This window comes from Arvicola amphibius, chromosome 11 (genome assembly GCF_903992535.2).
Source record: "Arvicola amphibius chromosome 11, mArvAmp1.2, whole genome shotgun sequence".
Classification (NCBI taxonomy): Eukaryota; Metazoa; Chordata; class Mammalia; order Rodentia; family Cricetidae; genus Arvicola; species Arvicola amphibius.
Window position 1 is genome coordinate 68,419,632 of NC_052057.2, and position 288,358 is coordinate 68,707,989.

Genomic DNA, 288,358 nt, shown 5'->3' on the forward strand with positions numbered 1-288,358 from the left:
AACAGTCTTTTAAATCAATAACTACAGGAGGCCATCCTATAGGTAACAGAGAAGGCAAAGGAATTCCAGACTGCAGAGTCCATTCACTGAATCACCTTTTTAACAGTTCTTAGATCTGTCACCATTCTGCATTTTCCAGTTTTCATTTTAACAACAAATACAGGAGAATTCCAAGGGCTGGTTGATTCTTCAATATACTGAGCATCTAGTTGCTCCTGCACCAACTGTTGTAAAGCCTGCATTTCCTCTTTTGATAAGGAACAAGTAGGTTTCTTAGTTAACCATTAAAGGTAGGGCAGTTAGTACCTCTGAGAGTTCACCAGTTGTTTTTCTGTGTTTTGTACAGCCTAAATGATCAGTGTCTGTTTTTTTATTGTACCTTATAATATCCTTCCCAGAATCATGAGTTGGTTTATGGTCGTTTCTAAGCCTGAAGGAATGTTTATCTGGGTATTCCATTTTTGTAACAGATCATGACCCATAGATTCCCTGCTATACTAGCCACATAGAGCCTCAGTCTTCCTCTTTGTCCTTCTGTCCCTATGCATTCAACCCATCTCATGCTTTGTTTTACCTGAGATAGGGCTCCAATTCTTAAGAATTGAACACCTGCCTCCTTAAGAGTCCAATTCGGAGCCGGGCGGTGGTGGCGCACGCCTTTAATCCCAGCACTCGGGAGGCAGAGGCAGGCGGATCTCTGTGAGTTCGAGACCAGCCTGGTCTACAAGAGCTAGTTCCAGGATAGGCTTCAAAGCTACAGAGAAACCCTGTCTCGAAAAACCAAAAAAAAAAAAAAAAAAAAAAAGAGTCCAATTCGGATGCCAAGATTCTGGAATAATAATAGTCACATCTGCATCTGTACCTAATAATCCTTCCATTATAATGTTATTTATTCATACTCTCATCTTTTGTCCTTGATCATTTATTGAAGTCTGTCAAAATATGTTTCTTATTTTCTGTTGAAATTTTTTATCCATCTTCATAATTACTCTATCATTCAGAGAAGTATGGTTTTTTTTTAATAACAGGCATTGGATTTTCTAATTTTTTTTTTTGGAGAGGTGTGCCCTCCACAGTGACTGGGAATGACTGGACCACATTTGACCTGGGGACCTGCAAGAGGCCCCCCCAAGGAGTTTCCCAATGATAGCAGGTTGTTTTGTTTGTCTTGTTTTGCTCTACACTCATTGGTCCAGTGTCAGTCTTTGCTGCATCTTCTGCATAACCCAGAAGGTTGTGGCCTTCTATTTGGGTGATTCCCCCCCCCACACAAAAAAAGACATTATTTTTAGGAATGACCTGTCTACAGTCCCTGCTCAGATAGCCTATTCTACCACAATTAAAGGATTTGGTATTTTGATGTCTCTTCATACCTTTGGAAATTGCTTCTTTTACCTAAGCCTCAGTGTTATAGTCAAAGGACTCATCATTGGCTGATCTGGTGCTGATCTGATTTGTAAGGGCCCAAGTACCTTTTTCTATTCTAAATTAGCATTTTCAAAAGCTAGAGATTCAGTGAGTTCCCATCTAGCTTCTGGATCTGCTACCCCTTTTTGTATAGCTTTAGTTAATACTTATAAAAAGTCACTAAATGGGGGCTGGAGAGATGGCTCAGAGATTAAGAGCATTGCCTGCTCTTCCAAAGGTCCTGAGTTCAATTCCCAGCAACCACATGGTGGCTCACAACCATCTGTAATGGGGTCTGGTGCCCTCTTCTGGAGTGTAGGCATACACACAGACAGAATATTGTATACATAATAAATAAATAAATAAATAAATAAATATTTTTTAAAAAGTCACTAAATGGTACTTGGATCTTGTATAACTTTAGTCTAAGATTCAATCTTTTTTTCTTCATTTTTGAATCTTGTCCAAAGCATTCAAGACTGCTGTATGTCATAGGGACAAGATATGTTCATTGTATGTGGCTTGACTATCCTGGACAGCATAAGGGCCCTCAGCAAGAATTTGATTTTTGGAGGCCTCAGACTTCTGACTCTACCTTGATGTTCAAGGGTCTTAACTTCCTCTCTCCAATAACTTTTCCATTGTAGCTGTGGACTGTGGTCCAATAGGCTGAGACTAATTGAAGTCAATCATGCGGAGTAACCTTATATCTTGAAGCCCATGTCTTAACCAACTGCCTCATATATGGTGAATACATGCCATTCTACTACAGATACTACTGACTCCTTCATATCTTTCAGATCTTTCATATAGGATCCCATTTACATTCTGTATATCCTTTTGGGTATGTAATATTGGCTGGCTTTTCAGAAGTGGTAACAGGATAAGTAGCTAAAACTCTTGGTTAAGTCGCTGGGTGGTGCTGGTGCACACCTTTAATCCCAGTACTTAAATAAGCATAGAAACACACACACACACACACACACACACACACACACACACACTATATAAAAAATAACCTTAAATTTATATCAATATAAAATATTTGAGATTAATAGTCATTTTTAATTTAAAGTAGATTCAATAATCTACTCTTTGATCTTATCCTTTTCATAGTCCCTCTTTTCTTTTCAGAAAGAGATCCTTGAATCTAACTTCCCTTGCTTTGATTTTTTTATTGAATTGGGAACACAAAAAGACCATTTGCCTTTTATGTTTTTAGAAAGCAGCAAAAACAAATATTTTGGAAGATACATGAAATTTCATCCAGCTAGAAATGTGCTATAGCATTAGGCCAATTTTACTCTTTTTCTTGGGACATTTTTTCTGGATGATTCATCCTTCTTCAGATATCTCACAGTACAGTGGTTTTCAAATTCCTTAGTGGATGCTTTTATTCTCCTGGAAAGACGAAAACAAAGCCCTTCCCTAATCCTAACTTTGGGGAATTCTCTTTTTGTCAGGGTTTATCTTTGTTAAGACAAAATGTTTTTTTTGTTTTGTTTTGTTTGTTTTTTGGTAACAGAAAAAGTATTATCATTCTTGTAATAATAAAAACTATTATTGTCATTATTATTCCATATCTGATCAAATGAAAGGCATTTACTAGTCACCACGTGTTGCTGGATGGCCTTGAATTTGGTATATGGACCAGGCTAACTTCACACTTGCAGGAGTTCTGCTTCTGTTTCCCATGTACTGGGACTACAGGCATGCGCCTTTACTCTTGGCCTGCCTGGGAGCGCCTTCAGTCTTCCAGCTTACCCCTTTATCCCTGTGGACTGGAACTGTTGGTTGCCTTAGCTTTTTGTGGTGGTTTGAATGAGAATGGCCCCCACTGACTCATATATTTGGATGCTTGGTACCTAGTTGGTGAAACTGTATATTCCATAACAGAGCTCAGCTCATACACGATAAAACACAGATCAAGACAAAAGAGCCATTTGCCAATCTAATTTATTTTGTGTTTTAGTTACATAAGAATAAAACAGAGGCTTAATAAGACTGTTTGAAATTTACAAATAGTCAAAAATATAGAGAGGAATGCTGCTTAGTATGTTCGGGGCTCCAGCCTTGATTTGAACACTGCAAATAAGTAAACAAACAAGTAAATGAACAGAGAGGATATAGCTAAACATCAAATTTTGGGCACAGTATTTCTAAGGAAAACCATAAGTGGCTCAGTGATGGACACAGAAGAAGAAAAGTCAGTATAGGAATCAATGGGTCCTCATTATTTTAGTAAAAATATTTAGGCAGTATAGTTTCATCAGACTTAAAAGAACCTGTGCACACTTCATTAAATACATTTTTCTTTCTTGTGTGGGGCTGCAGGGGGTGGGGGTGGTCAGGTTCTCACTATATAAGCTCCGACTGGCCTGGAACTTACACTGTAGACTAATTGCAGAGATTTGCCTGCTTCTGCCTGCTGAGTGCTGGGCTTAAAGGCAAGTGTCACCACGAACAGATTGTTTCCTTATTCTTTTTTGTTGTTTTTTGAGACAGGTCTTGCTTTGTAGCTTTTGCTGGCTTGGAACTTATTATGTAGACCAGGCTGACCTTGAACTCACAGAGATTCATCTGCTTCGGTCTACAGAGTCCTGGGTTTAAAGGTGTTTGCCACCACACAAAGCTTGTTTACTTATTATTAATGATTACCTTTGTAGCATAATGCACTTCTACTTTTTTTTTTTACACTTTTAGGTGGCTGATACTCTAACTGTTAACTATAGAAACACAAAGAAATCCAAGCAACTGCTTTATCAGTGAGCACACATATAGACTGGGAGTTTCTGGAAAAATTCTCTAACAGAGCTAAAAGTATAGGAAGGGTTAACTTCATTACTTATCTATTCCTTCATTCCTTTGTGGAATACATGAAGACGAAGACTAGGCTCACCTTTCTCATTGCTATCTAACCCATGGCTAGGCATAGCATTAGCCACAGAATAAGCGCTTGGTAAATGTTTGTAAAATTCACTGCTACTCATACAATAAGTATTTGTCGAACCTTGTCCTCGGTCCTGGATAAACAAAGATAAGGTAAAAAAATTTAAAATATAGTGTAGAAAACACACAGTATAGTGAAAAAATTCACATAAGCATATAGAGGAGGGTAACATACAATCCAGTGGTTACAGAAGAAATGTCAAGAAGAGGACAGGCTGACCGTAGTGGTACCGGCTTTAATTCCCAGCACTTGGGAGGCAGAGGCAAGCAGATGTCTGTAACACAAATAATAAAAACCCAGAAACAGATATTTGGGATCAAGCTGAAGATCAGAGAAGCAAAGCAGCCAAGCCAGTAGAGAGATCTTACCTCTCCCAAGGGTCAGACAAACAAAGGGGTGATCCTGCAATGCTCTCCACCAACCCCAGAATCCACACTCCACTGAGTTCCTGTCTCTTCCCCTTTTTATTCTCTCTCTGCCCAGTTATATCACTCCTGTCTCCACTTCCCTAGTGCTGGGATTAAAGACATGGAATGCCAAGTGCTGGGATCACCTTTGTGTGAGCTCTGCTTCTCTCTCTCTTTTTTTTTTTTTTTTGGTTTTTCGAGACAGGGTTTCCCTGTAGTTTCTAGAGCCTGTCCTGGAACTAGCTCTTGTAGACCAGGCTGGCCTCGAACTCAGAGATCCGCCTGCCTCTGCCTCCCGAGTGCTGGGATTAAAGGCATGCGCCACCACCGCCCGGCAAGCTCTGCTTCTCTTTCAGACCGATTCAATCTTGTGTAGTCCAGGGTGGCCTTGAACTCACAGAGATCCATCTGCCTCTGTCTCCTGAGTCCTGGAATTAAAGGTGTGTGACTCCACTCTTTGGCCTGTATGGCTGACTAGTGTGGCTGCTTTGTCCTCTAATCTTCAGGCCAGCTTTATTGAGTAAAACACAAATAATATACCACTATAGATGTCTAGATCTCTGATGTGGAAGTCCTCTCTGTATGCTGTGAATACCATTGTTAATAAAGAAACTGTCTTGGGCCTCTGCAGGGAATAGAGGTAGGTGGGGAAATCTAAACTGAATGCTAGGAGAAAGAAGGAGAAGTTAGGGAGAAGCCATGTAGCCTCCATTGGAGACAGAGCCAGATGGAACTTTACCTGGTAAGCCACAGCCTCATGGTGATATATAGATTAATGGAGATGGTTTAAATTTACATGTAAGAGATAGCCAATAAGAAGCTAGAGCTAATGAACCAAGCAGTGATTTAATTAATATAGTTTCTGTGTGATTATTTTGGGGCTAAGCGGCCAGGAACTAACTAACAGCCTCCTAATAACAGTTCTCTGTGAGTTTGAGGACAGCCTGGTCTATATAGGGAGTTCCAGGACAGCTAGAGCTACATAATGAGATCCTGTCTTGAACTCTACACTCAAAAAGGACAGTGTAAAGATATTGGAGAAACACTGCTTATAATTATGGAATCAGCCCTCCTCCAACTGTTCAAACCCGATTATGGTGAATTTGGAAGCACTGTTCTTTTTATCACAGTTGAATCCATCAGTCCTGCATGTGTGTGTGCACATGTAGACTAGGGAGGAACAGCCGGGATCTTCCTCTATTGCTTTCCCCCTATTCTCTTATTGAACTTGGAGCTCACAGATTTGGGCTAGGCTGTCAGCAAGCAAGACTTAGCCTGTCTGTCTATTCTCTGAGCACTGGAGTTCCAGGGATATGTGGGTATACTTTTTTTAAAATGTATGAGTTGGAGATCTGAATTGAATGCCCCTATTCTTGAGCAGCAAGAGCACCTACAAACAGGGCCATATCCCCAGCTCCGAGCTCTTTTGTGTTAATTAGTTACCAAATAGGCTCATTACGCTTCATCCACTGTTTTCAATTCCCATGAAACAGTCTTAGTTGAAAATAAACACTATAGGACTGGAGAGATGGCTCAGTGGTTAAGAGCACTGCTGTTCTTCCAGAGGACCTGGGTTCAATTCCCAGCACCCATATGGCAGCTCACAACCGTCTGTAACTCCATTTCCAGGGGATCTAGCCCCCTCATACAGACATTCATGCAGACAAAACATGAATGCACATAAAAATCTATTTACTTATTATGTATACAACATTCTGCCTCCATGTATGACTGCAGGCCAGAAGAGGGAGCCAGATCTCATTACAGGTGGTTGCCAGCCACCCTGTGGTTGCTGGGAACTGAACTCAGGTCCTCTGGAAGAACAGTCAATGCTCTTAACCCTGAGCCATCTCTCCAGCCCCACATAAAAATCTTTAAAAAAATAATAAAAAGTAAATATTACAATGACCAGAGATTTATGTGTTTCCCCATGACTTAGGTGTCGTGTCCTTACACAGCTGGCTCGTGGATAGACCTGTCTGGGGTTGCAGGAAATGTCAAAAAAAAAAAAAAAAAACCAAAAAACAAAAAACCACGCACAGAGGTATGGACAACAAGCTGGGCTCTCTGATGGAAGACCTGCAGCTCTCTGGAAGCTAAGCATGTTTATTACAGGTTGGACAGAGAGGTGGGTTGTGATGTACAGATAAGGAAGGAAGCAAGCTGTACAGTATGGACCAGGGAGGGAGATAGGTTTCGCTAATCTTGGTAAAAGCAGTCTCTGTAGGGGGAGTAGGATTCAGGAATATGAAAGCGGGGAGGGGGGCTGGAGGGACTACGGTGGACATTTTCCTCCCACACTCTCAATATTCACCCATGGATCAGAGGAAGACTTGGCCATTCCTCTGAGCCTCACTCCTGGGGAGGGGGTTGCCATTTCCCCATGGGTCTGAGCCTTGGGTCCTTGACATAACTGTGCCCACGTCCACAGCACACTTTCCTTCAGGCCCTTCCTCCACTCCCTACGCGAAGGTAATTTCACGCGCTGACTTATTTACGTTGAGTAGTTGAAAGTACAGATTCAATATATATATAAAAAAGAATCTCCTTTCTAATGATTGAAAAGTATCTGCTTTAATTGGGGACTAAAATCCATTAGAAGAAAAAGGTACAGCGGAGATGAAGTTTCCAGTTAACTCTCACCACCTGAATCAGAGAGAATGGACTTTGTGACCACTTCAGAGTGAGTCACTTCTAAATGTATAAGCACATCAATTTATTTCAAAACCACTTACTGTCCACCCAGTTGCTGTTGAATGCTGGGATTACAGAGATGGATGCGGCAGAGCCAGCCCCACAGCAATGCACTGTGTGGCAGAAGAGAGGCGAGAAAACAAACAATGTAATATACTTGCAATGTCAGAGAAGAGGGCATCAAGAGAAGAGCGTGGCCTGCCTAAAGGAACGAGACAGCTTCTCTGGGAGGCGTTTTCTGAATGGCTTTCTTCATAATCTGCTCAGTGGGTGAAGGGAGGATAGACTCCAGGGAGAGGGAATGGTTTGTGGAAGCACGGAGGTGGGAGGCTTGCTCCCCTGGTGTGAAGGGCATGTAGTCATTTGGGTCATTGAAAATCTGAATGGGGCGAATGCAGCTAGAAGTCATTAATCAAGGAGAGGTGCCCATTTAGGGGGGAATCCACAAGTCAGTTTGAGAAAGCTGTGGAAGCGAAAAGTGAGCATGGGAAACATTTCCGGAAGGCAAATGAAGAGAGAGCCTACATCATACCACAAGAGATCTACCCCACAGTCATTGCGCCTATGCATATGTTATCACATTTGTCTCTAAGCATGGTAATCAGTAAGGTAACAGGCCCACAACACCGTCTCATTGGTAAAGCTGGTTTTAAAATGACTAACATCACAGGCCCACAGACATTTCCCAGGCAGACAAACAATACTAAGAGGGAACACTGAAAAGAATAATGCCAGTGGGTAACTTTGTCAGAACACAATAACAGTTCTATTTCTAGATTTCTATTATCATATTATTTTTGGTGCCATTTATTTAAAGTGCTGAGTTCATAGATCTTCATTAACTAGGTTGACGTTATCTGGCCATACCTAACCCACATCAAAACCAGGACGAATGAACAAGTAATTTGAGTTTTCCAGCACTCTTCAAAAAAAAAAAAAAAAAAAAAAACCCAAGGATCTAGGACACTGTTTTAAGACGATCCTCATTTTTGGCTGCAAGGATTTCTTCTTCATTTGGTCACACAATTTTTTTTTTTTTTTTTTTTTTTTTTGGTGAATGAAGCTTGGGCATCCCGCCAACGCCGAGGAGCAGGTGATGAGGGCTTATTAGCCTTTTCAGGTTGAGATAGCGAGCTAACCTCCTCTCCCTCCTCCCTCCCCCAGTTTAAAAAGGTGCAGGAGCCGCCGATGCGTGCGTCGCACCGCAGCGGAACGGACGCGGGATGGTCGCGCGTCCCCGGCTCAGCAGAGGCGGGTAGTCAGCGAGCCGGGGGAAGGTAGGAGAAGAGGGTCGGGGCCAGACTGCCGTGCAGGGCAGAGAGCCGCGGGCCAGCGGGTGCGGGAGAGGCTGCCAGGCCGGTGCTGGAGCACCTCTGCAGCCGCGGGGCAGGCGCCGTGCCTTGCGGGGTGCTCTCAGCGCGCTCCCCGCAGCGGTTCCCGGGAGGGGCCTTCGGGGTGACCCCTGATCCCTAGCCCCGCTGCGGCCCCGGGACTGCGGGGGGCCGGGCGGCCACCAGGGGGCGGGAGCTGCGCGGCGAACAATGGCCGCTCGACCGCGGCGGGAGGCGGGGCGGGTTGGCGAGAGAGGGCCGGCGCGGGCGGGCAGACGGGCGCGCGCGGGCGCGGGCGCGACGGCGCAGGCGGGGGCGCGCGGCGCGGGCCAGGGAGGGCGCGGCGGGAGCGCAGGGCGGCAGGCGGAGGCGGGGGGCGGGAGCCGAGGTGGGAGCCGGCGGCGGCGGCCGAGCGGGGTCAGTTCTCGGGAGCGCTCGCCAATGTGGAGCCGTCTGCCGGGCGGCCGCAGCCCGCAGGTAAATCCCGGTGCGAGCGGCGCCGCCAGGCCCGACTTCCGCCGGCGGGGTCCGAGGCTGAGCGCCGGGAGGGAGCCGGTCGGGCCGTCCCCTCGCGGCCTCGCTCCCGCCCGCGCCACCCTCGGCCGCCCTGGGGGAGGGGAACGGGCGGGGGAGGGGGGGCGTGTGCCGCGCCGGCCGCACAGGTGTCCTGAGGGGCGGGGCGGGGCGGGGCGGGGGCGCCGGGCGCGAGGGGGCAGGGCGCGGGGCGGCGAGCGGGCGGGCGGTCGCCCGGGGCCTTCCCTGCAGGGGCGTCGGGGCCTCGGTCGGCGGCTGTGGCTATTTCTGTAGAATGGGCAAGTGGCGAAGACGTAACTCGCCGGAATGGGGAAGGGAGGTGGGGCCGAGGGGACAAAATATAGCCTATGACAGGCAAGTTCCGCCGAGCCTCCTGCGAACTAGGACCGTGACGGCTCGGCTTAAAGGGGTAGTTGGCGGTAGTGACCTTGCCGGGGCGTGGGGAGTTGGGTGAGACACAAAGCTGGGCTGCAGAATCCGCCGTGAGGGCAGGGGCTCGGGTCTCTGGGGGTCTCTGTGGGGTGGGGGAACGGAGCCGGTTCTGCAGAGGCGATTGAACTAGGAGACCTGGGTAGGGGGTGGGAACGAAAGCCTGGTTGGGCGAGCGCGCTGAGGGGTGGGGGTGGGGGGCGAGGTCTGAAAGTCCCTGCAATTATTAGGTACAAAATCTTGCATTGTAATTGGTTTTCATTATGGATCCCTATGCCACCCCTCAAAAGCTTAGAACTTCTTGAGTGACGATGGAGCATCCAATTAGGGTGGACTAGGCAGTAATGCACTACATCTGAAAGGGGATGGATCTTGCAAAAGTGATAAAGAGTATCCTTTAAAGATACTCTGGTAACCGAAAGCCTTCATTATTGGGATCTCACAGTGTTGGAAACTTCGTTGATGCCTGCTTGGATTCTGATGTATTCTTACCTTTTCCGAGGAACAACATTTGAAATCAAAGCAATGTTGGACAGGCTAAAAGGTGGTAACACTGTAGGGTGTTTCTGCCCCATCCTTTCTTACGATTCAAATATACTGTCATGGACTGAACTACAGTGGAAAAGTCTAATTCAGTTTAAAAAAACTAAGACTGTGCTAGATTGTTTTTTAATATAGCAAGTCTTTATCTTATTTTACTAGAAACTCGAAATATCCCTTGATTATGGATTAGCTGTAGGCCTGTATGAATTGTGCAAATCAGGTAATGCCCAACTGCATGCATGGTGTGTGTGGCCACAGTGTCATGGCATGGCCTGGCACTGGTGCAGGAAACTTACTTCCCAGTGGTTAGCTGGCCAGGTGTAATGTACTGTTGGCAAACACATTACTCCTTTTCCTTAAGGAACAGTGTTTTGTGTTTGAAAATGTTGGTATACAACCCAAGTAGGTAATATAATTTTTAATTTCCTGTTTGGAAACGATGTCAACTTTCAGGAAAGTTGCAAAAATTAAGAATACAAAGAACACCCTTGTAACTTTTATCCAGATTGACCTGTTAGTTTCCGTTATGCCCAATTAGTAATTGCTCTCTGCCACACACACAAATTCCCCACCCTACATATATACATATAATATATGTATGTGTATGCTACATATATTATAACCCCTCACTTCTAGATACTTCATGGAAAACGGTTGAACTTTATTTTTTTCCTTATTCGGCTTGCCTGGAATGAAGTTCTAGGGAAGAATGCTGCCTGCTTTTGTACACAATTACAAAAATAAGATAGGACTAGCTTGATGGCTCAGTGGGTCAGACACTCATCACCAAGCCTGTACACACTTGTGGAGGTCAGAGGGCAACTGTTGTCTTCTGCCACGTGGGTCCTGGGGACCAAACTCAGGTCACCAGGCTTGGTGCCTTAAGGGCTATGCAGTAAGAGTAAGTTCTCTCTGCATCATATGGGGCCCTGGATGAAACTGTTACAAGTTGTCCTTTGACCTCCACATTCCCACAGTGACATTTTAATGTTCCCACTTTTATGTACACATGCACACACAAATATAAAATATACATTAAAAGTAAAAAGGATAGTGATGAAAGTTTTCAATACAAAACAGTACAGAAAGTGTCCTAGAATGAGTAGTTGGTAAAAATATTGGAATTGTTTTTGATCCTAATTTTTTTTAGTATTTTTTAAAATTAAAAATTATTTTATATGTGTATATATATTTTCCTGCATGTATGTGTATGCACCATGTGCACCTGTATTTTCTTCTGGCTTCCATGAGTTTCCATGTTTGCTCATGGAAGTCAGAAAAGAGCATTGGATCCCCTGGAACTGGAGTTACAGACAGTTGTGAGCTGCTGCGTGCATTCTAGGAGTCAAACCCAGGGCCTTTGGAAGAGCGGCCAGTGCTTAACCACTGAGCTGTCTCTCCAGCCCCATCATTAGTATTCTTACAATTTCCTGTGGTGCTAGAGCTTGAACCCAGATCCTCCTGTAGGCTCGGAAATCACCAGCACTGGGCTGTATATCACAGCCTGACTCCATCTCATTATTTATTATTGTTATTATGATGATGTGTGTGATAAGCTCTGCTGGGTAGCTTAAGCTGTCCCCGAGCTCCCAATCCTCCCACCTCAGCCTCCCCTGAACCACTGTACCTAGCTCTTCATTTCTTTTATGCTGAGTGCTTTGTGTGTGATCATGTATGTTCGTGGAAAGAAAACCATCTACTGGTAATGCGAAGTTGAACTGTCTGTTAGTACCAGACTGCATGGGGATGTGCTGCATGATCAGTCATATGAAACACTGTGTCTCGAAGGTGTTCCAGAAAATATCAGGGGAGTACTAGCCATAATAGTTACAGTTTATGTTTATGTCATTGGTCGACTTTGAATATTTCCCTAAAGTTCTATGTAGCTGCCCTAGATGTTAAACGCTTGGCATTTGTTGCTGATGTTGAGACTTGCATGTAACCCAAGTTTCCCTTGAGTTTGCTTTGGAGCCAAGGATAACCTTGAGTTGATCCTCCTGCCTCCACTTGCTAGGCTTGTGTCACCACAGCCCATGAAAAAAAATGTAAGAAGGCAGAGCTTTCATAATTTAGTGTGGAGTGAGATGAGGACTCTGAACCTGTCTGAACTGGATGTTAATCACCCAACCTCTAGAGAAATGGATATAGGACCTCCATCTCAACTGACGGGGATTAAATGAGGATAAAAACTGCAGAGTGTGGCACACGTCATAGGCTTGTGTCTCGTAGTTGTTTTTCCCCCTTTTTCTTTAACTGGCACAGTTAGGTAAACTTCTCTGTGCTCAGAAACTTGCACTGGCTTTTAGGAAATATCGACATTTATAATTGGATTTTTCTTTAATGGTTTTTTTGAGAGTGCCTACTTAAAAAATTAAAATGAAAACTATTTTTAAAAACTTAAAAATTTGGCCAGGCGGTGGTGGCAAATGTTTTTAATCCCAGCATTTGTGAGGCAGAGGCAGGCAGATCTCTGTGAGTTTGAGGCCAACCTGGTCTACAAGAGCTAGTTCCAGGACAGGCTCCAAAGCTACACAGAAACCCTGTCTTGAATAAAATAAAACACAAAAACAAAACAAACAAACAAAACTTAAAAGTCTAAAAGATTTATTTATTTAATGTGCTTCACCTGCATGTATGTGTGTCATGTTCGTGACTGGTGCCTGAGGAGGTCAGAAGAAGGCATTGCCCTGCTCGCTACCCCCCATCCCCCTGGAACTAGAGTTATGGGCAATTATGAGATGTCTTGTGGTTGCTGGGACTCAGGTTTTCTGCAAGAGCACCAAATATTCTTAACCAAGGAACCATCATTAAAAAAATAATTTTTAACTTTATGTGCTTAGTATGAAGGTGTCAGATCACCTGGAATGGGAGTTGCTTACAGCTATGAGCTGCCATGTGAGTGCTGGGTCCTCTGGAAGAGCAGCCAGTGCTCCCAGCTTCTGAGCCATCACATTTTAAAGTATGAATTCACAAATTCATTAGAGTAAGAAGCTTTGTATTGATGTCTAGTTTTGGTAGTGCGTAGCCTGTTGGTGAGGACGGCAGTTCTGACATGTGACTAGAATGCCTACCATTTGTAGGAGGGGTCCTGATGTAAAGTGTTCATAGTTATTTATGCCTTTTCCTAAAGTTACATGTATGTATGTATGTATGTATGTATGTATGTATCTTTAGAGCCTTTAACTTACCATGGGCAAGTCATGATAAAAGTGGACTGTTAATCACAGCACTTTTGGACCTTGCATTCCTTGTGAGCTGCAGGTCTTCCCTCTGTAGCCCGCTGTTGCTGCCTTGCCTGTTTTCCTTTGGTAGCCTAGAATCTGGACCTTCACATCCTCGGGTGCCAGACTGGATACCACTGTAATGGGATTGAACTGTAGCTGGAAACTCCTTAGACTTAGGATGGAGACCACAGACAACATGCAGCTGCTTTGGATCTTTTTGATATGTCTTGATTTTCTTAATCATACTGTTTAAAATGTAGGAAGGAAACTGGGCATATCTTTAAAGAAGAAACCAAGTCTTAAAGATGTATGCTGTTTTGGAATTCTGAGCTGTCCATTGTACAGTTATAAATTTTTTTTTTTTGGTTTTTCGAGACAGGGTTTCTCTGCAGCTTTTTTAGAGCCTGTCCTGGACCTAGTTCTTGTAGACCAGGCTGGCCTTGAACTCACAGAGATCCGCCTGCCTCTGCCTCCCGAGTGCTGGGATTAAAGGCGTGCGCCACCACCGCCCGGCTATGTGGCTCATTTTAATAGTGAAAGAAAGGCTTATAGAATATATACTTTCAAATGAATGGATGTTTTCATTTTTTAGAAAACTATTTTATTATTTTATGTCTATGGGTGTTTTGTATGCATGTACATTTGAACACCAGGAGATGGCTTCTAATATCACAGGATTAAAATTATAGATGGTTGTGAACCACCAGGTGAGTGTTGGGAATTGAATTCAGGATCTCTCTGAGCCATCTTTCCAGCCTGGTGATTTTATTTTTGTAATCTCAGAAAAATACCTTTTGTATATCAAGATTAGAATTTAAGAACATATGTCAGTAGCTTCCTTCTTAAAGGAATCCACATTGCCACACTCCAGTCTTGAAGGAATATATACAGGTCAGTAGATAAATATTTTTACTGATTAGGCATATATGCTAAATATAAAAATGATGGGTCACAGAGTTGATGAGGGTTTAATAAATGCTAAGCTTTAGAAGAGAAAAGACACCAAATCACTCAGATGCTTTTAGTGGTTTATTTATACCTACATCTTTCAAAAAATTGTTTTTTCCTTTTTTTAAAGATTAAATTAAGCCGGGCGGTGGTGGCGCACGTCTTTAATCCCAGCACTCGGGAGGCAGAGGCAGGCGTATCTCTGAGTTCGAGGCCAGCCTGGTCTACAAGAGCTAGTTCCAGGACAGGCTCTAGAAACTACAGGGAAACCCTGTCTCAAAAAACCAAAAAAAAAAGATTAAATTAAAAAAATATTTTTGAGTGTTTTACCTACCTACATATTTCACAAGTGTGCAGTGACTTCGGAGGTAAGAACAGTGTCAGATGCTCCAAGACCAGAGTTACAGATGGTTGTGAGTTGTCATGTGGGTGCTGGGAACTGGACCTGGATCCTCTATAGGAACAACAGATGCTCTTAATCCCAGAGCCATCTCTCCAGCCCCCCCACGCCTCCAATGAATTATTTCCATTCAAAAAGGAAACTGATTGGTTTTGTATATAATTGATTGGGTTTTAGTTATAGCGTGTGTATTTTAACACCATTTGAGGATTGCTGCACTTTAAAAAGTAGATTGGATGTGTTCTTTAACAACTTCATAGAACACACACACACACTGTAATTTGATCATATGACCTCCAAGTTCCTCGTCTCATTTCCCTGGACCCTCTCAATGCTTGCCCTTCCCACTTTCATGTTTTTTTTCTCTCTTCTGTTCCTCCTCTTTTTCTTTTAATAACCCACAGAGTCCAATTAGAGTTTCCTGCATGAACATGGGCAGCCGGCAGTCCCAAAGAAAAATGACTCTTAGCAGCCAGCTCTCAGTTGCTAATAGCGCCTCAGAGTCCCTTCCCGGTCCATGCTGGAGTTATTGACTGGGTTGGTCTTGGGCAGGTGGCCCTAGGTGCTGTGAGCTAATGGTGCCATGGCTGTGTCGTGTCCAGAGGCAGCGTATCAGAGCATTCCATGGCTGTGTCATGTCCAGAGGCAGCGTGTCAGAACGCCCCATGGCTGTGTCATGTCCAGAGGCAGTGTGTCAGAGTGCTCCTCCTCCCCTGTCCCTTTTCCATGCTCCCTGAACCTTAGGGTTGGTAAAGATGTCGCACTCAGCACTGTTCACTGCTGTCACTTTGTCTCAGGACATCGAACAGTTGGGAGTCTCTATAGTAACTTTCAAATTAATTTTACATTAAAAATAGAAATGCTTGAGTTTTAGAATTTATCACTTTTGAGTCCTAATATTTTCATTTGCTTATACTGAACAGGGATTTTATTTTAGGCTGATATCCAAAGCTCCAAAGCAGTGTTGAATTTTAGATTTGAATTGCTGGGATGTCTTATTTATCATTGCATAAAATTATCCCAGAATGTAAGGGCTTAAAGCAATAAACATTATGTTGCAATGGCTATGGCTAAGCTTCCTTTGTCCTTCCTTCCTTCCTTCCTTCCTTCCTTCCTTCCTTCCTTCCTTCCTTCCTTCCTTCCTTCCTTCCTTCCTCTTTGAGACAGGGTTTTTCTGAGTAGCCTTGGTTGTCCTGGAACTAGCTTTGTAGACCAGGTTAGCCTCAAATTCAGAGACTCCTCTGCCTTTCAGTGCTGGGACTAAAGGTGTGTGCCACCAGGCCCTGCTCTCTCTGATCTTGTGCATGAGTTTGCCTGCAGGCTTTCCGTGGGGGCTACCATCACAGCTGAAAACAGGACTGGACATACTTTTTCATGTGGCTCTTGGCCGAATTCAGTTTTGGCGTTAGTGGATTGAAGGCCTTGGCCTTTGCTGGCTGTTGGCCCTCCCTGCTATTGCTTCTTTGCTGTGTGTGCCTTTCTAAATGGTAGCTCACAATAGGTGTTTAGCTTCCTTCACTGCAGATGAGCAAGGGATTGTACATTTGAGACATGTGCAACCTCATCACAGAAATGATGTTTGGTTATTTCTCCTGTCTTACATTTGTTAGATGCTGTCTATCTCTTGTACTTTTTAAAGGTTAAAGAAGGCCGGTGGGGGGATCCTCGAAGATATAATAATTTAGCCAGGGTCCAGGAAGTTATCTGACTGAAACTAAAAATCACCAGTAGCCAGGTCTCTGTGAATATCATTCCCTTAGAAAATTTGAAGAACAGTTAGAAAAGAAATAAGAAATACGGATGCTGAGAATACTTGTAAGAAATGTTTTAAAATTCCAAAGTAATTATAAAGTGTGTATGCACTCATGCCTGTGTGCACACGTGTGTGTTTAAAGAGCATGCCTGTGCCCTGTGTGTAGCAGCCAGAAGATGATGTCGGGTAGCTTGCTGTATTACTCTGTAGGGTCTCTCACTGAACCTGGAAGCTGCTGCTTTTGGCTAGGCTGAGTGTGAGAGTGCCGTACCCCTTCTCTGCATCCTTCCTTCAACCACGGGGTGACGGGTTCATATGGCTGTGCCCAACATTTTACCCGGTGCTGGGCGTCTGAGCTCAGACCATGTGCTTGTGCAGTAAGCACTCTTACCCACTGAGCCACATCTCCAGCTTAACAGTGATTTTGGGTTGACTCCAGTTTGCATCTTGAGAAAGTGATAGCCTAGTGTGCGTGCGTGCGTGCGTGCGTGCGTGCGTGCGTGCGTGTGTGTGTGTGTGTGTGTGTGTGTATGAGCATATACTCCTTTGCTTCTGAGGGTGGGGTCAGCTGTACAATTATTCGACAAAAATTTCTGACTAAGTGATGGGAATTAGCCTTTTCACTGTGTGGTTTAGTAATTTTTATAATGGCAGGTGCAGGTGCATTACTTATATTTTATGTGAATTTTCCCATCATGAGAGCCCATGTTTTATTTGTTTATAAGTTTATGTTATTTATAATTTGTGTTTTCCTTCCTTCCTTTGGTATCTACTTAAAAATTAGACATAGAAGAGATTTACCGCGTTAAATGAATCAGAACCAAGGTGTCAGTCCCCAAAGGAAAGTAAATCCACATTTAGCAATGGGGTGGTTATATCATGACAGAGATTTAAAATAGTATTTCTGGTTATGTGTGGATATGTGCACACAGTTGTAGGTGCCATTGGAGGCCAGTGGGGTTGGATCCTCCTGGAGCTGGTGTTACCTGTGTTTGCTAGCTGCCCTTTGGATGTTGGTAGCTGAGCTCCAGTCTTCTAAAGAGTGGTGTGTGCTTCTAGCTGCCAAGCTACCTCTCCCATTGCCAGTGTTTTTTTTAAAACCAAACTTTATGTGCATACTCTTTTTGTACTGATAATAATAAAGGCAAATACCCACCTACATAATTGTGATTATTTTTATAGTTGTGTGTGTTGCATCTTCTTCGAGGGAGTGGGTTCAGAGTTGTTTAAAACCTGACTGGAGGAAGGGGGTTCGATGTTAAATGTCGATCTGAAGCATTCAGCATTGCAGGCAACTTCCCTTTTCCTTGGATTATCTAAGAATTCCAGAACAAGAAGGGACCTACGGTTTAAGTCACTGCTTGTCAGGGTGGCCACTAATGGTGGGTGTTTACTGAAGTTAAAATTAGCATTTAGGAGAATAAACATTGGTTTTCTTGCTTTCACATTTTATATACTCACGTGACTACTGGGTTAGATTGCACAAATATAGGACATTTTAGTCATCATATAAGTTCTGTAATAATCTGGATGACTATATTGATTTTGGTAAAGAGCATGTGTTTAAAATATTCAATAGTCATTGAAATTACTAAGTTGAACCTTATTTCTTAATTTTCATTTTCCAGTTTTTTGGAGCCGTGAGGGATACAGCAGTTTGATCAGTATTGTCTTAACATGCTTCAAATAAATCAGGTGAGTTTGTATTAAGGCATGTCATATTTACTTGGTGCTTCGGGCATAGACTGTGGGGCATTGCAACTCATCTCTCTGTAACCATAACCCGAATGCTGCTTTATGGAGAATACATCGTGTCTGAGCACTACCATGAAGAGTAGGCTGCTTAAAGGAAACAGTAGTAATCCTGAAAGCTGATAGCGCCTGAATGTGCAGGACAAAGGTTGATCTGTCTCCTGATGCCGCATCCCCCCAGAACAACCATGGTCATGATGTAGCACCACTTGAAAAGGTGATTCTTTTTCTAGGGCGTTTACATGGTCTACAAAGTGTACCCCTAAATAAACCATGGTATGTAACACCGTTGACTCACCAAAAGAAACAATTTTCCTTAGGTCTCGACATTCCTCTAAGAACTATTTACTCCTTGAACATTAAAATTTACTCCTTGAACAAATAATACAATATTGTAGCTCCAATATCACAAAATATTTCTTAGCGTCTTTTGTTTGTAATCATAATAGAAGTGGTTACTGTTTTCTGTGATTTAACAACATAGTCCCATTGCTTTCTTCATACCCACTTCTACCCGCCTCACTCAAGAGCTCTCTGGTTCCTGTACTCTGAATACGTCTAGTGACTTCTTAGCTTATCTGCTCAGGCCTTTCTGAGCTAGAGTCACACCCCAGTTGTCAGTTTTACCTCTGACTTACTGTCTTCTGGGTTGGGCAGGATCATTCCAGCTTGGGGACCTTTTCTGCATAGGCTGTCCTGGAGGGTCCTGTCTACCCCGCACTCGTTTGGGCTCACCTGATCCCAAGCCTAGTATGTCTCATAATACCCTGTCTTTTTATTTATTTGCAGTATGGGATTTGTATTATCAAATATAAAAATACAGTCTTCCTTCTGCATGCGGATAGGTCTCTGGCAACACATTTGTAGTTTCAACCAGAAATATTATAAAGCAAATTCCTTCTGTTAGATCTTTTCCTTTGACGTTACTCCCTAAACAGTGGTCGTCCATAGCATCAGTGTCACCGTAGGTGTTGAGAGCAGCCTGACGGTGATAGAGCACACAGGGTAGTTTGTGTGAGCCTGTGTGTATGCTGAGCATATGAGTTTAGGGGCTTGAGCATCTGCAGGCTTTTGTACCTAAGGGTTTCTGAGGGATGCCTGGACCAGTTGTCTCCTTTGCTAGAGGTATACTGCACAAAGAAAGTGCTTTTGCCTGTTTGTTCTTCTAGTTCTAACGTTCAAATAATTTCATTTCTTAAAAATATATTGATTCGTGACTGAATATTAGTGTGACTTAAAGCACACAGACCTGTATTCTTTTTCACAATGTCTACATAATTGCGTTATTCATTCAGGTATTTTATAATCTTGCATTATACACATGTCATTTATATAAGAGCTGTCTTATGCTATTCTTTGATCTCCCTCCTCCCCCTCCACCACATACACTAGGAAATTTTCTTGTGAAACAAACATTGCTTTTCTCAGAGACAATTAGAGTGTAGCTTAGAGAACTCTTGGCATCTGTATCTGTGTGAACTGTGAGACTTGGCTTAGACTCCGCTGTAGGTGTCATTCAGGGATTCTCAGCAGCTCTTGGTTGCCACGCCAGGTGCAATGAGAACAATTTGTTTCATACTTTTGTATGTCAGGTAAAAATGATTACTCATTTGTGATAGTCATTCATCAGAAGTGGAAGAGTTAACACTAATGAGGATTTACTCACTTGCTGCTTTGCTCACACTGAATTAGGCATTGTGTGCAATTCCTTGGATTTGCCTAGAAATCCCAAGTCCTGGTCAGAGATAGATGAGGTTAGCTGTAAACGATATGGATTCCTAGGACCCATTAGGGATTGCTTACTATTACTGACTAAGTTTCATCCTTCAAAGCGTTCAAGTCAGAGAGGAATATTTGCCATAATTGAGAATAGTAGAAGTTGTGAAGACTTTGTCATTAACCAAGCTTAAATCTGAATTACTAAACTTGAGAGTGACTTTTATTTTTTATTATTTTCATGGCAGTTGCTTTCTCATGAGGAGGGTTTGTAAGATAAAAGTAAAAAGGGGTGAAAAAGGTTTTAAGCTGACCCCTACAAAGCAACGAATATTTGACTGTTGATTTTCATGTGCTTTCTAGGGTTAGTTTTAAGTATTTATTTGGGAAGACTTCCCCCTCTAATTATGCTCAAATAGCTGCACTTTTTCCTTGTCCTAACAGATTCTTCTGTATCTTCTACTCAAACTGGTTAAAATTGAATATATACAAATAACTGCCTTATGGTATGTCATCTAATAATTTGATATCAAGTCTAACACTATTATTTGAGAAATAACAGAATGCTTTGTGTTCTATTATAGTAATGGCATTTTCTCCCTTTAAATTGCCACCTTCAGTTTTGCTTTTGCCTTTTAAGAAAATACATTATTCTAGAAAAAGGCAGGCCTTATGGGAAGATGCTTTTAAAAAGTCAGTTCATGGAGCTGGAAAAAGATGTCAGAATGGGGAGACACGGCCTACCTCGGTGTATTGCCACCCGCTGCTTGGCTGCCATGCATGTCTTTGTTCAGTAGGTCATTGGGCCTCTGGGAGGCTGCTGGGAGGGACCTGGCCTGCTGCTGCTGCTGCCACCACTTGCTCTACAAACACCACAGTAGTGCTGGGGTACTGGCGGGGCAGCAGGTGCTGAGCATGGGGTGGTGTGCTGCAGCTTGGAGCTTGTGCCCCAGACACGCTGCCCAGCTGCACGATGACTCTGACCCTAAGCAGCTGCAGGATATCTGGGATGAAGAGTGATTCATTTTTCTGGCCCAAGTCTCCCCCCCCCCCCCGGGACGTCTGTGGTCTGTTCTGCTGCTGGAGGCCTTGGTGTCTGTGGTCCATGCTGCTACCAGAAGCCCATTTGAAGTCTGTGGTTGGTGCTGCCTCTGGAGACCATGCTGCTCATCTGGGCTACTGCCTATGGAACCAGGTTGATGTCCATGATCCCTTCTCCAACCGCAAACCATGTGAAAGTCCATGATCCATACTGCTGCTGGCTGCTATAAGCAAGGAAGCTTGTTTTGTAATAATGTCAATGACTTCAGATACATAACTGAGAATGAGAGACATAAGGCTTCTGGGTTGATACCCCTATCTAAAGAAACAAACAATGCTCCCCCCCCAAAAAAAAACAGTCCAGATGGAAAGCTATTAAAGAGAGTCCTTAAAAACTGTGATAGAGATGCTGAAGTGCAGCTCTCCAGAGCTGATGGCTGCTGGTGGCTTGCGGTGGGAAAGACTCAGTTTTCTTTAAGGACTGGCCATTGGGAGTTTGACCATGCTCCAGTGAATATATGGGCAACACTAATTGGACTTGGTGGGGCTTTTGGAGGGGGGAGGGTCCAAGGGCAGGAGGGTAGATCTGGGAGGAAAGGGAAGTGAGTGTGATGGAGTACATTGTATGAAGTTCCCAAATAATAAAAACAATATGTTGGGGGGAAACAAAGTATGTTATATAAATGCAACTTATACTACAGAAAAATGAATAGTGTAGATGAGAAGAAACAGTCACAAAAGTTCCATGTTCTGTTACACTGTTTGAACTTTTTGGCATGTATACTTAATTCTTTATGAAGGGTTCTTTGTGAATATGCTATTTTTACAAATGCATTATACCATACGTAAAATTCTGGAGTGATTTAGTCATCTTTTCTTTAGAAGTGTTGAAACTTCAAGTATTGTTGGGAGCAGATTTTTATGTAAATTTTTACATGTCTCCTTTTCTAATTATTATAACTTACTAGAAGTTAAATGCTAGTCAAAAGTTATTAGAGATATTTGGTGTATATGTATGAAAGTACACAGTTACCTTTACTAACAGCATAGAGATGCCCATTTCCTTCCCGGTCTGACACATCTTCTACTTGTGTCAGTCTGTCTGACAAAAGCGGTTTTAGTTTGCATTTCCCTGGTTTGCTCCCATTCACTTTCTCTTATGTTTTGCCTTTTGTGAATTGCTTTTTTGTGTCTATGTCACCTCTTCCTTTTTATTTGTAATCAACAGTCTTTGAATTGTAATTACCAAGTAACTAAAGGGAACTCACTAGCTTCTAGGATATAGCAGAGGGGGCATCGTATATTGATGGCTTTTCTTCCTGATTATAACGTCATAGGCAAAGAAACTTATTTTTCCATTAGACTGCAGCAGTGCAGATAAATAAGGTGCTGCCCATGCTGGATAGTGTTAATGGAGTGGCGAAAATAGGGCTATTTTTTGTGGGTTGGAGTTTGAGGGAGATTTGATAGGTCAGGGTATCCTAAGGGGTAGGAGAATTCTAAAGTAGACACTTGTAGCCTTGGGAGAGAGAGTTTACAAGGCTTGAGAATAGATGCTGGAATATTGAAGTGAAGAGGAAGCTCTGAGGCCTGCGTAAAGTAGAGTGGGGGGAACAGGCAGGACAGAGTAGAGTTTGAATGCAAAAGAGTGTGGATCCCTGTAGGGTGCGAGGGGCCAAGTGTTACAGTGGTGGTTATTCCATGTCTGGTGTAAAGACAGGCTGTGGGGGTTTAGAGGATGCTGATGCCTGTCTCACAGGTTCCGGGGGAGGAGCTACCGAGTTAATGGAATGTATTGCTTGGCACTGGCCCTCTTACTCCCATTCTTACCTTTAATTTTACTAATAATATTGCTGTTGCTGACAGACTCTGGACATTGGTAAAGGGACGGTAAAGGACAGGTACTCAGATAGATCATTTAGTGTTTTGAGAAGTGAGCCATTTGGGGCCTGTGTTGGTTTGAATAGGAATGACTCCCACAGACTCGTGTCTGAATGCTTGGCCTATAGGAAGTGGCACTATTAGGAGGTGTGGCACTGTTGGAGTAGGTGTGGCCTTATTGGAGGAAGTCTATCACTATGGAGGCAGACTTTGAGGTCTTTTTTAAAAAATATGCTTTTTTATTATATGCTTAAGCTATACCAAGAGTGGCACACAGTTTCCTTCTGCTGCCTGCAGATCAAGATATAGAACTCTCAGCTCCTTTTCGAGCACCATGTATGCCTGCATGCCACCATGTCCCATCATGTCCCACCATGATGATAATGGACTAAACCTCTGAAAATGTAAGCTGGCCCCAATTAAATGTTTTCCTTTATAAGAGTTACCATGGTCACTGTGTCTTTTAATAGCAATAAGATCCTAACTAAGATAAGAGTTGGTACCAGGGATGGGCTAAGCTTCCAACTTGTGAAAAGGAATTAATGTAAAGTGAAAAGGAATTAAAAAAATCTCAGGGCCAGATATGGTGGTGTATTCCTCTGATCTAAGCACTCAGAAGGCTGGCAGGTCTCTGAGTTCGAGGCCAGTCTAGTTTACAGAACAAATTCCAGGACAGTCACACTTAGGCAGTGAAGGAAACCATGAAAAACAGAAATCTGGTGAAGATGTAATTGAGCAATGGGACCGTGTTCCAGTCCCAGCAAGCAAAAGAACTTGGCAGCTTTGGTCACATGGTTCTGGCTTTAGAGTCAAGGATAGAAGAAAGGGGCTATGGAATCTTCCTCTTCGACTAAGGAAAGCCACGGATGCCAGGCATATGTCAGGGGTGTCCGTGAATGAAAGCCTAGAGAGACCATTTCGTGAAGCTGTGAAGGTGAGGCCTGGATTGCCTTGGAGACTTCAAGAAGTTAAAGATGCCAGAGTTGTGGGACACCTGCTGAGGGGAGCTGCTAACAGGGAGTGAACCGCCTAAGAAATAACTGTGCTGCAGTCAACAAAGCTGAAAGGAGTTGGAGATCTGAAGAGCGTTTTGACTTCAGACATGGAGAGTCAGAGTTTGGAGTTTGCCCAGCTGATTTTCAGTCTTGCTTTGGTTTAGTATTTCCTCACTATGCTCCCTTCAGTTTTTGGAATGGTAATGTATATCCTTATATTCTGTGCCGTCATGTGTTTGGAGTATGTGATCTGTTTTTTGATTTTGTAGGTGAATACAGTTAAGAGATTGCATGAATCTCATAAGACACTTTGAACATTGGACTTTTAAACATTGTTGAGACTGTGATAGACTATGGGGACTTTTGAAGTTGGACTAAATGCATTTTGCATTATCTTATGGCTACAAGCCTATGGGGGCCAGGGAGTGGATTGTGGTGGTTTGAATAGGTATGGATCCCTTAGACTTATGTGTTTGAATGCTTGGCCCATAAGGAGTGGTACTGTTAGGAGGTGTGGCCTTGTTGGAGGAAGTATATCACTGAGAAGGTTGGCTTTGAGGTCTCTTATGTATTCAGGCTATGCTCAGTCTCCTTCTGCTGTCTGTGGATCAAGATATAGAACTCTCAACTTGTCTAGTGCTATGTCTGCCTATATACCACCATGTCCCGCCACGATGATAATGGACTAAACCTCTGAATTGTAAGCCATCCCTGTTTAAACGCTTTCCTTTATAAGAGTTGCCCTGGCCATGGTATCTCCTCATAGCAATAGAATCCTAAGACGGGGCCAGATTGGCTTCCAGGACCCTCAGTTTTCATGCCTGAAGCTTCAGGAACTCTTCTTTGTTTTCCCTTAAATATTATTAATTGCTGTGGGAAGATTCAGCCTTCAGAGTGTGGCGTTAGTTTGTATAAGAGTAGGGAAAGAAGTCGAGCAGGAAGCATGCATACATTCATTTCCTGCTCTCGAAAGTGGTGTTGTGTCTTCCACTAGACTTCCTGAATGTACTGGACTATAAATTGCCATCATGAGCCAAAATAAATACTTTCTCCCCTAAGTTGTTTCTTTTTCAGAACATTATAACAGCAACAGAAATGAAGTAGTGACCTTGATAACCAGAGGGTAGTTAGTAGCAGTGGACACCTGCTTTAACAAGAAAAATCACAGACAATGTGACTCTACAACTTAGGGAAAGAGAAAACACAAGAAAGAGGAATAAGAACACATCCCAATTCATTCCTTGATGCCAGTAATACACAGATACCAAAGCCATGTAAAATAACACTATAGAGCAGTGTGCCCTATAGGTACACATATCCTCAGCAAATTTGTAGCACATTTAAAGGGATATTTCATGACCAAAAATTATCTCAAGGAATGCAGGGTTGGCTCAGCATAAGTAAATCAGTTAATATATTTTTTATCATACTAATAGAACAAAGAAAATTATCATATGAGGGTTTTGGTTTGCTAGAAACCATTTGGCAAAGTATAGCACCTGCTGGTGAACAGGATTAGGACTAATAAGGAAAGATCTTGATATTTCTTTAGCATCAGCATTAATGAAAACCCAAAGCTGACATCCAAGTCTGCTTTGGTCACTGTTCTATTGCTATAAAGAAACACTATGACCACGGCAACTCCTATAAAGGAAAGCATTTAACTGAAACTTACTGTTTCAGAGATTTAGTTCATTATCATCATGACAGAAAGCATGGTGACTGAGGCAGGCATGGTTCTGGAGAGGTAGCTAAGAGTTCTATATCTGAATTCTCAGGCAGCAGGAAGAGAACCACTGGGTCTGGCTTGGGCTTTTGGAACCCTCAAACCCTCCTCCCAGTGATACACGTCCTCCCAACGATACATGTCCTCCCAACAAGGCCACACCTCCTAATCCTTCTCAAGTAGCACCACTCCCTGACGATTGAGTATTCAAATATGTGAACCTATGGGGGCTATTCTTATTCACACCACCACAAACTCCCTTGGGGAAAGACTGAAACTTCCTCTCATCAGGGTCAAGAAGACAAGAGGAGATAATGCCTTTTACCACTTGCACTCACCTGAAGTGTGTAGGAGGAAGGCCCGCTTGTTCATCCCGGCTGCCAGGCTAGCTTAGTCCCCAAATAACCACACAGGAACTGTATTAATTAGATCACTGCTTGGCCTATTAGCTCTAATCTCTTATTGGCTAATTCTTACATCTTAATTTCACCTATTTCTATTAGTCTGTATATCACTATGAGGTTGTGGCCTACCAGCAAAGTTTCAGCATGTCTGACTCTTGGAGTGGCTCCCTAGCGTCTCTCCAACTCTGCCTTCTTCCTCCCAGCATTCCATTTAGTTTTCCCCACCTACCTAAGTTCTGCCCTATCAACAGGTCCAAAGCAGCTTCTTTATTCAGTAGTGGTAATCACAGCACACAGAGTGAAATCCCACATCACCTCCCCTTTTCTGTTTAAATAAAAAGGAAGGCTTTTAACCTTAACATAGTAAAATTAGATACAACAAAACAGATATCAAACAAGAATTACATTTACAGTATTTATATCTACTTTATCTTTTATTATAACTAAGGAAAACTATAAATATATCTATAAATTCTTCAGCTCCATCAAAAACTCCAGAAGGATATGATATTACCAAAGTATACAGGAAGTGCATTGTAAGCAACGTCCAAAACTCTAGAATTGACAGAGACATCTCATTCCCTGGACAGTCACCCAAAGTTCTTCTGTACTGTTGGGGCATCCATCTTCAGCCTACCGTCCCATAATATCCAGCAAATTTTTCTATGAAGCAAGAAATTTCAAAGACAGTTCTGCCTATATTGGCAGTTTGGCAGTCACTTTCTTCAGTATCCTGCAGAATGTTTTGCAGACTCTTTCATGAAGCAGGAATCTCAGAGGATTGTCTGACCTTTAGGCAAGTTCAGCAGTCGTTTCTCTGTGGATCCTGCATGTACAGTTCGTCTAACAAACTCCCTAAGGAGCCTCTTTGATGCCCATCTTCCTCATGAAGTAATTGGTGCTGCCAGGAGCAGATATGTCTCATTGTCATGAAAAGTCCTAAGTTATTAAAACATTTTAAATGCCATATTCTGAAAGTCTCTGAAAGATTTGAAGATATCTATCTAACTGAAATATATCTCTATCTCTAGAAAACCTAACATGACTACAATCTTGACTATTATAGATGACTGTCTATTAATCTATATTTCTTAATTATACATTACAGTTTTAAATGAATTACACAAACACAATACCTTAATCAAGTACAGAAATATACATATACAGTATAACAAAATTTACCTTAAATTTGTATTAGTAAACCAAGATCTATACCAAAGCAAATTATTCATCTCTATAGAATATTCCCCCTTTAAATGTAAACAAACAATTATTCACAATATTTGGGAATATGGGTGTAGTTATTTCTCTCCAAATTGCTTCCTGCTGTTTGGGAGCACTGTTAATCAGGTCTTTTATGGTGTATCCTGTGTGCTAAGTTCATCTCAGTCAGCAGTTGGGTGAAGTAATTTTTTGAGGGATGTTCATGGTGACCTTTCAGGGGGTCTTGTTCCATCATACTACACCAGTCTGGAAGCAATCCACAGGTTCTCATCCTCTGTGGAAACCAGAAGATCCTCTTTTCCAAAGCAACATATCCTTAGACCCAAATATAGAAGTCATGATACCTTTATATTATACATGCTAGTTTAGTTTAGCAGCCCATACAATGAAATGTCTCTCTGTACTTAGCTCTTTTACAGTCAAAAAATTCAAAGAAAACACAATAATATACATAATTCAGACTCTCTGTGAATTTTCCATCTTTATGTGGCTTATTTTTCTTTACTCCTTTTAATCAATGACTGTACTCTGTCTCTTTAAAGACGTTTTTTTTTACTTCTTTTTCAACTCTCTATACTCTTTTTCTTCTCTCTCCCAAGCCTACGTACATTTATCCAACACCATGACTCATCTGGATTTGTCTTTATTACATATCTGTAATTATTTTCTGTCTAGGAGCACTTTTGCGCATCTTAAAACTTATGCTGTGCCACTCTTAGGGTAAATACGGAAGTGCCTGCTTGCCCACCCAGTCTAAAATTTAAGCTGTGCTGTTACTGTTGCATATATGGTACTGCCTGCTCGCTCTGCACAGTGCAGCATGGAGCTGCTTGTGCCTCTGAGTCGTGAACACCGCCCCAGTTCCAGGCCCAAAGCTGGTCCATGTTGCCATTAAGCAAGCTGCAGCAGTCTGCTCACAAATCCCACTCATATGCTCTGTATCTGGGCCTCCTGCCTGAAAGAGCCAGAGGTCATGCTGGCAGCACAACCCAGAAAGCTGGCATTTCAAAACCACTGCTTTTTTTCTGCTGTGGCTGAGTCAGGAAAATTTCTCTTAAAGGAGCAGCAGCAAGCTGCCAGCAAACAGCAAGAAGCTGTGTTAAACTCTGTGGTTTTTTTTTTTTTTTTTTTTTTTTTTTTTTTTTTTTTTTTTTTTTTGTCTAGAATTCCTTTTCAAGCCCTCTCAGGTTTTATGTGGATTTAGTTGGCCACATGTGTGGTTCTTTCAACAGTAGTGGAAGTTATAGCAGGAGCAGTTATACAAGAAAAAAGGAACCATCTGCAGATGACAATAATCCTCTGTATAGAAAATCTTCATGAATCCAGGCACGCAGAATCCACAAAGTCAGTAGCCAAAGTGAGCATGCATTTAGGCATATAAAAAAAAACCATATGAAACAGTTGTGTTTCTGTATGCCAGCAATGAAAATCTCAATTAAAAATTCATTCATGAATGAGTGAGATGGCTTAGCTGGTAAAGGCACACATTGCCAAGCCTGGGAAGGTGGTGGAGAGGGACAACTGACCCCTTCAAGTTTCCACACATTTGCCATGGCTCATGTGCTTCCCCTCAGCAGATCTTTATACAGGTCCTGTACACCGAAAACTGTGAAACACTGTTGGAAGAGACTAAAGGAAAGCTAGATGGGCAGAAAACATACTGCATCTGTGAATAGGAAGGCTTAGTAGATGAAGATTACTCTTCTGCTTCAAGCAGCCTACCAAATCCATGTAGTCTTCATTAGAACTATAATGAAATGCAGAGTGAGAACACACAGTGAGAACAGGCTCAAATATCCTAACAGCATTGCAAAGAAGCAGAGCTGAGGAGAACTCACATTTCCTGTTTGAAATTTTACTACAGTAATCCAAATAGGGTGATATTGGCAGTGAAGATGATTTATGGACCAATAGAATGAAATTGAGAATATAGAAATAAACCAGAATGCATTTTTTTTCTTTTTTTGACAAGGATGCCAAGACATGAGAGGGGGAAATAGGTTATTCTGGGACAATTGAAAAAATTCTTATACACTACATGAACTGGGCTGCTGATTATGTTTGCCTGCCATTTTTGCTCCCCAGGAGGGTGATATGGATGTTTCAGTAGAGGATAGTTGAAGGCCAATCTGAGCACTATAGCAAGGATGCATCACAGAAGCTCTCTCCCCAAACCCCCAGAACTAAAATTTACAACTCCAATGAGAAGTGGGGGGAGAAAACCTAAATTGTACTGTAAAGAAGGCAGACAAGTCACGAAGATGCCCATGAAAAAAAGACTGCATACATGACCAGATGAGGCCCATGAGATACTGCATGCATGTTAGGATAGCTAGAATCAAATCAAAAGGCCAACACAATGAGTTTGTAGGAACTGGGAATATTTGAGCTTTTGTATACTAGTGGGAATTTGAAATTATGGATCTTCTGTGGGAAAACTAGTGAGTTCCTCAAACTAAAGCACAGAATTGTTGTGATCCACTGATTTTCATTTAAATACATATTCCACGGAGTTTAAAATAGGTACTCAGATATTCACATTTATAATAGTGTTCAGTAGAGAAAGGAGAGAAACAGACCAAATATATGTTGGTAGGTGAGTGAATAAGCAATCTGTGGTATTGTTACTTCAGAAAATAGTACCTAGACAGAAAAGTACTGATACATGTCGTACTGTGGGGTGAGTCTTAAAAATACGCTGAAGAATCAAACACAAAGCCAGATATGCCATGATTCCATTTATATGAAATATCCAGAATAGGTAATTCAGAGAGGCAAAATAAAAATTGGTGGTTGCCGGGGTGAGACCAGTAGCAGTTCTCAACCTCCCTATGCTGCAGCCCTTCAATACATTCCCTCATGTTACGGTGACCTCCAGTCACAAAGTTATTTTCTTTACTGCTTCATAACTGTAATCTGCTACTGTTATGAATCATAATGTATATGTCTGATATGCAGGATTTCTGATGTGTGATCCCCGTAAAAGGGTCATTTGACCTCCACAGGGGTTGCCACCCACAGTTTCAAAACCACTGGTCTAGAGAGAACGACTGGGGAGCAACTAACTGCCTAATCGGCATGGAGTTCCCTTTTTGGAGAGGAAAAACGTTTTGCAATTAGATACAGGTAGTGATTCTAAAGTGCTTTGAATTAGTAAATTTCAGTGTATTGCTTGCCTTTAATAGATTAATATGTTGCCATGTCACTTTCAAAATTCAAATGTTTGCAAAAAAGAAGATACAATTAATTCATAGCCAAGATTAAAAAAAAATCAGACTAGAAAGATTGACTCATTTTTGTAGACAAAGGTATAAAAGTGCTGTTATCAATATGTTCCAAATGTTTAAGAAGATAAAAATGATGTGAGACTAAGGGGGAAATATAAAATGTCACCGATAGAACTTATAGAAACAGAGTATAATACCTGAAGTTAAAATACTCAGTAGAGTTGATATTAAATCAGACACAAGAAAAAAAGGGTGAATTTGAATCTACAAGTTCTGAGTGTTCAGAATGAAGCCTAGGTTGGAAAAACTTAAACCACCACCACTGCAATGTCATGCTGGTCACCACCAGACAGGTATCAGTGAGCTGTCGGGAGAGAACTAGTCACCTGAGACACAAGTGGACCTAGGGCCCAGGAGAAAGGAAACAAAACATTAGAAATGACTACATGTCTACTGAAAACCGCAAATGGTGCTAAGAAAGACGTCTGTGAACCCAAAGTGAAAGGTATGTTAAAGGACCCACACATAATAGCAGAACATTAGTGAAGCCAAGGGAGTCTTGAGGCCAGTAGGTGCACTCTGAAATGCTTCCTACTGCCCAGCACGCTGCGGTACTGCGCAAACCCTCTACCTCGCAGCGCCATTTTCAGCCCTGAACAAATAGTAAAGATATGAATGGATATGAAATGTTTGTAGAAGTTTCAGCCAGAAGAGTGGTGCAGCCTTGTAACGAAGGAGAAACACTCATTAGTCTTTCCTAACCAAAAATAAGAGACTTTCAGCGGTGATTTTTAAAACTATGCTTGAGTTGAAATTTACCCAGTACAACTGATTATAGTGACTTATTTTGACCTCTGCAGTTCTGTGACATTAGTGTTAGATGTATATTGTTCCACATCTGTTGCTGTCATTCATCTGCAGACATTTGTAATTTTCCCAAACTGGAACTGTAATTAAATGCTAACTTCTCCCATTGCCTGTCCCTTGAGCCCCGGCAATCACCATTTTAGCTTCTGACTCTGCATTTGACTACTCTTAAGTACTGTTATATAAATATAATTGTATTTTTTTGTCCTTTTGACACTGGGTTAATTTAGTTCAATGTTTTCAAAGTTCATGCTTTAGTGTATATCAGAATTTTCTTGCTTTTGAAAATTGAATAGGAAATACCTCTCTCTCTCTCTCTCTCTCTCTCTCTCTCTCTCTCTCTCTCTCTCTCTCTCTCTCTCTCTCTCTCTCTCTGTGAGTATGTGTGTGTGTGGTTTGTCCATTCATCCACTAGTAGATATTTAAGTTGTTTTCACCTTTTTACTAGTGTGAATCCAGGTGGATCTGTTGTATGTATATACTACATTTTGTTTTTCCATTCATCTCTTGGCGAACACTTGGGTTACTGCTCCTGTTTATCTGTTGTGGATAATACTGCTATGAGCATGATATAGAAACGTAAGTCCACAATTTGAGTTCTTTTTATATATGCCCAGGAGTGAAATTGCCATATAGTAATCTGTCATTACTGCTTTCAGGAATTGCTACATTATTTTCCATAGAGAATACATGCAACAATGCACAAAAGTTCCAGTTTCCCTACATTTTCATGAATAGTGATTTTCCATTAAAAACAAAAACAAAAAAAAAGGACTGGTAGCCACCTTAAATTGACACGTGAGGTATTTTTTGTTTCTAATAGTAACATTTGTTATGTGTCCTGACCAGCTGTAGATCATCTTTGGAGGACTCTCTGCACAGTCTTTTGTCCATTTTTTATAATTGGCTTAATAAAATATATATATATCTTGGCTATTACTCCTTTATCATGTATATTATTAACAAATATGTGTTATTATTAAAGCGTCTTTCAAGAAGATTCTGAAGGAGTCCATTTTTAGCTGTCCAGCTCTATAAATAAAGTCATAAAAGAAGTTCTTAGGTTAATGGGAAAATATTAACACAAGGAAATTTGTATCTTTGAAGAGATATGATTAAATGGTTGGCAAACACAAGACTTAATTTTTAACTTTTTGTAGACAATAATGGACTAGGGCTTGCAGTATGGTTCAGTGGTAAAGTGCTTGCTTATGTGGAAGGCCTGCATTTACCAGCATGGGGAAAGAAGAGATAATGGATTAAAACTAAAATGTTAGCAGTGTATTAGGTGTTTCTAACATACACAGAAAGAGATTGATGTCAAAGGCATAAATATCGAAGGAAGGGAAAGGCAGCTATTGAATTGTTAATACACATGAAATGGTATAATGTTTTTTTGAATGAAATCAGATGTGGTATATGATGCCCAGCACTTGGGAGGCAGAGGCAGTTAGAGGAAAGATTCTTTAAGTTCAATGCCAACCTGCTCTGTACGTCAAGTTCCAGGCCATCAAGGGCTACACGGTAAGACTCTGTCACAAAACCAAACCAGGGTTGGGAAGATGGCTAGATCAGTAAAGTAAGTTCTTGGCATACAAACATGAGGCAGGACCTGAGTTCCCATTCCTCAGGAACCCACATCAAAAGCTAGGCCCAGTGGTATGGATGTGTAATCTCAGTTCTGGGAAGGGAGAGGAAGATTACTGGGGGCTTGCTAAACATGAGCCTAGCTAAAGTGGTAAGCCCCGTGTTAGTACGAGACCCTGTCTCAGAAAGTCAAGTTGGATACCCAACATTGTCTTTTAGTCCCCACATGCATGTGCATGTATGAACAAGACACACATGCTTAAAGTACCATCCATAAAAATAAGAAAGAGAGAAACAGCAAAAGAATAGATAAAATCTAACAGCAGTGGTCTCTGAAGTAAACTGAACTGATCTGAACATGCTAATGGAGAAGTGAAGGCAGGTTGGCCTGAAAATCAGAGACCTATAGTCTGTTTACAAGAAACTTCAAATACAAAGGCAGAGATAGGTTAAGTATACAGGAGTAGATGGGGACTTCCATGTCTCTTCCATGTATGGTGATAGAAATCGTATCTGCCCTCCTCTGAAACAAGCTTGTTTATGTGATGTTTTTGCTTTTGGGGGGTGGGGGTGGTGCCACCCAACTCCCAAATAATTCACATGGAGGCTTATTCTTATCTAAAATGCCCGGCTTAGCTCGGCTTGTTCTAGCCAGCGTTTGTTAAATGTCCTGACCGCTTCCTTCCTCTGGGCTTCCCCTTCCTTCCGTAGTCCTTCTTTCACTCCAGGTCCACGGCTGGCTGGGTGGCTGCCCCACCTCCTCATTTCCCCTTCTGTTACTCTCTGCCTGCCAGCCCCGCCTATCCTTGCTCCTGCCTCGCTGTGCTGTTGGCTGTTCAGCTCTTTATTAGACCATCATGTGCTTTAGACAGGCAAAGAATCACAGTTTCACAGAGTTAAACAAATGCAGCATAAACAAAAGAAACACACCTTAAAATAATATTCCCCAACACAAGCTTCCTCACTCTATAAAAGAAAGACACCCACACGGTTCATGAAAACAATAGTTCTTAGGACTTTGGACATCAGCTACTGAAGGCCACTGATTCCTGAGATGAGAAACATATGAAGTACTATTTTTTGAATTTTCTCTCAGTTAATGTTTTGGATTAACTAATAAGAATTATACTAATCTTCAGTGCAGCAGTGATGAGAACTGAGACCGTTGGGAGGTTGTTTCAGGAGTGGACTTATTGTGAGAGTGGGTTTGTTATAAGAGAATTTGGCCCACTTCTGCTGTCTTGTTCTCTTGCTGCTCAGCTCACTGCCTTGGTACTGGTATTGCAGCACTGGGCCTCGCAGACCCAGCAGGGAGTCAGTCTGTGGTTTTGGTAAGTCAGTCGTCTTGGTGTTCTGCTGTAGCAGTCTGAAATGAGGAGCACACAGCACGAGCAATGCAGTTGCTGGAGCCCTGGAGGGTTGGAGGCTTTCTAGCTGTGGAATGAGTCTGCATTCTCTCTCACGTGAGATGACGCTGTTCTGCAGCCAGTCAACAAAAGCAAGACTTAAACAGACTACTTCTGTGTCCTTAGCTGCAGCCTAGATAAAGTTCGGGAAGAAGTATAGGCATGAAAAACACCCAGCACAGCACGGCAAAATTCACAGTGTGAATTATGTAAAAATTATGTAAAAATTATGTGTGTTGCCAGGCAGTGGTGGTGCATACCTTTAATCTCAGCACTCGGGAGGCAGAGGCAGGCCTGGTGAGTTCGAGGCCAGCCTGGTCTACAGAGTGAGTTCCAGGACATCTCCAAGGCTACTGAGAAATTCTGTTCCAAAAAGAAAAAAAAATTACGTGTGCAAGAAACGTGAACATATGACCCATAAGGAAGTAAAAATCAAAACACATACTCAGCTGACATAAAGTGATATAATTAAACAGAGGACAGGGTGGGTTATTTCTGTACTCTCAACTACTCCAGAGGTCTGAGACTGAGTTTTAGGTCAGCTAGCATCACACAGTAGGACTCAATCGATAAAATAAAATTGGTTTGGAGAGGTGGCTCAGGTTAAGAGCATGTGCTGCTCTTCCAGAGGACTCAGGTTCTATTCCCAGCTCCCACATCAGCTTCTCATCACTGCCTCCAGCACCAGGGCTGAGGACATAGCTAAGCTGTAGAATGTATGTCTAGCATATTTAAGACCTTGGGTTCAATTCCTAGTACTGTAGAAAGCAAAAGAACACCCCACAAAGAAACCAATTTAACACCTTCCACCTGGATTCTATGACTGCCCTGTAGATAGGAATGTAAAGACAGGTTTTGATGGTAGTGACAGTATCATGGGACCCTGTGGAAAACAGACTGGGCTGGGATGATGCAGGTCAGTTGTGGAGTGTTTGTCTGGCTTGTTTCAGACCATGGGGTAGCACCCAGTACTGTAGATCAAAATCTCCGCAAACCCAATAGTGCTGACAGCTCTCTCTGAATCAACTGTTTACTACGGGGAAGAATGTTTGGCCAGTTTGTCAACTTGATGGGATTTAGTTCCAGCATTAAAATGAATCTCTGAGCATGCCTGTGAGAGAGGATCTTAATTAGGTTAATTCTGATGGGCAGCTTCATTTCATATTTGTTATTTAACATATAGCGTTGTTTATGCTTTCTGACTGATTGTCTCTATATGTATAATCAGTAAACATGAGTAAAGTTTCATCCTGTGGCTATCTCAATACCGATTATGATGATGTGCAGATACACTGTTTAACTTAGTATCTTTTTGTTGGTTTGTTTTTTTGAGACAGAGTTTCTTTGTGTATCCTTGGCTGTCCTAGAACTCACTCTGTCACCAGGCTGGCTTCAAACTCACAGAGAGCCTCCTGCCTCTGCCTCCCAAGTGAGTGCTGGTATTAAAGGCATGTGCCACTACTGCTTAGGTTTTTGTTTGTTTGTTTGCTTTTTAGATCATGGTCTCTGTGGCTCTGTCTCCTGTTGTGGAGCTTACTGTGTAGTTCAGACAAACCTCAAACTCACAAAGATCCACCTGCTTCTCTGCTTGTCCCCTGCCTCCCTTTGCTGGGAGTAAAGATGTGTGTCACTATGCTCAACTTAACTCAGAATCTTAAACATGAGTTTGGAATGCAGTTTTGCATTTTAAGTTAAAAATGGAATGTAGTTATTTTAATTTTGTTACTAGGATCAGCAAGAGAAGCTAAATGTGATTTAAAATTTTTGAGACGGGGCCTTAACATGTGCAGCTTGCTGGTTTGGAACTCTCTGTGTAGACTAGGTTGGCCTTGAACTCGCTGCTGCTGTCTTGCTGAGTACTGCGCCATGGTTGTGTGCCATCAGGCCTGTCTGTGTGAGACTTGATGACGCTGCATTGGAGCTGTCCATTTCAGCTGTTGGGTGCTGATGGTGGGTTAGCCTCTGCCAGCAAAACTGCTGCTCACCGCTAAGAGCAAGAATGCTGAAGCATGAGATCCTTGCTTCTTACTTTAAAGATCTTTCCATACTGAGAGGACTTCTTTTCTGGCAGAAGAAGCTGTAATTTTGACTTTGAGATACAGAGTTAAAATGTGACTCAAGCCTTTAGCAGAAGACAGACAAAGATGTGTGTTTGTGTGTGTAAACATTAAACAAAAAAATTAGTAACATATAATTTGGTTTGAAGTTAGGAATTTTGCTGCTTGGTTGCCTCTTTTAAATATTTTTCCTTTTGTTTTATGAGAAATTGTAAACATCTTGATAATGCATTACTATTTAATTATTAAACTTGTTTATACTGTAAAGACAAATTTATCTGTTCTTGATAACAGTCTTCAAGAAAATAGGGGTAGAAAAGAACTTCCTTAACCATTAATAAAGAACAGTTTATATTTAGGAATATGCACATTTATATACATATATACATATAACATACAACTAGTTGTATATATACATATAACAATTAGTGGAAAAAGAGACCCTGAATTAGGAGTGCAGGGAGGGCTACATTGGAGGGGTTGGAGGGACGAAGGGGAAAAGTGCTATCATTATACTGTAATCTCAAAATTAAGATTGAAAAAGGAAAAAGGAAAACATTATTAGCTTAAATTTTGTTTACTGGTGAAAAGTTGAACTCTTTGGAAAGAAATCAAGACAAAGATATTCATTTTCATTAGTCCCATGTAGTATTTTATTTGCTTAATGATTCTAGCCTGTGCAGTTAAGCGAGAGAAGGCACCCAGCCTTGGAAAGAGGGATACAATTGTCTTTATTTGTAAGTGACCTAATTGCCTGTGTAGAAGATCTGGCAGGATTCTGCTAAAGCTAATGAGTGACTGTATTTGAGTTGTAGGATATAAGGACAATTACAAACCAATCTTTTCTAAAGTATACTAATAAGACTTCCAAAATGATGTAAAAGTAATGCTTTCAGGATTATTAAAAATGTGAAATAGCTGGGTTTGGTGTCATACACCTGCAGTCCCAGAACCCATGTGGCAGAGACAGGGGAGTTGGTACAAACTCGAGGTCAGCCTGGTGTATATAGCAATTCTCAGCTAAGAAAACCAAAACTAAAACCAAAAAGGCCAAAACTTTCATAGTGATATTTGAATCTAGGGAAATATTTTATAGAAAATTGAGAACTACAAATTATTGCTGAGAGAAATGAAAGAGCACCTGTATAAACTGAGAAAGTCGATCTTCACTGTTCACTAATTTTTTGTGAGTTGAGTTTCTCTGAATTGCTCTAGTTGCGAAATTATTTGTAATCCACGAGTCCTTTTGCTTTGATGGTTATTCACAGACTCGTGGAATCGTGAAAATTCTGATTATCTCAACATACATATCCCCACCTGAGATGGAACAAGCCCCATCTACATTCTTTTTAGCATCTGCATTGCTAGCAAGAGGTTTCTCGTAGTCTCTCACTGTCACACCGCCTGAGCTTCTGTGCTTGTGTTAAAACAACGCTAAGGGATGTCATTGAAGTCTGTGGAGTGTCCCTAGTTAAGGAACGCTCTGATGTGCCTTATAGAGAAATTACCTATTAGATAAGTTCGATCAGGCAGAATTACAGATCATTTTCATGAATTGTATGACAACTTTGTTAGCATGTTGATTTTTACTAAATATTGGTCTCAAGATAGTAATATTCCAAATCTTATATACTTTATTGTTAAAATGGAGAAACATTAAAAATTCACATAAAGATTCTATAACTTAGAGAGCCAAAACAACAGTGCAAAAGAATAGCATAAGAGGCCAACTGTCCACGAACCAAGAGTTATTATAATGCTACAGGAAGATAGTATTGCCATAAAAGTAGACAGATTGATGGAACAGAGTAAGTCTTTCAGAGATAAAGCCATTCATTGACAAAAGTCATTAGAGCAGAGGAAAGAGAACCACAGATGGCACTAGAACTCGAAATAGCTGTGAACTTAAATGTAATACTTTTAGAAACTCTGAGACCAATTAGATAATAACTTCTAAAATACAATGCAAAAAATGTGATCTATAAAAGAACAAATTGGGAAGTTGTTGTTGATCAATAACATACTTGGCTTCTTTCTGGTTCTTGCTGTTCAGATTCTCACCATACATCATATTTAAGTCTCCCATGCTATTCATATATGTGCTACTGCCTTCTAAATGATAGGTACAGTTGACATTTTCATCAACAGTGTACCCCTAAATACTATTAATTTCTGTTGGCAACCCTGTCTTAGTTACTATTCTATTACTGTGAGGAGACATCATGACTTATAAAAGCAGCATTTTAATTCTTTTGGAATTTATGTTTAAGACATGAACGTACTGTTTTCATAGTGGATAGATATAAATTAGTTTAGTACCTGAGTAGCCCGTCAGTGGTCTTTGCTTGGACAGCCTTAAATGTTAGGCTCATTTTGAACATTAAAATGTTCAAAACTTTACTAACTCTGGACAGATAGCCACATTTTCTCTAGAAAACAAGTCTCTGAGAGGCAAATTACTTTGTTCTTGGATTTTAAAAATGATTTTATTTTTTATTTTTGCCTTTAAAAGGTTTTTTCTTTCTTGCACACTGTGATGGGTTCCCTCCATAGCAGAGAATAGGGAGAGCAGGGTGTGGAAGGAGACTCTGGGGTGAAAAGCTGCAGTTAGCAGGAGGAGGTGGACGGCCTTGTCAGTGGTAGCTCTGATGGGCATGACATTGTAGGCATCTGCTGCTCTGAGTGCTCCTTTAGGAAACACTTGCTGCTCTAGTGGGTTTAGTGCCGTCTCCTGTTTCAAATCTCCCAATCCTTAAACCATGTTTTTAACCTTTTATTTTATGTGCATGGCTGTTTTGCCTGTGCATCACATGTGTGCAATGCTAGTGGAGGCCAGGAGAGGGTATCGGATTCCCCTGAGGCTGAATTTACAGCCAGTTGTGAGCCATCTTGTGAGTGCTGGGAATTGAACCCTGGTCCCTGGTCCAGTGCTTTTAACCACCACATCATCTCTCCAATCCCCATCCCTTTGCATTCTGCTCATGATCCACTTGATTTGCTGATGTACTGGCGCCAGACATGGCCCTGTGCAAGGGCTCTGCTACTGAGCTGTGTCTCCGCATTTCTTGCTCTTTCCCTTTTGGAGGCCAGGTCTCACTCTATATGTGGACTTGCCCTTCACCTCCTCTCCCGAGTGCTGCAATTACAGATGTCCAGCTCTAAGTTTGGGCTTTTGTATACTTTCATTTGTCTCTTTGAAAAGCTCCAGCTGACTTTCTCTTGTCTTCTGACTTTGATGAGATCTTCTTTTCTCTAATTAGTCTTTCAAAACCCGTCTTTCCACATCCCCTGTGCCTCAGGAGCCCCTGTAACAACAGCCTTGTTACGGTGCCCACCATGCTGCCTTTGTAGTTCCTGTTTCTCCCACCACACATCTCGGTGGAGACAGTCTACCTAAATGTTGGAAACTTTACTGTTGTAGTTTGTAGAGTTAGCACTCAGGAAGCTTAGGGTTGTTGTGAAAATGTAGTATATCTAGAACACAGTATATTTATATATTCTTTGATATATATTTTTCTTGTAATATTTTATTATACATATGCTTTATAAATATTTTATTCAAGTTACATGTAAATGAATTTCATATCAATTAAGTTAGAATATTCCCTTATGTAGATAAGAGAAGCTAAGTAAGTATAATTTATATAATAGTTGGGGAGTTTTCAGAGGAGGGAAATTTAAGGCATTCTAATGACCCAAGGGGAAAATAGTAATTGAGTCTCAAGGATATGAGTATCAAAGGATACTAAAGAAATATATTTGTATGTGTAAAATCAGTTAATCCTAACAGAACATTTTGATTGAGAATGCTTGCCTTTAGAAATCCATGAAAAATTTTATAAAACTATTAACAATAGTTTTAATAAATGATTTCAACTAATTTATAATTATTAGTAATAAATATTTAATTACTGTTAATAGTGTCTTGTGCTTCCTTATATACCACCATCCAATGAGAATGAGCAGCTTAGTGGATTTACTGTATTGAAAGTAAGATTTTATTACTTTCTCAAAGTCATGGATGTATGACAGGCTGATACCTGAAACAGGCTTTTAACTGTTGATGGATCAGTGGCTCTCTCCAAATGGCAGTCTTATATTGTGAAATCTGTCACTGTTAATCTTATTTAAAAGAGACTGTTATTATTCTAGCCACTCAAATCTCATGAAGCACATTTCAAAATATATTAGTAGTAGCCTCTTTAAAAACATACAATACAGTGGGACACAGTGGTGCACAACTTGTATGCCAGCACTCGGGACGGGGAGGCAAGTCAGTCCTGGTGTATGCAGTGAGTTCCAGGCCCACCATAGCTATATAGTGAGACACTGTCTCAAAACCAAACCAAACTTAAATACTCTGGGAGTGGCAGGACCTGGCATGCTGCGATTTGGAGTCTAGACTAATGCAGCTCCCAGGCCGGGGGATGGGGTGATGCCAGGGGCTGGGCTACGCTCCAGACTTACCGGTACCTTTAGTTTTTTGAAAATATATAGCTGCATATCATGTTATATTAGAGTATGTCTATCTGTCTCAGTTCGCCACTGCTAGGGATTGAACCCAGCAGGACTCATGCCTGTCATGCAAGCTGTACTGCTGAATTACAGCCTAGCCTGTAGCTCAGCTTCTTTAGAGAGTACTTTGTTTTATAGTTTTGTAGCTACTTTCTCTGCGACCTGTGAAGTAGTTAATACTAGAAAGATTTCTGATTAAGTAGGCAACAAGCCCAGTGTGAAGGCACATGTCTGTGTTCTCAGCACTAGGGAGCCAGGACTGGGACAGTTAGAAACTTAGGATCAACTGGGGTAAGTAGAAAGTTCCAGAATAGGCTGCCCTACGTACTGAGACCTTATCCTAAACAGACAAACGAAAAATGATAAACTGTTTACAGCTGGGAAAGAAATCATCAGCTATAATTATTTTCTAATCTACTATTCTCAAGCATTTTGATTTTAGTTATGAAGCTTTATCAGATAGGATCTTGCACCAAACTTGTTATACATTGAGATATTTTATTGGACTCACACTAATTTTATGAAGGCAAAGTCAAAAATAAATGAAAGAAAAGGTTTATACCACATGTTGCTACTTTGTACTTTTTGGAAAGTGTATTCCACACTTCCAGGGTTGCAGCATAGGAAGCGTTTTCTCTTGCCAGATACTCAGAATGGCGTACTCAGTCCTTAGCTGTGCCAGCTCTGCAGTTTGTCTGCTTAGGTTCTTCTTGTGCTTTACTGACTATCTACGTAGCTTTCTTAAGAAACCATTTATAACCATAGTATTCATAAGGCATTATACCATCTTATTGTACCCGCTAACGTTACAGATTTGAAAGAGTCTTGTTTTGTATAGTAAACCTCAGTCTAAGTTTGTAGATGATGTTGCTAAGTTGGCCTCTTTCCTTATGTATTCTCCACGCACTAGTACTGCTTCAGCAGATTTAGCAGGGATGTGCTTGCATGTTTGATGCTTAGATCTTGAAATTTTTTGGCCTTGATAAATGGGAGATGAAATAAAAACTAAACAAGTTAAATGTGTCTGTAGATGAGGTAAAGGAAAATAGGATAAAATAATTGACTCTGGAGCTGAGAAGACATTCTAAAGCTGTAGTAACGTGCACTGTAATAACCATAGCACGCCTGTAAAATCCTAGCCTGATGGGGTCTTATGAGGTAAGCAGACCCTTTCCTCCTCTTTCGTCCTTGTTTGTATTTATTATTTTTATTGTGACAGGTTTCCCTGTGTTGCTCAGACTGGTTCTAAAGTCCTGGGCTCAAGAGATGTCCCTACTCAGTCTTGACGTAGTCAGGACTGTAGGCCGCGCCCCTAGCAGCAGGATAGATTGCACACTTTCATTTTACAGGAGGAGAAGAGGCTTAATGAGCTTAAGACTATGACCTTGTAGGTTATGAAAGAATTTCTTAGGACACAAAAAGCACAAGCCATAGTAGGAAAAGATTGACAGCTCTAGGATATAATTAAGAAGAACCAGCAGAGGCCTTTCATGGTGACCGTAACATAAAATGGTTAGCTTTAATAGTGACGTAGGAACACACAAAATGTCTAGACACTAGTGGGATGGCATTAGGTAAACACCAAATTATAAATGAAGTTAAGATATATGACTGTATTCCAGACTTCCAGGTTTGCAGCAGAGGAAGGGTATTTGGCGCACTCATTCTGAGAGCCATTTGGCTTTTCAGAGAGTGAAGAACGCAACTACAGAATGTCTCAGTATATGGTGGATAAAATCTCACTACAGTAGCACCATGGAAATTCTGTATTTGTTAAAAGGTAATATGGAAATTCGTGCCAGTTAAAATCCCAACATACCAAAGAGTGAAGACAATATTTGAAAAAAAACATATTTATTATAATGCTGTCAATGTGAACGAAAAACCAAATATATGGCGACTACTTACTTATGACTACAGATATATTTGCAAATGCATTTAACACTCACCTGGAAGAGTACATTCTAAATTCATGTTGGTAATCATTGGAGAAGATTAAAGGAACCCTATGAAAATTAAGTACTGTTAGTAATTTTTTTAAAGAAAATGTTTATAATTATAAAATAGTGTTCAAAACAAATGTAGAAAATGTTAACAGTTTTAGTGGTGGGTGTTATATGTGAGCATTTAATTTTATTTTCCTACCTCTTTTTGTTCTTTTTGATACAGCATTGACTGTTTGACAAAAGGTACACAGATACTGGGCTAGGGCTATCGCGTAGTTGGAAGAGGGTTCACCTACCATACAAAGCCCTGGGTTCAGACCCCACATGAGACTGGATGTGGTGCTCATGACTAGTATCTCAGCACTGGGCATCCTTGTCTACATAGTGAGTTTGAGTTCAGACAAAATGTACTTTTGTAGTAATAAGAATCAAGAAACTTACCTGATGATGGTAAAAGTTTTTTTGAGACAAAAAGAAAAGTTATAATAATATATTAAAAGCTATTTTATAATCTTTAAGTATTATGGTGGTATTATATGTACATAGAGAATAGCTTAGATAAGAAAAATAAACCTTTGTCTATTGTTGAAGATTTGCTACATTCTGTTGCATGTGATAGAAGACATTACACGATATAAAGTTTTAAATACAAATTCATGAAAATAATTTAGCAGTCTGACTTTAGTCTAAAAAAAGTCAACGCTAGTTTTTCTTCCCTTTTTAAAAGTCATTCTTGACAAACACTTTATAGCCTTTTTATTTGCAGCTTCTCTCCACGATAAAATGGCAAACCCCAAAGAGAAAACTCCAATGTGTCTGGTAAATGAGTTAGCCCGTTTCCATAGCATCCAACCCCAGTATAAGCTTCTGAGTGAAAGCGGGCCTGCTCATTCCAAGGTAAGGTCATAAAGAGACGGTGGCCGTGCTAACCGACTGTCAGACTCCGTCTGTCAGCTGTGGACTGTGCTCTATTTGGGGGTGTGTGTGGATGGCCTGAAGACACTTAAGTCTTAAGCAAGTTGTAATGTGTTATGTTTTGTAAAGCTCTCAGATGTAGTACCTCACAAGAAAACCTGGAAGCCATAAGATTTTTAACATTTTGTAATTGAAAGCTCTCAGTTAAAGAAATGTTAAGTGCTTTGCTTAGGAGTTCATACCAGCACCAGCACTTATGCTGGAGTAGTGTTCTTCCTGGTAAATCAGGCTGGTACAAGGAGGATGGACAGAGTGGGTATTGCAGTGCTTAAATATTGGTACATCTTCTCTGATGTGATGCTTAATTTTAAGGTTCATAGCTATAAAAGAACTGTAAGTTATGTGTACCAGTATTATTATTATCTTTGCATTTGCTTACAATGATGTCCTCTTAAAAACAAAGGCAGCTTATATTTATAGCTACGTCTGCATATATTTTACATATACAACAAAGAAATCTACAACTTGTGCTTCCATATTTGAGCCTGTTCTTTTGGAAAACATTTCTGTTGTGCACAGTTTTCCCTGACACATTTTAAATATTGGGTATTTTGATAGTCATAGACTTATTCATAATATGGAAACAGTTGATTCTAAAAGAGTTGGTTAGTCTTTAAAGCAAGTGGCAGTGGGTTATTTGGATGTTTTCTGTCTTCTACAAACCAAGGAAAATAGGCGAGACTGCAGTCTGTCGGGCTTGTTTGCTCTTCTGGAGGTGTTGTGGACAGTGTTGGAATTCCCATCCTCTCTTGTTCCGTGTTCGCAGAGAAGATGGTTGTGGTCCTCTCCTGTCTGCCCATCCATGTAGTCCAACTCTAGAAACACATGCTGCTCTTAGTTGTGCCAGACTGTTTGCATTCTCTAGAGTAGTTCATGGGATTTCACATCTCTTTACTTTTTTCCTAGATGACAATATTAAAGTCTTTCTGCCTTCATTTTTTTCTTCTCCTGTCTCTGTCTGTAGGCGGAGACTGTTCTTTTGTTTCCCGACTGCTCAGACCCAAATAATCACACAGAAACTATATTAATTACAATACTGTTTGGCCAATAGCTTAGGCATATTTCTATCTAACTGTTACTTCTTAAATTAACCAATTTCTATTCATCTGTGTATTGCCACAAGGGTGTGGTCTACCAGTAAGGTTCTGGCTGGTAGCTGGTGTCTTTCTCTTTTGGCAGCGATGTGGAGTCTCCCTGACTCTACTTTCTCTATATATCTCTGTTTGGATTTCCTGCCTAGCTTTACTCGACTAAGCCATTGGCTGAAAGAGCTTCTTTAATAACCAATGGCAATAAAACATATTCATAACATACAGAGTAGAATCCCAAATCATCTGTTTGTCTGTCTGTCTTTTGCCATCTCTCCAGCTTCAATTTCCCTGCCTTTTACTTCTTCCCCTCCTCTGCCAACAGTTTCTTCTTCCAGTGGTTCATTCCCCATCAACATAAGGCATGTTTAAGACAGTTTTTCTGTCTTGAATAACCTGACGGCATGTCTCCTTGTATGTCTCTTTTCTTTCCTGTATGGCAGGACTCCAGGAGAAAGCCATACTGGCTGTTTGTAGTTCCCTCCTATTCAGTTTTGTTCCTACCGCCTCCACCAATCAGAACCAGTAGCAGCTTCCTGGTCAGCACCTGAGTACTCCCCAGATTTGCCTTCCTCTCAGCTGTACTTGGGACAGGGGAGTGTGTGCACCTCCTTGTTGAAAATGCTCTTCTTTTGGCTTTCAGGACATGGTACCCTCTGCTTTTTCTATTGTTTTTCTACCACGTGTGTGTGTGTGTGTGTGTGTGTGTGTGTGTTTGTTTATTTGTTTGTTTGTTGAGGTGTCTTGCTGTATTCTAGTCCAGGCTGGCTCAGATCATTGTCCTTATGCCTCATCCTCCTGAGGACAGGTTTGTACGCTTACACCATCGTTCCTGACTCATTGGCTACATTTTTAAAGTTGATTCCATTTTTATCTCAGATCCCATAGAACTTTTCAGTTTGGATAGCCACATTTGCAGACCTGGTCTCTTCTCTCCTGACTGTACATTCTTGCTTTGTACCTTTGGATGACATAAATATGCTGTCAGCTTTCACACCCAGGACAAATGACTGAGGTGCCTACGGAACACATCAAAGCAGATCTGACCACCAGATTCTCCCAGCATCCTCAGTCCCTACCAGTTACAGGGCCATCCTGACTGGCATACCTCACTTTCTACCCTAAATTCTCCAGCCCAGGAGATAGGTTGCCATTCCTCCAACTGCCCTTTCCTACATAATCCAACTGTTTTGGATTATATTATATTACCTGGCTTTTTCTCTTACTTTCGCTTTTGGGCCACCTGGCTGCTGTACCCAGTTCCCCTCTGTGGTGGTTTGAAAGAAAATGGCCCCCAAAGGGAGTAGCACTATTAGGAGGTGTGGCCTTGTTGGAGTTAGTGTGACCTTGTTGGAGGAAGTATGTCTCTGTGGAGGTGGGCTTTGAGGTCTTATATGTTCAAGCCATGCCTAGTATCTCAGTTCATTTCCTGTTGTCTTTGGATCAAGATGTAGAATTCTCAGCTCGCTTTTGGGAAACATGTTTGCCTGCACACTACCATGCCTTGCCATGATGATAACGGACTAAACCTCTGAAACTGTGAGTGAGCCATCTCAGTTAAATATTTTCCTTTATTTATAAGAGTTGCCATGGTCATGGTGTCTCTTCACAGCAATAGAAACCCTAACTAAAACATTGTCTTTTCCCCTCTTCCTTGCTATCCCTGTCTCCTCACATGGGTCATGTTCACTTTGGACTCTCCCAGATGCCCCTGCCTCTGACTATGCTCTCCTGTGTATCTCTAATAACCTTTCTCCTCCACCATTCCTAGGAACTGTCATCTATCTATCTATCTATCTCTCTCTCTCTCTCTCTCTCTCTCTCTCTCTCTCTATCTATCTATCTATCCATCCATCTATCCATCTATCTATATATCTATCCATCCATCATCTATCTATATCTATCTATCCATCCATCCATCCATCTATCTATATATCTATCCATCCATCATCTATCTATCTATCTATCATCTATCTATCTATCTATCTATCCATCCATCCATCCATCCATCTATCCATCTATCTATATATCTATCCATCCATCATCTATCTATCTATCTATCTATCTATCTATCTATCTATCTATCTATCTATCATCTATCTATCTATCTATCTATCTATCTATCTATCATCTATCTATCTGTTTTGTATTCAGTCTCTAGTTCAGAGAGTCTTCCTTGTACTTTGGAATTGTGTGTCTGATTGCCTGTTAGTTATTTCTACCTAAATGACTACAAGAATTTTCAAACTAAAGGCATCCAAAATAGATGACTGATCTTGGTCTTGTGCTTCCCCTTTATTTTTTCAGTAGTGCTTAGTGCTTTCAGATATTTTATTGTTTTTTTCTCTTCTAGCTAGAATGATCTCTGAGGATAGGACTTTATTTTGATTTCATTATTGCTCTTTCCAGTGCCTGGAATGGTACATGCAGTCAGTACTCAGTATTTGTTAAATGAGTGAGTGCATGAACAAGTTCATGAACAATTGACTTAGTTCTTTGTTCAGATATAAATGAGCTAGCTTTTCTCAAAGGCAAAATGGGGATGGGCTAGTAATGTTTTTTTTCTCATGACTTCTTTTTATTTTTTTATAAAAAACTTTTTTCATTTTACATACCAATCCCAGTTCCCACTCCCTCCCCTCCTCCCATTGATCCACTTTCTCCCCTATTCTCACCCACTCCCCAGCAAGGGCAAGGCACATTGCTACTTGGAAGGACCAAGGCCCTCCCCACTATATCCAGGCTGAGCAAGGTATCCATCCAAAGAACATGGGTTTCATATAGCCAGTACAAGCAGCAGGGACAAACCTGGTACCACTGCCAGTGGTCCTGCAGTCTGCCCCCAGCCATACAACTGTTACCCACATTTAAAGGGTCTTGTTTGGTCCTATGCTGGTTCTTTTCCTGTCCTGCCGGTCTTGGTGAGCTCCCATTAGTTCAGGTAAACTGTTTCAGTGTGTGTCCCTATCATGGTCTTGACTTCTTTGCTCATATTTTCGTTCCTCCCACTCTTCAACTGAATTTTGGGCGCTCAGCCCAATGCTCTGCTGTGGGTCTCTGTCCCTGTGTCCATCAGTTTCTGGATCTATGGTGACATTTTAATACAGTCATCAATTCTACTATAGGACAAGGCCAGTTCGGGCATCCTCTTCATTATTACTTAAGGTCTTAGCTGGGGTCATCCTTATGGATTCCTGGGAATTTCTCTAGTGGCAGGTTACTTGCTAGCCCCATAATGGCTCCCCCAATCAAAGTATCTTTTTTCTTTTTTTTGTTTATTTATTTATTTATTATGTATACAGTTAGCCAGAAGAGGGCACCAGACCTCATAGATGGCTGTGAGCCACCATGTAGTTGCTGGAAATTGAACTCAGGACCTTTGGAAGAGTAGGCAATGCTCTTAACCACTGAGCCATCTCTCCAGCCCAGTATCTTTTTTCTTGTTCTCCATCTCTGTCCTTTCCCCATCTTGACTATCCCATTTCTTCAAACACTTCTCCCTCCATCCCTTCTCCCCTTCGTCTCCTCTTCCACCCTCCCTTCTCCCCCTACTCCCTTGCTCCCAATTTTTTCAGGAGATCTTGTCTGTTTCCCCTTCTCCGGGGGCTCTATATATGTTTTTCTTAGGGTTTACTTTGTTGCTTAGCTTCTCTAGGGTCGTGGCCTATAGGCTCATTATCCTTTGCTTTACAGCTAGTATCCACTTATGGGTGAATACATACCATGTTTATCTTTCTGGGTCTGGGTTACCTCACTTAGGATGGTTTTTCCTAGTTCAATCCATTTGCATGCAAATATCAAGATGTCATTGTTTTTTTAACTCTGAGAAGTGCTCCATTGTGTAAATGTACCACATTTTCTTTATCCATTCTTTTGTTGAGTGGTATCTAGATTGCTTCCAGGTTCTGGCTATTACAAATAAAGATGCTATAACCATAGTTGAACAAATGTCCTTGTAGAATGGTTGAGCATCCTTTGCATATATGCCCAAGGGTGGTATTGCTGGGTCTTTCTGTAGGCTGATTCTCAATTTTCTGAGAAACTGCCATACTGATTTCCAGAGTGGTTGTACAAGTTTGCATTCCCACCAGGAATGGAGGTGTGTTCCCCTTATTCCACATCCTCTCCAGCATAAGCTATCATTGGTGTTTTTGTTCTTAGCTATTCTGACAGTTAAAAGATGGTATCTCAGAGTCATTTTGATTTGCATTTCCCTGATGGCTAAGGATGTTGAACATTTCTTTAAGTGTCTTTCAGCCATTTGAAATTCTTCTGTTGAGAATTCTCTGTTTAGATCTGTACCTCATTTTTCAATTGGATTACTTTATATTTTGATGTCTAGTTTCTTGAGTTCTTTATATATTTTGGAGATCAGTCCTCTCTCTGATATGGAGTTGGTGAAGGTCTTTTCCAATCAGTAGGCTGCCTTTTTGTCTTACTGATTGTATCCTTTGCTTTACAGAAGCTTCTCAATTTCAGGAGGTCCCATTTATTTATTGTTGTTCTCAGTGTCTGTGCTACTGGGGTTATATTTAGGAAGTGGTCTCCTGTGCCCATGCATTGAAAGTTACTTCCCACTTTATTGTCTATCAGGTTTAGTGTGGTTGGATTTATATTGAGGTCTTTGATCCATTTGGACTTTAGTATTGTGCATGGGGATAGCCGTGGATCTATTTTCATCCTTCTACATGTTGACATCCAGTTATGCCAGCACCATTTGTTGAAGATGCTTTCGTTTTTCCGTTTTATAATTTTAGCTTCTGTGTCAAAAATCAGGTGTTCATAGGTGTGCTGATTAATATCCAGGTATTCAATTCAATTCCATTGGTCAACCTGCCTATTTTTATGCCAATACCAAGCTGTTTTCATTACTGTAGCTCTGTAATAGAGCTTGATGTCAGGGATGGTGATACCTCTGGAAGTTCCTTTATTATACAGGATTGTTTTGGCTATCCTGGATTTTTTGTTTTTCCATATGAAGTTGAATATTGTTCTTTTAAGGTCTGTGAAGAATTGTGTTGAGATTTTGATGGGGATTGTATTGAATGTATAGATTGCTTTTGGTAGGATTGCCATTTTTATTATGTTGACCCTGCCTATCCAAGAGCATGGGAGATCTTTCTATTTTCTATCACTGATATGGGAAGTCCTTCTGTATATGTGTTGCTTTTATTGGTTAATGAATACAGAAGGTGCTTTGGCCTGTAATAGGGTAGAGTAGAGCTAAGTGGAAAACATGGAGTCAGTGAGAAGCCATGTGGCCCCCTGGATGAAACATACATGCCAGTTAACCACGAACCTTGTGACAAAATATAAAATAATAGAAATGAGTTAATTTAAGATATAAGAGCTAGCTAGTAATACGCTTAAGTAATTGGCCTAGCAGTGATTTAAATAATATAGTTTCTGAGTGATTATTTAATGGTCTGGTAAGCTGGGAACGGATGAGCGACCTCTGCCTACATGGTATCTTCTTCAATTTTTTTCTTCAAAAACTTAAAGTTCTTGTTGAGCAGGTCTTTCACTTCTTTGGTTAGTGTTACCCCAAGATATTTTATGTTATTTGTGGTTTTGTGAAGGGTGATGTTTCTCTGATTTCTTTCTCAGTTTCTTTATCATTTGTGTATAGGAAGACTACTGATTTTTTTGAGTTGATCTTGTATCCTGCCACATTACTGAAGGTATTTATCAGCTATAGGAGTTCCCTGGTAGAGTTTTGGGGGCCACTTATGTATACTAACATATCATCTGCAAATAGCGAAAGTTTGACTTCTTCATTTCCAATTTGTATCCACTTAATCTCCTTTTGTTGTCTTATTGCTGTAGCCAGAACTTCAAGAACTATGTTGAATTGATATGGAGAGAGTGGACAAACTTGCCTTATTCTTGATTTTAGTGGAATTGCTTTGAGTTTCTCTGCATTTAATTTGATGGTGGCTGTCGGCTTGCTGTATATTGCTTTTATTATGTTTAAATATGTTGTGTCATGAAGGGGTGTTGGGTTTTGTTGAATGCCTTTTCAGTAATGAGATGATTTTTTTTAGCTTATTTATATGGTGAATTACATTGATAGATTTTCGTATGTTGAACCATCCCTGCATCTTTGGGATGAAGCTGACTTGATCATGGTGGATTATTTTTTTGATGTGTTCTTGGATTCAGTTTATCAGTATGTTATTGAGTATTTTTGCATCAATGTTCATGAGGGAGATTGGTCTGTAATTCTCTTTGTTAGTTGAATCTTTGTATGGTTTCAGTGTCAGGGTAACTGTAATCTCATAAAAAGAGTTTGGCAATGTTCCTTCTATTTCTATTATGTGAAACACTTTGAGGAGTATAGGTATTAGATCTTCTTTGAAGTTCTGGTGGAATTCTACACTGAAACCATTGACCCTGTGGGCTTTTTTTGGTTGGGTTTTTTGTTTTTTGTTTTTGTTTTTTGATGACTACTTCTATTTCATATTTAAATTGTTCACATGGTCTTAATTTAATTTTGGTATGTGATACCAATCCAGAAAATTGTCCATTTCGTTTACATTTTCCAATTTTTGTGGAGTACAGGTTTTTGTAGTATGGCCTAATGATTCTCTGGATTTCCTCAGTGTCTGTTGTTATGTTCCCCTTTCATTTCTGATTTTGTTGATTTGGATGTTTTTTCTCTGCCTTTTGATTAGTTTGAATAAGTCTGATTAGTTTGTCTATCTTGTTGATTTTCTCAAAGAACCAGCTGTTTCATTGATTCTTTGTATTGTTTTCTTTGTTTCTATTTTAGTGATTTTAGTCCTCAATTTGATTATTTCCTGTTGTCTATTCCTCCTGGGTGAGTCTGCTTCTTTCTGTTCTAGAGCTTTCAGGTGTGCTGTTAAGTCACTAATGTGAGATTTCTCCACTTTCTTTGTTTAGGCACCGAGTGCTATGAATTCCCTCTTAGCTTTGCTTTCATAGTGTCCCATAGCTTTGGGTATGTTGTGCCTTCATTTTCATTGAATTCTATCAAGTCTTTAATTTCTTTTTGTATTTCATTCTTATCCAGGGGTGGTTCAATAGTTCACTGTTCAATTTCCATGAGTTTAAAGGGTTTCTGAGAGTAGTGATGTTGTTAAATTCTAACTTTAAACCGTGGTGATCCAATAAGATACAGGAGTTTATTCCTATTTTTTTTTGTATCTGTTGAGGTTTGCTTTGTTACCGAGTATGTGGCCAATTTTAGAGAAGGTTCCAGGAAGTGCTAAGAAGAAGGGGTATTCTTTTGTGTCTGGGTGGAATGTTCTGTAGATGTTAAGTCCATTTGAGTCATGATATCTGTTAGTTCTCTTACTTCTTTGTCAAGTTTCTGTCTAGTTGACCTGTCCACTGGGGAAAGTGGGATTTTGAAGGATTTTGAAGTCTCCTTCTATTAGTGTCTGTGGTTTGATGTGCGTTTAAGCTTTAGTAAAGTTTCTTTTACATATGTTGGTGCCCTTGTATTTGGGGCATAGATATTCAGGATTGAGACTTTATCTTGATGGATTGTTCCTGTTGTGAGTATAAAGTGTCCTTATCCATATCTTCTGATTGATTTTAGTTTGAAGTCTACTTTGTTAAATATTAGGATAGCTACATCTGCTTGTTTCTTAGGTCCATTTGATTAGAAAGTCTTTTTCCAACCCTTTACTCTGAGGTAATGTCTGTCTTTGAGTTTGAGATGTGTTTCTTGTATGCAGCAAAAGGATGGATCCTGTTTTCATATCCATTATTTTAGCCTGTGTCTTTTTATAGGTGAATTGAGTTCATTGATGTTAAGAGATATTAATGACCAGTGATTGTTAATTCCCATTATTTTTCAGTGGTAAGTGTTTGTATGTTTTCCTTCTTTGGGTTTTGCTGGTGTAAGGTTTTGTGTTGTCTATACTTTTGTGGCTGCAGTTAGCTTCCTTGGGTTTGCGTTTTTCTTCTAGTACTTTCTGTAGGGCTAAATTTGTGGATAGGTATTGTTTAAATCTGGTTTTGTCATGGAATATTTTTTCTCCATCAATGGTGATTGAAAGTTTTGCTGGGTATAGTGCTAGGCTTGCCTTTGTGGTCTGTTAGTATCTACAACAATCTTTCCAGGGCCTTCTGGCCTTCAAGGTTCCCATTGAGAAGTTGGGTGCAGTTCTGATAGGTCTGCCTTTATATGTTACTTGACCTTTTCCCTTTGCAGCTCTTAATTTTCTTTCTTTATTCTGTATGTTTTGTGTTTTAATTATTTTTTTTTAAATCACGGCTTGGCCCATTAGCTTCAGATTCTTGTTGGCTAACTTTTTTTTTTTTTTTTTTGGTTTTTTCGAGACAGGGTTTCTCTGTAGCTTTGGAGCCTGTCCTGGAACTAGCTCTTGTAGACCAGGCTGGTCTCGAACTCACAGAGATCCGCCTGCCTCTGCCTCCCGAGTGCTGGGATTAAAGGCGTGCGCCACCACCGCCCAGCTGTTGGCTAACTCTTACATATTAATTTAACCCATTTCCAGTAATCTATGCATCACCATGAGGTCATGGTCTACCAGAAAAGTTTCAGCTCATCTATCTCTGGTGGTGGCTCCATGTCTTCTCCCTATTCTGCCCTCTTTCTCCCAGCATTCAACCTAGCTTTCCCTGCCTAAGTTCTACCTTGCTATAGACCAAGCCAGTTTCTTTATTCATTAATGAATATGTGTTTTAATTATTATATGGTAAGGGAACCTTTTTGTTTTGTTTCCATTCTATTTGGTGTTCTGTCAGCTTCTTGTACCTTCATAGGGATATCCTTCTTAGGTTGGGAAAGTTTTCTTCTATGATTTTGTTGAATATGTTTTCTGTGCCTTTTCACCTGGAGTTTTTCTCCTTTTATCTGTATTATTCTTTTCATGGTGTCCCAGATTTCTGGATGTTTTGTGTTAAGAATTTGTTGGATTTAACGTTTTCTTTGACCGATGAATCTATTTTCTCTCTAGTATTTTCAACACCCGAGATTCTGTCTTCCATCTCTTGTACTCTGTTGGTTATGCTTGCATCAGTAGTTCCCATTCATTTACCCAGATTTTCTGTTTCCAGAATTCCCTAGGTTTGTGTTTTCTTTATTGCCTCTATTTCAGTCTTCAAACCTTGAACTGTTTGCTTCACCTGTTGATTGTTTTTTCTTAGTTTTCTTGGGTTTCATTAAGAGATTTATTGATTTTTTAAAGTTTTTTGTTTATCTTTTCCTCCATTTAAGGGAATTTTTCATTTTCTTTTTAAAGGTCTCCATCATCCTCATAAAATTAACTTTAAAATTATTTTCTTCTGCTTCTTCTGGGTTAGGATGATCAAGTCTTCCTGTTATGTGACCACTGGGTTCTGGTGTTGCCGTGTTGCTTTTCAGGTTGTTGAATGTGTTCTTGCACTGGTACCTACCCTTATCTTCCTCCAGATGGTGCAAGCAGTGTCTTTACCTTCTGGTCCAATCCTTGCAGCTGTTTTCTGTGTCTCTGGGAACTGTTCTTGGTCTGCTTTGTACTGTCACTGTCTGTGTCTCAGGGAGCTGCTGATGTCTCCCTTAGCCGCTTTCTTGGCCCTCTCTCTTGGTCCACTCTGTGCATTCACAGCCTGTGCGTCAGAATTTGTCTCTTGATTCTTTCTGTGTAGTTGCAGCCTGTTTCAGAGTTTGTCTGAGGTCATGGGGGTTAGGAGGGTTTGAGGGCAGAACGGGACTTGTAGCTTATAGGGTCGATCTATGGAGTGGGCTGTTGGAGTAGTCTACCTGCAGGAGACTTGCCTGCTGGCTGGCTAGAGAAGCTGAGTCAGGTGGGGGAGGAGCCCAGGGTTTTGCCCCTGTATGGAGGACCTAGAGAGCGGGGTGCCCTGCTTGGTGGGTGATCACGCACTTCTTGGTCCTCTCTGTGTAGTTACAGCCTGTGTTTCAGAATTCCTCTGAGGTGGCTTGGGAGAGGAGGAAAGGAGGGTTTTCATAATTGTTTTTTCTGAATGTTAATTTGAAAGGAGTGGATAAATGTAAAGTACTTCCTAGAAATCTAGAATCTAATTTATTCCATAAACAGACTTTAAAATAATGAGCAAATGTTTGGGGGTTTAGTGTATTTGACCAGCACATATAAAACCCTGAGTTCAGTACTTACTGTAACAAGTAAAAACAAAACAAAAATAATAAGGAAATATTATTTAAGCAACTTTGTTGCTCAGTTTTTTTCATTGCTCAAAGTTATTAAGAAAGACAAATTTAAGGAAGAAAAATATTTGATAATTATTGATCTTTTTCTAATATTTACTAAAATGTTATTTTAAATGCATAATAATAGTATATATCTGTTAATTCATTTATTTGAGGTTGCAAGTTTACTAATTCTATTTCATTAATGGCTTTTCTTGGGCATATTAAATTATTTCTTCTTTTTCTTTTTTAATTTTTAAATCTATCATTCCTCCTTTCCCTTCATCTCTCCTTTCTTTCTTCTTTTCCTATGTAGCCTAGGCTGTGTGGGACCTTGTGGTCCTCCTGTCTCACCCTCTGTGTATCTGGTTACATGTGTGTGCCACTTCATCCAGCTAACTAGTTATTGCTACTCTTAAGCCAAAGAACTGCTTTAGTTGTGTTGCTATTTTGGTGGCAAGATTTTTGTTATTTGAACATGGTATTGTAAAATTTAAAAGTTCTGTAGGCTATAACATGAGGTCCTGCTTGTTGGGGTTTCTGTCCTGCCTGGTTCCCACAGCCAGTAGTCCCAAAGAAAATCACACAGAGATCTCCATAAGTAATAAAACTGATTGGCCCATTAGCTCAGGCTTCGTATTAGCTCTTATAAAGTATATTAACCCATTATCCTTATCTATGTTAGCCACATGGCTCTGTACCTTTTTCAGCAGGGCAGGTCACATCCTGCTTCTTCCGTGATCTGGGCAGGACTGCAGAAAGAGCTTCATTCTTCCCAGAATACACCTGTTCTCATTTCCCCGCCTCTACTTCCTATCTGCTTGTCCCACCTATACCTCCTGCCTGGCAACTGATCAATCAGCGTTTATTTAAAACATAATTGACAGAATACAGAATTGTCCCATACCAGTAGGCTAAAAGTAAAAACACTGAGCCAGGCGGTGGTGGTGCACTCCTTTAATTCCAGCTCTTGGGAGGCAGAGGCAGGCCCATCTCTGAGTTCAAGGCCAGCCTGGTTATAGAATGAGTTCCAGTTCAGCCAGGGCTTCACAGAGAAACCCTGTCTGGAAATACCAAAAAGAAAACGACCATCCACATATGAGAGGGGACATCTGTCCTTCCGAATCTTGGTTACCTCACTCAGAATGATTATATCCATCCTGAGGATTCCATGTTCTATAAAGATGAAAAACCACTCCACTGTGTGCATGTGCCATGTTTTGATTATCCACCATGGATGGACTTCTCGGCAGTCTCCGCCCCGGTGCTGTGCCTAGAGCATCAGTAGGTGAACTCTATCTCTGCAGCAGGAAGTGAAGTCCTTTGGGAAAGTGCCCAGAGTGCCGTGTCCATTTCTAGCTTATTATGGAGCTTCCACACTGCTTTAGATAGTGGCTGCACCAGTTTGCACTCCACCAACTGTGACTGTGTGTGTGTGGTTTTTTTTTTGTTTGTTGTTTGTTTGTTTTTCGAGACAGAGTTTCCCCATGTAACAGTCCTAGCTGTCCTGGAACTAGCTCTTGTAGACCAGGCTGGCCTCGAACTCACAGAGATTCACCTGCCTGTCTCCCAAGTGCTGGGATTAAAGGTGTGCGCCAACACTGCCTGGCATCATTTGTATTTCTTCTTTTGAGAGCTCTGGATAGGGCCCAGTTTTCAATTGGGTTGTTTGTTTTCCTGGTTTTAATTCTTTCTCTAAGTTCTTTGGATATTCTGGACACTAACCCTGTGTCAGATATATAACTGGTAAGTTTTTACCCCACTTTACCCCATACAGCAGACTGCCTCTTCACTCAGATAATGGCATTCTTTGCTGCACAGAAGCTACTTAGTGTAGTGAGGACCACTCGTCAGTGGGTGGTCTTAATGCCTGCACAGTGGAGGTCACAGGAGTTCAGAAGTTCTTTCCTGTGCCTATAAGTTGAAGTGTATGTCCTGATTTCTCCTCTAACAGACTTAGGGTATCAGAGTTTTTAATTTTTATTTAAAAAATTTAAAATTTTATGTGTATGAGTGTTTTGCCTGCATGTATGTCTGCATACCACATATATGCTTGATGTCCTTAGAAGTCAGAATTGGACATTGGATTGTGTGGAACTGGAGTTACAGACAGTTGTGAGCTTCCTTGTAAGTCCTGGAAATAAAACCTTGGTCCTCTGGATTGTAGTGCGAAACGGCGGGGCTGCGTCCCGCCACCCGGCGGCCGGCTAACTTTACACCTGAAATAATTACATGGAAACTGTATTCTTTTAAAACACTGCCTGGCCCATAGTTTCAGCCTCTTATTGGTTAACTGGGAAATGATGGAGGAGAGTTATCTGTCTATGTTTCTTTTATTGGTTAATTAATAAAGAAAACTGCCTGGCCCATAGTTTCAGCCTCTTATTGGTTAACTCTCACATCTTCCTTTAACCCATATTTAGTAATCTGGGTAGCACCACGAGGTGTGGCTTACCAGGAGAGATCTTAACCTGCGTCCATCTCGGAGAGGAGCAGCATGGAGACTCACTATGGCGAATGCCTGAAGCGTCTCCCCCACTCTACTTCCTTGTTCCCACAATTCTGTTCTGTCTACTCCGCCTACCTAATTTTCTGTTCTCTTAAAGGGCCAAGGCAGTTTTCTTTATTAATTAACCAATGAAAGAAACATAGACAGATAACTCTCCTCCATCATTTCCCCTTTTTCTGTTTAAACAAAAAAAAAGGCTTCAACTTTAACATAGCAAAATTACATATAACAAAACAGTTATCAAGCAAGTATTACAGTTACAATATTTAAATCTATTTTATCTTTTATCATAACTAAGGAAAGCTATAACTATCTATTTATTCTTTAACTCCATCAAGACTCCAGAAGGATATAATGCTACCTAAGTAAACAAGAAATAAGTAACTTATAAAACTCTAGAAATGACAGAGACAACTCGCTGCCTGGACAGTCACCCAAAGTTCCTCTGTACCGTTGGGGCATCCATCTTCGGGCTTCAGGCCCACAGTATCCAGCAGACATTTCCATGAAGCAGAAAAATTCCAAAGACAGTTCAGTCACTTTCTGCTGTGTCCTGCAGAACGTCTCGCAGACTCTTTCATGAATCAGGAATCCCGAAAGACCATCTCACCTTTAGGCAAGTTCAGCAGTCCTCTCTCTGCAGGTTCTTTGTGTCCAGTTTATGGAACAGTCCAGCCAAGAGCAGTTTCTTGCCCAAATGGCTAACAAACTCCATAAGTAGCCTCTTCGATGCCCATCTTCCTCTTGAAGTAGATTGGTGCTGCCAGGAGCAGACGTGTCTCATTGTCATGAAAAACCCTAAGTTATTAAAACATTAAATGCCATATTCTGCAGTCTTTGAAAGATATGAAGAATGTCTATCTAACTGAAATATGTCTCTACATATCTAGAAAATCTAATAACATGACTATAAGCTTAACTATTATCAATGATTATCCATTAACAACCTATATTTCCTAATTATACATTACAATTTTTAAAATGAACTACAATCACAATAGCTTAATCAAGATCAGAAATACATATACATATAACAAAATTGACCTTAAAATCTATACCAATGCAAATTCATATCTATATCATCTCCCCCTTTAAATGTAAAAGAACATTTATAAACAATATTTGGGAAAATGGGCGCAGTTTTTTCTCTCCAAACTGCTTCCTGCTGAATGGGGGCGCTGTTATTTAGGTCTTTCATGGTGTAACCTGTGTGCTAGGTTCCTCTCAGTTGGCAGTTGAGTGAAGTAATTTTTTGAAGATGTTTACAGCAACCTTTCAGGAGGGCGTGGTCTATCATACCATATTGGGATAGAAGCAATCCACAGAGTCTCATCCTCTGTGAAAACAAAAGAAGAAACTCTTTTCCAAAGCATCATGTTCTTAGATCCAAATCCTGAAGTCATACCGTTAAGATGTCCCTTTTGGTCTAGACTGGCAGCCCATATAATGAAATGTCTCTCTGTATTTAGCTCCTTTACAGTCAAAAATTTCAAAGAAAGCACAATAAAATACATAATCCAGACTCTCGGTGAATTTTCCATTTTTACGTGGCTTATTTTTACTCTATCAGTTTACTTTATTCTGTCTCTTTAAAGACTTTACCTTTTTTTTAAAGCATTAACTTCTCTATATTTTTTTCTTCTCTCTCTCAAGCCTACGTATATTCATCCAACATTGTGAGCCATTTAAAGGCCTTCTATGTCTGAATCTTTCCTATTGTGAATCTGTAATTTTTTTACTATCCAGGAGCACTTCTTAAAAGGTTAAGCACTTCTTAAAAACTTAAGTTGCGCCAGGTAGAGGTAATATGGTACTGCCTGTTTACAGCCAAGTCTAAACCTTAACTGCGCTGTTATTATGGTAATTGCGATAGACCTGTCTGAGCTCAGCACAATTCAGCGTGGCGGAGCAGAGCCAGAGCTGCTACTGCCTCAGTCATTTGGTGTCCCTGAGCTGCACACAGTTACAGGTACACAGCAGTCCACATTGGAGCTGCACTCAGCAGTTTAATTTTGATACTGAGCGTGCAGCACAGAAACTCTTTTAATCCAAGTCACAGCCGAATCTGACGCGCAGAGCACCGCGCAGTCTGAAAACACCTCTCTCTCTATGGCGGCAGGAATCCGCAAATGCTGTCCCGCTCGCCTAAGCCTGATTCCGCCATCTGCCCAGGTGCAGGCAGGGAGCAGTGAGCCATGGGCATGGTCTCAGAGTACTTTCCCCCCCCCCCCCCGATCCCAAGTGGACACACAAACATCCAGTCCATAAAAGCCACTGAAATGGTTTATAGCCAGAATTTGCACTGGCAGCACAGCACCAGGAAGCCGCGTTTTAAAATGACTCGGCTTTTGTCTGCCGCTATTGCAGAAACAGAAAATCTCTCTACGGCACGTCCAGGCAAACAGCAGAAAGCTGTGTTAAACTCTCTCTCCTTTATTTAAAGCCCTCTCAGGTTAAAAACCTGAGTGGATTTAGTCACCACGTTAGAGCGCAAAATGGCGGGGCCGTGTCCCGCCACCCGGCGGCCGGCTAACTTTACACCCGAAATAATTACATGGAAACTGTATTCTTTTAAAACACTGCCTGGCCCATAGTTTCAGCCTCTTATTGGTTAACTCTCACATCTTCCTTTAACCCATATTTAGTAATCTGGGTAGCACCACGAGGTGTGGCTTACCAGGAGAGATCTTAACCTGCGTCCATCTCGGAGAGGAGCAGCATGGAGACTCACTATGGCGAATGCCTGAAGCGTCTCCCCCACTCTACTTCCTTGTTCCCACAATTCTGTTCTGTCTACTCCGCCTACCTAATTTTCTGTTCTCTTAAAGGGCCAAGGCAGTTTTCTTTATTAATTAACCAATGAAAGAAACATAGACAGATAACTCTCCTCCATCACTGGATGAGCAGCCAGTGCTCTTAACTACTGAGCCATCTTTTCAGCCTTAGGACATCAGGTCCTATATTGAGTTCCTTGATCAATTGCTGTGCTTTTGAATGAAGCATGATATTTACGGATTCAGCTTATATTAATTAACTTGTTGTTTGGATCTCCTTATGGAAAGCCTGATTTTCTTCAGTCATTTACACATCTCTGCCAGTCATATAAAATATATTTTAATAAAAGAAATGATTATCTTTATCAAGAAAGATTTAAACCTAGTCCTGACTCATAGTTTTCTTGGAACATTAACTAATAATATGTCATTTCCCTTGCTTATGTGTATGTTTGTATGCTAATAGAAATCCTAATTTAAATGGTCTTGGTTAGACCCACACCTCAGGATTTTAAGGCTCTTAAAAGTTTCGGTTTTGTAGTCAGAGTTGAGACACTACCAGAAATGAAGTTCTCCAGGTACACTTAGTCTTTCTATTCATTCTTGAGGGAGGTAGGTCTACCTTACCTTTATATGCCTCCCCCTGTTCTCTGCTGAGTAGTATATAACCTGAGCTGATTAGGGCAATGTTAATGAAGAGTTTTGCCTAAATATATGTATGTGTGTCACATGCATGCCTGGTGACCATAGAGGCCAGAAGACCTGGTATCCAAACCTTTGGAAGAGCAGTAAGTGGTGTTCTTATCTGCTAAGCCATCTATCTGGCCCCCATCTTTTTTAGTTTTTTTTCGAGATGGGACAGAGTTTCTCTGTGTAACCACCCTGGCTGTCCTGGAGCTACCTCTGCAGGCCAAGCTGGCCTTGAACTCACAGGGATCTCCTGCCTCTGCCTCCCAAGTGCTCCAGCCCCTATCTTAAGGCAACTTTTAGTATATGACTGCTAAGTAAAAATCATGTTAATGAGGTTGGAGAGATAGCTCAGAGTTTAAGAGCACTAGCTGATCTTTCCAGAGGTCCTGAGTTCAGTTCCCAGCAACTACATGGTGGCTCACAATGGGATCTAGTGCCCTCTTCTGGCATGCATACGTACATGCAGCCAGAACACTGTACATAATAAAAAATAAATAAAGAAAGAAAAGTCATGATGTTTACCTCATCCCCTCTTCAGTGTTCCATTCTTTCTGGTAGTTGAACTCTGACACGATTTATTGTGCCTTCCATTACAGCTGTATGTCGTCTTTGTACCTGTCTGTCCTTCTCATGACAGAGCAGGCCACTGTCAGTGTTTGGAGTCGAGGTCCTATTGTCAGAAGAAGCTGTTTCTTCCTTTGTGTCTTGATAAGTTGTCAGGGTGATAAGGGCTGCACTTTCGCTGGCACTTTGAACAGGATTGCTTCGTGATAGATGTCACCTGGGGAGACTGCTCATCCCGTGGCTTTGCCTCCCTCTCCTCCTCCCCTCCTTTTTCTTTAGATTTATTATTTTGTATTCATGAGTGTTTGATCTGGATGTACGTCTGTGCCATGTGGATACCTGGTGCCAGATCAGATCAGAAGAGAGTGTCAGAGCCCCCGGAACTGGAGTTACATATGCTTGGGAGCTGCCTCATGGGAGCTGGGGGCTGAACCCAGGTCCTCTGAATGAGCATCTCATCCTCTTTAACATCTGAGCCTTGTCTCCAGTCTCATTGAATGGCTTTGAAATCAAGTTGTCATCTTTATTTTCAAAAATCCCAATTACATTTGCTAGCCTGATCCTAGTCCTGCATTGCCATCATGTGTCATTGAACAATTAATTAAAAATCTCAGTTTTTAAGTCTGTGAGCTGAGAAATATAATGCCTCGATAGTGTTGGTATAGCGGACTGAGCACTTTTTAAACAAACATAATTCTTTAGTATGTGTGGTGCGTGTGTGTGGTGTGCAGGTGTGTTTACTATGCATGTATTTAGGCGGCTGGAAAACTACATGTTATTTTGCTTGCTCTTCACCTTGTTCTTTGAGCCTGACTGGGTCTCTCACTGAAGCTGGAACTTGGTGTTTTGGCTAGACTGGCTGGACAGTGCGCCACATATTCCTCTGTCTCTGCTCTTTATCACTGGGGTGCCATACTGTGGCACCCAGATTTTACATGTTCTCGAGATCAAAACTCAGGTCCTAATGGCTGTGCAGTGAGCACTTCGCACACTGACCCCTCTCCCAAGCCCCCTTGAATTGTTGGACTGTGATTCTTAAGGATCATGTTAATGCTGAGGCATCCAGATCATTTTAGTTATTTGCTAACGATTATTTTGCAGTTTTTTTTTTTTTTTTTTTTTTTTTTTTTTTTTTTTTTTTTTTTTGAGACTGGGTTTCTTTGAGTGTCCTAGAACTAGACCAGGGCTGGCCTTGAACTCACAGAGGTCTGCCTGCCTCTGCCTCCTGAATGCTAGGATTAAAGGCGTGCGCCACCACCGCCCGGCTCCATATTACCAATATTTTGCTCAGATTATTTTACTTAACTTTCTATACAGTGGAGGTTTTAATTTTAATTTTATTTTTTAAAGAATTTGAACCAGGAACTCACTGTATAGCATAGGCTGGCCTCAGACTCAACGATCCTCTGCCCTTGCCCAACCAGTGGTGGGGTTACAGGGTGTGCACCTCCGCTCTGGCTCCATTGGGCTTCTTTAAAGAGTGTGACTGCCAGTCAGTGCTTTGCTATTCATCTGATGAAGAGCCTAAAATAGAATACCACGCTGTTTCTGCACTCAGTAGGTGGAAAACACTAGACATTATATAGTGTGATGCGTGTGTGCCTTTTCTTTGTTGACATTTTTACATTTGCTTTGTTTACATAGGATCCGATCAAGGATCACATTAGATTATCTAATCAGATTAGATTGTCTTTTTTTATCTGTTAATATTACCTTTCCTAGCCGGGCGGTGGTGGCGCACGCCTTTAATCCCAGCACTTGGGAGACAGAGGCAGGCAGATCTCTGAGTTCGAGGCCAGCCTGGTCTACAAGAGCTAGTTCCAGGACAGGCTCTAGAAACTACAGGGAAACCCTGTCTCAAAAAACTAAAAAAAAAAAAAAAAAATTACCTTTCCTGATGGGCAGTGGTAGCGTACACCTTTAATTCCAGCACTCAGTAGGCAGAGCCAGGTGGATCTCTGTGAGTTCGAGGCCAGCCTGGTCTACAAGAGCTAGTTCCAGGACAGCTAGGGCTGTTACACAGAGAAACCCTGTCTCAAAAACCAACCAACCAACCAAACAACAACAGCAAAAATTACCTTTTCTTTCTTTTTCTTCACTGTCCTCCGATATCAGTTAGTTGAAGATAGAGTTATTTGTCTTGTAAAATGTTCCATATTTTGTGTATGGTTTTTGTGTTTGTTTTTTGTGGTTTCAGATGGGGTCTCACAGACGACCTTGAGCTTGGGATTCTCTTACCTCAGCTCCCTAAATGCTGGAGTTATAGGCATGCAGTACCATGTAATCTGTCCCAGGATTTAGATTTAATACATATGGTTTTGGTTTTCTTTTTTTTTTTTAATTTATTTCATCATTTGGGAAAATACAGTTAGGACGACTAGGGATTTTAACTGTAGACTGTGTCTTTTGAGTCCATATTCTCAGGTAAGATTGAAATAATAATTTTCTTTTATATGGAAAGATGCTGTGGAAATACAGGAAGTGGAATGAGGATGATGTAAGAGAGGTCTAGGGTAGAGATGGCAGGGAGAATATAAGCAGAAAGATGGGAGACACTTCATTTTTCTGCTTCAGTGCAATCCCCTTTGTTTTGTGCTTTAAGCTACATCAGAAGTATTCATGCTCAATTTATGTCGTGTGAACCAACATTTCCAAGGTCAACAGAAGTGCATCCTGCATCCTATGGTGTGTGTTTCCCTGCACCTGAGACTTTAGATGGCTAGTGGTTTGTCTTCTGTGACCAACAACCATAACTCCTTTCTAGAGTTTGACATCATCGCACTAATTGATGTGCGCTCTTCTTCCACCAAGCACAGTCATTTTGAGTTCATGTTTCATTAAGTTATGTGAGTCTGTATATCAGTATTTCTTCTTTTTTTTATTATCCAGTGTTCCTTGTGTGGTTGTAGCACTCTTTAAAATCCACGGGTTGATGGATATTTTGGTTTCATCCTTTTGCTATTATAATGTTACTTTGAACATGTGTATACGTCTTAGTAGGAATATGTATTTTCTTTTCATTTTTGGTAATAATTTGGGATCAACAGGGTTTAAATTGTTAAGACTCTGCTTTTTAATATCTTTTGACCTTTTACATCCCTGTCAGATTTTACTCAAGAGCTACTGTTTTTGTTTTTTGAGATGGGGTTTCTCTGTGTAGCCCTGGATGTCTGCAGACCAGGCTGGCCTTGAACTCAGAGTTCTGCCTACGTCTGCCTTCCAAGTGCTGGGATTAAAGGTGAGTGCCACTATTCCTGCTTAGTATGTGTATTTTTAATCAAGTATCTTTTCAAATATTTTTCTTGTTATTATTAGGCTGTTTGTTTTGAAGGTTTGAAATTATATAAATCGTATTTTCTCGTGTGTTTAAAGTTCATGCGACAGTCTATTATATCATAGAAAACAAAGTGGAGTTACAAAGCATTAGTACATACAGTAACACTAGTTTTTCTATTTATGTATTATTTTGCCTTACTAGAAATCTTCTGTTTCTTTGTATATGTTTGAGTTACCAACTAGTGTTCTTTTATCTTAGTGTGAAGGTCTTTTTCTGTTTTCCTCATGCCTTGTCAGCTACTAGCAGCAGCTTTCTGATTACTTTTTAAATTTCACCTTCACTTTTGAAGTGTGGTTTGTTCATATTAGCATTCCTGGTTGAGTGGTTTCCCCCCTTTTATCTTTGTAAATATATCCTCCTCCTTATGGTCTGTTACCATAGTTTCTGATGAGAATCTGTCAGTCTCACAGATGATCTCCTCTAGAAGATCTCAGTTATCTGATTGGTTGCATCTTCCCTACCCTGGAAAAAGGATCTTTCTGTACATCCCACACTGCCCTTAAAAATCCTGATCCCCGCCTCATCCTCCAGCATGTGTGTGCCAACATGTCTGGCTTTACATCTCTCATAATTTTTAATTTGTCATTCACAGATTTGAATATATTGTGTTTTAGATTAGATCTCTGAGTTTGTTCTGCTTGGCATTTGTTGAGATTCTTAGATATATAGGTTCATATTCTTTCATCAAAGTTAGAAACTTTTAAGCCATAATTTTAAAGTGTTTTTTGTTCCCTTTTCCTTCTGTGAGATTTTTATAATTATGTTCTTATAGGTTTCCCAGATTCTGTTTACTTCTTTCCGGTTCCTTTCCCACCCCTCCCCCCCTTATCTACCCTTTTCTTTAAGAGACCGAATTCTGCTATACAACTCTGATTGGCCCAGCCTTGCCAGGCAGACTAGGAAGGTCTCTAGTTCACAATCGTTTCCTTGCCTCTCTCTCCCTGTTAGGGTTATAGATACACACTGCCATATCTAACTTCAGTTTTCTTTTTTATTCTTCTTGGTTCTCAGACTAGGTAATTTTAATTGTGTCATATTCAAATTTACTGATTCTTTTCTCTTCCTATTCAAGTATATTGTTGGATTTTTCTACGAATTTTAAAATTTCCTTATTGCTTTCAGCCCCCAAATTTCTATTTGGTTGGTACCCTTTTATAATTAATGTCCCCTATGTTTTTATCCCTTGTTTTCTTAGTTTTTTTGTGTACAATTTCCTTCACTTTTGGAGTATACTTACGACAGTTAATTTTTAATACTTACCTGGCAAGGGAGGTACCAGGATCATGAAGGTGGTTTTCCCAGGGCGAGACTTCTCCATTGCTCTACAGATGTCCTGACCTCTGTGATTTCCCCAAATGTGGGAAACCTGACTGCATAATTTTGATTGTGGGGGACTGTATTTACATTTTCCCCTTAAAAATAAAATAATAATAATAAATAAAAATAATAAAGGGTAGTCAATTTAAGTCTTTGTTTGGTATGTCCAGTGTCTTCACTATCAGGGACTTTTTTTGTTAATCATCTTCCATGTGAGTGGGCTGTATGGCCCACGTGTGTGTGTGCACGTGTGCTTTACAAGTTTTGTTGAGGACTGGATGGACAGCTTTAATATTGTAAGGTGATGTCCCTTTCTCCAAGGTTGCGTGTTTAGTTGATGAGAGGTGCAGTTCACTTAATTAGTGTTTTATGATGTGTGTTGGTGTGGGTCTTAGTTTGTCTTGCTTGGAATTTGTTGAGATTCTTGAATGCTTTCTGTCACTGTAACAAAATGCCACAACCAAAGCAACCTACAAAAGAGAGCATTTAACTGGGGGCTCAGGGTTCCAGAGGATTGTAGTCCATGATCTTCATTGAGGGGGTCATGGCAACAGGCAGGCATAGCACTGGAGTAACGGTCTAGAGCTTACATCTGATTCAGAAGCAGGATGCAGAGAGAAAGAGCTAACTCTGCAGTGACATTCCTCTTCTTATAAAACCACACTATTTTTTTTTTCCCAACGAGTTCCACCACCTGGGGACCAAGTATTCAAATAGATGAGCCTATGGGGACCATATTGCATTCCTTGGCCCCTAGCTTATAGCCATATCATAATGCAAAATGGATTTGGTACAACTTCAAAAGTCCCCAGAGTGTTGCAAAGTCTTAACACAGTTTAAAAATCCAGAGTCCATTCTGAGACTAAACGCAGTCTTTTAACTGTAACCCCTTAAAAGCAAAAACCAGATTACCTGCCCCCAGCATACACTGGCACAGAGGATACATTACTGTTGTAGACGGGAAATGAACCAGATTACCTGCCCCCAGCATACACTGGCACAGAGGATACATCACTGTTGTAGACGGGAAATGAACCAGATTACCTGCCCCCAGCATACACTGGCACAGAGGATAGATACATCACTGTTGTAGACGGGAAATGGACCAGTGAAGAAACACTGGTCCAGTGCTCCACAGACTCCAGAATAGCTCTGTCTGCCACCAGAGGTCTTAGATGGCCCTGCAGGCCTCCGCTCTTTCCACTTCTGTTGGCTGTCGATTACGTCTCTCTCGGGCTGGCTCCATGTCCTGTTGGCAGTTTTCCTTGGCAGGTGTTCCGTGACTCTGATACCTCCAACCTCTTCCCATTTCCAATATCTTCAAATTTCACTTTCCCCAGCTTCACATAGTGGCCTCTCTGCGTCTCCCTGCAGGACCCTTGGTCCCTACAACTTTCTTTCACCTCAGAGGAAGCTTGTGTAGCCCCTCTATTCCTAACTCCTTTTTCATTCTAAGGCCAGAACCATGTGGGTGATGTGCCAGGTTCTGCTGCACCTACTGGGATGGCGCCCAGCCCACTCTTTGAATCACATTTGTTGCTGCTCTTTAGGAACAGCTAATTCTGTAGGTCTTTTCTTTTCACAAATTTCAGGATTAGCTGGGTGGGGTCTTGCCCAGAGGGCAGCACTCCTTCTATTCCATTCTTCCGTATTTCTTCTAGTAACATACCAAGGCTTCAACAGGAAGTTTCTTGCTGTTTTCTCCTTAAGCTATACATTTTCTATTTCTTTTTTTTTCTGTGTTATGGGAACTCCTTCAGCCAGTAGCCTTTTAGAATCCAGCCCACTGAGCGTGGTCTCAGGTACTCTAAGTGCAGATGAAGAGTATGTGCAGTCCCTTTTTCTTCTGGATTTGGTTCCCAGTTCCCAGTTCCCAGTGCACACAGAGGACTGCGGATGTGAGTTTAGCCCCAAATAAATAAACCTTTTGTTACACTCCATCCCGGGCTATTGTGGAACTCCTTGATATGACTATAGTACTGCTTGCTCCTTTTTGTTGTAGATCTACATAAGAGCAATTACTAATAACCACACAACAGAATTGATATTAGACTGTCTTGAAATGTCCTCTGGTAGTGAAATTAGTTCAGAGCTCCAGTTTAGCCTCAAGCAGATTCTTAGACAAAGGCAAATGCAGACACAAATATCACAAATGGTCTGTAGCCCGTCGCCAGTATTGTTCAGAACCTCTTGAGCTAGGCTTTCGTCGTCACATTGCTCTCAGCACCGTTATCTTCCAAACTCCTTTTGGTTTGGCCTACTAGGCCCCACTTGCAGTGCTCAACCTCTTTTCTTATTCAGTCTTCCACATTCCTCCGAAAACCCCAGCATAGTCAGGATTTCACAGGTGTGTCCCTTTTCTGGTACCAGCTTCCTGGTGACTTTTCTGTTGCTGCAACAAAACACCATGACCAAGACAACTTCTAAAAGAAAGCGTTTAGTTTGGGCACCACTAATTAATTTCTTGGGCAGAGCATCTTTCTGCCTTGAAGATGCAGTCTTCTTGTCACATGGTCACAGAGGTCAGGTTCTCTCGCAAAACTAGCTCTTTCCTGGAGGCCACACCTCCAGGACTTCATCTGCCTCCCAAAGACCTCCCAGGTACTATCACATCCAGTATTTGGGTTTCAGTCTAAGAATGAGAGGAGGGAACACACCTATCCCATCCAAAGTGGGCTATATTTCTTATATGTGCTTTCCAAAGTCTCTCTTCTTTTATTTCCATGGATACCACTGACTTGGCAGATTCTTGAGTAGCTGGATATATAAGGAAAGATAAAGAAATTCATTAGTGCCCCCAAATCAAACTGTTACCCAAACCCTAGAACTATGAGAAATAGATTTCTCTTGTTTAACCCATCTAGTCAATGGTACTGCTAAAGTAGGCTGAGCAAAAATAGTTGGGAAAACTCACTAAATAGGGGCCAGAGAATGCTCCCATGGGCTCATATACTTAAATGCTGGGTCCCCAGTTGGTGGAACTGTTTTGGAAGGATTGGGAGGTGTGGCTTTGTTGGAGCAGATGTGTCACTGGAAGCGAGCTTTGAGGTTTTAAAAAGCCCATGTCATTCCCAGTTAGTTCTCTCTGGGCCTCCTACTTGTGGATCAAATGGAAGCTGTCAGCTATGACTCCAGTGCCTGCCTACTGCTGTGACCCTCACTGTGGTGCTCTTAGACTCACAGCCCTCTGGAGCCTTGAGCCTCCAGACTAAACGTTTTTTTTTGATGGGATTAAGACAGTTGGGTACAGTTTCCTGACATCCTTTCACTGGGTAGAATATAGGTTTTTGTTGTTGTTGCAAGCAATCACTGATATGCTTCTGCTTGTAATTGTGGTTCTATGTTGTTTGTTTGTGTGTGTGTGTGTGTGTCTGTGTGTGTGTCTGTGTGTTCTCTCAGACCACCAATTTTGGTACCTGAAAATTTTTATGTTTTCTCTGTTTGTCTGTATTTTTCTAAGATGTTCTCGGTGCAGCTGAGTCTTGGCGAGCAGACATGGGAGTCCGAAGGGAGCAGTATAAAGAAGGCCCAACAGGCTGTTGCTAATAAAGCTTTGACGGAATCTACGCTTCCCAAACCAGTTCAGAAACCACCCAAAAGTAATGTCAATAATAACCCAGGTATGGCATTGACTTGACCTTTTGTTCTGTGAGCCGATGTGTTACTCTTTTTTTCTGTGTTGCCCTGTGAATCATACAGGTACACAATTAGTGGTATACACACACAATAAGGAAGGTAATGGAAAAGAAGAGAGTTACGGTTGTTTTGAAAGTTCACTTAGTGGAAACTGTAAAAATCTATTCCTTTGAATGTTGGCAAAAACACATGTGCTTGTAAATGCAGGAAATGTGTTTCTTTTAAGGCAAAGGAATTGTTTCTCTTTTTAAAGTATATGTACTAAGAAATTTAATAATTAAGTTATTCCTTTTTAGTTTAATGCAAAATTATAAAGGTGTCTTGTTAAATATTTTGATTGTTGGTGTAAAAGTTTGAAAATAGCTGGTAATTTAGAACATTCATATGAAGTTTATTAAGAACCCCCCAAATCTGTAAAGCCATTCATGTGCAAAATTCTTAAATGAATGACAGTTCTAATTTTAATTTTCTAAGAACAGTTTTTGACAGCTGTTTTGATTGCATCACTCCCAACAACATCACATGTCCATTTGTCTTTTGAGAAAGGCAAGCCTGTGTTAGCCATAGTGCGTTACTTGATAAAGTCAAGTTAGTAAAGGTCTTCTGAGTTCAGTTTCAGCCATATGTTTGTTTACTCATTTGTTAACCTTTATTATGTTCTTACCGTTGAATCAGTGCTAGTACTGCTTTAGGTCTTTTTAAATAACGTGAAGCCCACTTACTAGCTAATGGTGACTCTACTCTGTTTAATTAGCCTGTGCTTGTCCTCACTCGCAGGTTATGGAGGCACTTCTTCACTGTCCTGTGCTTGGTAGATACAGTCTGCTCTTTCCCAATGTCATTGCTTTCCTATAGCAGACCCTCTGCCCTGCTCAAGGTTCTCCCCCAGACTCCGTGGTTTCCTATAGTGAACCCTCTGCCCTGTTCAAGGCTCTCCCCCAGACTCCGTGGTTTCCTATAGTGAACCCTCTGCCCTGTTCAAGGCTCTCCCCCAGACTCCGTGGTTTCCTATAGCGAACCCTCTGCCCTGCTCAAGGTTCTCCCCCAGACTCCGTGGTTTCCTATACTGAACCCTCTGCCCTGTTCAAGGCTCTCCCCCAGACTCCGTGGTTTCCTATAGTGAACCCTCTGCTCTGTTCAAGGCTCTCCCTCAGACTCCGTGGTTTCCTATAGTGAACCCTCTGCCCTGTTCAAGGCTCTCTCCCAGACTCCGTGGTTTCCTATAGCGAACCCTCTGCCCTGTTCAAGGCTCTCCCCCAAACTCCGTGGTTTCCTATAGCGAACCCTCTGCCCTGTTCAAGGCTCTCTCCTAGACTTTGTGGCTTTTAATCCCAGCTCTTGGAGAGGCAGAGGCTGGTGGATCTCTGTGAGCTTGAGGCCAACCTGATCTACAAAGCAAGTTCTAGTACAAGTAGGGCTACATAGAGAAACAATGTCTCAAAAAAGCAAAAGGAAAAATAAACAAACAAAATAAAACCATTTGTGGTTGTGTATGGTACACCAACATGTATTAAACATATGCACAAGGTATATAACCTCTTTTTCTGTATCTTACAGTTTTATACACAAATATATAATTTAATGGTAGATATTAAGTGTCAAGTAAATAATGGCAGCTGTTAATGTTAAAAGTAATGATCATGTTAACTGAAGTAAGATGTAGGCCTTGAGGGAGTCCAGGTATGGGGGGAAAAGGAAGAACATTCTAGACTGAAGGAATACTAAGAAGGGCCCAGGAGTAAGAAGGTTTGGTAGAAACCAGTTTGTGTGTGTGGTGATGATTTTATTTACTGTATGTGAGTGCTGAGTTGGAAGTGGAGGTGGGGAGGGATGCACTGTGAAGACCCAAGCATCCCTTTCACAGGACTTTTTTTTGTCATTTAGGGCACTTGATATCTAACAACAAATGGATGATGGTTTAAAAGAGCATTTTAGCATGTGACATTTGACATGGGATTGGGAGATACAAGACAAGAAAGCATGGTGACCAGCTAGGCGGTCAGTGCCGTAGTTTTGAATAGATACATTTAACAAACTCTACCATGTATTGCACATATTATGTGTCCTTCTCTTCGAGGTGATGGGAGTGGACTGTGGTGTGGAGGGAAGGAACTCTCATGGCATTAATGAAAGCCGTATGGCTGTGAGCTCAGCTCGGCATCCCTATAGCAAGGAAGACCTCAGTGAGACTCAAAGTGTAGGAAAGTCTGAAAGTCCAGTAGAGATGCAGTTCCAGTGTGGAGTATTGGGGTAAGCTAGAAAAAGGGGAAGGGTATTTGGACAGACTTTTAAACATGTGCAGACAAGAGCACAAATTACACTTGCAGAGGTGGATACAGCTGCTCTGTGAAATACTACTGCAGGTTCTGCCGTTGGCATAGCAGCTTCCCTCCTTCTTCAGAAAGAAGCCATCCTGAGTGTCTCACGAGCTGTGACTGCACCTTGGAATCACGTGCTCCTCTTTGCTGATGCCTCGTTATTACAAAGGTGTTTGTAAGATTCAGCCGTTTCCTTGCTAGTGCACAAATACTTGGATTATTTCCAGATTGGGATTGTTAATAATCCTGCTGTGAACATTCTTGTATACACACACACACACACACACATTTCTTTTGGGAGTGAACCTGGGGTTGGAACTGCCGGGTGGTAGGTTTCCATGTGCTCAGAATTAGCAAGCGTTGTCAAGTGCTCCATTAGCAGTTACTAAAGCTCTCTTTGTCCTTGTTCACCATTGACCTTTTAGCTTTCTTAGCTCTTCTGTGCTAGGGCTCTTAATACATTTCATTTGCATTTCCCTAGCAGCTGATGAAGATGCCTGGTGAAATGTTCTTGATGATGGTGCCATTTGTTCATTGGCATTAGCATAGTCTCTGTTGAAAAGAGACAGGTTGGTTTATACATTTCTTAAAAATTATGTTGTTTTTAATAACTTGTAGGTTTCATACATATTCTAGACTCACATAGTTTGATATGTGAATATATTAGAATATTTTGTAGAATATTGCAGAGGATCTTTTGAAACTCTTTTTTTTTTTGGTTGTTTTCTAAGACTTTCTGTAGCCCTAGGTGTCCTGGAACTTGCTATGTGTTCCAGGCTGACCTCAAACTCTCAGAGATCTGCCTGCCTCTGCCTCTAGTGCTGGGCTTAAAGGTATGCACCACCATGTTTGCTTCTTTTGTAATTCTTTTTTTAAAAATAATTTATTTATTTTTCTTTTATGTGCATTGATGTTTTGCCTGCAATATATCTTTGTTAGGGTATTGGGTCCCCTGGAATTGGAGTTACAGACATTGTGAGCACCCATGTGGGTGCTGAGGGTTGACCTGGGTCTTCTGGAAGAGTGGTTAGTGCTTGTAGCTGCTGAGCCATCTCTCCAGCCCCTCTTTTGAAATTCTTAAGGTTGCATTTTAAAGAATAGAAATTCTAATATTTTAATGTGACAGATTTATTAGTTTTATTTTAAGTGCTTTTAAATATGTTATTTGCTAGATCTCATCTCTTTCAAGGCTGTGAAGATAACCATGTTATTTTTAGAAGTGTTATTGTTTTGTCTTGTTAATTGAGACCTCGAATCTGTCAGGTGTCAAGTTTATTTATGTGTAGTATGGGGTAAAGTTTGAGCTCTGTTGTCTTAGTACATTTTGTGCAGTTGGCTAAAATGCCATCCCCATCTAGTGCACTGCAGAGGCAGCTTTGTGTACCCAGGCAGGTGCACATCTAGTGCACTGCAGAGGCAGCTTTGTGTACCCAGGCAGGTGCAACTGGAAGAGGAGCCTGTTAGACGGGAGAGATCTAGTCCCTAGGGAGGTCGGACCTCGGTTCTTCACAGCATGCTCTTCCTGCCAGTTAGCTAGAACTGTGCTATAGAATGACTCTGCTTCTTTCTAGTTTTTTTTAACTTTTGAAATAGTTTCAGATTTATATACAATTTGTCGAAATAGATCTAATGTATACCTCTCATCCAGATACCCCGTGGTTGGCAGTATTGAGCCATCTGGGAGTAAGTTATTCAAATGATGTTTCTCTTTCCTGTAGTATTCCAGGGTTCCATTCCTCCTCCTCCCTCACTTTTCTGACAGTGTCTTATACTATAGTCCTAGCTGGCCTGGAATTTAGGACAGTCCTCCTGCCTCCCCCTCCTAAGTGCTATTTCAGATGGGAGCTACCACACCTGACTCCATGTGCATTTTCTTCTTCTTCTTCTTCTTCTTCTTCTTCTTCTTCTTCTTCTTCTTCTTCTTCTTCTTCTTCTTCTTCTTCTTCTTCTTCTTCTTCTTCTTCTCCTCTCCTTCCTCCTCCTCCTTCTCCTCCTCCTCCTCCTCCTCCTCCTCCTTCTTCTTCCTCTTCCACTTCTTCTTCCTTCTCCTCTTCCTCCTCTTCTCCTTCTTCCTCCTCCTCTTCTTCCTCCTTCTTCTTCCTCCTCCTCCTCTTCTTCCTCCTTCTTCTTCCTCCTCCTCCTCTTCTTCCTCCTCCTTCTTCCTCCTCGTCTTCTTCCTCCTCCTCCTTCTTCTTCCTCCTCCTCCTCTGACTCCATGTGCATCTTCTTCTTGTTGTTCTTCTTTTTTCTCCTCTTCCTCCTCCTCCTCCCTTCTCCTCCCCCCTTTTTGTTTTTGAGACAGGATTTCTCTGTGTAGTTTTGAAGCCTGCCCTGGAACTCTCTCTGTAGACCATGCTGGCCTCAAACTCACAGAGATCCTCTTACCTCTTTAATCCCAAATGCTGGGATTAAAGGCATGCACCAGCACTGCCCAGCTGCATGTGCATTTTTTAAGTGCATAGGTAACCTCTTGTTAGACAGTAGAATGGGGCATCATTTACTCCACAGACTTCACTCATTGCTGGCTGTCTTTTAAAAATCTTGTGTAATCAAAATCATGTGCTTAATGTACTTGCCATCTTCCTTTACTCTATTTTAACCTGACACAGTCAGTCTGCCCATCTTTAGGACTTGACATTTGTGATGAGTATGGTATCATACTCATCTAGGTACCATAGTTTGTACAGTGCTTCTTGGTAGAGTACGTCTGGTGTTTTCTCATGGTTATTACATTTTTTAACGTGCATATCTCCAAAGTAAAACTGAACTCAGTGCTTATAGCTTCTGATTTCCTTTGGTAGTGATGACTTTGGCCACCTGGTGAAGAGCATGCCTGCAAAACTTCTCTACTATAAAGTTGATCATATTAATAAGTAGTAAGTAAATAAGCATTTTGAAGATATTTTGAGACTATATAGAAACATATGTAAATAACCTGTTCCTCATCAAATTTTCTTTAGCCTACCGAATTTAACATCCATTGTTAATTTCTATGAATCTGTTATAACCGTTAAGTTTGCTAGTGTGATTTATTTTGAATTCTAGAATTCCTTTAAATTTGTTAGTTGTCATTGGCGCTCCAAGGGAAGAAATTCTCTCTTTCTTCATTTCTTTATTTATGTCATTGTAGATCCTTATACTTCTGTTCTTACTGGTTTAAAGTCTATTGCTTCATTTGCTTTTTGTGTTGGGGATTAAACCCAGGGTCCCATATATGCTAAGCATGTGTTCTATCACCAAGCTACACTATGTGGTCCATGAGTGTTTTTGCTGCTATGTTTGTTTTTAAAGAAATGGTCTTACTTTGTTTCTGGGCTGGCACAAACCTGGGCTTGGGTGCTTTTCCTTCTCTTCTTCTTTGTTCCTGTTTAGTTTCAGTTGAAACCACAGATGTGCCAACATACCTGGCTTATCATTTATTTTGATGCTAAAATTGTCTCAGGTTGTGCCAGTGATTATATGGCCCTTTCAGTTGACTCTTGGCTCCTGGTATCTTCTCATCATTCTTTGGGTGCTTCTGGCTTTCTGGTGTAGAAGGAGTTCCTAGGCCATCTTGTACTTTCTTTGTCCTGGCTGTGTGCCTGTCATTTCTGCAGGGAGCTTTGCTTGGTCAATTAATCTTTTCATCTTCCAGCATGTGATTGTTGGGTAAATACTACGTTCAGACTTTTCTAACTTCCTACAAAACCATTTCTAGTGTTAGTAGCATGTTATTCCTGAAAAACAATAGTGGCTTTTCTTTCACTTCTATAGAAATTCAAAATTATTATGTGTAACTATGTACCTAGCTATTGAACTTTTTATCTTTAGCATTGATAATTAGAATGTCCCTTTAATATGTCTAATAACCATATCAAAATATCCCATGATATCCATAAATATATATAATTTTGCATCAATTAAAATGTTAAAACAGCTGAGCGGTGGTGATACATGCCTTTAATCCCAGCACTGGGGAAGCAGAGGCAGGTGGATCTATGTGACTTCAAGGCCAGCCTGACCTACAGAAAGAGTTCCAGGACAGTCTCCAAAGCTACAGAGAAGCCATGTCTCGAAAAACCAAAAAAAAAAAAAAAAAAATGTAAACAAACCTGGGCCTGTAAAAAAGGTGCTTGTCACCATCCTGACAACCTAAGTTAAATTCTTGGGATCCACATGGTGGAAGGAGAGAACCAATTTGTGTAAGTTGTCTTCTGACCCCCACATGGGTGCCCTGGCTCCCATCCACCCACTCACTCACCTCTACATAAAGTAAATAATGTTAAAAAAATAATCCAATAATTTCTAAAAGTAGATATATTTGCAGCACCAAGCATGCAGCCTCTAATAGCCGAGTAGTGATCATCCTTATGTAGTGGGGTCCCCCCTCCGCTCAGAACGAGAGTGCTGACTGTCTCTCAGAGGCTCCTCTTATCTCTCTGTGGATGTGCTTGTGTGAGAGGAGCAAGGTGTGCATGGTGGGGCCAGCCTCATTCTTCTGCCAGGGACAGAGAGCTGAAGCCTTTGCCACATGTGCCCTGTGCTCCCACCACAAAACCCAGTGCCGCCGCATAGAGTGCAGTAGTCTTCCTTTCAAGTGAGGGAGTGACACAAGCTGCTTTCAGTTAAATAGTGTGGCTAGAATACGTCACTTACTCTAAACACAGGTTGTGATGTGGTGGCAGGTGGTTTGTACCTCAGGAGTGTGTATAGATAGCTTCACTGTTGACTGCCCAACTTGGAATTTTCAAATAAATTAAATTTTTATTTATTTCCTTATCTTACAGATTGAGGTTTTAAAAGCTCCTCTTATTTGAATTTTACACTGCTTATGACTGAATAGTTATTGCAGGAAAGAATTCAAAATGTCCTAAATTTTTCCAGGATGGCAGCTCACACTGGAGCTGAAGGCAGTTTAGCTCAGCTAGGGCTACAAAGTTAAGTCTGAGGACAGTCTAGGTACATAGGCTTCATACCTATCCCCCCAAAATCATTTAAGTCAAGCAGTTCATAAATCTTGATTTCTAGGAAATATTTTAATCATTAAACTAAAATCTTTATACAATTTAAAATGTAAACTTAAAGACATATACTATACTTTATTGTTAAATAATTTTTTTGGAAGATTGTTGGACAGTTTCTAATAAAGTTAAACAGGTCTGCTCTCTGATCCAGCACTTCTACCTCTAGGTCAATAGCTTCAAGATCTGAGTATATATCTGTTGCAAGGAGAGAGGTGCCCTTTGTTTGTCCCGGCTATGCAGCTAGCTTTCATGCGAAATAACCACACAGAAACTGTATTCATTAAAACACTGGTTGGCCCATTAGCTCTAGTTTCTTATTGGCTAATTCTTTCATCTTAATTTAACCAATTTCTATTAATCTGTGTATCGCCATGTGACTGTGGCTCACTGGCAAGATTCTAACCAGTGTCTGTCTCAGGCAGAAGATCCATTGTGTCTCTCACTCTGCCCTTCTTCCCAGCATTCAGTTCTGCCTTCTCTGGCTACCTAAGTTCTGCCCTATCAGGCCCAAAGCAGTTTTTTTTTTTTTTATTTATTAAGCAATGAAAGCAACACATGAACAGAAGAACCTCCTACACCATGTATCTAGTACATGACTTTCAGAAATGTCCAGGATGGCCTTATAAATACTGTTCCTAACTGCAAACAACTCACATTCTCCATCAATAGCAAATGAACAAATATTGGTGGTCTCATCCATTGATATAAAAAATTAAAAACAGATATGCAAACATTGTGTGAAAGATGCAAATGAAGTATTGTTTCTTCATCTCTCAAGAACATACTAACAAATATGTAATAATAGAAGTCAGAGGCAGTCACTTCGGGTGATGGTGTTGGCTGGAAAGAGGCCTGAGGAACTTGGTGGCTGATGGAATGTTCTCCAGTGGGGTGGGATCATGTGAGTCACTGAGCTTGTGCTTAGGGTTGTGTGTCTGCCTTACTCCCGAGGGAGAGAGAAAAGGAGACACCCTTTGTCCTTGGCTCTTCTACAGATAATGGATATAGAAAATTAGAGGTTTGGACTAATTGAATTGCTGTTCAATCCAATAACCCATTGCTATTAAATCCAATTTGTTTCCTAGTCTGTATAATAAAAGAATTATTAAAGCACATGGCCTGAAAGGCAAAATTCAAGCTAATGGTACAATTTTTTTAAATTAAATTTTGCTCTAAAGAAAGATTTCATGTATATGCCTATATGTTTAACTAACTTATTTTAATACTTAAAATAAAACTTGACCTAATGTTATGTTGTGTCTTTTTATTTCAAAATTAAAAAAAAGTTTACCTAAGTAGAATAAGATCTTGAATGCCCCCTCCTGTCACTAGGTGAGCTCATGCCAGCTAATCTTATTTCTCATTTATCTTCCTCCTGAGGTGCCTGCGTGCACATGCACACACACACACACGCACACACACACACACACACACACACTATATATATATATATATACATACACACATATGTTGTATACACACATAAAATATAATACACATGTACACACACGTCTACACACTTATAATACATATATATCTATACATTTAGCATACACATTACATGTACATGTATAATACAACAAACATATAACACGTGTGTGTCATATATAATATGTAATACACACATGCACGTATGTATATGTATGTGTATGTGTGTATGTGCATGTGTGTATGTGTGTATATGTGTATGTGTATATATGTATATATGTATATGTATATGGGAAATGAGACAGAGTCTTGCCCAGTCTGTTGGGGACTCACTATGGAAGACCTCATCTGGTCTTGAATTCACATCCATCAGCCTCAGCGTCATGAGTACTTCGGATTATAGGCCCTGGGCTAGTTTTTAAAAACAAGTCAGTTTTTAATTTGTCATAAAATACTTTTTAAGATGAGGGCTCTTATCAGTATCAAACAAAGAAAGTAATAATTCCTTAACATTAAGATTGTACGGAGTGCAGATTCACATTACTGCCCATTTTGCCATAGTTGGTTTGTTTTGGTGAAGGATGAGAGAGATCCTTTTATTGCATTTGGTCTCCAGGCTCACAGTTCTTCTCCAGCTTTGTTGTCATGCAGATTGCTTATTTGGCTCAGTCATTGTTCTGTAGAATTGTCCACATGCTTGCTTTTGCTGATGGTACACTGGTGTGTTGTAGTGCCTTCCCTTCCCTGGATTGTGTAAGCTACACAGTTTCAGCTCAATGTCCTTGGCAATACTGCAGTACTCGTGGGTGGTAGTCTCCTTGCTGCACTAGATCAGAAGACAGTTTCTTGTGGTGAGGGTGAATTCTAATTGGTCTTAATGATAAAAACCCACAGTAAATGCTGGAAAAGTAAAGAAGCCAGCTGCTAGAGAAACTTCTTACTTCTATCGAATCCTCAGGCAATATCCCGTCCTCATATGCTTTATATTCCTGTCTCCACCTCCCTAGTGCTGGGATCAAAGGCATGAGATCCCAAGTGCTGGATCAAAGGTGTGTGCCACCAGTGTCTGGCCTCTATGACTAACTAGTGGCTATCTCCACCCACTGATCTTCAGTGAAGCTTTGTTAGACTACAAACAAAATATCACCACATCGTGGTCTCTTGATTTTAAAATTGATTCATGTACTCTGGTGGTGGCAGCCAGTTAATTTGTTAGCAAACTCCCCGTTAACACTGGCCAGGTGGCTGGGGTAGCATGCTGCTCTTGTTGTAGAGTGTCTGGCATCTTATCACCTGTTACAAACTGGTGGCCTTTTGGAAGACATCATTCCTTTTGCTGAAATCCCAACTAATATGAAGAATGCCCCTTTCATCATCATCTTCTTAATACAGTTTATTCAGGAAAGGGCAGATAAGCATTTGATCCCCTTACCAGCGTCATGTGCAGATCTGGAATCATCATTTCTCCAAAGATGTTCTTGTGCATGTTTTTAAATGGGGAGTGGTAGTTGTAAGCCACATTCTAGGTGCTGGCTGACTTCATTGCTAATATATTACATGGATCCTCTTACGTCGACAGTGCTGTGAAATACTGTATTCCGTTAAAAATTTTAACTTTTGAGGTAGAGCTCAGGATGACCTTTACCTCAGTATGTAACTATGGATAATCTTAAACATCCACTCTTCTGTATTTGCCCCTGAGTGCTAGGATTGCAGGTATGCACTGCCATGCCCTGCTTTAAATGGTGCTGAGACCAAACCCAAGGCTTTGAACACACTAGACCAGCAGTCCACTCCGGCCTCACCCCCTTTCTTCTTCCTCCCCTTCCCCTCTTTTTATTTTTAAGAGAAATTCATCAGGCACTTTACTTACATTTTCAATTCATATTTTAGCTTGGATTACTTAATGTGTTTAATTTTATATTTTCTTCTCTGATTACTTGTACAATTACTTCACAATTACTTGTACTTTAATTTGTTTTGTACCTGTCCTTGAATGTATATCTTTGTGATGTAATAACAGTACCAATATTACTAATTGCAGGGTTGCTAGAAATATTTTAAGTAATGTAATTACACAGTTGAATTTTTCATTTTAATGTACAGAAAATGCTAAAACTTAAGAGGGATTTCATTAAATACTACTTTTTACTTCATTTATACTTAATTAGAGACTCATATAGAGGGGTCCTTCACTCCCCGTCTTCTTTGGTTATTAAATGCGTTAGAAGTATAGCTTGTATAGTTTATTGTGGAAATGTTTCACTTGTGTGCCTTCAATATTTTGTTTTTAAACAGGTAGCATAACTCCAACTGTGGAACTGAATGGGCTTGCTATGAAAAGGGGAGAGCCTGCCATCTACAGGCCGTTAGATCCAAAGCCATTTCCAAATTATAGAGCTAATTACAACTTCCGCGGCATGTACAATCAGAGGTTTGTATGCCTGCTTTGGTTTTGTTGCCTATTTACTTATTTTAGGCATTTTGTAGAAGTGTCTGATATCTAAGACTTTTTTCATTGTGAACACAGATGACGTTGGATATTTTGGGAATAAACCCGACTCACCAAGAGTATTAGAAGTTAAAAACAGAATACAAACCCCCGTAATTCCAGAAACCCTCTTTACTGATGCATTTCCACGCTGCATTTCCAGTGTGCACAGGTTGCAGGGCGATCTGCCGTGTGATGGTCTCATCCCCTCAGCACACTAAACTTAGTCTCTTTCCTGATTTGACTACATTAATGACTTTGAGAGTTTATCATTTACAGCAGTGTTATTGGAGAGAGGATTTGCCAAGTCTTTGCTGCATGGGCACAGTCCTGACAGTTGCAGGTATATCTTACAAGCATGGTAGAAATCTCAAAATAAAACTGAGATCTCTTTTGTAAAAGTTAGGCAAAACTCATTATAGGGAAGGTGGAAAATGCCAGATTTTTTAAAAAAGAAATATTTTGCCTTCCTAGAACTAGTTACTCTTAATATTTTGATTTACTTTATTTTTAGCTAAGCAGTGGTGGCATATGCCTTTTATCCCAGCACTTGGGAGGCAGAGGCATGTGGATCTCTGTGAGTTCAAGGCCAGCCTGGTCTGCAAAGCAAGTTCGAGGAGAGCCAGAGTTGTTATACCGAGAAACCCTGTCTTGACAAACAAAAAAACAACAAATACTTATACTTTGTATAGAAATGTTTCTAACTGAAATGAAGCTGTTCTTTGGATCCAGCTTCTGTAATATTACTGAATAATGTATGTATACATATATATTACATAATACATATATGTAATATATGTACAGTAAAATACACATATCCTTAGTGTATGTCTTGATGACCTTATGTATATATGCGTCTGTGTGTCTGTATGTCACCACTCGGATCCAGGCACAGACATTGCCCTTCACCAAAGGGTTCCTTGGACTCCCTGCTCTGACACGCCCTCTAGCCTCCGCTCTGTTGTCACAGATGAGTTCTGTCACATCAACAGTTTCAGCATTTACTCTCTCTGCTTCTTCCATTGTGAATGGTAGTTCTCTTGCTTTGAGATTCATTAATATTGCTTATTTTGTCTCTCTTAATTGCTGAGCAGTGCCCCATCATGTCTGTGTCTTAATTTGTTTAATTGATGTGTGCAATATGGTGTCTTTTTAAACCCAGTCTAGTGATGGTTTGTCATATTTTTAGTATCTGAGAAACATTTTTTGCTGACTATAAAATGCCTCACATGGCTAAGGTATATTTTATAAGTGCATATCTCATTTTGATCACCGAGGCTGTTTTCCACCCTTCGCCTTGGGTTATAAGTAAATACTACAGTAAATACCATTATAAAAATCTTCTTGTTGGAGTCTTTTACAAATATTTGTTTTATATTTTTTCCTGAATGTACATTATTATAGGAAGAACATTAGAATTAAGAATAATATATTACTCAGTTACATTAAAAGTTTGTTCTAATTTTTTATGGCATATGAGAATGCATTTTCTGTTTGACAGCTCTGAATTTGAAATATGTTGCTTTGCTTGATTGCTAGCAAGTAAAATTGAAAAGCTTTCTTTGATACTGACCGCTACCAAACAGGACTGTTCTCAGGTGTTTGCTGCTTATCTTTTTATTTGTCTGTTGATTTATTTTTATCACATTTCCTGACTAGATTTCAAATATTTGTGTTAACACTATTAGCATTCAGTTTATTTTATATGTAATTTTTCTTTTATTTTTGTGTCTTGTTATAGTTTTATTAGCTTTTGATATTTAAAAAGCAGTTTCTTTGTCTTTTTTTTGACACAGGATTTCTCTGTGGCTTTGGAACCTGTCCTAGAACTCACTTTGTAGACCAGGCTGGCCTCGAACTCACAGAGATCCGCCTGCCTCTGCCTCCTGAGTGCTGAAATTAAGGTGTGTGCCACCACCACCCGGCCTACAATTTCATTATTGTATATAAGAAATTAATTTTGATATGTGATCATGTATTTGTTAGTGCTTTTGATAGGGTTTTATATATTTATCTACAGTCTAATTCAGATGTGCAGAGAATATAATTAGTCAATATGTACCTTGATACTTCATAGTTCCTTGTTTGGTAGTAGAAGATTAGCTGTCTCCATTCAGCACTGTCCAGATGCTGATTAGTTCCTGCAGGAGTTCCTGCGGGCTCCCTAGGTCACACTTTCACACTTGTTACTTAGAAGGTCTCTTAGGCTTTCTCTGCTCTGCCCTGCTTTTCACTGTGTCTCACTTGTGCTAGGAAGGACATACCTTTTACATGGAAGGCTCTGTGTTGTCCTTTGATGCCTGTTGTATGTGGGCTCCTTACTCACATGAAAGTGATATATGGGATGCTTTCTAACTCAGTCCGCACTGGCCGATGCTTTCAGAGATCGCTTGCAGTCTCCCTTCCTAACTTGGCTAACGCCGTCAGCGGTTCTGACTTTCCTCTCATTTCCCGTCACTCCAGACCTGTCCTTGTTCTCAGCATCTCTATTTCTCACTGCAGCATCCCAAGCAGCCTCCCTGGCTGTCAGCTCAGCGTGTACAGTACAGTTGCTCTACCCCACCTTCTTTCCATATGTATGTGGTAATCTCTCTTTAGTCTGGGTTCCCTAACGTGCAGAAAGCTATTTGTCTTGGGTAAGAAGTTCCCAGCCCGTTTTATCCATGTAATATATTTCATTTTTACTTCCCCCTCTTATCTGTCTAATTTTGGGGAGAGGGTTGGGACAGTTTTTCAGTATTAGATAGGCTGACCTTGTACTCTGTATGTAATTCAAGCTGTCTTCCCAAGTGCTAAGATTATAAGCGTGTAAGCAGAGACTGCTCATTCATTTCCCGGCCACCCAGACCTGAATAATCACACAGAAACTACATTAATTACAACACTGCTTGGCTAACAGCTCAGGCATGTTCCTAGCTATCTCTTATATCTTAAATAAACCCATTTCTATTAATCTGTGTATCACCATGGGACTGTTGCCTACCAGTATGTTCCAACATCTTTCTCTAGCTACATGTCATCTCTCTGACTCCACCTACTTTCTCTCTATATATCTGGATTTCCCGCCTGGCTATTTTCTGCTATGCTATGGGCTGAAGCATCTTCGTTAACCATGGTAATAAAACATATTCACAGCATACAGAGGGGAATCCCACATCAGGCATGTGATATCATACCCAGCTCATATTTTCCTCTTTTTAAGATAGTGTAATTTTACAAAATAGCAGATTTTTTATTATGATATTTTATTTGCATATATAATGTAATTTAATTGCTACCCTTTCTTATTTCCCTTTCCTCTCTTACTGACCCCATTTCTTTTCCCAAAGAGTACTCTTTCTATGTTTATGTCTTTTAAAAAAATTTAAATGCAGATTCTGCATATAAGAATAAACACAGTATATGTCTAAGTTTAGTTTATTTTGTGTAACATGGTGATCTCCTGATCCATCTGTTTTCCTGCAAATGACCTAACTTTCTTCTTTTTTGTGGATGAGTAAAACTCCATTGTATATATACACCACATTTTCTCATCAGGTTGGCTCTATATCTTGGTTATTGTGAATAATGGAGCAATAAGCATGGATGTACAGCTATCTCTGCCTTGTTGATTTACGTTCTTTGGGTGTATATTTGAGAATGGTGTTGATAATTCTGTTTTTGCCTTTTGAGGAACTTCTGTGCTTATTTCCATGGTGGGCAGACTAAGACATTCTTTGTATTGTAATATAATGAGTAGATTCATAACAGTCTTCTTTAAACGTCCTTTTTTATTTTTTGATATCTATAATTGTTAACTAAAACTTTGGCTAGTGAATTTATTATCTTCAAATAAAGCAATTTGGTACTAAAGCTTTGTATGTGTTTATGTTTTAGAGGAGGAGGAAGTCAGTAAGAGGGGTCCAGACACTGAGGAGGTGCCACTTGACAAAATCTAAGGAAATGGGCTGAGAGTGGGGTGGGGGACAGGGACAAACAGAATGGATGCAGGGAAGCAGATGCCTGGCATGCGGCTGCCTTGAGCAGCAGTCTGTGCCTGGAACTGGCACCCAGGGAAGAAGAGGTAGTAGGAGGGGCAAGGGTCATGTGATGTGACTGACTCTCTTTCTGTTCTAGATGTTCTGTTAAGACTGTTAACTTTTTCCTTCTAATTGTGAGATCTGATTTGTGTGTGCGTGGGGTAAAGGGATGAACTCACCCTTCTCTAAGGACTCCTCTTATCAGCGAGAAGCTTTTTCCTCACACTTCTTCAGTCTTTATGATTTCCCCCTGATAACACAGAGAGACAATAGGTGAGACCCCAGGCTACCATGCCAGTGTCATCTGGAAAGTTTCCTTCTCCCAAAGGCAGCGCTACTCAATAAGCTCTGAAAATTGTGATTTCACATGTGGCCTCAGTTTGCCTGTGACAACTTAAGCTGGAAGCTGTTCCGAAAAATGTGGAGAACTAGAGCAGAGGCAGCTCACTTCCTGTCCAGTTCCAGATTAACTGTAGCTGCTTAAAACAGGGACTGAAAGGCTAAGTCCAAGAAACGTAATTTACAGGCAAGTTTGAAAGTTTACTACTTAAGGTTATATTATATAGTAATTAGCTGTTGCCCATGCTGTTGCTTTCTTTGTTCTCTGCTGTTGGATTTTCTTTGTTTGAGCTCATCTAGAGGCCTCAGTAGAATGTTCTTTCCTCTTTTCTGTTTTGTGATGAGTGGAGAGAGATTCATTCTCTACAGACTAGATTCTGAACTACTTGTTCCCTGTTAACACCTAAGATGCATGGCAGTGGCTGCATCCTGTGTTGCTTTTCTTCCTTGTCTGAGACCTTACTTGACATGTTATTGGCAGAAAGCATTTTCAAATAACAAACTATATATAGGATGCCTAGCCTACACCCCATGTGTGTCGTGGGATACTTATGAATATGGCCCAACATGTTTGTAGTTGAAATGTTGTAAGGTCAAAAGATTGGACACCTACGGGAAGGTTGGAGAACAGTTTATGAATGTTAATTAGCTCTCTATTACTATGACAAAATAGTGAGTGGAAATGTAGCTTTTGCCTGTAACCCTTTCATTGGCCATTCAGCAGGCTGAGGCAGGAGAATAGCATGAATTTGAGGCTAATGTAGGAAACAGAGTGAGATGAGCCCAACTTTAAAAGGAGGAAGGGTGCTCATTTTTAACTTTCACGTTTTCAGACTGCATTTGCTGTAGGAACTCCCAGTGTAGCTGAGGTCAACTTTGAATTCCTACTCTTCCTGCATTACGTCTTGAGTAGTCAGGTTATAGGTATGCAATTTTGGATGTGTCCAGCTCTGGTGCGTGGACCCTGTGGCTTTTGAGCTGTGGTGAAGCAGAATATCCTGGGAGTCCATGACCGAGGAGGGCACTCATTTGAAAGGTGCCAGGAGCAGCAGGAGAAGGAAGGGCAGTCAGGTTTCATGTGTGTGTGTTTGCACATGCGTAGTTATGTCATCATGCATGTGTGTAGGTCAGAGGACAGCGTGCAGGAGCCAGTGCTCTCTTATCATGTGGGTCTTGGGACTCAAACTGATTGTCAGGTTGGTTGGCAGCAGGCACGTTTTCTTGCTCGCCAGTCTAGCTGGCCCCATTATGCCATCTCTTTGTAAACAACGTGGAAAAGAATGGAATGGCGTGAATTAGGCGTCCCATCAGCAGTCGATCGGTTTTGTCTGTTTCGCATGAAGAACTATTGTTTGGCAGATGGCCCTAGAGCCCTTGTTCCTCTGACACAGATTTGGAAAGGGCACAGCTCAGACTGTGCTGTATGAGGATGGCATTTTTGCCCGGGGAACTGGGACATGGGTTGGGCAGCCCTCAGGCAAGTCAGACACAGGGCTTGGCTTGTCCTCGTTTTTATTTCTCCTTTTCTTAATCCTGTGTTTTTTCTTTTTCTGACTTTATTTTCAAAGAAGCTCGCTCTTATTGCACTTCATAAGTGACATGGTAGTGTGTGCAGTAGACTTGGAGCGGAGAATGGGCGAGGCGGTGTGTGTGCGTGCACGCGCGTGCTTGTGTATGTGTGTGTACGTGTCTGTGTGTCTCTGCATGTGTGCATGTGTATGTGTGTGTGTGTGTGTGTGTGTGTGTGTGTGTGTGTGTGTGTGTGTGTGCTGTGCGCATGTGCGGTTTGTATCTTAGGGGAATGTAAGAACCATTTGTATAGACTGTTCATTCCAGCGTTTATTTTCACACTGGGTTTGGGACAGATGGAGACTTGAATGTCTAACTCTGGAGTGTGTGGCCAATTCAGCAAAGGGGATTAACCTACTCATATTGCTGCAGATCACAATAATTTTATTCTGTTATTGGAAGGATACTAGGCAAGAGAGGTAGCCCTGGGTCCAGGGTCCCCAGAAGAGAGGTCTGTGGTGGATCTGCGGCACATGGAGTTATTTAGGAGTCTACATAACTTGATGTGGTTTTGTTTATCCACTGTCCATCTTCTTCCTCAGAGGATTTGGCTCTTTATTTATTGTCAGTCACCCTAGTCACCCGTATGGTGAGCGCAGTTTGTGTCAGGAAGAGGACTGGGTGCCTGCAGCTCCTGTATCCAGTTCCTGCTGTAGTCATTTGTCATGGTACTAGCGCAGTTCTTGACTGACACTGAACAGGTCGGAACGAATAGCAAGGGAAGCAAGGGCTGTTTTCCTTAAAAGCTGCTCCATCCTGCGAGCAAAGCTCGGCGCCCAGGTCAGCGTCTGCCCTTGTAGCTCTGGGAAGAAACCTGTGACACCTGAAGAGTCTGACAGGCGCTGTGGCTGTTGGTGGAAACTCAGCAGGGTAAAACTTGGGGATTTGTTTTCATCCACACTGACTATTTCAGTTCGTTGATTACCAGCAAAGTTAGAAATAAAGAAAATTCTGCCAGAGTGGTGGCGCACGCCTCTAATCCCAGCACTCGGGAGGCAGAGAAAGGAGGATCTCTGTGAATTCGAGGCCAGCCTGGTCTACAGAGCGAGTTCCAGGATAGCTAGGGCTGTTACAGAGAAACCCTGTCTCGAAACAAGAACAAAAAGATTCTGACTTATGAAAATAACTCACATATTAATTAGATGTTATCCCCCATTCAAACGCTTGAGACCAGAAGTGTTTTAAATGTTGGAGTCTGTATTTGAGTTGTGGATAATTTGCACATACATAATGAGGTATCTTGGGGATGAGACCCAAGATGACATGAAGCTTACTTATCTTTCATATGTGTCTTTACATATACCCTGAAGGTGATGCCATATTACAGTTATTCCATATGCGAAATAGTTTTTGCACATTCAACCATTGTATTATGGCTCATAGTATTTCATATTTTGGAGTTTTGGATTGGAGATGATCAAACCATGTTTCAAGTTTTATTTAAATTCTTTGTTTGTCGGTATGAACTCCTCATTGTTTGTAAAAGCCCCTTGAAAAGCATTTGCGAGTACTACATTGTGTTTGTAACAGCATTTATATTTGAGAAACCTACAGTTTTGGTTTTGGCCACTAGGTGGTGCTTGTGTATTACTGAAACATAGAGACTAGTTGGGTTCTCCAAGATGAGTGGCTAGCTTATCAATGAAAAGTGGAACTCTGCAATTACCAGCATTCAACCAGTTTTGACCTGTTGATATGCTGGTTTCATATGATTTAGCCTTGTAGGAAAAAGTCAACTAAACAGCTTTAAAATCTTGTGCCTATAGAGAATAAGCATGAAGTTCTGAAAAGCAGGAACTTTTTCTAACAGCTAAGCATGACTTTGCACTTGGTCTCCTGTATTCCTTGGTTTGGGAATATATTCATTTTATATCGTATGCCTTACATATGACATACTTGCCGGAGCTATAAAAATGATGGTTCTTCATAAAAACAACATCTTATAGAACATATATAGAAGTGAGAGAAAACTGAAAAGTACATTTAAAAACTTTCTTTTCTCCTCTCTTTACATGTGTCTGCAGTGTTAGAGACTCTTCTTAGTGAGAAATGAACCTGAACATATAACTGAGCATTGGTAAGCCAGGGGAGAGACTGAGCAGATTGCCAAAACAAGAGTGAAGAAGAGTGACCTCAGTGCTCCTCATAGCAGACAGAAACATCTTTAAGAAAGAGTAGGTAAATTTAACTAATGCAGTATACCACAGTTAAATGAAGCTTGTTCCAAGAAAACAAGATTAGTTTCATGTAGTAATAAAAATAATCAGCTGTATTAATTGAATGGAGGAAAACTATATGAGCATCTCATTAGAAGCAGAAAAAGCATTTGATGAGCCAGCATTTGTTCATGTTATAGATTGAACAAACTGGAAATAGAAGATCGGGACTTCCCTAAGAATCTCTCTGTACTGTACTTTATGCTGATAGACTAGATCAGTGCTGTGGTTCTCAGCCTTCCTAAAGCTGTGACCCCTAATACAGTTCCTCATGTTTTGGTGACCACCCCAACCATAAAATTACTTCCGTTGCTACTTCATAACTGTAATTTTGCTATGGTTATGAATAATAATGTAAATATCTGTATTTTCCAATGGTCGTAGGTGACCCTTGTGAAAGGGTACTTTGACTTCCAAAGAGGTCACAACACACAGTTTGAGAACCACTAGTTCTAGATACATTCTTTGTGAGGTCAGGACCAAGACACTTCAATTTCTATTGTACTTGGACTCTGGTACATGCAGTAAGAAATAAATGGTAAGAAATGTTAGAAAAGAAGAAGTATAGCTCTTTTTTATCTTAAACACTGATTCTTTGTGTCGAAAGTTCTAAGGCATGAAAACCAAGAGCTAATAAGGGAGTTTCATGAGGTCACAGGATACAGGCAATACACTGAAACTCAGTGGTAGTTCTGGTTAGTCCTGAGCAACTGGGCAGTTACAATCACATAAAACATTGTATTTAGAACTAAAATGAACAAAATGTGTGCACACCTGTTGTTGAAAGCTATAACACAATTGCTCCTATTAAGGAAGACTCTTCATTCGTAAGATAATCACTTCTCCAAATGTTAACATGAAGATGAAATACATTTTCAGTGAAAATCCTAGCTATTTATTTTCATAACACTGGCATTTATATAGACATACAAAAGGCTGGTAGTAAACAAGGCAGTTTAGAAAAGAACAGAGTTTGAGAGCTTACACTGGCTGATTTTATGGCTTGCAAAAACCTATTTTAAGGTCTGGGGATATAGTTTAGTTGGTTGAGTGTTTGCCTAGAATACTAACACCCTGGATCCAATTGCCAGCACCATATAAATCTGACCTGTGCACTTGAGAAGTGGAGGGAATGCAGGGGGATCAGAAGTTCAAGGTCACCCTTAGCTACATAGTGCACCTGAGGCCAACCCAGGCTTCAAGAGACCTTATTAGGGTGGGGACTCCACAGCCCCCCCAAATCCCCTCCATGATTAAATCAGTGGACAGTAGAATATTGACAGAGTTATAGATCAGTAGAACAGAAAGGAACAGAGGTTGCCATGTCGTAGACCATGGTTCCAGATGTGGTGTGCTTGCTTCTGTGCGGCCTGCAGATTAGGAAGTTTCTTCATTTAGTTATTGATTTTTTTAATATCCCGACCACAGTTTCCCCTCTCTCCTCTCCTCCCAGTCCCCCCATCCACTCCTCTTCCTCTGTTTCTGTTCAGAAAAGGGCAGGCTTCCCATGTATATCAGTCAGCTATGGCATTTCAAGTCTCAGTGGAACTAGGCACCTCCTCTCCCCTTAAGGCTGGATGAAGCAACCCAGTAGAAGGAAAGAGTCCCAGAAGCAGGCAGCAGAGTCAGAGACAGCTCCTGCTCCCACTGTTGGGAGTCTCACATGAAGACCAAGTCACACACCTGTAACATACATGCAGAGGGCCTAGGTCAGTCCCACATAGGCTCCCTCGTCAGTTCAGCTCTGTGAGCCCCATGGCCCAGGTTAGTTGATTCTGTGGGTTTTTGTGTGGTGTCCTTGATCCCTCTGGCTCCTGCAATCCTTCCTCCCCTTCTTCTGTAGGATTCTCTTAGCTCTGCCTAATGTTTGACTGTGGGTCTTTGCATCTGTCTCCATCAGTTGCTGGGTGAACCTCTCTGATCTCTCTGATGACTGTTGGGCTAGGCACCTGTCTGTGAGTACCGCAGAATGTCATTAGGAATCATTTTATTGACTTATTATTATTATTTTTTTTATTATTATTGCCAGTCATGTTTGGTTTTACCCTAGGTCTCTGGGCTATCCTGCCTTTGGGTCCTGGCCCCCAGGGGTGAGGTCCTTCTCATGGTTGGGTCTCAAGCTTGACCAGTAGTTAGTTGCCACTCCCGCAATTTCTGTGTCACCTTTCCCCCAGCTCATCTTGTAGATAGGGCAAATTGTAGGTGTAAGGTTGTGTGGCTGGGTTGGTGTCCCTGTCCCTCCCCTGGAAGTCTCCTTCATTACAGCAGATGGCTGGTTCAGACTCCATATCCCCATGGCTAGGAGTCTCAGCTAGAGTCACCCTCACAGATTCCTGAGTTTCCACTACACCAGGTTTCTGGCTCTTCCCAGAGATGACCCTTACTCCAGTTGTCTCTCTCAGTACTCTCTCCATCCTCCCCTGAACTGATGCCTCCTGTTCCCATTCCCACCCCCCATCCGGATTTCTCCTCCTGTCCACCATTGATGTCTATTCTATTTCCCCTTCCCAGGGAGATTGAAGCTCCTCCTCCTCCCCTTGAGCCCTCCTTGTCACCTACTGTCTCTGGGTGTTTGGATTGTAGCATGGTTATCCTTTACTTTACAGTTAATGTCTGATTATAAGTGAGTACATATCATGTTTTTCTTTCTGGGTCTGGGTTCCCTCACTCAGAATGATCTTTTCTAGTTCCATCCATTTGCCTGCAAATTTCATGATGCATTGTTTTTAACAGTTGAGTAATACTTCATTCTGTAAATGTTTTCTTTGTTCTTTATTCTTTAGTTGAGGGGCAGCTAGGTTGTTTCCAGGTTCTGGCTATGACAAACAAAGCTGCTATGAATATAGTTGAGCACATGTCCTTGTGGTATGATTGAACATACTTTGGGTATATGCCCAGAAGTGGTATAGCTAGGTCTTGAGGTAGATAGATTTTCAATTTTTCAAGAAACTGCCATACTGATTACCAAAGTGACTGCAAGTTTTCATTTCCACCAGCAATGGAGGAATGTTCCCCTTATCCGCATCCTCTCCAGCATGAGCTGTCACTTGTGTTTCTCATCTTCACCATTTGGATAGGAGGAAGCAGTATTCTCAGATTAGTTTTGATTTGTATTTCTCTGATGGCTAAGGATATTGAACATTTCTGTTTTTCTCAGCCATTTGAGATTCTTCTGTTGAGAATTTTCTGTGTAGATTTATACCTCATTTGTTGGTGTCTAGTTTCTTGAGTTTTTAAAATATATTTTTGATATAATTTCTCTGTTGGTTGTGGGTTAGTGAAGATCTTTTCCCATTCTGTGGACTGCTGTTTTATCCTTTTGATGGTGTCCTCTGTCTTGTAGAAGCTTTTCGGTTTCATGAGGTCCCATTTATTAATTGTTGATCTTAGTGCTTGCACTATTGGTGTTCTTTCTGTTTAGGAAGTTATCTCCTGTGCCAATGCATTCAAGGCTATTCTCCATTTTCTCTTCTGTCAGGTTCAATATATCTGGTTTTATGTTGAGGACTTTAATTCCCTTGGACTTGAGTTTTGTGCAGGGTGATACGTACGGATCTATTTGCATTCTTCTACATGCAAACATCAACTATTTGTTGATCAGAACCAGTTGTTGGAACTGGCCTTTTCAGGCTCCCTCTCCTCAGCTGCCCAAAAAATTAAAAAAAAAAATAAAAAAAGTAAAAAGAACCAGTTGTTGAAGATACTTTCTTTTTTCCATTATATAATTTTGGCTTCTTTGTAAAAAATCAATTGTTCATAGGTGTGTGGATTTATTTCTGGGCCTTTGATTTGATTACACTGGTCAGCTTGTCTATTTTTATGCCAATACCATGTGGTTTTTATTACTATTGCTCAGTAGTACAACTTGAAATCAGGGATGGTGATACCTCTGGAAGTCCTTTTTTTTCTAGGTTTTTTGGTTTTTTTATTTTTTTGAACTTGCCTCAAGTTTATTTGTAAAAACAGCACAAGGTCCTGACCATCTGCAGACACTGTGTAGATATCCACACCAGTCCATCTCTTCACACTGGCAGACTGAGACCTTTCTTATGGGGCCGTCACAGGGGCCTGGGCACCTTTGGGAGCCTGAGCTGCAGCTGAGGCCTCTGCCTTGGCTTGAACCTTGGGCTTTGTTTTTTGGAGCCTGCGACCCCTGGCCATGTAGCTTCTAATCCGCTTCCCAAGCTTGGGGTGAGCGATTAAAGCGAGACGGGTGAGTTTGCGGCTGGGGCCCTTTGGCACCTTGGGCTTCACCACCTGGGGCTTCACCAGGGCCTTGATGGCCTCCGCAGGAGCACTTGCGGCCTTTGCGTTATTTGCCTGCATCTCCTTCAGGCCTTTCTTGTTGTGCTTCTTGGCAAAACGCATGTTCCTCAGGAACTTGGGGTCGACCCCCTTGAGAGATTCGTATCTTTGTGACTGGGGTTTCTTGATGCCATTTCTGTGCCATTTCCGGGACTGGTTGTGTGTGGTGTGGTTCTTGGACTTGGCCATGGCTGGACGGTAACCGGCGGCTCCCGAAGCGCCTGCGACCGGAAGAGGTGTTTTGTTTTTTTATATGAAGTTGAGTATTGTTCTTTCAAAGTCTGTAAAATTTGTGTGAGAATTTTGATGGGATTGCACTGAATCTGTAGATTGTTTTTGGTAAGATGACCATTTTTACTGTGTTAATTATACTGGTCTATGAGCATGGGAGATCCTTCCGTCTTCTGATACCTTCTCTAATTTCTTTCTTTAAAAACTTGAAGTTCTTGTCATATAGGGCTTTCACTTGCTTGGTTAGAGTTACATCAAGATACTTTATATTATTTGTGGCTATTGTGAAGGGTATTGTTTCCTTAATTTCTTTCTCAGCCCACTTATTGTTTGTATATAGGAGGTCTACTGATTTTTTTTGAGTTAGTTTTGTGTCTAACCATTTCACTGAAGATGGTTATGAGCTTTAGGAATTCTCTGGTAGAGTTTTGGGCTTGCTTTTGATACTGTTGGATTTTGTCAAAGATTTTTCAATATCTAATGAGATGATCATGTTTTCCTTTCAGTTTGTTTATATGGTGGACTACATTGACAGATTTTTGTATGTTGAACATTCTTGAATCTCTGGGATGAAGTCTACTTGGTCATGGTGGATGATTTTTTTTGATGCGTTCTTAGATTTGCTTTGTCAATATTTTATTGAGTATTTTTGCATCAAGGCTCATAACAGAAATTTTGTTTTTTTGTTGAGTCTTTACGTGGCTTGAATATTGGGGTGTCTGTGGCCTTATAAAAAGAATTTGGCGATGTTTCTTCTGTTTCTTTTTTGTGGAATAATTTGAGGAATATTGGTATTAACTCTTCTATGAAAGTCTGGTAGAATTCTGTACAAAAACCATCTGGCTTGGCTGGTTTTTTTTTTTTTTTTTTGGTCAGGGAGAGTTTTAATGATTGCTTATATTTCCTTTTGCTTTATAGGTTTATTTAAATTGTTTATCTGATGTTGCTTAAACTTTGGTAAATGGTATCTATTGAGAAAATTGTCTATTTTTTTTTTAGGTTTTTCAATTTTCTGGAGTACAAGTTTTGTAAAGTGTGGCCTAGTGATTCTTTGGATTTTATGTCCCCTTTTCATTTCTGATTTTATTAATTTGGATATTTTCTCTCTGCCTTTTGGTTAGTTTAGATAAGGATTTGTCTATCTTGTTGATTCAAGGAACCAACCCTTTGTTTCATTGATTCTTTGCATTGTTCTTTTTGTTTCTATTTTGTTGATTTCAGCCCTCAGTTTTACTATTTCCTGATGTTTACTGCTCTTGGGTATGTTCCCTTCTTTTTGTTCTTGAGGGTTCAGGTGTGCTGTTAAACTCTCTTCATTTTCATGAAGGAGCTTAGTGCTATGAACTTTCCTCTTACCACCGCCCTCACTGTGTCTCATAGTTTTGGATATTTTGTACATCTATTTTCATTGAATTCTAGAAAGTTTAATTTCTTTCTGTTTCTACTTTGACCAAGTGATAATTCAGCAGAGAGTTGTTCAGTTTCTCTGTGTTGCAGGCTTTTTATTTTTTCTGTTGTTGTTGAAAACCAGCTTTAGTCCATGGTGTCTGATAGGATACAGGGAATAATTTAATTTTTTTTCTATTTGTTGAGACTTGCTTTCTGACTGAATATGTGGTCAGTTTAGTAGAAGGTTCCATGAGGTGCTGAGAAGAAGGTATATTCTTTGGTGTTTGGGTTAAATATTCTGTAGATGTCTGTTAGGTCCATTTGAGTCATAACATCTGTTAGTTACATTATTTCTCTGTTTCGTTTCTGTCTGGACAACCTGTCCATTGGTAAGAGTGGGATGTTGAAGTCTCCCACTATTAATTTGTGGGATTTGGTGTATTATTTAAGCTTTAGTAATTTTTTTTATAAATATGCATGCCCTTGCATTTGGGGCACAAATATTCAGAATTGAGATATCATTTTGGTGGGTTTTTCCTTTAATTAGTATGAAATGTCCTTGTCTATGTCTTTTGATCAAGTTTGGTTTGAAGTTTTATTTTGTTAAATACTAGGATAGCTATAGCAGCTTGCTTCTTAGTTCCATTTGATTGGAAAATATTTTCCAACCTTTTATTCTGAGATAGTGTCTACCTTTGATATTGAAGTGTGTTTCTTTCATGCAGCAGAAGGATGGATTCTGTTTTCATATCCATTCTGTTTTAGTGTATGTCTTTTTATTGGCAAGTTTAGTTCATTAATATTGACGGATAGAGTAGTGATTGTTAATTCCTGTTACGTTGTCCTTGATGGTGGTAATGAGTGTGCATTCACATGTACATGCGTGTGTACATTTCCCTTCTTTGGATTTTGCTGATGTGAGATTATCTATTGCCTGTGTTTTTGTGGGTGAGGTTAACTTCCTTAGGTTGGAGTTATCCTTCTAGTACCTTTGGTAGGGCTGAGTTTTGTACAAATATTGTAAAATTTGATTTTGTCATGAAGTGTCTTGTTTTCTCCGTCTATGGTGATTGAAAGTTGTGCTGAATATAGTAGTTTGGTCTGGCATCTGTGGTCCCTTAGAGTCTGCAAGACATCAGTCCTCACCTTTCTGGGTTTTAGAGTCTCCATTGAGAAGTTGGGTATAATTCTAAAAGGTCTTTCTTTATATGTTAGTTGGCCTGTTTCCCTTGCAGCTTTTAGTATTCTTTATTTTTCTGTATTTTTAGTATTTTGGTTATTATGTGACTCAGGGACTTTTTTTTCTGGTCAAGTCTATTTGGTGTTCTGTAAGCACGTCCTTCCTTAGGTTGAGGAAATTTTCTTCTATGATTTTGTTAAATATATTTTTGGGTTTTTGAGCAGAGATTTTTTTTTTTTTCGAGACAGGGTTTCTCTGTGGCTTTGCAGCCTGTCCTGGAACTAGCTCTTGTAGACCAGGCTGGCCTCGAACTCACAGAGATTCACCTGCCTCTGCCTCCCGAGTGCTGGGATTAAAGGCGTGCGTCACCACTGCCCGGCTTGAGCAAAGATTTTTTATCCTTCTATCATATTTGGTCTTTTTCATTGTGTACAAGATTTCCTGGATGCTTTGTTTTAGGGGTTTTGAGATTTAATGTTTTCTTTGATGAGTGAATCTATTTCCTCTCTCTTATCCTCAATGCCTGAGAGTCTTCCATCTCTTATATTCTGTTGGTGATGCTTGCATCTACAGCTCCTGCTCGCTTTACCACATTTTCCATTTCTATTTATTTATTTCCATTTATTTATTTATTTTTGTTAGCTCTCTTGGCATTTTTAAAAAAAGGGTTTAGTGCTTTTCTCAATTTTTGGGTTGTCTTTTCCTTGATTTTTTTTAAGGGAGGTTTAAATATCCTCTTTAAGGACCTCAGTCATCTTCACAGAGTTATTTCTAAGGTCATTTTCTTGTTCTTTGACTGCACAGAAATGTTCAGGTCTTGCTATTGTAGGCTAGCTGGCTCTTGGTGGTACCGTATTTTCCTGACTGTTGTTGATTGTGCTCCCATATTGGTGTTTAGGCATCTGGGTTTGGGATGATTAGGTCTAGGCCACGGTTTCTGAGTTTGCCTTTGTTGGCTGGGTGTTTTGTTCCTTGGTTTCTCTTTGGTCTAGTTTTGTGGCCTGCATTTCTGCTGCCTGTCGTGACCTCTGATCTAGTAGGGAGTCTCTGTCAAAGTTGGTCTTCAGGGGTTAGCTTGACCTTTGTTGCAGTAACTGTTCTTCTACTGGTGTGGCCTACACCTGAGCAGTAGGAGTCCACCAGGGTGGGGGGGCAGGACCCAGCAGGTGTGAGGTGGGGTGGTGGTGAAGTGGGAGAGCAGGGCTGTGGGATAGGCCTTGGGAAACAGAATCTGGTGAGTGGGGCAGTTCAGCTGGCCAGCAGGTACTAGTTTTTCCGTTTCTAAGTAGCTGGAAAAATATTTTTTTAAAGATTTATTATTATGTATACAGTGTTCTATCTGCATGTATGCCACCAGATCTCATTATAGATGGTTGTGAACCACCATGTGGTTGCTGGGAATCAGAACCTCTGGAAGAGCAGGCAGTGCTCTTAATGTCTGAGCCATCTCTCCAGCTCCCTGGAAAAAATATTAAAAGAAGAAAGATCCAGCACATGAAGCTAGGTGCTGTTGACGTTTTAGTGTGTGTTTGTTTTGTTGGAGCACAGCAATAGCCACTGGTTTGGGTACCATCTGCGGCTTTTGTGCTGCTCTGATAGAGGTGAATAGTTAGGGCAGGGACTGTATTCCCCGCAAAGCTACAGATATTTATTCTGGCCCTTTGAAAGAGCTTGCTGATTTCTGAGATATGGAGGTAAGAAAAGAGCCTTCATACATGGTCATTTAGTTCTTTTAAACTAATTCTAGTAAAGGTGCCAGTGGGGAAGGCTTCTGTGGTGGTTTGAATGAGAACATTCTCCATAGGCTCATGTATCTGAGTAGTTTCTAGGGACTGGCACCGTTGGAGAAGGATTAGAAGGATTAGGAGGTATGACCTTGTTGGAGCAGGTTTGGCCTTTTTGGAGGAAATGTGTCACGGGAGAGGGATTTGAGATTTCAAAAGCCCATGCTAGGCCCAGTGTTTGTCTGTTTGTCTGTCTGTCTTCCCACCCACCCCCTCTCTGTCTGTGGATCAGGATGTTGCTCTCAGCTATCTTTCTAATACCATGTCTGCCTGCCTTCACCATGTTCCCCACCATAATGATAATGGACTACCCCTCCGGAACTGTAATCTAGCCCCCAATTAAATGCTTTCCTATATGAGTTACCTTGGTAATGGTGTCTCTGCACAGCAATAGAACAATGACTAAGCATCTCATCTTCCCAATGACAGGGTGTCAGGGAGATATCTAGACAGAGAAACAATCAAGACCCTTGGTTTTTACCTTACCCTATAAGAAAGAAAATAATTAGAGATAGATTTTAGGAAAAAAGAAGTTGGAGGTATAAAATTTAGAGAATGTTACAATGCTTTTCCGTCTTGCAGATGTCTGTAAGAGCACGTCTTAGGGTAGCTTCATCAGAAAGCTCATATTCTGGGTCAGGAGCGATGACTTAGCAATAAGAACAGACACTGTACTGTTCTTGTAGAGGAACTAAGTTATGTTCCTTGTTGTTAGTAACTCCGGTTCCAGTGGGACCTGACAGCTCTGACTTCCTGGACACCTGCACCCATATGCACATAGACATATACACAGATACATAATTAAAAAGTAAAATAAAAATTTTAAAACCTCATATTGTGAAAACAGGACAGGAAAATAAAAACCCAAGCCCATCCCTTTTCAGAGAGTCTGTATATGACCATATATAGTAAGGAAATATGGTACTCTTAAAGGCAGAGGATAAAACTTAAAATTGTATATTGGGTATTTATTGGATACCTGTTACCATGTTGAGAGCAGAGATGAAGTATTCATTTACTTCTCTCTCACTTGTGTAATCTAATGCAGTCATTTTAATATCTCAGCCTCCTAAGTGCTTCCTCATTGGTCCTTCCCTATAGAAGGAGCAGCGGGCTGCATTCCCGCCCGGCTCCCTCACAGCTAGCTTTACGTCCGACATAACAACACACAAATTGTATTCATTTAAACACTGCTTGGCCCATTAGCTCTAGCCTCTTACTGGCTAACTCTCACATCTTGATTAACCCATTTCTATTAATGTGTGTAGCACTACGAAGTGGTGGCTTACTGGGAAGATTCTAACCTGCGTCCATCTCGGCCAGGAGAGCTATGGCGTCTGCCTGTCTCAGCTTTCTCTCTCCCACAATTCTGTTCTGTCTACTCCACCCACCTATCTTCTGACCTATCAGGCCAAGCAGCTTTTTTTTATTAATTAACCAATGAAAGTTACACATAGAAAGAAGACCCACCTACATCACTTCTCCACTCCTCGCTTTCTGTCTACTTTGGGGAGAGGCTTTTGGATTAAGTAATTATTTACAGTATTATCTAGAGGTACTGCTATTGAGATTCTTTGTTGATGTTTTTGCTTTTTGAGTGTTTGTTTGCTTGTTTCTCAAGACAGAGTTTCTATGTGTAGGCCTGGATGTTCTAGAACTTGCTCTGTAGACCAGGTTGGCCTCAAACTCAGAGATCTGCCTGCCTCTGCCTCTTGAGTGCTGGAACTAAAGGCATGCCCAGCTCTATTGACATTCTTAAGTATGTAGATATATACAACTCATATAATTCTCTTTTAGATTCAAAATATATTATAACAATTTCTGTGCCACTAATATGCATTCCTCTAATAAATTTGTACTGTAGTGATATACTGTGATTTGTTATTTTTATTGTGGGTTTTTTTGTTAGTCGTTAATCACGAAATAACAGCAGCACAAACATCAAGCCTGTAGAAGATTTCAAACACAAATATAGTTCACAGGACATAAAAGCAAAGCTATTTGAGAATTGGTACTGTTTGGTGGGTCTCCCTAGTCCTCCATCCTCAGTACATATGTCAGAGGCTGCTTAGACCTTCTTCTTTGCAACATGAAACTGTGCTTGATTACTTCTGTTTTCGTGGCAAAATACCAGGACCACAGCAAGTATAAAAAGAAAATATTTAACTTAGTGGCTCTTGGTTCAGGGGATTAGAGTTCATGACCATCATGGCAGCAGGCCGGAGTGCACATCTCTGAAACAGTAGCTGAGAACTTACATCTTATCCACAAGCATAAGGCAGAGATGCATAGAGAGGCCATTTGGGAATGGCATGAGCTTTTGAAACCTCGAAACTTACCTTAGTGTGTGGGGTTGGGCTCCAGGGATATAGCTGCCTGGCATGAGAGTGTTACATGGAGTCTCAGGTCTATTCTCAATTTAATGTGAGAAGCTTGGAGGTTTAGCTTTTGGTAGTGGGTAGAGGTAACTGCCTTTTGCTTAGATATGGAAATTTAGTATAGTCAGATATGGAATGCATTTAAATCTTTGAGCATCAGCATGTTTTTAAGACATCCAGGAGGAATCATCAAGTATGTATTTTTTACAGGAGACTATAACTCGAGAGAGTAGAGATAGCAATTGACCACATGTTGATCACATGGACAATACCCTACAAGGCTTGATCTTCCACCCATCATTCTCTCTCTGACCTAACTTGTCACTTCAGTAGATGTCTGGGTGACCTGTCACCCCACTGGTAACCAGTGTCGGATCTGGCTGGCTATGCTGGTGCACCCTTCCTTGTTCCCTGTAGTTCTTGGGTCAAAGGTGTAGCAGCTGTGCTTGCTGTAGCCTTTGCTCCTCGTGGCCTTTTCCAAGGTTATTTCACCCTAGCCACCCCGGAAAGCAGTTTCCCAAAAAGTCGGCAACACTCCCATTTTAGAGATTCTTGCTTTCGCGCATGACCGGATGTAACCATTTCAGTCCTGCTTTTTGTGACAACCTTCTTTAGATTGCATTCTACTGCATCCCACCCTGACATTGTGCCTCCTGCCCCCAAATGCTGCATAGTATCACCTGTGTTAACCTCCTGTTGCTAAAGCAGCCTGCAGGAGGGGGGCGGAAGTGGCTAGATGGTCCTAAGACTATCCTGCAGAATTTAGTTATTCTCTTCCGAGCACTGGGAGCGGTGGCAGAAGTGAATGCTTGTGTGGGAAGAGGCATGGCTACATTTGTGTAGAGAAGCAACAGAAGTGTTACTGAGGCTATGGCTGGATCAGTTGTGAAGTTTTGTGAGAGAAAAGAAACAAAAACCAAACAAAACAGTTCACTGGTTCAGGTATTGAGGTAGGCATTGAAGGAAGAATAAAACCTGATTCTGTCTTCCTGGAAGAGTGCTTATCTGAACGTTTATTAGAATTTCCCTATATTCATGAAAAGACGCTTATCTAATCTGTATTAGAGATTAAAAGAAATTTCAAACTTTGTTTTAAAGATTTTGAGCCTTTTTTGCATGTTAGTAAGCTTTGCACTGAAAGAAAGTGTGTAATTTTGGACATTATTAAAGTAAACTAATAGGTTTCTTGCTGCAGGATGTCTCAGAACTTAAATTTGCATGCATGATAAATCTAGGGATGTGTATAATGTATAGTATTTCTCAGACTCAGTAGGGCATGGATCGTGTTACATTAATGGACACAGATGATGACATAGAGCAGACTTGAGGAAATGGTGGCTTCTATGATTTGCTCAACATCTACTTAAAAGTAAGATTCATAATGGCTATTCTGACTGCACAGAAGTTTATTGAGATGTATGTATAGACTTTGTGTTTATTTTGGTGTATAATATTTTTTATTTGCAAGTTTTTTCATAATAAATTTTGTAAAAATATCAGAAAAGATAAGCTACAACTAATGAAGGATACATTACAAGTAGAACATAGTCTTCTTGGTTCTATCCTTTGGCAGTCTTAATGTTTTGGTATTACCATGTAGAACATGAGGGCTAGAGAGATGGCTCAGCTGTTAAAGGCTAGGCTCACAACCATGTGAACCATGATTAACTAGGAAAATGCCAGGATTCTTTTGTGGCCACATTGTAATACTAAATCATACAAGGTTAATGGAGTTCCAAGTTTGGCATAAGAGTAACTAATAACTTCAATAAGTAAATTGGGTGGAGTTGAATTCTGTGTGAAATTTATGATGTTGAAATGTGTAACACTGCCTTTCTATTGCCTTCCTTTTATTTCTTTTTTTCTTTTTCCTTTCGGTTTTTCGAGACAGGGTTTCCCTGTGGTTTCTAGAGCCTGTCCTGGAACTAGCTCTTGTAGACCAGGCTGGCCTCGAACTCAGAGATCCGCTTGCCTCTGCCTCCCGAGTGCTGGGATTAAAGGCGTGCGCCACCACCGTCCGGCTTCCTTTTTCTTTTTGGCCTTTCAAGACAGGGTTTCTCTGTAGCTTTGGTGCCTGTCCTGGAACTAACTCTGTAGACCAGGCTGACCTTGAACTCACAGAGATCCAGGTGCCTCTGCCTCCCGTGCTGGGATTAAAGGTGTGCGCCACCACCTGGCTGCCTTCCATTTTTTAATTTTAAGGATATACTATTTTAGCATTAAGCGTTAGTACAGTTATTATTTTGGCAGGTGGCGGTGTTTGTGCCCCAGTGGAAAGGAAAACCGTAGATCTGTGTTGAGAGAGTCCTTGGTGAGGGCTCCATTAACCACATTTCCAGCTGGGGGTTGGCAAGCTGCTGCTGCAGACAAAAAAAGCCCTGCCCATTTCTCCATCACCCCATGATTTAAGGATCAGCATTTTAAAATAAAAGAGTCATGTTTAGTGATGTGTTGGAGTTATATGAAATAGAGATGGCAGTTCCCACTCGTCAGATGTCATGGTCCATAGCCCCACCTGTTGGCATCCCCAGCTCTCCAGCAGTGGTGAAGAGGTCTACCCCAGGCCATTTGGCTTGCCGAGCTGAAAGTCTTTGCTCTGCGGGTCTTCTCAGGAAGTTTGGCGGCCCCTGGTTTATCTTAGTGAGTGGTCTGATTTAGGGTTATTTGATGAGTTTATGAAAGATAAAGAGCCGTTTTATTCAGAACCAAGGCTTCAAATCATTGTCTTTTAATAATTTTACCTTGCATTTATTCCTGATGATTCTGTATTTTGTTATTTTCTGGTAGATATGTTTTTATCTGCCTTTTTCTTGTTGACGGGTAAATAGTATGTGATGTTGCGTATTATGTTAAGAAGAGCTTGGATTTGAGAAATACTTCTTGGCAGAAGAAACAGAAAATTTGAATAATTTTGTGTGTTCCTCATTTTTATGGAAAAATTGTTATATTTGATACCAATTTCCATACAGTTAAAATACATTGTAGCATTTTCTTACAGAATTGACTGTATAAGCATTTATCTTTTCTTTCAGAAATAGTCAGTCTCCTTCAGTTTGGTCAGCCATGTTAGAAGTTTACTTTTGAAATTAGATTTATTTCTTTGTAAAAGTGTGGGTACACACAAACCTCATAACACATGTAGATATTGGGACAACTCACAGGAACTGGTCCTCTACTTTACTGTGTAGTTCTTGGGGTGAAGTGTTGTGACCCACAGAACTACCTTTCTGTCCCCTAGAGAAGATTTTCTAAAAACAAGTAAACTGGAATGAGATACTGATACTCAAGAATACCTTGGAAAACATGAAATCTAGAACTTTATTGTTCAATTCTCCCTAAAATTTCAGTGCAGTTGAAGTTAATCTGGTGGACTAAGTCCTTTTTTTAGAAGAATATTTCAAATGACCCAAGTAGTAAGTATACTTAATAGGTTTAGTTGGTCCAATTAATTAGAAAACATGCTTTAAAATCCTGTTTCTTTTACTTTCAAAGAAAATTTGCACCTATTTGTTTGGTGGGCGTTTGTGTGCGTGCATACGCAACAGCGTGCTTGTGTGCGTGTGAGAGGACAACCTGGAGCATTGCTTCTCTCCACCAATGTCCTGGGGGTTGAATTCAAGGGCTCAGGCTCGGCATCAGCGCCTTTACCTGGGGCTCCATCCCTCCAGCCTACACGTGCTTCCTGTCCCAAGCAGCAAGACAAAAGCAGCTGGTGTAGGTGGAGCATCCACCACCCAAAAGCTGGAAATAGGAAGTGCTCCAAAATTTGAGACTTGTGAGAGACTTTAAAACTAATTATTTAGACAGGCACTTCAGTTGTCCACGGCCTACAGACGGGCTCTTTTTCCTCTGCCTGACAGGGGTCCACATCTCAGTCTCAGCCGAGTTGTTCCGCATCTCACCCATGCCTTGTGGAGCTCATGGGTCAGCTAGAGATTGGGCAGGGCTTGCACAGAATATGGGGCTCTCTGTCTGGTCTCATCTAGGATTCCCCCCTTCATGTCTTGTCAGTGTTCCAGATGTTAACTCTGTCCCCGGACTATGTTTTTCACTCTTTAGGGACTTGAAACAAGTTTGTTTTTGTATTCTATTCAGAGTTTTTAGTGTTCTGTAGGAGTTTTTTTTTTTTTTTTTCAGTCAGAGTTTAACTTGATCAGACTAGAAGCAATTTCTGTTCCCTTTACTTAAGTCCTGTTAGTATCCCACTGTGTGATTGAGTACTCCGTGATTATTTAACCCAACTTGTATTTCTGGACATTCGGTTGTTTCATGTTTGCTATAACAATGTTGTTGTTGTTGGTGGTGGTGGTGGTGGGGTATATGTGTAGTACTTTCATTTAGCATACTAATTAGGCAATTAAAGGATACAGATATATTTTACAGTAGATTAGAAAGTGAAAAAAGCTAGCTACGGTGGTGTCAGCTGTGGGAAGACAGAGTATAGTAAGGAATAGTATTACAACTTTAGAATAAGCTTAGAGAGAAGCCAGAGATCAGTGGTGCAGGCTGCTGAGCATGGGCAACAGAAGGAGCAGCGAGAGTGGGGTGGAGTAAGCGGAGTCAGAGATGTGACTAGGAGTAAAGTTTATGTAAGGCTTTGATCACTGCACCGCTGGCAGCTGATGGATTCTGGGAGACAGGGAATCACTGTCTTAAGTGGAGTTCTCACTGTTGAGCCTGCCAGGTCCTGGTGGACAGCTCCAAATGCAAGGTCACACAGACGCCCTGGTTAAACTCAGCAGGTTACAACCAAACCATCAGACAAGAGAACTGTGAGAGAGGTTTGTGGAGAAGAGAGAGTGGAGTAGTCCTCTTGAGCTACAGTGTGAGAGAGGTTTGTGGAGAAGAGAGGGTGGGGTCGTACTCTTGAGCTACAGTTCGAGTCTCTTAGTTGCATTTCAGACGCACTGCAGGTTCCCGGCAGAACTGAAGTCTGAGAGGAGCACGTTGGTTTCTAAAAGAGTGGTTGCAGGTCACCACATCACTCAGGCTGAGGATGAGGCTTTTTGAATGCTTGGAGCTTTTCAGCAGAGTTAGATGAAAACGATACCTTTGGTATTTTGATTTACATATATTTCTTTATAAATAAGGTTGAACATTTTATACATGTAAAGTCATTTGTATTTCCTTGGTGAACTGAATTTAAATCTTTTCTTATTTTTCTGCTCATTTAATAACTTTCTGACTGATTTGCAGTGGTGTGTGTGTGTGTATTTGTGTGTGTGCACTTGGAAGCTCATATGCATTTATGTACTTGGAAACCAAAGGACACCATTGTGTGTCCTGGAACTCACTCTGTAGACCAGGCTAACTTTGAACTCAGAGACCCACCTGCCACTGCCTCCCAAGTGCTGGGATTAAAGGTGTGCACCACCACTGCCTGGCAACTTTTCTTCTTCTTCTTCTTTTTTTAAAATGTGTATTTAGAGGTTTAGTTCAGGTCCTTTTGCAGTCTGACACATACCTCAGCCTCGGATTGCCAGACTGTAGGTTTGTTTATATATTTATTCATTTAGTTTTTATAATATATAGTTTTATATATTACATATAAACTATATATAAAATGTAGTTTTCACATGTGTTTGTAATGCATATTGATCATTGTTTGGCTTCACCTTTTCCTGTATCCCTACTACTCCCACTCTCTCTTCTCCACAAACCTCTCTCACAGTTCTCTTGTCTGATGGTTTTGGTTGTAAGCTGCTGAGTTTAACCAGAGCGTCTGTGTGACCTTGCATTTGGAGCTGTCCACTGGGACCTGGCAGGCTCAGCAGTGAGAACTCCACTTAAGACAATGATTCCCTGTCTCCCAGAATCCATCAGCTGCCAGTGGTTCAGCACTGAGTGCTGGGCCTTCCCCTTCCACGTCTACCACTGTTTTTAAATATTCTCATTTGCCTCCTGGTTGCAAGCAGGTTGAAAGCAAGTTTCAGAGATCACAGTCAGAGTTTAGAAGATGCATGTTGACCCCTTCCTCCTCTGCAGGGTCCTACATGCTTATCTCACTTTGAGTTAACCATTCTCTAAGACCTACCTGATTTGTGTTGCTCTAGCTGAGAACATGGCTGCTGTGAGTCTACTTTCCATTCTTGCCATTGTTCATCCACTCATCTCAGGATGATCAGCCAAGGCTGTGGAGCTGGTGTGCCTTCGTTTGAAAACTAGCTCCCACTATGCCAAGACACCCGGCGTCTGTTTTAGTTTCTGCAAGTGAAAACGGAAGCAGTAACAGCATTTACTGCTGAGAGCTGTTGGAAATATTAAGTGAGTTACTGAATGCCCAGTGCTGGATCTAGTAAACCACTTAGTTAATGTTAGCTGTTGCTCTCTCATTTAACATGTTTATTGGACTTCTTCTAAGTGCTAGGCATCCTGCTAGCTGCCAGACACTGGGCTGCAGCGAGTGCGACTTTCTGCTTTCCTTGTGTGAGCAGAAGTCACTCTTCTTGCATCTTTCCTAGAACATCACCTTGGAAGAGCATGTAGTCATTTCAACTTTCTCCTTAATTGAAGAGTTACGTGGTGTGTCATACAAGGTTTTCAAGAGTGGTCTGGCCTGCTTGACTTTGAGAAGTGAAAGGATATGCTGATTTGATTTTACTAGCATTGCATTTTGATAGAACAAGAAAGCAGTGACAAAGAAGATTAGGAGAATAGCCCTTCATCCACTTGACATTATCACGAGTTCATCAGCTCTCAAGTGTTTGGTTTCTGGCCGGAATTCCTTGCGCATAACTGGGGTGATTGGGCTTCCTGAGAGATCGCATGGCCATGCTCCTGTCACTCTCGATCACTGTTCTGGAGGGCGTTCTCAGAGTCCTGACTCTCAGGCTAGGATGCAGAAACGTTTCTCCAAAGGTCTCACAGAAGTTCCTTCTGTTGTAAATAAGATTATTTGTAAACCTTCCTTTTGTTCTCTTGAGTGATTTATAAAGGAGAAAAACAAAAACAGTAATAAGTGAGATTTGTTTGAGACTATTCTGCACTCCCACACACATCTCAGGTTTCCAGAGCTCTGCATCGCTTTCTCATGTACTGAAGGAAGCTTATACTCTCTGGACCCAAATGACTTACTAGTTTTGCTGGCATCCTGTTTTTTTAAGAACACATGGAGGGCTTTCTCCAAATCAATACAGACATTTTAATAGTGTTGGACTTGTTAGTTGTTTACACAGTCCACTTTAAAACAAAAGTAAATTATTTTTCCTTCTAATCCTGCCTAAGTCTGAATCAGTCTGTCATGTTGGTTTCTGTTAGTCTCTATTTAAGCAGTTCTAGAACTGATCTTACCAACATACCTGCTGCTGTCTGCTTGCTTTATCGTCTTTTTCTTTTCTTTTCTTTTCTTTTCTTTTCTCTTCTCTTCTTTTCTTTTCTCTTCTTTCTTTCTTTTTTTGCATGTTTTTTTCTCTTGCTGTAGTAAAAATAAGCAGCTCCAGCATTTAGCTTTTCTCTTTATTTCAGGTGAGATTTAGGTTCTTAGCAGTGATTCTGGGGCTGTATATTTAATTATCTTGGGTATTATTCTCATTATGGCTTTCTGCTTTTCCTCAGTTTGACTTTCCTGGGAGCTTATTACCCATTCATTTCCCAGGCTTTTTCTTGGCTTCAGTTACCATAAGTCTTGACTGAATTACCTTTATTTCTTTATGATTTATTGACATTCGGATGTTCTCTGTTCAAGATACATCTCTTCAAAGATAAACGAGTTGAAAGACTGCTACACTATGATTGACAGGCCACTGAAAGTTTATGTAGAACATAACTCCAAACATATAAATAAATGCTCTTATGACATAGGAAAGAGACTGTAAACCTTTTGACTTGCCGTCATTAAAAATATCTGGAGATGTATTTGGTGGTGTCTACTTTTTGAAATGGCACCCTCTGAGTTTGTCTGTGCATATCTCCCCACTGCCTGGTGTTTCGAAGTGTACTGACATTGTTGACTGACCCTTGCTCCCTGCAGAGGTCTGAAACTGTTTTTCTTGTTGTAGTGTGAGCAATGCTGGAGGTAGTCAGAGGGCAAACGTCCTGCTTTACCTAAGTCTGGCTCTCTGGTCCTCCTCTGCCTTCATTAACTGCATTTATCACTTCACTGACCCCACTCAACCACACTGCCTGCTTCCTGCTCCTCAGTTTCATTGGGCATGTTGCCCCACGTTTAAAATGGAAAGCTGGGGTTCTTGCCTCTAGGGTTGCATCCTTTCCTGGATCTCTTTAAGCAGATAGTATTGTGCCAGTGCCGTGGTCCCTGGTTCTTCTTGGAGCTAGTGGCTTATAACAGAAAGCACAGGAAGGCTGAAGCATCATGGAAACACTGTGGTGTATCTTAGCAGGCTAGTGGGGTAGCTGCCTAGGAGGAAGGAATGAGAGCAGCTGTGACTTCCTGAGCCTTTGGTGTTCTGTGTGCGTCACCTGCTGCTACAGGGCTGAACAGGCTAACCAATCTCTCCCATGCTTTCTTCTTACTGTGCCAACTCATGTAAATATCCTTCAGGGAATAAATATCAAGATATCTTGAGAGACTTATTCAGAATATCCTAAAAAGCTATTTTGTATGTAGATAAGAATGTGACACACCCAGTCTTATCCCTATTGTAAGAATAATTCATGGTAATCAGAGGTATAAATCATTAGCTTTTCAAGGCTCTAAGTATTCCTCAGCCCCTCCCTGTGGGGCAGCTCTCCTGCCAGACTGGATATTAACGTGCATCTTTTCCTAGTGGTCTATCACTTCCATGGTGCTGTGCTTTGCTTTGGGACACATGGCAGAAATAAAGAGGAGTTGGCGATGTTGAGCTCAGGGTTTGATTAATAGGAAAGCATGCCTTGATTATCTGTGTAATATAGGAAAATTAGTCCTGTGATACTCTGCAGGGCATTTGTGTAGAAAGTATTTTAATTTGTGATGTTTGAATATTATGTTTAGAACATTAGCTCAGGGTACTAATTAAAAATAGGGCTGTAAAGGAGAGTTTTGAAAGCTTCCAGTTCTTCACTTGTTACAGCAAGTTTCTTTTTACATTTTGTATGTAAGATCCAAATAGCTATGCATATCTTCTTTGCATTTGTTTGAAAACAAATACTTGAATCAGAAAATGTAACATGAGGGCCTGCTTATTGGGGTTTGTGTCCTGCCCAGTTCCCACAGCCGGTAAGCCTACAAAGAAAATCACACAGAGATCTCCATAAGATTATAAACTGATTGGCCCATTAGCTTGGGCTTCTTATTAGCTCTTGTAGCTTATATTAACCCATTATTCTTATCTATGTTAGCCATATGGCTCAGTACCTTTTTCAACGGGGTAAGGTCACATCCTGCTTCTTTGGTGGTCTGGACAGGACTGCCAAGGGAACTTCCTGCTTCCCAGAATACTCCTGTTCTCAAGCCCCTGCCTCTACTTCCTGTCTGGTTGGCCCACCTATACTTCCTGCCTGGCCAATCAGCGTTTCTTTAAAACATGATTGACAGAATACAGACAATTCTCCCTCACCACTTCCCCCTCTTTTTTTCTTTCTTCAACAAAGGGAAATAGCCATAGTCCATTTTTTGGGAATGTGAGCATAGTATTCCAGGCTACTTCCGGCTGGTTGAGGGTGCTGTTAATCTTATGGGGACCTAAAGAAAATTTAGAATTATGATCAAGTCCTGACTGGAGTATCCTGTGAGGCCTGATCATCCCAGGCAGCATCTCCCACACCAAGAAAATGTACTCTAAAGGAGATGTTTGATTTCAGTAAACTAGTGTGGATGGCAATAAAAAGCCCTAAACCAGCAGCTGTAGAAATTTGGAAGCTCTGAGGGTGATTACTGTCGTTCACCTGACAATCTTTGCATTGCTAAAATCTGACAGCTGACCTCTGGGATGCAATTCCAGTTAATACATTGTAAATTGTACTTCTATATTTAGTTTTTCTGTTTGGTTTTTGAGACAAAATTTCATATATATACCTGGCTGGCCTGAACTCAGAGATGCCCCCCTGCCTCTACCTCTCCAGCTGGGATTAAAGGCATGCATTACCAGGCCTGGCTCTCAAAAGCCACGTTAAAATCCCCACAGTTGCTATTAAAGCCTACATTTACTTCTAATGCTTGTGAGAATATGAAACAAAGTAATTACCCATTGGGCTAATTTTATTGCAGATGAGAAGATAAATGTATTTTATAAAACAGTTGATTAAATATACCTGTTCCTGGGCATATGCATTTTAATTATAACTTTTATAATGTGTTAGAGCTAACATTTTCTTACAGAAATATAGCTCAAAATTAAATATTGGGCAACAGTGGGAAAATGGAATTTAGTATGAAAATATTTGCTTCATGTTAACTTTTTTATGGATACTGCTAATGCAAAAGTTAATTCAAGCTGTAAAAACAATTAGCTGGGAAAATGCCAAGTAAATTTTTTATATTCCAATGAATAGCTATTAACTTACAAGTTATTGTTATCATTAAACTATATGCAGATGTACAACTTAGATTCACTTAGATTTCAATGAAAGAGACAAAATACTGCGAGTGTGTAATAAGTCTAATTACCATTCGGCTCGCCATCAAAGCACATTGATCTTGTTGTTACACCGCTGATGTAATGTCTCTGTGTTTCTTTGGGGAGTATTTGCCATGGGCAAACATCCAAAGTTGATAGTAAATTTTGATCAGCAAAAACACTGGAGGAGATGTCTGGGTTGGACATTGTAACAAAGCAATTTCTGGAGTTCATGTAAGCTTTAGAGGCGACACTCGACTTTCTTCCTGTATTCTAGCCGTCACTGAGGCAATTTATCCATGAAAAGATTAAAAAAAACCTTTAAAATATAATTTGATTATATTTTTATACTTCCCTCACATGAAAATTTTAAAACTTAAAACAAGTATTTATGAGGTTAACATTGTGGGGAAACAGAAGCATTTAAGCTATTTTCTAGAAATAGTTTCATAAGTGTTTTGTTACTGCAAAGGATTTGAGAGTTTTTTTTATACTAGTAATGCACAAAGAAAATCTTCAGAGAAGTGTTAACCAGAGATGGAATTGAATATTGGAAGAATTCGTGTAACTCATGAGCCATATCTTGGTATATTTCTTACTCATAAGTATCTGTTAGATTTTTGAGCAGGTCATATTTAGTAAATATATGGTAAAAACTTAAGATTGTATTTCTTTAAAACATTTCATAAAAGATTTTAAGGTACACAGTAGGTGTACATTTATTTCTGCATTTGAAAAGCTATCCCTAAATAAATGTACAGCTATGCTATGCTATTACACGAAAACTGAAGTGATTTCCACCGAGATGATCACTTGCATAAAATTGGGAAAGTCAGTCTTACTCCTGATTAGTCTTGACCTAAGGGTTCTTTTCCTGGGTCATCCATGTAGCAGAGGAATCCAGTTTATCCAACTCCAAATCTCAAAAGCTTTTCTCTACCAGTATTTATTTTCCAGTTTATAAGGTATTTGAGAAACATTTTTCAATTGCGTTTCCTAAAATGTGCAGTAATTTTTATTATACTCAAACTAAGAGCTCTAGTAGATTAAACAGGTGACTCAGAAAGAGCACAGATGCTTCCTAAGGCTCCCCGGGGTCCCCTAGATAATTGGGAGTCTCTACAAGACTCCCCGGGGTCCCCTAGATAACTGGGAGTCTCTACAAGGCTCCCCCACCAGACACTTAGAGAACACTGTAGTGTATTTCCTCTTGAGTACACTGTAGTTTGAACAATAAAAAGCATATGGGAAGACAAATTCATGAGTCTTATGTTTATGTTGGAAATGATACCATAAAAATCGAGTGCCCAGCACAAGAACTTAGAAAAGGAGTAACAAACAAGAACGGAAAAGAAGAGTGGAAATAAAAGATGACTACATAAAAAAGGTGGGAAAGATCTTTGAAATACATTTTATTTTTACTGAGACCTCTTACAGTGCGTAAATATGTAATCTAATAAGGGGAACAGATACGGATTTTAAGCACGTGTAGGCAGAATATGGGTTGCTAGTGGCATATGGACACTTCAGCTGTAAAGAGGTAAAGTTCTCAAGAACTTTAGGACCTCATTAACTCATGGTAAAAATAATCTTAGAACCTGGATGAACAGGGTGGTTTGGTAGAGAGAGAAATTTACCAGACCTACCTTGGAAGAAGATAAAGATTTAGATTTCTGTCAAATTTCTAGAAAACTAATTGGACAGGTAGTCACTCAGTATCCCCCACTATCCTGTAGAAAAGCAGTTCGCCTAGATGGTTTTTCCAAGAAGTTTTACTGAGTCTTTGTAAAACACGGAACAGATTGTTTTAAGGAACTGAAAATTACCATGGCAGCTGATTCTGCAGTACTAGTGTAGAAGGCAAGAGGATGTGCCTTTAGGTGACTGTTACTTATGGGTGTTAGTGGAAAGTCCTGCCTACAGTATCAGTATCAGTAAACAGAACCACAATGCTTTGGTTTCTTCTAGGCATGTAAATCTGTTTGGTTACTAGGCAGTGGGCAGTGAAGCTGACTCTGCTGAGAGGTGAAGGATGAAGTCAGTACTGTCTACACAGATGCTGCACTCGGGGCTTTTCCTTTATGTTCTGTTCTTGACTCTGTAAATGACTGGGTACTTTCTTGATATTGTAAAAATACACCCTATAGATGTATATATAGTTGTTCAAATTCTTGCTTTCTCTCTCTTCATCTTCCTTCCCTTTTCATCTAGCCCGGTAGCCGGTATTGTACTTACTAGAGATACAGCAGCCGTGTCCCAGTTAGTGAGGAACAAGTCAGGAATGTCCTCTGCTCACTGCTATTAGTGTTCTTTGGAAATCGAGGCCACTACAACTGAACTGTGGAAAGGGGGCAAGTTACAGTTTATAAACTCAGATTTAGAGAGGTGGACTAAGAGAGATGAGGAGAAACTGGGAGGTGGGGGAACTTCTCAGTCAACTTTTCAACATAGAATGTTCCCCTTTGGTAACTGGTGTCTTTCACATGACATTAGCTCAGAGAGATATTCTGAATTTGCCAGATCTCTTAAGTCTAGCTAGACTTGCGTGGTCTTTATATTCATGTGTAGCATGGCTTCAAAGTTTACAGCTCATGCTTGTGCAGTTAGTTCAGAAGTTGGACATCCCTCCCAGTGAGACCGGCTGCGCCCAGATGCCAGCTCGCATTAAGTGGTCCTGGGGAGGTTAGTTACCATCTCTGTTCCCTGCTCTCTTCATCTCCAAATGAACTGAGTTTGTGAGCACATGGATGACCTAAATGCTAGTGTCTCCTTTTGTGGTCGTGGTGGTTTATGTAGATGTGGTTTAGGGAGGGTGCTAGTGGTGTGTGCAGAGCAGTAGGCCTCTGAGAGGAGCATCCTCTGCCCTGCACAGTCCTCTCTGTGGAGGCGTTGCCGTGGCACAGGTTGACTGCTGTCTTCTCGGTCTCATATCCTGCACTCTCAGATTTCCATTTACCTTCAGTGCAGCCAAAGACTTGAAACTGTGATTGCTGCTATGCCATTTAATTCATCGCTTTGAAACACGCTATCCCAGAATTCCTTCCATGTCCTTTGTACTTGCTCCTAGGCACCCAGACATAACTAGGGGAGTCCCACAGACAGAACAGGAGCAGTGTCCTCATGCCTCTTTTAAAACTGCTTTTCGGCTTGCTTGTGGATCTTTTCAAATCAGTCTTAATATTTGAATTCCTTAAAAATTAAAACCCAGACCCCATAAAAGACATATTTTCAAATTTTATAGATGTCAAGAAAGAACTATCTAGACATTTTATATATGTGCAAGTTTGAAACTGTGCCAAGACTACTTTACAGCCTTATGATAAGACTTGTTATTTTTCTGTTGCAAGGGAGAGAATTTGGGTTAGAGCTGCCAGAAGTGTTCAAAGAGTAAAATAATCAAAATGTCATTTGAATTCTGAGTTTTGGCTTTTAGAATTTTTAAATCATGGGTTCTGCAAATATTTTACAGATAAGTAGTAAACTGAGATAGAATTCTGGGCTAAGTCACATTCTGTTTTCAGTCTGAATTATAAATAAACAGAACCCAAGCCTCTCCCAGTCAGATCAGAAGATAACACTTTAATGTGCTTTGGACATAAACCTGTAGAGAAGATAGGAATGTCTAAGCTGTATTGAAATTTATGAGTAACATTGTCAAATGAAATGAGGTAATTATTTTTCAATTTTTTAAGTCCGAATGTTGTTTGGAATGTATCTTTCTCACCTTGTAAAAATGATATCTAGCAACGTGAGATGCTGGAAAATAAAGTAGGGAGGACAGATGGGGTTTTTGTTGTTTAGAAAGATAGCATAAAGGAGTTGAGAAAGAAGGCTTTGAATGAAGTCACTTTAGGGAGGACAGCAAGATTATATGGTGCAGAAGATTGCTATAGTAACACATGTGAAGGTAGTTTGCCTTTGCTTAAAAACTGTTTTAGGATGTAAAGTATTAATTGACAGGACTCATGTATCCTTTCTTGATTGTTATATTGCCTCATATGTCTTACAGATAGGGCAGATCTGAAGACTTCTTGTGTATCTAAGGAAAAGGAAGCTTTTTAATTTACAGTGTTTTGTGTTTATCGCCCCCCCCCCACCCCATCCACACCAAGTAGGGCACAATGAGGCATGGAAAAGAAGCCTTGTAAGTGGCTTTTGGACAATCTAGGTTGTTTGACAGTATGGCTCTGACTGCCATCATTTTCATGTTGCACCATTTGATTGTCTGTTTGAAGTTCATGCTGTGGAACCTCTAGAAGTCACTGTGGAATGCTATTTGTGACTGCATCTCTTGGTGTTCGTTCATTGAGAACCTTTGCATTAGCTTTTCTGGCCACTAAGGACATGGTTGAATTAAACAAAAATGGCCAGAGCTGGAAGATAATAAGGCAGAGTTTTAGGAACTCTGTTTCTTTATTATCTGTTTGTTTGTTGTGCATGTGTGTGGGTGTGGGTGTGACAGGAGCTCATGCTATAACACACGTGAATCAGAAGTTTTTCCCCCTTTCAGCATTCAAGTGCTATGGAATGAGCTAAGTCTTCAGGCTTGGTTGCAAGCACCTTTACCCACTGGGCCATCTTGTTTGCCTTAAGGAATTCTTCAAGATTTCCTGGAACCTCTAAAGTTAGACTTGAATTGATTCTCAACAACTCTATTGGGGAAAGTTGTTACCTCTCAAAGTGAGCTTCAGGACCTTTCCTGTGACACCGGCTAATGTAAGGATTAAACAGATCCACAGAATGTAGCCAGTGTGCAGTAAGGAGTGGTTATATCCCCTCATTTGATGCAGTTGCATGTTGGCCAAGACTGTCTTGTGCAAGGATAACCTAGAACATTGGCTCCGAGACAGTGGACGAGGCCATCAAGGCAACTCAGCGACTTCTACTTCAGAGACTACTTTAGAAGTCCAGGATTGGAGTATAGATTTTTTAAAAACTGTTTTTTTAATTATTTATTTTTATTTCATGTGTCTTTGTTGTTTTTTGTCTGCGTGCATGTCTATATGAGGGTGTTAGATGCCCTGTAACTGGAGTTGCAGATAGTTATGAGCTGCCCTGTGCATGCTGAGAATTGAACCCCGGTCCTCTAGAAGAGCAGCCAGTGCTCTTAACCACTGAGTCATCTCCCCAGCCCATGGAGTGTAGATTTTAATTAGGACAGAAAATGATTCTGATGAAAAAAGCAGAGCCACACTGTGGAGGCTGTGGGTGGGAAGAGCCCATTTAATTCTTGCACAGTGGGGTTTTTCATGGTTCATCTCTTAACAGTAGTCAACAGTGTGGGAATCTAGGCTTTAAGCACAGACTTCTTACTGCTTAGTTACATATATTCTAATTTGTTGAAATAAATGCATCATATATTGAATGTTCATTATCAAAATTGAGCTTACTCTTTGAAAAAAATACAAACAGGAGAAGGAACGTTATTAAGTAGACCATACCACCTTTGAAAGTTAATAAGCTTTGAGTGTTTCTTTACCAAAGGAAATAAGTATTTAGAGGCAAGGACCTCTATACAGAGTATTCTGTTTGATGAAGCATTCTTTGTCATCTCTCTTGTAGTGCAGTCTGGATGCCATTAATCAGAGTGCTCTGGCTAATCTTAATTGTCATGGTGCTCTGAGGCGATGTGATGTGTAAGATATTCAAACCATGTGGGGTATATTACTAAGAATTTTTGTTAAGCCAGAGGATGAAGGGAACTGGAATGAAACAAGTCAGGCATCAGGTCTTGGTATTTCCTGTTGTTACTACTAGAATATTTTACTTTTTATGTAAAAATGCAATATACTTAATTTTCCCTCTGATATTTATATGGTATGGTTTATATATATATATATATATATATGTATCAAAATGCATGCCTATACACATACATAAAGCCATATTTGATGGCCCAAAGGAAGAGGCCCCAAGGGATCTTTAGTGTGCAATTAATATTTTGGTCAGAAAAATCAGCAGATTGTTTCAGTATGGTTATGTGTTATGACATCATATTCCAGTAAAGTTATAATGAACAGAAATTTTGTTTGTCTCTGTGGCAAACCAAAATGAGTTTTGTAATTGTCAGCAGACCTTAGTGATTATGGTGGCGCCCACTCCCTCTACTGTAGTTAAAGGTCTTCGCATTCCAGTTGTGGTCCTCTGTTTTCAGGAGTTTATAATTAATTGTAAGCTTTGGCTCTACGGGGAAAGTTTGCCATGTAAGATCAGTTCAGGGGTTAATTTCGGATTTCAGGTGCTGTATCTTCAAGTTTTATAGAACCAAATTAAATCTGTGCAGTTCCATGGAGGTGGGTGATGGTAAAGATGGTGTATGTGCATCATTCATATAGTCTGTTGGAATCTTTAAATCTGTGCAGTTCCATGGAGGTGGGTGATGGTAAAGATGGTGTATGTGCATCATTTGTGTAGTCTGTTGGAATCTTTGGATGAAAGAGATGAGTAGTAAGCTGGAGAGAACTGTGCTTTCAGTATCCTGTTTAGTTACTGTAATCAAAGGACAAAAGATTGCATTTTTCAATTCTTTTTAGTCTTTGGATGTTAAAAATAGTAATTTACTATCATTGTTTTTTCTTTAACTTTTTTATGTTTACTAATTTAAAAATAAGGATACTTATATTCACTTATAATACCTTATTTTAAAAATATGTGTAATAGAAAACTGTGAGCCATAAGAATAGATGTTTAGAGTTTAAAACAGTGACTTTTTCTGCTGCCATGCTCTAGATTTCTCCAGTCCCTTAGACACTGTTGATTGTCTGTGTCCCTAACATTGTATTGTAATTCTTCTCTGGCTCTGACCCTCTTTTATCCTGTCCTCTGTCATCTATCTGTTGTTTCCCCTGCACTTTGATCACAGGCATTAATCAGAGTCCAGCCTGAGGCTCTCTCCAGGTGCCTTTGCATGAATCCTTTCCGGGTGTTTATCCGCTCACACAGTCTCAATTATTGCCTTACTAATCTGTGTCTTCGGTACCAGTCATGACCTTCAGTAAACCTTCATTGATTTAGTCCCGTATGCCCAGTAAACTTTAACATTGTGGACTCTCTCCAGTTTTACTCAAGACAGTCTGAAGAATACCACTACTTGGTATTTAATAATCCTTTAGACTATGTTGTGACTTCAAGTTGGGGTTATAACTCAGTGGTAGAGTCCTTGTCTACCATATGCAGACCCTTGGGTTCAACCTGTAGCATGGCAGGAAGCAAAAGCAGGACCTCAGTTGGACTTTGGTTTAGAAATATTTTCCAGCACTTTGATAATTTTTTAAATTAATTTTTAGCATTACAATTACATATCATTATTCCATCAAAATTGATCCTGTTCACAGTGCTGAGTCATTCAATTTAGTGATCATATCATTTAGTCTTAGTTTTACTTTGTCTGTTACTGAGGGTGTCATCAGTCTCTTGTTCTTTAACACAACTTTTCCACATTATGAACCTGTGCTTATTGGTCTTTCTGTTAGCTCTGAATCTCACAGGGTCCTTATTTTTCTTGATGTTTGAATGCCATTTATGTTGAATATTCCCAAATTTTATCTTCACCTTAGAACTTTTCCTTAGAGTCCAGACTCATCAATATGATTGCTCACGTGACATATCTGCTGGAGGTCTGATCTCCCTAACAGCTTCACTTTGCAAAGCTGAGCTGCAGGGTCCCTTGCAGTGTTTAGTATTCTTCTAGATCTCTAGGGTGACTGACCAGGTCTTAGATTTCAGAGGCAGCCCTTAGATAATCCCATCTTTATTTTCAAAACTCATACAGAATTTGGGGACTTCTTGTTTCTTCTACTATGATACCCAAGTTAAGGCACTGTCTGTCCCTTACTGAGGCTGATTATCATAGCTGGGCTGTTGGAGCTCCCTTGCTTCTGCTGCCCTTCTCCTTCAGTCTGCCCTCAACATAGGAGATGATCTTCCAAGATGTAATTTTAGATGATGTCCCTTTCTGCTCACACTGGCTGTCCATTGCTCTTAGGATTGAAGTAGAATCTTTAAACTGACTTTAAGGAAGACCTGCAGAATCGGGTTGTCTCTTCCCCTTGACTTTCCTTCTGTACCCCTGCAGCTCTAGCCACATAGGTCTCCTTAGTTACTCGAGCATGTCTCCGGGCCTCAGATTTGGTGATCTGAGTACCTCAGATGCACTGTCCCCTATTCCTGCATGGTTTGGTTCCTCCCTTTTTTCAGGTCTTTACAAAACTGTCCTTTTCTCAGTGAAGCCTTCCTAGCCACCTTATATAAACTACTGCCTGATACTTCTGAACCCGTCCCTATTTTTTACAGGTAATTTTTAACACACTAGGTATTCTACATACATGTCTTACTGTTTGTCTTCTCTACTGTGTTTGTTTTTACAGTATCCTTTCATAAAAGACATTTTATAAGTAATTGCTGAGTTGATAGATTTTATCATCTATCCTAATTTTTAAAATTTCTTCTAAGCTGGTGGTGGTGGTGTACATCTTTAATCCCCTTGGGAGGCAGAGGCAGGTGGATCTCTGTGAGTTCCAGGACAGCCTAGTCTACAGAGTGAGTTTCAGGACAGTCAGGGCTATACAGAGAAACCCAATCTAGAAAAACAAATAAAAGAAATGAATGTGAAATATATCCTAGATGTGTTCTTTCTTCTTTTGGTCTTTTACCCCTCGATTAGTAGCAGCTTCCCAGTCACCCTGCTCCCTCAGCTTCACTACACCCTGGCTGGGCTGTCAATCATGAGTATAGTTTGTGATGCTACTTCTGATGCAGTCTAGAAATGATGTTGTCTAGGGGTCTTGATGGTGTTCATTTTCTCTGCCAGCTAAAGAATTAAAAAGCAGGAAGAAATCTGAAGCAGAACAAGTAGAAACAGAGGGATCTCATGCCCTGCAGACAGAATCAGCAGTTAAAAATGGTGTTTAGTTGGCGGTGGTGGCACATGCCTTTAATCCCAGCACTCAGTAGGCAGAGGCAGGCGGATCTCTGAATTTGAGGCCAGCTTGGTCTACAGAGTGAATTCCAGGACAGCCAAGGCTACACAGAGAAACCCTGTCTCAAAAAAACAAACAAACAAACAAACAAAAAAACCAAAAAAAAAAACAAAAGAAAAAAGAAATGTCTGTCTTTATTAGGAAGAAGGAAACACACACATGCAGACATACATAGACCCTCTGCAAAGCAGAGGGAAACTCAGAAAGCTGGAAAATCCAGTTCCTTCTTGAAGAGTCTTCCTCCCTGCTGTAGAGGTGGTCAGTTTGAAGACAGAAAGGATGGTTGATTGGCCTAAAACTGTTGTGTGGCAGGTCCTGCCCAGACCATGAACTTGCTGAGCCAGTCTATCCTCAGGGGCCACTGGGAGGCTATAAAAGCTGCCAGGCTTTTGTCTCAGGTTGAGGAAGAAGCTGACCACCTGAAAACTGGCTACCTTTATTACCTAGCCATGACCTCCCTTCCTCCCTTTGCCTACCAGGGAGTCTAACTCTTAATCTCTAACGTCCTATGTAAGAATTAACTTAAATACTTCTCAGCACCACATCAGAGAAATACGCACCACCCTGCAGTAAGAAACCAGACTAGAAGGAGGAGGAGAATAGGAAACTCTCATATCCTGTTGAGACTGTAGGTTAGTATATTCATTATGGAAAACAGCATAGAGATCCCTCAAAAACAGCAACGTCAAAACCAACAAAACACACCAAGCTTAGAAATAGAGCTGCTGCATGATCCAACTGTCTCTGTGGAGCTGATTCTAAAGAGACATTTACAGTCACACGCTTACAGCAGTGTTCATGGGGGCAAGATTTGGAATCAGCCCAGGTATCCATCAGTGGATGAATAGCTAAAGAAAGTATGAATAACAATGGAATGTAGCTCACTCATAAAATGATTGAAATTGTTTCATATGCAGCAACATGGGTGGAGCTGGTGGACATTGTGTTAAGTGAAATAAATCAGGCGTAGAAGGAAAAGCTCTGCATGCCTCACATGCATCAGGAAGCTAATAATTTGATCTTGAGAAATGTAGGGAGTAGAGTAGTAGTTACCAGAATCTGAAAAGGGTGTTGGGCAAGAGAGAATGGGGAGAAGATATTTAATGGGGTTCATCGGGTTGGAGGAATGATTTATATGTTCTATGTGGTATAGCAGAATAACTGGAGGTAACAAAAGCTAAGTTAATATTTCAAACAGAAAACATTTTGAACATTCCCAGCACAAAGAAATGGTGCATGCCCGTTACCTTAATTTTATCGTTGTGCACTGTATACATATGAAATGTCACTGCCTTCTGAAATATGTACAGGTGCTGTGGCCAGTTTAAAGTGAACATTTAAAATTGAATTGGCATAACTTCTTTAGTTTTTGTTATGTCAATATTATGTCTTTATTAGTTTTTATCATACTAAGCCGTCCCTCTGCCCCCATAGTTCTAGTACGGCCACTATTTACTACAAGCCCAGTAATAATGCATGCCGCCACCTAAATGCGCTCACTTGTCTCCAGTTTCTGCAGTGCCTGTCTGTTCTCAGTAGCAGACTATTCAGTTCTCATCTATCAAAACTAAAACTTCATTAGAAAATCTTCCATGATATAGTTGAATAATTTTTATTCCATTCATTTTTGTTTAATGTTACATTTCTCTTGGAAGTCAGTGTACAGTATTATGTATAGATATATATTGATTCACATTTTACCTTAGAAATATATCGGGACATTTCATCTGTGTTTTAGTAAATAAAGCTTGCATGAAGATCAGAGAGTAAAACAGCTGCACTGGTCAGCCTTACAAACCAGGCAGCAATGACCCATACCTTTAATCCCGGCAGTCACACTAGTTTGCCATAGAAACCAGGAGGTAGTGGTGCACGCCTTTAATCCAGCACTCGAGAGGAATATAAGGCGGGAGGAGACAGCTCTCACAGTCTCATTCTGAGGTTCCTGGAGGCAGGATCACCATTTCAGACTGAGGTAGAGGTAAGAGCCAGTGGCTGGCTGTTTTACTCTCTGAACTTCAGGCAAGCTTTATTTATTAAAATACTAATAAAATATCACTACAGAAATATATTCTTGTGGTTAATATTGTATTAGGGTTAATAAGAGAATATGCCGCACTTTCCATAGTTGTGACGTTTTAAGTGAAATAACCTTGCGGTCACCATGGTTATGCACTCACTGAGCCCCGCCCACTGTAGCTGGTTGTGTTTTACTCGTTCACTCTCTGCAAAGCACTCTGGGCTCTTTGGGGAGTTGTCACCCAGCTCCCAAATAAATCACACATAGTCTCATTTTTTCTTATGAATACCTGCCTTAACTTGACTTGTTTCTTGCCAGATATTCTTAAATTATCCTGCCTGCGTTTTACCTCTGGGCTTTTACCTTTCTCTGTTTCTGTATATCTTTTCTTTCCTTCTTATTCCATGTCTGGCTGTGTGTCTGAGTGGCTGGCTCTTCCTTTTCTCACTCCTTGAACCTCTCTTGCTTCCCGATCCCTCTTTTTCTCCTATTTATTCTTCCTGTCTGCCAGCCCCGCCTATCCTTTCTCCTGCTTTGCTATTGACTGTTCAGCTCTTTATTAGACCAATCAGGTGTTTTAGACAGGCAGAGTAACACAGCTTCACAGAGCTAAACAAATGCAACATAAAAGAATGCAACACGTCTTTGTATTTTAAACAAATTTTTAAATATTTTAAACAAATGTTCCACAGCATAAACAAATGTAACATGCCTGAAAATAACATTCCACAACAACTAATGCTTGTGTTCTCTTTTTATAGATATCATTGCCCAATGCCGAAGATTTTTTATGTTCAGTTGACTGTAGGAAATAATGAATTCTTTGGTGAAGGGAAGACTCGACAAGCTGCCAGACATAATGCTGCAATGAAAGCCCTTCAAGCACTGCAGAATGAACCTATTCCAGAAAAGTCTTCCCAGGTGTGGCTCTGCCGAGTGTGACAGTCTCTTTCCTGTGCTTTCCCCTGGAGGTTACTGAGCAGACAAACTAATTGTATAATAAAAGCAATAATTTGTTCAGCTAGGGAAGGATCATGATAGTTTTCTTTCACATGTCCATTACTGCATTAAACTCATGAATTCCTTTTGGGAAGACCTCGGTTCACCAGTGGAAGTCACTTGCGAGGCAGCATAAGATTTAGGCACCAGGTGTATGAGGATGGAATATAACATTCATTTGCCTTACATTTAATGCAGCCTTGTATTGGGCAAAGATTACATTATGTTCACCTGAGATCAAGGAATGTAGGCAAAGGCCACAACAGATTTTAGTAGTTCAGGAAGTAGAATGCAGGGCCTTGTGCTTTCAAGACAGGTGCTCTCCCAGATGAGCCCCAGCCCCAGCCTGTGGTCAAGGAACGTAAAGAGGAGGAGATTGTTTGAGAATTTGGAGTCCTACTTTAGTTTGCAAATTAGAATGCTAAGGCTATTCTTGGGCACTTTTATCCATTCTTAAGTTTTCATCTGCTTCCTCCATTGACTTTATATCTCTAGTTCAGGCATTTCCAGCAGAATAGCCAGCCTCGTGTTCCTTTCTGCTGAGTTATTCAAACCTTACAGTTCGGCCCCTAGATTATCTTTTCTCCAGACATGGTGGTCTGTCTTTGAAATTTGTTATAATCGTGGGCAAGCATGTTTCTCTGCTGGTGTAACTGTTCATGGTAACTGTTAATCATTTCTAATTAGATCCTAAGCTTCTTTTTTTTCTAATAATTTTTTATTACTTTATAAATAATACCATTCAAAATTTCTACTTCCTCCCCTTCCACTTCCCTCTGGCTCTCCCACTCACCCTCCTCCCTCCCTCTCCAGTCCTAAGAGAGGGCAGGGTATCCTGCCCTGTGGGAAGTCCAAGCCCCCCCAGCCCCATCCAGGCTTAGGAAGGTATAGATCCTAAGCTGCTTCTATTTTTTTTAAAGATTTATTTATTTATTATGTATACAGTATTCTGCCTGCATGTATGCCTGCAGGCCAGAAGATGGTACCAGATCTCATTACAGATGGTTGTGAGCCACCATGTGGTTGCTGGGAATTGAACTCAGGACCTCTGGAAGAGCAATCTGTGCTCTTAACCTCAGAGCCATCTCTTAGATGTGAGGGCAATCTGGCTGCTACATCTGTCACCCCACTGATCACCAGGGTTGATTCGGCTGATCTGTCTGGCTGGGCGGGGGTCTCCTTCCTCCCTCACCGCTCCATGTGTGTCCCTCTGAAGCTGCACGCTTGGTCGAAGAGGACGACCTTCCCCGAATAGAGGAGGACCAGTTTTCAGTCAAGTAGCTGCACTCCCCTGCTAGAACCTCCAAACAAACTCTCAAGATCCCAAGCTTCTTGATAGCAAGACCTGTCCCTTTATTCCCTTATCTCACACACACACATTGTTTAGCACAGACTTCTAGAAGCATGTACTGCATAAGAGAGTAAGTGAATGGTCTAGTCCAGACACGGTGCCGCTGTTGTGGTTTGCATCCTGTACTCTGTCCGCTATGTACGCCCATAGTCATGCTAGAGCAGTTGGGTGATGAGGCTGGTGCACAGCTCTGCAGTAAAAGAATTGGGTCTAAAGAATATGTGGTTGGGGAGAAGACTTTCAAACTTAGCTTTAGCTGCGTCTGCTCCAAGCTAAATGAAACAAAATCCAGAAGGCTGGCAGCCATAGCCCTTGACTTGTGATAATTCCAGGAGAATCCACTGTGTGTCCATATCTGCTCTTTTAGACTCTTTAGCTCAACCCGCCTGATTGCAGAACAGTAGGAAAGTTACTGTGATGGCGAGACCCAATGCTACCATGTTTTTCTTTGTGTGTGCTTAGAATGGTGAATCAGGAAAAGAAATGGATGATGACAAAGATGCAAATAAATCTGAAATAAGCTTAGTGTTTGAAATTGCTCTGAAGAGAAATATGCCCGTCAGTTTTGAGGTATGTGTTCATGAGCTTTTCTATGATTATTAAGCAAATTAAACAATGTCCTAGATTGTCTCAGGCATGCACATGCTTCTTGTGTTAAGATCCATTACCCTGAAATGATTTATGCCCTGGAGAAATGGAAATTAGCGTAATGCTATGAATATTGTGGGTTTCCTTGTCTTTTCTATACTAGGCTGTCTTTATACATGGCATTTCAGTTTTGACCTTAAAATTTGTTTTCTGCTCGTAATTTCTGTTAATCTATAGATAGGATTTAGTGTTTTATTTACTTATCATTAATTTTATATTATTCAAGTTATGAGTCATTTTAGTGTTTAGTGATGCTATGCTAACATCCAATTCCTTTTAACTGTATGGAGGTCAAAACCTGTTTTCAGGGAGACGCTGGCAATCATACCTAGGACCTTGCCAAATATTAAGTATGTGCTCTAGGACTTAGTTCCAAAAAGTCTTCACATTAACTGACAGATCACTAAAAAAATTATATAGATTTCTGTAACTAAATATGCACAAACTAAATATTTATAAGGGTGGTTAAAACTTTTAAAAAGAGAAAAACCTTAAAAATAATTTTATAATGTCTTCCATATTAAAAATCACTAACTTTGAGGTTCATATGGGAACAGTAGGCAAGAATGGGGAAATAAGCTCAAATTGTGGAGAGACTTCTCCTTCATGTTTTATCGCATTTATCTTCTGGGGAACTCCTGCATTGCACTCATTGGAAGGAACACTGGGCTGAGAAACAGCTTTTTTCTGGATCATAACTCTGACACCGGGCTTCTTGGCCTGTAGCGGGTAGATAGTAGGGAAATCAGGAAGACAGGAGGGGAAAGTACTTGACAGACTGAGTCCAACAAGAAGTCACTGGGAAAACTTGTGAAGCCTACCAAAGCATCCAGCACATACCTAAAACTCATTGGCGTGTGGGGTCTTTTAAAAACTAAAGTAAATAGAAAGACAATTTTATATCATAAAAGTCCTTTGTACATCTGTATGTTATGGCCTAGAGTACTGATGTTCATACTGATGATCTAATGTGACAATGAAAGGTTAAATACCCGGATTCCCCATTGAGTCCGTAAGTTGCTTTTTGAATGTGTATGGTGCCTGTGTGTGTACATGCACATATGTTCTCAGCCTGGAGGCTGGCACAGGGGAAATCATGCTATGCCTTTTAGGGCGGAGTAAGGGCTGGAGCCAAAACTCAGAAATGAACCAGGGACCTTTCTATACCTTAATTTTTGGGAAAAGGTCTTTTACTGGACCCAGTGAGTGCCAGAGATCTGCCTGTTTCCATCTCACTCTGTATGGGTTTACAGATGTGTGCAGCAGTGCCTGGTTCTTACATGCGTGCTGGAGGTCTGAACGTAGGTCCTCATGCTTGCTCAGCAGGCAGCCTCCTAGCAAAGCTATCCCCCAGTAAATTACTTTTATAATTAATAAGTGTGTGCATCAGAATGGTAAAAAATGAACAGTTGGTGTTTAAATTAGTAAACTTAAGTTACTTGGGAAGCATACTTATAACTACTTCCTTTCTCTGCTAATGTTGGGTTATTAAGATGCCACATTGTTTTTAATTGCTTTTCCTAGTAGTACTCCAATATTAGAATATAAAATTTCAGTTGAGCGGTAAACCAAATGCTATATTTTCCTCAGGTCAGAATTTTAAAGGAAACTAGGATTTTGAGTATTCAGTACTTGAAATCCATCTTTTCTCTACATGATGATATAAATTAGACGTAAGAACATATTGAATAGTTCTGAAATATTCCTAGTTGAAAGTTCCATAATTCTTTACAGTGAAAAATGCATAATTGTATGGTTTATCAGTGTACCATCTAAGATCTAAGATCATATCTCCAGAATTCCCAAGAGTTTAAATTTCCTTATGAAAATAGTGAGGTCGCTAACAGAAGGTTAATTTTTATCCTTTTTATGTTTTTGAAAGTCTGTCACAGGAGGATGCTTTATAGCTTAATGGTGTTTGAAATATTTAAATACATGTAAACATAGACTAAAATGCTATATAATTTTTCTTTTCCATTATGATCTTACAGAACCATAATCATATATGCAGTACTATAAAATAGGTCATTGTATGATGAGACTTCATCTTTGAAATGATAAGACATCAACTTTGACCTCTGGTGTCTTACCTGATAGAGGACATTATATAAATAACATCACTACATATATATTAGTGATGTTATTTTCACTCTAGGTGGCTTATCTAGTTTAGCATCATAGCTAATATGGCATGTTCTATGCTCTTAGCTTTGTGTTCTGTAAGACATGGGGAACCATGACTGTAAATTACATGCTTGTTGCAATCATATCATATTTCATTTGTATTTTAATTGATTAAGGTTACCTGAAGATCAGTACGCAAAGTAGCCACAATAGTCAGCCATACAGGCCAGGCAGTGGTGGCACACACCTTTAATCCCAGCAGCCACACTAGTTAGCCATAGAGGCCAGGTGGGTGGTGCACGCCTTTAATCCTAGCAGTAGAGAGGAATATAAATGGGGAATGAGACAGGAACTCATGCTCTTTCAGTCTGAAGATTTCATAGAGGTAACTGCTCTCTAGTGGCTTAACTACTTTGCTTTTCTGATCTTCAGGTTGAACCCCAATATCTATCTCTGGGTTTTTTAATATTCATGTTACATTTGGTGTCCAACGTTTGAGATCTGAATTCATGAAAGTGCCATTTGCCTGTGATCTTTTAGCCACCAGCACAGGCCAGAGCTGCACACGGGGCTCCAACCCCACCTCACTAGACTTTCTTTACTTAGGGTTTTCCTGTTGTAGCCTCTCTGAAACAGTCTCCAGCTGCCACCCAAATTCCAGAAGCACCTGGACTCCAAATGCCACAGGATTCACCTGCCCTAAACTGGCTGATTCTGCCTTTAGGCAGGTCCTCACCACAATTGCTTTTCCAAACAATCCATGTGCATTCTTTAGACACCCCCCACCCCCCTGGACTCCACCAAGGGTTGCAGGCTCTCCTTGAATCCCCTTCTGGGCTGCTGCCAAACTAGGTCGCTGCCTTGAAATCCAGTCAAGCCTTTACTGTTCTACCCAATAGCAATAAGCCTCATATCTTCATCAATATCGTCAGTGGATTTGGTAAGACAATTGGGAATTCTTAAAGGGAGGAATTAGCTAAAAGGAGAGTTTTTCCCAAATTAAAAAAAATGGGAAAAACTGTACAATGAATGGATTTGGATCTCTTTATGATAATGTGCTAGACAGTTTGAAAATGCAACAATTAAGTGAGAAGACATCTAATTTAGGTGGAATTTATGTAATGTCAATTGTAAACATTATCAGCTTTATCATTTTTGTCTTATCACTGAAACGGTTAATCTGAGTGCTAAGATACAGGCCTTAGAAAAACCTAATAAAGCAGACCACAGAGTTATTCAAATCTAGACAGAGGAATTTAATGGAGAACCAATCTCAGCATTGCATTATAAAAATAGAGAGGAACAGCCTAAGGTTTTCAGATAGCCAACCTTAATATATCCAGTAACTTTACAGGAATTGCCAAATGGTAGTCTCTGTTACAGCTAACTGGATTCCTGTGCCAGTGTTAGGTTTAAATTGATTCAAGGAAGCATACATTCACCTTCTGTGAAACAAGTGTTAAACTTGTGGTAAGTTTATAGTAGAATTATCCCTAAAGACTGAATAGAATTGCTTACAGTTGTTTTAGAGACTGCTACACAATTATAATGGAGTACCTGGTTCAAAGAAGAGGCTAAGATTTTGGAATAACAGAGTAAAGCTAGAAGTAGGGCAATCTCCCAAAATCAAAATTTCGGAGAAGGAGATTATGCTCCTATAGAAAGGCAAACTGTATATGATGACTACATCCTGGATCTATGCCACACAGCAGCTTTGAATGCTTGGGACAGAACTGGAGAACTAGTAAAGAAAGCTGAGTAATTTATTAAAGTTATACGGGGCCCAAAGCAAGCCTTTACAGATTTCTTACAAAGACTGACTTCAGCTGTGAATAGAATGATACAAATTCAGAAGCTAGACAAGCAATAATTGAATCTCTGGCTTTTGAAAAATGCCAGTTCTCTATGCAAAAGGATAATTAGGCCATTAAAGGCAAGGTCAGTACCTTTAGAGGAATGGATTCAAGATACAATTAATATTAAATCTCATGGCCATAATGATGCATTGAAAGGAGGAGTGATTTCCAGAGCTTCGAGGAAAAATAGAAATGTCAAATGTTATAATTGTGGCAAACAGGGTCACTTTAAAAGGGATTGTAGACAGGGCATTTCTAGAAACATTTTTTTTTCCTAAGAATAATCCATTCAGATTGCCTTTCCCTTCTGGATTATGTGGAAGGTGTGGCAAAGGCAGGCATTTTACTAATGAATGTCCGTCAAGGAAAAATATGGTAATTCTTTGCCACTGGGAAACTCCATGAGGGACCTTTCACAGACCCCTATGCCAAATCCGGTTCAATCATTTCCTGCCATCATAAAGGAAACTCTCTTCCAGAACAATTAAAGAACCTAATATTAAGAAACCATACTACTCTGGATAATGCAACAACTATAGAAGAGAGAACAAAAAATTTAGGAGAAATCATAAAGTGAGTATTTTGACAAACTTCTATAAATGAACAAAGATCAAAACTAAAAATGGAAATAAGTGATTTTGTCCTTGAAGGTTAGACAAAGGTATGGATAGTTTCATCAGAATCTTGGCACCCAAATTGACCTCTTCAGGACATAAATGTTCAATTTTTAGTGATTGAAACTTTATCTCAGGTAAAGCACAGTGCAAGATAGGTCGAATGTATAGGGCCAAAAGGAAAGAGAGGAATATTAAAACCATATGTGGCTAACAAAGCAATGAATTTTTGGGGACATGATTTCTTACAGCATTGGAATACTCAGATTAACATTATGCCAATCTTAGAAAGAAACCACAAATTAATGTATGTTTCTGGGAATGATAGTACAAGATATTATAAAGAACAGCCACTGGCCATTCTGATTGTATAAGAACAGAGCACAGAAGCTGCTGATATTTCAAAGACACCAACAGCCCTACCTTTAAAATGGTTGGCAGACAAACCTGTATGGATTAAGCAATGACCTTTAATAATTGAGAAACTACAGGCTTTAGAATAGCTGATACAGGAGCAACTAGATGCTCAGCATATTGAAGAATTCCAACCAGCCCTTGGAATTTTCCTGCATTTGTTTAAAAAAAAATCTGGAAAATGAAGAATGGTAACAGATCTAAGAGCTGTTAATAAGGTGATTCAGCCAATGGGCTCTCTACAGTCTGGCATTCCTTTGCCTTCTTTATTGCTATAAGGATGGCCTCTTATAGTTATTGATTTAAAAGATTGTTTCTTCACTATACCTTTGCAAGAAAAGGACAGAAAAATTATTATGCCTACTCATAATAATTCTCAGCTTGCTAAGAGAGACCAATGGAAGGTTCTCCCACAGGGAATGTTAAATAACCCCATTTTGTAAGTCAGCCATTGGAAATGATACTTAAACAGTTTCCTGAATCTATAGTTTACCATTACATCAATGACATTTTGCTATCTGTTTCAAATATAGATACTTTAGAAAAAAATGAATAAGTAAAGAAAATTTTGCCTTGTTGGTGATTACAAATTGCTCCTGAATAAATACAAATAGGAGATTTTATTAATTATTTGGGTTATAAAATAGGTTTACCAAAAATTAGACCCCAAAAGATGCAAATTAGGGGAGATTGATTATAGACTCTTAGTGACTTCCAATGATTTCTAGGAGATATTTCTCATCTACAATACTCTATTGGGACATATCCTGATGACTTGATTAGTTTAAACAAAACCTTAGATTGTGACAAGGACTTAAATAGTCCCAGGGAATAATTAGCTGAAGCCAAGAGAGAATTTACTTTGATTGAAAAGAAATTATAGGAGCTACACGTGGATCATGTAGATCCAAATCTTAACTGCATTCTGATCATATTACCCTCCAAACATTCCCTTACAGGAATTTTAATGCAGAGGGAAGATATCTTAGAATGGATCTTTTTACCACGTAAACAAAATAAAAAATTAAAAACTTATGTGGAAAACGTCTCAGTGAATACCAAAAGGAAAATTGAGACTTTGTCAATTAGCAGAAATAATCCCAGCAGAAATTATAGTACCTTTTAATAATGATGAAATTGACAAATTATGGGCAGAAAGTGAACCCTTGCAAAGAGCTTGTGGTAATTTTTTGGAAGAGATTAACAACACCTATCCCAAAAGCAAGAGAATTCAACTTTAAAGAGAGCTAACTGTAGCCCCTACATTCTATACTAATGCAAATAAATCAGGAAAGGCAGGTTATAAATTAGAAAATTTAAGTAGATCACAGCCTTTATGATTCTTTCCAAAAGTCAGAATTATATGCTATTCTTATAGTACTAAGGGATTTTAAAAAACCTCTCAACATAGTTACTGATTCACAATATTCAGAAAGAATTGTTTTGCATATTGAAATCATTGAATTTATACCAGATGATACAGAATTGACTTTATTATTTATCCAGTTACAACATACAACCAGGAATAGGAATCATTCCATAAACATGATACACATCCGATCCCATATGGGTCTTCCAGGTCCTCTAACACATTCAATTATTGATTGGAAATGTGCTGAAGGCCACAGGATTTCATAAAAAAATCACATCAATAGCAAAGGTTTAAAAAAAGACTTTTCCATCACGTGGCAACAAGCCAAGGAAAATATAAGGAAATGTCCTACTTGTTCTTTATACAACAAAACACCACTACCTGCAAGAAATAGCCCCAAGGTTACTGAGAGGAATGAAATTTGGCAGATGGATGTATTCCATTTTGTAGAAATGAAAAACTAAAATATGTGCACTATACCATTGATACCTATTCAGCTTTTCAGTGGGCAACTGCTTTGAGTTTGGAAAAGGCTGATTCAGTAATCTCACATTTACTAGAAGTTATGGCCATTATGGGTATGTTTGTGCAAATAAAGACAGACAATGCTCTAACTTATGTCTCTAAGAAAATGAAACAGTTTTTTTGCTTATTAAAATATAAAGAATATTACAGGTGTACCACACAATCTTACAAGTCAGGCAGTTATTCAAAGATCAAACTGAACTCTAAAGGATATGCTAAATAAACAGAAAGGGATGATAAAGACCCCCAGAAATCAATTGCATAATGCTTTATTAACTTTGAATTTTCTAAGAAACAGCAGCTGTGGAGAAACATTGGACAGTAGAAAAAGAACTACAAAATTAAATGAGCCAATATACTTTAAAGATGTACTGACCTCAGAATGGAAACCAGGACATGTGTTATGTTGGAGACAGGATTTTGCTTTTATTTCCACAGCAGAAGAAAAGCTATGGATACCATTAAAATTGATAAAGATTTGATTTGAACAAGAGACACCTCTTAATTAGAAGAGATAATAGTTCATCAAACAGCCAAGCTGTTTGATCTAAACTAACCTATAAAACTGACAAATGCCTTTCATTTGATCAGATATAACATGCCAAAAGAGAATCTCCCCAAAATTAGGCTTGGGAAAGGGTTTTGTTTCTGTCTTTTCAGGAGAATAAATATATCCAGCTAAGGACTCTGTAGACCAGTGGACAAATGAAACATCTGAAGAAAAAGAACAAATCATCTAGAAGAAATAACTCAAGAAAAAGAGAAAACTGACTTAGTGGTGTATCACATTTCTAACAGGATACAATTTCATAAATCTTCCCAAATGTTTGTTTCTGCTATTCACTACAGACACATATGGTTTTTTTTTGTAGTCCCAGTCCAGTTAAAGATTAAAGCTGACTTTGGAGTTGGAGTGTGGCTTTCTCCTATTCTAACATGCTTACTCAGAAAATCCAACATTTCTGTCTCATGTCAGAAGGGCCACCTGATATGGGACAGAAGAAAAACAAATATTTAAGAACTATGGTATTGCCACTAATCTCATAATCCTTTAGTTTTATAATGACTCTTTAACAGCTTTCCTTAATTTTATAATAATAACACACATATATTCTAAACTTTCAGTCATGATATTAATGGTCATATAGAGTACAAATTCTAGAAACTAGATCATTAGTTTTCCTTGTTTACCTGATGCAGAAAGCAAGTTATGATAGAGAGTAAATTAGGTACAAGAGTTTGAATTCACCAAGGTAAGATGGATATGGAATATATGGACTAGATATTGTTGATGTATTTATTGCCTGTATATACTGTATATAATTATTGTTCTTTTTGTATATAGTTTTTCTTATATTAGTTATAGCCTTTTTATGTGAGACATAAAAGGGGGAAATGTAATGATATACCATTTGTATTTCAATAAATAAAGCTTGCCTGAAGATCAGAACACAAACCAGCCACACTAGTAGCCATACAGGCCAGGCAGTGGTGGAACATACCTTTAATCCCAGCAGCCACACTAGTTAGCAATAGAGGCTGGGTGGTGGTGGTGCAGGCCTTACAGCACTAGAGAGGAATATAAAGCAGGATAAGACAGGAACTCATTTTCTTTTAGTCTGAAGATTTCATAGAGGTAAGAGCTCTCTAGAGGCTTGGCAGCTTTGCTTCTCTGACCTTCAGGTTGAACCCCGATACCTGTCTCTGGGTTTTTAATATTCGTGTTACAGCTTGTCAAGATTTCTTTCACTGTTGATTAATTGAGAATCAGAAATCTTTTACATAAACGTTGCTGTTATCATACCTTAAACTAGATGTCTTAAAGAGATACTGTAATTTTGGTATGGATCTCCAGATTAGTTGGAGAGACCATTTAGAAAGATTCATGTTGTTAAATACAAATGCCGGTATGTTGACTAATGTTCTACTTGCATTTAATAGGTTATTAAAGAAAGTGGACCCCCTCATATGAAGAGTTTTGTTACCCGGGTGTCAGTGGGAGAATTTTCTGCGGAAGGAGAGGGAAATAGCAAAAAACTGTCCAAGAAGCGCGCGGCAACCACTGTCTTACAGGAGCTTAAAAAACTCCCACCTCTTCCTGTGGTTGAAAAGCCAAAACTGTTTTTTAAAAAACGCCCTAAAACAATAGTAAAGGTAAGCATGTACTTGTGGATACCCTTTTCTTTTACTTAGTTACTATAGTGATGGGCCACAACATGGTATTTTTGGTCAATACTGACCACATACATGGTTTTTGCCCTATAAAATCATGATAGAACAGAAAAATTATATATCATTTTTAATATACTTGTCTATGTTCATGTATATTTATATAATTTAAATATTGTAAATACCACTGAGTTAGAGTTGCCTTATGTTTCTAGTAACATGCTGTAAGGGTTTATAGCTTTGGAACAAATGTTACCTCACACAGCCTACATGTGTAGTAGACTATATCATCTAGGTTTGTGTGAGTATACTGTGATGTCTACATAGAAACAAAAATCATGCAATGACATTTTCTCAGGATGCATCTCCATTGTTAAGTGACATGTGACTATAGTATGCTAGCTATAGGCTGTTGACATAGGTTTCTTAAGACGGATCTCTGAACCAATGGGAAAAAAATAACTTCAGTCTCTTTTCTCCTCTCCTTTCTGCCCCTCCCTATCCCTTCTTCCTTCTATCCCCCCAGACTTCTTTTCTTTCCTGTACCCTGTTCTAAATCAAGATGTAGATTGTGTGACTATAAATTAATGATAATTTTATTCCTTTATGTATTTGTGCTTCTTAGCATCCATTTGTGTCTTGTTTAATATAATTCTTATCATGATCGTGTAAAGTAGATAATATTATCCCTCATTTTTTTGTTTTATTTTGTATGTGATGTGCATACATGTGTATATGTATGTTTACATGAAGTGTGCTCCTGTGTGTGCATGTGTGTTCAGGTCTGAGGTTAACACCGGGTGTCTTCCTTGATCAGTCCCCATTTATTTTTTGAGGAAGAGACTCTTAGTTAAACCTAGAGCTTACCAATTCAGCTAGCCCTCCTACTTTGAGGAATACCCAATCTCTGCCGTTATATACTAGGATTCTAGGCAGGCCACCGTGCCACTGGATATTTTTGTGGGTATTGGGGACCATGGTCTGTAAAAGGATTTTTCTTTTGGGGCTGCCATTTCATCAAAAATGACATGGAGACTTATTATTAATTATGAAAGGTTGGCCTTAGCTTAGGCTTGTCCCTTTAGCTCTTATAACTTAAATTAACCCATATCTTTAAATCCACATTCTTTTATGTGGCTCAGTTACCTTCACTCTGTAGTACCTATCCTGCTTCCTCCACACTGGCTGGCTACTCTGCTTTTCTTCTTCCCAGGCCTCTCTGTCCCCAGAACCTCTTCTTGCCTAGCTAATTCAACTCCTTATTAAACCAGTCACAGTGACACATCTTCACACAGTGTAAAGGAATATTCTACAATAGTGGGCAGCAAACATTTTTCCCTCTGAGCTATCTCCCAGCCACTATTCCTCATTTTCTAAGTAAAGCTTTACAAAGCAAGCTCAAATAATTTGCTGATTTCTGTTTGGCCGTCTTGTGGCGTAGCCTGAACTATTCTGACCCAGTGTTTTGCAATAGCAGCAGCAGCAGCATCGCCAGCAGTACTGCACTGTAACTTCTTAAGATAACATGATCTATAACAGGGCACAGGATAATAGTCACATAACAATGCAGTGGGGATGACAGAATCATCAAGTGCAAATTGTATAGCACCCTCTGTGCCTGGCTTTGTCCCATGCTGTGTGTGCTTTGTCATGCTTAGTCCTCATGGTAGACCTCAATGTATTTGTTTCTCTTCATTCCCCAACCTTGTCAAGGACGAATACAGAACATACAGCTTTTCAAGGTGTTGTAACTAGTTCTTTTATTGGGTCATATTTTATTTACATTAAAAAGGTTTTTAAAAAAAAGCCAAAGTTGAGCATGTACTAAATACTTAGCATTTAGTACAGTGTCAAATGCTCAGTGCAGTGGCCCAAGTGGAACTGGAGTTCTGTGCTGCTGAGAAAGCCTGAGACTGCTGCATTTCAGTTCCTCACTCAGCTCCCTTGTCACACTGGCATCAAGGATTACCGGGAAGACTTAAGAGGCAGCCATGAGTTCCTGGTGTTTGACTTGTGCAGGGATGCGCTTTGAGTGTTTTTATAGGGTTTTCACCTTTGTGCCTCTTTTTTATTTGAAAATGCATACATTATACAAAAATATATAACTACATGATCTTTTTCTTTTTTTTTTTTTAATGAGAACTGACTTTGTTTTACTTAGAAGAAAATGTAAGGTGTGCATTCCCTGGACTGCATTCCTTGTGTTATGTAGAGATAAATGGTGAAAACAAATGCACAAGGATCCACTGATCATGAGCCACGGTGGATCTGAAGAAAAGCGCTGTGCTCGCATGTGCTCTGAGCACCTGACAGAGAGAGTGGTGTAGCTGTTATGAGTGCTGCCTTTGCCATCAGTTTTGAGCGTGACTTCCTGCCCTGAGCAAATTGCATAGTGTTTCTAATCAAGTGTGGATAATACTTGTACTTGCTTCATAAGATTGTCTTCACTTGAAACAGTCCACAGAAATATTTTTAAATTACTGTTATAATAATTACTCAAATATTAAGATGGTATATTATCTGATGCTGTCATATGAACGTAACCATAACCTATCATAAATTTTCTAATATAGTCTCTAGGTTTTCTATGATGAAAGAACAGTGCTTTATATAAAAATGGTCCCATAAGATTGATCACACTATCAAACTCGGGTCAATCTTAATAAACTAAGAATATTAAGCTGTTAAGCTAGATAAAGATATGTACATTTCTAAAATGTTATAAAAATCTAATTCCTGCATTAGCTATAGCCGCTGAACAACTGTTGTTAGGATGTTATCTTCCAGATCCCAGGGACGGGGAAAACAGTGCCTTTAATATATTTGTAAGCATGTTATTCTGGAACGTTCTCCAATCCTCTTGCTCCTAGGCTGGATGCCTCTCCGAGCCTCTTACTCGAGATTGGAAAACCACCCTGCATTCTTCCCTGCATACATCACACTTGGAATGACTTGTGCTATGTCTGTCTTATGTAAAGTAAAACTTGGAGATTTTCCTAAATGGAGGCCATTTTGAGAAAGAAAGCTCTTATAGTGAGCTGGAATCTAGATGGTTTTAAATATAATTATATTATAGACCAATAAATAGATTTTTGGAATATTAACTTGAGTTTTTATTATTTTCTTCATGTCTTTATATAGCTTACTCATATGGGATATATGATTCCTTATGTTCAGTGGGAGTAAAGAAGATCTGTGATGAGTTCATTGTTCTTGAAATAATAAGACTATCACGTCTCATTATCCCTAACGTTTCTGTGATATATCATACAGGGGAGGCCATTTGTGTTTGAGGAACACAAGGTTCCACCCCAGAGTCAGATTTCAGATCCAGTTCTTTCTACCCAGAGTGTCCACTAGAAACTGGCTAATTGTGAATTCCTTTCGGATTTAAAGAAGGAATATGGAGTGACCCTCTTAACGTGTACAGCTCATCGGATGACCTCTGGGATTTTATCTGTTTTTTATATAGTTGTCTTCTTTAAGATAAGATTTCAAAGGAGGCTTTCCAGTATTGGCGATAAAATTTTCTGGATACAGCTTTTGTAAGACTACCCGTACTGGTTTTTGGATAATCTGAGACTTGATAGCTAAGTAATAACTTAACTGTCAAGGGCATAGTAATTTCAATCAAGGAAAGAAATCAAGCCACTAATAATGTTCTCAGATTTCTATTTTCTGGTTCACTGTCACTAAAATCTCTATCAGTAGTTGTTTCTTCGGAACATAGAGACGTCTTTAGAAGAGCCTGAGATTCAGCCGAAATAAAGGCATTACAGACGGCCTCCTGCTGGAAGGACAGATTTATTTGAGTATCTTCATGTATGTGGTGGCAACTTCCAAGTGCCATAGCTCCTTAACATTTTTATTAGGATCTCACTTAGACTTTTTAGGTATGGTCTGTACTTGGCATTTTCATCATCTCTTTTACAGTGGCTCCTTTTCCAAAGCTTTTTCTTTTATTTCTGAGATTATAAGTCCATCATTTCCTCCTCCTTTTCCCTTCTCCGTACACTCACTTATACTCATCTCGCTCCCTTTCAAAACCATGGCCTCCTTTTTCCATTAATTGTTGCCACATGCATATACAGACAGACAGACAGACAGACAGACAGACAGACAGACAGATATTCCTAAATATAACCTCGGTCTGTATAATGCAACTTGCATGCGTATAGTTTCAGGGCTATTGGTATTGGATAACCAATTGGTATGTTCTTCCCTGGGAAGGACCATTTCTCTCTCCCTCGGCATTCCTTAGTTACCTGTAGTTCTTTGTGTAGGGTCGAGACCTCATGATCTTTCCCCTACCCACTTTGGCATATTGTTTGTGTTCAGTTCATGTTTAGGCAGCCATGTTGGTGAGTCTTTATACATGTCGCTTCTGACTTTACTAGGAGACCCTCTGGCTCTTACAGTCTTACAGCCCTCTTTTCTGCCTTGGGTGTTCCCTGAGCCTTGGGTGCAGGAACTGTTTTGTACATACCCATTGGAATTGGGCTCCACAGTTTGCTCTTTGATTGGTTATGGTTTGCTTTAATGGTGTCCATCTGTTGCAAAGAGCAATTTTCTGGATGTATTTATACCACAGGCATTTACCTGTAGGTATAAGCACAAGTATTTAGGATGGAGTTAGAGATTATGCTAGTTCAGTAAAGTGGTGGTTGTAGGTTCTCAAAGATCCATGCTTCCCTAATGCTCGGTAGCTGCCTGGGTTTCTGGTACCAGGCATGACTTTTCTCTTGTTGAGGAAATCTAAGTGCAATTATAGACCGGTGGTTAGTACCAAGGTGTGTGAGCCGCTGCTACACCCTTAGAGTTATGGTGCCATGCTGGTATTGGATATGATTCACAGGCAGCATAGCTGGGTGAACTGTTGGTTGTCACCCTCCTTTGGAAGCTTGCAGGGTGCTCTCTGGGCCTCAGGAAGGAGGCTTTCAGGTCAGTTCCAGCTCAAGGGCCTCTGAACCCTGTATCTGCAATGCATGGTGTCTTGAGCAATAAGAGCTTACCTTCCACCTCTGGAGGGCAGCCACAGGCAATAGCAATAGTCTGAATGTCTTGGGAGTCCCTGACAGCCATGACCAACACCTCAAAAAGGGCTTCTCAGGCCTGGTGCGGGGGATTTTATTAGGTGGTCTTTGGCTCATGGAAGAAACATTGTCAGCCCACATGAGGAAATTCCATTTATACAAGTACTTACATGTATCACAGTTTTACAGTTTTTGTTTCAGTATGATTCCTTATGACTTTTTTAGATAGTCTTACTGGTATTTTACCTTTCCCTCCCTTTTTTTCCCCTTTTAAAAATTTTTTCCATTCAAAAATTACACTTCCTCCCCTCCTCCCATTCCCCTCCAACTCCCCACTCCCCCTTCTCTCTTCCCTTCCCTCCTTAAGAGGGGGCAGGGAATCCTACCCTGTGGGAAGTCCAAGGCCCTCCCCCCCCACCCCCCCACCCCCCGAACATCCAGGCCTAGGAAGCTTTGTATCCAAATAGACTAGGGTCCCAAAAAGCATGTGCAGTCGAAACAAGTCCCAGTGCCTTTATCAATGGCTTCTCAGTCAGCCTCCATAGTCAGCCACATTCAGAGAGTCTGATTTGATCACATGCTCGTTCAGTGGTCTAGATGGATTTGGTGAGCTCCCATTAGAACAGGCACGCTGCCTCAGTGGGGGAACCAACCTCTCGCGGTCCTGACTTCCTTGCTCATCTTCTCCCTCCTTCTGCTCTTCAACTGGACCTTGGGAGCTCAGTCCATTGCTCTGATGAGAGTCTCTGACTCTATCTCCATCTGTTGCCGGATGAAGATTTTATGGTGATATTCAAGATAATCATCAGTGTGATAGTGGGGCAAGGCCAGTTCAGGCACCCTCTGCTCTTCTGCCCAAGGACCTAGCTGGGGACATCCCTGTGGAAACCTGGGATCCCTTCTAGAGTCAAGTCTCTTGCCAGTCCTAAAATGGCTCCCTTAATGTAGTTATCTTCTTCTCTGTTCCTATATCTGCCCTTCCTCCATCTCCACCCTCCCACTTCCCCAAGCTCTCTCTAGTCTTCTCTTTCTCCCTTCTCTTCCCCCATTTCCTCTTCCCCTAACTCCACCCCCACCTCTACCCCCCAACCCCATGCTCCCAACTTTTGCCCAGCAATATTGTTTGCTTACAATTTCCAGGAGGATCTATATATGTTTTTCTTTGGGTTTACCTTGTTATTTGGCTTCTCTAGGCTTGCAAACTATAGGCTTAATGTCCTTTGTTTATGGCTAGAGTCTACTAATGAGTGAGTACATACCATATTCATCTTTTTGGGTCAGGGTTATCTCACTCAGGATAGTGTTTTCTATTTCCATCCATTTACATGCAAAATTCAAAATGTCATTATATTTTACTGCTGAGTAGTACTCTAATGTGTATATAGTCCACACTTTCTTTATCCATTCTTCCATTGAGGGGCATCTAGGTTGTTTCCAGGTTCTGGCTATTACAAATAATGCTGCTATGAACATAGTTGAACAGATGCTTTTGTAGTATGATTGGGCATCTATTGGGTATATTCCCAAGAGTGGTATTGCTGGATCCTGAGGTAGATTGATTCCCAATTTCCTGAGAAACCGCCACACTGCTTTCCAAAGTGGTTGCACAAGTTTGCATTCCCACTAGCAATAGATGAAAGTTCCCGTTACTCTACATCGTCTCCAGCATAGGCTATCATTGGTGTTTTTGATTTTTGCCAATCTGATAGGTATAAGATGGTATCTCAAAGTTGTTCTGATTTGCATTTCCCTGGTCGCTAAGGAGGTTGAACAGGCATCCTACTGAATGGGAGAAGATCTTTAACAAGGTCTGATCTCCAAAATATATAAAGAACTCAAGAAACTGGACATGAAAATTCTAATCAACCCAATTAAAAAATGGGGTACTGAACTGAAAAGAAAATTCTCATCAGACGAAGTTCAAAAGGCCCTCCTTTTTTTTGAGACAAGGTTACTCTATAGCTTTGGTGCCTGTCCTGGAACTAGCTCTTGTAAACCAGGCTGGCCTCGAACTCACAGAAATCCACCTGCCTCTGCCTCCTGAGTGCTGGGATTAAAGGCATGCGTCACCACCTCCCAGGTTCCCTCCTTTTTTATTTAACCTCCTCCCAGTCCCAAATTAGAGACCCTTCTTTTCTCTACTGATCACTTATACTTTGTAGGTGACCCTTTATAATTTATTTAATCTGTAGTTTTGTATATGGTAGACCTTAGCAAGTGCTAACCGTCTCCATTGCTCTCTTGTGTCCAGCCTAAACAATTTCAGCTGTGAGGTTTACAATCTTTTTTTTTTCCAGTACTGAATGCCTTAGATATAGTCTCATCAGTTTAGTGAATTAGGTACAACTACAGAGCATGAAAGGTTTTGAGAGTAGGGAAAGACACTTTTAAAAATATGCTTTAATTAATTTTTTGGGAATGTCATTTAATGCATTTTGATCATATTCACACCCCCACCTTCCCCCAAATCTCCATATATCTATCTCCTATTTCCCCATCTTCCCTAACTTTATGTCCTTTTCTTTTTTTATTGATTTTTATTGAGCTCTACATTTTTCTCTGCTCCCCTCCCTGCCTCTCCCCTTTCTTCTTCAGTCCTTCCCCAAGATCCCCATGCTCCCAGGAGATCCTGTCTTTTTCTACTTTCTACTTCCCATGTAGACTATATCTATGTAAGTCTCTCTTAGTGTCCTCATTGTTGTCTAAATTCTCTGGGATTGTGGTTTGTAGGCTGGTTTGCTTTGCTCTATTTTTAAAAACCACCTATGAGTGAATACATGTGATAATTGTCTTTCTGTGTCTGGGTTACCTCACTTAAAATAATGTTTTCTAGCTCCATCCATTTTCCTGCAAAATTCAAAATGTTATTATTTTTTTCTGCTGTGTAGTACTCCATTGTGTAAATGTACCACATTTTCCTTATCCATTCTTTGGTCCAGGGGCATTTAGGTTGTTTCCAGGTTCTGGCTATGACAAACAACGCTGCTATGAACATAGTTGAGCACATGTCCTTGTGGCACAATTGAGCATCTTTTGGATATATACCCAAAAGTGGTATTATTGGGTCTTGAGGAAGGTTATTCCTAATTTTCTGAGAAATCGCCACACTGACATCCAAAGGGGTTGTACCAGCTTGCACTCCCACCAGCAATGCAGAAGTGTTCCCTTTTCCCCACAACCTCTCCAGCATAAGTTGTCATCAGTGTTTTTGATCTTGTCCATTCTTACAGGAGTAAGATGGAATCTCAGAGTTGTTTTGATTTGCATTTCTCTGATGACTTAAGAATGTTGAGCATTTCCTTAAGTGTCTTTCAGCCATTTTATATTCCTCTGTTAAGAGTCCTCTGTTTAGGTCTGTACTCCATTTTTTTAATTTGAAGGGGAACCTCAGCCAATCACCTTGTTTGTGGGGTGTGTTCCCCTTAGGCTAAGATTTACTTATAAAACTTGCGGGTGTGCTTCCCGCTTCCTCTTTGTTTTTCCTGCGCTCCTCGCTGGAACCCAGGCTTTGTAAGTCCCCCTTTCTTTCCTTCATTAAAGCTGAATATTTTATTTTAAAGTTAGTCTGGTTAATTCTGTTGAGCGCTTGCCAACATTAATTGGATTATATGTTCTTCTTGTGACCAACTTCTTGAGTTCTTTGTATATTCTGGAGATCAGACCTCTGTCTGATGTGGGTTAGTGAAGATCTTTTCCCATTCTGTAGGTTGTCGTTTTGTCTTGTTGACCAGGTCCTTTGCTTTACAGAAGCTCTCAGTTTCAGGATGTCCCATTTATTAATTGTTTCTCTCAGTGTATGTGCTGCTGGGGTTATATTTAGGAAGTGGTCTCCAGTGCCAATGCGTTCAAGTGTATTTCCCACTTTCTGTTTTATAAGGTTCAGTGTGGCTGGCTTTATGTTGACGTCTTTGATCCATTTGGACTTGAGTTTTTTGCATGGTGATAGTATGGGTTTATTTTCATTCTTCTACATGTTGATATCCAGTTATGCCAGCACCACTTGTTAAATATGCTTTCTTTTTTCCATTGATAATTTTTTCCTTCTTTGTCAAAAATCAGGTGTTCAATGTGTGGATCTTCTCTTTGGTTCCATTGGTCCTCCTGTCTGTTTTTATGCCAATACCAGGCTGTTTTCCGTACTGTAACTCTGTAGTCGAGTTTGAAGTCAGGGATTGTGATGCCTCCAGAAGTTCTTTTATTGTTCAGGATTGTTTTGGCGATCCTGGCTTTTTTACTTTTCCATATGAAGTTGAGTACTGTTCTTTCAAGGTCTGTGAAGTATTTTGGTGTGGCATTGCATTGAATCTGTAGATTGCTTTTGGTAAGATTGCCTTACAATCCTTTTTAAAACTTACTTATTTTGTGTTTGTGTATGCACATATGTGGAGGTCAGAGGACAACTTGGAGGGTTCAGTTCTTTCTTCCCCCATTATGGATTTTGATGACTGAGTTCTGGGCATCCTGCTTGTGCAGCAAGTGCCTTACCACTGAGTTATCTCACTGGCCCTGATGTTTTCAGTCTTTTACTCTTTTCCTAGTTTCTCCTTTACCCCTAGTGGTTCAGTTCAGTCTTCAGAGAAACAATCCCCAGTTTCCACATTGTTACTGAGTAAATCACAGGCCCCTCAGATTCAGTGTCCAGAATTTGTCATGTTCTGTTGTAAATCTCTCTACATCTAGTGGCTGGCAGCACTACCCATCTGAAACTGGGGTTTCTTTTTACCCTTGTATCCAGTAAATCATCAGATCCTGTTGGTACCTCACCTAAATATTTCTCTAGTTCTTGCCATCTTTTGTAAGTCAGGTGACAATGTACTTTATAGTTGGCACTACTCAGGAATGTTTTTAGTTCAGGCATTCAAGGCCATCTGACAACATAGTAAGCTACCACTTTTTGTCCTCCTATCTCCTACGAGCTTCTGTTATTCCTCTTCTGTCTTGGTTAGGGTTGCTATTGCTGTGATGAAACACCATGATTAAAAACAACTGAAGAGGGAAGGCTTTGTTCAGCTTCAGCTTCCACATCACAGTTCATCAAAGGAAGTTATAACAGGACTCAAGCAGGGCAGGAACCTGGAGACAGGAGCTGAGGCAGAGACCATGATGGGGTGCTGCTTATTGGCTTGCTTATCATGGTTCCTATAGAACCCAGTACCACCAGCCACAATAGGCTGGGCCCTCCAGCACCAATAACTAATCAAGAAAATCCCTGCAGGCTTGCCTACAGCCTAAATCTATGGAGATGTTTTCTTTATTGAGGCTCCCTTTTCTCAAACGTCTCTAGCTTGTATCAGTTGACTTAAAACCCGGCTCACCTTCTTACATGTTGAGGCCGGGCGGTGGTGGTGCACGCCTTTAATCCTAGCACTCGGGAGGCAGAGGCAGGCGGATCTCTGAGTTCGAGGCCAGCCTGGTCTACAAGAGCTAGCTCCAGGACAGGCTCTAGAAACTACAGGGAAACCCTGTCTCGAAAAACAAACAAAAAAAAAAAAACAAAAAATAAAAACAAAAAACAAAAAAACAAAAAAACCTTCTTACATGTTGGGGCTGCTGGACATCTCAGATTTCCCGAGCTGGTGGGTGTATATTCATATTTCACCATGGTCTTAATATGCATTTGCCAAGTTCTAATGAAGTTGATTAGTCTTTCTTTCCATTTCCATTCTTGTGATACATCTGTTTATCACTTTTTACCCATTTTCTTAATTTTTTTTTAGGAGTTTCTAAAAGTATGTTTTGGAGTCTGGATCAATCTTTTTAAAGTTATATGTTGCAAGTATCTGCTCAAAGTTCATGTCTTCCCTTTTTTTGTCCTTTTCTTGTTTCTATTGCTGCTCGTGAGCGACCCTCCCTCACCCTAAAGAAATCACCCAGTTTTAAAGTATAAGCAATCTGGCTTTTCCCTACTATCTCTGAACCCCAGTCCCATGGAAGCCTAAATGTTGGGTCCATTTTACAAATTTCTGTTATAGATCTTTCTAATGACTGATTTACCCCTTCCAGTCAGTTCTGGTGGGCTGGGGATGCACTAGAGAAATTGTGCTTTTCCTGGGGTCTAATAAATTTCACAATCAAGATTCTGAAATCTTTCTTAAATTCTTCTTTTAGGCTGGACCTGAGTATGGTCAAGGAATGAACCCCATCAGCCGCCTGGCCCAAATCCAACAGGCCAGAAAGGAAAAGGAGCCTGATTACGTCTTACTTTCGGAACGAGGGATGCCTCGCCGTCGGGAGTTTGTGATGCAGGTATTTTTAGCCATCACAGTAAATGTTTCTGAAGTCAGTGAAGAGATTGAGGCATTGCCAGGGTGGCCTAGGGTTGTGGTGGAGGCAGGCCGGGCCTGGGAGGCTGTGTAACGATGTTTACACTGGACAGCATTCATTCTTTTTAGGCTTACCTATCAACTTGGAAACATGCTGGTGTCAAGGACATGTCAGATAGACAGCATGGGATTTGGGAGGGCCTGTGAGTTCACATGGGTTATTTACCACAGAGTTTATCATTTGATGTCTGTCTCTTAGCGTTCCGTGTTGCATTTTACAGCCAGGGTGATTGACTATTATGGTCAGAGACAAAGGGAATTAGAAACAAATTAAGAAGGGGAGATGTAGGGATGGAAGTGGGCCAAGGGCATAAGGTTACGGAGCCCTCTGGAAAATTAGAATGTCTGGCCTGGCCAGTTGACCATGGCGGGGACTGAGGGAGAGACATAACTCTATTTTGCAGCTAGAAACTTGAAGACTGTTTGCTATGTACGAGCTAGGAGTCAGGTCAGATACTCAAATTGCCTTGTTCTTTTCAAGCCTGCCTGGACCCACCTATGTTTGTCAGTTCAAGCCATACTCTTGGAGCAATCTTGGTTCTAATTTTTTTTTATTAAAAAACATATCCAGGGCTAGTGAAATAGCTAAGTGACTAAGAGTGTGTATTCTTCTCCTGGTGCAGAGGGCCTGATTCAGTTCTTAACACTCCATCAGATAGTTCGTAACACTCCGTCAGATAATTTGTAACATCGCAACAGGCAGTTCATGACTGCCTCAAACTACAGCTCCAGGAGATGCGGGGTTTCAGACACCCCTGGTCTCTTTGGGCACCTACACTTTTAGTCAAAGACGAGAACAGCACATACACACACACACACACACACGCACATGCACACGCACACGCGCGTTCGCACATACACACGCACTTGAAAATAAAATAAATCTTTAGACAGAATACTGAACAGCGGGAAGAAAATAGTAAACTGGGCCCCACCCAGCAAGTAAGGCCTTTGCCACACTGGTCAGCGTGACTTCTCACTGTCCTCCTGATCTCTTTATCCCTCTATAGAAATTTTAAAGCTAATTTCTAACCTTGTTTTTTTAGACTTAACCGAGTGCATAGCTCTGAAAATTATATTATTTTTGCAGTAATATTTATTAGAATATCCTAATAACCAGTGTATACTTAAATTTTCTTTATTGTGTTTGAACTGTAAAATTTTTCTCTTGTGAAATAAAGTTATAGTGAAACCCAAGGATCTAACTTTTCATACAAACAGATAAAAACAACAGTTTACTAAGTATTGACTACATATCAGGTATCTCAGCGTCCAAATATGGATCCTCGTATTAATTACTCACATATAGCTAAGTTTTGCACTTCTGTATGTATGTGATACCAGATATTGATAAATACGGGGCCATAATAAACATTTACTATGTCGTTGTTGTTTTCCTGTAAGACCTCTGGAAACCCCAAGGTGCCAAGCCAGGACTTTCCTTGTGGTTAGTAACAAACTGTGTCTAGATGTCATTAGGACCCAGAACAGTGCTCTGACGTCTTCACTACAGAGAATGTATTCATTGCTTTTGCTGTTTTAGTCTTAGTTCTTTTTTTTTTAAGATTTATTTATTTATTATGTACACAACATTCTGCCTTGATGTATGCCCGCATGCCAGAGGAGGGCGCCAGATCTCAGTACAGATGGTTGTGAGCCACCATGTGGTTGCTGGGAATTGGACTCAGGACCTCTGGAAGAACAGCCAGTGCTCTTAACCTCTGAGCCATCCCTCCAGCCCCCCTAGTCTTAGTTCTTACGAAGTCAAGGATCTGCTTAGTGGATACCAAAGGCTGAAAATACAGACACGTATTTGGATATTGTGTTAAACAGTTCCTTTTCCGTGGAGTGTACTGAATACCCACTTTGAGAGAGGAGTTCAGAGTGTATTTGGCTAGCTCCCATTGTATGGCATTCATAAACATTCAAGTCAAGCGGGGACATTTTGCTATGCTTTTACACTGGATTCAAATTGTTTTGCCCTCTCTCCTGGATGCTCCAGTAGATTCATTGCAATATTATAACAACCTTATTAGAGGAAAGACTTTTGAATAAACTCATTTAGAAGTTTTATTATGGTATAATTGAATATAGAAGAAAATATATCTAGAAATAATGTTTGTTTTTATCTATAATACCTCTCCAAACTGAGTTTGTATGTTACAAAATGAATACAAGTTACTTGCGTTGATTACTGAATAAGAAAAGAAAATTTTGATGACATTATTTGGATAGTTCCAAAGCAAATTTATTCCTTGGGGGTAGGAGTATTGTTGTGGGTACAGCTCATGTAAATGATTAGTTAAAGACAAAAATTTGATCATCTTATATCTGCAACATAATAGAGAGGTGCTTTGCTCGGGCATTAATATTTTAGTGTAAAAACTTATTTGTAATTTTATAATCTCTGAGTTTTGTAGGAAGATGACCTGTGTGCATCTTTTACTTTTATAATGAAGTGATTCTTTGAGCTGCCATTGTGTTTGTTAACAAGGAATGCCAATCTCAGCAGTGTGGCCTTTCAGCCCTGGATGACTCTGGGTTAACAACTCAGACTATTGAATTAACTGCTCACAGTCAGTTGTGTGAGGCAAGGGATAGGTGAGGAGGAAAGTGAGTCTGGGAGACCCCTGTTAGGAAGGAAAGATGTCTTAAGAAAGGATCAGAACAGGTCAGGTGGAAACCTGGCAGACACAGATAAACAGTTGGTGCCAGGATAGGGACAGCACTGCAGTCAAGACCAAAGGCAGGAGGAGCCTGGGTCCGATGGGTGTCCGGCCTGCAGAGGTAGATGTGGGGCTAAAGCAGGGAAGCTGGACGGAGAGTCAGTGAGGTGTGTAGTGTGTGAAAGCAGGGGAAAGTTTTTCAGCAGCTGCTTGCTGCTTGCTCGCTGATCTTTGGTTTCTGTTTACTTTGGTGAGCATTTTGACCCCCCCCCCCCCAGAGAAGCAGAGGAGGTTTTTGATGCAGCTGGTCTAATCTTTTCACCAACAGTTGTTCCAGAACAGTGTAAGGGCTGGTCAGTCTGGGGAATGAGCCAAGCCCTGGAAGAAGAGCAGGTATTAGAAAGAAGGGAATAGCTGAGGATGGGAACACATCTTCCTCAGGGCTTGTGCCGAGGTCAGGGTCAGGCCAGCACCGATAGGGCAGGGACGTTGAGTTCATGCTGCTCCGAGGGACTGCCCTGAGTGTCTGGTACAGCAGTGCTTCTCAGCGCAGTCCACAGAAGTCCACATGAACTGGCATCAGGTGGACTTCACACTGGGGAGTAAAGCAGCCACCTGTCTGAGACCATTTTACACATTTGCACTAGGTGTGTGAGAGCTTTCCAGCAGCTCTGCAGTGAATGCTTTGTAGTCTCACCTGCTGCAGCAGCTGTCCTTTAGGCCCTCTTCTGACATTCCTTGGGAGTAATTTCTTTACTATATTGCTTGCATGTTTATGTTTAAGTTTCTATTTTGTTGTCTTTGTGTTGTAGATACCATTTTTTAAAACAATCTCATTCATTTTACCAACCCAAGTTCCCACTCCCTTGCCTCCTTCCACTCCTCAGAGAGGGTAAGGCCTCCCATAGGGAGTCAACCAAGTCTGGCACCTCACTTTGAGGCAGGACCAGTGCCCTCCCCCCTATATCTAGGCTGAGCAAGGTATCCGTCCAGTGAGAATGGACTCCCAAAAAAACATCAGTTGAAACACGGGATAAATCCTGGTACCACTGCCAGTGGCTCCACCGACTGCCCAAGCCACAAAACTGTCAGTCACATTCAGAGGGCCTAGTTTGGTCAAGTTCCCCCACTGTCAGTCCAGAGTCAGTGAGTTCCCACTAGGTCAAATTAGCTGTTTCTGTGGATATCCCTCTCGTTGTCTTGACCCCTTTGTTCATATTATTGCTCCTTCCTCTCTTCATCTGAACTCTGGGAGCTCTGCCCAGTGATTAGCTGTATCTGCTTCCATCAGTTGCTGGATGTAGGTTCTATGATGACAATTAAGGTAGTCATCAATCTGATTACAGGGGCACCCTCTCCACTATTGCTTCGGATCCTAGCTGGGGTCATCTTGGTGGATTCCTGGTAATTTCCCTAGTGCCAGGTTTCTCAATAACCTCATAATGGCTTCCTCAACCAAGATAATCTCTTTCCTTGCTCTCATCGCTGTCCCCCATCTTGACCATTGCGTTCCCGCATGTTCTCCTCCCCTTCGCCTCTCCTGTTCCCCTTTCACCCTCTCTCCCCACCATGCTCTCAATTTACTCAGAAGATCTTATCTATTTCCCCTTCCCGGGGGATTCATGTATATCTCTCTTAGGGTTCTCCTTGTTAACTAGCTTCTCTGGGGTCATGGACTATAGGCTAGTTATCCTTTACTTTACATCTAATATCCACTTATGAGTGAGTATGTACCATGTTTGTCTTTCTAGGTCTGGGTTACCTCACTCAGCTTGGTGTTTTTTAGTTTCATCCATTTGTCTGCAAATTTTGAGATATCATTGTTTTTTATTGCTGAGTAGTGCTCCATTGTGTAAATGTACCACATTTTCTTTATCCATTCGTTGGTTGGTGAGTTTCTAAGTTGTTTTCAGATTCAGGCTATTATGAATGATGCTGCTATAAATATAGTTGAGCAAATGTCCTTGTGGTATGAGTATGCATTGTTTGGATATATACTTAAGAGTGGTATTACTGGGTCTTGAAGTAAGTTGATTCCCAATTTTCTGAGAAACTGCCATTCTGATTTCTAAAATAGTTGTACAAGATTGCACTCCCACCAGCAATGGAGGAGTGTTCCCCTTACTCTGCATCCTCTCCAGCATAAACTGCCATTGGTATTTTTGTAGATCCCTTTTCTTTTTTTTTCCTTGTGGAAATGATGGTATTTTATTTCAGTGAATGGGAGACAAATAGATACAAGACATGAAAATACACTCAAAGTAAGTTATAGTCATGTTTGATAGCCAAAAACTATAAAACTCTTAGACGATCTGAACAAATTGTCGTGACATTGGATTAAGCAAGAGCTATCTAATTACGATATTAAAACTTCAAAAGACAGAAACAAAAATAAATAGGACACCATAAAAATGGAGAAAAACAATTTGATCTTCAGAGGGTGCTACAAAAATTGAAAAGATAATGTAAAGATTGATAGAAAATATTTCCATACCATACCACCTTCAAAATATGTCTAGAAGACATAAAAATAGTTACAACTAAAAAATATTTACTCAATTCAATTAAAAGTGGCGAAATGATATAACTAAAATTTCTCCAAAGAAGACTTTAGCATAACAGATGAACACATGAAAATCACCCAGCTTTTTGATTACTAGAAAAATACAAATCAGTTGCACAGTCAGCTACCCTGTAACATCTACTGAGAGCCGAAATCAATCAAAAAATGGAGAAAGTCGTCACATTCTCGTATGGTGCAGGATTACTAATGATGCACTCAAAGATGCTTTGACATTCTTCCCCCTCACCTTTTGATTGATTTTTATTGAGCTTTACATCTTTCTTTACTCCCCTCCCTGCCTCTCCCGCCCCCTGCTTTAATCCTCTCCATGGTCCCCATGCTCCCAGTTTACTCAGGAGATCTTGTCTTTTTCTACTTCCCATGTAGATTAGATATATGTATGTCTCTCTTAGGGTCCTTGTTGTCTAGGTTCTCTGGGATTGTGATTTGTATGCTGATTTTCTTTGCTTTATGTTTAAAAACCACCTATGAGTGAGTAATATGATAATTGTTTTTCTGGGTTACCTCACTAAAAATGATGTTTTCTAACTCCATCCATTTGCCTGCAAAATTTAAGATGTCATTTTTTTCTGCTGTGTAGTACTCCATTGTGTAAATGTACCACATTTTCCTTATCCATTCTTTGATCAAGGGGCATTTAGGTTGTTTCCAGGTTCTGGCTATGACAAACAATGCTGCTATGAACATAGTTGAGCATGTGTCCTTGTGGCACAATTGAGCATCCTTTGGATATATACCCCAAAGTGGTATTATTGGGTCTTGAGGAAGGTTATTCCTAATTTGCTGAGAAATCGCTACATAGACATCCAAAGGGGCTGTACCAGCTTGCATTCCCACCAGCAATGCAGGAATGTTTCCTTTACCTCACAACAGTCTCCAGCATAAGTTGTCATCAGTGTTTTTGATCTTACAGGTGTAAGATGGAATCTCGGAGTTATTTTGATTTGCATTTCTCTGATGACTAAGGATGTTGAACATTTCCTTAAGTGTCTTCCAGCCATTTTAGATTCCTCTTTTGAGATTTCTCTGTTTAGGTCTGTACTCCTTTTTTTTTATTGGATTATTTGTTCTTTTGATGAGTTCTTTGTATATTTTGGAGATCAGACCTCTGTTTGATGTGGGGTTGGTGAAGAGTAGATCCCATTTCTTAAAAGTGATTGCTTTACTAAAGGTTAAAAGTAGTGATGGAAATTATAGCTCAAATCAAACTGAAACTAATAAATAGCTAATTATACTCAACTGTGGAAGCCAGACAGGAATGTGTATGTTCTGGATCAGGAAGAACAACATCTATTAGGGTTGTAGACAAGAACCAAAACTGCAAAATATTATTAAAATCATCACACTGTCCACCTGGAAACTGTATTTACCTGTGTATATGTGCAGTCATTGCTAATATCCAGTTGATTGTCAGTGAAATTTTTTGAAAGTGACATGAAGCTGTTTGAGTTTATTTATTTATTTATTTTTATTTTGGTTGTTAAATTGTTCTCTCATTTTTTTATTACTTGCTCAGCCAAGTTCATTATTGCTCCATACATTATTCTCCCCTCTTTTAAATTTAAATTTAAGATATAAATCTTCTTTTTTTTCCAGTTTATTTATTTTTTATTAAAAATTGCCATCTCTTCCCCTCCTCCTCCCCCTTCCCTCCCCTCCCCTCCACCCACATCCCCACTCCCTCCCTCTTGAGGCCAAACAGCCATCAGGGTTCTCTACACTATGTTGAGACCAAGGTCCTCCCAACTCCCCCCAGGTCCAGGAAGGTGAGCAACCGAACTGACAAGGCTCACACAGAGCCCGTCCATGTCGTAGAGACCAAGCCCATCACCATTGTCCTTGGCTTCTCGGTCAGCCTCCACCATCAGCCACCCTCAGAGAGTCCGATTTGGTCGCATGTTCCATCAGTCCCATTCCAAGTGGACTTGGTGGTCTCCCATTAGTTCTGTCCTGCCGTCTCAGTGGGTGAACGCGTCCCTCATGGTTCTGACTTTCTCATGATCTCTCTCCATCCGCTCCTCATCAGAACTTTGGGAGCTCAGTCCGGTGCTCCAATGTGGGGCTCTGTCTCTATCTCCATCCATCGCCAGGTGAAGGTTAAGGCTCACAGTGAGCCCGTCCATGCTGTAGAGTTCACATTCATTGCCGTTGCCCTTGGTTTCTCAGTTCTCCTCCACCGTCAGCCACATTCAGAGAGTCCGGTTTGGTCCCCTGTTCCATCAGTTCCATTCCAACTGGACTTGGTGGTCTCCCGTTAGATCTGTCCCACCGTCTCAATGGGTAAACGCACTCCTCATGGTCCTGACTTCCTTGCTCATGATCTCCCTCCTTTTGCTCCTCATTGGGACCTTGGGAGCTCAGTCCGGTGCTCCTATGTGGGGCTCTGTCATTTTCTCCATCCAATGTCAGGTGAAGGTTCTATGGTGATATGCAAGATATTCATGAGTATGGCAATAGGATCTGGCCATTTCTGGCACCCTCTCCTCAGCCGCCCAAGGACCTAGCTGGGGGCGTCTTCCTGGACACCTGGGCACCCCTCTAGAGTCAAGCCTCTGCCAACCCTAGAATGGCTCCCTTAAGTAAGATATATAATTCCTTGTTCCCATATCCACCCTTCCTATATCCCAACCATCCTATTCCCCCAAGCTCTTCCCATCCTCCACTTCACACTTTTCTCGCCCCATCCCCCCTCCCCCCATCCCACTCCACCCCTATGTTCCCATTTTTGTCCGGCAATCTTGTCTACTTCCAGTATCCAGGAGGATAACTATATGTTTTTCTTTGGGTTCACCTTCTTATATAGCTTCTCTAGGATTTTTACGAATTATAGGCTCGATGTCCTTTATTTATTATGGCTAGAACCCAATTATGAGTGAGTACATCCCATGTTCATCTTTTTGGGCCTGGGTTACCTCACTCAGGATGGTGTTTTCTATTTCCCTCCATTTGCATGCAAAATTCAAGATGTCATTGTTTTTTACCGCTGAGTAGCATTCTAGCATGTATATATTCCACACTTTCTTCAACCATTCTTCCACTGAAGGGCATCTAGGTTGTTTCCAGGTTCTGGCTATTACAAATAATGCTGCTATAAACATAGTTGAACAAATGCTTTTGTAATATGATTGGGCATCTCTTGGGTAAATTCCCAAGAGTGGGATTGCTGGGTCCTGGGGTAGGTGGATCCCAAATTTCCTGAGAAACCTCCACACTGCTTTCCAAAGCGGTTGCACAAGTTTGCATTCCCACCAGCAATGGATGAGTGTACCCCTTACTCCACATCCTCTCCAGCAAAGGCTATCATTGGTGTTTTTGATTTTAGCCATTCTGGCAGGTGTAAGATGGTATCTTAACGTTGTTTTGATTTGCATTTCCCTGATTGCTAAGGAGGTTGAGCATGCCCTTAAGTGTCTTTTGGCCATTCGAACTTCTTCTGTTGAGAATTCTCTGTTCAGTTCAGTGCCCCATTTTTTAATTGGGTTCATTATCATTTTAAAGTCTAGTAACTTGAGTTCCTTATATATTTTGGAGATCAGACCTTTGTCTGTTGTGGGGTTGGTGAAGATCTTTTCCCAGTCAGTAGGCTGCCTTTTTGTCTTAGTGACAGTGTCCTTTGCTTTACAGAAGCTGCTCAGCTTCAGGAGGTCCCATTTATTCAATGTTGCCCTTAATGTCTGTGCTGCTGGGGCTATACGTAGGAAGCGGTCTCCTGTGCCCGAATGTTGTAGAGTACTTCCCACTTTCTCCTCTAACAGGTTCAGTGTGTTCAGATTGATATTGAGGTCTTTAATCCATTTGGACTTGAGTTTTGTGCATGGTGATAGACACGGATCTACTTTCATTCTTCTACAGTTTGACATCCAGTTATGCCAGCACCATTTGTTGAAGATGCTTTCTTTCTTCCATTGTGTGCTTTTAGCTCCTTTATCAAAAATCAGGTGTTCATAGGTTTGTGGGTTAAGATCTGGGTCTTCTATTCGATTCCATTGGTCGACTTCTCTATTTTTATGCCAATACCAAGCTGTTTTCAATACTGTAGCTCTGTAATAGAGTTTAAAGTCAGGGATGGTAATGCCTCCAGAAGTTCCTTTATTGTATAAGATTGTTTTGGCTATCCTGGGTTTCTTGTTCTTCCATATAAAGTTGATTATTGTCCTCTCAAGATCTGTGAAGAATTTTGATGGGATCTTTAAGGGGATTGCATTAAATCTATAGATTGCCTTTGGTAGTATTGCCATTTTTACTATGTTGATCCTCCCAATCTAAGAGCAAGGGAGATCCTTCCATTTTCTGGTATCCTCTTCAATTTCTTTCTTCAAAGACTTAAAGTTCTTGTCAAATAGGTCTTTCACTTCCTTGGTTAGAGTTACCCGAAGGTATTTTATGCTATTTGTTGCTATCGTGAAAGGTGAAGCTTCTCTGATTTCTTTCTCTGCTTCCTTATCCTTTGTATATAGGAGGGCGACTGATTTTTTGGAGTTGATCTTGTAACCTGCCACGATACTAAAGGAGTTCATCAGCTGTAGGAGTTCTTTGGTGGAGTTTTTCGGGTCGCTTATGTACACTATCATATCATCTGCAAATAATGAAAGTTTAACTTCTTCCTTTCCAATTCGAATCCCCTTGATCCCCTTGTTTTGTCTTATTGCTATTGCTAGAACTTCAAGTACTATATTGAAGAGATAAGGAGAGAGTGGACAGCCTTGTAGCGTTACTGAATTTAGTGGGATGGCCTTGAGTTTCTCTCCATTTAATTTGATGTTAGCTGTCGGCTTGCTGTAAATAGCCTTTATTATATTTAGGAATGACCCCTGTATCCCTAATCTCTCCAAGACCTTTATCATAAAGGGGTGCTGAATTTTGTCAAATGCTTTTTCTGCATCTAATGAGATGATCATATGGTTTTTATCCTTCAGTTTATTTATATGATGGATTACATTGATAGATTTTCGTATGTTGAACCAGCCCTGCATCTCTGGGATGAAGCCTACTTGATCATAGTGGATAATTTTTCTAATGTGTTCTTGGATTCTGTTTGCCAGTATTTTATTGAGAATTTTTGCATCGATGTTCATGAGTGAGATTGGCCTGTAATTCTCTTTCTTGGTTAAGTCTTTGTGTGGTTTAGGTATCAGGGTAATTGTAGCTTCATAAAAGGAATTTGGCAATGACTGTTCTGTTTCTATATTATGAAATACCTTAAGGAGTATAGGTATTAGGTCTTCTTGGAAGTTCTGGTAGAATTCTGCATTGAACCCATCAGGTCCTGGGCTCTTTTTGGTAGGGAGGTTTCTGATAACAGTTTCCAATTCTTCGCAACTAACAGGACTATTTAGAGCATTTACCTGGTCCTGGTTTAACTTTGGTACATGGTACTTATCTAAAAAACTGTCCATTTCTTTTACATTTTCCAATTTTGTGGCATACAGGCTGTTGTAGTAAGATCTAATGATTCTTTGGATTTCCTCTGTGTCTGTGGTTATGTCCCCTTTTTCATTTCTGATCTTATTAATTTGTGTGTTCTCTCTCTGCCGTTTGATTAGTTTGGCTAGGGGTTTGTCAATCTTGTTGATTTTCTCCAAGAACCAGCTTTTTGTTTCATTGATTCTTTGGATTGTTTTCTGTGTTTCTATTTTGTTGATTTCTGCCCTCAGTTTGATAATTTCCAGTCTTCTACTCCTCCTAGGTGAGTCTGCTTCTTTTTTTTATAAAGCTTTCAGGTGTGCTGTTAAGTCTCCAATGTGTGCTTTCTCCATTTTTTTAAGTGGGCACTTAGTGCTATGAATTTTCCTCTTAGCACTGCTTTCATAGTGTCCCATAAGTTTGAGTATGTTGTGTCTTTATTTTCATTAAATTCAAGAAAGACTTTAATTTCTTTCTTTATTTCTTCCTTGACCCAGCTGTGGTTCAGTAGTTGACTGTTCAGTTTCCATGAGTTTGTAGGCTTTCTGGGGGTAGCATTGTTGTTGAATTCTAATTTTAATCCATGGTGATCCGATAAGATGCAGGTGGTTACTAATATGTTTTTATAACTGTGGAAGTTTGCTTTGTTACCGAGTATGTGGTCAATTTTCGAAAAGGTTCCATGAGCCGCAGAGAAGAAGGTATATTCTTTCCTGTTTGGGTGGAACGTTCTATAGATGTCTGTTAAGTCCATTTGGTTCATTACCTCTACTAAGTCTCTTAATTCTCTGTTAGGTTTCTGTCGAATTGACCTGTCCATTGGTGAAAGAGGAGTGTTGAAGTCTCCCACTATCAGTGTGTTTGGTTTGATGGCTGTCTTGAGTTCTAGTAATGTTTCCTTTATATAAGTGGGTGCTTTTGTATTAGGGGCATAGATATTCAGGATTGAGACTTCATTCTGATAGATTTTTCCTGTAATGAGTATAAAGTGTCCCTTTCCATCTCTTCTGATTGATTTTAGTTTGAAGTCAACTTTGTTAGAAATTAGTATGGCCACACCGGCTTGTTTCTTAGGTCCATTTGCTTGATAAACCTTTTCCCAACCCTTTACTCTGAGTAGATGTCTGTCTTTGTGGTTGAGGTGTGTTTCTTGTAAACAGCAGAATGTTGGATCCTGTTTTCGTATCCAGTCTCTTAGTCTGTGCCTTTTTATAGGTGAATTGAGTCCATTGATATTAAGTGATATTAATGACCAGTGGATGTTAACTCCGGTTGTCATTTTTTATTTGGTAGTAGAGATTGTGTGTTTCCTTTCTTTGCGATGTGCTGGTGAAGGGTCGCTAGATGTCTGAGTTATTTTGGGCAATGCTGGACTCCTTTGTTTGTGAATTTCCTTCTATTACTTTCTGTAAGGCTGGATTTGTGGCTATGTATTGTTTAAATTTGTTTTTATCCTGGAATATTTTGTTTTCTCCATTTATAGTGAATGAAAGCTTGGCTGGGTATAGTAATCTGGGCTTGCATCCATGGTCTCTTAGTTTCTGCAAAACATCTATCCAGGACCTTCTGGCTTTCATGGTTTCCATAGAGAAGTCAGGTGTTAGTCTGATAGGTTTACCTTTATATGTTACTTGACCTTTTTCCTTTGCAGCTCTTAATATTCTTTCTTTATTCTGTATGTTTTGTGTTTTGATTATAATATGGCGAGGGGATGTTTTTTTTTGATCCAGTCTATTTGGTGTTCTGTAAGCTTCTTGAACCTTAATAGGAATATCTTTTTTATGGTTTGGGAAGTTTTCTTCTATAATTTTATTAAATATATTTTCTGAACCATTGAGCTGTATTTCTTCTCCTTCTTCTACGCCTATTATTCTTAGGTTTGGTCTTTTTATTGTGTCCCAGATTTCCTGAATGTTTTGTGATGAGGATTTGTTGGATATGCTGTTTTCTTTGATCAGTGCATTTATTTTCTCTATGGTATCTTCAGAATCTGAGATTCTTTCTTCTATCTCTTGTATTCTGTTAGTTATGCTTGTTTCTGTAGTCTCTGTTCGTTTACATAGATTTTCCAAATCCAGTTGGCCCTCGGGTTGTGTTTTCTTCCTTGCCTCCATTTCAGTTTTCAAGTCTTGCACTGTTTCCATTATCTGTTTAATTGTTTTTTCTTGGTTTCCTAGGATATCGTTTACGGATTTACTCAATTCTTCAAACTTTTTGTTATTCTTCTCGTCCATTTCCTTAAGGGAGTTTTTCACCTCCTGTTTAAGGGACTCTATTACTTTCATAAAGTCAATTTTTTCTACTTCTTCTTGATTAGTGTGTTCAAGTCCTCCTGTTATAAGTTCGCTGGGTTCTGGTGCTTTCATGTTGTTTTTCAAATTGTTGGAGGAATTCTTGCATTGGCGCCTGCCCATTTGTTCCTCTGAATAATCCCCTTTGGGTCTTCTTTTAGAAGTTCAATTCACCCCAATGAATTAAATTCACTCACCCCAATGAATGATGGATCCTCTGGCAGACTGTCAGGTCTCCTTGCAGGCCAAACAGCTCACTGACAAAGGGCCTACCTTGCTGCAGGCAGTCTAATGAAGGAGGGGACCTCCCACGGGCCTGGGTGCACTCAATTCCAGGTCCCCAGCGCCCAAACAGGCTGAGCTGTGGGATTTTGTGGCCCCAAAGACGGGAGGATGAGGCGGGGGGTGGGGGGAGGATTCTGGGTGCAAGCTGGGAAGGGACAGGAAGAGAGAGGCGGTATCCGGGGAGAATAACCCCTGCAGGAAGAGCAGGAAGTGTGCGGGTGGCGGGGGGAGTTGTGGAATGTCGGTGGTCCCTCTCCGGGCAGCTGCCGCGGTTCGGGCACTCACTCCTCACTCACCCCAAAGAATGATGGATCCTCTGGCAGACTGTCAGGTCCCCTTGCAGGCCAAGCAGCTCTCAGACAAAGGCCTACCTTGCCCCAGGCAGGCCAATGTAGGAGGGGACCTCCCACGGGCCTGGGTGCACTCAATTCCAGGTCCCCAGCGCCCAAACAGGCTGAGCTGTGGGATTTTGTGGCCCCAAAGACGGGAGGATGAGGCGGGGGAGGGAGGGGAGTATTCTGGGTGCAAGCTGGGAAGGGACAGGAAGAGAGAGGCAGTATCCGGGGAGAATAACCCCTGCAGGAAGAGCAGGAAGTGTGCGGGGGGGGGGGGGGGGGGGTAGTTGTGGAATGTCGGTGGTCCCTCTCCGGGCAGCTGCTGCGGTTCGCACACTCACTCCTCACTCACCCCAAAGAATGATGGATCCTCTGGCAGACTGTCAGGTCCCCTTGCAGGCCAAGCAGCTCTCAGACAAAGGCCTACCTTGCCCCAGGCAGTCAAATGAAGGAGGGGACCTCCCACGGGCCTGGGTGCACTCAATTCCAGGTCCCCAGTGCCCAAACAGGCTGAGCTGTGGGATTTTGTGGCCCCAAAGACGGGAGGATGAGGCAGGGGGAGGAGGGGGAGGATTCTGGGTGCAAGCTGGGAAGGGACAGGAAGAGAGAGGGTATAAATCTTCTTTACATCCAATCCCAGTTTCCTTTCCCTCTCCTCCCACTGCAGTTTTATTTCACTATGTTCTTTCTTATTTCATCTTAAATGTGTCTGTCTGTCCACCTGCCTATTTACATCTCACCCACAATGTGCCCTCCCTCCTCTCTTCCCAGACCCCCACCCAACATGGAGCTTAATTTTTTAATATTTTTTATTTTATTTAAATAAAGTGATGTCTGGTAACATAACCCAACTTATCAGACATGGATTGTATGTTGGGGTTTCTTGTTTATTTTCTAGAGGAAACCCCTGCAAAGGAACTGTTTTATATCTTCCCGTGTTGTAATTTTACTTTTTCCTGTGTGTGTTGGAGGGGAGGGAGTGGGGCATGCATACAAACATACATACATATTATATATACACATATATACGGGGAGAGAGACGCATCTCTGTGTGTACAGACCTGAGGCTGACATCAGGACGCACCCTCTCTCCCTGTTCTTTACTCAGTAGTGCAGGGTTTCCCAGTTAAACTCAGAATTTGCTGCTGTCGTTACCTAGACCCAGCTTGCTCTGGGAATACCTTCTTGGCCTTCTGCTTTCAATGCTCGGATTCTAAGAGAATCATCACACCCTGTGCATACTCTTTGGGTAGATCCACTGGGATCCAAATGCCCGTCCAAATGTGTGTAGCCAATGTGTAACTAACACTGAGCCATCGACCCCCTCCTTTCCATTTTTCATTTGTATCTTTTTAAGAGCAAAAGTAATTTAATAAACTCAGGTTTATCTGTCCTTTTCTTATGGTAGCTATATAAAAATTCAAATAAACAATGAAGTACTGTGCCTTACTATTCTCCCACAAAACCATGTCTTTTCTTAGCACTTCGCTGTACTATATAAACTCTAGAATTGTCAGATAAACTCAGGTTTATCTGTCCTTTTCTTATGGTAGCTATATAAAAATTCAAATAAACAATGAAGTACTGTGCCTTACTATTCTCCCACAAAACCATGTCTTTTCTTAGCACTTCGCTGTACTATATAAACTCTAGAATTGTCAGATAGTGTGAGACTTCAATAGGAATTCAGTGAATTTTTAGATCAATTGACACATGAATTACTATATTACTATTGCCTGTAACCTATAAACATGACACATCGTATTATTTAGTAGTATTTTCTCTTTTAAAGATTTATTCATAATTGTATTTGTATGTAATAAGAGGGCACCCAGGGAGCTAGAGTTACAGCTGTGGGCCTCCATGTTCGGTGTTCGTAAACTAACCTGAGTCCTCTGTAAGAGCAGCAGTATCTTAATGTCATTTTGTAGATTCTTCCTTATAGTTTCACTTTTCTCTTTTTAATAATTTGTCTTTTTATTTTATGTGCATTGGTGTTTTGCCTGCATGTGTGTCTGTGTGAGGGTGTCAGATCTTGGAGCTAACATATGGGTACTAGGAATCGAACCAAGGTCCTCTGGAAAAGTAGTCAATGCTCTTAACCACTGAGCTGTCTCTCCAGTCCATAGTTTCACTTTTCAATTTAATTTTTATGACTTTATTTCTCTTATTTCTTTTTTTTAAGATTTATTTATTAATTATGTATACAGAGTTTCCCCTGCATGTATGCTACGTGCCAGAAGAGGGCACCATATCTCATTACGAATGGTTGTAAGCCACCATGTGGTTGCTAGGAAATGAACTCAGGACCTCTGGAAGAACAGTCAGTGCTCTTAACCTCTGAGCCATCTCTCCAGACCTATTTCTCTTATTTCTAAAACCGTCCTACTCAATTCAGCAAACGTGTGTATAAGATGACTCACATATATTTAAGTGTGTGTGTGTGCGTGCACACATTATGCTTAAATTGCTTATAAGCAGGGTTTTTTTTCTTTTCAGGACAGGGTTTCTCTGTAGCTTTGGAGCCTGTCCTAGAACTAGCTCTGTAGAGCAGGCTGGCCTCGAAGTCACAGAGATCTGCCTGCCTCTGCCTGCCTAGCGCTGGGATTAAAGGTGTGTGCTAGCACTGCCTTGCTGATTCTCTTCATTTCTGAGCACTAGTGAGGCATAGTTGTTGGTCTTCCTGTCATACTGATGAAGAGTCTGCAGGTCAGGGAGCTGTTAAATAGCATGCAGCATCTTAGGCGGCAGGTGGGGGGGGAGGGGTCACGAAGTTGAATTTCCTAAGTCTTTTTCTTCACCTCAGTACTATGCTCAGCCTTAGGTTCATTTTCTTTAGGAACTATTTAAAATGCTATTTTCCTTAATAGGTATTGAACCTAGGCCCTGTCTCTGTTAGGAAGTATTCTACCACTGAGCAGTGCCTCTAGCCCTAATGAACTCATATCAAGTTTGGACATTCATTTAAATGACACCAATGTGAATTTCCCCTTTGTCAGTTTCCTACTGGAAATAAAGAGTACTAAATGAAGTTAGAGCAAATGCTATGTTGATGTAAACTTTATTTTGTATTTGCTTAAATGAGTAAGGTTTAAAAAAATCAAATAATATAGAAATATTTAAGGAAGTAAAAGGCCTAGCAGAATGCCACCTGAGATGACCACTAGAATCTAAGGACCATTTTCCAATATTTTCTCCATGTGTATTTTCACTTGTATATATAAAATTTGCATGAGTGAGATTTTACCTTTCTGTTTTATTTTGGATTAACCTTCACATTTTTTTGAGTTCTGTGCATTGCTTCATAATGTAAGGATTTCCTGTTTGCTAATACAACTAATTAATTTCTTTAACCTCAATAGGTCAAGGTGGGCAATGAAGTCGCTACTGGAACAGGACCTAATAAAAAGATAGCCAAAAAGAACGCTGCAGAAGCGATGCTGTTACAGCTTGGCTATAAAGCATCCACTGGCCTTCAGGATCAGCTCGACAAGGTAAGAATGGGCATTAACATGAAAGTGATTAACATATGCTGATCTCATCTGCTGTCACAGTTGACTTGAATTTTAATTTCCGTGAGGCAATGCTCTGTGAGATTTTGCTGCTAGAAAACAGCATCCACTTGTAGGGAAGATGCAGTGTTGTTGAACAATAATAAGTCTATAATTGGAAATGCTAGGATTTCTGTATGATAGTTTATACCAATCTAATATTGTCTAACGTATTGGCTGTTTTGCTAGTCACTTACTTTTCTCTGTATTTGTGCTTTTAGGAACAGGAGCTGTTAGTCTTTGTTTCTGGAATTCTGCTGGAAACACTGGAAATAAAAATTTTGCCTTAGTCCTTCAGGGCAGGGGTTATATTAGGCACACTCTCCATAAACCAGTTTTATTTCTTTCTTTTTGCTTATTTTAAACTTAAAGGTAAACTGAGAGTATTTATTTTTCTCCCAAGACCCTGTTCATATGCCTTTATTTCTTCTGCAGAGCTAATGACATCATTAGCACCTGCCTCTGTTGTTGGGGCCTGAATTCAGGGTGTAGCAGATAAGGTGAAGAGAATTGAATTAATTTTCTTTTTTATTATCGTTTTGTTATCTACACTTATGAAGAAATTATTTCTATTAAGCATTTTGTTTACACAAAAACTTACAACAAAACAGGTTTAACATTCCCTTTATAAAAGTAGTTTCCCTTTATATTATATTTTATTTTCTATATATTATATTTTCCTTTCTCGAGGACTCCATTTTGGAGAGAGCCTTAGTTTCTGCAGGGAATGCTCCTTAAGATTAGAGGGAGAAACAAGACATCTTCCGGTGAACACCTAGCTGTGCTTTTCTCAAGGCCGCTCGCTCCTATTCAGTTCAGTGCTTAAAAAATTCATTTGTCAGCCGGGCAGTGGTGGCGCACGCCTTTAATCCCAGCACTCGGGAGGCAGAGGCAGGCGGATCTCTGAGTTCGAGGCCAACCTAGGCTACAAGAGCTAGTTCAGGGACAGTCTCCAAAAAGCTACAGAAGAAATCCTGTCTCGAAAAACAAAACAAAACAAAAAAATCATTTGTCTGTGTGATGGAGATTTTAATTCTGGGTTTTTGTTGTTGTTGTTGTTGTTTGTTGGTTTGTTTGTTTTGGCTTGGCTAGTCAGTGTTTTTTTCCTTTAAAAAGTATTTGTAATACAAAATATGGCATATGTTTGCATTGCAGTAGAGCTTAGGTTATGTATATGTTTTAATTAATACGTTTATATTGACTTAAAGCTAATGAGGACTTATAAAAATATGCCAGCACTCGGGAGGCAGAGGCAGGAGGATCTCTGTGAGTTCGAGACCAGCCTGGTCTACAAGAGCTAGTTCCAGGACAGGCTCCAAAGCTACAGAGAAACCCTGTCTCGAAAAACCAAAAAAAAAAAAAAAAAAAAAAAAAAAAAAAAAAAAAGTCAAAATAAGCTATTTTAGAGACATTTATTTGAATATTAAGTGAAAAACAAAACAGTATTTCCTTTGAGAAGCCTTTTGTTTGTTGCATTTTTAGTATATTAGCAAGAGTTCTTCAGAGAAACAGAACCAGCAAGATGTGTGCACATGTACACGTGGGTGTGTATGTGTGTGTGCGCGTGCGTGCACATTTGTAAATACACACAGACTTGGGTAGTTGGCAGTCTGTGGGAGGGCCTAGCAGGCTGGGGACTCTAGAAGCAGTTCCACTTCAGTCCATAGAAAGGCGTGGGAGAGTTCCTTCCTGAGGGAAATCAACCCTTTGTTTCATTGACACTATCAGCTGACTGCATGTGGTCCTCCACATTGTGAAGGGTAGTATGCTTTACCTAAAGTCCACCAGTTTAAATGAACAGCTCAGCCCAAACTTCCTTAAAAATACACCAAATAATGTTTTACCAAATACCTCAACTCTGGACATATGAAACCCACCCTCACACTCACACCTTACTCAATGCCGGACACTTAGAACTTCCAAGGTGGATTGAAACCTAGTCCTTATTCTCAAGGAACTCGGCCATTAAGTATTGGGAATGAGGCATTTTGATCATATTGTAAAGAGAGAGGGAGATCAGTCGGTCGCTGTTTGAATGCAAAGTAAAGGGCTTAAAGAATTGTTCGTTTAAGATTTCAACTTAATCTAGTTATGTTCATAAAAAGTAATTCTCTCAGAAGTATGGAGAATGGATTTGACCTGAGAGGCAGAAAGTAGGGAAGGCAGTCAAGGAAGCTAATAGAATTGTTTAGATGTGGAGGATCTGAACAAAGAAACTGGTGGTAGGCATAAAGAGAGGAAGAGTTCAGGAATATTTTATATGTATGTTTGTTAAGATTCAAGTTTAAACAGTATGTATGGTGGATACATACGGAAAGAACACCCACACGAAAGAGAGCCAGAGAATGACTTTTGAAGCCAGGTGGTAGTCTGAGCAAAGACGTCAGATGGGAGTGTTGTGCAGTGCCAGCTTTTGACTGGGTGATGACTTGGGTCTTCTGGGAGAGCAGTAGGTGCTTTTAGCCATTGAGTTGTTTCTTCAGCCCGAGGCCATTCTTCTCCCAACTCTGCTATTCATCCTGGTGTTTCTTTCCTTTCCTAGTTGTACGACTCATACATATTCATCATATTTATAGTCCCTTTTCACTGGATTCTAATTCCTTTCTACATAAAAAGTTATTGTCGACCACTGATGTGGCACAGTGATTAGAATGCTTTCCTAGCATGTCCATAAGACCCAGGATTCAATGGTTCGGTACCTGGTGCTTCACATAAAGTAACACAAAACAATTACAAAAGAAAAAGACAGCAACAACAACAAAAATGTCAACCTTAGGGTATGGTACTCTCTATTACTTGACTTAGGAAAACTGCCCATGAGGTGTATGACCTCAGACACTTTGGTTTGCATCTATAGAAGGCAAATGGTAATAATCAGATATTGTGAGGTAGAATGAGATCCTCTATATTCATACAAAGAAATTAGGTCATTACCAAATATATCTTGTCTTAAATGTCAGAATTGGTGGTGGTTAATACTCTTGGACTACTTTATTGCAGTAATTTCTGTGTTGAAAAGAGTGTCTGTATTAGAATTTTGTAGTCAAAGGTTTCCATAGGGGTCTTGTAGCAGGCTTTCTTTTGGCCCACCAGCCAGCTCCCAAATCATGACACGGAGGCTTACTATTAATTATGAATGCTTGGTCTTATCTTATGCTTGTCCCACTAGCTCTTATAACTAAATTGTTTTTCTTGCTCTATGCCTTGGGGATTTTCATCTTTCATTCTGTATGTCCTACTTTCCTGCTTCCTCCAGGTAGCTGTCTGACTGGCTGACCAGGGGCATCTCCCTCGTTCTTTCTTCTCTTTCCTCTCCAGCCTAGCTTCCTCCTCATGTGTATTCTCTCTGCCCGCCAGCCCCACCCATCCCTCCACTGAGACTGTTCAGCTTTTTATTAGACCAATCAGGTGCCTTGGGCAGGCAAGATGAAACAGCAACACCTCTTTACATGGTTAAAGTAATATTCTGCAGCATAAACAAATGTAACATGTCTTTACATAGTTAAAGTAATATTCTACAATCGATCTCTCAGGGTAAATGTGGAGAAAATTTTGTCTTAAGCGGACGGATAAAGAGATAAAGGAAGCGTGGTGTGCTTCCTGGTTTGTGTTATGCTGCTAGTTTTGGTAACAGTGTCAAACCATTTTTCATTATTCTTAGTTTGTGTTTTACATTTCTTTTGTCAGTATTTGTTTCCTTGCCACCTTAAGATGTATAATGAGAGAGACAAAAATTGTGTAAAAAATACACTTATATTTTGGTGATACTTACTTAGCAAAGTTTTTTTTTTTCCCAGAATGGACACAGTAATATTTCTGTTCTTATTTTGATCTTAGAAAGGATGAAAACACTCCTTTACTTCTTGAGTAAAAGTTTTTGACTGTCTTCTATGTAATACATACTGTATATGGCAGGTTTTCTTGATGCCTTGTAAACAGACAAACTCATGCTTGAAACCTGAAACAGCTCAGAGCAGCGAGCAAAGCGGTAGACTCAGAGTAGGAAGGGGCCAGTGTCCTGTTCACACTAGTTACTCCTGCAGCTTTGCCGTGGGCGAGAGTAGGAAGGGCACAGTGTCCTGTTCACACTAGTTACTCCTGCAGCTTCACTGTGGGTGAGAATAGGAAGGGCACGGTGTCCTGTTCACACTAGTTTCTCCTGCAGCTTCACTGTGGGTGAGAATAGGAAGGGCACGGTGTCCTGTTCACACTAGTTTCTCCTGCAGCTTCACTGTGGGTGAGAGTAGGAAGGGCACAGTGTTCTGTTCACACTAGTTACTCCTGCAGCTTCACCGTGGCAAGAGGTGGAGAGGATATACTCAGTAGCCATGGGAGAGATCTTTGCCCTTGCTAAGTGATCAGTCAGCATTGTTTTAATATGCCTGAATCTATAGACTTCAAAAATTGTTTTAATCTTTCAGACAGGGGAAAACAAAGGATGGAATGGTCCGAAGGCTGGATTTTCTGAACCAACAAACAACAGTAAGTTCTCATTTTTATTATATGTAATTGGTAATCATCACTGGTCCTGACTGGTTCTGTTTAGGCCATAGGTGCAGTACTAGTATTGTAGAAGGAATAAAGGAATCATAAAAGCTTGCTTTCCTGAAACTGGTGAATAACTGGAAAATTAAGACAAACACTTAAATCCTTAAGCTACTACAGTCTGTTTACCATTAATCTACATGGTGATAACATTTTAAAAGTTTTCATTTTTATTTAAATAATATTCTTACAAACAATAAAAAAATCTAAAGACAAAGTATCTCTCAGTTTTTAACAGTTTCAATTTCTTAGGTATAAAGCAATTTTTGTGTAATTATAATACAAATTTTTCTTTCTTTTTTTGAACCCAGAACTTTGTGCAAGGTAGGCAAGCATTCTGTCACTGAGCTGTAGCCCCACACCTTGTTTATACTATTTATAATATACAGTGTATATGGTATACATATATAATTTCTATATAATACACATAATTGTATATCTTATTTAAATTTTATTTATACTTATAGTATAATTATATACATTATTTATATTTCATTTATATTTATAGTATAAATAAAATTGTTTTGCCATTTGTATTTAGCATTGCAGCACACATTTTTTATATTTTGTTGAGCTCTTAGAATTTTTTATGTTTTATTAAGATTATTAAGCTAATATTAGATTGTAAGTATGAAATTTCACAACTTTGTTCCCCTGATAGTCAGACACTTAAAAAATCAATTTAACTGTTTTCAAAGGTATATGACTTCGATTCTTTTTTATCGTCCATACAGATATTTTTCTTTAAAACAATTTTTAAAATTTATTCATTTTCATTTTATGTGTATGGGATTTTGCCTACATGTAATTCTGTGTACCATGTGCATGCTTGGTGTTAGCAGAGGTGAGATCCCCTGTAACTGTAGTTATAAAACAGATGTGAGCTGCCAAGTGGGTGTTAAGAATCAAACCAGCATCCGGTGGAAAAGCAGCCCGTGCTCTTAACCACTGAACTATCTCTCCAGCCTTAGACATTGTTCTCCAATATCCCATGATGAGAATACTGCTCAGTGGAAGAGCGCTTGCCCAGCATGCACCATGCCCTAGGCTAGATTACCAACATCTCAAAAGATAAATATCCTCCACCTGAAAGGCATCTATGTTTTCACTGTGAATCAGTGAATCAAAGCATTGCCCAATCTCATCTTCTTTTTAACTCTCTGTCATTTGAATACTAACGAAGCTTAAATCTGCACATTATCATAATGTCTGTACAGTCTTCAATACCGGAAGTTCATCTTTTGATGAAAGGAAGCCAGAAATGATTCTTATGGAACCATGCTCATAGAATTGAATTCTTGGACTATCAAAAAAAGCCACCTTTAAGTAATAGTGGGATAATAATGCTCCTGGGTTACTTTTCTGGGAACAATTTAAATCAGTGAGCTGTACACCTTGGACTATATATGCACGAGAATGACACATGTGGACTGAGTCTGTAGCCCTGGGAGAAGTACTGTCAGTTCGGGGTGCTTAGAGTTTCTGCTTCATTCCTTTGGTGTTTGGATGGATTTCCTTGCAAGTACTTGGTAAGGGGATGCATGGAACATTAAATTGATTGTATTTTATGTAAAGAACTTAGCACTGGGCACCTATTAGTAAGCTGGTAATAAATGTTGGTTTTTTTTTTATAACTTTCCCCTTTGTTTCAGAAAGGATATAATGCTATTACATTGGCCAGAAGTCCCATTCTTACACTTTTTTATCAGTTATTTTTTTTGCATGCACATTCTGGCCAAAGAATATATAGTTTCCTTTTGAAAGGTGACATTTGGCACTGGTTAGTGTGTAAAGGAAGTGAACACAAAGTATATGAACATGGAAGACATACCAATCTGACCCCTTAATTATGAGAGCACACTGTAGATGACCTGCAGCCTGCATTTATTAAGTTGATAGTTTGGCCCTTAAATTATGTTTTTTATTTTATTTTACTTTTTATATTTTTAATATATGTATATGTGTGCATCTCTGCGAGTAAACGCCATGTGTGTGTGTGGGAGGTGCCCCTGAAAGCCAGAATAGGACACTGGATCTCCTGGACTTGTGAACTAGTGTTTGTGAACTGACTGGTGTGGTACTGGGAGCCCAGCTTGTGTCATCTGCAGGAACAGCATGTGCTCTTAACCACTGAGCCATCTCTTTTGCCCCATTTGCTGAGGGTTATTGTACCTCCTTTGCAAAGTATAGGAAGAGGCCAATGAGTTTATAATGGTTCCATTGAGATTTGAAATGAGTGTTTCTTTCCCCTTCCCACTTGTGAGAGGTGAGGAGGCAGACCTAAGGCTCAGACTAGGTTACTGCGGTGAGGAAAGGCAGCTTAGCTCTGCACAGGGCTGCTTCTTACCTCCAACCCGCCTAGAGCCAGTGAAGGTTACTTAAACATATTAGGAAAAGTCTCTGCTCGGGAATTGATCACCTGGACAACAAATCACTTCTCAAAAATTAGCTGAAGTTAAGTTATCATGGTAATGTTCTGACGGATTTCTTGTCATTTAAGTTCTTGCTATACGTGATCTACACCCATGTTAGCTTCTTGAGGAAAAGGTCTGAGCATGAAGGCCAGAAGGTCTGAGCATGAGCAGAAGCACAGAGGCTGCCTGTGCTGACCATGTAGCCTGAAGCAGCTCCGCTTACATCTCATACAGCCGTGTTTGCCAGGGTAAAGTTAGGAATCTTCATCAGGTAACAGCAAAGTGATGAGCAGCACTGAACAGAGTCCTTAAAAAGTGCTGTTGCTTTGCAGAAACACTAAATGCCTCTCTTCACTATTTTCCTTCTCAAACTCTTTGTTTCTTCAATTTCTAGTCAACCATTATTTGGAAAAATAATACAAAATTAACTGGGAACCAAATGTACTAGAATTAATAGAGAATGAAGAATTGGAAGAGGGAAATTTTAATCTGGCACAGTGGCACCTAACCATAAGTAGACAAAAATGTTAATGTACATGTGCATTTAATTTTTGTGGTGGAAGATTTTTTTAAAGATTATAGTCATAAGAAACTGCTAACAATTATAACTAAGAAATAGTTTAAATGATTTTACAAGGGATTGTGATTACATAGCCTGATTCCTCCGTTTATTTTCTTGGCTTGATTGCCTGCAGCTTTAAAATGTGGACCCAATTTTTGTATGTTCCTCAGGCTTTCTTCATTTGCTAAACTTTATCAGAAGGAGACTGTTCTAAGTGTGTTTTTATCCTTTGACTCGCTGTCATAATTACGTTGAAGAACACATTACTCTGTAATGTGAATTTGTGTTAAATTTAGCATAGGGCAATTTTATGCTTGGCACACACATAAAAAGCTGGGTTTTTACAGATGAATGACTAACAAAGCCTTAAAAGGCTCATGCATTTTAAAGATCTACTGATGGCTCATGGAAAACTTTGTAAAATATTTAGATATAGTTCAGTCGATAATATCTTCGCACTCACATTCCATGTTCCTATTAATACAGGATTTTTACTTAAAAACAGGTTCATTGTTTCTTAAAGGTGAACTCTGGCTTAATTCAGAGTTGGACTAAGCTCAAAGGTGTTCTCTGGAATGTGCCAAATCCACCCACTAAAAGATTATTTTGAGGAATTTTTTCACATTTTCTGTTAACCTTTAAAACAGTTTTCTTCAGCTCTGAGAAGTAGATGGGTCCTCTTAGTTTGTCAGAGGTGACCTAGAACGGCCCTTTGGGACAGAATCCGGTTCTGTCTGTCCTTTCACTGACTGAGTTCCCAGCGTTTGGTCAGTTGTGTCATATGCACGTCTTATTAAAGCCGTGTATCCTGAAGCCAGTAGGCCACACTATCCCACAGGTTCCACGTTGGACAAACTGGCAGCTTCTCACCGCTGCCCACTGTATTAGAACCTCTGCTCTGCTCTTTCTCTTTTCCTAGTCTTTACACTTTTTTAAAATAAAGTTTTACTATTGGAAACACAACACTTTGCCTCTTCTTTTTAGTTCCACTACTGTTTCTTTACTGATTGGTCCGACTAGGACTTCTAGGACTTTTTTTTAAAAGTTTGTTGTTCAAGGATTTTATATATAGTATATTAATGCATTTTGATCAAGTCTCCCCTCTTGCCCTTTCTTCAAATTCCTCTCATATCTGCATGTTATCGTTTGATTTTCTTTCCTGTGATAAAACACTGACAAAAACCAACTTGTAGAGGAAGGGGTTTATTTACTTACAGATCACTGGAGGAAGCCAGGACGGGAGCTTGAGGCAGGAACAGAAATAGAAACCGTGGAGGAATACAGTTTACTGGCTTGCTCTCTTATGTCTTCTCAGTTTCCTTATGCAGTCCAAAATCACCTGCCCAGGGCACTGTTACAATTAGATCAAAGCAAAAACAAAATTTAACAGTGTAAAAGGCCCAGTACTCAAAGCCTGGTACTCATTCATGGTCTGGGCTCCAGGGGCTTGGGGGGCTCTACCTCTCCAACTCTGGCGCTCTCAGCTTGTTCTGTACCTGCTGCTATTCTTGGTGTTCATTCCGAAGTCCTGGCATCGCCAACATACTAGGGCCTCCATAGCCACTGTGCTGCCCTTCACCCATGCCGTCTTCTGGCCTCTCCAGTGCCGAGCCTCGGCTGCTCTCCATTGCCCCTTCTGTGCCTTCAGAACCACTGGGTTCTGCTTCCAGTTTGAGATGCAGCCTTGGTCCTCCGCTGGGCCACAGCTTGTGTGTTGACCCTAAGGAAATAATTCACCAAAGGTTTTGTCTCCATAATGCTGGTCTCTTGTTAATCACAGCTGATTTTCCAGCCAGCCAACCAGAAACCACAGATTCTTAAGATTCTTAAATCAGATTTATCACGTGAATGGCCCTGACTGATGAGTCTTTGCTTCCCTCTGAAACTTTACAAAGTAGACCTCCATCGTCTGCATTTCTCTCAACACTCTTGCCTCCCAAGCTCCCACCAAACAGTCCATTACAATTTGAACAGTCTGGCCTTTCCAGCCCAAAGTTCAAGACACTGACATTCTTTACCCAAACAACACCATCAGGTCTGTCAGAGCCATAGCCCACTTTCTGTGCTGTTAGTTTTCTCTTGCCGTGACGGAACATTCTGAGCAAACCTGACTGAAAAGGTCTGCACATCCTGATTGCAGCTCATCATGAGGGAAGTCAGGGCAGGGGCAGGAATCATGGGAAAATCTCTGGCTCCCATTCACCTACCTTTCTAATAATCTCCAGTACCACATGTCCAGGGATGGGACCACCCACATCAATCATTAGTTATGAAAATGTCCCACAGGCATGCCCCTAGGTGAATCTCATGGAGACAGTTCTTCACTTGAGATTTCCTTTTCTCAGATACATCTAAGTTTGTGTCAGGTGACAGAACTAATAAGAACAGATTTTAAATAAAACAAGAAAACATGCAGTGAGATGGGATGAATTTGTCCCTGCTTTTGATTTGGATTTGACCTCATTTGCACAGTTTCTGTCCTGACTTTCGAGTAACTCATTATAGGTTCTTATATATTGTTTTAGAATCATCTTACACATATGCAAGCAAATATAAATACTCAGTCTTCTAGTTTCTCAGATTTATTTTTTAGAATAATTTTTCTTTTTCATATAATGTGTTATATCCTGCAGATTCTCTCATACATTTTTACATATATATATATGTATGTGTGTATACACACACACACACATATATAGACTTTTTGCTATTAACTTGGTGGACATTTAGATTGTTTATAGTATTTTTGTTATAAATAACCTATAGGCATAGTTTATTGTCAGGATTGCAAATCAGCTCTGTCCTGCTAGCTGCTCCCAAGTAACCACACTGAGACTTAATATTAATTATAAATGTTCTACTGATAGCTTAGGCTTGTTCTTAGCTAGCTCTTATAACTTAAATTAACCCATTTCTATTCATCCATGTGCTGCCCCAAGGCTTGTTTACCTCATCTACACACTTCCCATCCTGCTTGCTCTGCATCTTATGGAAGAATCTCACAATTCTTCCCTTTTCCTCCCCAGCATGTTCTCTTCCCCGAAAATCCTGCCTAGACACTGACCAGTCAGCGTTTTATTAACAATGAGGGCAACACATCTTCACAGTGTTCAGAAAGATGATTCCACAGCATTTCCCCCCTTTCTGCTAATTGAAAAGGAAGGTTTTTTTATTTTGACATAGTAAAATTATATAGAAGAAAAACCATTATTGAGAACTACAGTTATAATATCTAGTCCATTTGTATTTTACAAAATAGAGAATATACTCCATCACCTGTCTTCTCCTGAAAAGTCCAGAATTTCGTACCTAATGTTTTTCTGCCCTGATGAGGGAGAACTGTAGCTATAATGATCTTGTCTTCAACCCATCAAAGACTGAGGATACAATATTACCTGAGGAAAAAAGAATTGCAGAGTAACTATAACTATCTTGTCTCCAACCCTATCAAAGACTGAGAAGGACATAACATTACCTGAGGAAACATGAATTGCGGAGCAAGCAGTTTTCAAGATTGAGAGATTACAGAAACAGCTGGCTGCCTGGACAGTCACCTTAGGATCTTCTATAATGTTGGGGCATCCAGCTCTGGCCTACAGTTCCAGTAATCTGACAGACATTTTTGAAAGGCAGGAAATTTTGAAGGACTGTCCTATCTTGTCTTGACAAAGTTTGGCAGTCACCTTTTTTTTTTGTATCCTGCTGGTACACTTTGGACAGTATGCTCTCAGCACTTGCGGTAAGGGCAGTTTCTTTGCTCACATGACTATTTTTTTCCATAAAGAAAACGAACTCCATACAGAGTTTCTTCAATGCCTATCATCCTCTTTTGAAGCAAATTAGTGCTGTCAGGAGCAGGTATGTTTCACTGTCATAAAAAACCTTAGGTTATTAAACATATCAAATGCCATTCTGTAAGTCTTTGAAGGGTTTGAAGATCATCTGTCTATCTAAATATATTTGTTTTTGACCTTGAAAACATACCTAACAAGACTCTAAGTTTAACTATTATAGATGACTATTAATCTGTATTTCTTAATTGTCTATTACATTTGGGAACCTTGAGAAAATCAGGATAGTTAAGTATTGACTGGAGTAGTTTGTGCGGCTGGACCTTCTCGGCCAGCAGCCTTGAAAGTGTTTTGGATGCTGGATCATCTGAGCCATTCATTTTTATTGGTGTGTGGTCCCTTTGCTCTGAAAATACATAAACTTTTAAAGGTAACATACATATTTGCATTAATACAAGTATAGACTGTGCATTGTATGCAAGTCAGCCAAAGCTGACTTTTTGTTTTATGTTTGAGCAAGTTAAATATGTTATACGTTTTGTAGTTTTCTTGGTTTATTTCTGTATGTCTGTAACCAGGATTTTCAGGGGTCTTTCCCTGGTCCATGCCAGCCTAGAATGAATCCACAGATTCTCATTTCCTGTGGAAATAAAAACATAATCTCCTATGTTCCAAAGCATTTGTCCTTCTTTGTCTACAATAAGAACAGTTATCAGGTAAAGAATTATATTGACAATGTCCATTCCATTTGCATTTGTCAAATTCAGAAAAAATGCTTCATTACTTATCCTAATTTGGTGAGTCCAAAGTTTTGTAGCCTGATAACTTCATATCCCAATCACACGTGTGCTAGTGTATTTGGAGGTGAATTTCTACAAATGGAATTGTCTTCATGAGTACGTGTACTGTGCTTAAGTACTCTTAGTTCCGGGAACAACTGGAAAAGCTCCCTTGAACTTCTGGGCTCACTGAGGCTCTTAGTTGATTTTGCCCACTTATTTGCCATCCTAGGAAACAGCTGGTTAGCTCTCTTCTTTCCATCTTCAGGCCAGGTGCTGTCTTGAGTAGTTTGGGCCAGAGTCTGTTCCTTCCCCCTGACCAACAACCCTAGATAACAGTTGACTGGGCTTCCCATACTATGGACTGCAAGAAGCAACTGGGTGACCCTGCCCATCAGAAGTAGTTAAATAAATCATTGTAAAACACTGGAACTACTAAGGCCCTAAGAAGTAGATGCTCAGCCTCATCTGTTCATTCTACACCCAGAAAGCTTCTGGACAGATCTTCCTGAGCATGTAGGTCCCCAGATACCCACACAGTTACCTCCGCAGCTTTTACATACTGATGTGAATCCTAGCTGCTGCCATCACAGCCATCTAGACCAACTGGGTGACCCTGCCTTCACACAGCCCTTGAAAACGGATAGTGGCCTTAAGCCTGCAGTTGGTACACTGTACCCTAACTAAGACAGTTTTACCCCAGCTGGTCATTTGGCTCTGCAATCCCTGTAGCTCAGGCCATCACTTGTGTTAATTGTATTTAAAGAAACAGCATGGACATTACATACCAAAAGCAGCACTAAGAAGGAGGCTTATTGGTGATAATTACTTACATTAAAAAACAAAACAACAACAAAACAAAGATCATAGCATAAAGAAGCAAAATACTTAAAATGTAAATGACCAATGAAATTAATATTTTTATTTGTTTTTTAATTGATTGTTTGGTCATGCAACCCCATTGCTCTCACCTCCCAGCCTTCCCATGTCCACTCCCCTTCCTACTCAGAAAAAGCAAGTTCATTTTGTATTGACTCACTGGAGTGTGGTCAAATTCCTAGTTACCAGCCAGCCAGCCTCCCATTGCAGGGAGGATGAGTCTTTCTCCACCTATATGCATGCCAGAAACCATCAATTAGGAAAGCCAGGGGAGGGACTGGGCCAGTTCTCAGGATTTTGTGGTAACACCAGCTGCAGATATCAGCATGGACCTTGGGGGCACCAGGTCCACTGACCCACTCATGGCTTTCAGTGGCTGCATTGGCCACAGCCTCAGCATAGCCTCAGGTGGTTACACATGCCACTCACATCAGGACGGCCCCCCAAGGCAGCAAAGCCTGAGGCTCTGCCAAGAAGTCATCATCAGTCAGAAGCACAGACTGCATTCTTCCAGTTGAGTCTCAAGCTTCATTGAGTCCTGGGGCAACAGCACGGACAATAGATACCAACATGGCCTCTGGCCTCTGGTGGCTTCCTTCCAGGAGATCCAATCCAGAAAGCAAGCCTTTCTTCATCTCAAGCTGCTGTGATTGCCTGGAGCCAGGGGGTCCCGTGACTAGGCAGCAGGTCCAGGACTAAGTCCATGTCTGCTTCAGTTTCAGGCTGGTACACTCCTTTCCGCTAGCCCTGCTGGGCAGTGACTCTCACTCCCACTTGTCACTGCCGTCATGTCTCCAGTTCCTCCCCTCTCCACAGTGCATGCACAGCTCTGCTTCTGTCTTTCCCACCTCTTCTTATGTATTTGTTTATCACCATGGTGCTTGTGTATCTTTGAAAGTATTTTTAAGATAAAATTGGTAGTCTTTTAGCTAGACTCTGCAAGAGAAGAGAAAATGAATGAAATGATTAAAGACTTCTGCTACTGACAGTGCAGAAAGGCTGAGACTGTCATGAGCAGCTGTGCACAAAGAAAGTAGAGAGCCTGGAAGACAGATGCGCAGCTTCTAGATGCGAGCCTATCACAGTTGACCCTCAGGAACTGCAGTATCTGAACAGACCAATAGTAAGAAGAAAACGGTACATCAGCAATAACAACTTTCCCAAGAAGTCTGGGTGGGGGTGCAGAGGTAAAATGCTTACCCAGCGTTTACAGAGCCCAAGCTCCCAGACTAACTGAATTCAAATATTTAAAGGAAGACTAACACTAAATTCTTCTCATACTATCCCAAAATGTTGAATCCAGGGAGATATCCTTCCAAACTGGTTTTATGAAGCTAGCATTACCTTGATAACGAACTCAAAAACACAACCACCAAAAACAATACACCAGTAACCCTGGTGAACATATATGCAGAAATAATCAACATATTTAGTTGACTGAAAACATGAGAAAGGAGATGAGCCATGGTCAGGTAGTATTTATTCAAAGTTGGAAAAATGGTTCAGTATATGTAAATAAATAAATGTCTTAATCAAAAGCATGACTGAAAGTTATACAATCTTCTTATTAAAACCAGAAAATACAATAAAAATGAACATCACAATAAAAACTTTAAAAATTAGGTATAGAACGAATATCTTAATAAGGCCCAGCGTGGTCATCCACAGCCTGTATCATACTGAGTAGGGGAAAGCTAAAACCATGTCCCCGAGAGTAGGAGAAAGCGTGGATTTCTGTCTTGGCCGCTCTTGTCCAGTGAAGCACTGGAAGTCTTTTCCAGAGCAGTGACACAGTAAACACCCAGGGCGTCTAGAGCAGGCCTCGTTGTCTTGTTTGCAGATGGTATGATTTATATAGAGAAAGCCTCATTTTATTTTCTACTCCACTGTCAATGGGCACCTAGGTTGAGTCCATATCTTGGCCATTGTGAACAGTGCTCTAATTAACCTTCAAGTGCAAAATGTCTCTTAACAGTGCTTTCTGTTGGGTATACATCCTCTAATGAGATTGCTAAAATGAGGCGTTTATAGACACAATAGTGTGTTAATGAGCACTAAAAGTTTTGTCACCTGAAGTCACCTATGTCGAGCTGGGGAATATTAATATTGTGTAATGTGAGACAGGCTCAGAAAGACAAATAGAGCACACTCACATTTCAAGGTTTAAAATTGTGATCCGATCCCCTGGTTCACTTAACCCTTGTCCTTTCTGAATTTTATTGAAAAATATCTTTATACTTAACATGATCAAAAAAGAAAATTGGCAGTATTAACTTAAGAGTTTGTATTTAAAATTTCTGGCATAGCCAAGTGCAGGTGGAGCATGCCTTTAATCTCAACACTTGGGAGGCAGGGGCAGGCAGATATCTTAGGCTAGCCTAGTCTACAGAGTGAATTCCAGTATGCAGAGAAATCCTGTCTCATAAAGAGAGAGGGTCTGAAATGTTTTTTTCTGACTTAAAATATTCGGTAGTACAGAATTTAGAATTCGTATGAATTGTCATCTTAATTATGTAACAGTAATAAAAATCAAGAAAACATTTTTTATTTAAAAGGTTTTTTACATTTTGCATACCAATCACAGTTTCCCCTCCCTTCTCCCCTCTTGTTCCCCCCCCCCCCCCATCTTCCCCCATCCAACTCCAATCAGCTCCTTAGAAGGGTAAGGCCTCCCATGGGGAGTCAACAAAGACTGGCTTATCAAGTTGAGCAGGATCAAGCCCCTCCCTCCTCCCTGTGTCTAGGCTGAGCAGGGTATCCCGCCATAGAGAATGAGCTCCAAAAAACCCCAGATGTATCCTCTAGGGATAAATCCTGGTCCAGTTGCCAGTGACCCCATAGACTGCCCAAGCCACACAACTGTCATTCACATTCAGAGGGCCTAGTTTGGTCCTATGCAAGTTCCCTCTCTCCCCTCCACCACAGTCCAGAGTCAATGAGTTCCCACTAGGTCTGGTTAGCTGTTTCTGTGGGTATCCCATCATGGTCCTTTGTTCATATTATTGCTCCTTCCTCCCTTCAACTGGACTCTGGGAGCTCAGCCCAGCACTTGGCTGTGGATCTCTGTATCTGCTTCCATCAGTTACTGGATGAAGGTTCTATGTTGACAATTGGGGTAGTCATCAATTTGATTACAGGGGAAGGCCAGTTCAGGCACCATCTCCACTATTGCTTGGAATCTTAGTTAGGGTCATCTTTGAAGATTTCTGGAAATTTCCCTAGCACCAGGTTTCTCCCTGACCTTATAATGGCTCCCTCTATCCAGATATGTCTTTCCTTGCTCTCCCTCTCTGTTCATCCCCCAACTCAGCCATCCTGTTCCCTCATGTTCTCCTCCCCATCCCCTTTACCCTTCCCTCTCCTCTTCCTTCCCAGTTTACTCAGATCTTATCTATTTTCCCTTCCCAGGGGCTCCATGCATGTCTCTCTTAGGGCCCTCCTTGTTACCTAGCTTCAGGGGTTGTGGGTTGTAGCCTAGTTATCCCCCCCCCAAAAAAATTTTTTTTTAAGTTGATCTGAAAGTAATAATAGAACGGTAGTGATCAGAGCCTGGGAAAGGCTGGAGGGACTGAGGTGGGTGATTATGCCTATAGTGGACCCGCAGAGTACGGGTGACAGGTTTCAGAGAAGCTGGTAGAAAGTGTGACTGCTTCCAGCACCAGTGGTGCACATGAGGTGGCACATCAGCCACACTGGGCTCATCTTATACAATTTATATGTTCATTGAAATGCCGCACTGTGCCCCAATAATGTGTTCAGTTACAGTGTTTCAATCAAAATGAAAATTATATGTATATACTTCTAGTTTTGTTGGATGTAATTGCTACAGATAGATATCCTACCAGCTGTATCAGATTTCTTGTTTCCTGTAGTCTCCCTGCACTTAACAGACTTCTGATTTTTTGTGAATCTTATTGCTTGAAATAGTGTCTTTCATGATGTTTACCTTGATTTCTTCTGTTGAGAATAAGATCACTACACTTCCCATGGTGGGAAAACTCTTTTTAAAAATGGAATGTGTTATTTGAAAGTAAAATGTAATCTTTTACTTTAGTCTTAAAAATCTTATTTCACAGTCCCTGTTGTTGGTGCAAATGAAAGAAACACGAGGTACTTTTCCTTTCCCTGCTGCACTGATGCTCTTTAGATAGTTTATAATGTATAACATGCTTGAAACAAAGTCTCACGAGTTTACATATGATATAGACCTGTGACTCTCACCTTGATGTGCTGGACCTGACCTAACAGTGGATGGGTTATTAGTGTCCCAGTCCACCAGTCTCAGAAATAATGCATTTCTGCATTCCAGGACAGCAGTTTTTAGAAGGTTAATTTTTTTTTTAAGTTGAGGTCTTACTGGAACTCACTATTGCCAGACCTCATAGTCTGGCCTTAAACTCATGGCACTCCTCCTGCCTTGGCCTCCCAAGTGATGAGATACAGGCATACATTATCATTTCTTACAGAACATTGTCTCTCTGAAAAACATCCTTGCAACATGGAATGCCTGTGAGTAGGCCAACACCAGGAGTCCTGAGAGTGAACTGCTGGGGACCGCGTAATGTGTCCAGAGATAGCAGTGAAGACTTGAAGTCGTGTCTTCTCATCTCCAAGGCTTGCATTTGCTACTAGATGACATATTTATTTCTAGATATACTAAGGCTGATAATGGAGCAAAAATCAGTAAAGTTTTTTAAAAATTCCACTGAAGTTAGGTATTCATGTTTTGAAAGATGTTTTATATATCATGTACCAGAATCTCTTGTTTAAACCACTTAGGATGTTTTATAACATGGAAAATGCCCAAACTATTGTTTCAGATAGCTCATTTATATTTGGGTGGATCGTGTAAAAACACTAACTGGCTGAGAAACTACGTGAAGTGTTTGCCTAACTATTATTACATCAGTGGGACAGATGTCTGCATTACTTGATTTTTCTAAGATTTAAAAAAAATCAGTATAGTCCCATTTCAGAAACACTCAACAGGCTTTTAGGGAAATGTTAATTCTGTTTTTTATTCCAAGCTTTCTGGTTTGTGTTAAGATGATTCATAGGCTATTAGAGCTGAAATATATTCAAGTTTCTCTAGCCTAGTTCATTTTACAGATGAAAAAAATCACTATTAAAGGAGTATATGTGCTGCCCCAACTCAAGCTCAGATTATTGGCTCCAGTCTAGTGCATATATCTCTATAATAGTGTTGTCTTTTTATTTGACTTATCACAGCTTGTTCTAACACCGGATGCTAGATGTTTTCTTAACCATTTAAAAATTTTAGCTATGTGTTCTTATTGTTTTATGTGAGGATAATGAGTTTAACTTAGTAAGTTTTAAATGGACACTACATTATTGTTAATGGTGAAAATGGACACTGCGTTATTGTTAATGGTGTAAGTGGACACTGCGTTATTGTTAATGGTGTAAGTGGACACTGCATTATTGTTAATGGTGAAAATGGACACTGCGTTATTGTTAATGGTGTAAATGGAGACTGCGTTATTCTTAATGGTGAAAATGGACACTGCGTTATTGTTAATGGTGTAAGTGGACACTGCGTTATTGTTAATGGTGAAAATGGACACTGCGTTATTGTTAATGGTGTAAGTGGACACTGCATTATTGTTAATGGTGAAAATGGACACTGCGTTATTGTTAATGGTGAAAATGGACACTGCATTATTGTTAATGGTGAAAATGGACACTGCGTTATTGTTTTTTTTTTCTCATGGTTTATTTTTTTATATTTAAAAATTTCCATCTCCTTCCCTCCTCCTCCCCCCTCCCTCCCCTCCTCCTCCCCCTTCCCTCCCCTCCTTCTCCCCCTTCCCTCCCCTCCCCTTCACCCATACCTCCCCTCCCTCCCTCTCAAGGCCAAGGAGCCATCAGGGTTCCCCACTCCATGCTAAGACCAAGGTCCTCCCAACTCCCCCCAGGTCCAGAAAGGTGATCGACCAAGCTGAGAAGGCTCCCACAGAGCCCGTCCATGAAGAACAATCAGAGCCCAGAGCCATTGTCCTTTGCTTCTCAGTCAGCCCCCGCTGTTGGCCACACTCAGAGAGACGGGTTTGGTCGCATGATCCATCAGTCCCATTCCAACTGGAGTTGGTGATCTCCCATTAGTTCTGTCCCACCGTTTCCATGAGTGAACGCACCCCTCTCGTTCCTGACTTTCTCCCTCATGTTCTCGCTCCTTCTGCTCCTCATCAGGACCTTGGGAGCTCAGTCCAGTGCTCCAATGTGGGGCTCAGTCACCTTCCCCATCTGTCGCCAGCTGGAGGTTCCCTCACGGTCCTGACTTTCTTTCTCATGTTCTCTCTCCTTCTGCTCCTCATCAGGACCTTGGGAGCTCAGTCCGGTGCTCCAATGTGGGGCTCTGTCATTTTCTTCATCTATCGTCAGGTGGAGGTTCTATGGTGATATGCAAGAAATTCATCAGTATGGCTATAGGAACTGGCCTTTTCAGGCTCCCTCTCCTCAGCTGCCCAAGGAACTAACTGGGGGCGTCTCCCTGGAAACCTGGGAACCCCTCTAGGGTCAAGTCTCTTGACAACCCTCAGGTAGCTCCTTAAATTAAGATATATGCTTCCCTGCTCTCATATCCACCCTTCCTATATCCCAAGCACCCCATTCCTCCGAGCTCCCCCCGCTCTCCCCTTCACACTTTTCTCTCCCTATCTTCCCTTGGCCCAGTCTTGCCCAACCCTCAAGTTCCCAATTTTGCCTGGCGATCGTGTCTACTTCCAATATCCAGGAGGATTACTATATCTTTTTTTGGGAGTTCACCTTCTTATTATCTTCTCAAGGATCCCAAATTTATAGGCTCGATGTCCTTTAATTATGGCTAGAAACCGAATATGAGTGAGTACATCCCATGTTCATCTTTATGGGTCTGGGTTACCTCACTCAGAATAGTGTTTTCTATTTCCATCCATTTGCCTGCAAAATTCAAGATGTCATTGTTTTTTACCGCTGAGTAGTATTCTAGCATGTATATATTCCACAGTTTCTTCATCCATTCTTCCACTGAAGGGCATCTAGGCTGTCTCCAGGATCTGGCTATTACAAATAATGCTGCTATGAACTTAGATGAGCATATGCTTTTGTTGTATGATTGGGCATCTCTTGGGTAGATTCCCAATAGTGGAATTGCTGGGTCCTGGGGTAGGTTGATCCCGAATTTCCTGAGAAACCGCCACACTGCTTTCCAAAGTGGTTGCACAAGTGTGCATTCCCACCAGCAATGGATGAGTGTGCCCCTTACCCCACAACCTCTCCAGCAAAGGTTATTATTGGTGTTTTGGATTTTAGCCAATCTGACAGGTGTAAGATGATATCTCAAAGTTGTTTTGATTTGCATTTCCCTGATAGCTAGGGAGGTTGAGCATAACCTTAAGTGTCTTTTGGCCATTCGAACTTCTTCTGTTGAGAATTCTCTGTTCAGTTCAGCGCCCCATTTTTTAATTGGGTTAATTGGCATTTTACCGTCTAGTCTCTTGAGTTCCTTATATATTTTAGAGATCAGACCTTTGTCAGTTGCAGGGTTGGTGAAGATCTTTTCCCAGTCAGTAGGCTGCCTTTGTGTCTTAGTGACAATGTCCTTTGCTTTACAGAAGCTGCTCAACTTCAGGAGGTCCCATTTATTCAATGTTGCCCTTAAAGTCTGTGCAGCTGGGGTTATGCATAGGAAACGGTTCCCTGTGCCCATTTGTTGTAGAGTACTTCCCACTTTCTCCTCTATCAAGCTCAATGTGTTCAAATTAATATTGAGGTCTTTAATCCATTTGGACTTGAGTTTTGTGCATGGTGATAGATATGGATCTACTTTCATTCTTCTACAGGTTGACATCCAGTTATGCCAGCACCATTTGTTGAAGATGCCCTCTTTCTTCCATTGTGTACTTTTGGCTCCTTTATCAAAAATCAGGTGTTCATAGGTTTGTGGTTTAAGATCCGGGTCTTCTATACGATTCCATTGGTCAACTTCTCTGTTTTTATGCCAATACCAAGCCGTTTTCAATACTGTAGCTTTGTAATAGAGTTTAAAGTCAGGGATGGTAATGCCTCCAGAAGAACCTTTATTGTATAAGATTTTTTTGGCTATCCTGGGTTTCTTGTTTTTCCATATAAAGTTGATTATTGTCCTCTCAATCTCTGTGAAGAATTTTAATGGGACCTTGATTGGGATTGCATTGAATCTATAGATTGCTTTTGGTAGAATTGCCATTTTTACTATGTTGATCCTCCCAATCCACGAGCAGGGGAGATCCTTCCATTTTCTGGTATCCTCTTCAATTTCTTTCTTCAAAGACTTAAAGTTCTTGTCAAATAAATCCTTCACTTCCTTGGTTAGCGATACTCCCAGATATCTTATGCTATTTGTGGCTATTGTGAAAGGTGATACTTCTCTGATTTCCCTCTCTGCTTCCTTATCCTTTGTGTATAGGAGGGCGACTGATTTTTTGGAGTTGATCTTGTATCCTGCCACGTTACTGAAGGAGTTTATCAGCTGTAAGAGTTCTTTGGTGGAGTTTTTGGGGTCGCTTATGTATACTATCATATCATCTGCAAATAATGAAAGTTTAACTTCTTCCTTTCCAAATTGAATCCCCTTGATTCTCTTATGTTGTCTTATTGCTATTGAAAGAACTTCAAGCACTATATTGAAGAGATAAGGAGAGAGTGGACAGCCTTGTCGTGTTCCTGAATTTAGTGGGATAGCCTTGAGTTTCTCTCCGTTTAATTTGATGTTAGCTGTCGGCTTGCTGTAAATAGCTTTTATTATATTTAGGAATGACCCTTGTATCCCTAATCTCTCCAAGACCTTTATCATAAAAGGGTGCTGAATTTTGTCAAATGCTTTTTCAGCATCTAATGAGATGACCATATGGTTTTTTTCCTTCAGTTTGTTTATATGATGGATTACATTAATAGATTTTCGTATGTTGAACCAGCCCTGCATCTCTGGGATGAAGCCTACTTGATCGTAATGGATAATTTTTCTAATGTGTTCTTGGATTCGGTTTGCCAGTATTTTATTGAGAATTTTTGCGTCAATGTTCATGAGTGAGATTGGCCTGTAATTCTCTTTCTTGGTTGAGTCTTTGTGTGGTTTAGGCATCAGGGTAACTGTAGCTTCATAGAAGGAATTTGGCAGTGACTCTTGTGTTTCTATATTATGAAATACCTTAAGGAGTATAGGTATTAGGTCTTCTTGGAAGTTCTGGTAGAATTCCGCATTGAAACCATCTGGTCCTGGGCTCTTTTTGGTAGGGAGGTTTCTGATAACAGTTTCTAATTCTTCGCGACTAACAGGACAATTTAGAGCATTTACCTGGTCCTGGTTTAACTTTGGTATATGGTATTTATCTAAAAAACTGTCCATTTCTTTTACATTTTCCAATTTTGTGGCATACAGGCTTTTGTAATAAGATCTAATGATTTTCTGAATTTCCTCTGTGTCTGTGGTTATGTCCCCCTTTTCATTTCTGATCTTGTTAATTTGCGTGTTCTCCCTCTGCCGTTTGATTAGTTTGGCTAAGGGTTTGTCAATCTTGTTGATTTTCTCCAAGAACCAGCTTCTTGTTTCATTGATTCTTTGGATTGTTTTCTGTGTTTCTATTTTGTTGATTTCTGCCCTCAATTTGATTATTTCCAGTCTTCTACTTCTCCTAGGTGAGTCTGCTTCTTTTTTTTCCAGAGCTTTCAGGTGTGCTGTTAAGTCACCAATGAGCGCTTTCTCCGTTTTCTTTAAGTGGGCACCTAGTGCTATGAACTTTCCTCTTAGCACTGCTTTCATTGTGTCCCATAGGTTTGAGTATGTTGTGTCTTTGTTTTCATTAAATTCAAGAAAGACTTTAATTTCTTTCTTTATTTCTTCCTTGACCCAGGTGTGGGTCAGTAGTTGACTGTTCAGTTTCCATGAGTTTGTGGGTTTTCTGGGGGTAGCATTGTTGTTGAATTCTAATTTTAATCCATGGTGATCCGATAAGATGCAGGTGGTTACTAATATTTTTTTGTAACTGTGGAAGTTTGCTTTGTTACCAAGTATATGGTCAATTTTCAAAAAGGTTCCATGAGCCGCAGAGAAGAAGGTATATTCTTTCCTATTTGGGTGGAATGTTCTATAGATGTCTGTTAAGTCCATTTGGTTCATTACCTCCATTAAGTCTTTCAATTCTCTGTTAGGTTTCTGTCTGATTGACCTGTCCATTGGTGAGAGAGGAGTGTTGAAGTCTCCAACTATTAGTGTGTGTGGTTTGATGGCTGCCTTGAGTTCTAAAAGTGTTTCTTTTACATAAGTGGGAGCTTTTATATTAGGGGCATAGATATTCAGGATTGAGACTTCATTCTGATGGATTTTTCCTGTTATGAGTATAAAGTGTCCCTTTCCATCTCTTCTGATTGATTTTAGTTTGAAGTCAACTTTGTTGGAAATTAGTAACTAGGCCACACCTGCTTGTTTCTTAGGGCCATTTGCTTGATAAACCTTTTCCCAGCCCTTTACTCTGAGTAGATGTCTGTCTTTGTGGTTGAGGTGTGTTTCTTGTAAACAGCAAAATGTTGGATTCTGTTTTCGTATCCAGTCTCTTAGCCTGTGCCTTTTTATAGGTGAATTGAGTCCATTGATATTAAGTGATATTAATGACCAGTGGTTGTTAACTTCAGTCATTTTAGTAGTAGAGTTTGTGTGTTTCCCTTCTTCTAGTTGTGCTGGTGAAGGGTCGCTAGATGCCTGAGTTATTGTCGGCATTGTTGGACTCCTTGGTTTGTGATTTTCCTTCTATTACTTTCTGCAAGGCTGGATTTGTGGCTGCGTATTGTTTAAATCTGTTTTTGTCCTGGAATATCTTGTTTTCTCCATCAATGGTGAATGCAAGCTTTGCTGGGTGTAATAGTCTAGGCTTGCATCCATGTTCCCTAAGTGTCTGTAGCACATCTATCCAAGCTCTTCTGGCTTTCATGGTTTCCATTGAGAAATCAGGTGTAATTCTAATAGGTTTCCCTTTATATGTTACTTGACCTTTTTCCTTTGCAGCTCTTAATATCTGTTCTTTATTCTGTATGTTTTGTGTTTTGATTATTATATGGCGTGGGGATGCTTTCTTTTGATCCAGTCTATTTGGTGTTCTGTAGGCTTCTTGTACCTTCATAGGAACATCCTTCTTTAGGTTGGGGAAGTTTTCTTCTATAATTTTGTTGAATATGTTTTCTGGGCCTTTGAGTTGTAATTCTTCTTCTTCTACCCCAATTATTCTTAGGTTTGGTCTTTTCATGGTGTCCCAGATTTCCTGAATGTTTTGTGTTAAGAATTTGTTAGATTTGTTTAGTTCTTTAATCTGTGAGTTTATTTCCTCTATAGTATCTTCAGAGTCCGAGATTCTTTCTTCCATCTCTTGTATTCGGTTGGAAATACTTGTCTCTGAAGTTTCTGTTCGTTTACTCAGAGTTTCCATTTCCAGTCGTCCCTCAGATTGTGTTTTCTTCAATACCTCCATTTCATTTATCAGGTCTTGTACTGTTTCCCTTACCTGTTTGATTGCTTTTTCTTGTTTTTCTTGTTTTTCTTGGGTATCTTTGAGAGATTTATTTATTTCGTCTACCTTTTTGTTTGTCATCTCCATTTCTTTATGGCAGTTTTTTACCTCCTGTTTAAGGTCCTCTATTATTTTCATAAAGTACTGTTTAATGTCGGTTTCTTCTATATCTTCTGGGGTAGGGTGTTCAATTCTTGTTGTTTCGGGATGTCTGGCTTGTGGTGATGTCATGTTGCCTTTCATGTTGTTGGAGGAGCTCCTGCATTGGCGCCTGCCCATCTCTTCCTTCAAAAGGAGCGCGGAGGTGTTTGGTGTCCTAGACCAATAATTGCTGTGACTGAAACTGGTTGGATCTCCCCAGTGCCAGAGGAGGACCTATTCTTTGCGTCACAATCTGAAGAAGCCCACACTCCCTTGCAGGAATCCTCAGACCTGCCTGGAGGCCAGGGTCTGACTCCTCTGGGTGGATGGCCTTAGAACAGGAGCAGGACACCTGAGAACACTAGGGAAAGCTTGGGAGACACACAGGGAAGGGAGAAACCGACACAAGCCTGCAGAGGGAAGTGGGGGTAGGGGGTCTGTGCTCTCTTCCAGGGCAGGTTGCCCCAGGGTCCGCATTCACTCACCAGTTCAGATGGAATGTCAGGGCACAGGATCGCAGCCCAGACAAAAGGGCCAAGGTGGGGGCAGGGCGGGATGGAAAACCACACAGCGAACCTGGCAGCACAATCTGAAGGAGCCCGCACCCCTCCACAGGAATCCTCAGACCTGCCTGGAGGCCAGAGTCTGACCCCTTTGGGTGGATGGCCTTAGAACTGGAGCAGGACACCCCAAAGAATGATGGATCCTCTGGCAGACTGTCAGGTCCCCTTGCAGGCCAAGCAGCTCTCAGACAAAGGCCTACCTTGCTCCGGGCAGTCAAATGAAGGCGGGGACCTCCCACTGGCCTGGGTGCACTCAATTCCAGGTCCCCAGAGCCCAAACAGGCTGAGCTGTGGGATTTTGTGGCCCCAAAGACGGGAGGATGAGGCAGGGGGAGGGGGGAGGATTCTGGGTGCAAGCTGGGAAGGGACAGGGAGAGAGAGGCGGTATCCGGGGAGAATAACCCCTGCAGGAAGAGCAGGAAGTGTGCTGGTGGCAGGGGGAGTTGTGGAGAGTCGGTGGTCCCTCTCCGGGCAGCTGCCGCGGTTCGGGCACTCACTCCTCACTCACCCCAAAGAATGATGGATCCTCCTGCAGACTGTCAGGTCCCCTTGCAGGCCAAGCAGCTCTCAGACAAAGGCCTACCTTCCCCCAGGCAGTCAAATGAAGGAGGGGACCTCCCACAGGCCTGGGTGCACTCAATTCCGGTTCCCCAGAGCCCAAACAGGCTGAGCTGTGGGATTTTGTGGCCCCAAAGACGGGAGGATGAGGAAGGGGGAGGGGGGAAGGATTCTGGGTGCAAGCTGGGAAGGGACAGGGAGAGAGAGGCAGTATCCGGGGAGAATAACCCCTGCAGGAAGAGCAGGAAGTGTGCTGGTGGCAGGGGGAGTTGTGGAGTGTCTGTGGTCCCTCTCCGGGCAGCTGCCGCGGTTCGGGCACTCACTCCGCACTCACCCCAAAGAATGATGGATCCTCCTGCAGACAGTCAGGTCCCCTTGCAGGCCAAGCAGCTCTCAGACAAAGGCCTACCTTGCTCTGGGCAGTCAAATGAAGGAGGGGACCTCCCACCGGCCTGGGTGCACTCAATTCCAGGTCCCCAGAGCCCAAACAGGCTGAGCTGTGGGATTTTGTGGCCCCAAAGACGGGAGGATGAGGCAGGGGGAGGGGGAGGATTCTGGGTGCAAGCTGGGAAGGGACAGGGAGAGAGAGGCAGTATCCGGGGAGAATAACCCCTGCAGGAAGAGCAGGAAGTGTGCTGGTGGCAGGGGGAGTTGTGGAGAGTCGGTGGTCCCTCTCCGGGCAGCTGCCGCGGTTCGGGCACTCACTCCTCACTCACCCCAAAGAATGATGGATCCTCCTGCAGACTGTCAGGTCCCCTTGCAGGCCAAGCAGCTCTCAGACAAAGGCCTACCTTGCTCCGGGCAGTCAAATGAAGGAGGGGACCTCCCACTGGCCTGGGTGCACTCAATTCCAGGTCCCCAGAGCCCAAACAGGCTGAGCTGTGGGATTTTGTGGCCCCAAAGACGGGAGGATGAGGCAGGGGGAGGAGGGGGAGGATTCTGGGTGCAAGCTGGGAAGGGACAGGGTGAGAGAGGCAGTATCCGGGGAGAATAACCCCTGCAGGAAGAGCAGGAAGTGTGCTGGTGGCAGGGGGAGTTGTGGAGAGCCACTGCGTTATTGTTAATGGTGAAAATGGACACTGCATTATTGTTAATGGTGTAAGTGGACACTGCATTATTGTTAATGGTGTAAGTGGACACTGCATTATTGTTAATGGTGTAAGTGGACACTGCGTTATTGTTAATGGTGTAAGTGGACACTGCATTATTGTTAATGGTGTAAATGGAGACTGCGTTATTGTTAATGGTTAAAATGGACACTGCGTTATTGTTAATGGTGTAAGTGGACACTGCATTATTGTTAATGGTGTAAGTGGACACTACATTATTGTTAATGGTGTAAGTGGACACTGCATTATTGTTAATGGTGTAAATGGAGACTGCGTTATTGTTAATGGTGTAAGTGGAGACTGTGCTTTTGTTTCCTGGCCTCCCAGGCCCACATAATTACACAGAAACTATAGTTAATTGCAATACTGTTTGGCCAGTGTCTTAGGCATATTCCTAGCTAGCTCCAACATCTTCACCCATTTCTATAAATCTATGCATCACAACAAGACTGTGACTTACTGGTCATGTTCTGACGTCTTTCTCCTTTGGCTGACTGCAAGGCGTTTCCTGACTCTGTCTTCTTTCTCCCTGCCTTCAGTTTAGTTTTCCCACCTAGCTATAGTCTGCCCTGCCATAGGCCATGAAGTAGCTTCTTTATTAACCAGTGTTAATAAAACATATTCACAGCATACAAAGGGGAATACCACATCATCTCCCCTTTTCTGTATAAATAAAAAAGAAGGTTTTAGCTTTAATATAGTAAAATTGCATATAACAAAATGGGTATCAAGCAAGAATTACAGTTACAATATTGTTTATTTGTATTTGGCAAAATTAAATATTCTATCATCTTGTTTATTTTTGTGAGTCTTAAGTTTCATATCTAATTTATCTTTTATCATAACTAAGAAAAATATAACTGTCTTCACCTCCATCAAAGACCCAAAAAGGAAATAATAGTAATTGAGTAAACAGGATATGCAAGCAAGCAACTTCCATAAAATGTGAGAAATGACAGAAACAGCTAGTTGCCTGGACAGTCACTCAAAGTTCATCTGCAACACTGGGGCATCCGTCTTCAGCCTACAGGTCAAGCATACCCAACAGACTTCTCTGTGAAGCAGGACATTCTGAAGGGCTGTCCTCCCTTGTCTTGGCAGTGTTTGGCAGTCACTGTTTTTTATGTCCTGCTTGTCTAATCAGATGAGCATACTGTCAGCAGTAAAAGCAAGGACAAACTCCATGTGGCATTTCTTTGATGTCCATTGTCTTCTCTGAAGTAGAATAGTGCTGCCAGGAGCAGACATGCCTCATTGTCATAAAAAAAAAGAACCTATGGTATTAAAACATCTTAAATGGCATAGTCTGTAGATCTCTGAAGTGTTTGAAGATGACCTGTCTATCTAAAATATATCTTTGACCTTGAAAACATATCTAATGTAACTACAAGTTCATTTATAGTAGGTGACTGATTACTAACCTGTATTTCCATATTATGGGCTGGAGAGATGGCTTCGTGGTTAAAAGCACTGCCTGCTCTTCCAAACACCTTGAGTTCAATTCCCAGAAACCATGTGGTGGCCCACAGCCATCTACAGTGAGATCTGGTGCCCTCTGGAGGAAGAGACCTGGTCAGTTGTCCTCATCAGCTTAGACCATGAAACCTAATATGGATAAGTTCAACAGAACTGCCATATATGGGCAGCCCATGCATGTTTCAGGATTGCTAGGGCATAAATTTTATTTCATTTTTTCAAATATTCTTATTATCCTAAGCAGTTGGCATAATAACTTTCAAGGACTAGAAATAATTTGCATTACATTGTTAAATGACTGGTATAGCACAAATGTATGTACAGTATGTTCTAACAAAATTAATGTCAAATTTATATCAATATATAAAATTTATATGCAAAATACAAAAGTCCAATCAAATATGAAACATTTAAAACTAATAGTTGCTTTCTAAAAGTAGATTTAATAATATACCTTTTTATCTTATCATATCTATATCTTCCCTTTTTTCTTTTTAGAGTGGATCCAATGCAAAAATAGATTATAATCTACCCTTTTATCCTGTCATATCTATGTCCCCCCTCTTTCTTTTCAAAACAAGAACTGTTAATCTAATCTCCTTTGTTTAGATTTCTTCCTGACCATTACCAATAATAACTTATAACCAACCCCCCTAATCAATGACAACTATCCATATTCTATTGAACGACCAAAAACCACCCACCCCACCTCTTGGCAATGGCAGCATCATATTCTTAAATTTACTTTCTGCTGTCTAGGGGCGACAGTGTCCTTAGGGTATTCTGAAAAAAAAAATTGGGTTAATTGTCAAGTCCTGGAGAGGTAGCTGGGCCATTTTTTGTTCAGTCGGTATATAATGGGAAAGTGCAGGGCTTGTCTCAAGTCCTGACTAGAGTAGTCTGTCTACATAAAGGTAAGCACACCTATACAATAGATTCCTAGAACCTATTCACTGTGTGATGACTGACTTTTCACAGGCTCCTTCCTGCTGACCCGCTCCTCTCCCTCCCTGCTTCCAGAAAGCACTGCTCTACTGTGTTTCTGTGGATTTGTCTGTTTTAGGTAGCTTCTGTAGTGGGACCATGCAGTGTTCATGCCTGTGTGGCAGACTTAATTACTTACTGTATGTTTTCAGAGTTCATCATGTCATGGCAGGCATAGAACAGTGTTTCCTTAAAAGGGTGGCTAGATGGTATTGTGTTGTGCGCACATACCGGTTTCTTTATCCTTTCATCCCGCAAGGAGCATGTAAGTTGTTTCCGTTTCTTGCCTATTAGGAACAGTACTTCAGGTGAATATAGCATAGCACTATAACTACCTCTTCTAGGTTTTAATTTCAGTATTTCTGGGGTAGATATTCAAGAGTAGAATTATTGGTGTATTTTTTATTTTTTGAGAAACTGCCATAATGTGTTTTACAGCCACTGTATGTTTGCATTGTCACCAGAAGTGCACACTTGTTGAAATGACTCCGCATGCTTTCCAGCAATTTCTATTTCTGATATGATTGCTGTTGTTGGGGTAGGGTATTTGTTGTTTCTTGTTTTGCTGTTGTAAAATGCTGTTTACACTTGTATCTCTGCCTCATCATGTTTATGAGACATGGTTTGCTACTGATTACAGATAATGGTCATCTCTTCATGCATCTTTTACTTATTTTCTGTGCAGCAATGTCTATCCAAGTCTGTTGTTTTTAACTGGGGTTATTTATTTCTTGTTTGTTTTTGATAGTGGTTTCTAGGATCTCTCTCTCTCTCTCTCTCTCTCTCTCTCTCTCTCTCTCTCTCTTTCTCTCAATTTTCTTAATTTTATGTGTATGTGTATTTTACCTGCATGTTTGTGTACCTTATAAATGCAATACCCATAGGTGCCAGAAGAGGGGTTCAGATCTCCTGGAACTGAAGTTACAGATATAGTTACATGACAGTTGTGAGCTGTTATGTGAATGCTAGGAACTGAACCTGTTTCTCAGGAAAAGCAACCAGTGCTCTGAACCACTGAGCCAGATCTCCATCCCCCTTGTGGGAGTTCTTGATGCATTATGAACATTGATCATGTATTAGATACTTGTTTTACAAGTATTTCTCTTATTTTTTGCAAATTTTTTTCATTTTATTGATTTTTTTTCTCCTTTGCTATATAGAAGCAATTTATGGGTCTGGTGAGATGAATGGAGATGGATGGCTCAAGGGGTGGAGGTGCTTACTGCCAAGACTGGTAACCTGAGTTTAATCCCAGGACCTGCTTGGTAGAAGAAAATACTTACAAGACTTATATAAGTAGTCTTCTCACCTGTATATGCATGCCAGAGTTGGCATATGCATGAAAACACACACACACACAGAGGTGCATACACAGTCACAGATAGACATATGTGTATATACACACAGAGACACATTGGTGTACACACGTGTACAGAGACACACAGACAGACAGATGGACACATGATAAATAAGGAGCACATAATACATTTAGAAGTTACTTGTCTATTTTGCTCTTGTCTGTACTTTTACCTTTACCCCCAGTAAATCCCTGCCAAAATCACTGTCGTAAAACTTTGCACTGTATTTTGTCTATGAATTTTATAGTCTCAGCACTTACAATGAAAACTTCAAAACATTTGAGCTGCTTTATGTGTGTTGTAGATGTCCCCAACATTTGTTGAGAGAATATCCTTCTTCCCTTTTCCATTATTGTCACTGTGTCGCTGTGACCATATCATGTGTGACATTTGCTTCCATTTGGATCCGTTTCTGAAGATTTCTTCATCTGAGCCTTGGTTCCTTGTTTTGTTGTTGTGGTGGTGGTGTTTTTCATGTACAACTTAACTTGTGTTGAAGCTGTGTGTGTGTGAAAGCTCAACTACCCTCGCCGTGTGTCTGGACTGACTCTGCATAGAGGAAGAGAGTCCATGGCAGTCAACCTGGGTGTCACTTGACAGGATTCTGAAACCTTGGCTGGTGAGATTGCAACTTTGCAACTGCTCTGAACCTGTTTTATTATTCATTTTAAGAGGCCTGCTAGCTCTTAGGAAAATTAGTTCTCTTGCTCTTTTTTTTGCACACATCCATTGCTTTTTGAGTCTGGCTTTATTGCAGTTAACCATTCTGCTTTTTCTATACTCTGTAGCTGAACAGACATCTAGAGTATACTCACTCTTCATCAGTACCCAATTGATACTCTGTTCCTGTCCCTGAGGCCCTTCAGAGAATCAGAATGCACAGAACTTTTTCCTTGAGGAAGAAGCCTCACAACGCACATCTGAACTGTGTCAGAGGAAATGCCTCCTTCTCTCCTGCACCCAGGATCCAGATTATGCCAGTTCTCGTTCCACTCTGAGTGAGATTTAAAAACAAACAAACAGCTGGCTGGGCAGTAGTGTCACACACCTTTAATCCCAGCTCTCTGGAGGCAGAGGCAGATGAATGAATCTCTGTGAGTTCGAGGCCAGCCTGGTCTACAAGAGCTAGTTCCAGGACAGGCTCCAAAGCTACAGAAAAAAAACCTGTCTTGAAAAAAAAACAAAAAAAACAAAAAAAACAAAAAAAAAAACAAAAAACTAGTTATTTTCTCAGCTCTTCAAAAATGTAACTGTTTACCCAAGGGAATTGTGATCTGGAATGTTCTCTCCTGGTATTTTGTCAGCTTGGGGGTAAAGTGGAATTGCTTCTACTTACTTCATTATGTCTGTTCTTAGTTTTGTGTTCATTTGGTATACTTCAGCAGATCCTGGAATTCTCTTACTGGGGCTGTAATCTGTGTATCATTTTAAGTGGGCGTTTGTGGGGTGAAGACTAGGACTTCTTGTTTTGCCATCCTTTTATGTAACACAACTTACATTTTTATTCAACTTTTTCTTTTGAGGTAATTGTAGATTCACAGTTATAATAAATACAGAAGTATTCTGTTGTGTATGCCACCTAGTGAACTTATGATAACTTCTATAAACTTCTTCATTGTATACAATGAGATCTCACAACCCAGACGCTGATGTAGGGGAGACACAGGATAGGTCATCACTACAGAGACCTTTCCTATTACCCTGTGATGAGCAGACCGTACTGTCTCTTCTGCCCATGTCCATGATGTTGCCATTCCAAGAACACTGTAAAAATGGGGGTTAAGAACATAGCTTGCTCATAGCACTCTAGCCTAGAATGTGTAAAGTCCAGATTCAGTTCCAAGCACTACAAAAAACCAAAACCAAACAAAAGCCACCAAGCCAAATTGGAGAACCTTCAAAGTAAAAACAGAATCAGGAGAGTGAGTTGTAACTGGCTTCAGGGAATAAAATTTCAGTGTGTAACTTTTTTTTTCAATTCATAATTCTCTGGAGATTCCATTTATATTTCTGTGCATGTCAGTATGGTTCTATAGTATATAGTCAGGGCATTTGCCCATTGAAGGATATCAGGTTTTCAGCTGTTACTAATAAAATTGCTGTGCTAATTCATGTGCAGATTTGTGCCTAACATAAGTTTTCCCTTTTGTGTGCTGGGTACCCAGAAGTACACCAGATTCGGTGGTAGTGGCATGTTTGATTTCATAGAAACTGTCAATCTGTTTTCTAGAGTGCTGTTTTTTATGCTTACCCTTAATGTATGAGTGGCCCAGTTATTCCGCATGCTCCCCAGCATTTGGTATTAGTTTAGCCAGTGTGTTCCCATATTATGCAGCCATTCCAGTAGCTATGCAGTGGCATCCCATTGTGGCCTTAGGATTGCACTTCTCTAGTGGCTGATGATGTTGACATTTGATGATGAAGATTCTTCCCATATGCTCATTTGCCAGCAGTATGCCCTCTGTGGCAAACCTAATTGAACTCCACTGACGCTAACCTTTCAGCTGGATATATGGTTTGCAAACATTACCTGCTGATCTACAGTTTATATTGTCATTCTCTTTCTGTATTTTGCACAGGGAAAAACATTGCTCTTAACAAATTCTATTGGTTTTTCTTCTTATGGATGTGTTTTAATAGCAAACTTTTTCGATGCAGGTCTAAAGAGTCTTAATGTGTTCCCCTCTAATTATACACTTAACTTTTAGGTCCATTTTAGATCACTTGGCTTAAAACAAGAGGCTTAGATTGAGACTCCTTGTCCTACCTTTACCTGTGGGTGTCCGTCTATGTTTCCTGTGTTGACTTTGGCTTGTACTTCGTGGCTTTAGGCTGGGCTCTGAGTGTTGACCTGTGTATCTATCGCTCTGCTAATACCAGTTTTGGGCAGTGTGGTGAGGAGTTGAGCCTCTCGGGTGGACCAGCTGCCCTCACATTTTATTCTTTTTACAAAGTACTTTAGGCATACTTCCTTTTGCTTCCTTTGCTTCTTCAATAAATGTTAAACTTTTTTACTATCTACAAATTACTACTGCCGAGGATATCTAGGCATTGCGCTAAACCTGCGCAGTATTTGGGGGCAGAGCAGCATCTGCTTTGTTGGCTGTTTCTCCTCTCCTTTCAGCATTTGATGCGGTTTTATATTTCTTTACATGTTCCAAGTGTGATGCCGAGAACTGGATGTTTTAGGTAATGTTAGCTGTCTGGATAGAGTCCTCCCTTCTCCTGGGCCCCTTTCTGATGCTGTTTGTTTGTCCATTTAATTAATGACTTGGCTGGACTGTTTCTGTGAAGCCTGTTTCTCCTACAGCATGAAGTCTGTAACGTTGATCCTCGGAGGGTGCATTCCTGAGTGTGTACGTGGTCACCTGGGATGACAGTGGATTTATTAGGCTCTTTAGCTGGTTCTTTTTCTGGTTTTTGTTAGATTTTTTTGCCTCTGCTAGTGCCTAACACAGCTGTTTGTCTCTGTAAGTTACTGATGGATTAGAGGTGTGTGTGTGTGTGTGTGTGTGTGTGTGTGTTTAATTCTTACTGATATCATCCAATTAAATTTGAGACCATTTGTGACAGTATTTGAGGTAAATCTTTGAGCCTTGTTCTCACCCCAAAGGGACTCTTTTTTATTTTATTGAAAATACTTTTTTTAGCAGTGTACTTTGGTCATATTTTTCCCCTTTCCGTTCCTCCTCCCCATCTCCTTACCCACCCAATCTTATGTTCTTTCTTTCTTCCCCTCCTAAAAAAGCAAAAACAAAAATTCCAAGAAACACACACACAAAATCCCTACAATAAAAAACAAAAAACAAAATATACAAGCAAAAGGCCAATAAGGCAAAAAATATGCCCAAAAAGTAAAATGAGACAAAAAATCTACAAAAATACCATTGAGTTCATTTTATGTTGGCCCTACTCCTGGGCACAGGGCCTAGTGTGAAGTGTGGCTACCCAGAGAGACTATTGGAGAAAGCTAGTATTGCCTTTGCCAGTAGGCATCAATTGCTGATAGCTTCTTGATTAGGAGTGAGAACCTATGTCTGCTTCTCCTGCTCCATGCTAGAACTCTGACCTGACTCTGTAAGGGTCTTATGTGTGCTGCCACAGTCCCCGTGAGTTCATATGTGCATCAGTCCTGTTGGGTCTAAAAGACACTGTCTCCTTGGAGTCACCCATCACTCTGGCTCTTAGAAATATTCCACCTCCTCTTCTGCATAGTCCCCTGGTCCTTGAGAAGAGGTTTTGATAAAGACATTCTATGTATTGTCCTTACTACTACATGTACTATGGTCCTGTAGCACTGTACTACGTATACTATGGTACTACACCGACAGGTACCCCCTGCACTAGCCAGGAAAGGGGTCTGGAGATTTAAACACACAAACAGGGACTCGGGTCATCCTTGAAACAAGAATGCCCCCTTTACTGTGCTCAGGGGCAGCTTATATAGGGCTCTGGCTATGCCCCAGTTCTCAGGATCTTCTTTCAGCTGCAGACTCATCAGAAACTACTCCCCTGCCCTCAGTAAACAAGCTGTTTACTGGAAATTCAGGGTCTGGTGGTCCGTAGTCCCCAACAATCCTATTCAGGACTGGGTGCTCCAAAGTGTCTCATTCTCTGTACATTGTCCAGTTGTGGGTCTCTGTCCCAAAGATTCCCTTTTTAATTCTGTCCTTTTATGGTTTTTTCTGACAAGCTAGGTGATGATGGGTTAGCTTTCCGAAATCACCAAACTTCCATGAACTGCTTATAACCAAAACTGTGTTTTCAAGAGGGCCCATAGGCTTGAATTTTCCCACATCCTGTAGCAAATAACATCACTTGTTTTGGAGAGCGTTGGCATTCTCTCCTCTTGTGAACTGCTTCGTTCCTTGTGCACAACTAAGGAGTCATTACCCTGTGGTAAAAATGTAATGCAATAGCCCCCTTCTCTTTGGATGATATCAGGTTATCAGGTACAGAAGGTAGCTTCTAACACTCTTGTCTCTGTGTTCTGATATGGGACTTCCCTGCTGTGAGGGGGGAAGGAAGTGCTGCTGTTCAAGGGTTCTCAGCCTGCTCTGCCTGTGTAGACTACTGCTTTATGGGTTACAGCTGTGGGGAAGGGATCTTCCAGCATTTTGGCTTCATAAACCAGGATTTGGCTTCTAAAGCTTGGTCCAGGATAAATGAGGAATTCTGGTAGTCTAGTCTGCCCCTTCCAGAGGAGACTGTGCTATATTCCTTTCTGGGGCGCTGAGCAGCAAGAGAACTGCATTAGAGAAAGGGGAGCACTTTGTGGTTTGAAGAACAGAAGAAGTGAGACACTGGCTAAAGTTATGACTCTTCTGTTAGTGTTAAAGTTAGTGTGACTCTTCTGTTAGTGCTAAAGTTAGTGTGACTCTTCTGGTTTTCTCATCCTAGGCTTGACACATGTCTGCAACAGAATATACAGGAAATGTCAACCAGAGAGTGAGTCCCACCTCAGCTTCCAGGGATGCCCACAGAGTTGACTGGAGCTTCATTGTGTTGGCATGGTTGATTGAATCTCTTGGCTGTGAAGTTGCTATTAGCCTTAAGTCTTATAGTTCAAAACCCCAACTTTCTAATCACACTCCTGGTCTTTCTGACATGATGTCCTTGCCCCAGACCCCCATTATTCCCCTTTGCCCCCCACTGTCTGCAGGCCCACCATTGGTTGTCTCGCTAACATAAGCCCTGTTTGCTCTATCACACCCACCAGGGATAATAAAGACAGTCTTTCCACTTATGAAGTTTGAGGGGGCGTTGGATGTTGCTTCCCAGGAACTGAGAGCAAAGACTATCCAAATTATTTATTTCAGAAGGAAAATGTTTTGTTTGCCAGATTTCCTTAGGATAGTTTCAAGACTGTTAAGTTCATACTTGTTATAGTTATATGGGAATGCATCTTCTTAGCTCATCGTTTGTAAGAAGATTCACCCACTTTGTTTTAATTAATGCTTTTATGGTTCATCTCTTTTCCTTACTCTTTTATTTTTAGCTTAACTTTATTGTTGTATTTGATGTGAGCGTCTTGTGAATAGCATATAGTTAGTGTACCCTTTCTCTAACTTAAAATGCCAATCTCCTTTTAATTAGCATATGTAGATAACTCATATTTGTAACTAGTATACATTAAGTCTTAAGTCTAACATTTTGCTTGGTTTTCTATTTATTTTCCTGTGGGTTTCTTGACTACTATTTAGAACTCCACTTAGAAATTTGAGATTATCTAAAGTGTCTTGTTGATGTCGTTTATGTAGCCTTTTCAGTGGTTGCACTGAGTTTTGTGTTATATATTAGCTGCCCCTTATTCTTAAAATGTACATTCCGTTAAAAAATTGTGGTGCTAAACTTTTTTAAGACTTTTGAAATTAATTCTTTGACTTCTCATCGTCCATCCCAATCCCATTCATCTCCCTCTTTCTTTATATCCACTCTTTGCCCTTGCAACCTCCCCCCACCCAATAAAATAAAATTTAAAAGTGAAAAACCAGGAATAAAGTAGCAGACAAAAAGAAAAAAAAAGTCTTGGCATGGAAGCTGTAGTGTGGCCCAGTGAGTCACACAGTTTGCCCTTCTGTCCATACATATTTACTTGCAGGTGTTCGTTGTAGTGAGGTTCTAGACCTCTGGCTTCTGCTACACCTTGATACTATCCCTCTCTGGGACTCCTCTTGGATATCTGGTTGTTGTTTTGTGTCTGCAGCTTTGAATCTACAGATTTGGCCCCTTCACTTGGTCCAGCAGTTCGTAGATTCAGTGGATGTTAGGGTGGGCCAACTCATAGCCCTGGTGCTCAGCTTAGGTGGTAGCTGGGTTGGTCAGCCTGCCAGCTCTCCCACACCAATAACACCAGGGAGAGCTATCCAGCATTGCCCCAGCCAGTTCACCCACTGCAGCAAGCAACAAGGAGCTGGGCAATTCTCCTGCTCTTATGCCCTCAGGGTTGGCTCACCAACACCCACACCACCAGGGCCAGATCTACTGTTTTGCCCAGGTGAGATGCATGGCCTGCTCTCCTGATCTTTGCAGTTGATGAGGTGCAGGGCCAAGTGGCAAGGGGTCGGGGGCATCTTTCCCTCACTCATGCCACCACATAGCAAAGGATGGGGGGGGCAACTCTCCTGCTCTCTCAGCCTCAGGGCCAGTTCACGTGCACCCACATCCACAGGGTTGGCTCTGCTGTGTTGCCTGGGTGAGGTTCAGGGCTTGCTCTCCCAAGTGCTGTAGGGTGGTAATAGTAAACTGTTAATGTGCTGTTTTTTCTCATATGACCTGCAGTTTGCCACAGTATCAGAACTAGTCTGTTCTTTGGTTTTATGTCCAAATGTTTCTTTTTGCTTACATCATTTCCCCTTCTCTTTCCTTCCTCGAATCCCTCCCATGTCTCCTCCAATCATAGCCTCTCTCTTCAATTGTTTTATATTATGTGCATGCATAAATGTATATACAACGGACTACATCTAACCAGTGCTGCTTGTATGTATGTTTTCAAGGATGACCACTTAGTGCATAACCAACCAAGAAACCTCATTCCCAGGGAGACCAACTCTCCTGCTCTCAGCTTTTCCTCTTTGCTTGTAGTTTTCTGTCTAGGGATGGGGCCCCATGAGATCCACCCTTGCACATTAGTATGTCTCTTGGAGTTATTTTTGTCCAGGTCTTGTTTAGACTTCCACATTGTTGAGTATCATGAGTAAAGCTTTTCTGCCATTCTAGAAGACGCAATCTCATAGTAGATTTCCTGGTCCCTGGCTCTTAAAATCCTCAAGCTTCTTTTTGTGCAGTGTCCTTGGGCCTTAGGTGCAGGAGTTGTGCTGTAGACATATTCATTAGGCATGTGCATCCGGTGTTTAGTTGTTATCTGTGTTTTGATCAAAGAGAAGGTTCTTTGATGAGAGGTGAGACAATACTTATCTGTTGGTTCAGGGTAAGTTTTAAGATGCATTTAGGAAACAGGGTCTAATAAAGTGGCTCTCTCTAAGATCCATGACCGCACTAGGCCTAGGTAGTTGCTCAGGTTTCCAGTACCAGGCATGATTTCCCTCCTATAGAGTGAACCTTAAGTCACTTAGAGAGCTGTTGGTTATACCAAGTGTATGTGCCAGTAGTGCACTTTTAGGGATACTGATGTGGGAGTCCTTCTGTATGCTGCAAATATGTGTTGCTTTTATTAGTTGATAAATAAAGCTGCTTTGGAGTATGGCAGGGCAGAATATAAGTAGGTGGGAAAGCCAAACTGAATACAGGGAAAAAGAAGGCAGAGTCCAGACAGATGCCAGCAGCTGCTGGAGGAGTAAGATGCCAGAGCATTACCGGTAAGCCACGGGCCACATGGCGATACACAGATTAATAGAAATAGGTTAATTTAAGTGTAAGAGCTAGCCAGCAATAACCTGAGCCATCAGCCAAACAATTATAATTAATATTAAACCTTTGAGTGATTATTTTATAAGTGTCTATGGAACCGGTGAGACACAGAAAAGCCTCTGGCTACAGGATACCTTGTCATGCTGGTCATTGTGGTTCGTAGGGTCCCAGTGGGTAGGACTGTTGGTTGCTTCCCTCCCTTGGAACCTTGCATGGCACCTCCCAGTGCTGTGAGTGTTAGTCCTCAGGGAGGAGGCTCTCAGATCAGATTTAATTTGGATCCATCAAGTCCTCTGTCCAAAGTGCACAATGTCTTCACCTCTGGGAGGCAACCACGTGCAACAGCAATAGCCTATAGTATTTTGGGAAAATCTTGGACTCCCTTGACCAACAACTTGAAAAGTAGTTTCTGATGCCTGGTACTGGAGTTTCTGTTAGTCTGTGGCTCTCTTAGTGGTGAGCATTGTCTGCCCAAGTGAAATAACTTCATTGTGTGTGTATGTGTTTATGTAATTTTAAGTAAATAAAAATAATTTTCCTTGTGGCTTTTCAAGCATCTTTCATGTTATTTCCCTCTTCCTCTCCCTGCTCGCTGTATTGTCTGACCTCTTCCTCAGTTAAAGCCCTTCCTTTGTTTCCCATTTCCCTCTTTATATTACTTTGGACCCATTAGTAAGGAAATGAAGGTGTCTTGAATATAAGTAATAGTGCAACAGTCTAGTAGTAGTGGTGTTAAGGAATAACCAGAAGGTGAGTATCATATACACTGTGGATGACGTAATGTTCATGTCCCTATGAGCTGGCATGAGATGCATTCTTCTTCCACTCAGCTATTGAACTTATCCATTGTACTTTTTATTGTAAATTTTAAAATTTCCATTTGTTTCTTATAGTCTGTATCTGCCTCTCTGTCTCTCTCTGTCTCTCTGTCTCTCTCTCTCTCTCTCTCTCTCTCTCTCTCTCTCTCTCTCTCTCTCTCTCTCTCTCTCTCTCTGCTTCTCTTTTCTCTGCCTGCCTCTCTTCCTCCTTTCTTCTTCTCCCTCCTCCATCTCTCCCTCTTTCTGTCAGGCTGGCTCTGAGCTTGATAAGTTCCTTCCACCTCTGCATCCCAAGTGCTGGGATTACAGGTCTGTGTCACCAGCCTGCCCATCTCTTCCCCTCCTTTGTTCAGAACTTTCTATTTGCTGAGGCTCCCTGTTTTTCACTTGTGTTACATATCTATATTTGCCCATTGAAGAGTTTTATCATGGCTGTTGTAAATTTTTTGTTAGATTATAAATAAATAGATCTCTCTCATTGTTAGCTTGTTTTACTTTTTCACTCAATTTGCTATTTTTGTAGTAATTCTTTTAACTGGTTTTTTTTTTTAAATCTAGGTAGATTCTTATTATAAATTCTAACATTGCTCCTTATTACTCAGGGTTATAGTTACTTTTCTATTGCCATGAAGAGATGCCATGACCATGGTAATTTATAGAAGAAAGAGTTTATTGGTACCTACAGTTTCAGAGGGTGCAACCAGGACCAACTTGACAGGAAGCATGGCGGCAGGCAGGCGGGCGGACAGGCTGGCATAGGACAAGAGCAGTAGCTGAAAGGCTACATCTGATTCAGAAATAAAGAACAGAGAGGGAGGGAGAGGAAGAGGCAGAGAAAGAGAATCTGACTGGGAATGTCATAAACTATTGACTTCAGTCCCCACCCCCAATGATACATCTCTTTCAAGAAGACCACACCTCCTAACTTTCCCAAATTATTCTACCAACTGGGACAAACATGTGAGCATTCAAACCACCACATCCAGGTATCCTTGAATGAGTTCGCCTAACTGTAGAAGGAGCGGCGGGCTGTGTCCCGCCACCCGGCTAGCTTTGCCCAAAATAATTACACGGAAACTGTATTCTTTTAAAACACTGTCTGGACCATAGTTTCAGCCTCTTATTGGCTAATTCTCACATCTTCCTTTAACCCATATTTAGTAATCTGTGTAGCACCACGAGGTGTGGCTTACCAGGAGAGATCTTAACCTGCATCCATCTCGGAGAGGAGAAGCATGGCGACTCACTATGGCAACTGCCTGAAGCGTCTCTCCAACTCTGCTTTCTTTTTCCCACAATTTTGTTCTGTCTACTCCGCCTACCTAATTTTCTGTCTCTTAAAGGGCCAAGGCAGTATCTTTATTAATAATGAAAGTAACACATAGACACTCCTCCATCATTTCCCCTTTTTCTGTTTAAACAAAAAAGAAAGGCTTTAACTTTAACATAGTAAAATTACATGTAACAAGATTTATCAAGCAAGAATTACAGTTACAATATTTATATCTATTTTATCTTTTATCATAACTAAGGAAAACTATAACTACCTTATTCTTTAACTCCATCAAAGACTCCAGAAGGATATAATATTACCTAAGTAAACAAGAAATATGTAGCTTTTAAACTCTAGAAATGAGAGACAACTCGCTGCCTGGACAGTCACCCAAAGTTCCTCTGTACCGTTGGGGCATCCATCTTCAGCCTTCAGGCCCATAATGTCCAGCAGACTTTTCCATGAAGCAGGAAATTCCAAAGACAGTTCAGTCACTTTCTGCTGTGTCCTGCAGAATGTCTCGCAGACTCTTTCATGAATCAGGAACCCAGAAGGAACATCTCACCTTTAGGCAAGTTTAGCAGTCCTCTCTCTGTGGGTTCTTTATATCCAGTTTATGCAACAGTCCAGGCAAGAGCAGTTTCTTGCCCAAATGGCTATCAAACTCCATAAGTAGCCTCTTTGATGCCCATCTTCATCTTGAAGTAGATGGTGCTGCCAGGAGCAGATGTGCCTCATTGTCACGAAAAGCTCTAAGTTATTAAAACATTTAAAATGCCATATTCTGTAGCCTTTGAAAGATATGAAGAATGCCTATTTAACTAAAATATATCTCTATATATCTAGAAAATCTAACATGACTAAAAGCTTGACTATTATCAATGATTATCCATTAACAACCTATATTTCCTAATTATACATTACATTCTTAAATGAACTACACAATCACAATACCTTAATCAAGAGCAGAAATACATATACATATAACAAAATTGACCTTAAAATCTATACCAATGTTCATATCTATATCATCTCCCCCTTTAAATGTAAAAGAACATTTATAAACAATATTTGGGAACATGGGCACAGTTATTTTTCTCCAAACTGCTTTTTGTTGAGTGGGGGCGCTGTTAATCAGATCTTTTATGGTATAACCTGTGTGTCAGGTTCATCTCAGGCAATAGTAATTTTTTGAAGATGTTTATAGCAACCTTTTAGGAGGGCGTGGTCTATCATACCATATTGGGATAGAAGCAATCCACAGGGTGTCATCCTCTGTGAAAACAAAAGAAGACCCTCTTTTTTAAAGCATCATGTTCTTAGATCCAAATTTTGAAGTCATACCATTAAGATGTCCATTCTGGTCTAGCCTGTCAGCCCATATAATGGAATGTCTCTCTGTATTTAGCTCCTTTACAGTCAAAAATTTTAAAGAAAACACAATAAAATACATAACCCAGACTCTCTGTGAATATTTTATTTTTACATGGCTCATTTTTACTCTATCACTTTACTTTATTTTGTCTCTTTAAAGACTTTACCCTTTTTTAAAGGTATTAACTTTATATTTTATATTTTTTTCTCAAGCCTATGTACGCTCATCTAACAGTGTGACTCATTTAAAAGTCTTATATGTCTAAATCTGTCCTATTGTGAATCTGTAATTTTTTTACTGTCCAGAAACATGTTTGATTTGTGCCTTTACACCGCTAAGCGCTTAAGACTCTATGTTGTGACATTTCTGGGTCAAAAACAGGTACTGTGTGCTTGACCCGCCCAGTCCAACATGGCAGAGCCGCTTGTGACTCTGAATCGGTTGTACCTCTGAGCTGCAGAGCCACCGGGCTGTTCTGGATGTTGGCTCCACCTCTCTCCAATTTTAAAATGGAGGATGTACCATTTTCTACTTGCTCTGGGGCCGCCAGGTAGGAGCCGCACTCTGCACTTTAACTCTGAGACTGAGCGTGCTGCACAAAATCTCTTTTCATCCAAGTTACAATCAAATCTGACATGCAGAGCACTGTGCAATCTGGAAACATCTCTCTGTATGGCGGCAGAGATCCGCCATGCTCTCCTGCTCGCCTAAGCCTGATTCCGCCATCTGCCCAGGTGTAGGCAGGGAGCAGTGAGCCATTGGAATGGTCTCAGAGTACTTTCTTTTTGATCCCAAGCGGGAACACAAACATCCAGTCCAATAAAAGCCATTGAAATGCTTTAAAGCCAGAGTTTGTACTGGCGGCACAGCCCCAGAAAGCCGCGTTTTTAAATGACTCAGCTTTTTCTCTGCCACTATTGCCGAAACAGGAAATCTCTCTACGGTACGGTACGTCCTAGCAAACAGCAAAAGGCTGTGTTAAACTCTCTTTCTCCTTTATTTAAAGCTTTTTTAGGTTTTTAAGTGGATTTAGCCCCACGTTGGGCGCCAATCTGTAGAAGGAGCGGCGGGCTGTGTCCCACCACCCGGCTAGCTTTGCCCAAAATAGTTACACGGAAACTGTATTCTTTTAAAACACTGTCTGGACCATAGTTTCAGCCTCTTATTGGCTAATTCTCACATCTTCCTTTAACCCATATTTAGTAATCTGTGTAGCACCACGAGGTGTGGCTTACCAGGAGAGATCTTAACCTGCATCCATCTCGGAGAGGAGAAGCATGGCGACTCACTATGGTGACTGCCTAAAGCGTCTCCCCAACTCTGCTTTCTTTTTCCCACAATTTTGTTCTGTCTACTCCACCTACCTAATTTTCTGTCTCTTAAAGGGCCAAGGCAGTATCTTTATTAATAATAAAAGTAACACATAGACACTCCTCCATCACCTAACAACAACTTTCTCATCTTTAATATAGGAAAAGGATAAGCCCTCGCTCATGGTGGTTGCGGGAGTTCAGTCATGCTAGTGAAATACTAAAACAGCACCAGTAGTATGTCAGCAGTGTCACTGTGCACAGTGGTCACATTCAGAAAGTCCCACAGTGAGAGCATCAGGGGCAAGATCAGGAACAAAAGATAAATGGTGGAAGAATGGGTTCAGGACCTTTTAAAATAAAGGGTGAATGTAACAGAATGTAAGCCCCAACAGGTGAATGTGAGGTTTAGTTAAGTCCACAAGCAAAGCTGAGTTCAGAGAGACACAGACCTAGGGTAGTTCCTTGAAGAAACCCTTATTCATGACAGCAATGCACAGTTGAACACTGCACAATGGCAATGACTGTTTAGAAGGGACTGGGTTCTGTTTTGGCAGAAGTGTTCAGTTTATCCCAGTAGAAATTTAAGTATAGTTTTCTGGGAAAACTAAACAACAACTTAAAGATCCTTAAATGTCGATCTCTTAAATAGTTATTTGATTATGTTTTGAATCATTATATTATTGAAAAGCAACTTAATTTCACAGCATGAAGAAACTGGATTTTGTTTGAGCTATATAGTTCCCAGTGTTCAAATCTAAAATCACCCAGACACAGACTACCAATTACATAAATCTGTGTCTGTGGCCGCCCTGTTTGGTGGACTCTAGGAAAGAATCAACTCAGCTGAGACTTTGGTGTGTAGTATGAAACCACAACTTTTTTGGAGTGCTTACACTGAGATGCTGCTATAAAGACTGACAGCATCTTTATTGCTCCTTTGTATTCCTCTTGGAGAACAGCCTTGTAATAACAGGATGAGAACCAGGGGCAATAATATAATCCTATATAATCCCAGTGTTCAATGGGCAGAGGCAGGTTGGCTGACCCTTGGGACCAGCCAGGGATATGTAGAGGGATCCTATCTAAAAGCAAAACTAAGAAACCTTCAATCTGAAGTAATGATGTTAACATTTTTAACTGTTTTCCCTTTTTACCTTGAACTTATTTATTATTATTAGTTCTTTGACAAGTTATACAATGTGTGTTGATTGTATTCATTTCCCTTCGATTTCTCCAATATCCACTCCCCCATTCCCCACTTTTCTTGTTTCTTGACTTACTGAACTAAGTATATAATTTAGAGTTATAGAATTTAAATTATTTAAAAAGATTTATATATAGTGTGTGTGCAGATAGTAAAAAAGATGGAGAAATTGTAGCATTTCACTTAATCAAGTTTGAAAATATTTTCTTTTTGTTGATTTTTTTATTGAGCTCTACATTTTTCTCTACTCTCCTCTCTGCCTCTCTCCTCCCCTTCAACCCTCTCCCAAGGTCCCCAGTCTCCCAATTTACTCAGGAGAACTTGTCTTTTTCTACTTCCCTTGTAGATTAGATCCATGTATGTTTCTCTTAGGGATCTCATTGTTGTCTAGGTTCTCTGGGATTGTGATTTGTAGGCTGGTTTTCTTTGCTTTATGTTTAAAAACCACTTATAAGTGAGTGAATATGATAATTGCTTTTTTGGGTCTGGGTTACCTCACTCAAAATGATGTTTTCTAGCTCCATCCATTTGCCTTTAAAAAAATCAATATGTCATTTTTTTTCTTCTGTGTAGTACTCCATTGTGTAAATGTACCACATTTTCCTTATCCATTCTTCAGTTGAGAAACATTTAGGTTGTTTCCAGGTTCTGACTAAGACAAACAATGTTGCTGTGAACATAGTTGAGCATATGCCCTTGTGGCATGATTGAGCATCCTTTGGATATATACCCAAAAGTGGTATTACTGGGTCTTGAGTAAGGTTATTCCTAATTTTCTGAGAAATCGCCACACTGACAGCCAAAGGGGCTGTACCAGCTTAAGTTCCCACCAGCAATGCAGGAGTGTTCCCTTTACCCTACAACGTCTCCAGCATAAGTTGTCATCAGTGTTTTTGATCTTGGCCATTCTTACAGGTGTAAGATGGAATCTCGGAGTTGTTTTGATTTGCATTTCTCTGATGACTAAGGATGTTGAGCATTTCCTTAAGTGTCTTTCAGGCATTTTAGATTCCTCTGTTGAGAGTTCTCTGTTTAGGTCTACACTTCAATTTTTAATTGGATTATTTGTTCTTTTGATGACCATTTTCTTGAGTTCTTTGTATATTTTGGAGATCAGACCTCTGTCTGATGTGGGGTTAGTGAAGATCTTTTCCCATTCTGTAGGCTGTCATTTTGTCTTGTTGACCATGTCCTTTGCTTTACAGAAGCTTTTCAGTTTCAAGAGGTTCCATTTATTACTTGTTTCTCTCAGAGTCTGTGCTACTGGGGTTATATTTAGGAAGTGGTCTCCTGTGCCAATGCGTTCAGTGTACTTCCCACTTTCTCTTATGTAAGGTTGAGTGTAGCTGGCTTTATGCTGAGGTCTTTGATCCGTTTGGACTTGAGTTTTGTGCATGGTGATAGATATGAGTCTATTTTCATTTTTTCTACATGTTGATATCCAGTTATGCCAGCACCATTTGTTCAATAGGCTTTCTTTTTTCCATTTGATATTTTTTTGCTTCTTTGTCGAAAATCAGGTGTTCAACGATGTGTGGATTAATATTCGGGTCTTCGATTTGGTTCCATTGGTTCTCTTGTCTGTTTTTATGCCAATACCAGGCTGTTTTCAGTACTATAACTCTGTAGTAGAGTTTGAGGTCAGGGATTGTGATGCCTCCAGAAGTTCTTTTATTGTTCAGGATTGTTTTGGCTATCCTGGATTTTTTGCCTTTCTATATGAAGTTGAGTACAGTTCTTTCTAAGTCTGTGAAGAATTTTGCTGGAATTTTGACGGTGTAAGTCACAAAACAATCCCACACCAGTTTGGAATTATGATTAATAAAAAGGTTATTATTTAAAGGGAAAACTTACAGATCACCGCCATAGGCAACAGCTTTCTACAGACCAGGAAAGGAGTCTAGTAGCCGGAAGCAGAGTCCGAAGCAAGAGAGAGAGCAGGGCTCCCACTGCTTTTAAAGTGAGAGACCACACCCAAGTGGGCTGGTATCTTAAAGGCTATTGGGCTGAAGGAGTGGAGGAGCTCCCGCAGCAGGATTTTGATGGGCAATGCAGTGAATCTGCATATTGCTTTTGGTAAGATTGCCATTTTTACTATGTTAATTCTACCTACCCAAGAGCATGGGAGATCTTTCCACTTTCTGGTGTCTTCAATTTTTTTTCTTCAAAGATTTAAAGTTCTTGTCATACAAGTCTTCCACTTGTTTGGTTAGAGTTACTCCAAGATACTTTATGCTATTTGTGGCTATTGTGAAGGGTGATGTTTCTCTGATTTCTTCCCCAGCCCTTTTACCATCTGAGTATAGGAGGGCTACTGATTTTTTTGAGTTAATCTTGTATCCTGCTACATTACTGAAAATGTTTATGAATTGTAGAAGTTCCTTGGTAGAATTTTTGGGATCACTTATGTAAACTATCATATTATCAGCAAATAGTGAAATTTTGACTTCTTCTTTTCCAATTTGTATCCCCTTGATCTCCTTTTGGTATCTTATTGCTCTAGCCAGGACCTCAAGAACTATATTGAATAGATATGGAAAGAGTGGAAAACCTTGTCCTGTTCCTGATTTCAGTGGGATCATTGTGAGTTTCTCTCCATTTAGTTTGATGTTGGCTGTTGGCTTGCTGTATTATTACCTTTATTATGTTTAGGTATGTTCCTTGTATCCATGCTCTCTCCAAGACCTTTATCATGAAGGGATGTTGTATTTTGTTGAAAGCTTTTTCGGTAGCTAATGAGATGATCATGTGGTTTTTATTTTTCAGCTTGTTTATATGATGGATTACGTTGACAGATTTTCATATGTTGAACCATCCCTGCATCTCTGGGATGAAGCTGACTTGATCATGGTGGATGATGGTTGTGATGTGTCTTGGATTCGATTTGCCAGTATTTTATTTAGTATTTTTGCATCAATGTTCATGAGTAAGATAAGTCTGTTGTTCTCTTTCTTAGTAATGTCTTTATGTGGTTTTGGGTATCGGTAATCTGTAGCCTCATAAAAAGAGTTTGGCAATGTTCCTTCTGTTTCTATTATGTGGAACAACTTGAGGAGTATTGGTATTAGTTCTTCTTTGAAAATCTTGTAGAATTCTGAGCTGAAACCATCTGGTTCAGTCCTGCTCCTAGCTGTTTGATTTTGAATGAGAAAAATCTACTCCTGCCAAGAATTCATTCCTAATCTTTGCCTCATTTTGAAATGGCGATCCTGACTCCAGGAATCTCAGAATGAGACTGTGAAAATATTTTCATAATGTTAATTGAAGTGTGATAAACTGCACGTGCAGGTACACTTTGTTTATAAGCCTGTGAGGTGAACGTTTCTACCCCACCAATGTTCCCTCTGCCCTCTGTAGTCTGCCGCTCTTGCCAGCTCCACTCCCAGGCAACCATTGACCCGCCCTCCGTCACGTTCCTCAAGTATAATATCGAATCCAGAGTAGGAAATAAGGCACTTTCAGATATTTCTGTGGGGATGTGAAATGAGTACAATTTATTTGGAAGGCACTTCAGTAATGTAAAATTTAAAAAAAAAGAATCTGAAGTGTATAGCCTTTGAGTTAGAATTCTATTTTCACTTAAAGGAAACAAATTTTCATGTGAACAAAGATTTAACTGCAAGAATGCTCATCATTATGTTTATAGTTGCCAAAATTAGAAACAAATTCAACGTGCAGCAGTGTGGATTTTTTCTCAACGTGCAGCAGTGTGGTAGAGTACTGGGAAGAGTTCTACCACTAAGCTGTTTCCTACCCTAATCCTGGAACTGCTTTAAGAACAACAGTTCATATAACCAAAGATGCCATGCTTTTAATATTAGTACGGAAGTGTTCTTTTATAGACAACAGAATTCATGTAATAGTCTTGGATTTGATTACTTTTGAAATTACAACAAGTAAAAGGTATGTAGATGAAAAGGACTAAAATCATCTTTGTTTTGTCTTATATTTGTCTTCTGCTGGCTGTGGAGATTTTGCTGAACCACACCAATTAGAATTGAAGTTAGGAACAGTGAGGGAGTAGAAGAAAATGTGTATACATGTGTGTATAGTCCTCAGCCTGGACACTTGGAATGTGCGTCTGGAGTGTAGGCTCTTCATAAAGAATATGGTAGGCCAGGAGTCAGAAGGACTCCCTGTGTCATCTGAAAATGTTCAGACACTGTAGTGTCAGTGATGGTAAACCAGTGCGTGATAAAAGCAAGAGAATGATCTAGACTGTGAAGCGCTGGACCCTTTTTATCTCCACAAACATACCAACTTGCAAGAGTACATGGGCATATCCCGTTGATGAAAAATCTGGAAACTAGTCAGAGAGGCTCCTGAACCCCAGGCAAGCATGAAAACAGCCGTGTGACACTACTTATATTAAAAGTGGCAGGACAAAAGTAACTATCTTTGTGCTATATTCCTAGCCTGTGGCATTGTTCTTAGAACTGAGGCAACCCTCCTACCAGCTCCAAGATTCTTCCTAAGAGGGAAAAGATGATCATGTGCCATGACCTCAGCTCTTCTGAGGTCCATTCAGATGGTTGATTTCTGTTTAGCCTGTCTGAGAATGCTAATGGATGTGGCATACTCAGCCACCCAGGGCCTTTGAGAAGAGAGAAAGGTAAAGGTTGTAATAGCCACTTTTCCTAACCTAACCCAGAACTAACAGTTGAAAAGCTTTCATGTCTGGAGAGATGGCTCAGTGGTTTAAAGTAGTTAATACTCTTATGGAAGACCTGAGTTAGGTTCCCAGCACCCACATCAGGTGGCTCACAACTGCCGGTAACTGCAGTTCTAGGGGTCCAACACCCTCTCTGGTCTTCTTCCAAATACATAAGTATAATTTAAAATGAAAGTAAAAAGAATTTATGATTCAAGATGGGAGCAGCAATACCCACGGAACCTTTCAGCAGCTCTGGGGAGTCTGCTATGCTGCCACCTGAAGTCATGTTGGTATCATGGTCCATCCTGCTGCTGGAGGTCATTTTGGAATTCGTGTTCCATGGTGTCACTGAACCATGTTGAAGTTCTTGGATATGCTGCCTCTGGAAACAATGCCATTATCCATGCTCTGGCTGACTGTTATGGGCAAGGAAGCTACTTTTTATAGTGGTATCAATGATTGCAGACTCATAATTGAAAATGAGAGACATTGAAGACTTTTGTGACAACCACCCCCACCCCACTCCCAAAAGAGACAGGAAGCCATTGAAGAGAGCCCTTAAAAATATGATAGGGATGTGTGAGAAGTACCTTTTCACAGTTGATGACTTCTGGTGGGGTATGGGATGGGGAAGGACTCAGTTATCTTTAAGGACTGGCCACTGGGAGATTGACCATGCTCAGTGAGTGTATGGACAACACAAATTGGACTTGTGTGTTTTTTTTTCTTTTTTTTCTTTTTCTTTTTTTGGGAGGGTATTTGGGTAGGTGGGCAGACCTGGGAAGAATTGAAAGCGAGTGTTATGGGGTACATCGTGTGAAATTCCCAAATAATCAATAAATGTTGGGGGGAAGTAAGATCTTGAAAAAATAAAAACTTCAGTGATGTCCAGAGTTGTCTGTGGGATGGCCATATGAGGGGTGGAGGGCAGTAGGCCACCGGACATTTAGGTTTGTGTCTCTGAAAATGGTATTTGAACTGAGGCTGTCTTTATTTTGTCTTCTTTACCTCAGTATTTGGGGGTGTTTCCTCTTTTGCATGAGGTACAAGATCTTGAGCTTCTGGGCAAAGACGTTGCTCATTCCCAGTCCTCCCATTAATGGGTAGTTTCTCGTTCCTTTTTCACTGTAGCAGAGGAAGCCATTGACTTAATAATGCTATAAAGTATTTCTGTTTTCATTAGTTTAAGTGTATTAACACCGTGCCTTTATTTTATTCATAGCTCCAAAAGGAATTCTTCATCTTTCTCCTGATGTTTATCAAGAGATGGAAGCCAGCCGCCACAGAGTGACCTCTGGCACGACTCTAGGCTACCTGTCACCCAAAGATATGAACCAACCTTCAAGCTCTTTCTTCAGCATGTCTCCCTCATCGGCTAGTTCAGCCACAGCTGCCAGGGAACTCCTTATGAGTGGAACCTCTCCTACAGCTGAAGCCATAGGTTTAAAAGGAAGTTCTCCTACTCCCCCTTGTTCTCCAGTACAGCCTTCAAAACAACTGGAATATTTAGCAAGGATTCAAGGCTTTCAGGTATGATTGAAAAGAAAAAAACAAAAAGAGAAAGTAAAACAACCCATTAGCCCCAGTCCTTCATCTCTGTCCATCAGAAGGCTTATTTTTGCCTGCTAATGTGGCTTCCATGCCTCTTGCATTGTAAATTATTTAGGAACACAGAAAACAGAAGAAAGAGAGGCACAGCACATGCCTCGCTTCCTCTCACTTCTGTCCAGTGATTCTCTTGCTGCCTGACTCTCTTCCATGTTCATATTCACATTTATACTCTCATTCACTCTCTCCCTCTCCTCTTCTCCTCTCCCTCCATCCCTCCATCCCGGCCTTCCTCGTCTGTCCTGTCTTGAAGTTGAAAAGCTGCAGTTCCATCCAGTTGACTGGCAGTTAGATTTCAGCACACAACTTTCAAGGCAACTACCAGCCACCACACATGAGCTTCCCTTCTCACAGTTATCAATTCTTTTAAAAGCTGTCATAAATATAAAGGAGTGTTGGTTTTGTAGGGTATTTTCCCCGAAAAGGGACAAAGGATAAATAGAGGAGAAGCGTTGCTCCCAGTCCATGCACAGTTGAGCTGTGCGCTGGCTGAGGTCACCTCCCACAGCTGTGGCGCTTCTGCGCCTCCCGGCTAGGCACAGGCCCAGGACAGCAGACGCTCGATGTTATACCTCGGACAGCTAGAGAGCATTGTTTGCTGTGTCTGTCTTCTCAGTTTGTTTCCCACAAACAAAGTCCTGCCTTGAGACATAAGGTATTGGTGTTTTGCATCATTTTCCCTCTTTTTACAATCATGGTTGAATTTTCTGCTGATGATTTGATTTAAAAGCAGTTTTAAATTTGCCATCCTACCGTGAGTGATAATGCAGGTACATTTTTAAGGTCCAGCATCTTGAAGTCTGTTACCTTAGATTCATTAAACGTGGGACTGACAGTAGTGGGATGCTTTCTAGTTGTTTGAGGTATAATAATGACTCTCAGCTGTACTGGATCATGTGCTGATTTGGGAATGAAGCTTCTCCTCTATTTATTCTTTGTTCCCTTTTGTGGGAAAAATACCCTACAAAACCAACACTCCTTTATTAGAGCTTTTAAAAGAATTGTTATGTGGAAGGGAAGCTCGTGTACTGGCTGGTAGCTGCCTCGAAAGCAGTGTACTGAAACCCAGCTGCCAGCCTGCTGGATGGAGCTGCAGTCGCCTCCGAGTGAGAAGCTACGACTCCCTACATCTAACTGTTTCACCCCTCCATCTAATCTTCCCCTCAAGACCAAAACCTGTACTTTCTTGTAGAAATGTTCTAGAAGATCTGTATTGTACAGAACGATCATATGCTATAAAACGTCTCACAGGGTCGTTACACAGTGAGAAAGAAGATCATGTGTTGGGAGTATTTCGCATGTTTGGTTTGGTTTTCTTACTTCACAGAGATCCCTTCTGATTCCTTAAACTCTATCGCCAGGTAGTTGCTAGTGTTTTTAAATCAGATTATTAATATGAGGTTGAAGAAGATGTTACCAATTATTGACTCTGTCATCTGAAATTTAAATGCTGAATTTCGAGTTATAATTTTAGAATTTGTTGTTTACTTAAGAATTACAATAAATCACTGTTTAAACAAAAGACTTTGATTCATATAGCTAACGTAATAGAATGATATTAGTTCTACCAATAATCTACATAAGATAATTTAAAATAAACTATGCTGAAAAGAAACGCATTTATACATGTAGTCCTTTAGAGATGTCTGCGAGTGGCGCTCCGCTTCTGTACACACAGCACAAGCTGCATTCGTCTCTGGGGTGAGTTTTCCTTGGTTAAATAACAGCAGATATAATTTTGCTGCCAGAAGAACTGAAGTTTTTAAAGTTCTTTCTGCATTAGTTCTTGGCAATGATAATGGCTATAATTCTATCCTATCTTCACTTTAACCAACATGCAGTCTGCTACCCCCATGGCTGGGCTGGATGTTTAGGCCGCTCTTAAAAACTTGTGCTGAGGTAATATGCTCTTATTTATGGGCAGGTTAAACATTTCCAGGTCCGTGTACAATGATTTTTACATATTGACAACTCTAAGCAGATGTCTGACGATCACTGTGCTTCTTCGCTGGGATGGGCTGGTGCTGGTGGAAAGTATGCTGCCGGCGGTCACGGTCCACAGCCGCAGAGCCAGCAGCCGCTCTGGGAGTGGACTCAGGCTGTCACACATATTCCCATCATGCCACTGTAGAAGATTCTTTGTGGTTAAGAGTATTAAAGCATATTCCTTTTCTGGGTAATTTTCTCAGGTAAAAAAATCATACATAATTTTTGTTTCTTACATGATCTAATTAGACTGTAGCTAGAAATTTTAAGACCAGCTTATTAGAGATTGTATGTCCTTCTGTTACCTTTATTTCTGGAATTTGAAAAACAATAAATGATTTTGTTTGTTTCTAGGTCAGTAACATTTCATTTCATTTCATACTGAGCAGTTGTCCTTCTTACAGAATGTTGTGCAGATTCTTCTTGGGCCTTCCTTTGTCCATTGCAAACTGACTGAAGACTAACGAAACTACTGTATGTGTTAGTTATATTGTGTTGCCAGGTAAAAATACTTGAGTCTTAAAAGAGTTGCTTTAATTTAATTTTATTTTCACTTCCCAGTCTTTAATTGAAATTTGCAGATGACGGAAGGCTGGTTTACCAAGGCAAATGCAGGTGTCATGTGTACAGCCTTCTGTCTGACCCACTAAAGTAACAGAATCATTACACAGTGCATGCTCACACCAAACTGATGTCCCCAAGTAGAGTAAGACTGACCCGCACATTCCTGCTCACCCCTCTGTTCTCAGTAACTCCCACCAAAGAGTTTTACATTTTACTCTGGGTGTGTGCATGTGGGGGGTGCATATTTGTGCAGATGCTCTTGGAGGCCAGAGGGGTCAGATCCTCTGGAGCTGGGTCACAGGTGGGTGCTGGGAACTGGACTCAAGTCCTTTACAAGAGCAATCTGCTCTCAACTGCTGAGCCATCTTTCTAGCTCCTACCACCAAAATATTTTTAGTAACTTAGTAATATGTCTTTTGAACCCTTTCATAAATGAGCATTTTTCTCTGAAGTTTTATTGAGTATATTTTAATTATCTTTTTAAGACTCTGAGCATTCGTTCTGACATATCATTTTTAGAAAAATATGTCACTGGTTTGTGAACCCCAGATGTTGTCTAACGTAACTAGTCTGCATCTATAACTCTGCACATTTGAGAAAAGAGTCAACAGTATAAGTCAGTCCTAGTGGTGCAGGGTTTCTTGTAAACCTTGCTAGTCTTTAGTTACAGTGCCACACTGCTTCAGAGTTACAGTACTCAGTATTGTAAGGAAACCATGACAGAGATGGCTGGAAAACTTTGACTTTCCTTTCTGAACTCACATTACTAGTAAATAATAGAATGATCAGTTGCTTGTTTAAAGGAGACATAAAGAAAATTTAATTTGAAATGAAAATGAATAACTTTTGTAGATTTTTTTTCTTAGATGCATTTAATTGCAATTTGTTCTCTGAAATTGGATCAATAGTCACTGAATGGTATAATTTGTGATTCCTTTAAAATAAAATATATTCTTTTATTCCTCACATAAGTGATATAAGAAAGCACTTAATTGGTATTTCAGTTAAACTATTTTAGTTTATTTTCCAAAATGTGAGTTTTAGATAGTGACGTCATCCCTAGCAGAAGGAGAACGTGGACTCAAGCAGGGAACTTCCTCTTCAGATAAAACTCACACTAACACATTCCATCCACCTTATCGTGAGAAGTTAGCTGCGCTGGGTTCACTGGGTGGACCAAGCTTTTCAGTATTTGCTTGTGTTTGGTGTGACATTAATGCAGATCGCACTGTGGTGGGGACACGGGCAGGTGGGAGAATCTAGGCTCCTCCCTTATCGTCTCCACACCGGATGTTTATTAAGAGTGGCTGTTTACAGTGGGGTACTTTTGTTGGTGGTGGAGGTGTTTGTTTTTTTAAAATGGGGTGTGTGTTTCTAAATGGACAATAAAGGACAATTTTGCAACTAGAATATGGAGAAAGAAGCCATTCCTCTACACTCCACATAGCACTGTACCTGCCATTTTACATCCCCATTTCACATTCTCCTTGCAACATGACCTTTACTGTGTTACATCTGAGCTCAGAGTCTCATCTAAGCTATGATGCAGATCACTGTATAGAGCAGCAAGAAAGACACACGTGTGGTTTCGGTCTGCTTAGCATGTGCTGCTGTGGTTTCCAGTTATGCTTGAAAGCACTTCTTGGGTTTCACATCAGCTACTTTTCAAAGACTTGAAGAATTAGGTTTGTATTTGGTCTTCCTGCAGTGATCTTGAAACTCAAGGGTATTCTTTAGGCAACTCAGGTTCATGCAATTTGACTTACTGTGTTAGATATTGTTACACTTTACACTGGCTAGACCCCCTGAAGTTTGCAAACTACACATCATATAACTATTATAAAAAGGGGTTATAGAACACGTCCATTGCAGAATCCCAAACCACCTCACTTCACTGAAAGGTAAAAGACTGTAAAGAAAAATTCCATGTTTGAAGAAGGAAATCCTGGTATATGTAAGAAAACATGCTTTGATGAGAACAGGTAGACAGGTAAGAAACAAGGTCTTGAGTAAAGAGACCATAGTTTTCCACTACACTGTTCAAAACTGACCCTATTCTAAATAGTTGTAATATATACATTAAACAGTACCATTTGTATAAACTTTGAGAGTAAAGGATGATATGCTACATTTTCCCACATAAAAAAAACATAAACCTAGTGTTTCAGAACTCTAAAGGCAAAGACGCTCATCTTGAGCCTTTCTGCAGCAGCATGGACATAGTAATTTCAAAAGAAATCTAGTCTGCAAGTAAGGTAGAGTCATTCCCATTATAGGAACTTCTTCAGTATCCACCTGAAATAAGTGACCAGTGCAGGAGAAAAAGTCTGTAATCTTGTGTTCTTCCTAACTCAAACAGTCTGTGACCTGTTTTGCTTTTCAGAAGATATTTCAACTCAACATGAAGATTTTTCTATTTGGAATTATATGAAGATAAAATATCTGAAGGAAAATTTGTTTTTTATTTTAATGTGGATTGTATTTCTTTTTGGTAGAACAATTGGAGATGCTGTGGATTTTTTTTACCCATGACATATTTTTTTTTTACCAATTGTAGGGCTGACAGCCATGTCATGTTGAATGATTCCAGCTTTGCCCTTTTTTCCAACATTCAGTACTATCTATAAAGATACCTAAATTTCCATATAGGTTATTTTCTTCTTACACTAGGAAACTCTTTAATTTTATTGCATCGATTGACTGGCTGGTTGGTTGGCTGCCTGGTTGGTTGGTTGGTTGGTTGGCTGGCTGGCTGGCTGGCTGGCTGGCTGGCTGGCTGGTTGGTTGGTTGGTTGGTTGGTTGGCTAGTTGGTTGATTGATTGGTTAGTTGGATGGTTGATTGGTTGACTGGTTGGTTGTTGAGGGTGGGGTTTATACGTGTATGATTGTGTGTGCATGTGGAGGTCAAAAGAGTCTCCATCCTCTCCTTCCAGAATGGGAATTCCAGGGATTGAATTCAGGTCATCAAGCTTGACTACAGGTGGCTTTACCATCTCACCAGCCTCCACAAAAGAAAGGAGACACTCTGAAATAGTGAATACAAATGATTGTTCAAACTAAAAAAAAAAAAACCAAACACATGGGGGTATGTCCCTATTTAAGAGACACAAGGGAAGGAAACTGATATTTATGGACTGGCTTGTAGTATACATTGATATAGGCATTATGTACATTATGTCAAAAGTGCCTGACACATTTGTGCTTGCAAATCTTTTGCTGCTCACTATTTTTTTAATTGCAAAACATAATAGTTGTATGGTGTTTGAAGACTGACCCCTGTAGTAGGGCTAGTGTGTGGTACTAGCCTGTGGTCTATGAATACTACTTTCTTTTAACCAGAAGTCAATAATGGATAGCTTTATTTCTGGCCTTAACTTTGTACCACTGGTCTGAGCCATCTAAAAGATTTGACTGTTTTGAGCTGAAAGGAAATTTGGGTTTTGTTCTAAAATAAGTGGTAGTGCATACCTTTGATTGCAGCACTTGGGAGGCAGAGGCAGGAGGATCTCTGTGAGTTTGAGGCCAGTCTGGTCTACAGAGTGAGTTCCAGGACAGCCAAGGCTACGCAGAGAGACCCTGTCTCAAGCAAAACAAAATAAAAATTATATATAAATATTTAAGGATATAGAGATTAAATATAATATTAGTGATATAAAAAGTTACTATCCTAATTGTGCTTATGTTTTAAATCTTGGCATATTTTAAGTTCTAGAAATTCTACCACCTTGATATGGCCATGGCCACATCAACAAAAGATTTAGGAATGATGAGATGGCCCATTGGGTAAAGATACTTGCCACCAAGACTGACAGCCTGAGATCAATCCTCAGGACCCACAGGGTGGAAGGAGACAGCCAACTCCTGCAGCTTGTCCTCAGCCTCCACATACCTTGTCATGATGGCACATGCACCCACCCCATACACAAATGTTAAATAAATAATATAACAAAAATACTTAACTATCAGAAAACATGTATATGTATGCTACTATCCTATTTAAATATAAACAAAATCTTGAACCAAGTTTGTTGATTGGAATATTTTGGAAAACAAAGACTCCTGAAAAATGTTACTAAGCTTACAGTTTGAACTTTCACTATGGGTAAAGAGGTAGTAGATAATATTGACAAACTTATCCATTCCTTTAGTTTGTATGTGAACAACCAGATGGACACAAGCTTAATCTGACTATAAAATTTTATCTCACTGCACGCTGGAAATTGGTGGAGCAAAGGACAGGAAACAAGCCCTTGTTTAGACACTGAGCAAATAAAGCACTGAGTACAGAAGTGATGGTTAAGGTGGGGACTGATGGGTAAGTCAAATACAGAAATCCAGGAACCACTGTCACAGAGAAGCAGCTTCAGGCAGAAGAGGCAAAGTACTGAAGACATAAGTGGACTTTGTGGACGTTGGTGGGCGTGGCTAGTGGGGAACCTGAAATGCCCTGTATGTTTCATTGGGAGTTCACTATAGGCAGACTTTGAGTACAAATATAATTGATATGCAGAAAGATCATTCTATATGCATCGTCATCGAAGGCCAACAGGCAAAAAGACCCATTGAGGTCTTTTATACGAATGTAAGAAAAATAGCAAAGTTTGGATTATAATAGAGCCAGCAAGCACAACAGAATGAGGTTATAATACAGTCATCTCAGATGTGACTGAGACCACTCAGCAGTCTTGTGCCGACTTCAAAGCAAGAGTTTCATGTATTGTTAGCATTTAAGTGTGACCATTTGATGTTACTACAAGTGTGAAGTGTGGCAGGCAAGGTTTTTCCTTCACTGTGGATAAGATGGAAAAGTTCAGAGGAAGTGGGAGTCTAATTTTTATACCTATGAACTTTTGCTGCCTGTGGGATATTAAGTGGCGTTGTTCAAGCCGGGCGGTGGTGGCGCACGCTTTTAATCCCAGCCCTCGGGAGGCAGAGGCAGGCGGATCTCTGTAGTTCGAGGCCAGCCTGGTCTACAAGAGCTAGTTCCAGGACAGGCTCTAAAAAAGCTGCAGAGAAACCCTGTCTCGAAAAACCAAAAAAAGAAAAAAGAAAAAAAAAAGTGGCATTGTTCAGCTGTGATCCTCAATGGGTGATAGCAGATGGAACACACAGATCTGAGTCATTACTATATAGATGGAACTGGGTCCGTGGACGCAAATGGAGTTAGCTGTGGAGAGTGGCCAAGTCCTGACAGATTGCTCTAAACATGCAAGAGATCCATTTGGTCATTGCTGTAACCAGTACATTTTGAGCCCCTACCACCAGACCAGACCAGACCAACCAGCAGAGCATGTGGCATGAACATAGCAGTCAGAGAACAGGAGTCTAGCCCAGGTGGAGGGGAAGGAAATCCCTTAGGCATGTCTGTAGGGTCAGCATTACGGCCGTGATGCATCATTCGGAACTGTGACAGGTGTAGATACTGGCACTGTGCTCCAGTTGTGATCACCTTAGCTGTACTTTTTAATGTTTTCATCACACTGTCGAGAAATAGTTTACAGACAGTAAAATTTACTCATTTTAGTTGTAGAATCTGCCTCCCTTTTAAAATGTCTCCAGCCATGTAACTGCGGCTCTCATGACTGTGAAGCGTGTACTTGTGCCTCATTGCCAAGGGCTCTCCTTGCCTCCCCAGCTCTGGACAGCTGTGGGATCCTTTGTGGCATTGAGGGTGTCTGCTTTTGTATGAATGGATTCAAGCTTTTGTTCTTGAGATTCATCCTTGTCTTGTGAGTTGACCTTTGTTCCTGTTTCTTGCTAAGCACTAGCCCATTGGATGGCTGTATACCAAAAACTGTCTCTGAGTTTAAGTTTACATAGTCCATTGGATGGCTGTATACCAAAAACTGTTTCTCAGTTTACATGTTGATGGACATTTGGGTTGTTACAAGTTTGACACTATTATGAATAATGAGATTTATGAACATTTATATGCAAAAGTTTATCCAATTTCTGTTTTCCCTTGGGAAAACAGCTTCAAGTGGAATTGCTGGCTCATATGGTTAGTGTACATGTACTTTTTATTAAAAGCACTGGTTCTTCAGTGTTGTGTCCCATACCAGTGTGAGGGCTGCTGCTCCTACGTTTAGTCTTTCCAACCCTACTTATTCTATTGGGTGTGGTGGTGTGCCTCTGACATCCTAGCTGTAGGCCACTGTCACTTAACCAAGTCTTTTTTTAAAAAGTATATCCTCCAAGAGTTTCACAGAATATACAGTGAAGTGTGATCATACCCACTGCCCCTGGGTCCTCATGCACATCCTACTACCAACCTCATGTCCTCTTTTTTTCTTTTTAAGTATAACCCTAAATTATATTACACACACATACACACACTAAGTCCCCTTAGTGTGCTGATAGATATGTGGGTTGGAGTCATCCACTGGAGCATAGGGAATGGCCCAGTGGCCACACCCCAGTGGTTCACTGTTGTAGAAGGAAAGGGCCTGGAGTCTCCATGTTTCTCCTCTCCGAGATGGACGCAGGTTAAGATCTCTCCTGAAAAAGGGGAAATGAAAAAAAAAAAAAAAAAAAAAAAGGAAAGGGCCTGCTTTTCATCCCAACCACCTGGTTCCAGGCCGCCCGGCTACCAGCTGCCCCGCTAACTTACACCCAAAATAATCACACGGAAATTGTATTAATTAAATTACTGCCTGGCTATTAGCTCTAGCCTCTTATTGGCTAACTCTCACATCTTGATTAACCCATCTCCCTTAATGTGTATCGCCACATTACTGTGGTTTACCAGCATGAGTCTAACCAGCGTCTGTCTTGGGAAGGAGAATCATGTTGTCTGCCACACTTTGTTCTTCCCAGCCTCCAGTTCTGTCTACTCTTCCTACCTAAGGGCTGCCCTATCAAAAGGCCAAGGCAGTCTCTTTATTCAACCAATGAAAGCAACATATAGAAAGAAGATCCTCCTACATCATTTCTCCTTTTTCTGTTTAAACAAAAAAGAAAGGCTTTCATTTTAACATAGTAAAATTACATATAACAAAACAATTATCAAGCAAGAATTACAGTTATAATATTTATATTTATATCATAACTAAGGAAAACTATAACTATCCATTCTTCAACTCCATCAAAGACTTCAGGATATAATATTACCTAAGTAAACAAGAAGTAAGCAACTTCCAAAAATCTAGAAATGACAGAGACATCTCACTGCCTGTATTGTCACCCAAAGTTTTTCTGTACCATTGGGGCATCCATCTTCGGCCTTCAGACCCATAGTATCCAGCAGACATTTCCATGAAGCAGAAAATTTTAAAAGACAATTCAGTCACTTTCTTTAGTATCCTGCAGAATGTCTCACAGACTCTTTCATGAAGCAGGAACCCCAAAGGATCATCTCACCTTTAGGCAAGTTCAGCAGTCCTCTCTCTGAAGGGTTCTTTGTGTCCAGTTAAACAGTCCAGGCAAGAGCAGTTTCTTGCCCAAATGGCTAACCAACTCCATAAGGAGCCTCTTTGATACCCATCTTCTTCTTGAAGTAGATTGGTGCTGCCAGGAGCAGACGTGTCTCATTGTCATGAAAAGCCCTAAGTTATTAAAACATTGAATACCATATTCTGTAGTCTTTGAAAGATATGAAGAATGCCTATCTGAAATATATCTATGCACATCTAGAAAATCTAACATGACTACAAACTTGACTATTATAGATGATTATCCATTAACAACCTATATTTCCTACATTTTTTAAATGAACTACACAATCACAATACCTTAATCAAAAACAGGAATATACATATAGCAAGACTGACCTTAAATTTATATCAATAAAGCAAAATTTATACCAATGTAAATTATTCATATCTATATCATATCCCTCTTTAAATGTAAAAGAACATTTATAAACAATATTTGGGAATATGGGTGCAGTTATTACTCTCCAAACTGCTTCGTGCTGAATGGGGGCACTGTTAATCAGGTCTTTCATAGTGTATACTGTTTGCTAGGTTTCTCTTAGCAGTTGAGCAAAGTAATTTTTTGAAGGTGTTCACGGCAATCTTTCAGGTGGGTGTGGTCTGTCATACCATATTGGTCTAGAAGCAATCCACAGGGTCTCATCTTCTGTGAAAACAAAAGAAGAACCTCTTTTCCAAAGCATCATATCCTTAGACCCAAATTCTGAAGTCATGATACCTTTAGGACATATATGCTAGTTCAGCTTAGCGGACACAGTGAAATGTCTCTCTGTATTTAGCTCCTTCACAGTCAAAAAAATTCAAAGAAAACACAATAATATACAGAATCCAGGCTCTCTGTGAATTTTCCATCTTTATGTGGCTTATTTTTCTTTATTTTTTTAATCTGTAACTATCTGTACTCTGTCTCTTTAAAGACTTTACCCTTTTTTAAGGCATTAACTTTATTCTCTATATTCTTTTTCTTCTCTCTTCCAAGCCTATGTACACCCATCCAACACTGACCCATTTAGAGGTCTGAATCTGTCCTATTGTGAATCTGTAATTCTTTACTGTTCAGGAGCACTTCTTAAAATGCTAAGCGCTTTTTAAAAACTTAAGTTGCGCCATGTAGGGGTAATATGGTACCGCCTGTTTCCTGCCCAGTCTAAACCTTAACTGCACTGTTATTATAATTACGATGGTTTCTGCCTGAGGTCAGCACAGTTCAGCATGGCGGAGCCTCTCTGCTCACTTGTGCCTCTGAGCCCCGCATAGTGCCCCTTCCAGGCACACAGCGGTCCACTTGCCATCAAGCAAGACATAGCACTTTACTCACAAACCCCACTGAAAAGCTCTGCCCCACAGGAGCCAGACAGTGATCGCAACGGTGGCACAGCCCAGAAACTGGCATTTCAAAACCTCCACTTCCTAGTAGACCTGATCCACTGCCTACTCAGGCAGGAAAAGCTGAGCCACGGGCATGGTCTCAGCCACTTTGTTCCCAACCCTGAGTAGGCACACAAACATCCAGGCCCAGAAATGCTCCGTAGCCAGAGATTGCACCAGCGGCAGGGCCCAGGAAGCTGCGTTTTAAAATGGTGCAGCTTCCCCCCCACCTGCTACAGCTGAATCAGGAAAATTTCTCTTAAAGGAGCTGTGATACTCTACCAGCAAACAGTAAAAAGCTGTGTTAAACTCTCTCTTTGTCCTTTTTAAGCCCTCTCAGGTTTTTAAGTGGATTTAGTCCATCACATTGGGCACCAATCTGTTGTAGAAGGAGAGGGCCTGCTTTTCATCCCGGCTGTCCGGCTCCCAGCTGCCCGCTAACTTATACCAGAAATAACCACACAGAAATAGTATTAATTAAATTACTGCCTGGCATTAGCTCTAGCCTCTTATTGGCTAACTCTCACATCTTGATTCAACCCATTTCTAATAATCTGTATCACTACTTGACTGTGGCTTACCCGGATGAGTTTAACCAGTGTCCGTCTCAGGAAGGAGAATCATGGTGTCTGCCACACTTCCCTTCTTCCCAGCCTCCTGTTCTGTCTACTCTTCCTACCTAAGGGCTACCCTATCAAAAGGCCAAAGCAGTCTCTTTATTCATCCAATGAAAGCAACACATAGAAAGAAGAACCTCCTACACCAGTTCACTGGAGCATAGGGAATGGCCCAGTGGCCACACCCCCAGTGGTCCACTGGCCATTTATGAAGTGCCTGCAGTCACTGTTTCAAATTGTGTTAAACTGCAATTTTCTTTTTTTTTCTGTTTTTTTTTTTTTTCTGTCAGTGTTGTATTGTTTTGAGACAGGGTTTCTCTGTGTAGCCCCGACTGTCCCGGAACTTGCGCCATAGACCAGGCTGACCTGGAGCTCAGAGATTGCCTGCCTCTGACCCATCTTTTTATAATATGATCTTTTTAAAAAGTTTTATGTTTTGTTGAAATAAAATCCTTCAGTACACCCCTTCCCCCAGCAATGGATTTTGCCCATTTGGTCTTATCTTAAAAAAAAAAAAAAAAAAAAAAAAAACCTTGGTTACCTAAAGTCTCAAAGACTTTTTCATTTTTAAAGCCATATCTTAAATATGTGTCTGTGTGGGTTCCCCCCAATTAGTATACAGGGTAGTATGTAGCCTCAGGATGTTCTCTGAGAAAGTGTGTCAGTAGTATCTCCTCCCCGCTCTTGCCTGTTCCTGAATGTCTTTACATTTGAGAAATGAACTCTGGGTCATCTTTTGTAGATGAGTCTTTGCCTTTTGGTTTACTCGCCTGTTATGCCTCTTGGACTAAACAATAAACTGTCTTCCCCATGCTAATGCCCTGGGTGACCCCCAGTTCTTTTCATTCAGGATCTGTGGCTTTCCCCTGTGGCCCCTCTTATGCTGTGTGGTACAGTTGTAAGCCAGTAGTTGGGACGATTTATGCCCTAAATTTCAAGTCAGTCTGCTAGCTCCAGGCCCACTGACACTTGAAGATAGTAAACCTTCACTTAGGTTTCTGTCGTTTGACCTGTGCAGTTGGAGACCTATCTCAGCCAGCGTTCATTATCTTCTGTGTACTTTTCCATCGCGCTCTCCCAGACAGCAGCAGGAATTTGGGCAGTTTGTATTCCAAGTAGAGCCTGCGTCATTTGTACAGCTCTGTTGCGTCTAGGATTTCTCCCTTAAATATCCAGCTCTTCTGCCAGCCCTGAATCCCTTCAGCCTCTTCCAGCTGCCAACACTTCAATTTTACATCTGTAGACTATGGGAAATAGGCTGGCCTCAGCCACCAACACCACAAAGTATAAGCATAAAATTATACTTCTTCCTATGTGAGAGTTTTGGCCCTTCAAAATGAAACTCTAACTTGATTATTCCTGAATTTGATCATATTCCAGCCTTCACATATTTTTTAAATCTGGGTCTTACATTGATACCTGCAGGAGACTTAATGAATTCATCCTTCCTCTACCAAAAGTTAGAATTCTAACAATACTATTTTTAATTTTATTGAATCAACCTTTTAATAACTAACTTGTAATTTTGGCATTTACCAACAGGAATAATGCAAAATGTGGAAAAATCTATGTATACAAAGATGTTCAATATCTAACATCTTTTAACAATGCTTTAAACAAAAGAAAAGTATTCTCCCAAGATTTAGACACCTGGCATCAGCTCTTAGTGGCAGGGACAGCTGTTTCTAGAAGTTCTCAGAATATCCTACTCTAGACGGCTCCGGTGGCTGCAGGTCCAAGCTCCTCGCTGCGTAAATTCACCATTTATGAGTCCTCCTCACAGCCTTCTCCATGCCTCTGTATCCACGCCATCTTCCTTCTCCATGTCTGCATCCACGCCATCTGCCTTCTCCATGTCTGCATCCACGCCATCTTCCTTCTCCATGTCTGTATCCACGCCATCTTCCTTCTCCATGTCTGTATCCGCGCCATCTTCTTAGGATGATCTCACTTTGAAATAATCAGCTTATTCGAACTTGGCAGAGATCTTCATTTCATTCAGGAGCACAAGAGCCAAGTTCCTGCTTATCTTTGGGAGCCTCTATTCATATAGCTGCGTGGGTCCCTCTTGTCTTCTAAAGTGTGAATATTTATTTCTTTTAGCACATTTTGGGGATTCTATCTGTGTTTTCTTCCAATACTTTTTCTGTTCCATCTTTTCTTCTGGGATTTTACTTACATGCCGCATCTCAGCTATTGCTCTGAGGTTCCTGAGACTGTTTTTTTTTTTCCCCGATTCTGGATTAGGTGATAATCATTTCTGGCAAAAAGAAGTTTACTATTTATCCTCTGGGGTTTTGTTTGGTTTTGAACTTTGGATGGTGTGCTCTTCTGGAATTTCACATGCATCTTTTTCATAGTTTCTGCTTCTCAGGAGAGACTTTCTATCCAGTCATTCTTAACAGGAGTATTTCCCTTTTACATCCTTGAGCTGTGGTCAGTATGAGTTAATTTCTAGTCTTTGGTGTCTGAGTTACTTCTTCCTGTGTCTTCCAGAACTAATTCTGTGTTACATCCTTCTGTTAGGAATGGTGTATTTTAGAGACTGCTTACATTATTCTGAATAGTTGTATGTTGTTTTCTAAGGCACTGTTCTGGCTGGATTCACACGCCAGACTTTGTCTTCCGAGACAGTAGTCTCTCCTGGTTCTATATCATCTCTCTGTATGAAATGCCACAAAAGAAATTCTGGAGTTGGCATTGGGTGAATACTGCTGTGGGATAGCGTGAGTGTAAACTTTTTGTAGTTAGTAAATGATGGAGGGACAAGGTGAAAATGGTGAGGAGTATTTTTCCTACAGTAGAGAAGTATCCCTGGGTCTGGTGCTGTCATATAACTGTCATAGTTTTCAGGCTGGCACCCTTTTTAGGCCTGGGACCATCGTGTGACCCCATACTACAGTTAGGAACAACCCTGCTCCTCTGATCAAGTAATTATTCTTGCATATTTCATAATCTTGATACTTTTTGAGGAATAGGGAATCACTTATTTTGTAAAACTGTTCTTTTTCTTTACTTTTATTGATTCTTTGTAGATTTCACATCATTCTGATCCCACTTACCTCCCAGTCTCCTTGGATCCATCCTCTGCCCTTGCAACCTCCCCTCCCAAAACAAAACAAAGTTTAAAAGAAAAACCAAAACCAAACAAAGAAACCAAACAGAAGAAGAGGAGGAGGAAGAATCTTGTGGAAACTGTATGGCTGTTGAGACACACAATTCACCCTTCAGTTTGTTCATCTTTATTTATATGTGTTCGTTGCCTCCAGTATTGGTCTGCGTCTGATTTCTGCTACACCACAAATAATGGGCTCTCATTGGGGCTCCTTTTGAATAGCCTATTGTCCGATGTCATGGAGATCCTGGTTTGGATTTGTAGGGTCCTTCCTTTTACGTGGTCCAACAGTTCATAGATTCAGTGGATGTGGGTTAGGCCAACGTGTAGCCCTGGTTCTGGCCTGGGTGGTAGGTAGCTTGGTTGCTCAGCCTGCCAGCTCTCCCTCATCTGGGTGAGCTCTCCAGCACCATCTCGGCTAGCTCACACGTGCAGCCTACAGCAAGGCGCAGGGCCAGCTCTGCTGTTTTGCTCAGGCAAGGTGCAAGGCCCTCTCTCCTGATTGGTGTAGGAGGCGTAGGAGTGGTGGCTGAGTGAGCTCTCCTGCCCTCGGACCTGGGGCTGGCTCAGCTGCATACCCCTTCCCCCAACAGGATCAGCTCTAGAGTATTGCCCAGGGGCGATAGAGGGCCGGCTTTCCTGTGTGTTGTAGCTGTAGCTGTGTGAGGAAGGCCTGGCTCTCTCACTCTCATGACATCTGTGCCCGCTCTTTCGCCTGCCTCAGGTAGCAAGGGGCAGAGGGGGGACGGGCATCTTTCCCTCACCCATAACACCGCGTGGTAGACAAGGGGCTGTGGCTCTGTTACTCTCACACCCACAGGGCTGGCTCACCCCTTGTCCCTGACAACAGGGTCAGCTCTAGTGTGCTGCCCAGAAAGGAAGCAGAGGCTGCTTTCTCGTGAGGTGCAGACCCCAGGGCCAGCCTCTTGCCTGCCTCAAGTGATAATGGGTGAGTGGGGGAGGTAAAAATGTTCTTGAATGATTTCTTTTATAATTTTTTTATGATTTTTGAGAAATAGTTTGAAACTATGTGGGGAGTTTTGTTCTCTTTTTTTGAGGCAGGTTCTCATGTAGCCTAGGCTGGCCTTTTGCTCCGTAGCCAAGGATAACCTTGAACTCCTTGATTCCTTGCCTCTCCGATGCTGGGGCTGCAGACACCCGCCCCTGGGCTTGCTGAGCCTGTGTGTTTTTACGAGCCTCGCACAGAATTGAGTACTGCTCATCTCAATGCTGTGAGTTCAGTGCACGGAGGATTGTCTGCAGGTCCCCACCTCACACATCGCCAGCATCAGACGTGTTTTACTTCTGCTTCATAAGCCCAACAGCCGAGAAGATTGACAGGAGGGGCAAAGCCTTCTGTGTCCAGCGGTCACCGCTTTGTTGTTGTTCTTTCAGTGGAGTTCCGAGATTGCTGCTTTGTCAGGCTTCTTTCAAGTTTAGCCATTGCTTCAAGGGACCAAGGCTTTGTTCCCTTTCATTGAGAAGGTTTGGGGTTCTCCCTCATCCCTCAAGGGTACCTGTGCTCGTGTGGTTTATTCAGAAGTGGCTCTGCTTGTGTCAAGAGTTGCTTCTCACTGATTCAGGAGCTTGCCTCTTCTCTAAGTGTGGTTTTTGTTTGTGGATTCCCTTGAGTTTACACCGTGGGGACTGGTTCTTCTCCTTGTTTGCTCATGGCATCTACCAAAATATGTTAAAATTTCAGCAGTTGACTTTTAGGATTCTCTTTCAATCCCACCCATTATCTCTTCCCCTTTTGAAACACTGATGATATGTGTATTATTACATTATTGTTTATGGTCCCACAGATCCTTAAAGCTCTGATAATTTTTTTTCAGTTTTTCTGGTTTTTTTTTTTTCAGATTGAGGTTTTGTGGGATTTTGTTCTAAATTTTATTGATTCAGTCTTTATTTTGCTGGTAAGCCTACCTACTGAGTTATCTTGTATTTCTTTGGAGAGACTGTTGTTTTTCTTCTGCATGTTATAAGTGTGTGCAGTTAATTACTGAAATATTTAGAAATATTTGTCAGATAAGTCTGCATCATCTTGGTGCTGGCATTGATGGTTGTCTTCTCTCCCTCGCATTGTTTCTTGGTGTGAGTGATGTTCCGTTGTCGTCTCAGCATTTTAAGTACTGTACTCTGAAACTCCTGTTTCCAAGTGACTCTATGATAGTGCCCAGCTGAGGGCAGGCTGGTCTTGTCATGGCTTAATGGATCCTGGCTGAGCCTGTGCAAGAGGTTTGTTCACCTCACTGCAACAGGGAAACTTGTTGGGAAAGGGAGAAGGGGGCTGGTGCCTCAATAGCACCCACAAAGACATGTTTCTCATGATCCCACTTTTCTTCTGCTGGGTTCCACTATGTTACTGTTCCACGTGGGTGACCCCCTGATGGGAGAAGGGGTTTGGGTGCAGCTGGGTGGTGGTCAAGTCTTGACCCTCCATGACGCTTCTCCTGAAGTGCCCCTAGCATTGCCCGTCATGAGCTAAGTCTTGACCGCCCAGTGTCTTTCACTTTCACCATGCCTTAGGAGTTGACTCTCCTTGGAGTCTCACAGGCTTGAAGTTACGAGCTCCCAAATGGCTTCCGCTGTTACGGGAGGAGTAAGTTTGTCTCTCCCCCCCCCACCCCACCGCCACCCCACAGTGACAGTCTAGAGTAGGACACTTGCTATCTAAAGTTTTCTGTGTTGTTAATTATTCTTTTTCTGGCCCTTTGGGGAGAGAGTTTGCTTTGAAGGGCTTATTTTATTCCCTCCCTTCCTCCTTCCCTTTCTTTTTTTTTCAGCGTGATAATTTTTTTACTTCATGGTAGACTTTCTACAAAAATAAGCTTTTTTATTTATTTTTTAAATTTTTTTTATTAAAAATTTCCACCTCCTTCCCGCCTCCCATTTACCCCCTCCCCCCTCCACTCCCTCTCCCTCTCCTGTCCAAAGAGCAGTAAGGGTTCCCTGCCCTGTGGGAAGTCCAAGCTCCTCCCCCCTCCATCCAGGTCCAGGAAGGTGAGCATCCAAGCAGGCTAGGCCCCACCAAAGCCAGTATGCATAGTAGGATCCAAATCCAGTGTCATTGTCCTTGGCTTCTCAGCAGCCCTCATTGTCCACCATGTTCCGGGTGTTCGGCTTTATCCCATGCTTATTCAGTCCCAGTCCAGCTGGCCTTGTTAAGCTCTGATTAGATCAGCCCCACCATCTCAGTGGATGGGAGCACCCCTCACAGTCCAGACTTCCTTGCTCATGTTCTCCCTCCTTCTGCTCCTCATTTGGGCCTTGGGAGCTCAGTCCAGTGCACCAATGTGTGGCTCTGTCTCTATCTCCATCCATCGCCAGATGAAGGTTCCCTCACGGTCCTGACTTTCTTTCTCATGTTCTCCCTCCTTCTGCTCCTCATCAGGACCTTGGGAGCTCAGTCCGGTGCTCCAATGTGGGGCTCTGTCTCTATCTCCATCCATCACCAGGTGAAGGGGTGGGATGGGGGCAAGGGGAGATGGGGAGAAAAAAAGAGTGAAGTGTAGGATGGGGAGAGCTTGGGGGAATGGGATGCTTGGGATATAGGAAGGGTGGATATGGGAGCAGGGAAGCATATATCCTAATTAAGGGAGCCATCTTAGGATTGTTAAGAGACTTGACTCTAGAGGGGTTCCCAGCTATCCAGGGAGATGCCCCCAGCTAGTTCCGTGGGCAGCTGAGGAGAGAGAGCCGGAAAAGGCCAGATCCTATAGCCATACTGATGAATATCTTGCATATCTCCTTCCCTTTCTTCTTCCCTATATCGGTACTTCCAGGGTGAAGTGTAGCTCACACCCAGTCCAGTGTGTTTATACAAAAAAGAAAATCCGGAAATTCACCACTGTGCTGGTTCTTGAGTCCGGAGGTCACTTCTTGTTCTGCTTCCCTCTCTCCAAAGTCCCCAGTCCTCTTGTTTCACATACACCACCTGGAGATCTTGCTTGTATATAGCAGGGAAAAAAATAAAGGAAAACCTGTTCATCTGGTATGGAAGCAGAAATTCATAAACGTTCTTTTTAGAATGTTTCAAAAATGTAATTATATTTTAAATGCAAGTGTCTTTCTATGTATGTTTCTAAAATACCAATTCCCTGGTAGAAAGTGAAAATTTTCTACACCTCATTAGCCTCTCTGCCAACGCAGCAATCCAAATCAGACCAAATCAACTCGAATTAGAAAAACCCCAGGTTTAATGGGTAAAACGTTCCCGGATGATTTTTCCAGCCCCGCAGAGAGGAGATGGGAAAAAGGGTCTGGAAAACCATGTCTGTTTTCTGAGAGGCAGTTTAATTGCCCTATGGGAGTGGTCTTGAGCATCTCTGGGGGAGGGGGTAGTCATTTGGCGGGCTTTCTGAAATGTGGCAGGATTTGGAGATGGGGGAGGGGTTTGGGGGTGGAACTTCCACCAGAACATTCCAGACTCTTTGGGTATAAGGCTGCCAGGGGTTGGGGTGAACCTTCCACCAAAACAGAAAGTAGCACATTCCTCTATTGTTCTCTAATAAAAAAAAAATATAATATGAATATTCAATGGAAAGATACCTTATCAGTGTGCACTGATTTAGGAGATAAAAATTTCTAAGGTCTTGTGTCTGTAACCCAGGATCTTGAAGTACTACCTAATACAATAGGCTTCCGAACTGGCCCTGCTGAGTGAAGAGCTTACACGAGCTAAACTCCAAAGCTTAGGAACCTTTGAATGACAATTTCCCTTTGACCTTGAAAATCATTTTTCTTATGAACCAGTTAGTTTTGTACAAAGCCCTGTAGATTTTAGTGTGGCTTCTTTCTGTGTGTGTGTGTGTGTGTGTGTGTGTGTGTGTGTGTGTATCAAACCATGAGCTCCTCCTACAAAAGAAGAAAGCTCCCTTTGTGGCAGATAGATAATTGACTTAGTCACTTAGTGCTGACAACACTCTATTGTTGCCATTGCCCGTAATTTTTATGTCTTTATACATCACTGACAGATTTGAACACCAAATACAAACATGTAATTTTGAAAGTTCACCCTAATATGTGCTTTCTGTCTGCATCTTTGTAATGTGAGTTCATTCACTGGTTTGTCGCTAGTGATAAACATACTGCATGTGGAGTGAGCAGGCTCTCATCTCATAAAGCCCCGGGATGTGCTCAAGCATGTTAAATGCTTACATTTTGGGAACAAAGGAATGGATACGGTGCTAAGTTCTCAGTGGTAAAAGAGATTGAGGACAAAAACTTCAGGGGAAGTCAGTAACAGATATTGTCCTAATTAATTTTGTTCCTAAAATTGTACACCTCATCATATCTTTTATTTTATTGTATAAGATGGATTGTATAGTAATAAAATATGTATTTGTTTATTAAAAACTTAAGATCTAACCACAGTACCAAATGAGTTTTATAAACAACTTGTATTCACTTTTAAATTAATCAATTGCATATATTTTTGTGTAATACAAACTAGAACTAAGTAATGTAGTGCTAGTGACAAGTTGGTCCTCATGATAATTTACATATCACTAAATGATAATTTACATATCACTAAATAATAATTTACATATCATTAAATATCATTAAATGAAAGTCTACAGAAATAGAGAGAAGTTCATCTCTTTATTTAGTTCAAGATTTATGAAGCAAATATGTTTCATACTGAGAACATGCTATTAGAATTAATAAAGGTTTAGCCTCTATACCTTACTCTAGATCTAACATGGCTGGAGTGTGATCCTAGCAGATGTAAGAATCAAGCACGGTTTAAGGATCTTGAGACCCTCACTGTATGTGTCTTGTCAGCCTCCCACCGTCTACCCTTTCCAGGTTTGGGTTTCCATGTGGTACCACAAAGCCATCACTGCCTGCTGCTGAGATGTCAAGACATCCAAGTCGGAGCCTGAGGTGGGCTGCACATCCTGGCCTTCCTCACATGCAGTCAGGCCTTGTCTGATACACAAGAGAATGGTCCTTCTGTTCTCCTTAGTGATATAAAGAGAAGCTTGCTCTACCCCGAGTCTTTTCCCTCATCCAACAGGAGGTAGTCCTTAAATGTCAAACAGATAGACAGCCCGCTAGCCAGCTCCCTGCTGGTTCTGCAGCTTCAACCCATAGCAGTCCTATATGAAACAGTTTGACTCAACTCTGGGCCAGAGTGGGTGGGTGAATAAAGAGTAATTCTCATTGAACAGTCTTCATTTTTGGCATGAAAAAATTTATATAATTTTATGTCTATTATTCTAAGACAATGTATTTTCTTATTATAAGAATAGTTAAAGTGAACTAGGCGGTAGTGGTGCACACCTTTAATTCCAGCACTTGGGGGGCAGAGGCAGGCAGATCTCTGTGAGTTCAAAGCCAGTCTGGTCTACAGAGCTAGTTCCAGGATGGGTTCCAAAGCTACACAGAGAAATCCGAGAGGGGGGGGGTGGAGGAGGGGGAGGGAGGGCGGGAGAGAGGGAGAGGGAGAGAACAGTTGAAGTGTTTTTAGGAAAAGGAAATCTTTAGATATAAAGGTATAAACTCTCACCTGGACAAACTGGCTTGCAGGTCAAACTAGGCAAAGCGTTTGAAGAAACAGTGACTACATAGGTTTGCACTTTCCAAGGATTGATATTTAAATTTATGACTCCTGTCTTAGTGGAATAATCTTTACAAATTTAAGAAACGAAATGTTGTTTTGTTGTTGTTGTTGAGAATTGTGGTGAGTTCGCAGCTGGAGGACAGCCCCAGGTGTTTCCATCGCAGGCCATGAAATTGGCGAGACAGCGTTGTGTGAACACCTGACCTTCAAGCAGATAGGCAGATGCCTTTGTAATCTTCCAGAACTATTCACTAGAATCAAGGTCCTGTGACATTTTATGTGGGAGTTTGGGGGCCCCTGGTAGAAAGCCATTTCCTCATTTTTGTGAAAGATTTTGCCAAATTAGCTTTAAATACTCTTGTATTGCAGGGCATGACCTAATTATTTCCACAGTGTCTGAGAATTCAGGCTTCCCACTAATACTTGAATCATAACAGATATCATTTTTTAGATTAACAATGTTTTTATATCCAAGAAAAAATATGTGCTCAAAGAGAGCCATCTGATACTTACGAATTATTGGTTAGATATGTACAGCATGACTCTTTTTAGGCCTTTTATCAACATATTCCTCTGTTTTGTTCAATTTGAAATTCTGTGATCCTCAAGTAGTAGTTTCGTTTCCTTTGTTTTGGGGTATTGCCTGGTTTATTGGGGGTATCAATGCACTGGGGGGAATGGGAAATGCTTTTCCATTTCTTCAGTCATTGTTTTTTTCCTCACTGTGCTGTCAAATCTCCCATCTGTGCTCATGTGCGTGATTTGGCGAGGCCCCAGGTTTGCTGTGCACCTTCAGTCCAGTGGCCGGGGAGTAGCTGAGTGGCATTTCACTCGCCTAGAGCTTGGAAGACACCAGTCAGTCTAGCTCTGTCCCGGGTTGGCCTGCAGGCTCACATCTCTCACGAGCGCTCCAGACACTGAGAACATGGCAAGTACTGCTGGCCTCCGGCCTCACTCCAGTACCTTGGAGTGCATGTGGCTGCTGAGGTGTGGCTTGATCTGGTGCTCAGGTACTCTCTACAGTCCACCTGTTTCACGCCCTCTGGTGTTTGGAGGCTTGGAACAGTACTGGGAAAGAGAGGTGGCTGTGCCAGCCTGGTTTCATCTACTGATGATTGCTACATATTCGGAATCCGTGATTTCCTCAGGCATTGGTCAGTTCTCTGAGTTCCTCAGGGCAGGGCAGGCCCCTTTGTGTGTTTTGAGTCTTAGACCCTGAGCCTTTTTCCCATTCCAGCTCCTCTGTATTTTAAGTAGTTGAACCAGTTCTTCTGATTCATAGAAGTGGATTGGGTGGTGAGCAAGGCCTATCCCCAAATGATAGCTACTCTTGGGAGCTCCTTCGTGACAGGGCATGAGTTTGGTGTGGATTATGGGGCAGCAGAGAAAGCCTCATCATGATTAAGTGCCTTTGTGAGTGGTGGTGTTTGTTTGTTTTAAATGCCATAACCAAAATTCTCAGGCTGTAGTGTAGGGCTGGTGTGGCTGTTCTCAGACTGTAGTGTAGGGCTGGTGTGGCTGTTCTCAGGCTGTAGTGTAGGGCTGGTGTGGCTGTTCTCAGGCTGTAGTGTAGGGCTACTGTGACAGTTCTCGGGGTATGAAGTTTCTTCTGATTCATCACTCTCCTACGTTTAAATTTCTTCATGGTCAAAAAGGTTAACATCTGCGCTCTAAATAGCAAACTGACAAGCAAAGAACAGCATGAGACACACGCCTGAAATCTTTTAAAGTTTCCAGGAAGCTGTTGCAAACTTCTTTCATTTGTGTTCTGCTTAGTCATCTGACCAGTCAAGACTAGGAGCTTGGAAACGTTAGCTGTCAGCGCTGAGTGCTGGCTAAGTGTCACCGTGGGAGGATGCTAGCAGGCAGCTAACAGCTGTGCTGGGGCACCCTGGGATCTGGCTGCTGAGTGGGGCCTCCACATTTATCATCCATGTGAATTGCATCTGCACACTAACATCAAATGTTCACAGGACGTACTGTGGTTTACTAGGTCCTTACAGACTTGTCGTGAATTGTGGATAGCTCAGGGAAGGGTCTTTGGGCAGTGATAGCTAAGCCAGTGATGGAAATAACACTTGAAACTCATCCTTCCAACTGGAAAGTCTTGTGTTTTTGTCCTTTTTAGCTTCCATTTCTCTAGGAGAAAGAACTAGCAGAAACCAGCAAGCACATAACCATAACCGTTCATCTTCACTCCGTGTTGTGGAAGACTGCCATGCCATTCATAGCGACTGTCCACTGGACACTGGGCCACTGGGTGCTGTGCTCTCCTAGGTTTAAAATGTGTATATCTTTTAACTCCCTGATATCAGACTCCCATCAGTGCGCTTGGACCAGGCTGTCTTGGTGTCACCCGTTATTGCCTTTAGTGTAAACTGTTGGGGGATGTTTCTCGTTTTTCCCTGCCATCCCCACTGACGCACAGTGATGCATATGGGCATTCCTGAACTCGTAGACACTGACTGAGACAGTCTGCTCAGGAGGCACAGACAGTGAGTTAGATCTGTCCTTAGATCTTTTCCCTCAATGGAGACCATGGAAAAGTATTTCTGTAGCAAAATTGTCACTGTCCTTTGGAAGCAGGGCTTTTACATTGACTTGGTTTGAACTCTCAACTTTTACTGAATTCTCAGGAAGAAATTTCTCTACCCACTCAGGAGTGGTGCCCACTTCACAACCCTATTGGAAGACTGGGATTCATATTGTTGCAATTTTTCAGTCAAGATTGTGACACATTATAACATTAATGTGGCCCATATTCTGTATTAAAAATACATAGTCTTGGGGCTGGAGAGATGGCTCAGTGGTTAAGAGCATTGCCTGCTCTTCCAAAGGTTCTGAGTCCAATTCCCAGCAACCACATGGTGGCTCACAACCGTCTGTAATGAGATCTGGTGCCCTCTTCTGGCCTTCAGGCATACATGCAGAGAATATTGTATACATAATAAATAAATATTAAAAAAATACATAGTCTTTATGCAACAATCAGAATAAAACCTCAGATAAGAAATAGTGGTACATATTTTAGTTTCCTTCCATCAACACAATTCAAAAATATATTTGCCTTTGTTGTTGTTTTTTTGTTTTGTTTTATTTTATTTTATTTTTTTTTGAGGCAGGGTTTCTGTGTCCTGGAACTTACTCTAGCCAGGCTGGCCTCAAACTCAGAGATCTGCTTGCCTCTGCCTCCCAACTGCTGGGATTAAAGGTGTGTCCCACCACTACCCGGCTCAAAAATATCTTTAAGCATTTAACAAACCAAGCAGGTTATAGTTAATGGGATCAGTTTTCCTTATGATAGGAAACTCGTCCCATCCTGCGTTCATATTTTCTCTGATTTATCACACACCTACTGTTCTTACTGATTGGAGAGGAACACTTAAGAAGTCGCTGACAGGAAAGGAGAGATGGCTCAGGGGGTAAGAGCACAAACCTGAGGAGTCATGAAAACAGCCACATAAACTTCAGCTGTGAATGCCTGTGACTGTAACCCCTAGCACAGGGTTCAGGAGTGGAAGAGGCAGGAGGAGCATGGGTTTGCTGGCAAGCCAGTCCTAACCAAAAATGGCAAGTTCCAGCAGATTCACTGAAAAACTTTGTCTGAAGGAAGTAAGAGAATGTTAAAGCAGGACCATAAGTAAGTCGCAGGTTCCTGAGTGAGTTCTGTCACTTCTTGTGACTCTGTTACCTGGAGTTATAAGTGGAAGAGTTGAGGTGACTTGCAATATCCCAGTGCTATCGTTTGATCACTCAGTAACTGGTCTTACTGGTCCTTGAGTGAACCCAGAGAAACAAAAATAGGTGTAGTTCGCTGCTCTAGAAAATAACTAGCAATCGCTCCATTGGCGGTTGAGGCTTTTCTTATACCAGTGTCCAGCCTGCCTGCAGAAGACCACACAATAGGTAGCTGAAGCTTGCAGAGAGGAATGTTTCCTTGTGTGCAGCTCTGTGCTAAGCCTACATGGTGCTTGCTGGTCTCATGGTCCGCCAGGTCTAGCAATTCTTCCCTCTGCTGAGGGCTGCTACCTCTACCTGTCTCTGTCCTCACTCCTGGCAGAACCAATTGCAGGAGCAGCATGGTTGTCAGTGATCAGCAGTGTTCATCCTTTGTACCAAATGCTCGTCTTCAGTTCAGGTGTGAACTCTGTCCCTTGTCACTCCTCAAGCTCCCAAGCAAGCACAGAGCTAGCCCTGCCTTCCCATTCTGGGCTTTTCTTCATGTTCCTGGGTACCCGCTCTCTGTCTCAAGTTTTACATGGCAACAGGTTCTCATACCTATACCATACCTCAAGGGTATCAGAGCCTCAGAAACCGGAATTCCAAATGGTTGTAAGCCACAATATGAATACTGGGAATGGAACTGAGGTCCCCTGGAAGAACATCCAGTGCTCTCAACTACTGGGCCAACTCTCCAGCCTGGAATTAGGATTCTAAGACAAAAGCAGTTATAAAACTTGGAAAGAGGCAGGCGGATCTCTGTGAGTTCGAGGCCAGCCTGGTCTACAAGAGCTAGTTCCAGGACAGGCTCTAAAAAAGCTGCAGAGAAACCCTGTCTCGAAAAACCAAAAAAATAAAATAAAAAAAAAATTGGAAAGAGCCCGTGTGAAACCTAGAGTGTCCTGATCTGGGTAGAGAGTAAAGATGGGAAGTACAAGAGTTCAGAGTCTTTGTCTTAATCTCATCTTCTTGTTTCTTCACTCTGGGAGCTCAAGGAGACTGGGCTGAGGAACAATTGGGTGTATGCTCACTGTTGTTCTCTAAAAAAAATGGGTCCCAGGCGGCAGTAGGCAGCAGAAATGCTGTAGGTCCCAAATGGTGGTAGCAGGCAGACAGCGGGGGCCCTGGGAGCAGCCAGTCCCAGGCAGAGATGGCTGGTCTGGTCCCGAGCAGTGGCTGGTCCCAGGCAGGGAGACACATGGCAGTTGGGCAGGAGACAGAGACGTGGATAGACACGACATGCAGAGTGAGGCTGAATATTTATTCAGGGGGTTATGAAGGGGGAAGGGAGAAGGGGGAGAGAGGGAGATAGAAAGAAAGGGAGAGAGGGAGAGAGGGAGAAAGAGACATGGGGAAGCGGAGAAGTGGGGAGACAGGCAGAAGCGAAGCTGCCTCTCCAAGAGGAAGATGGGAAAAAGAGATTAGCCTGCCTCAGCGGATGAGGGAGTGGGCGTGGCTTGTCTCTTAAAGGGACCAGGGACCAAAACCATAACATTCCCAGGTCTTCCTTATAATAAAAAGCAGGAGATTAGACACCACAGTCTGAAGGAATTGGGACGGCGAAATCTCAAGACTGCTTCCTGCTGATTTGTGGGCGTCATCTTGTGGGGTAACCTGAGAGAAGGCTAGGTGCTGGCCACATCCTAGCATAGCTGGTCTCTTTGCTTTTGACAGGTGTTTGTGGCATGGAAATGTCTGGTGTCTCCTATCCTGTTTAAGGTATTGGCAGAACAAAGAATAAAGTTAAATTAAGGCAAAAAAAAAATTTGGACCAGGGAATTGAGGGGGTATCTGACCTGTTTAAGATGGATTTTTTAATTTGGCTCCCTGGAACAAACAAGAACTCCTTGGGTTTGTGAAAACAGAAGTTTTAGCATATTTTTTGTGGAAGGCAGCATAAGAGAGAAAGTTGATTTGAAATTTATTTGGTGAGGTAACCTGGCAAAACCTCTCAGCTATCAAACTGTCAGAGGTCTTTGAGAAGGATAAGATTTTACTTGAGTTACTGATAAAAAAAATGACAGAACTTACTTGTTTGGCACCCAGAGCTACTCTTTTTGGGTCCTCCATGGTCACTGAAGGTTGTACTTGACCTTTGCTGGTTAGTGCAGGCCTGCCAGGCTCCAGAAGACCCTGTGGGCTAAGAAATCTGTAGGAAGACAGGCCGACCTTGACCTGAGCAGTCAGGCCGTCGATTCCAGCGATTCTGTCCACGTCTGGAGGTTTTTAGTTTAGATGAAAGGCAGTTTTGTCCAATGGTCAGCGCTCGGCAGTCGAAGCGAACTGCAGGACATTGTTCTGTGTGCATCTGTCTTCTTTGGAGGGAGCAGAGAGCTGCTGCTAGGAGCCAACCTGTCTCTTTTTTGTTGTGAAAAGTTTTTAATAATACTTAAATATCACATTCCCCAGATCTCTGAGAAGTTGAGGGCTGTTTATCAGGTATAACTATAGTATAGAATCTGTTTGGAGAGCTGGGTCTGAGCTTGACCGCACAGGCTCTTAACAGGTAAGATTTACACTCGTAAAAAGGCAGAAAGAAGAAAGAAAACTGCTTGTAATATAAGGTTGATGGCAGAACTGACAATAGTGGAGAACAGCTTAATATTAAATATAAGGCATTTTTGTAAGAGACTTAAAAGTACATACCAGTTTAAAATATGAGACTTATGATTTTGTAGTCTGAAATGAGATATAATGAACAATTATTATACATAGAAAGAGTGAACAGGAATTGGGTAACGTGGATGCCTTTGATGGGCCCTATCAAAGACATACCATTGCACAAAACACATGTAGCAGAGTTAACAGGAGGATTTTAGTGAAAACCGGGGGTCGGGGGGGGGGGGGAAGGCAGGGTAAAAGTGGAAGAGCTTGGTCACCTGACCTGGCTCTCAGCCAAGATGGCGAAGAAGTCACCTGACCCACCTGGGAGAGCTTGGTCACCTGACCTGGCTCTCAGCCAAGATGGCGACAGCCACGTGTTGTCTTAATGAGAGGGACCTAAAAGCGTGATCTGCTCTGTTGGTGAGCCACCATGCCATAACACAAGCTACGGGAGGGGGGGGGGGGGGAAGGGGGGCACAAAAGGCTGGAACCAAAAAACTGCACCATGCCACAGCTGGAATTGAAAAGCCGGCTGGAATTTTAAAAGCTGTCTTAGCGCCTACATATTTGCCTGTATGATGGTAGTGTGCTGTTAGGTGGCCATTTACAGTTACCCTCTAAGGAATATCGGCGCCATTTTTTTGGAGCAGAGATGGATGAGTGTGGATAACTGTAAGGAAGGCATTAAAGTGTGAGGCTGAAGGGCCTCCAAAAGTCGCCCCAGTGGGGATGATGGAGGGATAGACTTGGACAGCTTGCTTCCCATAGCCAAGGTCGTGAAAACACCCGCAAAAACTGTGGCACCTCAAGCCTCCTGAGGACGGCTCCCCGTTAGGCGAGATGCAGATGACTTTAACACTCAAGACTTGTGAACAGGCGTCCAAGCTCACAAGTGGAGTGCTAGGTGGCCTGGCTGAATCCTCAAGTCAATGTCGAGGACAGCTTCTCAGGCAGGAGGAATGCAGCAAAGGCCAAGCCGCATAGTGGCCTGCCACATTGTAGCGGCTGTCGACAAAGGAAGGAAGAAAAGGAAGGAGAGAGAGAGAGAGAGAGAGAGAGAGAGAGAGAGAGAGAGAGAGAGAACTGGAGACCCCGGGTCTCCAGTTGCAGGTGGGCTGGGAGGCTGTGCCGTCCCAGGCACCGGCTTAGCACAGGAGACAAGCCGGGAGTGAATGCCAGCTAAGGGGACAACCAGAGAAGTTCCCCCCCCCCCACCCTATAAACACTGGGAGGTTGCCAGGAGCTCAACAGTCAATTCCCGGGTTAAAAGGGGCAGTTAGGCTAGCTGGAAGGGAAACACTCACGATTACAAGCCAGTGTTGTTCATGGAGCCGCACCCAGTCAGATGGAACACGTGGGTCATTGTAGAGAGAGTCCTTGGTCCTGACCGTGCCCCGTGAGGGAGGTTAGAGCCCCAGGTGGAAATCCGGGGTGGGCGGGTCATCCGAATCATGGTACCAAATGTTGTTCTTTTAATAATGGGTCCCAGGTGGCAGTCGGCAGCAGAAATGCTGTAGGTCCCAAATAGTGGTAGCGGGCCATGTGGTGGCAGGCAACAGGCCCTGGGAGCAGCCAGTCCCAGGCAGAGACGGCTGCCGGTCCCCAGCAGTGGCTGGTCCCAGGCAGGGAGACACATGGCGGTTGGGCAGGAGACAGAGCCATGGATAGACACGACATGCAGAGTGAGGTTGAATATTTATTCAGGGGGTTATGAAGGGGGAAGGGAGAAGGAGAGAGGGAGGAGGAGGAAGAGAGAGAGGGAGAGACAGGGGGAAGTAGAGAAGTGGGGAGAGAGGCAGAAGCGAAGCTGCCTCTCCAAGAGGAAGATGGGAAAAAGAGTGAGCTCAGGCCAGAAGCTGAAGATTAGCCTGCCTCAGCGGATGAGGGAAGGAGTGGGCGTGGCTTGTCTCTTAAAGGGACCAGGAACCAAAACCATAACACTCACTACGTTAGAGGGCAACAGAGCAGGTGCTGCTGAGATTTTTCTGAGATCGGACAGAGCAGGGCACATGTGCTGGGTGAGGTTACACATTCTCTGCGTGTTAATCAGACTGCCATTTTCCCACCCACCCCCAGCCTCCCAGCTCCTTCTCCAGTGCCTTGTCTGAACTTATTGCTTTTCCCACCTGGTGCTGGCATTCCAGCTTAAATCACCCAGGTGCTTAAAGTAGCCATTGTAAGCTACCTTCTTTTGTTCCTGTTGTTTTCTCGATAGTTTCTCACTTTGCAACCCTTGTTACAAAGATGTAGCTGCTGCATTGAGTCTGCAGGGATCCCCTGCCTCTGTCTGCTGAGTGTTGAGATTGTGGGCATGAAACACCTGGCCTGAAAGTAGCTTTCTTCTGCTGCTTTTCAGTGTGATCTGTTTGTCTTTTCCTTTTCTTCCTTTTAATGTTTTTATTACATTTGTGGGGATGAACACATGCCATGGTGTGTTTGTGTGTAGAGGTCAGAGAATAGGGTCCTGGAGACTGAAGTAAGGTCATCAAGGGCCTTTCCCCGAGAACCATCTCATCCAAGTTGTCTTTCACGTAGGAGCTAAGTTGATTTTTTTTCATTTAACAAGATCACATTGCTGAACTGCTCAGAGCCTTGCATGGCTGCCCATTGCACATTTGACTCTGCACTCAGAGCCTTGCATGCCTCGCTATCACACATTGTCATTCTTCATTCAGAGCCTTGCATGGCTGCCCATCACACTGTGCTTTCACACATCAGCCCCTGACTGGCCTGATTCTCTGCGCCAGCAGTCTCAGCTCCTGTCACAAGCCATTGATTGCTCTCTGCTTTTGACCTGGTATCTTAGTCAGTGTTCTATTGTTGTGAAGAGACACTATAACCATGACAACTCTTATAAAGGAATCCATTTAATTGAGGCTTGTTACAGTTTCAGAGATTTAAGTCCATTGTCATCATAGGAGGGAGCATGGTAGCATGCAGGCAGATACGGTGCTGGAAAAGTACCCAGATCCACAGGCAGTAGTAAGAAAGCCACTGGTTCTGGCTTGGGTCTCTGAAAACTCAAACCCTGTGACACATTCCTCTAACAAGGCCATACTTCTTAATGCTTCTAAGCAGTGCCATTGCCTCATGACCAAGCACTGAAATCTATGAGCCTATGGGACCCATTCCTAGTCAAACCTACCACATTCCACTCCCTGTAGGAACTGTAGCCATATCACAATGCAAAAATGCCTTTAGTCCAGCTATCCTTCTTTTAGGAAGGAAAGGGAGCATACTTAGGAAATACTAGATGAAAGCAAGACCAAAATCCAGCAGGACAAACTCCAAGTTCTTCATCTCTGTGTCCATTGTCAAAATGGTCTTCAGATCTCCAGCTCCCTCCAGCATTGTTGACTGTAGCACACTTCCTTCTCTTGGGCTGGTTCCAAGACAGGCAGTCCTACAACTGGCCTCTCCAACATTGTGAGGTTGCCAGAGAAATCCAGGATTCACCTTCAAGGCTTCATGTAATGGCCTGTCTGGGCCTCCATGCGGGGACAGCCCTGACACATGCCTGGCCTCGGTGGCTTTCCTGACTAAGGGAGGGAGATCCCACAACCCCTTTCTTGTATCCTTGACTCTAAAATCAGAGCCACCGTGGCCAAAGCTGCCAAGTTCTGATGTTTAGTGGAACTGAAACTTGGTCCCTTCATTCAAATACCTTTTCATCAGCTTTCTGTTCCCGGTGGTTTCTTTTACTTAAGCTTTTCTTTAGTTCCTCTTACAAACAGAAGCTTAGCTGGGTGGGGTCTTGCCCTGAGTCACCACTCCTTTTATTCCATTTAACCTCGGGGTTTTCTTTAAACTTTTTATCTCTTTGAGCATTGGATTTAGGTCCTTTACACTTCCTGGTGCTTCTTTTCTCTTCAAACTGTATATTTTGTGTCATTTTCAACTTGCTCCTTTTCATTATAGGTCTGCATAAGAGAGATCACTAATAATTACAGGATAAAGTCAATACTGGGCCATCTTGAATTCTTCTCTGCCAACACATTAATCCAAAACTCTTCAGTTTAGCATCAGATAGATCTTTTGGACAAGGGCAAAAAGCAGCTAAAGTCTTTGCCAAAATATCGCAAGAACAGTCTCTAGGCCACTTACTAATACTATTCCTCTCCTTTGAAACCTCTTGAGCCAGACCATGATAATCTGCATGCTCTCAGCACCACCGTCTTCCATACTTCTACCAGTGTGTTTCGTTAATCCCTGTTTAACACATTCAACTGCTTTTCTAATCCAGAATCCCGAAGTCCACATTCTGTCAGCAAGCAACATGGTCAGGCCTGTCATAGCAAGAACCCCCTCCTGGTACCAACTTCTGTCTTCGTGTTCTGTTGCTGTGTTCATATTGTTGTATATCAAGAGACAAGTTGCCATGGTCAACTCTTTAAAGGAAAGCACTTCATTGGAGATTGCCTATAATTTCATATATGTATATAAAGTCCATTGTCATGGTGAGGAACATAATGGCATGCAAGCAGACATGGTACTGGAAAAGTAGCTGAGGGTTCTACACCCAGATCCAAAGGCAGTTATAAGAAAGAGAGCCACTTACTGGTCAGAACCTGGCTCAGACTTCTGAAACCTCTAGTCCTCCGCCCATGCCATATTTCCTCCAACAAGGCTACACCATGCCTCTGAGTCATACCATTCCCTGATGACCGAGCATTCAAATAGATAAGCCTGGGAGGCCATTCTTATGCAGCCTGGTGCCTTCCCTAAACCTCTCCTCCTCACTGTTAGGAGATCTGGTTATCTTTTCTTGTTATCTCTAGTCATGGCCCCACAGTTAGAAAGCTGGCTTCCTTTTTAAAGGGTTTCTTTTGAGCTGTCTTCACTCAGATTAAATGTCAGTCACCAGTCTCAACAGGTGGGTAAGTAGACCCAGCTTAGCAGCTATCACTCAGCTTAATTTCTAGTTTCTAGTTTTGCTGTCTACCTTTGTGTGTCCAGGTTAACTCTGGAATTTTTTTGCTTCAGTAAAGAGTGGGTTAGTGAATCCGTCAGTTAGCCAGACACCAACTAGTCGTGAGGTGTAGCACACGTATTTTACTGGTGAATACACTTTGACTTCTGGCGATGCTGTGCCAGTGCGGTGTTAAAGCTGACCTGCAGTAAAAAGTGAGTTCCCCTAGAGAAAACAAATGGAAACTAAAGTTAAATACTGTGTGAGCTTACCGAGAGCTAGGCTTTGTGCGGGTCTCTGCAGGCTGTGTTCTGCTTGCTTCTTGGAATTCTTTCAGTGGTGTGCAGCCTGCAGCAACTGCTGCTTCTCTGCTGAGTGGCTCCTCCCCTGGGTTCTGAGGAAGGTGTGGCCAGGACTCTGACTGAAGGACAATCAGGAAAGGTAGCCGTGTGCAAATGAAGTGGGAATTTGGCACTTTACCCTCAAAAGGCTCAGTCAGCAGCCCAGGCTAGCCTCAAATTGGCAATCCTCCTGTCTCAGCCCCCCAAAGGCTGGGATCATAGGGTATATGTGAGCACTCGTGGCTTCCATTGTCCTACTTTTCATTGAGTTCTGCCCGGACATTGTTTCCTTTGGCCTGAGTAATTAAGCCATGAAGTTGTAGTCATATGAAATTTGAATACTGAAAGAAGAAGAGGAGCCCTCTCACCTCCCAGCAATGTTGTGCTGGTTGACTAAGCACAGACAAGGCTGGTCGCATGGAGAATGAGGCCCGCACTCCCCAGCTCCAACGTCACCATCCTCTAAATGTACCAGCCAGGATGCTCTTGAATCTGAGTGACAGAAAATGTGGCTCAAGCTGTCCTAAGGCATAAGCATCTTCATTCTCACAAACAGGAAGTTCCCAGAAGACTGAGCTCTGGGCTTGGCTGATAGAGCAGTTCAGTGATGTTAGCAAGGACGCTGGTTATTCCTGCTCCTTAGCTCTGCCACCCTCCACTTCATCTGACGCATGGGAAGACTAGGTCTCTGGGTTCCAGCAATACAGCCATGGGCGCAAAAATAGGTGTGGCCTGTGTCCTGAGCAAATACATCTGCATGCAAACTTCTCCAACCATCCTCCCTCATAACTCTAGTGCTGGGTCAGTTCTTCCCCATCTTTAAACCAGGGACTGGACAAAGAAATAATGACATCACTATTGGGAGCTTAGCCACCACAACAAACCACGGGAGACAAATGTCATGTATCACATGTAATTTAAAAGTTTCTAGTAGCCATATTTTTTAAGTAACTAAATTTTTGGCAATACATTTTTAACCCAGTCTGTCAGTTATTTTTCTCAGTGTTGTGCCAAAATTTCTAACAAAAACAGCTTTAAAAAGGAAGGGTACATTTAGGCTCACAGCCTGAGGGAACAGTCCCTCCAGGTGGGAAAGGCTTATTGCTGAGAGTGGTTGTAGCTGTGGCAACAGGAGTGTGAAACGGTTGGTCACCTCGTAGCCACCGTCACGGAGCAGAGAGAGCCAGTTCTGTACACAGCTGCCATCCTCCTGTTCCCCTTTACTCAGTCTAGGCCCCAGCCAGTGGGGTGGTGCCTCCCGCATTCAGGATGGGTCTTCTCTCCTCGGTTAACCTCTCCACAAACACTCCACAGACAGACATTCCACAGCGGTGTGCCTCCGGTGTGAATCCAAGTCCCAACAAATTGACTATGAAGGTAAACTAGCCCCCAGTACATCAGAATGCCGTCTACTGTTTAACCAGCATCCGAGAAAATTACTGAGAGAGTAACCTTCTTTCATCCTTGAAGTATGGTGTATATTTTACACCAGCCTCAAATTTTGCATGGTTGCGTTTAACAGATTCAGTAGTCAAATGTGTGTCTGATGGTTCAGATCCATAGGCTAAAACTCAGGAACACAAAGGTTGGATCCCCGTCAGTCTTCATCCTCTTTCCATCACTGTCCGGCCTTCTCATATATCCATGCTCTTGCTTCTGTGCGTTCACCATGCTTTTCCTTCTCCCTGGCCCATTCTCTCCTTCCCCATAAAGGACTTTAATTTTAATTTTGTTATATCCATCACATCCAACCAAGTTGTTACTACAGGTAATAGTCTGTTCTCAAACATGTGAGGACAGGTAAAACTCCTCTGTACCTTTTTAAGTCAATTTTTAAATTTTTAAAAGATTTATTCAGTTACTATTTTATGTGTGTAGGTGTTTTGCCCCCATGTGTGTGCGCCTTGCTTGCGGAGGTCAAGAGAGACATCAAGTGGCCTGGAACTGGAGTTCTAAGCGGTGTGAACTACCATGTCCGTGCTAGACCTCAATCCCAGGTCCTCCACAAGAGCAGCAAGTGCCCCGAGCCATCTCTCCGTCCTCTTCTGTACTTTCCATGTGACCCCATGCTCTCACTTGTCAAACTGTTTCCCATTTGCTTTCCCACGGTGGTCCCCTTGAGGTCTGGGGCAGTGTCTGTGCTTGGGCACTTCAGAGGCATTCGTGTTTATAAGGAGGAAGTACAGTAGATTCCGAAGAAAACTAGGGTGACTATCTGAAATAAAATTGACGAGAAAATGTTCGACCCTGTAAGCATTCTCTCCTGTTGGCTCTATGCAGACTTTTTTTTTTCATGTAAGAATTTTCATAATTCCACATGTTAAGGTTTTTCTCCGCAGGAATCCATCACATCTCCTGTTAATTGCTTACTGGCCTGCTTATGGACTTTAGTTTTTCTAGACTGTCATTCACGTGCATCTGTCCTTCCTGGTGTCCTGGTTACTTAGATCAAGTACTGGGACTACTTCCTGATTCTAGAATATGCCCCATAGGAGCTGAACAATATGGCTCATGACTGCATTCCTAGACTCTTAAGGAGACCCAACATCTCATGTTTCAGCAACAGTCACTCAAGACAAATACAGCTCTTTCTTACTATGAAATATAGTGGAGTAGAACCTCTGCATAAGAGATCCCATCCCAGTAATCGTCCGGGGAGCCTTGGTGGGTTCTACATTTGTGATATTACAAATGCAGTGTGGTTTAGCCTTTGGCCCCCTTCCAGGTCTCCATTAGCCAGCCAATGTCGTATGTTATGGGGCGAGAAGAGCCATGCTTGAGCTGTTACTACCCTTGTCAGTTTCTAGGAACCACCAGAACTCTAAATATAACCTAGAACTTAGAAGTATCGTTAACTTAAGTCTTTCTTAGTTTTTAGTGAACTAGGTAGGGCACCAAAGGAAGTGCACCTAAAAGGCAAATGAGATTTGTTTATTTGGGGGAAATTACTTCACTAGTTGTTGATTGTTATATTTCAAAGCATTTCCTTTATCTGAATGTATCTCATTGTAGAAATAACATTTCTTTTGTTGACATTAAACTTTACTATATGAAGCAAAAAATATCAATTAAGAAATTTGGGAGCTTTCAAGATAAATCATTTCAGGATGTACCATCAGAAACTGCTTCTCAACGTAATGGTTATTTGTTGATGAACAGATCAGAAGTCAGTCTACATGATGTAAGCCAGTTCAGTCTGCCACCCAAACTACACAATTCTGAAGTGGTTGGAAATCAAATTTCATGATGTAAAAATCATGCAGAATTCAAGTTTAATGCTCATAAATACACTTAGGGGTCATACCCAGCACTGTTTAGGTGGGTCTTGTCTTTGACCACTTCTGTACCCTAAGACAGAGATAAGGAATCTAAGAGACCTTGCATCCTGTTGGACTAGAGTATTTACCATCTGCCCCTTTGTAGAAAAGCAGGTTCAATCCTAGGCTTATAAAGCAGAGACATTAAGCATTCAGCTTTTGGGTCTTGTTTCAAATGTTATGTTAAATGTGGCCAGAGTTTGTTCTTTGAGAACGAGCCAGTGTCCTGGAAAATACTACCCGTGTGATAGCACAATAGACTTGACTGTGGGCTTTGGATTTATTTACTCACAGAGGAAACTAGTTTTATTTTCTAAAGGAATAATAAACAATTCTGTCTTCATCAGTATTCATCAGAGCATTGAAAGAAAGTTTGCCTGTAGCAAAGGTTACTTTTGTCTCCTTGCTGAAGTTCCGTTTAGAAATGCTTCATAACTGGCTTTCTGTTGTTTTTAAGGACGAGGGAATATTCAATTATCTCTGTAGTGATCTTTCATTTCAAAGGCACGGCATCTCCAGAGCCAACCATGGTTATAGGGAGAGCAGTGGAAGAATGAGGATTACGGACTTTATAACTGACTCCTAACTTCACTTATGCCTGGCATAGAGCAGCCACATTTCTAAGAGGTTGCATACATCCAGCCATTTTGTGCACACGAGTGACTTATTAATTTGAGTTGTAAAATAATCTTGGACTCTAGTCAAAACCTGTGAACTTACTCCTTGCTTTCTTCTCCCACTGCTTTCTTCCCGCCACTTAGAATGAAAAAGAAAAAAAAAAACACCATTTTTTTTATCAGCAAAGAGGATAAAATTTTAATATAAAAATGGATTTTTCTCAACTACACTATTAAAGAGACTGAGTGTAGTACCTCAGAATGCCTGTGTACCTCAGAATGCCTGTGTGTATACCTCAGAATGCCTGTGTACCTCAGAATGCCTGTGTACCTCAGAATGCCTGTGTGTATACCTCAGAATGCCTGTGTACCTCAGAATGCCTGTGTACCTCAGAATGCCTGTGTGCATACCTCAGAATGCCTGTGTGTATACCTCAGAATGCCTGTGTGTATACCTCAGAATGCCTGTGTGCCTCAGGCCTATGTACCTCAGAATGCCTGTGTGTATACCTCAGAATGCCTGTGTGTATACCTCAGAATGCCTGTGTACCTCAGAATGCCTGTGTGTATACCTCAGAATGCCTGTGTGTATACCTCAGAATGCCTGTGTACCTCAGAATGCCTGTGTGCATACCTCAGAATGCCTGTGTGTATACCTCAGAATGCCTGTGTGCATACCTCAGAATGCCTGTGTGCATACCTCAGAATGCCTGTGTGTATACCTCAGAATGCCTGTGTGCATACCTCAGAATGCCTGTGTGTATACCTCAGAATGCCTGTGTGTATACCTCAGAATGCCTGTGTGTATACCTCAGAATGCCTGTGTGTATACCTCAGAATGCCTGTGTGCATACCTCAGAATGCCTGTGTGTATACCTCAGAATGCCTGTGTGTATACCTCAGAATGCCTGTGTGTATACCTCAGAATGCCTGTGTACCTCAGAATGCCTGTGTACCTCAGAATGCCTGTGACTTCATGTTTTTTGTAGTTTATGTCTATAAAGGTAATTTGTATTTGTGACTTTCATGTCATCAGGAGTTTCTCTAGTAAGTATTGTCAGTTTGGGAGCTGCATATATACCCCACATCTGTAGTCGATTCCATAATTTCTAATTAATTATTCTAATATCCACTCCAATTAAAAAAATAAGTAGGCACTTAGGGTTCTTAACCTTTCCACATGTCTGTCTGTCTGTTAGATGTTATTTGAAGATCACTAGAGAAATATTTTTAAAAAACTTTTTTGTTAACAGTTCACAGTGGTACATTATTAAACCAATAAATAGCATGTATGTATATTGACTGAATGGATGTGAAAGTTATAGTGGAGAACTGTTGCCTATATAGTCTTTTTTAAAGTGGCAATCGATGGAATATAGTTCCCTCGACCACAGATTTGAGAGCGTTACTGCTCACTGGAGGGCACATTTACAGCCTAAAGAGCCGTGCCTTCCTAGTAAACTTGGATTATGGTGGTGTGCATGATTTATTCCCCTGCTTTAAAGTTAAGAGCTAGGAGCCTTCTCTCCCTTAGCAGTACACCCCCAGTTAAGTCATGCTTCTTCATCTCCTGCCCAAACCTCCTCTTTGAACAAACTGTGCAAGCATGTATATGTATGTTCTTATATTTCAGAGCCTGAGTACTGGCCTTCCACTGCTGATTGCTGTTTGGCTGGCTTGCTCTCTGTGCTGGCAGGTGTTGCCTTTTCAGATCACATATTTGAAAATACTCTTTAGTTAATTGAAGTTTCTTTTTCATCATCTGATGGAAGGAATTGTATGACATTTTTAAATCCCCAAATATCTAACATAGGTAAATTAAATTATAATTGCAAGACTGTAATGGAAGGTGGGACAGAAATATGCTCCCAGCAAACCTAGGCCACGCTGCCACTGTTGGGTAAGCAAGCAGTGGCGCCACCCTACCAAACGTAAGGTCAAGCGGTAGTGGGGTGGGAGGCCCGGTTCAGTGGGAATAGTATCTGCTTAGCGGGTGTGAGGTACTGTGTCCAGTCCCGAGCACTGAACAAAGACTCACCCCCAAGCTTCTTACTCTAAAAGACTAAGATGCTAACTGGCTTCCTTTGTCCTGAAGAGTTTATGCCTTTGTCTGGATCACTGTGCCATGAGATAACTTGGGTGAAGACAATTGCTTATGGGGAACAGGAGGCATTTGCTGGTGCTGCCTGTCTGTCAGCAGTTTGTTTCCTAGGTGACGACTTGCTAGGTTTCTGGTCTGTAACTTGCATATCATCTGTTTGGGTGACACCTTTTCTCTGGCTCACACTGACTCCTCCAGGGCCTGTCCTTCCTGGTTTGGCTTATGTTTTTAGGTCTCTGGTACTCTCTGGTCTTGTACTGCCTACCCTCCATTGCAATTTTGTCTGCATCTGGCATTTCAGAGATCACTCCCATATTGCTCTAATCCAGAACCTTCAAGACTGACAGAATTCTATTTGCTACTCTCTCCATCTGTTATAGAATTCTGAGAGCATCTGTAGTCTCTGCTGGCAGAGCTGATATTCTGAGTCCCCTGATCATTGCCATAGCAGTCATTAAACATTTGAGTGCTCTCCCATCCCTTGGCGGATTGCCGCTGCCCCAGTTCTCACTCCCTGTCATCAAGTCCTTGTGCCCCAGGCCTCTTGGACCTCAAACTATCTGGAAACTGTTGGGCCATGAGTCTGCCCAGCAGTTTCCAGGAGTGTATATTAATATCCAGCTTTATTAGTTGATTTTTATACCATACTAATTATTTTTAAGATCAATCATGATTTCAAAGATAAATGCAAGTTAAATTCTCATGGGAAAAAAGTTCTGAAGTAACTTTGATTATATTTTATGTTTTTCTCATTTAGCAATTGCATACCTTTAAGCACTAATTCTAGATGCACTACTATTCTACATGCTATGAAATATTTCTAATTTTGTAAAAGGAAAGCTCCCAATCTAATTGTAAAGTTATACATGGGTTATATGGGAACCATGATTCCTGTTCAGTTTTAGTATAAACAAAAACTTATTCTGGAAAGTCTTTAAAAAAGAAAAAAAATGAAGCAACAGCAAAGTACATATAGAAAACACTTGGGAGCCTGTTTCAAAGTAACAATTTTCTCTCAGAAATTGTTTAAAATACATAAATGTTGGAGTTCTATGGACTGTAGAATCATGAAGAGTAGAAGAATTCACCCATTTGACAGTGCTTCTTTTAGGAGTTGATGGACCAAATATTAAAATATTGGAAGACATAAACCATATATGGGAACAATATGAGAAGAGATAGAAACATGGAAGTTGGCAGAAAACAGCAACAACAACAAACAAACAGAAACCCATGTGGGGTCAGAGACCTTGTTTGGTGGGAGCTCCCGGGTTGCACGTTTGAGGTCAAAGCAGCTGAGTGGATTCTTGAGAGCAGGACTGAATACTACAGGCATTTTGTTCTTTGGAGCAGACACTTTCCTCATTGAGGAACAAGGAATGTGTTTATGATGGCGGCCATAACTCAGCCTGGCAGCCACATGGGGGAGAGGAAGGCTTCTTCCGAGTAATTCCAGAATAGGTGCTGATCTTCTTGATGGGTATGATTGGAAATGAGAAGGAAAGCAGTGTATTCCCCAGAGCAATGTGACAGAAAGTTCTGGAAGGCTCTGGTGAGTGCCTGAGTAGGGAAGGATGAAGAAGAAACTTGAGCGGTCTGTGAGGTCCCAAAAGGGAGAGTGAGATCTGGGCAGATCCTTCAAGAAAGAAACAGTAAGGCAAAAAAGAATAAAATAAAAATTTAAAAAATATTAAAAAAAACAGTAAAATTGGACAATGGTGTCAAAACAGCAGTTTTAAGACTTAGAAAATAGTTTTTAAAACATTCAGCAAGTTGAGAAGCATTCCATTTGTACAAGTGTATGTTGAGTGAGAGAAGGTGGATTCTCTCGTGGTTCAGACTGGGGATGATCTACCTCCAGACTTGGCACAGTAGTTTGCCAAGGGCAAGAAAAGCCATGAAAAGTTCAGTTTCTCTGAAGAAGTGGGTGTGAATCCTCATGCCCACCAGCATGTTAATGATAGACATTATAAAGACAAACAGGGATCTGAATTTTCAGTTTGGGTGGGGACCAGCAGTCAACCCACAGACCAGCTGGTGACTTCTCAGGGACCTTTGCGACATAGGGACAGGGGCCTTGGTCAGCACAGTTCCTGATTGACTACCTGGCTTCGTATTCATGCAAGGAAGAGCAGAGAGGGCTCAAGCTAGTTGTATGCCTAGTGACTGGAAGACACCGTTCAGATGTAGAGAAGATGCAAGAAGCCCTGGCAGAAATTCAATGCCAGGGAAGAGTTGAAGACAACTTGATCTGGTAATGTGGTCCCCAAGCAGAGCACAGGTCCATTGGCAGAGGGTAAAAGCTTCTCCGCTTTAAGCATAACCAGGAAGCAATTCTTTTTTGTCTCTTTAGCCATGTAAACACAGACATGATCCTTGTGACTGAGCAGAGATCCAAGGAGTCTTGCACTGTGAAGAAAATAGTTCTGGCAGATTTAGTATAAGAAACAACAGCCTTGAGAGGAGAACATTAAAATACAGATTTTTTCAATATTAAAGTTAAATAATAAATTAATAATAAAATGAAATTTTCAGTAAAATATCTTTGATGTATGTTAATATAAATCTAAAATATAATATAATATATATTACACACACATGTATATATGGGTAACCAATACTCAGGAAAAAAATGTAATCAGTATCAGGACTGGGGCAATGACTCAGTGGATAAGACACTTGCTGCTCAAGTCCCCAGCACCCTGTAGAAAGCCAAGCATAGCCATGCCTGCTTATAGCACCAGCATGTTGTATAGGAGTAAGGGTCAGAGACAAGAGGATCTCTGGGGACTACTGGGTCCATTCCTAACTCCACCTTCAGTGAGAGATCCAGTCTCAGAGAAATAAAGTCAAAGGTGAGAAGGCAGGGCACCTGGCTTCCTTCTCTGGCTTCCATGTGGGTGAGTAGTAAGACACACACACATAAAGAAAACATTTGTGTCAGTGGAAACATTTGTGAGTGGGCCCAGATGTTGGTCTTAGCGGACAAAGACTTCAAACACTTACAATAAACATGCTCAAGGAATTAAAGGAAGCCATGCTTAAAGAATTAAAATGTAGCTCAAACTAATGACTCAATAAACGGAGAATCTCAATGCAGAAAACTTGTTTAGAGTATTAAAATGTAAAAATCTAGAGTTAAAAAATGTGATAACTGAAATAAAAATCCACTGCAGTGAGACAATAACAGCTCAAGATGGCAGAAGAAAGCTCTAGAAGGTAACACAGAGGACAGGGGCTCAGACAGCTTCAGCAGGGCTGGTGAGCCTGTTCCACTGGAACCCCACAGGGGGAGCTCAAGGTGAAGGTCTGCCTGGAATACAGACCAAAAATGCTGTCTCAAACAGAAGCAAGAAACAGGGCATCAGAAGCCATGGTATGTATCAAATAACATGAAAATGTTTAAACCATTGTCCAGGTTGGGGTAACATCAGAAAATTAATGACTGTTTATAAAGCGGAATAACCCCAGGATAAATATGGACTGAACCCAACATTCATTCCTTATTAAGAACTAAACATCACAGAGAAACCCTGTCTCGAAAAACCAAAAAAAAAAAAAAAAAGAACTAAACATCTATGACTTTTTTTAAAAAAAAAAAACTGGATGTCTCAGAGTATAAGAGAATTCCTTTGAGAAAACAAGCCTATAGCTAATGTCTTCCTAGGGGAAAAACAAATGCTTTCCTTCTAATAGTGGGAAGGAAGGAAGAGTTTGCCTCTCACTGTTCTGTGACGTTATATTTGAGATTGTAGCCAATGTGATATGGCAAAGAAAGGGGAAATGAGAAAGGAGAGAAATAGAAGTGTGTGGTTTAGAAAAGAAGAAACAGATATGTCTTGTTTGCAGATGACAAGGTCCTGTATTAGGAAGAAACTCATATTAGGAGTAATGAGTACTCTGAAGTTATAGCTGTGATTAAAAACCCACAGAAGGATATGTAAAGCCATAATACATATATATTACACATACATATATGTGTGTATGTATAGAATCAAAAACAAAATTAAGACTGTTGTTTATAATACCTCAAAAGCATACAGGAATGAATTTAAACAAAGAGGCACAAACCTTGTCTATGGAAAGCTGTCACTGAGTGGAATTAAAGTTTAGAAAATTCCTTATTGTTAAGTTGGCAGTTTTACCCAAATTGACACTTTCAGTACAAACCCTTACAAAATCTCAGATGGCTTTATTGGATACAGGCTATCAAGCTGATCCTGGAGAGATGACTTAACGGTTAAGAGCACTGCCTGCTCTTCCAAAGGTCCTGGGTTCAATTCCTAGCAACCACATGGTGGCTCACAACCATCTCGAATGAGACCTGGTGCCCTCTTGAGGAACAGACCTGGTCTGTCATCCTCATCAGCTTAGACTATGAAACCCAATATGGACAAGTTCAACAGAACCGCCATGTACGGGCTGCCCATGCATGCTCCAGCATTGCCAGGGCATACCTTTCGTTCATTCAGTTTCAAGGTAGATAAAACAGTTTAAAATAGGAAGACTCGAGTTGGGAGGGTGATAAATTTCCATTTCAAGTTTTCTAGCCCTGCAATTGTGGCATAAAGATGGGCATGCTGCTCAGAGGAATAGAAATGAGTCTAAAACCAAACCTTTATGTTAACTCAGTTTTCACACGGTGCTGAGGGAATTCTGGGGAAGGGGGTCAATAAATTGCACTACAAAAATCAAACACACATTTGAAAAATAAACATTAGACTATTGCCTAATACCACATGCAAAAACAACTCAAAGTAGGTAGTAGATTTAAAGACTAAGACCTAAGATTGTCCAGCTCAGTAGTTGCCTGGGGTTAGGAACAGGCGTAGAAGCCTTTCTAGTGACTGAGATGTTCTCAGAGATGGTGGTGACTGCACAGCTTACCAGAACTGCTCCCCAAGAGTGAACTGTACAACCCTATACAATCCCACAAGATCGTTTAAAAAATGGCAGAATAGGCTTCTGTCGTGAAGCCCTCTTAATCACATCCTGGTAAGTGGTCAGTCATTTGTCTTGGAAACCTTTAGAGCCTGCCCATCAGACAAATATCAAACAAGAAGGCAGATGTCACCATGGGCTTTTAGGGGTGGCATGGACCTCGGGCCTTGGGCCCCTCACTCATCCTTCCTTTCTAGTTCTCTTGGCCTTGATTTGCCCTTCTTCAATTGTACCTGATGGTGACCGCAGTTCCTATGGTTACCGCTCCACCAAACTGGAGGGTCTCAATTCTTCTTCCAATGTCGATCCTGACGGCTGATTTTTCCTTGTTTCATTCTTTTTTATACATTTAATCAAAACAAAGTCACCCTGGCCATTCTTAGCCTCAAACTGCACTTGCTCTCAGACGTGGCAGGCATGATGACGTCAGTGCACTGCCCCCCTCCAGAATTAGACTTAGGAGTAAGCCAGACCCTCAGAGGCCTGTGAGGCATATGAGCTTATGTGAGGCATATGAAAGTAAAAACAAGGAAAGTATAATTTTGTCCTTTAAAATTACAAATACAAAATAAAAATTTACCTTGGATTTTCTAGGTTAATCACTGTAGTGAAAAGTAGTTTTTGTTGTTATTGGAATCCTCCCCACCCTCAATAGACAGGGGACAGGGCAGTTTTAAAGAAATCATTTAAGGTATTATAAAAAAAAAAGGGAAAGTGTTTAATCATTTTCTTATCTGAACTCAATCTCACACAGAACACAAAACCTGACCCTGAAACGGCCTCCCCCACTAGGTGGCAAAAGCAAGCTACAGGAGAGGCTGGAAGGCCCAGTTTCTACTCCATGAGGTCACTACATCCTTCCTGGCACCACTTTGTAAAAGGCAAACACTGGACATCAGGAGAGTCCCTGGCATCTAGGTTCTATACGGTGCTGGTGCCGGAAGAAGGGCACAGCACCCTTTGATCACACGTGAGGGGAAGCTGTGCAGAGAAATGTTTTACAAGGAAGGCATATGAGGGCCACGGGGATGGGAAATAAACAAATAAAATTGATTTCTAAGATACTGAATGGGAAACACAATTCTAAAACACTGTACTTGGCTACTTTGTATGTGTGTGTGTGTGTATGTGTGTGTGTGTGTGTGTGTGTGTGTATTTACAGGAAATGCTGAAGAGAAAATTACTGCCACCAGTGGCACTTTGTCCCAAGGTTCTGAGAAGGTGCTGTGAAAGTTCCCCAAGTAAATCACAAGCCCCATTTTAACTAGGACGGTATGACTCTTAGCAGCAGCAAGGTGGCTCTCGGAAGTCATTTCTAACCTAGTTCTGTCACCTATCAGCCCACATGGGCTTTTAGAAAACTAAAAAGTTTCTGTAAGCTTTATCAGTTTCATGGGTCTTAGGATATGCTTAACAAACAAACAAACAAACAAACAAAAGCTACCCAGCACCAAAGCGGAACTTTCGGTAAGTGCTGGTCAGGGGCTTTATGAGTCCGCCAAGAATGCTTTTATTTTCATGTTAGCGTCACCAGGATTTTCCTGTTCTTTCTCCGCGTGTGTCCTTTGTGGGGTTTTTTTGTTTGTTTGCTTCTATCTCTGAGGGACAGCAGGCTATGCTTTTGCTCTGATGTAAACTATCTCTTGTTGCTGAGGTTTGCAAGCCCGGGCCAGTAATGCAGGTAGTGACCGCCTCCCTGGTGTTGTCCTATAAAACAGGCAGTTCAAAACTGAGGGAACCGTCTCAAATCCCAGCCAGCACACAAGTGTTCAGTTCCTTCCATGAAGTACAGACTCAGTACTTGAATTGTTTCAGTTTAACATTTTAAGTTAAAAAGCAGCTAGTCATTATACATCATTCAATAACTATTTACTCAGTGTCCCTGTGTGCAAGGGAAAAAAATGTAAGAACACTTGTTGCTTTTCAAACAAGTGGCAGTATGTTTGGGTATTCTGTGATTGAGTAATTTAAAAACTGTTAGTCATTGTTTAGGTGAACTTTATGAAAAGAAGCCCTATTTGATTAATAGTTTTCTTCCTGGCTCCTCTGTTTATGCAGATGATAGAGCTCACAACTGAGACTCATGTGTCACCCAGGAAATGAGCCTCACTGACGTGGAGGATTTAAAATCTGACCACGTCAGTAAAGTCATAAGGATGTTCTCAGCAGCCCTTTATTAGAAGGTGCTTCCACGGGCCATGACAGTGTATGCCATGCCATGCGTCTCCTGCGGACTTTGCTGTGCCCTGGGTCTTCTTGCAGTTAAACAGCTTCCCCTTGGAGCCCATGGCTTAGCTCCTCGTGCTGTATTGTTGCAGCTTCTGCTGCTAGTCTGCAGCCTGCCACTAATCAGACTTCCTGTGGCTCCATGTTAAGGGTCACCCAGTCACCGTTTTTAATACTCCAGGAACTTTTCAAATCAGAGCGATCCAGAGTAAAAGATAACCCAAAGTTAAGTCAGGCAATAACCCTTTATTAAGTGCCTCACGACTTTATGGCGCTGTCCCAATATGTGTGTGTTCAGATCTACAGCCTCTGTTTGTCATAGGCAGTACAGATTTTCTTCCAATCGCGATAACTGATCTGAGAGACAGCATTCAGCCTCTGAATCACCAGCCATAAAAAGTTTCCAATCTTAATGAAAATGTTTGCAAATTACTAATTTAGATTTTCTTTGAATACCACTCGAGGAAGACCTGAAGATGGTCTCCAGACTCTTGCTTTTGAACACCCTCTCGGTGGCCAGCAGAAATAGAAGCACCCTTCTTGTTTCTTTGTGGGATAATAGGTGCTTTCCCAGTATCAGTTACTCCTAGAGATGAACAACAAATAATTGAAAAGTCTTGATCTACGTTTATATTTTGGGTGACATTTGTGGTCCAAACAGCAATGACATATGGTCTTGGTCAAGGAACAATAATCTCATTAAATAGATTTTTAGAAATATTTATTAATCTTTGTACCCCACCCCCACCTCTGAGGATGAATAAAGCCAACACATGTAAATTCTGTGGTAGTCAAATAAAAACAAAGAGAACTCTATGGTTCTTCCTTAAAGCCTGTGAAACCTCACTGTAGAGTGCTCAGGGAAGGTCACACAAAGCTTGTACCTCTATGGTTTGGAGTCCAAGAGTCATTTGATTTACCTGTGCCTGGGAACGTATACAGAGAAGCCGTCAATAAGACATCTTCGGGATGCTTCTGGGACATGATAACAAATACAATTTATTTATTTGTTTGTGTTCATTTTTCAGGACAGGGTTTCTCTGTGTAACAGTCCTGGCTGTCCTGGAACTCACTTTGTAGACCAGGCTGGCCTCAAATTCACTGATATCCATCTGCCTCTGTCTCCGAGTGCTGGGATTAAAGGCATATGCCACCACCACCCAGAGCAATTGACTTTTAAAATTGTAAGACACTGAGTGTAAACACACAATTCTGAAATAGACCACACTTTGTCAATAATAGTTGTTTTCTTTGTATATTCATTTAAAGGCATAAGATTACTTAAGATGCCATGTGAAAACCTAGTATACTCTGTTCTTTGTTTTAGTAAATAAAACTTTAATGAGGGTTCAGTATTCTTATTTAGTAAATACCTCACTAAGAGACTTCTGGCAATTTTTTAAGTAGGGAAGTTTGCACAAAAGAAGCATTTTCTTATACCAAATTGGTTCCTTTGAAGTATATGGCAGATGACATCTGTCTGAGTGAGCATTGCGAAAGACATCCCTTGGACATCATTAGTGGTGCAGTAAATTGGTTATTTATGTTTTAAAGTCCAAGCTTAGTGGCATCTTTTGTGTTTGCTTTTGAAGATTGTTGTTACAATAGGACACTTGTGAACTGAGTAGAGTTGTCCTTTTGGTTTAGTTAATGCTTCATTGGAACTTAAAGACTCCTCTCCCACCCACGATCTCCTAGTTAATAGAATGGGAGGAGAAAACCGTAAATTACTTTGAAAGTTATAAAAAAAAGTCACATATTATTTGTGTCATTGCTGTAACAGTCACAGGTTAAAAAAATAATGAAGAAACCTACAGATTAATCACTGATCTCAAGTTCAATCTAGAAACGTTTGAACATACTACATTTATACCATGCTACCTTTTAATAGCCATATATTACAGTTGTGTTCTGTTGTTGCTAAAGTTGTAAACACAATCATCTCATTCTCAAGCTGTTGTTTAAAATTTTATACAAGTTTTAAAAACAGGTATCTATAATATTTTTATCAATTGCTAACTGAAATAAGCATATTTTCCTAAATATTTTCTAAATATTTCCTAAATATTTTCCATTATATACTATTGCCTAACATGAATATTTAACTACAGAAATGGTTAAAATATTCTATCTAGCAACTAAACATCCTCCATATTACCTGAGCAGGTGGGCTGACAAAAAATAGAGCTCCGGATATTTTTCTTTAATCTCGTCTTATAACACACACACACACACACACACACACACACACACACACACACACACGTGAAAGGAGACTCAGTGTTGGCACCCCTCTCAATTCCCTGAGAAAATAAAAGATAGCTAAGATAAAGGCAAGGAGCTCAGCTTACACGGAGCTCTAAAGAGTCTCTTTGCTGTCTGTATGACAATGTTTCCATTCTAACTGGAGTGAATCTCTTACCCCTGTGCTCAAAGCCCACATCCTGGGAAATTCTTTTTACTTCCTGCCTTTGATTTCCTCCAAGTCACTTCTTTGTCGTCTGCCGTGGTTCCTTTCCTTCAACTTCCGATTGCTTCTCATCCCGACACTGTTGCCCCCACCCATGCCTCTGCTTGGAACTATAGTACTCTCTCCTTCACCTCGGCTGCCAAGCCCACCCTCCTCTTACTTCTCCTTCCTGACCCACTTTGTGTCTTGACCACAGTCTCCTGTGTTCTACAGACGGCCTTGCAAGGCCCTACTTCAGCTTTCTCCTGTCCAGTCAGTTTTGTAGGAACTCTGTAGAGAGTTCTGTCTCTCCTCATGAACACTTGTGAGGTGACTGAGTCTCTTCCTTTGACTGCTTGTCTTCTCTTGTTTCCTTTGGTGCTATGTGATAGCCAAGGTTTATCCGGGGTGTTTTAGTTCCTTTTGTATTATTAACAACTTTTGTGTGCTGCACTGTTGATCATATTTTGATGTCTTCACATATTTATTTGTAACAATAAAAATCCATTTGCTTTAAAGAGGAGAGACTGGCTTTAAATTGGTGGGCATGATTCTAATGAGTCCAAAATCTCAAATGCAGGCTGGTGTCTGGAAGCAGGCAGAGTTGATGCTGTAGTCTTGAGTAATAAGTCTTCAGGGTGAATCTGTAAGATTAGTGTGTCACAGGCTTAAGGTAGAATTCCTTTCTCTCCATGAATCCTCAACCTTTCCTCTCCCAAGCCTGAGTGTTGGGATGAAGCCCCTATCTTTATGGAGGCTGATCTGATCAACCGATTGGAAATATTAGCCACATCTGCAAAACTTTCATAGCAGTATCTAGACTAGTGTCTGACCAAGCCCAGCAAGTTGACACAAAAATTAACTATCACACTCCTTTACCAGCTCCAGGCGGATATTTATGGGACTCTTGGAAAACCTGGAGGTTGAGACTTGATACTTTGTTCTTACATTTTAATCGGATGATTTACTTTGGTTTTTTTTAACCTTTATAGATTTATTCTTTTTTTAAAAAAAAATATTTTTAGTTAATAGAATTTTATTACTTCTTCCCTCTGTCTTTACCTCTCCCCTAAACTCTCCCCTAAACCCTCTCATGCCCCCATTACTCTCAAGTTGATACCCTCTTTTTCTTTGATTACATTTGTTACTGTACACTATATATATATATATATACTATACAGAGATAGTATATATACACACACACACACACACACACACACACACACACACACACACACAGTTCTTTGGCTGTGACAAAGGCAACTTATAAAAGAAAATATTTAATTGGGAGCTTGCTTACAGTTTCAGAGGGTGAGTCCATAACCATCAAGCCTGAGAGCATGGCAGTAGGCAGGCAGGTGCTGGAGAAATAACTGAGAGATTGAGACTGATATTGAGTAGAAACGATGTGAACTTTTGAAACCTCCAAGTCTAGCCCTAGTGACACACCTCCTCCAACAAAGTCACACCTCCTAATCCTTAAGTGAGTCTATGAGGTCCATTCTTGTTGTCAAAGATGGCTCTTCATTTCCAGTTGCCCAGACCCAAATAATCACAAGAAACTATATTAATTACAACACTGCTTGGCCTATTAGCTCAGGCTTCTTATTAACTAACTCTTATATCAACCCATTTCTATTAATCTGTGTATCGGCACGAGGCTGACTTACTGGTAAGGGTTTGGCATCTGTCTCCTTCGGCAGCTACATGGTGTCTCCTTGACTTGGCCTACTCTTTCTATATATCTCTTCCAGTCTGGCTATATTCTGCCCTGCCATAGGCCAAAACAGCTTCTTTATTTTTTTATTTTTTGGTTTTTTGAGACAGGGTTTCTCTGCAGCTTTAGAGCCTGTTCTGGAGCTAGCTCTTGTAGACCAGGCTGGTCTCGAACTCACAGAGATCCACCTGCCTCTGCCTCCGGAGTGCTGGGATTAAAGGTGTGCGCCACCACCGCCAGGCTCAGCAGCTTCTTTATTAACCAATGGTAATAAAACACATTCACAGCATACAGAGGGGAATCCCACATCACATTCTCATTCAAAACACCACTTGCTGAGTCCATTTTTGTTGTTTGTGTGCATACGGATTCAAGACTGACCACTCTGCATTGGACAACCAATAGAGGAGCCTAGCCCTGGGAGAGGCTAATTCTTCTCACAGTATTTAGTAGTTGTCTATAGCTCTTTGTGCAAGTGTTATAGCCCTGAGGGGAAAGACTTCTCCAGTGGAAGTGTTACAACTCTGAGGGGAAGATTTCCCTACTGCAAGTATTATAGCTCTGAAGGGAAATGTCATACCACACAACAAACCTCACACAAGAGATTTATTGGGAGGGAAAAACCCAGGAGGGTGGCTGTCTCTGCTTGGGCAAGAAGCAGCAGAGAACTGAGCAGAAAGACAGAGTTTATATAGGATTTCTTGGGTGCAGAGTTTTCCAGGATGGGGAACTGGTGGGTTTTCAAGGCCAGAGCATGGCTGCCTGCATCTCCATGGGCTGGGTCCAGCCATTATAACAGCAGTTAGATTGTTCTGTGGGCAGAGCCTGGTGGCTGAAGGTCCTCCAGGGTGGAGCCTGGCCACCCATGGTGTCAGCCTCCAGGGGCTTACACTTTGTCTAGGGTTGGACCTCATGAATTTCCCCCTTTCATGTCAACACATCCATTGATTGCTTTTGTCCCAGTTCATAGCCATTTCTAGGAGAGACTGTTTCACATTAGACATCTTACAATCTTTCCAATTACTGCTCTGAGATGTCCCTCAGCCATTATAGATGCAGGAGCTGTGATGTACATATGCCCGTGGGGGATGGGCTTTATAATCCATTGGTCTCTGCATTGTTTCCAGTGGGGAAACTGTGATGGTCTCTGTTTGCTGAAAAGAGAGGGACCCTCATCATTTCTTAGTTGAGAGATGATAACCATGGATATAAGGATAAGATTGAGAATGTAGTAAGGAACTGTACTGGCCTAGCAAAGTGGCAGTTAGTAGATTCTCTTCTAAGGTTCATGACTACACCACTCCTGAGAAGCTGACTAACTTTCCAGTACCAGGCATGATTTCCTTCCTGTTAAGTGGGCCTTAAGTCCAAATAGACAGCCGCTGGTTGCCAAGGACATGCAAGTGCCACTTCTTGCAACTTTATGCCTATCTTGTCATGCTGACAATTGTCATGATTCGTAGGTGTGCAGCTGTGTAGGTTACTTTTCTTTTGCTGAGACAAAACACCATAACCAAGGCAACTTATTTTAAAAGGCATTTAATCTGGGAGATCAGGGTTAGTGCCCATGGCCATCATGGTGGGGAGCATGTCATCAGGCATGCAGGCATGGTGCCTGGGTAGTAGCTGAGAGCTTGCATCTGAACCGCAAGCATGAGGTAGGGAGTGAGCTAACTGGGAATAGCATGGAATTTTGAAATCTGAAGCCCACTCCCACTGCCACACCTCCTCCAGCGAGGACACACCTCCTAATCCTTCCCAAATTGTTCCACAGACTAGGGGCCAAACATTCAAATATACAAGCTTATGGGGGCCATTCTCATTCAAACCCACCACAGAGGAACTATTTGCTTCCCTTCCTTGGCAGATTGAATATTATTCTCTGGAACCACGAATGCTATATCTCAAGAAAGAGGCTTTCAGATGAGATTCAGCTCCAGTCATCCAAGTCCTGTGTCCTAAGTGGGTGGTGTTTCAGCAATAGGGGCCCACTTTCCTCCAATAACAAGGTAGTATGTGGCTGGACAGCTCTGATGAATCAATCTCTCTCTCTTTTTCTTCTCTCTCCCCCTGAGTCAGGCTGGCCTCAAACTCACAGATATCCATCTGCCTCTGCCTCATGAATGCTGGGATTAAAGGTGTGTATCACCACTGCCTGGCTGAATGTCTCTTCAGTAATATAGTAACTTAAACTGACATGATTTTTTATTGGCCGATTTATAAACACAGTGTTTATTTCTTTAGTCCTTAATGGATCAATATGTTGCATTGCTGTTTATAGGCATATATTGGTATCATCTGTGTTCACTACATATGTTGAACCAGATTTTAGAGATTTGGAGAAATACCTTTTGTGTAGAATGTTTACTCACTTTTTTTAATCTGTCAGATAATTATGATGACACATACTCAAGTGTTCTGCTTTGCTATTTTATGATAAACTTGAGAGGTTAGAGAATTATGGCAGTATCAGGGAGAACAGTCGTCTAATTTCCGTAACGTTTGGTATAATACACTTATGGCTGACTGAGATTTGTGTTTATGCTTGTATAATCGATACCTGAAAACATAAGGAGCCTCTGGCTATGGCTGCACATGCTTGTAAGCCCAGTACTTAGGAGACAGAGGCAGGAGGATCAGGAATTCTAGGCCATCTTTGACTCTGTAAAAAAGTTCAAGACCAGGGCTGGAGAGATGGCTCAGCAGTTAAGAGCATTGCCTGCTCTCCCAAAGGTCCTGAGTTCAATTCCCAGCAACCACATGGTGGCTCACAACCATCTGTATTGAGATCTGGTGCCCTCTTCTGGCCTGCAGGCATACACGCAGACAGAATATTGTGTACATAATAAATAAATATTTAAAAAAAGTTCAAGACCAGCCTAGCCTACATGAGACACTGTCTTAAAAGCAAAGCACAAAACTTAAGAAACCTGCTAATGGATGCAATAACATTCCTGTTATAGTCACTAAGGGTATGGATAGCTAGTGGATACAAACACTAATACTGTTGCAGGCATTAGGGGTTGTGCATAGCTAGTGGATACAAGTGATAACTCTGCTATAGTCATTAGAGATGATGCATAGCTAGTGCCTTATACAGTATGTTTTAGTCAGCCAGTGAAACTCAGCTCATTTATGATAGCTCTTGGCATTTCCATACACAGACAAATAACTTTAAAGTTCTGTGTCTAATAAAGAATTACCCAGTAATAACTGGTCTGTGGTGGCACACACCTTTCATCCCAGCACTCGAGAGGCAGAGGAAGAGGCAGAGGCAGAGGCAGAGGCAGAGGCAGAGGCAGAGGCAGAGGCAGAGGCAGAGGCAGAGGCAGAGGCAGAGCAGAGGCAGAGGCAGAGGCAGAGCAGAGGCAGAGGCAGAGCAGAGGCAGAGAGGCAGAGAGGCAGAGACAGAGGCAGAGCAGAGGCATAGAGGCAGAGACAGAGCAGAGGCAGAGGCTTAGGCAGAGGCAGAGAGGTAGAGAGGTAGAGAGGCAGAGACAGAGCAGAGGCAGAGGCTTAGGCAGAGGCAGAGAGGTAGAGAGGCAGAGGCAGAGAGGTAGAGAGGCAGAGGCAGAAAGGCAGAGGCAGAGGCAGAGGCAGGCGGATCTCTGTGAGCTAGTTCCAGGACAGCTAAGACTACACAAAGAAAGCAAAGAAAGAAAGAATGGATCAAAAAAGAAAGAAAAAGAATTACCCCACTTAGAGAAGTGAAAATGCCATGGGGTGGGGAGAAACTTATTTTGAAAACTTATAAATGCTTATTGTAAACCACCTACAATCACAGATGAGGGGCTGGGTAAGGCAGGGAGTGAGGGGAGAGAGATGCTCTTGATGGGTAAGTGTCTACAGACAGATCCACCTCCCTCCCATCTGCCCTAATATTCAGCTCTATTCAAATGCTGTTCAGTTGTCTCCTAAAATGTGTGGTGCAGTTTGTATTCCAATAAATACAGATGGAAATACTCACTTACAGAGAAGCAGAGAGGGAAGTTTTGCCTGTAAACTCCACCTGCCGCCAGGCAGTATTTGCTCATCACATCTCTCTTTAAGCTTCTCTCTACCAATCGCCACTCCGCCCTTGAGGTGCCCGGCTGGTGGACAGAACATCTGTGTGCTCTCCAGCCCGCCACAGAGCGTCAACATTTGTCTTATGACTCTTTTTCTTCTTTCAAGATAGAAATGTGAAATATGAAATGTGCCAGTTGACAAGGTTTGTCCATCTGCCTGTGAATCTCAGACCCTTTTCAGGATGCACCACCATGCTGGAGAGGCCCCTTAGCTCCCTTTGCGGTAAACCTAGCTCATTCCACCTTCCAGGGTAGCCATCGTTCAGATATTGCAAGTGATCTTTGGCTGTGACAGAAATTCACGTGCAGGAACTTGTATGGTACGGTGTTTTTGCAGTGTTTTCGGGTTCATCCCTATTGAGCCATAATTGATCTATTTCTGTACTGACTAGTACTGTTTTATAAATTCAGTTTGCTTGTCTGTGGTACAATGTCCTGATGGCCTGGAGCCAGAGGGATAACAAGCAATCTCCATGAAACCCCGATGGGTCATACCTGGCCTGGCTCCGGAGTTTTCACTCAGCCCCTAATCCATCCTTTGTGTTACAGATACCTTTTGTTGTCCAATGTGAATTCTGACTGAGTTTCCCATGGGTATAAAACCTAAACAAAACTTGGTTTAGAGGCAACCGGAAAAACCAAAACCGTGCTACCTCATGAATCAGGTATTTGCACCTGTCATTTTATCAGTTTGTTCTAAGATATGGAAATCTAGCTAAAGATGCTGGAAGTGAAGGCAGGGTGCTCCAGTTCACGGAGACTGAGCCCCTTCCAGCCCCAGAGGCTGAGTTCATCCTCATGTGTCTCTGACCCAAGTGAACCCACACACCCGCACCAAAATATTTGCAACACCTGTTTCTTTTTCATAGACTCCTGAGCTTTTTCTCCTCTCCAACTCCTGTGAATGAAAATGCGATGCACATTCCTGCACGGTTCCTCTTCTGACATATTTTCATTTCTCTTCCATCAGTCTAGAAGTGAGATTGCTGGGCCATACAGTGGTTGTCTGTTTCCATATGACACTGTTTGATGCTCCTGCAGGAAGAAGGCAAGTTCCAGTTGCTCCGAATTCTTGGCAACATGGTAGCAATCTTTTAAATGGGTGCTCAGGTGGACAGTTTGTGGCACTCTGTTATAGGGTTTTAATTTGTTGTTTCTGAGTAACCATTGGTGTTGCATACTTTTGTGTGTGGGGTTATTGGTCATCTTTATCTTCTTTTTTTATAAAATACACTCCAATTTTGTCTGAGGTTCCTTGTATTTTTATAAAGTTGTCAGAGGGCCTAGGTAATAGGTCATGTGTTTTAAATGGCAAATATAATCTGTGGTTTCCTTATTCATTTTCTTACTGGCATATTTTCATAAGCAAACTTTTTTTAAGTTTTGATACAATTGAATTTTTTGGCTTTACAATTGTTTATCTCTTTTGAAAACCTGTTGGTCCTCCCAAGTGTGAGGGTTTTTAGCTTGTACACTATGTGTACAGTAGCCCTCCGTTTGTATGTGGGATGCTGAGGGGACTGAGAAGCATGCCCCCACCCACAGGTGTTCAGTTATTCAAGCAGGATTGGATTTCCTTGCATTTTGTTAAAAAATCAAGTGACTAAATAGTGTGGATCTGTTTGTGGCCCCTCTGTCCATTGATCTGTCTGCCAGTATCAGTGGCTTTGTGGAGAGCGGCAACTACAGGCATGCCAGTATATCTGTATACCTTCATTTTCTTATTTCTTTGATTCCTAGCTTCTTACTGCCATAACTAGTGCTGCCGGGAGTCTTTGTCACATATATCTTTCCCCACTTGTTGAATTATCTCCCAGGGCTAATTTCTCTGTGTCGGAATGCTGGGTCAGAGGATGAACTCATGTTTCATCTTGATATATCAGTCTAGTCTGTCTGGTACACTCTTGCCGACCTTCCCATACCTGTTTCCTGCACCACACAAAGCCTTACATTTCTGAAAAGTAAACTCTAGTAAACAAGAATTGGTGGGGGGACAAAGGAGACATTATCTTGGGCCTTGGGAGGTTTGAGTGTGCTCGTGGGACTGCAATTTACTTTTCTTCCTGGTTTTCATCTCTGAATCATGGAGGATTTTCAACAGGGTACCGATGCAGACAGCAGCTTGCCGGTGGAGGGTGATTTGGAAGCCTCAGGGTCCATCCCTGGTTTGACGTGAGAGACCTCTCGTTGCAGGAGCCATGGATGAGTGTGGCTGGGGAGTGAGACCTGCTGAGACTGGATGCTTCTGAGAACTTCCACTGAACTCTGCTTGGGCTTCCAAAACAAGTGAAAAGTCCTTGCCCAACAGAACAGTCCAGGCTAATTTAATGGCGACCTGGTAATTTTCCGACATAATAGCAGGCTGTGTGGCCTGCCTCGGTGCTGACTGCACCAGGCACAGTGAGATGCTTCATTATTCCTGTGCTCTGTATTTGTGTAAATTCCTAAATGGTAAAGCTAAAAACAAAGCTTGATACTGGACCCCCCCACACACACACCACACACACACACATACACACACACACATACACACACACACATACACACACACACACATACACACACACACACACACACACAGAGTTATTTTTTTGGTGGTATGTGGAAGGAATTTTCCATTAATTCTGTTTCTCTGTGACCAGTTTAAAGAGAAAGAAATAAAAGACCAAAACAAAACATGCCTAATTTAAAAAAAGAGAGAGAGAGAGAGATTTAATGATTTCTACTCTTGGGTGTTTTTACATTGCTTGGCGTGATTTTTACATTCAACAAGAAACCTTATAATGATTTCATAAAGACAGAACAATGGAAGAAAAAGTCTGTCAGTGAAGATGTGACCTTGGCAAACGACCTCACTATTGGCCTCAGTTTCCTCATCTGTAGTGCTGGAGGTTTGCCCGTTGTTCTCTTGAAGGGCCTGTGCTCTTGTCTGATTCCTTCATTGACTCTGCTTCAGACTCCAACTTAGGATCAGGCCATGTTTGGAAATCAGCACATTTAAAATATAACCAGCTAGCTTTTGTTTTGTTTTGTTTCTAGCGAAAAACAAAAGTACAGAATGTTTAAATGTAGCTAAAACCTCATTTCCAGACCTTCCAGCGCCTTCCTGCACGGGGCTGGAGCGGGAGCCCACACACAGAAACCTTAGGGGCCGGGCTGTGCCTGCCCAGTCACCTGTTGAGAGAATAGGCGACGATTGACAAGCCTGATTCATGGCTGAGTGACTGCTCCGCTAGCCCTCACATGATCCCCACTGAGCGAAATCTTTGACCGCCTGCTAAACAAGGTCTGTTTGAAGTTCCTTTTTAACATTTCCAAAACGCTAATTCAGCAGGACGTCTCCTCCAGGGTTCTCGGTGTCGCCGCGTCGGCAGCTGTTGAAGCCCATTCGCTCCAGCGTGCGGTGTTTTCATACGTGCTTTTTTTTATTTGTGACAACAGCAAAGTAAATATACGACTAAAGTTCTCCCTCATTCAGCATTTACACGTGTGAAAGCCGCCTCGGATGGCGCTTTACTTGCTGGGAAGCATTCTTATCCAGCAGGCAGAGCGGAGGTCAGCCCTGACTGGAGAGCACGCTGTCCCTCGGATTTCTTTTTAATGGTTGGTTCGCACATCATACTTGGAATAAGAAGTTATACTGTGGCTGTAAAGCAGGAGATATTTCTTAAGCCCTGATTAAGCTCGGGTTTTTATTTTTGTTTCAGAAATGCTTTAGATGTGTTTAAATCTCCAGATGAGATTGTTAACTGTGTCGTAGTTAAAATTCTTTAAATGTCCCACTTTAAGAGGAAGAGTGCTCAGCTTCCTGAGAAATCTTTTAATAAAATAAAGTAACAGAATTCTTTGGTCGACCTAAACCCAGCAGAAATCTGATGGCAACGATAAGGCACAGCAGGGGGGGGGGGCTGAGAGCACATTGACTTGAGCAAGAGATGCCCTCAGTGCCGGGTCCGTAAGGAAGAGCCATTTATCTCTGACGTGAGAACTGCCACATCTCAACATGGCCGAGCTGTCCCTTTCTGTGTTTATTTAGGTTTTAAAAGACCTAAGTGTAGTTTTATACGTTCACCAGCTTGCTTCATTCTTCAGGATGCATTTCACAAGCATACTATCAGATTTCATGACATGCAAAGAATTATCAGATCAACCCATTCTACAGCCAAGCAGCATGAAATCTTCTCCGTATCCAGGGAAAATATTGTATAAATCAGGCTCTCGGGTTTCAGTGGGAGGCAGAGGGTTGCACGGTGCCCATTTGTCAAGTTGATGGCACCACAGTGAGGTTGCCCAGTGAGGTTGCACTAGCCTGTCTTTGAACAGAAGTGAAATCTTAGGCGAAGCTCCCCTTCTGTCATTTACACTAACATCCACTCTCTTAAAGCCAGGCCTCTGAGAAAAACAAAGTGATGGCCCAATATAATCAGTCACTCAAGTTGTCTGTCATCTGTTTTCTTAAGGAAATGACTTTCAAGTTAGTGGAGCAGAGCACTGGAGAAAATTAACAAAGATTGTAGTAGTAAAAGTAAGTGGAATTTTTTCTTAAAAAAAGATACCTGTGTCTTTCTCAAGAAGATTTTATATTCAGAATGCCAAAAAGGATCCCCTACTTTCATAATGAGTCACATGAATTTATTTCTCCTTTAACAATAGAACCACCACTGTTAACAACCAAAGTCTTTCTTGCTTAATGTGAGCACATGCTAATTCTCCCAAATGCTTTCTGTAAAATTCCAGGCTCGGTGGGTCCTGTGACAGGCAGTTTGCTGGCTTCAGTAGAACTATCTGCACTTCAGTTATATAATCTTGCTTGCGGGCGTAGGGTAAATGGTACCGTCAGTGTTCATTATTGGGATTTTGTGACTTACTATTACACTTTAAAACCCAAACTCCATTGCCACCATGGCCAGTCTAAGGCTGGTGGTCAGGTTTTCAGCTTTTATTTCCCTAAGCCTGTTTTATGGGCTGAAACACTCCGGTCATTTGCACCCTGTCTCACTCATCATGAAGTTGTTAAACTCAGAATGTTAAAGCATGAGAGATCCGCTGGCAGTTGGGGCACCGCATGGAAGCCTCCTTCTCGTGTACTTAACTGCGAGCCATCTACTTGTGTGGCTCTTAGAGTAAACTATGTCTGGGGTGTGATTTAGGAAAAGCAGGAAGAGCACTTGAGAATGAGAGAGAGTTGTGCAACTAGTACATTTTGTCATTTTCTCAGTAATATCAAACACCTTAAGAAGTCACTGGTTGATGTCCTTAAATAGAAAGGAAGTGTTCTTTTTGCTTGTATTATGGACATACTAATTATGGTGTTGTTGTTCTTGTTTAAACAAGGAGTTTGAAAAAAAATCAACCCCTTCTATGGAAATCATTGAGAAGATCAATATATTCTATTTTTTCTTAAAAGCTGTTCTAGAAGTTCCTGAAGAGTTGATGGATAAAACTAACCCAGAATCCAGAATTCTTAGTATCTGGAAAAAAAAAAACAAAAACAAACTTAGAATTTTTTTAAGGAAAGAAATAAATTAGCATCTTTTTAATAATTAAATATGAATTTTACAAAATATTCCTGTCACTAACCCCTGTACACCCCAAAATAAATTATTAAGAACTGAATTCTAAGGAAACTTTGTTGTTTTCGTTCCTTTTGAAACCTAGGTGAACATTTGGAATCGGTGAACTTCTGAGAGACCTAGGAGATCAATCTTGATTAGTTTATTTTTCTTAGAAAAGATTTTGATAGCCTGGTCTATGCTTTTTCTTCCCTTCTTCTTTTCAAGGATCCCTTACTTCCTCTGTTGAGGGATGGGAAGTTATTAAAAGCAGCCCACAGATGAAATTGTAAAGGGGGGGGGCTGGCCACTGCGCCTTTCATGGCCGGCAAGGGGCCCCAGGTCGAGAAGACCAATCTTTAATTGCCCCTTTCCTCGTATTTCTTCTCAGTTTAACCTCAAGGTGATTTTTAAAGTTATGGCTTAATTGGATGGTCATTCTACCTTTGCTGTGAAGCAATTTATTATCGCTTTATTTCCTTTATTACAACTTTATTTCCTTGAAGCCTGTATGATCAAAGGCTCCATTATGATGAATGTAGTTTTCTAAGCAGAAACCCTGAATCCATTTCTTTTCCTTTGAACACTTACATCTAGATAGGTGGCCACAAGGACTGTAAAGGTACAGAAATACTTGCATTGATTTTTGATTTGAATCCTATAATTTTATTTGGAATTTGAAGTGATATTTATAAATTAAAGTAATTTAAAATTTTGCTCTATAAGAGACAATGATTGTTTCATTGCCAAGAGGTAAAAAAATGTTTATGGTAAAATGTGTATTTATTCACATGGTTATTGAATACAAATGGTTTGCTGGGAAGGTGAAATCGTTGCCATGGGTTAAATATTTTGCCATAATTTTTTTCTCATTGTTTATGGTAAACTGATATTCTCTAGATAAATTATATAAAAATATATTTCAGAAGCATTTATTTCTCTGAAATATTTCATCATAATCAGTAAATATAGACTATGATTGATTACAAAACGCTGATTGGTTTTTGTGCTATACTTTGTACCTAATGAAACATTATATTTTACTTTTTTTAAAATTTTTCTTTTATATTTTACTTTTAAAGGAAATTTTAATTCCTGCCTCTATGGAGCTCAAATTTCTGTGTTTTTTAACTTTCTTTCTTTCTTTCTTTCTTTCTTTCTTTCTTTCTTTCTTTCTTTCTTTCTATTATCAGCTAACCTATGGTGACTGATTTTTTTGTGTGTAAGATTATCAATCCATTGTTCAGCATCACTAATAATGCCCAATATTTCCTTATACAGATATGTTTACAGTCCTTAAGATGCCTTATGTGGGCAATTTACAAGAAACACATTCCTTTTCAAAGTGCAGCAAGATCAGGCAAGGCTGGGGCATTAAGCAAATAAACCAGAAACTCCCTTGTCACCCTCTCTAAGACACTTCTGAGTGTTAGTGTGAAAAGAGGAGAAAGAAAGCACTCTCTGCCACCGAGGCTGCTGAAGTCTCCGCGGATAGAAAACGCACCAGGTGCTCCTTGCTCTCTCCCTTCTTTCCAATGACTTTTGGATTGATTTTGCCGTAACAGAGGGAACACCATTACATTTCTTTCACACCAATCAAGATTCATCTACTGAACTCCACTCCGCCCACCTACCAGAGTCCATTGTGGGGCTTAGGTCCCAAGGTCTTTCCCAGGGTAATTTCTGCAGAATTCATCCCAGCAAAAGTTCTCTGCATTATTCCACACAACTGCCCGTAGCTCTGGAAATGTAGTGGACACAGTGTTCTTGGAAGGGAGGTAGGAGCCCACTCCCTTGCCACCAAGTCCAGTGAGAAAGAGACAGATGTGAAGTTTCAGATACAGTTCTCTGTGGCCATTTTTAGAGTTTCTTGTATTTCTACCTTCAAATATCACCTCTCTCTTTTTTTGGTTGTTTACTGTGCCCAGGTTTGAACCCACAGCTTCTTCTGTGTTAAGCCCTGCATGCTCTACCACCAGTGTGCATCCCCAGCCCAAGACAACTCTTTTGACAGCAGGTACAGGTGATAGACTTTTTAAATAATTCTCTAAAATGAAATGGCATGCTTGATGAAATGGCTCTTGCTTATATGTAAATAGCTAGTTGCTTGTTGATGATTGTGACATCATCGATGCCCTTGCATTTCCGATATTTTTCAAGTTTGTGACATCATCCCCTTGCGTGTAGTTTGTTACTATTTCTCTAATCACCTGCTGTTTTTACTGATAAGGAAGGAAAGATCGCATTGGGTTAGTCAGGTGTTCATATATCACACAGACACTTGTTTTTCTCATGGATATACTAATAACAAAGTGAATTTTTCTGTTTGCCTTTTTGTTTGGTGGTTTTTGTTTTGTTTTGTTTTTAGTTTTCCAAGACAGGGTTTCTCTGTGTAGCCCTGGCTGTCCTGGAACTTACTCTGTAGACCAGGTTGGCCTAGAACTCACAGAGATCCACCTGCCTCTGCATTCCAAGTGCTAGGATTAAAGGTGTGTGCCACCACTGCCCGGATCCTATTTACCTTTAATGAGTCTCTCTCTCTCTCTCTCTCTCTCTCTCTCTCTCTCTCTCTCTCTCTCTCTCTCTCTCTCTCTCTCACACACACACACACACACACACACACACAATATGCTTATCATGTCAGGCTCTGGAGACAAATTAGTAAGAAAATATGACTCTTGTGTTCTTTAAGCTCATATGGTCTACAAGAGGAAGGGAATTCCATTGTGTACATTGCTGGCTTACAGGACGTGGTCTGGCCTGTTATTCCTCCCCACCCTTCATAGGCAGAGTTTTTTGTCAGACTGCCAGCTAGCTTCTAAATAACCACACAAAGACTTATTAATTATAAATGCTCAGCTGATAGCTTAGGCTTGTAACTAATTAGATCTTACATCTAAAATTAACCGATATTTCTTGTCTATGCTCTCTCATGTGGCAGTAACAGTTTTCAACGCGGCCATGTTTATCTCCTGCTTCCTCTGTGTCTGTCTGGTGACCCCACCTTTCTTCTTCCCAGAGTTCTTTTAGACTGACTCTTCTACCTAACCTCTTCCTGCCTAGCGATTAGCCAGTGGTTCTTTACTAAACCAATGAGAGTAATATATTCATGAATACAAACAATTATTTCACAGCGTTCCCCACCTAGACTCCCTAAAACCTACACCCAGGTCATTGTCTTGAGACAAGCCACCTAGTTTCCCCTTGGTCTGCCAGTTGCCTCTTCTGTTCCTGCTTTTTGTGTTTGGACATTTTTCTTCTGTTATCACCTAGCATAGTCATACTATCCCTGCAGTACTGTTACAGTGACCACCCCTGCAGTACTGACCACCCCTGCAGTACTGTTACAGTGACCACCCCTGCAGTACTGACCACCCCTGCAGTACTGTTACAGTGACCACCCCTGCAGTACTGACCACCCCTGCAGTACTGTCCACCCCTGCAGTACTGTCCACCCCTGCAGTACTGACCACCCCTGCAGTACTGTTACAGTGACCACCCCTGCAGTACTGTTACAGTGACCACCCCTGCAGTACTGTCCACCCCTGCAGTACTGACCACCCCTGCAGTACTGACCACCCCTGCAGTACTGTTACAGTGACCACCCCTGCAGTACTGTCCACCCCTGCAGTACTGTCGTCTCAGGGCCACCCTTGTTCACGGTGTCTTTCCCACTCTCTTGCTGGTCCAGATCTCTGCCCTTGTTGACCCTCCTTGCCTTTACTCTTGACTCACGATGGTGCTTGGTAATTGGGTTATACTCCCTGAGGGCAGGATGTCATCATTTTGTTGCTATTGATTTTTGAGTCTTATTGAAGTAGTCTGTGTAGAACAGCGAGGCCTCCCCTGCCTCACCTCCTGCTTGCTAGAATCATAGGTGTTTGCCACCACACTGAACCCAGCTTGTCATCTTTTAGGTACACAAAATTTTCCTTGTCCTGGAACAGAATCCGAGATTCTGTGCTATCTTAAATTTAGTAATTTTAGAACAAGTAATTGATCTTAAAATTGTAGGAATATAGTTCCTGAAAAGGATAGGTGCTACAATCTCATCACTGAAGAGGCTGAGGCAAAGGATTATTTAGAGTTACTTGCTATCCTAGGCTACACAGTGAATACCAGACCATCTAGCAAGCATTATATGGCAAGATCCATAGACTCAAAAGTGTGTGTTCCCAAGAATAATAAAATATCACTGAAAACACTGCCTGTGATTCCAGCTGCTAGGGCTGAGGAACTCATGGTAGGATCTGGCTGTGGGGTTGTTCTGGCTCTGTTTGCTGCTGTGCCACTGTTTTGCCTGGAAGATTGGAATGTGTATATCTAAATTTGGTCTTGGACCAAGACCAAGTAATTACGGTATAGAAAAACTAAATTCTGCAAGGCTATTTGTCTTATGACTTGCCGATGGTCAGTTGTTAATCATTTTTCTCTTTGCTATTACTTTGTGTTTGTAGGGGGTTAGCCTGCTCATATGTCTGTGACGATGTGTGTCTAGTGCTCAGGGAGGCCACAAGAGGTCATCACATCCCCTGGAACTGGAGCTACAGACAATTGTAGCCACCATGTGTGCTGGGAATCAAAGCCGGGTCAGAACAGCAAATGCTCTTAACTGCTGAGTCGTCCTTCTAACCTTGTCAATCCTTATTTTATTGTTAGGTAATTTCAGTGACTAGCCAGTGTGCCCATTGTCTAAGTTTCTGGTTGCCATCCAGCATTGAGTGACTTGTCAGGGCCATTCAGTGAGCCCACTGTAACCCAAAGAAGCACAAGCTGAATATTTCTTGATGTATAGCAAGAACAATAAGCAGGGGAATGTGACTGGATATTGGTAATGCACTTTGACCACTTAATAAGATGCTATACGTATTTTAATTGTCATAGATTTTGTAGGACATTACTTAATCCTCAGTATATTGGAGTTCATATGGGGTGGCACATGCCTGTTTTCCCAGTGCCCAGGAGACAGAAGCAGGAGGATGGAGTTGAGATGAAGACCTCAAAAAAAAAAATATTAACTGAGTCCTACTCTGCAATATTTCTAGGGGTTTGTTTCTATTTTAAAGCATGTTTTAAAGAATAAGACTATCCCAGCTACCCAATGTCTTCCCTGCTGTAATCACTCACAGTAGATATAGTGAGAATGAGAGTCACCACAATACGATGTCAAGGATGTTCGCATGAGCTGGAGTCGTGTTCCTGGAATGGCTTCAGAATATCTTCCATATTCATAAATATCAAGATATGAAAGTTGCTTTTATATAGTGTGGTCATGTTGGCTTCTAAAATCCTACCATTTCTTAGACGTATCCAGAGACCTACCAGGGTTATCTTGGAGAGCCAATGAGCTCTCATTATCTTTGTCTGGAATGTCCCTTGCTGAACTGTTGACACTAGAGGTGAACCCTGACTGCCAACTCTAGACTGGTTTCCTTCACCCTGTGAAAACGCTCCCTTGCTGACAATAGGGCAGAAGCCCAGTCCTTAGAATTTAAGAGAACTCTTTAGAGCAAGGTCCCTCCTCTACACAGCGTCTCAGTCAGCCTGGTGGAAAAATAGCACTGGAGGCCATGTGGGGAGGGCCGCACTGTCCCTTGCAGCAAATCTACACAGACACACACACACACACACACACACACACACACACACGCCCCGCACGTCAGTCACACCTCCTGGCATACCTGGCCCGAGCCTTGCTGGCATGCCCCTCATTCTCCAGCAACAGCAACTCCCTCTGCCTTTCTCTCCAGTCAGCTCCTGGTGCCAACTTCTCCAAGGCTCATTTTCTTCCCTAAGCAACGTCGTAATGTTCTAATGCACGCTGACAGTTGGTTTATGCACTTCCTCTTAACCGAATGTTTTTATGTTCAATTACTGAAACTTAATCATCACAAGTGATTGAATTTTCCCTTGGTCGTTCAGCTTTGCGTAAATGCTAATAGTACGTGGCTGAAGTATAAGATTTCAAAGGTGTAAAAATTCAATATCAAGAAAATTCATTAAGCTTTGCACTGATCACTTTTGAAAGCATAGGAAAAAGCTATAGAAATGGTCACATATAAATTATATCTTACTGGGAGTTCATTTGAATTGTAGCACCCCAAGTCAGTGATTGCTCATGGTTGTCTAAAGCAATTTGTGAGGCACTTTTTTCCCCTTAACTTTTTGGTTTTATTTTTCAGTCTCCTCTTAATGAAATGTTGTTAAATTTTTTTCAAGCCAAGTAAATCTTTTGAACCTGTTACCAACACTGTTGAAAATACTCTCTCTGTAACTCCATCTTCTCGCTACCAGGAAAAGGACCGACAAAGAGGTTCTACTGCCCTGTCCTCTGGAGTATCTCCTTAGGTTTTCATAGTCTCTTTCAGGCCACTACTTATGCTGTGTGTGGAACTTAAACATAATGCTTGTGGAAGGTATAAAACAAACATTAAATATTGGTTTTGGTTCTGATACAAGGAACTTTCAAGAGCTATGGGAACTCTGCTTCTGTGTCTTTGTGGAGAAAGCTAAGCTACCTCATTGGTTGACTCGCACCCATGCCTCTCCCCCGCCCCAGTGCTAGCACACAGCTGTCGAGCTGAATCCCAAGGTGACCTGCCCGTGATGTTGTTAACCTCTGCTTTTGGATAGTTCCAATCAGCTAATGGGCTAAAAATTAAATATTACATTCCCCAATTTTCAGTGCTTAATAAAATTTCTGTGTCACAATGAGGCATTCTTAATTTTTCTGGCTGGGAAAATGATGTTTCTTTTTAAGTGATAGTATATTTATTTATCTGATGGCTCAAAAAAGGATTACTGTTAAAAGGTGAAACTTGAGGGGGCTAGAGGGGCAGCACAGAGGTGGAGGGCATGCCGGGCATGTTGAAGGCCCTCGGCTCAATCTCCAGCACCATCAATAACTCAATAAATAAGTAAATAAAAAAAAACTTGAGGGACTGGAGGTGGACCTAGCATTTAAGCGCTTGCCTGCACGCATAAGGCAGGCGCTGGGCTCTGTCTGCAGCGTGACATGACAAAATCAAGTGACAACAATAACCTTAAACCCATGCCAGCGCAAGCAGTCTGTATTAAATCAAGTGTGGCCTGCTGCGTGACTTTGGTTGCAGTGCCTATGAGGATATCCTGTCGCCATGTGTGTGTGGTAGAATGTCTGCATGAAATCAGTTTACAAAGTGTCAAGGAGTCTTTTTCTGTCCTGCTAGCCAATGCCCAAATAGTGACACAGAGAGTTCTTATTAATTATGAAAGCCCGGTCTATAGCTTAGGCTTGTTCTTAACTAGCTATATATAATATAACTTAAATTAACTCATTTATATTAATCTACATTCTATCACAGGGTGTTACCTCTCTTCCACCTTGCAGCCCCTGTTTCCTCTCTGTGTCTCCTAGTGTCTCCTTTGTGCCTAGATTCTCCTCCTCTTCCTTTCTTTCTCTGGAAGTCCCACCTCTAGCTCCTGTCCTAGCTAGTGGCTGTTCAGCTCTTTATTAAACCAGTCAGAAGGTGCCTTGGGAAAGACACATCTTCACAGTGAACAAATATTCTGCAACAGACTTTCTCTTCCCTTGCATCCGTGTACTAAATACAGTATATCCTGTGAACTAAGTACATTAACTTGTTTAGTTTTGGATGAGCATTCAGTTTCAACATAAAAAGGTGCTCTCTCCATCACGAATCTCTTCTTTATGCTCAATAGTTTCTTGAAGTTATAAGCAGTGGATAGAGGTACAGAGAATTCTCCAGGATTGGGGCTCACCATGTTAATCTGCCAGCTCGTGCATGATCTCTACAGAGCGAACACAGCCCCTATATCCCTATCTGCCTGTAATGAGAGGCTTGCAACACCCACCTGTGTGGGGATCTGACTTGTAAGGAGTCAGCCCCACCTGAGAGACGCTCAACACTCCAGCGGGCCTAGAGGCAGCAGGAGCATCTTCTGAGGTATAAAAATACACTTAAATAAGGGGGGAAATACCTGCCAGAGTAGTCTCCGCACAGACAGCGCCGTGGGAAGACTGCTGTGCAAGAGGCCGCCTACAGTGCTAGACTCAAGGAAAACAAGGCTCTGCCCCACAGAGTTATTCTAAGAGGAGAGAAGTTTTGACTAAGGCCCGACTCCGTTTTATCCCCGAGACTCACTCGGCACATGCAGTGAAAGCCCATTAAGTTGTTTCCGCCACAGTATTTCCTACCTTTAAAAAGCAAGGCTGAAAACTGAGAACACTGGGTGCTGCCGCACACCTGAACTACAGCTCTGCTCAGGCGCATTCTAGTTCTGTGTGTGAGTGTGCGTCCTGCCGTTTAGCCAGCAGGACAAGGGTGCGACTGACAGGGAGACTGGCCTTTGGTTGGGTGACGTCACTTCCTATGGCGCTGCCAAAAATACCGGCCAACTAGAGAGAGTGTTGCGCAGCCTCCAAAGAAGTATTATTTTGGCATATTTTGAGACAAACACTTATTCTAGAAGCAGAAGTTGGAACTCCAGGCGGTGACTCTCGTCTGGCACCCTCCAGATTTCCAGGTGTGCTTGTGAATTGCGGGGAAGAGCGCAGACATGGGGGCTTCTAACAGACTCTCAGGAAACGCTCTGCTGTTGTGCCACACAGCCCCCGAAGTCATCTTTCCGACCACCTAGACGGTTTTTTGGGTTTTTTGTTTTGTATAATGCTGGCAATTGCACTCAGGGCTCATCTACAGTGGACAGATGTTCTCCCGCTGAAGTCATTCCCTGGTTCACTTAGAACCTTGCTGCTGTTGCTTGGTTTTCAGACAGCAGGGTTGCATGTCTTCCGGGATGGCCTTAAACTGGATTTCTCCTTGCACTTTTGATCCTCCTGTGCTACCTCCTGAGTTCTAGAACAGGTGTGCACCATGACACCTGGTTTATGTGGTTCTAGGGCTCAAACCAGGGCATCATGTATACTAGATAAGAACTGCAGCAACTAAGCCACGTTCCCAACCATACTGAGAACCTTTCAATACCTCAACTAGATGGTTCTTATCAAGGCTTCATTGAAATGGTTATCTACCCTACACATAGTATTTGCACTCAACGATACTCATGGCAAGTCAAAAGACAGTGAACTACTAATGAGACAGTAGAGTTCTTAGAAATTGTTTCATAAGAAAGTGACTGATTTCTCATGAGTACAGTCCTAACCATTTCTGCACCTGATAATAGATTCAGAATATGAAAGGCAAAATTCAATTGAACAGCAAGGAAAAATGGCCAGGTTTATTGTTAGAGTCGGAGATTTCAACACCTTTATCGGATGTAGCATGTAGACAGAACACCAGTAACCATCTAAGAAAGTCCACAACCCTATTGGCCAGCTTGCCACAACTGCTGCTGTGGAAGATTCCAGTGACTGCAACAGCATTGTGCACATTGTGTGCAAACACCAGTGCAGAGTTCCGAACAGACCACATTCCAGGCTGTAACACAGGCTTTGAAAATCTAGATTCGGTCATACAAGGAATGTTCTCTGCCACACTGTGATGAGGTTAGATCAATCTCAGAGAGACTCCCCCCAAAACTGAAACCACAGCTGTGATCCAGTTGTTGCATTTCTGTGTGTACTCTACCTAAAGGAACTGAAAATGGAAACTCAAGTGGGGTTCCCACACCGTATTCACAGTAGCTGGGAGGCAGGACTTTATTCACCCCATATGTCCCTGAATATGTAAATAGCAAAAGTGTGTCTCGGACATACAGTGAAATAGTCAATGTTAAAAGAGAAAATTCTGCCACTTTATAGCATGGGTGGACCTTGAGGACATATGGCTACGGGGAAAAAGTCACAAAACAGTCGGTTCCATGAGGAGTCATAGCTATCAGGGCAGAAGGGAGCACAGTGAGTTAGTGCTCAGAGGTCATAAAACTTGGGTTCTGAAAGATAAGCAGAGTCCTGGTGTGGGTGGCAGGTAGCCAGTGCCAGGAGTTCTGCACTTCTGGTGGATAATGGCAAATTTCACATGATGGGTATTTTACAACAATAAAAACTAAAGCAGACGATTCAGAACAACCTGCACCTTACCACAGCCCTTTAGAATATGGGCTTCTGGTTCATACCACAGACCTAACAATAGTCCCCATTCTGGGAAGGAGGCCTCTTGCAAATCCACAGAAAACCTGACCTCCATCCCTTGGTGGCACAGTCGCGGTACCATTCTTGCCCTCCATCCCTTGGTGGCACAGTCACGGTACCCTTCTTGCCCTCCATCTTTGATGGCACTGTCGCGGTACCGTTCTTGCCTTCCATCCCTTGGTGGCACCATCGCGGTACCCTTCTTGCCCTCCATCCCTTGGTGGCACCATCGCGGTACCCTTCTTGCCCTCCATCCCTTGGTGGCACCATCGCGGTACCCTTCTTGCCCTCCATCTTTGATGGCACCATCGCGGTACCCTTCTTGCCCTCCATCCCTTGGTGGCACCATCGCGGTACCCTTCTTGCCCTCCATCCCTTGGTGGCACTGTCGCAGTACCCTTCTTGCCTTCAACTGCAAACTCAGGCTTGCAATGCAGCTTTCAAAACTAAAATGCATGTGGTAAAGCTAAGAAAAGCAAAAGATCAGTTAACACACAATACAATTAGTTATCACCACTCCTAGGGAGATGGGAGCATCAACCAGGGAAGGGGATTCCTGAACCCCCTAAATGGTCATGTTTGATTCCATAACTTACCAGCTGTGTGTGCGTGTGGCATTTTAAGTAAAATTACGTATGCACCTACTGGTATGCAGTATCCTTTTTAATGAGGAGAATTTGAAAGTATTTTCAGATGCCGGTGAGTGTCTTAATACCCAGTGGCTGCTTCTTGCTCCGAGCACACACATTGCAGGGCTCTGTGCCTGACTGAGTGGCTGGTTATTTCATTTTCTTCCTGTATGAGTCATATCACTCAGCCTGCCTTTGCTGTCCAATGCTTACAATTGGTTCCCACAGTTTTTGTGTTGATTTGGTAACAAAGACTGCTGCAGGCAAACCAGCTATATTTGAGCTTGTGATTACAGCCTCTCCTAGGCATTGCCTATAATGAGCAGCAGATGCTTTCCAATTGATCGCTCTACTGTGTAGCCACCCACAGCTGCGTATCAATTCTGCATGTGTAGTTTGGGGTTTTAAAAGTGTAGCTTGGGCTCTTCCTTCTCCATGCTTTTATAGCCATTGTATTTTCAAATTCTGACTAATAGTCTCATATCCACAACAGAATGCCTCTGAGCCATTACTAAACTTAACACATAATACCATGTCTGCTTACCAGACCGTATTGAAATCATGTGCTTATCTGCATTTAGAATTTCTTGTTGCGCTCCCCCAAACCAATGACCATGCCCTATTTTTAAATGTTATGTATGTCTTCATTGCTAGTTGTCATGCATTTTATATATATATATTAGAAAACAATATTGTACTTCAGGCAGAAGGAATGTGAACAAAATCATAGAGGCATAAGGTGCGCTGAAGTACTACTGAAGACCCACTGTGTAAGATCTTAGATGTGTAGGGGCACACGCCTTCAGTACCAGCTCTCGGGAAGCAGAAGCAGGCGGCTCTCTGTGAGCCCGAAGCCATCCTGGTCTACAAAGTAAATTCCACGACAGCTGGGGCTGTCTAGAAAAAACAAAACCACAAAAAAACCAAAGATCCATTGTATAGACATGAAGGGACAGTTTACTGTGATGTTCAGAATGAAATGTCATAGGCCAGAAGTCCTGACGTGTAAGGAAGTGTGTATGGGTGTTTCATGTGCACGTATGTCTATACGCACAGACATGCTCACACTCAAGGCTGCTCAAGCACAGCCAGAACACCCAGGACGTTGGGACAGATGGGAGCCTGCAGAGGTGGCACCTGAATGTTGAATGTGATGGAGGAGACAGGAATCAGAGTCAAAGAAGCCATGAGAAGTGTAAAACCACACCGGTTCCATTCGCTACGCGCTATGGGAGCTAGGCTGAAAATTAAAAAAAAAATACACACAGAGACAGACAGACAAACAGACAGACGGGCCATAGGGACATTCTTGAGACAGGCATGCCAAGAATTCCCCCTTCATTGTATGCAGGGGCAGCTTATATAGGGCTCTGGCCACGCCCCAGTTCTCGGGATCATTCAGCTGCAGACTCATCAGAACCCACGCCCCTGCCATCAGGAAAACAAGCTGTTTACAGGAAATTCGGGGTCTGGTGGTCCGCAGTCCCCAGCAGAGAAGGTGACTGGGGCAAAAGCAAGGACCCAGCGATAGTTCAGGTGTTTTTTTGTTCTCTGCAGCCATTCATTTTCATATTGAAACAGATGTAATGGACATCAAATGTCAGGCTCTGAGGCTGGAGAGATGACTCCAAGGTTAGGAATCTCCGCTGCTCTTCCAGAGGACCTGGGGTTCTGTTCCCAGCATCCACATGGCAGCTCACAACCATCTGTAAGTTCAGTCTGAGGGATTCAGTGCCCTCTTCTGGCCTCCTCAGTCATTGCACACACACACACACACACACACACACACACACACACACACACACAGATATACATGCCTGCAAAACACCTGTATACATTTCTTTAATTGTCAGAACTTCTGGAGATTTCATTGTAAACATCCCTTCTGTAAAGTGTCCCTTCTGTCTACACAGTGGATCTTTGGTTTCTGTTGTTGTTGTTGTTGTTGTTGTTTAGACAGCCCCAGCTGTCATGGAACTTGCTTTGTAGACCAGGCTGGACTCAGGCTCACAGAGAGCTGCCTGCTTCTGCTTTACGAGTGCTGGGACTGAAGGCGTGTGCCCCCGCACCCAGCTTACACAGTGGGATCTTAAGTAGCACTTCCGCACGACCTTATGGAAAGATAGCCTACTCAGAGTTTTGATTCTTGCCATTGATTATGATATTGATCATTCTTAAGGCTAGTTTATTAAGTGCTGATTTAATTCAGCTCTACTGCATTGCAGTTTCTGTTTTTATATCCAACGCTTATTCTCACACAAGGAGACAGAAAGGGACAGAGAAACAGCTCAGATGCAGAAACCCCAGCCTCAAGCTGAGAACCCAGATTTGCTTGGTAAACATTCTGTTCTGCGTTGAGTTTAAGTATTATGCTGACACAGAAATGTGTCTAAAATACAGACAGACAAATTAAAAAGAAATGGCTTTAAAAACTTTAAATCTCAGTACTCAGAAGGCAGAGGCAGGGGGAGAGCAGTGAGTATGAAGCCAGCCAGAAGTGCGCAGATGCATAGACACCCTGGTGTTAGGGGATTTTTGTTAACTTTCTTAGGTGTGACCATGTGGTATGTGATGATGGTTTTAGTTTTTAAGTCCCCCCTCCCGTGTGTGTGTGCAGGCACATGGTGTTGTGTGTACGTCAGAGCACAACTTTTGAGAGCCAGTTCTCCCCCTGTACTGTTGGGTCTGGGATGGAACGCAGGCCCACTGGCTTACACAGCGCCCTCAGCAGCTGAGAAATCTTGCTGGCCCTGGATCTGTTTGTTGATGGTCTCCTTCGGAGAGAAATACAATGAAGTAGTAGAGTTGCTGGGATTTGCATTAAATTGACCAAGGGCTGGGATCTATGGGGATAGTGGGGATAAACAGACTGGCTGGGAGTTGCCAGTTGTTGAAGGTGGCCCTGAGTTCATATAGCTTTATTCCCCCACCCGCCCAACAACTATGGATTTGAAATTTTTCATATTTGTATAAACAAAGCAAGGCAATAAGGTTTAGAGGATTGACTCAGCTAAACTTTTTGATCAATAATGGCTAGCACTATGGCCACCCATAAGTTCAGCCGGCTGCCCATCCCCTTTCATACGCTCACCTCGATCTGACCCACTTCCCCACTGGAGCGCCTGCAGCCACCTCTCCTGTTTATCCACCTGCCCACCGCCCTGCAGGACTAGACGTCCGCAAAAAGAGAGACCTAAGGTGGCATTTTCAAAACGTAATTTGTCTTAGATGAAGAACTTGAAGTCTTTAAAATGAGGCAGATGAGCTACGCAGCAGCTACACGCTTCTGTACATTGATGGGAGACACAGCATCAATTTGACCAGTGAAGCCTTGCCAGCCCTCAGAAAGCCGCATGGTCGGCTTTATGAATCATGGCATCATTTGTTCAATCTACTACCCCCTGACTTGACATACATAGTTACTTTAAAT

The 288,358-nt window shown here is 41.3% G+C and overlaps 2 protein-coding genes and 1 non-coding gene across 8 annotated transcripts; 2 read left to right on the forward strand and 1 right to left on the reverse strand.

Annotated features, from left to right (window-relative positions):
* The first annotated feature begins 8,607 nt into the window (after nt 1-8,607).
* Stau2 (staufen double-stranded RNA binding protein 2) lies at nt 8,608-216,337 on the forward strand. Of its 6 annotated transcripts, none has more exons than XM_038347676.2 (12): nt 8,608-8,735; nt 18,249-18,315; nt 43,731-43,861; nt 69,820-69,979; nt 81,043-81,178; nt 122,901-123,060; nt 124,952-125,059; nt 133,984-134,196; nt 145,353-145,490; nt 162,494-162,625; nt 167,104-167,164; nt 213,608-216,337. In XM_038347676.2, the coding sequence occupies exons 3-12, from the start codon at nt 43,748-43,750 to the stop codon at nt 213,919-213,921; spliced, it is 1,536 nt and encodes a 511-aa protein (XP_038203604.1). In that variant the 5' UTR covers nt 8,608-8,735; nt 18,249-18,315; nt 43,731-43,747; the 3' UTR covers nt 213,922-216,337. The 6 variants fall into 6 exon arrangements, with proteins under 6 accessions (XP_038203604.1, XP_038203606.1, XP_038203605.1 ...); XM_038347675.2 differs by lacking the exon at nt 8,608-8,735 and adding an exon at nt 9,201-9,266; XM_038347678.2 differs by lacking the exon at nt 43,731-43,861 and having other exon boundaries at nt 8,610-8,735.
* Nucleotides 66,295-66,457, forward strand: LOC119826936. Its single transcript, XR_005287502.1, has one exon. It is a non-coding gene; the product is annotated as a U1 spliceosomal RNA (small nuclear RNA).
* On the reverse strand, nt 93,426-93,872 carry LOC119826386 (60S ribosomal protein L29-like). The gene has a single exon (XM_038347682.1). The coding sequence runs from the start codon at nt 93,870-93,872 to the stop codon at nt 93,426-93,428; it is 447 nt and encodes a 148-aa protein (XP_038203610.1).
* Nucleotides 216,338-288,358: the final 72,021 nt, after the last annotated feature.

Excerpts from the sequence above, each read along its gene's own strand:
- Stau2 (XM_038347676.2), top strand. The coding sequence starts at position 43,748 with ATGGCAAACCCCAAAGAGAAAACTCCAATGTGTCTGGTAAATGAGTTA. Across the intron at positions 43,862-69,819 it reads GCGGGCCTGCTCATTCCAAG|ATGTTCTCGGTGCAGCTGAG; the intron begins GTAAGGTCATAA and ends TATTTTTCTAAG. Across the intron at positions 162,626-167,103 it reads TTCAGGATCAGCTCGACAAG|ACAGGGGAAAACAAAGGATG; the intron begins GTAAGAATGGGC and ends TTAATCTTTCAG.
- LOC119826386 (XM_038347682.1), bottom strand. The coding sequence starts at position 93,872 with ATGGCCAAGTCCAAGAACCACACCACACACAACCAGTCCCGGAAATGG.